Here is a 244345-nt window from a genome sequence, read left to right as displayed (position 1 = left end):
TGTGTGTGTGTGTGTGTGTGTGTGTGCAAGTGAGTTACATGAGTGGTATTTTTATGTCTGTTTGTAGAGAGTGTGTGAATTGATATATTTCACTTATATTTCGTCATTTACATATCTATGAGTTTTGACCGTGAACAGAGATTTGGTCTCTATTTTAAAAAAAAAGACACAAACTGTGAATAAGTGTACATTATGATTATCGTTATCAGTTACAGTAACTATTTACAGAGAAAGAGGACATCTCTCTGCTGTTGAGAAGTTTCGAAAATACTTGAATCAAAGAACAATGTAAGCAAATCCACGACACACACTGTATGTGCGAGTGTGCGTGTGGTGGGGGTGCTTTTCAGTGTCCTTGCATTTATACACTTGCTGCAGCTACAAATAAAAATAACCGGAATTCGTTAAAGCGAAAAAAAACACAAAAAAAAACGACTAAATGATAAGAAGAAGACCAAAACACTGTCCACGTTTTAACTGTACCCCTGGCAGTTTCTGTCCATCTTGAAGGGGTGACAGCAGGAGAAGATGGAAAATAGAAGGAAGGAGAGAGTGGGGCGAAGAAAAAAAGGGGGAAAGGGGGGTGAGGTGAGGGGGGGGGGACACAGGCAGTGGGGAGGTGGGATGGGGAGTGATGAGGGGGAAAACGTGGCAAGTCGTCAGGTGAGATTTGCTGTCACCGCCCACAACAATTGCGTCAACACCAACTTCACCGCAAACGTACCTGAGCCCCCCCGCCCATTGGATCCCGAACAGTGGGGAGGGAGTGAAGGAGGTGGGGGCGTGGGGGGATCAGCCAATGATCACCACGAAGTAAACACGTTCCGGGTTGGCTCTGTTTGCCAACTGGCCAATCAATAAGCCCCAAACACCTGTCCCCACGCCGGCAGCCTCAGACTGCCAAGCAGGTTGTGTGGAAGAGGCGTGAGGGAGCAGCTGAGTCTGGCTGGGGAGGAGTGAGAAGTCAGAAGGTTGAATGCAGGAGTTCCAGCTTCTCTGATCACCGCGCTTGTTGATCTCTCTTCCACTGTGTAAGGTTGGTGCTGTGTGCAGCTTTCTGCAACTGAATGCAAACATTACAGTTCGTTGTCATATTTGTCATCAGAACAACATCAAGGCTTGCTTTCTGTGCTTACTATGATTTGTGTGAGTGTTTGTGTGGTGGGGGTGGGGGTGGGGGTGGGGGTCATGCATTTTAAAGTTTCATGATTTACCTTTTCCATCCTGATACAAGGGCCACCTGTTCTTTTGAAAACAATGCCAAATTATGCACATGATTACTATGACTTCATATTTAAGAACATGGACACATAATTATAAGCTTACGTGCTTGATGTGCTAATGCACAGGACCCTACTTGATGTGCTAATGCACAGGACCCTACTTGATGTGCCAATGCACAGGACCCTACTTGACTGGTGACCCCCTGACCCCACCCAACCCAACCCCACCACTGTCACCCACCTTTTCCACACTGGGTGCTGGTATACATACACATTGATAGATGTGTGAAAGAGAGGGGAGGAGAGAGAGGGGGGAGGTGGGGTGGGGGTAGGTTCTGTGCCACTGACACGATGTCAAACACTAAGTGTGCCACTGACACGATGTCAAACACTAAGTGCTGTCACTGTGTGCCTCACACAGGATCGAACGTGAGGAGCCATGATGACGGAGTTGTCTGATGTGTTCACCGACCTGCTTCAGTCCGCTCATGAGACAGGTAAACACAGCACACAAGTAAGCAGCTTTCTGTCACTTTCATGGCTTGAGAACAGACTGGTCAACTTAGAAGACAACTGCAAATATCTGGTTACAATTCATTGTTGGATGAGGAGGGGTGGGTGTGAGGAGCATCGAAATTACTGTTCTTGGGGACTGATTTTCAAAGGAAAACTAAAAAATGTACTTTTCTTTCCAAACTTCCAGGTCTATTACTTATTGTGTAACTGATGCTCTTGTGAGATTTCTGAAGGGAAATAAAAACATTTTTTCATTCCAGGATGTGGGGAGGTGTATTAACTTCCTCAACGGGAAGAGTTCATGGACTTTTAATTGATGAGAAGAGTGCCTATCCTCAACCGCTGTTAACTCCTACCTGTGGCCAATAAGGTTGTGGCTGTATGATGGTAAAGACACACTTTGAGATGCTACTGGTGGTTGATGTTCAGCTCACTATGATGCTTGATGTTGAATTGTGAGGGGCGTGGTCAATGAAACGTACGTGATGATTGAAGTTGGCGTGTGGTGTGTCCATCAGTGGAGGGCGTGGCCTTCTCGCCAGACAGTGGTGTGTCCAGTTGTTCGGACAGCGAGCCGTCCTCCCCTGTCCTGTCCCAAAACTTCACTCAGCTGACTAACGCAGGTACACGTCCTGTCCTCTCTGGTTGGGGGACTCTGTGGACTGTGTGTGTGTGTGTGTGTGAAGGAAAGAGAGAGATCGGGTCAGGGGGCGGGGGGGGGGGGGGGGGGAGAGAGAGAGAGAGAGCTGTAACTGAAAGAACAATTGTGCATTGCTGTTTCTTTTGCGGACGACAACATGAGTAATAAGTACAATGAACGGACACTGCTGGGGCTTTGTTTCCGTGTTGTTCTCACTGTGCGTGTGTTCAGTGACATGGAAACCAAGAGACCACATGCACAATCCGCTGTCAAACTACAAGTTACTGATAAATCATTTTCTTCATAAATAAGCATCCATGAATCGTAGACAGACAGAATTGAATATCAATCTATAAATGAACAAGTGCATAAATAAAAAGTGTATCTATAATGATAAAAAGGGGGGCGGGAATTAACGCCAAACCGTTTGTCGGCACACCCCGCTAAATATTACAAAACATTGCACTATATTTTACATACAGGTGATTTTTTTACAACTCAAAGCGGACATGTAGAAATGCTGGCTAAACATGAATCTTGTACTCAGGATAATGCTGATAATTAACGTGGGTGTTGATTGAGTCCTCGAGGCTGAATGAAACTCTGTCGCAGTGAAAAATGTCACGGAAATGCAATAACAGTAAATGATGAGTATTGTGTTGCGCGCAGAAATGAGTTTAACAAGCAGTCAGCTAATAACGCCTGTAGGTTCATGTTGTTCCGGGCTTGGGTCCTGGTTCCGTGGAAGCTGCACTGCTGGAGGTGGTGAAGTGTGTGTGTGTTCCGTGTTCAGATCCCTCCAGTTACAGCCCGAAGAAGGGAGGAACGTCGCCAACAGGATGGGGCCATCCCCACAGCAGCATGTACCCGGGTTACGGGGGAGAGGAACTGCAGACATTCCCCGTGTGGTCAGCGACAGGGAAGGACGGGCTGTGGGAGGGCTCCCCCCATGCCTCCCTTCCCACCTGTGTGTCCGAGCAAGCCACCTCCTCCTCCCTGTTCGCTGTCAAAGGTGAGCGTGCACACGGTGCCTCCCCCCCCACCTCCCCCGTCCCCCCAACCCCTTCGCCCATCCCCGGCCCCAAGGAAAAGATATGTGTCACATAGGTATATAAAAAAGACTACATGTAAGAAGGACAGCTGCATGTGACAAAGACAACAACTGCAGGTAACAAAGACAGGAGGTATATATATATATATATACATATATATCTCTCTGTGTGTGTGTGTGTGTGTGTGTGTGTGTGTGTGTGTGTGTGTGTGTGTGTGTGTGTAAGAATGACAATATACAGATTACAAAGACAAAAGATACGTGTATCAAGATACACGTAACAAAAACACGTATATATGAGTAAAGGAAAGTGTAACTATGTGTGTGCGCGCACGCGCGCGCGCGCGCGCGCGCGTGTGTGTGTGTGTGCGTTCGTGTGTGGATATTATGTATTTGTTGGATATTTTTATTTGTACATATTCATGTGCAACAATTTATTGTGTGTGTGTGTGTCTGTGTTTGTGTGTCTGTGTGACTGTGTGTGTGTGTCTGTGTGTGTGTGTGTGTCTGTGTGTGTGGCTTATTTTACATAGTCTATCTAGACTGCATTGACTAGTATTAATCTCTTTTTATGGTGTATTTAATCACAATGTTTGTGTATAAAGAGCTTGTGATTTCGCAAACAAATTTCCAATTGCATTTTTTACTTTGATTTGATTTCTGTGGCAGGGGAGTGGGTAGAGACCAAGGCTGGTTTCCAGGTGTGTCACATAGGTAACGGCAATGCCGAGGTGAAGCTGGGCGGGGGGCTGACCTATGACATTAACGTGGACATCGACATCCCTGGTACCTTCCCTGTCAAAAAAGGTAACACACCTCTAGAGACAGCGGTGTGTGTGTGTGTGTGTGTGTGTGTGTGTGTGTGTGTGTGTGTGTGTGTGTGTGTGTGTGTGTGTTTGGAGCATTGTTGATAACATGGAAGATCCTGCCGTTCGATTTCAAAACTTTAATCATTCATTGATACTTGTCCAGAGTTTATGAATCTGAGGAGAAACACAGTGCAGACGATTTTAGAACATTGCAGAAGACTCCAGCACAGTGACTGCAGGTACAAGTGTTGGTATGTTCAACAGAAATGACCGCAGACACGACGCCCAGGCTGCTGGAAGACAACAAATACATGTGCTACATGGAAGACGCCATGAACAACAACAACATGAACGATAACATGATGTTCCAAGCTTACCAGGACGACAACTGCTACCACAACAGGACGTCCAGTTATGGTCAGTGTGGACACTGTATTGCATTGTACTACTTTTTTTCCACACCATATTTCCATGTGTAAAACTCCTGTGTTTACTAATCCCATTCCCTCCAACCCAAATAAAACGGAAATGAATAAATGGATAAGAATAAATGAATGAGTAACTGGACACATAAATTTATAAAATAATCTCACAATGCAATAGAATAATAAATAGCCTGGTGCCGGAGTTGCTTATAGGTATACTTTTTTTTCTCTCCACATATTCCAGTATAACAGAAGGCTGTTGATAGAATGGATTGCAACATCTCTTGTTTCAGAGCTTCCTTTTACAAGATCAGACAACGGGTAGAGAGAGGTATTTTTACTGCTTACCCCACCCCACCCCCAGTCTAGGGCCAATAAAACGCCAGTATGTAACGAAGAATCAATAAGAACTTCAATTTTCCTCTTAGAATTAAATAGATAAATAAGGTGTAAACCCATTCCGCAAAGAAGCTGCGCTGACTTTCAATTCATTATCACAGAAAAAAACATACACATCACAATTTGCAGCGCCCACTTGCCGGCTTCACGATACGTTCCATGCATGAAGTAAATGCATCTGCTGTATTTCAGTATGTTTTCATTGCCTTTCCTGTCATTTAATCGAATATCATTTGCTGATTATAAAAATCGTCTTATGCATTCTACAATTACAATTGCACACAAACAATTGCTGTTGCCATATTTTTTTCCCTTGAATAATATGTGTGATTAGTTATCCCATTCAATGTTTAGCAAGCCAAAGGTGTATTTCTGTGCAATTTATGCAACAAAGTATACGGTTTCCTTTTTTTTCTTTCCCTTTTTTGTTTTGTTTTGTTTTGTTTGTTTTTTGTTTGTTTGTTTTTGTCATTGCCGGCAGGCGGAAAAGTACATCTATATGTCTAGTATTTGTGTGATAAACACAGTATTTCCAGTATTAAATCTGTATCGTATAGGTTTCGACCAGTACATCTGTGCCATGGCCTCTTTTAATTATTGAATATAGCCTGTTACATTCAGCGTATATGGAACAAAGGATCGCACTGCAATAAGTACGTCATGGCTTTTTTCTTCTTTCTTCTTTTTTATTTTTTTTTTTTTTTATTTTATCTTATTATTATCATTGATTGTAGCCTATTGCATTCAGTTGTTGTTGTTGTTTTTTTGTTGTTTGTTTGTTTTTTTAAATGAACCGAACTGTCGGGTGGGGTTGAGACCGTGCATTCGGATTCAGCACAGTTTTTACCGCGGAGATTGAGAGTGGACGCGATACTGTTAGATTACCACCTCAAACACTTATCTCTGTAACAGAATCGCTTACACTGATGCTGATTTTTTTTTTTTTTTTTTTTTCCAGGCATGAACCATTGTGCTCCCTTTCCGTATCAAGACGCCGGCCATCTGACCACAGAAAACCCGGATGATCGTCTGCCAGCCAAGAGAAGGCCATGTGAGTTATTTGTATTTGTATTTGTATTTCTTTTTATCACAACAGATTTCTCTGTGTGATATTCGGGCTGCTCTCCCCAGGGAGAGCGCGTCGCTATACTACAGCGCCACCCATTTTTTTGTTGTTGTTTTTCCTGCGTGCACTTTTATTTGTTTTCCTATCGAAGTGGATTTTCCTACAGAATTTTGCCAGGGACAACCCCTTTGTTGCCGTGGGTTTTTTTACGTGCGCTAAGTGCATGCTGCACACGGGACCTCGGTTTTTCGTCTCATCCGAATGACTAGCGTCCAGACCACCACTCAAGGTCTAGTGGAGGGGGAGAAAATATCAGCGGCTGAGCCGTGATTCGAACCAGCACGCTCAAATTCTCTCGCTTCCTAGGCGGACGCGTTACCCCAAGGCCATCACTCCACATTCTCTTTGAAACCATTAAAATTTTGTGAAAGAAACAACAGAGAGAGAGAGGACTCTTTCGGGTCAAGTCATGCGCTGTTCAGAAACAACCATGAACCGACTTTGCCACTGATTTGAATTTTGCACGCAGTCTGAATTTTAACTTGTGTGCCGATTTGAACAACTTTAAAATTTATGCAGGCCTACCATTTTTAATATGATGTATATGTATGTATGTATATATATATATATATATATATATATATATATATATATATCTGTGTGTGTGTGTGTGTGTGTGTGTGTGTGCCATTTTGAAACACCGTATGATCAGTGTTAGACATTCAGTAAGCATGCAGTTTTTAATCTATCAAACGCGTCGTCTTGAAAAATTCACTTGCCTACGTGTTTGTGTGAGTGTGTGATTTTGTTTTACTATCGATAGCAATTGCTTTCTCACTTTACTGTTTGAGAAATATAGGCCTACTTATAGCTTGTGTTTTGCAGAACAAAAATAACGACAACTGACCTTCCGTAATTTCCCGGCTTCGTTTTTTATTATTATTATTCTCTCTCTCTCTCTCTCTCTCTCTCTCTCTCTCTCTCTCTCTCTCTCTCTCTTCTGTGTGTGTGTGTGTGTGTGTGTGTGCACGCGTGCGCGAGAAAACACCGACGGACAGGGTAGTAATATGAAAAACAATTCATATTCGATCTATCCAGATTTTCCCCAGTTGGTCAGCGTCTAAATGATTATTCTCAGTCGACTACTTGATGTGGCTTTTTTTCATTAGGGTGGCACTGTTACATGTATTTGCACAGCCCCAATGTTCAGCCTGATAGTGACGCCTGGTCATAGAGATTTCTTTCGTCTGGATCAAGCACGCAGACTGTAGTGCTGTTGACACCTTCATTTTTACTACGAGGCCATGACGACTCCAGTTGCCGCGAAATTACGATAGATATGAACGAGGACACACGCAACAGGCTACATCAACCCCACCCTGTGTGTGTGTGTGTGTGTGTGTGTGTGTGTGTGTTATTGAGACAGTTTCAGACTGACAGTATAATATAATTATTTTTGTACTGGTGTAAATAAAGATCCATCGCTTTTTCCTTTGAAGCAAAACCTAGGAGGATTCCTGCAGTCAATCGTCATGTACTGATAAAAGGACAGATAATGGTGGGGACAGACAGATAAATACGCCGGCTGCTGGGCATTTGACGGAGCCAACCCAGATTGCTCGCCTCCCCACTGTCTTCCACACTCCCACCCCCCACCCCCCACCCCCACCCCACCCCACCACCCCCTTGTCAGCTGCATGGCTTAGAAACTGGTTGTCCTCATTATATAATCTGATATAATGTGTCGGCTGGTTTTTTCCCCCGTCTTCTGAGCCCATGTCAAAAGAAGATGGAGGAAGGTTGGTGGACGGAGGTGGCACTGAGTAGTGATTTTGTTTTGAAACTCACGTTCCGGTTTCAGTTTCGGTTGTGAGCTGGAAAGTAGGACACACACACACACACACACACACACTCACACACACACACACGATCGTGTGCGTACACACACACACGCTCCACACTACAACAGCGGGCTCGCGAGGCCACCATACAAACCACAAAGCCGGTTGAGCAGTTTTCCAAAAAAGGCAATGATACAACCGAAACTCGCCTGAGCCACAAAGGTCACTCCCATTTGTGCTCCGGTTACAAACGATCCCTGCGCGACGTTTCGTCACTCGCGGCAGTAGGCCTACCTGCGCTTACGCACGCGCTCACACACACACACACACACACACACAGAGAGAGAGTTCATGCATAATATATTAAACAACGTAGAAAAAGGGAATAGTAGAGACACAGGAGGAGAGGGGTTGGAGGAGGAGGGTAGTGTGCGTAGGGGGGGTAGTGGGTGGGGAACTTGCAAGAGACAGAAGAGTCGCAAATAAAACAAAATTTTGTCGACCGAAACCGGACGTGAAACACTTCCTACTTCCACAATTAACACCGCACCAACTCTTGCACACACACACACACACACACCGTACACCGACACACACACTCGCATACCCCCACACACTCAGCTCGATTGTCCTTATAGCAAACTCGCATGTCCTTAAAGCAGAAAACAAGTGGACATAATTATAAATTCAATGAAATAGAAATTCATCACAAGCAGAGCCGGACACCCGGTTCATTCCACATCTGAGTATCAGGCCTCAACAGCAAGGACAACACTCCTCACACACACACATACATGCACACACACTGACATGCGCGTACTTTAGAGTTTAACAACCCAGTAACTGTTGCTCTCCGAGTTTTTCGTGTGGGGTCTATTGTCACATACACACACACACACACACACACACACACCTGCAGTTCAGTCTGCCGTCTAATTCATGGAGGGGAAACCCCCTACGCTGCAGGCCATGTGGCGTGATGCGGTACTGACAACCCACGTGGTGTTTGTGCTCTGCGTGGGTCTACGCAGGTTTGGGTGCAATCTGCATATATGCAAAACACTTCTCAACTAGCGGATTTTCCATTTCTGGATATCCAAGAACTCACCTCTCTCTCTCTCTGGGATTCTGTCAAGGACAAATATACGTCCGTGGATTCTGAGGGGGTTAACGGGGGAGTAGATTGTGGGATTTCTCCAATAATCACACTCCTCAGTGTTTCTCACGTGCACGTGCAGTGCGGAAGCTCCTCCAGTCCAAAGATTGTCCCACCAGAGGTTCTCTGACGTCAGCCGTCCGGTACAACGTTTGAAAGCAAAAGATGACAGTCCCTCAATCCTTGCACCCCCCCCGCCCCCTCCTAACGTCTTCACCTCCATTCCCCACGGGAGAAACTTGAAGGATTCTGCTGGATGATTGTATTTCGGAATTAACAAACGAACAGATTGACAAACAAACAAGTCGACGTCTTGATCTGATTGAGCGTATGGACTGTGTTAAAGAGCTCACGACAGCAAAGCAGCAAATCAGTACTTCCGGGCAAAATATCAGTCTATTCAACACACACACACACACACACACACACACACACACACACACACAAACAGAGAGATGTAGATGTTTTATTCATATAGGCCATAGCCCCTTAGAAGGGGGTACACATGGAATTGACATTAAGTCGCATATTACTACAAAGAAAAATTACGTTACATAAGCATTGCGTTGTTTAAAAGCTCTATGCACATATAAAGCAAAATATTGTACAATAGTTTCGTTCGTAGACAATAACAAAATGAGTTTAAATAAACAAGGCTGTCTATAAAATTTGAGTGCAATTAATCGTTCTCTAATATTTCTCAATGCTGGACAACTAAGCACAAAATGGACCTCATCTTCAGTTGATTCTTTGCATAATGGGCATAACAAATTACAAATGTTTGACTGCCTATAACGATACTGATGAGTAAAAATATCAGAGACATCGAACCTAAATTTCGTCATTAAATGCTTCAAACCTGTAGCAATATGCATACGCGTATAAATTGGAACACTATGCAAATTATTGATCATTCAGTATAGCTTAAATCTGTCACTGTCCTGGATATGAGAATTCCAACTTTGCCATATACAATCAACCAAAATTCCAACTTTGCCATCTACAATCAACCAATCTTTCGCGGAAGACACGAATAAAAACATTTATATCTTCAACACCTTGATTTAGCCATACAAAACCAAAACCGTACTCATATAATTTCTTTCTAACATTTGAAACCCAATTTCTTCTACCCTTATTATCTAAGTCTAACAACATTTTGTATGGTTTATATGGCAATCTGTGTTCATCCATTTGTGTTAACTTGAGCCAGTACTTAATACATTTAACGGTAGAGAGCAACGATATTGGGTATCTGTCAGTCTCACCATAGACGAGATCATTTGGTGTCTGAAGGGAGACCCCTAAAATTTTTTTCAAAGCATATAGATGAATTTTTTCACAGTGTATAGCAGCAGAGTCAAGACCCCATAATTCTGCCCCGTACTGTATCATAGGCTGGATCTGAGAATCAAATATTTCTAGGAATAATTTCAGAGATTCGTTTTGTACTAATGACAATTTCTTCATATAACAATAACATATAACAATGCATTTTTTGCTCTGCTTGCAAGGTTTTTACATGCAAATGTAAAACTCAAACGTGTAGAAAAACAAATACCTAAATATTTGTATACATTCACAATGGGCATTATACACACACACAGAGAGAGAGAGAGAGAATCGATATCGGTTATTTGCACTGTTTCCCACATTGCAGCAGTGACACGCACGGAGCGCCTATGGGAGTTTGTCTACCGCCTGCTGAAAGACCCGAAGTACAATCCCGAGCTGATAGAGTGGGTGGACCGTGACGACTGCACGTTCCGCCTGAATAACTCCAAGGCCATCGCCAACATGTGGGGCATGCGAAAGAACAACGGCCAGATGACCTACGAGAAGCTGAGCCGTGCCCTCAGGTCAGTGTCAACACAGCACTGTTATGTCTGTCTGGGTTTTGTTTTGGTCATTTTCCCCGTCTTTTATTTTATTTTAGTGTGTGTGTGTGTGTGTTCCAGTTTCTGCTGCCTGAAATTCTCCTCGCTCTTCTTCTGCTTCTCCTTCTGTTGCTTATTGTTGTCTTTCTTATCGTTCTTCTTTTCATGCCCCTTCTTTTTCTTCATGTGCTTTCTGTTGTTGATGCCGGCTCTTCTTCTTTTTCTTCTTCCCCTCCTCACTCTTCTCTTTGTTTGTCGTCTTGTGCTGCTTCTACTTCATCTTTTTTTTTCCTGCTCCTCTTCCACGTCGTCTCGCACCTCATTCCGGGTTCTTCCCCTCTTCGATTTCTCCGTTCTTCTTCTTTCGTTAGTATGAAAATTATGAATCACATGCAATGACAAATGACGTGTGAAGATGCCAGTTAAAGATTTTTATCTCAACAAGAATTAAAGATTAAAGAGAGAGAGACAGTGATTAGCGACTGAATGGCAGGTAATAGGCTGAAGAGATGGTCCTTAAATGGGAAAGACGATAAGCTGATGTAAATAGGTTGTGTGCTGGAGAATTCCAGCAAACCGTGTCATTCAGTATTCATAGTATGTCCTTGGTCAACAATTCCACGGTCTTGCGGTGTTGAGTGAAAAAAATGTTGCTGCGCATTAAACATGCATGCTGTATTGCAGGTACTACTACCATCGACAGATCTTGGAACCGGTTTTGGGGAAGAAGCTGGTTTATCGATTCGGACCCAACGCTACCCAGGTATGGGGAAACCGAGTGTACAGGCCCCAGGGGTCAAGGTAGACCCTACCCAACGTTCCGGGTGTACCCACACCTAAGCGGTGAGGTAGACCTCCAGACAGACCCACAATGGTCCAGGTAGCCCCACACCCGAGGGACCTGGATGGACACATGATCAGTTGGTCTGCCTCGTGACAGCGAAGCACCTGCTGTGGTTGGTTACGTTGTTGCTGCAGCCAATAGTGACAATGGTTACGTTGTTGCTGCAGCCAATAGTGACAATAGTTACGTTGTTGATGCAGGCAATAGTGACAATGGTTGTTGCTGCAGCCAATAGAGACAATAGTTACGTTGTTGCTACAGCCAATAGTAACAATAGTTACATTGTTGCTGCAGGCAGTAGTGACAATGGTTGTTGCTGCAGCCAATAGAAACAATGATTATGTTGTTTCTGCAACCTATTCTAATAGCAACAATGGATACGTTGTTGCTGCAGTCAATAGTTAAATGGTTACGTTGTTGCTGCAGCCAATAGAGACAACGGTTACGTTGCTGCAGCTAATTGTAACAATGGCTATGTTGCTGCAGGCAATAGCGAAAATGATTATCTTCCTGCTGCCAACATTCACAATGGTTACATTGCTGCAGCCAGTAGTGACAATATAGTGTTTCCAGCATAGGCTCTTGTGGTCTCCGGTTTGTCATATTCATGCAGGTTTAATTGATTGTCCGGGATGGCATAACGTGACTGCTTTTCTTTGTTGAGTTTGACGACCTTTTGGCTGACGCCTTTATATAAGGTCAAGATGTTAGGGCTTGGGACTTGATTCGGTGAAGGTTGCGGTGTTTGAGAGGCTGAATCCTCAGCATGCTTTTCTTTCTTGTTACGCGAGTTTTAGACGATCAGAAGAGACAGAGAGAGAGAGAGAGAAGGAGGGGGGGAGAGGGACTGTGGTGTGGGTGCCGGGTAACTGGGCTATGAGAGAATTTTTTATGTTCTTTCTTCACTTTTATTCTGCCACAACATGACTACCCAGATCGCGCGCGCGTGTATGTGTGTGTGTATGTGTGCGTGCGTGAGTGTGCCTGTAAACATGCTTGTGGTCAGTCGAGCACTTCGACAGTAGGAACATCAAATTTAGAGAGTGAGGCTTTGATTGTGAAACATTTGATACAATGCACTGTATCACAATAATCTCAACCAGAACCCCCTCCCCCCTACCCCCCCCCCTCCCTGTTTCATTTCGTCTTCCATTATCTGAGTCTAACTCAATGTGTATGTACCACTGATTGAGGTATATTTAGGATTTCATGTTCGAGTTTGTTAAATCTTGCGTGCTGTAAGCGCAGTTCAGAAAATCAGGGGCAGGGTGGAGATTTTTCACGCATAATTTACCCACTTCTCTGCAATGGATACTTAAAGGACAGACAAGAAAAGGTCAGCTGTTTAAAAAATCCATCCATTTTTTTTTAACATTCCAATTCTAATTGACTTGTTCATCCAGTGTATAGTTGCGTCAGTGAAATGTAAAGATGCCAGTGGGAAAGTGTTTTCATGAAGTATCAAATATGAAAGTTTGCAAAGGAACGTGATCCGAGTTAAGCCCCACCCCCACCCCTTTTTTCATTCTTTTTTTCGTTTCCTCCTTTCTTTCTTTAAACATTTTTTTTAAATCTTTTTTTTCTCTCTACGAAATGTGCACACACACACACACACACACACACACACACACACACACACGCGCGCGCGCGCGCGCGCGCGTCTTCCTTCTGTTCGTTCAAAAGGGGGATGTATCATGTACTTTCATTTCCAGTTGGAAGTCTGAAATGGAAAGGTACATGAATTCCTTGGACGGTACAAACCATAGTGCCAGTGCAAACTCCTTACTTAATCAGCTGAACTCAGTGGCTTTAGTGTTTTTAATCCGTCCACTTTTTATGGTTCAGACACGAGGCCCCGCTTCCCTGCCCCATACTCCCAAGCAGAATCTGCTGGGTTCCTAACACACACTAGATATTCTACACCTGCTCCTTTCTTCTGTATAATCTATGAGTTTCGAAGACAAAGTGACCTTTTATATCCCTGCCATTGGATTGAAATTGCCTGATTCGAAATGATTGGTGTGGATTATTTGTCATTTTCACAGCTTCATCAAAGAAAAGGGCATGGAGAAATACCGTACCAAATCTTACATCTCCGGTGTCACAGTTTTGAGAGAATGTATGTGGCCAAAATTTATTCCCTCCCGTACATAGCAATCAAACTTGTACAAAATTCAAATCTTCATGATCTTTTCCTTGACCCTACCTTGATATTAACTGAAGCTATTCCTGTTCCTCTGAGTGTTATATTGGACATGAAGGTTTACATTGCTAAATCCAAGACAAGATTTTGAGGCAGAATGGGAACCAGTGGTCCACGTGTGAGGTGTATGTGTGTGGCATGACGGAAGTAAATCTCCGCAATTTAAAAATACCAAACAGCAGCGGTAAAAACAACAAAAACAAAACAAAAAACAACAAAAACCTGGACCTATGCATCTCATTTATATGGCCCACAAATTCAGTGTTTTGACTGTACATCTGGGGTGATGAACTGTGTGCTGTTGTCAGCGTACACCTGCCTGATGGTATGAATGAACAATGTGTGTGTGGCACTAACACAGCAGACATACCTGTAACAGTTTCCTATTTTGTCAGCACCGCTGTTCTCTCTGTGCACGCTGCCATGCAGGGATCGGAGGATGATCAGGTGAGGCCCGTGCATGCTGTGGTCTTAAATGGTATACTTTTGAGGCTGCCTTTGTTATCTTCTTTTCTTTTTCCTTTTTTTGGGGGGCGGGGGGGGGGGGGGGGGGGGTTGCTGTTGAGTTTGACACATCAGTGTATCCGCAACTGAATTATTAGAACAATACATGGTGTGAATCTTGAATTTCTCTCACATTTCATTTTTTTTAAAAGAATGAAATTTACGAACTTTTTTAACGCATGTCTTTCATCATACGTTACCACACACAATCATTTAGCCAGATAAAAAAAAGATGTTTGTGCTGTACCTTGAAAAAAAATGGGGAAAAAGCACAATGTCAGCTAAGTGTCGCAGCATTGTGTCATACTGAATGAATATCTCGGTGGAGTGTTTTGTTGTTGTTTTGCCCCCTTCTCAGTTTTTGTATAGATATACGTATGTACCTACTAGTAGCATTTGTGAATGTCACATTTCCCGTTATATTTGATTCGGTTGAGCACTTGTGCGTGAAAGGGGTGTTCCCGAATTTTTCTTTTAAAATTTTGTTTGCGCATGAAGGTGATAAATTTGTCCATTTCTTTTTTTGCCCTGTTTGAGAACCAGGTTTGTACACTTGGGTGTGTGTCCTGCATGAACACTCCGCTCATCCCTGCATGTGGCTCTGCTTTACACACCTTCTGTGTTCCCTTCCAGTTCAGTGATGTCGCTGTGCTTCAAAACACACACACACACACACACAAAGGGTTCCCCTGTCGTTGTTAACCAGTACAAGCTGCTATTTGTTTTATGTTGTTTCTGGTCGGGTTGCGATGTGGGCAAGTTTTCATCAAACATTTTCTTTTTCTGCACAGTGCTTTATAATCTTTCTTTTTTTTTTTTTTTTTAATGATCTCTTCTTTCACACTTGTTTATTTGTTTATTTACTCATAACATCATTTATATCAATATTTGTTTATTCATATTTCGTTTAACTGCATCTCATTTCACTAAAATTTGTTTATCTGTTAAGTCACTCATAACATCATTTATATCAATTATTTTAGTGCGTTCTAGCTGAAGAATTGAAGTGGTTCTGCATTAGTTAACTACACTCATGAATTAATTTTAAGAAATCATAAAAGAATCATCTTGAACACCATAAAACTATACAAAGATACATAACTTTCTAAACCTGATAAATTACTTTTTTTTTGGTTAACCTGATAATTAAAATATTCATGCAGCCACGATGAGTTATTTTGTTTAACGGGAATATTTTAGAAATGACAAGTTAGGATTAAGTGGTGGTGGTGTGTCCATCGAGATCGATGATGACCATCGTTGTCATCCAGCTGGGGGATGGGGGGAGGGTGGTGGTGGGGTGGGGGGGAGGATGCACATGAAACTATCTGTGAATGCGTAGATGACTGAATAGTCCAATCTGCGCACGAAATGTTCGCTGACAGTTGGGGCAGACAAAGACAGGCATATCATTGTCAGGGGGCTTGTTTGCCCGTGACTTTCTGGCCTGCCTCTTCTGAACAGCTGCAGCAGTCCTGTTGGCCTCGCACAACTTGGCGCATTTGTGCACGGCAGCGCGCCATTTGTCACGGTCCACTGCAGATTCCTCCCAGGAGTCAGGGTTGATATCAAACGCTTTAAGAGAGACTTTCAGAGTATCTCTGAAGCGCTTCTTCTGACCTCCGTGTGATCTCTTCCCTTGTTGCAGCTCGCCATAGAAGAGCCTTTTGGGCAGCCGATGGTCTGGCATGCGCGCCACGTGTCCAGCCCAGCGAAGCTGGGAATGCATCAGGATGGTGAAGATGCTGGGAAGGGTGGCTTTTGCGAGCACCTCTGTGTCTGGGGTCCTGTCTCGCCACTTGATGTTCAGTAGCTTCCTGAGGCATGTTGTGTGGAAGTGGTTCAGCTTCTTGGCATGTCGTTGGTACACTGTCCAAGTTTCGCAGGCGTACAGTAGTGTGGGGAGAACTACTGCTCTGTAGACCTTTAGCTTGGTCTCAAGACTAATGCCTCTTCTGTTCCAGACATTTGCACTGAGTCTGCCAAAAGTTGCGCTTGCTCTTGCAATCCTGACGTTCACTTCATCGTCGATGGTCGCATTTCGTGATAGTGTGCTGCCAAGGTATGTGAACCGCTCCACCGCACTGAGTCTCTGACCGTTGACTGTGATGTTGGGCTCAACGTAGGGTTTCCCTGGGGCTGGCTGATGGAGAACTTCAGTTTTCCTCGTGCTGATGGTAAGGCCAAAGTTCCTGCTGGCAGTGGCAAACTTGTCGACGCTGAGTTGCATGTCAGCTTCAGATCCAGCGTTGAGGGCACAATCATCAGCAAACAAAAAGTCTCTGATGATGTCTGTCATGACCTTCGTTTTTGCTTGAAGCCTTCTGAGGTTAAACAACTTGCCATCTGTTCGGTACTTTAGGCCGATTCCAACATCGCCATCTCTGAAGGCATCAGTAAGCATTGCAGAGAACATGAGGCTGAACAGCGTTGGAGCCAGGACGCAGCCTTGCTTGACACCATTTGTGACAGCAAAAGGAGCAGATGTTTCGCCATTGTCCTGGACTCGAGCCTGCATGCCTTCATGGAATTGGCTGACCAAGGAAATAAATTTCCGAGGGCATCCGTACTTGGCCATGATCTTCCACAGTCCCTCTCTACTCACGGTGTCGAAGGCCTTAGTGAGGTCGACATAGGTGGAGAACAGATCAACATTTTGCTCCTGACATTTCTCTTGCAGCTGCCTTGCAGCAAACACCATGTCGGTGGTTCCGCGCTCTTTCCGGAATCCACATAGGCTCTCAGGCAAATGACCTTGGATTAAGTACAGTATATAGGAATAGCTGATAATCAGGAACTATTGCGACCACAGAGGAATTGAAACACAGAAAACTATAAGCAGCATGTGTCATGAAATAAAAAGCTTGAAAGTTCCATCAAATGAGTTTCTTAAGTCTCCTAAGGATTAGCGATTCAGTGGATTGATGTCGAGTGCACGCATACACGTTCCGCCGATTCAAATCCAAAGAGAAAGTTTTATAACTAGTTTACAAGTTGTTGTTTTTTAGTTTTTTAAAATTTATTTTATTTTATTTTTTTTAAAGCTGTTGTACAAAGTTCTACAATATGTGTTTGATAGCTAAATGATATTAGTAGTCGGTCTTGCTTCCTCTTTCTTGGTGCTTCCGTCTTTATTTTTCTATTACACATATTTCATTGCCATATAGGAACAGGGAAACTTTGATCAGATTGAAGGACTAAAAGGAACAGTTCCTGGAAAATTTCGTCGGCAAAGTTTGGGATTTACTCTCCGGGAATCTTTTACCACTATGATTAATCTTCAACTAGATGCAGACATCGAACCAGACTGAGATAAAAGTGATCTTGCAAAATGTATACAGATTTCAGGAAATAAACCTGTTTCACAGGATCAAGGTAGCTCCAGTCAGTTTGACAGTTTCAGTAGCTCAAGGAGGCGTCACTGCGTTCGGACAAATCCATATACGCTACACCACATCTGCCAAGCAGATGCCTGACCAGCAGCGTTACCCAACGCGCTTAGTGAGGCCTTGAGAAAAAAAAGGTGAATAAATAATAGATAATCGTGCATAAATAAGTAAATAAATTTTTAAAAAATGAAAAAATAAATAATTACAATATAAAAAATGTAGTAGTAACAATAATAAATAAAATGAATAAATAAATAAATAAGACAACAATGATGATAAATAAGCAAATAAATGTAAAACATGAAGACACACATTCACACATACACCCACACATGCATAACAGATATGCACCAAACATGCAGTTTCACAGATATGAAAGCACAGTCAAATACACATAAACGTACATGAGTCCCAACACACACACACATACACACACACAACACCCTACACCTCCTCTACCCCCTCCTCCACACACTCATTTCTAGGCTACGTATCGCAGCTTCCACGGCACACACACACACACACAGATGAACACTTACTTGTACAAGCACACACACATACGCCCATATCCCCCCCCCCCCACCCCCCACATATATATATATACAAAGATATATATATATATATATATACACCCGCACGTTCCAATATCCTGTTGCTCCCACAGTGTAGGCATGCATACACTCACATAGTACCTCATCCTCTACCCCCCCTCCCCCCCTCACACACACACATAGGCACGTGCACAGAACTCTCCTGACACTTGTGTACACTTACACCCTCGCGCATGCACAAACGCACTCAAACACACAGACCCATACATACACACAAAAACACACATACACACACGCACAGAGGCTGCCACTGATTGGCTGCAAGAGGGATGGGAAAAGATCTCTGATGCCAAGAGCGTGGCGTCTGGTGTGTTGCTCAGTCTATTGTATTTGGAAAAGCCCACAGAGACTGTGTTCCGTTTTGAAGAAATTTGCGCAGTGTTGGTTTGGCAATGATGCCGATATTTGTTTGATTTGCAAAGCATCGTGCTCTACCTTTCATGTTAGACTTACGGCCTCTCGCTCTCTCTGCTTTTATTTCTTTGAGGCGATCGATGGTGTGATGGCCTTGTACCTGTTCTTTTTGATATTCTTTGACTTTTCTGAGGATTTCCGATTTTCCTTGATGTAGGCCGCTCGTTGGTGTTGCGTTACCAGCAAGTCTGTCAGCTCGCTCATTTCCCTTAACACCTGCATGTCCCGGGCAGTATGACCATGTGAGTTTTTTAATCTGAAAGTTGCGCATTGCCTTATGCCACTCTGGGCTTCCAATTCCGTTTTCAATTTTCTGTATGAGGTTCATTGAGTCGGTTAGAATCATGGTTTCCGGGCGTATGGATGGACGATAGCCACTGGAGGGCATGTGTCACAGCTTCAACTTCCATCGTTAGGCTGGAGGTTGTGACTTTGTGGGCAGCATTCTCTTCCCTACTTGTTTTTTCCATTTTGTTCCGCAGTAAATCCCCAACCGGATTGGTCTTTGGTGACTGAGCCATCTGTGTACATGATGATGTCCTCTTCTTTACTGTTTTCTTCTATGAGTAGCTTCACTCCGCATCAGTTTTGCCCTCTGGCCATTCCCGACAATGTCTTCCTAGAGTGGGTGAGATGGCTGTGTTGAATAGATGGTTGAGGTTTACGGGGTTTTTCTCCCATTCTTTTGTTTCTTTCAGGTTTTGTAGTCGGCATACTAGCTGGATTGTGTCTTCTGCTTGCCCCATCCATAATCTTCCTCGTCCTAGACGGCTGCCTTTTGGTTCTTTGACTGCGTCATGCAGTGGGTTTTGAGGGTTTTCTAATGCTTTGAGGTAGGTCTTAACCTGTTCTAACTTGTTTCTGGCCTGCACTGAAAGAAGGTCAAGCAGGTATCGCATGGTTTCTGTGGGCGTGTCTTTTGTTGTTCCAAGGATCAGCCTCATAGCTTCATTTTGAACTCTAATTTTAGGTTGCTTTGAGATGGTGTTGTTAGCCCAAGTCCGTAGTCGATCACACTGAGGACGAGTGATTGGTATAGCAGGAAGAGGTGGCGTTGTTCAATACCTTTGGCTGTCATTGCTTTTAAGACTGAAAGGCCCTTTTTGCATTTGAGAACAGTATTTTCCGTATGTTTTCTGAAGGTCAGCATCCTGTCGAAGTGTATTCCTAGGTAGCGTAGGCATTCAGTTTTCTCGATCTGAATCCCGTTGAATGACACAGGTGGTGGTGATTTGCTCGCGGTTCTGTTGTTGAGGGTGCACAGCAACGTTTGGGCTTTCGCTGGATTGATGGAAGATCCTGTGTCTTTGCACCATTGAACAATATTGTTTAGTTGTTTCTGGACGGCTTTAGTTCCTTCCTGAGCATCCTTCGAAGTTTTGAAGACCAGGCCATCATCCGCAAGAGTAAGCACCCGAGCTATTCCGTTGTTGTTTAAGTCTGCAAGGCCCTTCGTGTAGACATTGTAGAGGACAGGAGAGAGCGGAGACCCTTGTGGCAGTCCCATGGATAGTTAAGAAGGTGCAGACATCCAATCTCCGAGGCGTAGGACGACGGTTCTTTCCTGAAGCGCTGCTGCTATCCATCTTGTCAATGTCAAACTTACTCCATACCTTAGTAGCAGCTCCATGAGGTGCGCAAACTGGACTTTATTGTAGGCATCTTCAAGGTCGATTGCTACTGCTAGTGTCTCTTCTTTTCTTTGAAATCCTTCATACACCTCATATGCAAAAGCAGCTGCATTTTCCCATGTGGACTTGCCTGTTCTGTAACCACTTTGATTTGAAGGGAGAATGTGCCTGTGTTCAAGATCCCTTGCAAGTTTCCTGGCTATCATGCCTTGCAAGTTTCCTGGCTATCATGCATTCCATGAGCTTTCCAGCAATGTTTTGCATGGTTAGGATCCGGTAGCCGCTTACCTGACGATGGTCCTTTCCTGGTTTTGGTATGGGTTTTAAGAAGCTGTGTGTCCAGTCCTCCGGCACATGTCCATTGTGGAAACTGTTTTGATATAGACTGAAAAGTTTGCTTCTGTCTTCTTCCGATAGCTCCTTGATGTCCGAGTAGCGAACTTTGTCTGGGATAGGAGCCGATTCTTTCTTGCATTTAGCTATTGCTTCGTTTAGATCATCTATTGTCAAGTCATCATCGGGTCCAGTCTGCATAAGGGTTTGGTTTAAGTCCTCAACATATTTCTTTTTCTCATCTAAGTTTCTTTGATCGCACTGTTGTATGAAACGTTTGAACAGGGCAGATCCTTTTTCTTCGTTTGTCGCTTGGTTCCGTCAGTGTCTAACATGTCTGGGGTTGTTGTTGTGCACGTTTTCCCTTCCATGCGACGATAAAATTGCCAGAACTCTGTCAATATTGTGTCATAACTGAGTGCCTCGCAAAACTGTTTCCACTTGTCAGTTTTGGCCTCTTGAGCAGTGACTTCAAACTGTTTAGTTTTTTCTTTCATTTTTGTTTCAATATCTTTGTCCGGAGATGGTTTTGTTTTTTTCTTTTTGCCAAAGTTTGACAGCCGCATGTTTTTCTATCCAGGCTCTCTGTGTCTCGGTATTCCACCATGGGGGCTGAATAGTTTGCATCCTGTTCAGTGCCGTTCATTTGTTTCTTCTGCGTCTTAATTTTTCGATGACGGTTGTCTCTTTGGTTTCATACTGAAATGGATCACGCGGTTTCATACAGGGTTTATCTGACAGTTTCTGTAGACTGAAAACTACCGGGAGGTGGTCACTGCCTTGGTGTGGAAGCGTCTCTGCATTCATTTCTGCTCTGAATTTTGGAGATGTTAGAGCATTGTCGACCACACTATCACTGTCCCCTTGTCTTGTTCCAAGGCGAGTTGGGGATGTGGTCGTTAAAGGGCTAAGAAGAATTTCCCCTATCATTCCTTCAAGTGCGAGTCCTTGTGGGTTGGTGTTCCGCTGGTCCCATAATTTCGATCTTGCATTAAGGTCTTCACAGATAATGACTGAGTCTCCAAGTTCGTTCTCTATTTCCTCTAAAAAGGCCCAATCCTCTTTTGTTGTGCAGGTTCCTGGGTGAACATAGGCATTGATGAGCACGATGCTTTTGTGAATTCCGTCAGGTTTTTCAAGACGCACCCCCACTAATTCACAAGAGTCTGACAGAGAAGGTACACTTCCCGGAGTGTTCGTTTGTAAAGTTTGGGTCTTACTCTCTGTGAGAAATCTTTTCCAAATATAAAAGGATTTTTTTCCACTAAAATGACATGAATTTCAACATGACCCTCAGGGGAAAACTTCGGCAAGGGTCTAATTCTTGTGCAAAATACTGATCTACCAAAACGGAGAAATCAAAAGAAGTTGCGGCTTGTATAACACTGTAATTATTACCCCCCTTTCGGTTATGTTAATCTCTCGCAGCATGTGAACGTCAAAGCAGATTGAAACACAACATATTTTTCAAGGCGTTTGCAAATTTCAGAACACAGATCTGTTTCTTTTCAGTTGTATGCTGCATGTGGTAAATGCTGATTTTGGGTATGAGTGAAAACTCTGCTGGCCAACTGTTTCCACAGATGTGTATTTGAAAAACATTTATACTGATGGCAAGTGTGCCTGGTGTAAGCTATCGCATGTAAAATGGCAAGTATGGGTGCTTTTTAAAAATATTTTAAAGTTTACATTTTTTGCATTCTTTTGAATTCCTTCTGAGCAGATATTAATGATTCTGATGTTGGGTTAAGATTGTTCATACTTTTTATCAGCTGGTTACACACACACACACACACACACAATCACTCACACACACACACACACACACACACACACACACACGTATATATATATATATATATATATGTTGCAAAGCCTTGAATATTTTTTTTCAATTTCTAAACTTGACAATTGGCCACTCTTAATATTTTCCTTTTTTTTTGTGCCTCTGACATGGTGTCCACTGGCATTTTTTGTAGTTGTGTGCTTTTTATTTTGTTATTTTGTTTATTAAGTATAATTATGTTTGTGTTCAGTTTAGCTGGATTTTGATTTTACATCATCTTTGAAAAAATTGATGGAACGGTTTTGTGTCAGAGGCATATCCTAGGTTTATGTGCATGAATGTGATTGTTAGTAAAAAAAAAGTTAAATGTCTGTGTCTAGGTCTTGGCATTGGAAGGCATGGCCCAATCCTCTCCTTCACCATTTCAACCTTCCCCAAACAAAGTCAGGTACCCATTTACACCTGGGTGGAGTGTGGAAAATCAGAGTAAAGTGCTTTTCTCAAAGACAGGCTGAAATGGGGATTCGAACCCTGATCACTGATGAATACAGATTCAGAAGTCCCACTGATTCTGCAACAATGGCTCGATATGATTGGACTTGTATCTAATTTTCTTTTCCAGTATTTTTTCAGGTTCAATGTGACTGATGATTACAACTTTTTTAGTCCTCTGTGGTTGATCAGGCTAACACAAGATTTTAAAAGACACATGTTTTTTGTGAGTGTTCCTAAAAACTGCTAAGTACATTTACGAAACTGGATTGTGTTCAAGGGTGCCTGTTGTAGTGATATTTAAGTATGGAAGATGTACATATATATATATATACATAAAAATATTTTTCTCTTTAAACTCTTGGTCACATTCATTGCTCCAAGTTTATTTGATACCAACTGTGTTCACTAATTGCACAAATACCCGGTCTGTGTTCATGCAGATGTGTGTTAAACTTTTTATACCTGAACTGAGTGTGATGAAGTGGTCAATAAAACATTTCACAGTTGTTTCTTTAGACATTTCACTTACTGACCTGAATCAATTTGTCACAAACATATCACAAGTTCAGATCTTACCTGTGTGTGTGTGTGTGTGTGTGTGTGTGTGAGCACATGTGATGGTGAAATTAGTCACAAAGAAAATAACAAATGCTTGAATTAACAGTTCACAAGAACGTTGTCAAAATTGGTACAAGTGGTTGCTCTCCAGATCAGTGAACAAGAGGATGCTGGCAAGCAGTATTGGAGAGATCATTCTATTCATGTATGTGAATGAGAGTACATGTGAGAATAATCTGCAAGCATGCCGGAATCAAAATGAAAGAACTAACAATTTCCAGCAGTATAAATCAACAGTGTGCTGAATTGAGTCCTGTTCAAGTCAACTCTTGTCACATGAGGGATCATTATCAACACCATTTTCCTCATCAACACAAAACAGAGCAGACTGACAGAGGAAAAATCCTCAACAGGTGTGAAGGTCACCCACCATCAAAAGGACAACTCAGCTCTTTCTTTCCTGACCCATTTTGTTTAACTAACCAGGCAAGTAGCAACAATCAGAATGATTGGTTCAGGCAAGTGGCGACAATCAGAAATGATTGGTCCAAAACTGGGAACACACAGTTTGTGTGTGATCACACCCACACATACTTGCATGCAAGTCTGCACACACAACTATTCATGCACACACACACACACACACACACACTCACACACATATATACATGACTGGATAGCAGGCATTACACTGTATGCATTAGGGAAAGAACCACCCTGTTTACAGAATGACATGGCAACAAGAGTAATTTATTTAGATGAACATTCATATTTTCATAGGCTCAACTGGTGTTCGTTTGTTTCTATAGATGGGTTTTTATGTATCCACTAATTCCCCACCCCATCCCCCTGCCAGCTGGACACTGTCTTTTGTGGGAGGGTGTTTGGTTCTACCGTTGGGTTTTTATGTATCCACTTATTTTCTCCCGCAAACTGGACTTTGTTTTGTGGCAGGGTGCATGTCTGCGTTTCTGTAACTCATGAACGCTGACCAGGATTACATGATCTTTATCATGTATGCTTCATCTTCTGCATGCATGTTTGTACCCACAGAGGAAGTTTAAGCACTTGCTCAAGTGTTGACCTGGGACAACAGAAAAAAATATCCACCCTTTTAACCCTGCTGAATATTACAACAGTTTTTCGGTAAGCGTGCCAAACACACACACACACAAACACACACACACACACACACACACGTGTGTGTGCGTAGGCACACATTCACATGCATACAAAATCCAGAAACATGAATTTGTGAGATGCAATGACCAATCTTCCACTTTCTGACAATGAAATCAGCCGACTTGCTGTTGTACTTAATTACATTATTATTCTGTCACACAGTGTCCTACAGTAAAGACAAAAACAATACAGCAATCAGGGAAAAGCAAAATACAACAATTCGATACTCGGCTTACAGTCATCATTCAACACCAAACCCTGCAATAATCATTACGATCAATGTTGACACTGAGCACACAACATTAAAAATGCTGTCTGTTCAAGAACAAGGGGAGACAACAGAAAATGAATAAGTAGGAAGAAAGGGTGATCTCCCAATAACTTCTTTCTGTTAAAATTGAGGTATCCCAGCCAAGCAATGGAGAGACACACAAAATGGACAGGTGCAAACAGGAGAACAATGCTGTAAATTAAATAAAGAATACAGTATCACTGTTTGAGGAACAGTTACTGATACAACTACACATGAATACTTTAAAATTGAAAATCCAGGAATGTAATGTAAATGCTTTACACACACATTAATCAAACATAAAACCTTTCACTCTCTTCACTAGTAACAGTCACCACACACACACACACACACACACACACACCAGACAGACTAAATTAAACTAGAATGGTGACCATATTAATGATTTTTTTCTCCCCATTTTGGGGATATCTTTGAAGAGTGACACAGACATTAAGAACAAAACCATCAACATTTCAGTTAAGTGAATCACTCGCTAACAGGATTTTCTTACTGTAGAACTGCTCTCTGACACTTCTCACTGCTTGCTTTTAAAATGGACTTCGCTCTTCTGCGAACAAGCAAAACATCAATGATTCTGCACAGCATCCAATGTCTGCAGCCAGTGGGAAGGAAGCAGCATCTTGCCAGGTGATCTGGGAGAAAGATGACTTCTGTGCAACAGTCCATTGCCGCTCACTTCAACCCAAAGAAGGAATGGGGCATAACTCCCTGTTTCACTATCTTGTCATAACTTTCTGACAAACAGGATGATGCAAACACCAGTTTATGCAAACAACGCAAGTGAAAACGGTTTGATCAATGGTTTTGTCATGTTCTACCCCTATAGACCAGCTATGCAATGCCAGCAACAGATGGGTGACTCGGTAACCTATTCTTACCTTTGGGAAAACAGGGCAGAGCTCCAGAACTGGTTGCTCTACAGGCTGCACTCTCTTTTTCTTTTCCACTGTCAGTAAAAATATATATAAATTATAACACCGACTCACTTTGTTTACACAAGTGAGTCAAAAATGGTCAGAAAAAACAACACTGATATTACTTTCAATGTACTTAACATTAATAGTGGTAGCACATGTACTGGATCAAACAGTGATGTTATGTTGATGCTTAAACATGCACATTTCATTTTGTGTGCACACACACCTGCATGCACCTATGTTAACCCAGACTAATGTTCAAGCACACACATACACTACATAGAACACACTCATGCAAACACACACACACACAAACACACATGTATGTACACAGTCTGCAAAATCTGTAGGCTAATGAGTACATACAAAAAGAAACGTTCTGCTTCTGTGCGCATGGTACTTTCCATTGATATAATAATAGTTTCACATCAAACCCGGACCAAGGAAACTTCTTCACACAAGTTTTCCTCATTTCACATTAACCCCCAACCATATGCTTAAATGTTTACCTTAAATGGACAAAAGCATGGCACACTGTGATTAATGCATCAGTGTAAAACAGTTTGTGAGAAATGTGAGAACAAGATTTTGTATTGAAGTTACTTTATATTCTGAAGGGCCAGAACTTTTCTAGCATTTAGGAATTCTCAGTTTGATGAACCACAATGCATGCTTGATTAAAGTATCAGCTTTAAAGAAGTTAATCCACATTGCTACTGCAGATTGTGCATGTAAATTTGTGTCTGATTCATCATCTTTGTCTTCTTGTGTGTGTGTGTGAGTGTGTGTGTGTGTGTGTACGTGTGTGTGTGTGTGTGATTGTTGTGCATGCAGTTGTATGCCATCCTGTGTGCCTTTGAGATTGTGTGTGGTGAGAGAGAGAGAGAGAGAGTGTGCGTGTGATTGTTGTGCACAAAGTTGTATGCCATGCCTGTGAGATTGTGTGTGGTGTGAGTGTTTGTGTGTGTATTTGTGTGTGTGTGTGTGTGAGAGAGAGAGAGAGAGAGACTGTGTGTTTGTGCATGTGTGTGTGTGTGTGTGTGATATGCGAGTGTACTGTGTTTGCTAGTAAGCAAGTATAAGTGCATGTGTGAGCTCGAGAGAGTGAGTGTGTGTATGTGAGTGTCTTGTGTGTGTACATGTGTGCGTTTGACTGTGATTTGCCAGTAAAACTATGTTAATGTGACAACAAATACTTCATGATGATGTACAAGTGAAATTTAACTGAGTACCTGCAAAATGTATTTCCAAACATAGATCTCTGCATTCATGTGTTTATACACACATACACTCTCTCTCCAACAACATATGACAATAATTTTATAAGTCACTTTTGTATAATATACAGTACGGCAAAATATACTGGCATTTTCTGGTTTACTTTTTTGTTGTAGAATAAGCCTTTATTCATGACCTTTAGGGTTAATCTAATTCTGATTCACATGTGCACATAAAACAAACCTCACACATTCAGCTTACTCACTATGTTGTCAAATTCCTTTTCTCCTGTGCCGTCTTCAGCTTCAGTTTACTCAGGACTTGCCAGGCAGGAAAGAGATGGTGCCTACAGGCATTAAGATATCCAGCATTCTCAGAGGCACACTTTAGGACCCTCAGCAAATCTGTTCAATCAATATCAAACATTTTCAACATCAAGAAACTAATATGTGAAACAGAGTTAACAATTGTGTTTAAGGAGGGAAGTTGAATAAGACTTCATGCTTCTTTACATCCAGTCCTCAGGACAAAAACAAAAATAGATTCAAAGAAATATAAGAAATGCTGGGTAAGATCATACAAAATGAGACAGAGTACACACACACACACACACACACTCACAAATGGATGTATGCACACATACTCTACCATGATAATACATGCACAATAAATACATGCAACATACATACATACATATATTTTCAAAGAGTAAATAGAGATAAAATCTTTATTTGTGAGGGTAACAGATAAGCAAGTAAACACTTGTTTTCAAATCTAGCCTATAGCCAAAAAGGGATGCATATAAGAAAAGGAAAGTATCCTTAACGGTCCTTAAACAAATACAGAAAGGAATGGAATGTTTCCATCTTGCAAAATTGCTGAAGTTATGTTCAACAAACAGACACCGAATTAATATTTGTAAATTACATCAAAAGACATAAATTGTCACAAATTACGAAACAGAGTTTTTGGAGCGCTTTAATCAAGTATACTGCAATATGTGTTTTCCATTTTGTCAGATACTTTTTAACAGAGAAAGATACATACAGAAAGAGAGAGATAGTGAGAGACAGACAGACAGACAGACAGACACACATACAGAGAGAGTGGGACACAGAGAGATAAGATGTGGAAACACATGGACAGGAGACATGGACAAATGATGTGAGTTAAAGGCAGTTTTGTGTTTGTTTTACAATTTATATGTAACAATGTTAATAGATAAAATGGAACACTTAATATTTCTTCCAAGTTTGTGTTTTGTTTGCCTGAGACATGATGATGTATGTCTGGTTGTCAGAATACAGACATGCCATTTCCAAATACCACACAAGCCCAAAACTGAAGTTTTATGTCTATGCAATAAAAATTTTTTTTTTTTTTTTTTTTTTTTTTTTTAAAGAAGATATTTTTGATAGCATAAAACAATAGCGTATGTGTCTTTCAAACACTAGTAACAAACATGATGAAGTTTTCAACAGAGTAAAGTCTGACAAGTTTACCAGCCCAATATGCCTCTGAAAGTCAGTTAAGACTGGGTCACAAAATATGCAGTTTTCAACATATTCCATGCACAGTAATCATAGCAATAGTCATTGAAATTAAGTCTGAGTTGTATTCATCAAATTCCATTAAGAGAAGTGCAGACATATTTTCACTCCTATTCATGAGAGGTCATACATGAAAACAAAAGTGAAGTCCATCTCCACATTATCGCAACCTTTACCCCACTTTCATGACGTCCATACAATCTTTGTCTTTCTGCAACTTTGAAAGACTTTTAGAAGACCTAAATGCTGCATACTGCATTTAAAATCATTGCCATACTGTCATACTATCATGGGATCGAAAAGGGTCTTCCATGGCTTTGATGTATATATATTCCCCAAAAGTCAAACAGTAGAAATGGTGTCTTCCTCTGTTCTGATGAACAGACATACATCATCGTGTCTCACACAAACAAAACACAGCACTTGAAAGAAATATTAGTTTTCTCATATTTTATCAATATTTTACATATAAAATGTACAAAACACACAGAACTGACATAAACTCGCAAGATTCATGCCACATTAATCAAGAGTTATCTTTGACCCAGATAAGAAAAAAGTCCAAGTAAAGTGCTATTACAGCATTTTATTTTTTGTAATATGGCATTCTGAATATGGAAAAATGGATACTGTAAAACCTGCCAAATAATGAATACTCACCCAGATCAGCACCAAAATTCCACAGATTATCACCATCCAACCATGTCCAACATCTGTAACAGTGACCTTCAACATGAATGTAACCATTGTCTATGTTTGGCTTTGAGATAACTGTTGTGTCTATACCTAGATACAAGGGAAATAACTACTATAAAGAGTCAAAGGTCACAGGAAGCGTGACGAGATATCTGGATCAAGATGGTGGATTAAACCGGTGTAACTATTATCAAGTGTCTGTGCAATTTGAATGGTAGCACATGATAACAACACCAACCATCCACGCATACATACACACAAGATACAGATAAGACAATGGCGACGAGTATAAACCTTCTAGATCGACCACAAGCGTTTGAAGCGGTAGGTGACGCACAAACTCAGCATCAAGTGGACTTCGTGGACAGAAGAGTTCGAAGCCTATGCAGACAGTGTTGGTTTATTTGTCAACGAGGACAGTACAGACAACGTGAAGCAACAGCGTAGAGCACTCTTGCTATATACGGCAGGCAAGGAGGTGAGAGACATTTTTGCATATCTTCCAGACAAAGGAACAGCAACAGAATATGATAAAGCAGTGACGGCGCTGACAAAACACTTCAAAGTGAAACCAAACAAGACATTTCAGCGACACCAGTTCAGAAAACTAACCCAGAATGACACGGAAACTGTTGCTCAATTCGTGGGTAGACTGAGACTGAACGCAGATGGTTGTGAGTTCGATAATATAGAAGACCAGATCAAAGATCAAGTTGTGCAAACAGTGAAATCTGACAGATTGCGACGCAAACTGCTAGAACAGGGAGATGAACTAGATTTAGCAAAGACTCTCAAGATTGCAGCAACACATGAAGCCGTAGATGAACAAGCTAGACAGATGAAACAAGATCATTTGGGTGGAAATGGAGCAGTGGCCAGAATACACACTAATAGTAACACGAACAGTCACAAAAACAAGCCAAGCAAAGGCGAGTGCTATAGATGTGGTAATACTGATCACTATGGCAGTAACCCAAGTTGCCCTGCCAGAGGCAAAACATGTCGCAAATGTGGTGGAGCAAATCACTTCCAAAAAATGTGCCGTTCTAGATCTAAGAGAGAAAGGGCAGATCATCGAGATGCTAGACCACGGAAAAATAAGAACCAAGAGGAAGGTAGACAGCAAAGTAGAGGAAACAGAAATCGAGTGAATCAGCTTGACGCAGAAAACTCAGAATCAGAAAGCGATGAAGAGACGATCCATGTGTTCATGACTAGGGAGACTACCGTCAGAGACAGTAAACTCACTATCCAAGTAGGAGGTGTGCCTGTTGACTGTATTGTTGATTCCGGATGCGACATCAACATCATCAGTGAAAAACTGTGGTCAAAACTGAAGTCAAAGAACATAGAACACAAAGTCAAGAAATGCACCAAAAAGCTGTACCCCTACACATCAACTACACCTCTACAAACAGTATGTTGTTTTGAAGCAGAAGTGTGTGCTGGTGAAAACAAAGCTATAGCTGACTTCATTGTGATCAGAGAAGATGCAGACCCGCTGCTTAGCAGAAAAACTAGCATGGAGCTAAATGTACTTCATATCGGACTGAATGTTCAGAACGTGTCAGCAGATGAGAACGAAGACATCAAGACTAAGTTCAAACCACTGTTCACAGGGTTTGGAAAGCTGCAAGGACGCCAAGTCGAGCTCACTGTAGACCCCAAAATAAAGCCAGTCACACAACCAGTATGACGAACACCATTTGGACTCAGAACCAAGGTAGAGGCCAAGATCAAAGAACTTCTCAACAGTGACATCATCGAGCCCGTGGAGAAGCCTACTCCCTGGGTAAGCCCGGTAGTGATCGTGCCGAAAGCCAACAATGACATCCGTATGTGTGTGGACATGCGACGTGTCAATGAGGCCGTGCAGAGAGAACGCCATCCAATACCAACAGTTGAAGAGCTACTGCAAGACATGGCTGAAAGTAGAGTCTTCACAAAACTGGATCTGAAGATGGGCTACCACCAGCTGGAGCTACACCCAGACTCACGAGACATCACTACCTTCGTTACACACTGTGGACTTTACAGGTATAAGCGACTGGTGATGGGCATCAATGCAGCAAGTGAGATATACCAACATGAAATAGCACAGGTGTTACAAGGCATCCCTGGTGTGGCCAATCTCTCAGATGACATCATCATACATGCGCCAGACAGAAAGCAGCATGATGAGCGACTGCAGCAGACACTCCACAGACTCCAAGATGCAGGTTTAACACTGAATCCGGACAAGTGCCATTTCAGAAAAGACGAGATTGAGTTTCTCGGACACAAGCTGACTGCCAAAGGCCTTGACCCTGCAAAGGATAAGGTTGAAGCTGTGATCAACGCCCGTGAGCCACAGAACATCAGTGAAGTGAGGAGTTTCCTTGGGCTAGCAAACTACTGCGCACGTTTCATCCCAAACTTCGCGACATTGACTGAGCCCCTACGCAGGCTGACCAGAAAAGCTGAAAAGTTTCATTTTGGCCAAGAGCAGAAAGAAGCATTCAAGTCACTGAAAGAAGCCCTAGGTAGCGCAAAGACATTAGGCTACTATGATCCCAAGGCGCCAACTCAAATCATCTGTGATGCTTCGCCAGTTGGATAAGGTGCAGTTCTAGTCCAGAGACAGAAAGGAGCCAGAGTCATCAGCTATGCAAGTCGAAGTCTGACCGCTGTAGAGAAGAGATATTCACAGACAGAAAAAGAGGCTCTTGCAATCGTCTGGGGATGCGAGAAATTTCACCCCTACATGTACGGACTGAACTTTGATCTTCTCACAGACCACAAACCTCTCCAGACCATCTACGGCCCCCGCTCGAAACCAAGTGCTCGGATCGAGAGATGAGTACTTCACTCCAAGCCTACCAATTCCGAGTCGTGTACATCCCAGGAAAAGCCAACATTGCTGATCCATTGTCCAGACTCTTGCCTACCCAGACCCCTCCACCATTCTCAAACGTTTCTGAAGAAGCTGAAGAACATGTCAGATTCGTCACAAACAACGCAACGCCATGTGCTGTCACAACGGCTGAAATTGAAAAAGCATCAGCTGAAGACGACGAGCTGGAGACAGTCAGACAATGCATAGAGACAGGACAGTGGCACAATTGTGACAAGCTGTACGCCGCTGTGAGCCATGAACTGTGTACTGTTGGCAACATAGTGCTGAGAGGTTCCCGCATTGTGATCCCCAAAACATTGAGACCTCGCATTCTGACACTAGCCCATGAAGGACATATGGGTATAGTTGGAACAAAACAGAACCTAAGAACCAAAGTTTGGTGGCCCGGCATGGAGAAACAAGCTGAGAAATACTGCAAGACCTGCCATGGCTGCCAACTGGTAAGCCGAGCTAACCCGCCTGAACCAGTGAAGAGCACCAAACTGCCAAACGCACCATGGGAAGACCTAGCCATGGACTTCCTAGGACCGCTGCCATCAGGACACTCAGTACTTGTAGTCATTGATTACTACAGCCGGTACTACGAGATTGCCATCATGAAATCTATAACAGCTTAAAAGACTGTGGCAGTGTTAAAGACAATATTCGCCAGACATGGAACGCCGCTCACAGTACACTCTGACAATGGGCCGCAGTTCAAATCTGAAGTCTTCGCAGACTACATGAAAGACATTGGAGCCAAACACATCAGAGTTACACCAAGATGGCCGCAAGCAAACGGTGAAGTTGAACGCCAAAATGAATCGCTTCTGAAGAGAATGAAGATCGCACAAGCAGAGGGAAAAGACTGGAAGGATGAAATTCTGAAATACTTGCAAGTATACAGAGCATCTCCACATCCTTCAACTGGAAAGAGCCCAGGAGAATTACTGTTTGGACGCAAAATCCGAACAAAGATTCCCCAGTTGCCTAGCGACTACATTGACCAAGAAGTCCAAGACCGTGACGCTGAAAGGAAAGGACTTTCAAGGTTGAATGCTGACCAGAAACGAGGAGCGACTGAGTGCAACATCATGCCCGGAGACACCGTCCTGCTGAAAAGAGACCAGAAACAAGGGAAGCTGGACACAACCTTCCTGCCAGAACCATATGAAGTCATCGAGAAATCAGGCAGCAAAGTGACAGTCCAGTCTTCAAGCGGTGTGAAAATCTCCTGCAACTCATCCCATGTAAAGAAGTTTCACAGCCCAAATAATGATGAGCCCAGCAGTCCACGGGAGGCAACCCAGTTCACCGACCTTCCAACAGCTGACAGTGAAAACCCACCCCATCCCCAACCCCTAGCAGAGGCCCCACTCAATTCCAGACACCCTACCCCATCACCCCCCAAAACCTGTACTGCAACCCCAGTCCGAAAATCGGAGCGCACAAAGACAAGACCCAGAAAGCTTGAGGATTATGTGACAAGCTGAGAGTGAAAGAGATTGGGAATGAATGCGTGTGTATTTGGATTAGTAGAACAGATAGTTCATTCAATGTGCTTTATTTTAATTTCATTTACTACAGTGATAATACTCCCACTGAATGTTGGACATTGATTTATTTTAAGAAAAGGGCGAGAAAGAAGGAGAGAGAAGGACAAACTTTGAACGAATGTGAGAATGCGTAAGAAAAACAGACATTGAAAGAGTTTAAGATTGAAACTCAAGAGGCAATGCTTTCATTCCTTAATTGTTGTATTTAGAAAGAGTTTAAGATTGAAAACTCAAGAGACAATGCTTTCATTTCTTAACTGTTGTATTTAGTTTGTGAGAAGTCTTGAATGAATATGGATGAACATAAATTTGTTTGTAATTAATTTCTTTAATGTTTATGTTTTTGAAACACAAAACAAATTCAGACATTATGAGAGTGAATCACAATGTAAAGAGTTTCCAATTGATTGAGTATTTTTACATAGGAAGATAGTATTTCATACCTAAAACAATTACTAATTCTGTTTGATATCTGTTGGGTAATTTTAAACTGATTTTAAATTAAAGTAAGGGAGGGATGTCGTGTCTATACCTAGATAGTAATACAAGGGAAATAACTACTATAAAGAGTCAAAGGTCACAGGAAGCGTGACAAGATATCTGGATCAAGATGGTGGATTAAACCGGTGTAACTATTATCAAGTGTCTGTGCAATTTGAATGGTAGCACATGATAACAACACCAACCATCCACGCATACATACACACAAGATACAGATAAGACAATAACATTTTTAATTCTGTTGATCAACAACCTGATAAACACATTAGATCACAAATACAAGTGAATGACAGAAAGGTCATTTAGTTTCACTGTTTTCCGAACAACTGCTCTGCTGAAATGTAGCTGTGGAAATCCTCTGAACTGTGACTTTCTTTCAGATGAGTACATTCAACATTACTGAGCTGTAAGTGGTGAATGAAAGTGTAATCTATCCAGTATATATGCAATGTTCAATCATATGAAATACAAAAATACATGAACGTAAGTACTTCTCTCCAACTACGTCTTTTGACAAAAACAAAATCCCATATATAGATTATTTACACACTGTACTTAAGGTGACAAAAAATCATCCTAATACCCTCTGGCACAGTACTTCAGCCTCAGTGCATCACATCAATACATCCACCTATTTCCTGTCGTGTTTCTGTATACTGTTGAGTTTATGAACTTTACTGTTCATATTTCTGTGTCTCAAGACCAGAAGTTTTTTTTATATGAGTGTCCAAGTGTAATGGATTTCACGAAGTGTACGGAGTGACAAGTAAAGCAGCACCATGATCTGATATGGACTTCACTTACTTGTGCAAACTATGTACATCATGAAGATCTTCCTGGATTATTCAAGATGCTACAGGCTTCCTCCCACTCAGTATCTAGGTTACCTGTAAACGCCAACATCTGCATGAAATAGAAAAAAACAAATAGAGCAGTCCATTGGATTGTCTTTTGAATGGAAAATCACATCGCAGATGCTGAAATGGGAAAGGGGGTTGAGAAAGGAGTGGGTAAAAGACATGCATATACCAGCCTGTAAGTGCAATCAAATGCTCAAAGGAAAAGAACATTCACTATAACCCTGTTCCAGATTTTTTTTTTTTTTTTAAGTCAGGAGAGGGAGGGTGGTTGGCTGGAGTGGCATTACGAGTGGGGAGAATGATGGACGGTAGAAAAACAGACAAGATGGGACCTTCAAGATACACAGCTTTATCACTGTTTATGACAAATGTCAGACTGAGTGTGATTGCAAACATCAACCAAAACACACTAACTTGATAATAAAACGAGGAGAAAAAAGGAGAGATTCATTTTTTGCAGCAGCAACTGGCTTCTGGTGCCATGTCCACTCCTAGAACAGTGCACCACTTCCCTTTCACTTAATCAAGGAGAAAATAAAATGTTGTGGAAGGCTGAAGCTGTGTGTGGAGGTTGTGGGTGGCATTTTTGACTTCTGTAGAAAAAACAACAACAAAAAATTAATGGCAGGGACGCATGTAGTATGGGGATAACCAGTAAATAAATGAAAAGAGAAAAATGTGAGTACTAAAAATAATATATATGTACAGAAAACAATTTAAAATGATGGATGGAAAGAAAGTAGGAGGGAACGAAAGAAAACAAAATAATAAAAATAAACACACAAAAAAGGTAGAAAAAAAAAAGTAAAAATAAAAAAAAGAATGGGTGATAATTTATCAAAATCAAACAAATAGAAAATTTCTCATAAACTAAAAATTTCTCACAAACAAAATGGTATGAAATGAAAGTAAACTAAATAAAATGGAAACACACAATATGACTGACAAAGAGTGATGGAGGGAGAGAGAATGGAAACAGGAAAAGTTTCAGTTTCTCAAGAAGGCATCACTGCATCTGGACAAATCCATATATATATATATATATATATATATATATATATATATATATATGCCACATCACATCTGCCAGGTACCATGGGTTCTTTTTCAGTGTGCGAAGTGTGTGCTACACATGGGACCTCAGTTTATTGTCTCATACTCAAGTTTGATTTTTCTGTCTAACCTGGGAGAAAGGGCAAAAGCAGGACTGGAACCCTGACCCTCACAGACTCTCTGTTTTATGACTCCACGCTTTTCTGAAATTACGTCAACCAATGATTTGGCAACACACTCAATGACTGCAGTTTGTAAAAGTTGTTTTTTTTTTTGTTTTGTTTTTTTTTAATCTTGAATCTAAAGCCAAAGTTCAAAAGATTCATCAACATTGCAGGAAATATTTTTGTTCAAAGCCAAAGTTCAAAAGATTCATCAGCATTGCAGGAAATATTTTTGTTCAAACACAAATGTGCCCTTTGTCTCTCACAGGTTAAACATTCACTGTCCCTGTTGACTGCTCTCTCCATTGTGGCATGATGACACTCCTCCACTAACCATTCTCAACTTCGTTTGAGTACAGAGAGAAAATTATCAATTTTCCTGTGCTTTTTTCATATAGAAATGTATAGTTTAGATAATAATGAATCTTTTGACACCACATTTATTTTCAAGATAATTCTTGTTCAAAATTAACAAGTAGGCAAATTTCTCCAACTCAGTTTGAAAAACTCATTCCCCCCCCTCCCTTCTCCCCTAAAATACAACCCTGAAAAAGTAAATAGATAGATAAATTTATAAGTAAGTGAATATAAGAAAAAAATAAGGAAAAAAAATAAAAGAAAAAGACAATAATGATAAAACTGAAACAGATAGGCAAATAAATGCAAACCAACATACAGACACGCACAAACGCGCGTGCGCGCGCGCGCACACACACACACACTCACACACAAGAACAACAGCTATGCACCAAACATGCAGTTTTACAGATATGAAAGCACAAACAAAAGTGCACAGGCCAAACGCTACACATAAAAGGCACACGAGCCCCGACACACACCATCTTCCACATGACCCTGCACCCCCCCAAACGCACATTCCTTCTTTTCGCAGCTTTTACGGCACACACACACAAAGGAACAAGGTGTTGTTGGAGTTTAACGACCTATTTGCATCTACACCCTTTAGGTCAAGTTTGTTCAGTTGGAGTTGTTGAAGGAACAAGGTAAGCCACTGAGATTTAAATGTTTACATCTGACATCTGAACTCTGCTCTCAAGTCCTGTAACGTGCCAACCTTTGCGCCAGGCAAGGTGTCCAAAATAGGTCAGTTATTCATCATATTTCTCGCGCTCGCTACCGTCCGGTATGCATCTGATTGTTATACAAAACCATGAAATTATTAAATGCATTTTTGAAGCAATAATACTTCAACAAATCGTGTGGTTTTAAATCTAATATGAAAGGTTGACCCCGCGTATGAATAAGTGAAGTGTAAAACCAGACTACCGGATGTTACGAATACGCCATTTGTAAGTTCATCTCCAGATGTCGTGAAAAGGGAACGTATTTGACGCAGAAAAATTCCTTCATTGTCTCAAAAAAACAAAACAAAAAAAAGGACAGACAATTCATTTCTGATAAGACGAACGGTGAGATATTTAGTTTTAGAAAACATTCTTTGGGAAAAAAAATGAAGCATTTCAATCGCAAGAGAAGTAAAATCATAATGTTCTTAATCCATGGTTATTTTTGACGACGCATAAAACTGAATCAGTGAATGTTGTTGAGCATTTGTCATTTTTATTGAATTTTTTTTATATAAGGTCTGTGCAGTTAGCTTGAAAAACTCAGAAATTATATGATTCGTTATTATGGGAGTACTACCACATAAAGTAAAACATAAATTGTTAAAATTTTAATTGGCAATTATAAGTCTCGGACTTCCCTTTGTATTCAGCTAACATACTATTGTGAAAAATAATAGAAAACCGTGCATGACAATCAAAGTCCAAGTATCTGAACCAAATCCCAAGATTGTCTCTGAAATTTAATGAATAGTTCTGTTTGTTCAACATGGGCATATCCCAAACTGCAAAAGTATTTGACAGTAACTTGAGTAAGGCAGCCATTTCTGAACTGTTTAATTTTAGTACTTTGAATTTATGTTGAGATGAAACATAGCTTTTGCCTTTTTGCTATAAAGAAGCAGAAAATATAAAATAATTAGCCATATCCTATGTCAGCATTGAAAATGTTCTGTAACTGTGTCCAAAATATGGATCCTAGGTGGCATGTCTTCACAAGGCTCAGACTGAGTTGGAGATGGTTCGATCAAAATTCATGCTTTTTGGAGAGTTGTGTGTGGAGACAAATGTGTGACATATGGGCCAGTTTGTCACTGGGTTTAATAGTTTCAGACCAGGAAAAACTGACTTGAAAATGAAAGACCAGTACCAGTTTGAACGTCCAAGGAGGGCCCAGAGCAAGCAAACTGTTCAGCTTGTAAGGAGTGAAGCTGAGAATCCACATAATTCAGTTCGTAAAATAATGAAACTTGAAGTGTTTCATATGGCATAGTTGAAAGGATCTTGTGGCATGATCCAGAGATGAAGAGCTTTAAGGAGATGGCTGATAGATGGATACCTCATCTTCAGAGTTCCAAGTGATACACTAGTAGCTTGAAATGTTTTAGCCAGAGAGCCTGAAACAACTATCAGATGCGATCACAGGTGACTTGATATGGATCACCTATTGCATTCTGAACAAACAGTCCAATCGGGCATTGGTGGATGCTAATGTTGAAAGACCAGTGAAATGCAACCTGGCTTTTCAAAGTCAGAAGAGACTTTTCTTCAGTTTCTTCAACTCTTAGCGCTTTAGAAGTCAAGAGATATACTTCCAGTTCTAGCTATTATGTAGAAAGTGATTTCCAGAAGTTGGCACTCCATCCACGAGCAATGTTTGGATGTGTGTAGCAACAAATTACATCAACAAGGCCAGTGTCATTAATGCCAAAGTCACTGTGATTTGTCGTAGTATTGATCTGCAAGTGCACATTGCAGTACATTATGATGCACAGGTAAAGTTTGTGACACTGGTCAGTCTTTCTGGCTTTGGGCCTTTCTCCTTAATATCTTTGCCTGGGAACACTAGGTAAGACTAAGAGTCTCTTCGAACTTGGGGACGTCTTTTTCCAGCATATGTCTTCAGGCCTGTTGTTCTAAATCTGCAGTGTTCAGGGTGAACTAAAAGGCCTTAAGATCTGTCTTGCAGATGCCTACATATTGCCTGTGGGAAGTTTTTCCAGTACCAGTTCTCTGTAAAGATCTTTGAGGATTAGACAATTGTCCATTCATGCAACGTGACCAAGCTAGCACATAAGTCTGTTCAAAAAGGGTGTACATGCTTGTTCTCACCAACAGTTGTTTGGAATTTTGTCCAACGATGTGATGTTCAGGATGTGCCAGAGCCATGCATGCAGAAAGCATTGAGCTTTCTCTCATGTCCCTTATGCGGGGTCCGGGGCTCAGTGTTGTACAGGAGGGTGCTTAAACCCTGTAGCCCTGCAGACCTGGATCTTGGTGTTATGTCAGTTCCCGTTTGTCAGTACTCACTTTGTCATTGTGGACATGTTGGTAGTTGCCTTGTTGATCAATACATTTGCTTGGCTGATTTTCAAGAAATGTCTAAGAAGTGGAACCCTGGTACACAAGACATGGATGATGGACAGCTTCTATTTCATGGTCAGAGATTCTTATGTTGGGTGGCGAGTCTATGCCCTGTTCCATGACCTGTGTTATCTTTAGACCTGATGGTGAGTTGGCCTCAGCAAGCCTCACTGAAGTCCTCTCAGCTGAAGACCTTCAGCAGCTTATTTCAGGGCATAAAACCACAAAAATATTGCAAAACTTAACTTTCTTACTCAACCTGAGAATAAAGATTTGATACTCGTAGAACCTAACTGCCAGAAGACAAAACTTTGGAATGGTAGTCAGTACTAGTCCATAAAACATAGTGGGGAGGAGATCTGGCTTTGTAAACTTATAGAACCGATTGATACTATACATGTATGGTATATGCATATGCTACAGCCTAAACAGCTACATAAAACTTATGCAAATGGCATTGAACTTTTAACTTGCAGCTCTTGCCAGTAACGATGTGATATGATAGTGGAAGTAATGCATACCTGTCTTCCCCTATGCTTGATTTGATGAATGGATTCTAAGATTTACCTGAATCAGTGAATGTTTTAGTGACAGTAGAATATTTTTTCAACATTAAAGCTGAGGGTTACTATTCTACTTTCCTACTATTTTTATTTATATTTCTTGTGGTTATGAAAGATCTACTGCTGTTACTGTGTTGTTGTTATTATTTTCTTTAATGAATTATGTTACTGGGAAAATCATGGCATTTCTAACCATAAAGACAGGAACAGATTGAAACACTTGTAGACATGACCATCATGTTTGCCATGTTAGATATTGAATAAACTTTGAAAAACCATTTTGTGTGGCAGCACTTGTGAATGGTTCTCCTAAACAATGTTTTCTTCTTTTTAACTTCTATGTTTTGGGGTGTGACTCCCACTTTTACGTGCATGCACAAGTGAACTTAAAGTGTATTTTTACCCTGCCTTGATGGCAGTCAAACTCAGTTTTAGGGATAGGATAGTTTAGGGGGTGGATCAGCTTGGGATAGTGCAAGCTGGACATAGTTTTGTTTCCATGAGGCACCAAATGACATGGATTGCATAATTATTATTGTGCACATTTGATCTGCATGCATATATAGATAAGAAGGTGGTTCAGGCAATGAACACAATTATTTTGAACGGAGTGATAGGTGAAAAGAATGCACCTTTAACCTGACCGGCACTATGACCATGATATGAACCCAAACCCTCAGAGTAAAAGTTCACCCTTCACCAACTGGACTGTTGTGCCCAAAACACTACAACAAATATTTTATATCTTGTTTGAAAAATAAAAAAAATTGTCACACCTCAATTTTCACACAAACATACATTTTTCATCGAAATTGGTGGAGGGCAAGTTCGTGAACACATCGTACTGTAATGTACCAGCTCTGCTAGCAGCCAAGAAGAAGTGAATAGATGTACCTGTTGTGTAAATTGATTTGGGAAAGGGGTGGAAAAATATTGACTTCCAGCAAATCTGTGTGTAATTATTTGCAATATATTTTTTTTAATTTTGAAATTTCTTGTAATCAGAATAACACTTAAAACTAAATTGAAGATGACCATAAAAAAAAATTATATGTATCAAGAGATGAACCAGTTTTAAAATTCTAAAATGGATTTAGAGGTATATCTAAAAGATAGTTGCATAGTGGCGTCATAAAATATATATATATAAATAGCCCTGTAAAAATTCTAAGTTAGACTTAAGTTTAGAGATCTGTCTAAAAGGGTGTTGTATAATTGTAAGAAATCTGATAAGGTAGAGAATTTAGAACTCCGGAAGGATGTTAAATGAACTCGGGAGCAGCAAAAAAAAAAAAAAAAAAAAAAAAAAGAAAGAAAGAAAATTAGTTAAGGGAAGGGAAAAAAGACAATGACACCAGAAGATGAAAAGCAGCAGTGAACACTGGAACCAGCCTGCATTAATAAAGGTAAAGTATCTCACTGCGGTTATTGTGTGTTATTTTGAGTGTGTGTATGACTTTGACTGCATGTGTGCTTGTGCACAGACATATGAAATACATACATGTGTGCATTAATACTGTAGTAACTGTATAAAAAAAAAATTAGATATCACAGACCTGGGCTGCCTGGGGGAGTGTTTGAGTCTGGAGCGGTTGGACCTCAGTTACAATGACATCACCAAGCTTCATAAATTGGCAGGCCTGTCTACGCTGCAGTCTCTCAATTTGTCTGCCAACAGAATATCTGCACTGGATGGACTGCAGCCTCTGGAAAACCTCCGCAGTTTAAACATAGCAGGGAATTTGATTGTCAGTGTGGACAGTTTGCGGTGCCTGTGTGGTCTGGAAAACCTCAAGAGAGTTGAGGTTAATGGACGAAGGTCGTGAACTCTCCAAACCTGCCTGTATGCTCCCGTCCTATGCCAGTGATGTCATTAACATGCTTCCTTCACTACAGGTGCTTGATGGTCAAAGGGTACGAGGGAAAGGGAGTGAAGTGTTCTACATTTGTCAAGACATGGATAAAAAGTTGAAGAGCTGGAAAGACACAGATCAGTGTGCCCTTGGTAGACATGAAGAGACAGCCTTCAGAATTGTGGCAGTTGCCTGACCATTCAGCAGCCACACATAACAAGGCAGAGGAGCAGCTGAAAGATTTGCTGATCAGCTGTTGCCACCTGAGCATCAGGGCAGGAGAACGACTTGAAGAACTGCAGAGGTCCAAGAACCCCACAGACACCGATGTGCCTCCTGTAGCCTCAGAAACTGCTGTAGAAGCAGATTGAAAAGGAGAGAAATGATGCAGACCAACAAAGCATTAAAAGTATGGATCACAGCATTGTTAGAAGACTGTGTTTTTCTTGAAAAATCTTAAAATGATTGAAGGGGAGGTTACCTACTTCCGGGAGGTTATCGGCCGTAGTTTCGTTTTCTCCGCATAGGCAGATAGTAGTTTGCACAGGCAGGAATGTCAGACCCCTGCCGGAGTCTGCACTAGTTGGGTCACGGTAAGTATGTTATTTAAACGTAATTTTAGATAGAAAATTTCCTATAAATTATTTTTGCAAAATGAAGTCAGTTGCTGAAGTTTTTGTTGTTGTTTAGCTTTGGGGGGAGAGGTTCCATCCAGTAGTTTTACCATGATATATATTGACTCTTTTGCGGCCATAGGCAACTTAGTCAATTAGATATTTTGCTGCAGTAGGCGAATTAGTCGACATTTAGGGGTCATGTAAAACAGACCGTTTTTCACTTGACAGCTGCTGCAAACTTTCCCATGAAATAGGAAATTGACTAACCATCAATGCTTGACGAGGTTTGAAGTGAACAGGTTCCCTGTGTTGTTTTGACACAAACCAAATCGTATGACTGAGAGTCAAGTCTGAAATATTTGGTTCTTGGGAGTGTTTTTCACACAGGAACTTAGTGGCGAAAGAATTATTGTTTTTACTTATTACAGAGTGCCTTTACTTGTGCCATAACACGGCGACTAAACCGGCATTTCCACTGCTCCCTTGCGGGCCTGGTGAGGCGGGTAGCTAGACACCCATATGGAATTAAAAACGAGATCCATAAAAGGGCGTCGGCTCAGAAGAGCCACCGACGGCCATCTAGCTCCACTGTGCTGTGTGCATGCCACACGCAGTTGGCCCCCGGGGTGTGTCTACCCATGCATGTGAAGTCTGGATCCGGCAGCATCTGTGGAAGAAATCTATCGGTTCAACGGAGAGGAAGGCAGTTACAGCAATACACTGTGGAGTGCAGAGAGCAAGATGAGACACTGAAAGGATATCTTGGTCATCCACTGCATCCGTGCTCATCCTCCAGTCGTCTTGACTTAGTCTTGCCACTGGAAATTGGTGAACCCAGACGAGAGAGTGAGGTCGACGTTGCGCAACTCCTCTTCACTTTAAACAAACTCATCGAGCAAGTCATCAGTCATCCTTAATGACCTTTCATCCTTCATCCTTTCATCACCCGCAAGTCCTGTGGCGACAGGCGAGCGACGAAACGACAGGTGTGGGTACACTGGCAGTTGCAGCCGCAGACCTGCACGCAGGCAGCTCAGGCCATAGGGTCGTTCTTCATCGACAGGAGCAGCGATCAAGCTTGGCAGCCGTCTGAGCGTCTGAGCAGCCCTCTTTAGGAATGCACTGCTCACCTCCCTGGCATGAGAAAGGGGCTAGAAAAGGTGCCCTAAAAATTGCCTGCTCCATATCATCCTGGTCAGCATACCGCGGCTGGCGGGGACCCTACATCAGCGGTCAAAACAAAGAAAAAGTAAAGAAAAAAAACTAGGATCGTTCCTCTCACCATTGGTGCTTGGAACATAAGGACTCGCCTGGACAGAGATAACGCGGACAGACCCCAAAGGAGAACGGCACTAGTTGCATCCGAACTCGCCAAATACAACAATGACATCGCAGCCTTGAGAAGTTGAGTGAGACTCGGTTTGCAGGCGAAGGCGAGCTCAATGAACGGGGATCTGGTTACACCTTCTTCTGGAGCAGACGAGGAAGTGAAGAGTGACGTGAGGCTGGCGTTGGTTTTGCAGTAAAAACAGGACTTGTCAGCAAGCTAGCTGGAATCCCAAAGGGAGTCAACGATAGGCTTATGACCATGAAACTCCCACTGGCATCTGGCCAGAAGCACCTCACCATTGTCAGTGCCTACACCCCAACCATGACCAACCCGGATGAAGTGAAGGCGAAGTTCTACGAGGACCTTCACTCTGTCATAGCTGCTATCCCAAAAGCAGACAAGCTCATCATTCTTGGGGACTTCAGTGCTAGAGTTGGCTCTGACTACATCTCCTGGGATGGAATGATTGGAAAGCACGGCGTGGGCCACTGCAACCCAAATGGATTGCTTTTGCTTCAGACCTGTGCAGAGCACGAACTGCTGATGACCAACACAGTTTTCTGCCTCCCTACCCGTAACAAGACGTCATGGATGCACCCTCACTCAAAGCATTGGCATCTCATCGATTACGTCATCGTCAGGAAAAGGGATAGGCAAGATGTACGTGTGACAAAGACCATGTGCGGCGCCGAGTGTTGGACAGACCATCGCCTTGTAGTCTCGAAGCTGAATATTTGAATCCAACCCAAGAGACACCCCCAAGGCCAGAAGGCTCCAAAACGGCTCAACATCGCTAAGCTGAAAAACATCACCATCAAACAGACCTTTGTGGAGCTGCTGGAATATCGTCTGGAATCTGCCTCTCTGGACAACCAGAATGTAGAGTCTGACTGGAGGACCCTGCGCGAGCTGATCTATAGTACAGCTTCAGAGACCCTGGGACCCATGACCAGAAAGCACAAAGACTGGTTTGATGAAAACTGTGATGAAATCCAGCAGCTTCTGGATGAGAAACGCCGTCTGCATCAAGCCTACCTGAGCAGTCCAAAGTCCACATCAAAAAAGGATGCGTACATTGCCATCCGCAGGACTGTTCAGCAAAAGTTGCGTCAGATGCAGGATAAGTGTCTGAGTGACAAAGCTGATGAGATCCAGGGATATGCTGACAGGCACGATATGAAGAGGTTCTATGATGCCTTAAAAGAAATCTACGGCCCCACATCCTCAGGATCATCCCCCCTCCTCAGTGCAGATGGGAATACCTTGATCACCGAGAAGGAGAAAATTCTCGAACGCTGGGCTGAGCACTTCAGCAGTGTCCTAAGTTGCCCTTCCTCCATAAATGATGAAGCCATAGACCGTCTCCCATAAGTCCCCATCAACGAAGCACTGGACGATCTGCCAACACTTCTTGAGACCCAGAAAGCAATCCGTCTGCTATCCAGTGGCAAAGCACCTGGCTCAGACTCCATACCAGCAGAGGTTTACAAGGATGGAGGCACTGTGCTGACTGAGAAGCTCCATCAGCTGTACTCACTCATGTGGAATCCCCCAGGATTTCAAAGATGCATCTATCATTCACTTGTACAAGCGAAAAGGGAACCGGCAAGCCTGTGATAACCATCGGGGCATTTCCTTGCTCTCCATCGCAGGCAAGATACTTGCCAGGATCCTACAAGAGAAATGTCAGGAGCAAAATGCTGATCTGTTCTCCACCTATGTTGACCTCATTAAGGCCTTCGACACCGTGAGTAGAGAGGGACTGTGGAAAATCATAGCCATGTACGGATGCCCTCGGAAATTTATCTCCTTGGTCAGCCAATTCCATGAAGGCATGCAGGCTCGAGTCCAGGACAGTGGCGAAACATCTGCTCCTTTTCCTGTCACAAATGGTGGCAAGCAAGGCTGTGTCCTGGCGCTGACACTGTTCAGCCTCATGTTCTCTGCAGTGCTTACTGATGCCTTCAGAGATGGCGATGTTGGAATCAGCCTAAAGTACCGAACAGATGGCAAGCTGTTTAACCTCAGAAGGCTTCAAGCAAAAACGAAGGTCATGACAGACATTATCAGAGACTTTTTGTTTGCTGATGATTGTGCCCTCAACGCTGGATCTGAAGCTGACATGCAACTCAGCGTTGACAAGTTTGCCACTGCCAGCAGGAACTTCGGCCTTACCATCAGCACGAGGAAAACTGAAGTTCTCCATCAGCCAGCCCCAGGGAAGCCCCACGTTGAGCCCAACATCACAGTCAACGGTCAGAGACTCAGTGCGGTGGAGCGGTTCACATACCTTGGCAGCACACTGTCACGAAATGCGACCATCGACGATGAAGTGAACGTCAGGATTGCAAGAGCAAGCGCAACCTTTGGCAGACTCTATGCAAATGTCTGGAACAGAAGAGGCATTGGTCTTGAGACCAAGCTAAAGGTCTACAGAGCAGTAGTTCTCCCCACACTACTGTACGCCTGCGAAACTTGGACAGTGTACCAATGACACGCCAAGAAGCTGAACCACTTCCACACAACATGTCTCAGGAAGCTACTGAACATCAAGTGGCAAGACAGGACCCCAGACACAGAGGTGCTTGCAAAAGCCACCCTTCCCAGCATCTTCACCATCCTGATGCAGTCCCAGTGAACAGCTTCGCTGGGCTGGACACGTGGCACACATGCCAGACCATCGGCTGCCCAAAAGGCTCTTCTATGGCGAGCTGCAACAAGGGAAGAGATCACACGGAGGGCAGATGAAGCGCTTCAGAGATACTCTGAAAGTCTCTCTGAAAGCGTTTGATATCAACCCTGACTCCTGGGAGGAATCTGCAGTGGACCGTGACAAATGGCGCGCTGCTGTGCACAAAGGCGCCAAGTTGTGCGAGGCCAACAGGACTGTTGCAGCTGTTCAGAAGAGGCAGGCCAGAAAGTCACAGGCAAACAAGTTCCCTGACAATGATATGCCTGTCTTTGTCTGCCCCAACTGTCATCGAACATTTCGTGCGCAGATTGGACTATTCAGCCATCTGCGCATTCACAGATAGATTCATGAGCATCCCCCCATCCCCCAGCTGGATGACAACAGTGATCATCATCGATCTCGATGGACACACACCAACTGTATAACTTCAAGTTAAGCTACATATGATAGGAAAGCACTTTGTAAAATGTGTATGCAGTATATTTGTAGAATCCTGTTATTGTAAAGCTTTAATGATTCTTGAGGTAATATTCTTACGGCTTAACTCAGGGTGGGAAAGAAAGTTTATCTGTTTTGTATTTTTCAACCAATGAACCAGCTCAGAGTGCTTCACAATGTAATGATGTACACAAATCTCAACATATGTGCAAGCATGCATGCACACACATGCACGTACATGCGTGCACACACACATATGCAAATCCCGTCTAATATCACTTAAAGTGGAAGACGTTAAACTGAAGACTACTACTACTACATATGCAAATATACAGTTGTCATGTGTATCTTGTAAATTATTAGACCATGCAGTACTGAAAAGGAGGTTAGAGGAGTCTATTTATGCAGTAATAATGCAGAGAGGAAGAGTCTTGAGAGTGTTATTTTCTCAGATGTACTCTTCTCTGCAGGAAGCATCCTGTCCAGAGTCTTGCACATTTGTAGGTCATGCCTTACTTAATTTTTTTTTTTTTTTTTTTTTTTTTTTGCCTGATGCTACTGTTGTGCTAGTGAGCTCCACTTCGCTGTTCATTTGTTTGTGCAGGTAGAGGCTAGTACCAAGTGCCATGTCACCATGACAACTGGGCCAGTCAACTGTCCTGCTGACCTTGCTGACCCCAAATGACCCCAAATCCCAGCATTCCCCCACCCTGCCCTGCATTACTCCAGACAGCCTTTGCAGACTTGCATTTTTTTAGCTGCTTTAATACACTCAATCTAGGGGATGGAAACAACATAATTTACAAACTATAGTATGTAGTGCCACTGGTTGTGGTTATTTTCTTTGTGTGCATGTGTGAATCCTTTTTGATAAGGAAATTCCTGTACAAAAAACACAATTCCCTTCAATTTGAACTCCAGAGTATATAAATGTATCTCCATCCCCATATAACCCTCTAAATTCTAGTAAAAAGGACAATTTTAACAAAATTTTAAAGTAAGAACTAGTCCACCCTCCCCCCACCAAAAAAAAAAAAAAAAAGAAAAAAAAGAAGGAAAAAAAAGAAAGAAAGAAAAGCCTGAAAACAGAAAAAGAAAGAAAGAAGAAAAAAAAGAAACGAGAGAAAAAAAGGAGAGAAAAAAACATGATAAAAAGTGTGATGTGGGGAAGGGAAAGGAACAAATAGAAAAAATAGACCCATTCATTTCAAACCCAGCAGTTTCAGAAGAGAATAAAACATAAGACACTGTGTAACCCTAAGTCTTCATAGTGATTGTGTTCTGTTGGTGTTAACTGCCTTGTTGGCGTTCCTGCTGGGGTTGTTGAGGATGTTAGCAGCCATGGCAACCACGGTGGATAAGGGGAGGACTTATGTGACGATTGGTTTCAGGAATATGCGATCTGGCTCAGAATTGAAGTGTGTTAAAAAGTTATCCAGGTTTGAAGAGTTAAGCTGAGCAGATACTGAAGAAGCATGCTCTTTTATGTACAAATTTGTATTTGTGTATTTATATCAAATATATGGGACCAGTAGAAGTGGATCATAGTTACTGCTAATGCTGTAATAGAAAGGTGAAAAAAAATCATTGCTGTATGTGAAAATGTCCACGTGAAATATATTATAAAGAACTACTGATTGCTTATTATTTGTGTCTGTTTTATTTTGATTGCAAGTCATATACATGCAGTGTTTATCATATTATACCATAAAGTGATGGAACTGTTTTTCTTTATTCGACATTGCATCTAATTTTTGTGTCATTACACTGTTTTTTCTTGTGATTTTTTTCATTATTTTTTGTTTGATTGATAAGGCAGTCAGTTCTAAAACGCTTTCATGACCAGCAGTTGAATTGGAGATTATACTTAAAGTGATAGGTGTTTGGATGTGGAGTTGATGTTAAGTGTGTTGTGAATGTTGATGTGAAGTGTGTAGTGAATATTCTTGAGTATGTCTGTTCTATGGAATGTTTGCTTTCATTCATTGTACCATGTGCATTGCTTCCACAAGGATATCGGTCATCTAATTCAGTTTCAGAGTGCAGTTGATTACCTCAGACTAGTGTGATTGTTTTGTTTTTTTTAAATAATATTTTCGCATCACATACTTTTGTTTTGAACAAACATTGGAAGTATTAGTGACATTATAAATATTCAGACTTTAAACGGTTTTTACATACATGTATATGAGAAAATGATAGGAAATTACATGGATTGGAAACATGATTTAAAAAAAAAATTTTTTATGGAATATCAATATGCAACATGAAGCTAGGAATAGGAATATGAAGCTGCTCTAATGTTGAATATTTTTTGTGTGTGCTTGTGTTGTTTTTTTAAATGGATACAAAGGAGTGAATCTCAAAATGTTTTTGTTGCTGTGAAGACTGGTTGCAAACATTGTTATTAACTGATCTGAAAGATGTATATGTGTAAACTTGTTTTTAGATGGATGTTGGAAAGTTTAGAATTGTATAGAAGCATTTCAGACCCATTTACAACATCACTAGCAGTGCTACAGTTAATAGAAAACATGCAGCTCGAATTATGTAACAGGGAAATCAGAGCCAGATTCTAGGTTTAGAACTTGAGCATTATGGAAAGTAAAGAGGAGAAGCTGTGTGGAAGTAAATGTGTTGTGATGGCAAGTCCTCCCCTGCTCACCACAGAATGCAGTGCTGTTAGTTCCTTCACGTGCTTGGCCTTGGAGTGTTATTCAACTTGGCCTTCTTTCCATCCTCCTTGTCTCAACCGAAATCCTTTGCAGTCTCCTCAGCTTTGGTTTCCAACAACTCCGCCCTGCAACTTCTAGCATCATTGCTTGCAGTCATCAAATCTCCAAGCCCAGATTTATACTGAAACAACCAAGCACCATGGCTGCTGTTGGAGATGACTGCTACTTCTACTACTACTCCTCCTGTGCCAAGGTACTGGTGCTATGCTTTCATTCCCACGCATCCACATTTATATTAGATGGATTCACCAAGTTCTCAACAACAACAAAAATCCAACTAATGTAAAATCCATTCACACACATATACAGTCATCTACAAATGCAAAAATATATGATTTTTGTTCCCTTTGAAAAAAAAATTTTTTTCACTGCATTTTGATATGTTGGATTCAGAAACATTTGCGTTACTTCTGATAAGTCTGTCCACATTCTTTTAACTTGTCCAATCAGTTATAAAATATGATATTCAACTTTGTAAAATTCTGCTGATTTTGAAGGCTGGAGATGCAAAAGAAAAGATGATGATAATACAAGTAATGGTCTGGACTCTTAAGCTGTCAGGAATGTCTTTAAAAGGTAAGCATGATGTGGGAGGTGATCTTTCAGAGCAGGAAAAATAGTTGTTAAGAATCTCTCTCAGAGTGCCTTATTTGCAGCAAGGACATTTTATTTCATAGTGACATATATATATATATATATATATATGATGTCTTGCAGGGTGTCCAGTGCCCGTTCCGTCATTGTGAAGATGCCCGTGGGAACGAAACAACCTGTGCTTTGTGGCAAGCTGGCGTCTGCTTCAGACCCAACTGCAGATTTCGCCATATGGAGATACAGGTCAGTGACTGGGAGTGGGAAACAGTGTTCTGCATCATTTGTTGGCTTCTTAACATGCAACTGCTTTCTTGTAACTGAATGGATTCAAGACAGTGGGGAGATAGTTCAGTGGGCTGCCAGCGCTACTTAAGGTCATATCTATGTTCTGGATTCCTCTGGATCCCTTCAAACTCCTCATTTGAAGTGTTGTGCTTCTGATATTAATTATTATCTTTGTTTTTATTACATGTATGTTAGCTATGTATGTGAAGTTCAAGTACGATAGTTGAAGGTTTAGAAGTGTTAACACTAAATGTTTTCAGATGGATCGAAGTAAGATTCCTTGTTACTGGGAGACACAGCCAGTGGGTTGCACCAAGCCTCACTGTGCCTTCAAGCACTTCAAGCCCCGGCCTCTTAGTGCTGTCCAGCCGCAGACTGCTGCAAGTGCAACATTGCCTGCAGGAGGAGCCCCTTCTGCAGAACAGGAAGAAGCCCAACAGACCTTGTCTTCTGGACATTCTAGTCCCATCGTGCAACCAGTAATCATCCCCATGGAAGGTCAGTGGGCCACTTTGGGCTGGGCTGTAACCATTCACTCAGAACTTGAATATGGTCATTAGTGCTAACTGCAGCAGAAATGCCAACTGTTCCATTTTGATCGGAGCAACTTGATTTTAAGGCGGTTGTTCTGATGTTTGATTTTTATCAGTATGCTCTGGTTTCCAATCTGCCTATAAACAAAAAAGAAAAATCACTGAGGTTTGATACAAAGCACCATGGCCGAGATAACTAAGACGATGCCGACCACGAAACCTTGTGCGCGCGCACACGCACACACACTCTCTCTGGTGCATTCAGCAAATGGCAAGAAGTACCACACATTTTCGTCACTGAAGGTCAACTTTCTTAGCCTTTGATGTCGATGCATGTAGTATTATCTTTAGTTCTTTTTAACCTTCCCCGTCCGAAGTCGGGTACTCAATCACACCTGGGTGGAGATAGGAAAATCAGAGTAAACTGCCTTTCCAAAGGACATGACTGATTCTGCCACTGCAGCTCCTAAAGTTTAAAGGCCCCATCATCTTTTACAGCCGTCAATTCAGTCAAAACAAGAGAGAAGAAAAGTTGAAGAAAGAAAATTATCTTTAGTTTAAACGAGCATACAGCTACTGTCTCTCATTTGGACAAATGTACATTTCACACCGATGTTTTCAATCACGCACACACACACGCAAGCACACACACTTTTAGCAGCAAATAGCATTAAGTTGGACTGACATCAGCCGATGATGCGGGAATACACAGACATGGCTGCAGTTATAGTTATATCTGGGATCTAAAGATTTATCCCCATTACATACAAGAAATATGTTTAATTCAAACATGTGTGCAGCCTTTGCCTCCAATTCAGATGTTGGTACATATCACTATCGCCATTGTCTTCATTGAATTGAAAACGCATGTATGCATGTGTGCTTGCAGACAAGCAGTCTCTCCCTCATCGTTTTCTGTCATGTGCACATGCACACACACACACACACACACACACACACACACACACACACACACACACACACAGAATTGCACTGAAAAGAATATGCATGCATGCATGCATGCATGCACATTCCCTCTCTCTGATATACACACACATGCACATGCTTACACAAACACGGCTGAATTTAATGCCCCCTCACCATACACATACAGAGTCAGTTTGAAAACAAAACACAATGCTCGCAAATAAACTCATTTTTGCTTTGTTTCTTTCTTGCACATGCACTCTCTCTCTCGCTCTCGCTCTCTCTCTCTCTCTCTCTCACATACACAGAGTTGAATTGGAAACAGACTCACTCCCAAACACGCACGTACACACACACATACACCCACACACACACACACACACACACACACACAATTGAAAGCAAACCATGTGCCTGCACACATACTCACTCACACTCGTTCACCTCCCAACATTCATACAGGGTTGAGTTGGAAACACACACACACACACACACACTTATGTTGAAAGCAACACACATGCATGCATTGATGCACACATTAACACACACTCGCTCTATGGATATAACATATAAACAATTCACCATGCACTTACTGAATACTTTTTAAGATGAAATTTTCAATTTTTGATTGCTTATTGACTCACTTGTGTAAACAAGGTGAGTCTGTTTTAACCCGGTGTTCGGTTGTCTGTGTGTGTGTGTGTGTCTGTGTGTCCGTGGTAAACTTTAACATTGCCATTTTCTCTGCAAATACTTTTGTCAGTTGACACCAAATTAGGCATAAAAATAGGAAAACAGTTCTTTCCAGTCATCTTGTTGAAAACAATATTGCACCTCTGGGATGGGCACAAATTTTTTTTTTTTTTTTTAAGTCAAATTTTATGCAAACTGCAGTTACTGTTATATATAATTTTTTTATTCTCTAAACTTGGCACTTTGATATGATATTCTGACACAACAACAAGAGCAGTCATTTTTATTTTTTTTGTTCAAACAGGAACTTCTTTTGCTAAGCACGGAAGTTATATTTATTTTGCAAACGTTTTGGTGCAGAAAGTAAAAAAGGGAAATTAATCTGTAATTAATGCTAGGGGACTTAATTTGCTTTAAACTGATCTTTCTCATCTTAAACATTACATTTTGAAATTATACTCAATACATAAAAAGCTTGTGTGTTTTACTCTCAGTGTACTATGTTCATTCGCCCAAGTGGTCTTTTTCGGAAAATATTAAAATCAATGCGACGAGTGGACCTTATAGATCTATTGGCTGAGCCCTGAAGGTCATGGGCAAAAATCAGTTGTGTACACATATTTATACATATTCAAAGCGCGTGCTCATATTTTTCACGAACACAAACGACGCCATTTTGTTTCAAGTTGTTGACCTGCCCGTTCAATCCTATATTCAATCGACAATACACGATAACGTGTGATGGAAAGTTGGAGAAGGAGACTGTTAAATATTTTCAGTCGACAATACACGATAACATGTGATGGAAAGTTGGAGGAGACCGTTGAATATTTATTCAGAGAAAGATTTTAAATATTTATTAAGAGAAAGATTTGTGAACGCCTCATCACTAACTGGATTATGCTCCAAACTGCCATAAAGATATCCATAGAATCAGTCGGAATTCACAGTTAAAAATAATAAACCATGAGAGTTAATACCCTTGAATTGATGAAACACAAAAATTTCCAGTCTTGACTTTTCTCAAAATGAAGTCCTTTTCACTTCATACAACGTTTAGAAGTAGTTGTACTTGGCTCTGCATGTTATAAGTTTAACAAAATACTCAATTTTCATATCAACTTTAAAACTATAAAACTAGAATGAACATAAAAGAGAAATTGAATCGACCGTGTCAACCGGGTGTAACTAAACTTGTACATCTATCTAGATCCAGAGAAAATGGCTAAATGTTGCAGTGTGATTGCAGCGATAGCCACGTCTCCTTTACTGTGGACTTAAAAAGATTTTTTAATTGTCCTTGAAGATTTTTTGAATGCCCAAGATACACCAGAATAATATGATTTGAACAGCGTTCTCACTGTGAATACCGTAATCGATTTATCGCCCTTTAAATAAAGCATGTTTAAATATTATATTTTTGAACGTCGGTTAAGGAGCCACGATAGTGTAATGGATAAATAAGACAGTTTCTTCTCATCCGAATACGCAGGGTTCAGATCTGTGGTTAGGACTTTTTTTTCCCCTTTTTTCTTTTTCTGTTAACCCGAAGCTTTATAATAACAAATACAGAACACATTTTAACGATTAGATTTTTTTTTTTTTAAGTGTATCACAAGTGAGTCTTGGAGGCCTTGTCTCTTGTTTTTTTGTTTGTTTTTTTTATCTAGTTTCAGGGTGGCATTGCCCTCCTGCACTCTCCATTGGTAACTTACCCCTGTACCCCATCATTTATACTTTTGATTGGTTTTCTTTTTATAAGTTTCCAGTTTAATGGGGGTTTACTCTTATACTCACCAGGGATGCACACAAAGATTTAAGAGAGGGAAAGAGAAAGTTTTGTCATAAATAAATAGTGGTTACTATTGTGTCACCCATTTTGTGTTTGTGAGTTTGTCGCTTTTAGGTGCTCCTCTTTGTCTTTGGAGGTTGACTTCTCTGCTATAGTGCACCACAGAGGTTTTTGGGCATCTTTATGTTAATTGTCCTATTTTGTGTTCACCTTTGATTTCAATGTGGGTCTTTGAATAATTTGAAGCGGTGATTACTTTCTGTTTTACTTTTGTACCCTTGACTTGAAGTTGAAGTAGACTTGAAGTAGATGCTAACGTGGTGATAGCCTTGAGATGGCCTTAGTGGTCAGCGAGGCTCTAAGCACTGTAATTTTATTTATTATTTATTTATCATTGAATAACTGATAAGTGTTTGGTGTCATATACTGTACCATCTCAAACTGATGCAAACTCGGCCTATCGGTTTCCCCTGCTTGGCCAAATTTCGCACGGCTAAAAGTGAAAAGACAACCTGTCTTTCCCTGTCCGCTCTGAGCCAGTCAGATGCCTCTAAAAGCTAAAGCGCTGAATCATTCCTTTGGCCAAGGCTGTCCACGTCATCTTGTCAGGTTTATACTCTGTCTCGTCTTACGCTTTTTTTGGCTATTAAGCGTGTTCATTTGGCTTTATTTTGCTGCAAGCAGCTTACGTTTATTATATTCTTACATTCTGTGAACTCGATTTCACTCGACCGCCTCGAATCATTTGTTTTTCTCTACCTCTAATTCGATCCTGTCTTTCCTTTCTCTGTTGGGGATCACATTTTCGCTGGGTGCCTATGTGTGGTTACCATGCCTCGTATGCTATCCAACGATGGCAGGAATCATGATGCTGGGATCGAGACTCAGCAAGAGATTCTCCCAGGCCCGGAGCTCATGATTCCTCCCAATAGGGACCGCGGCGATGCGTCTTTAGACGCTGATCGTGGAGGCGACACTCATACCATTAAAATGGTCATGAAGGGGACCGGGGGGAAAGGGGTACGAGCGTCGCCTCCCGAGGTGTCCCAGCGCGAGGCAGGGAAAAGGGGGAGTGGCAAGTCCTCTCTTGGCGGTGGGGACTCACAGCTGGGCATGAACTCCCAAGTGGAGGCCGCGCCCGGCCGTTATCCAGGTCCCCACTTGGAGATGGCCCTCAGGGGCCCCATTACTGTTCCCCCTCCTCCCTCCACTGCTGACCCCCCTCCCCCACCTTCTTCTGTGGGGGAGAAAGTTTTGGTTCTGTGGGGGGACCTCTACTTTGTCCATCCCAGGCCAAGCCACCCCTCTCCCCATGGGAGGGGATTCGTGGCGCGTGGCCACCTGCTCTGCAGGTCTTCTGCTATCTGGTCGGTCTCCCCTGCTGGGGGAGGCCCGCGCGTGTCTGGCGGTTCTGGGCAGTCAGCCTGCTGGTCTTCTGGTGGGACTGAAACCCAAGTCAGACCTGACCCCCTCCGACTTGGCCAGGTTTTTCCCTTCATGGAAATCAAGGCGCCAGTGACCCTTGGGGTTGGGGTCACAGGGTGGCTGGTGCCCACGGGTGGTTTCCCCCATTCTACCCATACTGGGGCACACCTATGGTGCACGCTGGGTTGCCAGGACCAGGGGCCAACCCCTCGTCCTCTCCCCACCGGACCCAACCCAGCACATCTCACAGGGTGACACACACGGCCCCGACAAGTGGGATCAACTTCTTGTCGGTCAGGTCAAGCTCCTTGACCAATATTGCCACTCAGTCCACAAATCCTCGGTCCTACAAGGAGATGAGTGGGTGTTTCTCCCCTCTCAGTACTCATGGGTTACTCTTGCATCCAGGGATGCCCTCACTGAGAAGGTGTGGCACCCACCATCCCAAGCATGGTTGGACCTACGGTCCACACTCTCCCCACCTGCTTCAGGCGCCAAGGAAATAACAGCTGCGGCCATGGTCCCTGCTCGGGATCATCCCAGCTCATCCCGCTGGGCTGACCTCAGCTCACAGGACGCCCCAGCGGGTACATCCAATTGGGATGGCACCCAGCAGGGGATGGACTGGGAGCAAGAGTGGGAGCCTCTGTCTTCGTAGGAGGACGAACAAGCGGATGAGCACTCTTCACCCCCATCCCAGGGGGACAGATTGAGCCCACGCCTCCCTAGGGACCAGCCTGAACCAAACTCGGACTTAGTCGAGCTTGAACTGACCCTCCCCAGTCGGGTCACACATGCGGAATCAGTCCTCAGGCTACATTGTTACCCTTGACCCTCCTTAGGCCATGTGACTCAACTCCAGAACCACCAGACGACTCAGGGTGCCAGAAATGGTGCAGGAATGGCTTAATAAGCCAGCCCGCATGGTCAGGGGTGCTGCTTCCATCCCTCCTCCAGGCAGGGAGTCCCTCTCTGCCCCGGGTGCTTTTTCCCCGGACAAGTTCCTTAAAGATTCCTCCAAGGATGGGGTGTGGTCCTTGTACACACAGGACCACCCTGCCTACAGGGAAGCAGAGCCCTCCGCGCAGGACAGGATGTTGGTCTCACAGCGCACCACCTTCCCCACTTCAGCTAATCTATCTTTTAAAATGTTAGCAGATTGGGACAGATTGGCGAACCGCTGCCTCCTCGAGGTTTCCACAGCTTTTACTTTCTTCGACGCGTTCCTCCACAGGGCCATTGAGCTGTGGGAACAGCGTCCAGATAATCAGGACACAGGGTCTTCATCCTCGGTCCCGCCGGGCCTCTTCACCGACCAGAGGTTACTTTTGGCAGTAGGGTAGCCTCTGGTCTCATGGCAGCTGCAGACACAGCTACCAGCCTTCACTTCAATACTGTGCTAGCTCGGCGTGATGCCATTCTCCACATCTCTAACATTCCAGTAGAGGAGAGGGCTGCCCTGCGGACCATCCCAGTGCAACAGCACTCCCTCTTCGACCAATATGCGTCCCATTTTGTCAGCCACAGGGCAGAGACAAACAGGGAGGTGGCCTCATATTTAGCCCACACCTCCCGGGGGTGCCAGAATTTTATGCCATTGAAGAGACTGTTCCCCTCCATATGCCACGCCACCTAAGTCGAAGTGGCATGCGCAGAATAAGCGGCAGAGGAATAAACCACCTCATGTCCATCCAAGCTGACTGGCCATGCACAAGGCCAGAAGGCAGCACCCCCAATGACTGGGGCGCGATTCAGCACCGCCAGTCGTTCAGCCTCTCCAAGTAGGAAACTCGTCCTGGCATGCACATCAGTGGCATGCTCTGGGACTCGACAACTGGAATGTGTCGGTGCTAGAGTCAGGGTACATGCTGCCTTGGGTGGAGGACCGCCCCCTTCTAAGATCCACTCCTCCTCCATATGTGCCCAGCTCAGCGGAGCAAGAGAGCATCTTAGAGAAAGAGATATCACACCTACTCCTCATAGGGGCGATATCTCAACTCTTGGACCCGGGCCCCGGTTTTTATGGCCGGTTGTTCGTGATTCCAAAGGTCTTGCGTGTGTGGAGACCCGTCTTGGACTTGTCCCCCATCAACAAATTCCTCTCCAAAATCAAATTCAAGATGGACACACAGGCACTGATTCGGGAGACCATTCAACAGGGTGATTGGGCTACCTCTATCTATCTGAAAGATGCTATTTTCATATCCTCATCCATCCGACGTCCCGTCAGTACCTGAAGTTCGTGTGGAGGGACAAGGTGTTCCAGTTCTTGGCCCTCCCATTTGGTCTGTCCCTTGCCCCTTTCCTGTTTACCGAGGTGGTGCGGGAATTGGTGTCCATCGTCCGGTCGGAATCCAATCATCTCTGTGTGTACCTGGACGACTGGGTCATTCTGGCCCTGTGCCAGAGTCATACGGCCAGACTTCTAGACCTTTGCTCCCAACTGGGCTTCCTCACGAACAAGGAGAAATGCGATCTGTCCCCAAGTCAGTTCTTCGACTTCTTGGGGATGAGATTCGACACGCGGTCCATGATAGTCTCTCCGACACCAGATTGCTGGGACCGTCTGGCAGGCCTCCTCAGCCACTTGCGCCGTTCCTCCCAAGCAACAGCGCTGACACTTCCTTCTCTCCTGGGCATGATGGAGTCCATGGCACCTCTCATTCCCCTGGGCAGGGTTCTCAAGCGCCCTCTTCAGAGGGCACTTAGGCTACGGTGGTCCCAGAGCACTCAACCATGGGATACCCAGATATGTCTGGGCGAGTGGTTCCTCGAGGTGACATCAGAGTGGCTCACCACCCCTCTTCAGACACAGGGGGTGCCCATAGCCCCACCTACTCTTCAGGTGACACCCTTCACGGATGCTTCCTCCCTGGGCTGGGGAGGCCACATGGACTTACTCCATGCAGCAGTGACTTGGTCCCCGGAGGAGCGCCTATGCCACATCAATGTTCTGGAACTAGAGGCAGTTCGCAGGGCTCTCCTGCACTTCATGGGGGAGGTCACTGGCAAGACTATCCACTTGTTCACGGACAATACGACGGTCGCATGTTATATGAACAAAGGGGGGCGGAGCGCACTCCCTGCGGACTGAGGCTCTCCTCCGTTGGTGCCACAGCAAGGGCATTGCACTTTCAGCGACACATAGCAGGAAAACATCTTGGCAGATGCTCTCAGCAGGTCCAAGAGAGTCATCCACACAGAGTGGACCCTGGACAAAAACACCCTTCAGGGGTATTGGAATGGTGGTTTCGGCCGATGGTGGACCTCTTTGCCACAAAGTTCAACAAAAGACTTCTCACTTATGTCTCTCCGGTCGCCAACCAGAAGCGTGGGCAGTGGATGCCGTCTCTTTAGACTGGAGCAGTCTGATTGCCTACGCATTTCCTCCCTTTCCAATTCTGTCCAGAGAGATCCAGGAAGCCAGATTGGAACACCCGCTGCTGATTCTCATTGCATGGAAATGGCCAGCCCAGCCCTGGTATCCAGACATTCAGTCCCTGACACATGTTCCACCCCTGAAACTCGAAACCAAACCTCATCTGCTGAGGCAGCCTCGTTCAAGGATTCCTCATTCCAATCCTCAACTGCTCCACCTGCACGCATGGCTGCTGTGCGGTTGGAACTGTCAGCATCACCATTGAAGTCTTCGACCCCTCGGTTGGCCTCTGTGTCGGCAGCGCTTACCCAGGGGGGTGCCTCCTCTGACCTCCTCTCCATAGTCAACAAAGCAAGGAGGGAGGGAACGGAGACTTTGTATGACTTTCGCTGGAAGAAATGGTTGCGGTGGTGTACAGCTCAGGACGTTCCCCCTACAAACCCTACGAGCATGCAGCTGGCCAACTTTCTGGCTCACTGCTCCTCAACCTGTCTGCTAGTTCTGTACATGGGTACAGGTCTGCCATCTGTACCACAATCAAACAGCTAGGTGGTCCTGCCTTTGAAGTGGATTTCCTGCTCAGAGAGGTGGCTAGGGGTGCCTCTCTGAAGGAAGCTAGAAACCCCAGAAGAGTGCCCCTTTGGGACTTGTTCCTGGTGCTGGATTTCATTGGAAAACAACCCTTCAAGCCATTGGGTACTATTCCTTTCAACTTACTCACCCTCAAGGCCACTTTCCTTCTGTTGCTGGTCACGGGCCGTCGTAGAAGCAAGATTCATGGTCTTAGTGGAATGCCACAAGATCTGGCCTTCCACAGAGATGGTTCCATCACTCTTCGTTTCCTTCCAGAGTTCCTGGCTAAGAACCAAGACCCCGAGGTCCCTTCTCCCTCTCTGAGGGTCAGACCTTTGTCTGATATTCTTGCCCAAGATGATGAGGATAGGCATCTGTCCTGTTCGGTGTCTCAGATACTATTGGGATGGGTCTTGCCACAGGTGTTCTTCTCAGAGACGTCTTCTCATCTCCCTCAATGAGAATTACATGAAAGACATCGCTGCAGGCATCATTTCCCGCTGAGTTTCCCAAGTCATTCATAGAGCCTACTCTCATTCTCACAGGGATATCAGCTGTCTTAATCCCAGAGCACACGAAGTGCGGGCCAGTGCCACTTCAGCTGCTTTCCAGCACTCAGTGCCACTGCAGCATGTCTTGGAGGCATCCTTCTGGCAGTCTGAGAATCCCTTCATCAACTTCTACCTCAGGGATTTCCGTATGACCAGGGCTGACGGTTCCAAGGGGATTTCCTTTGTCGTGGCTAACACTGCTGTCTCAGTTACAAGGGCTCCCCATACGAACCAGTAGGTGTTGCCCTCCTCCGTTAAATTCTGCATCAGTTTGATATGGTACAGTATATGACACCTAAAGGAGGTGGGTTTTTTTTAATTATACTCCATGTTTGGTGATACATATACTTACCGTGTCAAACTCGAATGCCCGCCCGTCCGTCCCCGCGTCTCTGCCGTGGTTCTCATGGGGCATTTTTCTCGATGGCGACAGAATGATTCAGCGCTTATAGCTTTTAGAGGCGTTTGATTGCTCAGAGCGGACTGGGCAAGACGGGTCATCTTTTCACTGTTAGCCGCGCGAAATTTGGCCAAGCAGAGCACACCGATAGGCCTAGTTTGCGTCAGTTTGACATGGTAAGTATATGTATCACCAAACATGGAGTATAATAAAAACTCCTCCTTTTACAAGGCAATTGTTTGATATGGTGGGTAAGGGGTTTCCAAATAAAGGTTTGCAAATAGTTTCAAGATGCAGGCACCCAGGTGTCAAACTTTTCTTTCTTTACAAATTAGGCTTCTTATCTTCAGGGCTGATAGCATCTTTTTCCCTTGGTATCAGTTATCAGGCCAGTGCTGTGTATAGAAATAGACTTTGGAAAATATTTTGCTATTAGTGTCAACAGGAAGAACTTGTTGGTTCAACAAAGTCCAAGTTTACCCAGAAATAACCAGAAAATACCTTTTAGCAAGGTACTTTTGCCTTTTAGCAAGTACTTGCACACATTTCCTTTTTTTTTCTTTTTTTCTTTTTTTTTTGACCAAAGTTATAACACCACAAGTGCTACTGGTCTTTTTTCCTATCATTTTCTCTTCAGCAGTGTCTTTCTTTAGTCATTACTCTTCTGTACTTTGCTTGACTTGTGGTGATTCAGTATCCCTTAACACAATTTGTATTTTCATTGTGGATTCTGTGATGGAGAGCATGTATGCCTAGACACTCGCGGTGTGTTTTCATTGCAGATTCAGATGTGGAGAGCACAGGGACAGTCAGTAATGCTGGCACTCCTCTCAAGTTGAAAGAAAGGTCTGGCTCCTTGTCGCCTCGTCCCATAGATGCCCAGACTTCTCATCATCAGACTCCTCCTCCTCCTCAAAAGTTTGAGGGTTCGCCGCCTCCTAGCTCTCAGTTATCTCCTCCCAGATCCCGATTATCTCCACTTCCAAGACACCAGGCGTCTCCATCTCCAAGAGATAAAGCCAGAACATCTGTCAGACCCAGGTCACAGCCCCCTTCAGAGCAGTCAGAAATCTGTGATACAGCATCAGACATCCCAAGCAAACGGCCTGCTGTTGTCAGCTTGAAGTCTGTGAAAACAGGTGTGGTTTGTGCAGATTTCAGGACCTTGAGATCAGATTTTATTCACAGAATATTTTATTGTAGCTTCTTATAGTAAATATAGAGATTGTCAATTGAGAGTTAAAATAGCATTGGTTTCAGTGATTTTGTTTGAAATAACACAGTTCCTTGAAGATAAAGTGTAAAACTGTCGTATGTCTTATATGAGCCCGGACCATATGTCAAGTCACAGGTAAAGAGTTGGAAAAAAGAACAGCCAGATAACAAACCATTCAATTCACATTTGTCCAAACCAATAACTGTTTACCTGTTAATCTACCTTTGACAGTTTTTGCTTCTTTTAAAATGAAAAAACATTCATTTCATTTGACTCTAAACCTTCATTTGACGTAATCAGTTAAGGTCCGTTTATACAGAGCGCGAACGCGAAAGCGAACGCGGTTTTTCGTCCTGGAATGTTTTAGTCATTTGTAGAGGAACCGTTCAAATAGAGTGCGAACGCGAACAAATTTTTGTTCGCGCGAACGACCGCCTTGATTGCCCCCAGAGCGAATTTTCTCAGAAGGTCGTGCAGCTTTTTTGCTATCAACCAATCAGCAGGTACTTCCCTTGCATCATTTCCACAAATAGAAACTTGTACGCCTGACCATTCCAAGAAAAAGCTAGGCACTAGCGTCAGTCTACTTTGCTTGTGAAGTTTGGAGAAGAATGGACAAGACAATGGACAAGACAGAAGCCATGATTCTTGAAATTGAGAAGAATCATGTATTGTATGACAAAGCAGACAAAGATTACAAAGACATCATGAAAAAAAGAGACATATGGAAAGCAATTGGACAGAAAGTCGGACTGACAGGTATGTGATTGAAATTAATTTTATTTTACCTGTTTCAACAATGTTATGGAACTGTAAAAAAAAATAAAAATAAATGTCTGCACGACTTTATTAATTAAACACGTTTTAACTTTCATGTCAGCAGTCTTCATAATGACACCATTTTAGCTCTGACAGAAATATATAATGGAATTATGATATTATAAAGTCTGCGTCTCACACTGACAGATCTGATAAACAGGAAGTACAATAAACACTGCATTAATGAATACAGACAATCTGTCTCTCTGTATGTTTGTCTATCTGTTCTTGTCATTAACGTCTGGGCAGAGAGCTGTGAATGATATTATCTTCTTTGGGGAAATTGACTGTTGTCACACTTTGTTTAAAAGTCCTCTGCCGGCGTGGGTGCATGTCTATGTCCTAATTAGCATGTCCAAAGCATGCATCCATTTGCCATGTGACTGCTCCTGCTGGGGAGACAAAGTAGTTTTTGAATTGTTCTCGCACCAATATGAACTTGCTATCTTCACATTACAGGGGAAAATACTAAAACTTTACTTACCTCAAGCAAATGGCCAGTCGTTCTCTTGGGGTGATGGCCTTCTTCCAATTAGTATCCTGTTTGCAAATGTCGTCTCCAATTAATTGCAAAATGTAGTCAAATTGCTCCTCAGTCATTCGAAAGTATTGCTGGAATTTTGCAGGATGAAAATGTAGTTCTTGTACGAGGTGGTGGTACTCTCCAAATTCACTTCTTCTCTGTAAAATTTCGTGCACTGACACACGCCTCTTTCTCTTCCTCCGTTGTTTTGTGTACAAATACAGTACTATGATCTCCTCCGTGTCTGACTCTACCTGCACCATGATTCCAAATGATCAAATTTTATCTCTCACAGCAAGAAAAAGACGAGCCGCCTCGAAAGCCGTCGACGGTTTTCCACGTTCGGGTTCGTGCTCTATTTGAATGGCAAAACTGCACAAAAGTCGCGTTCGTGTTCGCGTTGGACGCGTTCGCGCTCTGTATAAACGGACCTTTAGTTTAGTTTGAACTGTCTATATGACTGAGAGTTCTAGATTGTAAGCAGTGGCGACATACTTTCATGTTGTTTATTTGACCTGCCAGCAGAGCTGAAATCTGTAATCTCCATGTGACCGTGCATATTTTCCCATTACAGAGGCACCAGCATTGGAAATTCTGAGTTTGGAAGAAATTCATCGACAGAGAGCTTTGGAATCCATGATGAGAGCAAGAGGTAACTGTCATGCCAAAAGCTAAGCTTTTTTCTTTCTTTTTTTTGTCTGTCAGTTATAAATTGGTTTGAGCATATTCCACTGACCATGTTGATAAATCTTAGTTCTCACATACAGTTGATATTTGTGTATTCATCTGCCTGAAGATGGCCTCAGGTTCATGTTAGACGCTCTTTGTCTGCCTGCATTCTTCTACGAATGAGCATACCAAACCTGTTTACCATTATGATTTCGGCATAATTTGTACACAGCTTTGACTTGGAGAACGCCAGCATGCTAGAATAGATTAACCACCTTGCGCATGCTGACTGTGACTGAAGACATACCATAAGGGAGTTAACTCCATATTTTTTATATGGTTATCTAATTTAGATTTGATTTGAATTAGAGAAAGGTACTGCATGATATTAAACAAATTATCTGTAGCAAAAAAAAAAAAAAAAAAAAAAAAAAAAAGATAAAAGAAAAAGGGGGAGAAATGCAGGAATAAAACATTTCAAAATTTGCATATTCGTTACAAAAAGAACAAAAAAATGGAAAAAAGAGACAGACACACCCGCACACCCTCACAAACACACACACACGTACAAGCATCCGTTTGCACACACATGCACTCACACACACACAATTACAGACACGCATATACACACACCCTCCTCTACACCAGCTCCCCTTCCTAGAACTATGACCCTTCACCATCCTCCACTCACACATTAACAATGTGAACACCTGAAACACATTCACACACACACACACACACACACACACACCTATCTGTGTCTGTGTCTCTCTCTCTGGATGTGTGACACACTTTCTGAAGACAAATGATCTATTCAGACTGTTTGTTTTCCAAACTTAGGCCTCTAAAATATTCCCCCCACCCCCAGACTTTCAGACAGGTCATCATAGCTCTCAGGTTTTAGGCCTGTTGATATGAATCATTGTTCATGTATCTTGAGCTGGCCCTGGGAGGTAAGCTGTTTTTTTCTGTAAAGCCAGTATAATATGCAGAAGCTGTTGTAGTCTATGCAGCAGTCAAAGTGATTACAAATGATTGTTGAGGAAAGGAATAAATGAAATAAACTGATCTTCTTCAGAGAAAGCTGCCACCACACGCACTAGACCTGACCCACCAGTGGAGCATGAAGGTTAGTCTGACCTGATAAAGATTGCATGTATGGGAAGTGTTTGATAGGAGTGGGAAGGTTGTGGGGTCTGAGTGGGGGGTTAGTGAGTTGGGTAAAGTGGATCCATTGACATTTGTTTGTCTTGGTGTCTTATACCAACCAGGATTCTCAAATTATACTGCTTGAATTAGCTTTTCTGTTAAGCCTTTCACTTCTGACCGCAGATATGTAAGGGTAACTGCACTATTTCTATCTGTAAAGTTTAAAATAAAATAAAAAGTTGAATTTTTTTCCTCCAAATATATTGCGGGTTTATTTTCCCTAAAAATCCAAGTTATCTTCCCCTGATTGGGAGTTATCTCATCCTGTCAATATTGAAGTTATGATAATTTTATTTTCCATTCATTTTCCTTCAAGAAAACTTACACTTTTACATACTTTTGAGTTCATTTTTGTGAATTTTTTTTTTTTTTAGGTCAATGATTATTTTGCAAAGTGACAAATAGTTATTGAAGTGAAAGGGTTAACAAGATTTTGCCCCTTAAACACTGCATATGAGTTTCAATTTTATTTTCTTCTCTGTGATTTTAAACATTGCGTCATATCTTTATAGAGAAATAAACAGTGCCATTGAAGTTGTACTGTTATGTTGTGGCTTGTGATTACAGCATCGGTTTTTTGTGCTGTTGGTGTTGTCACCGTCTGGTGGACGAAAAAGTGCCCCAAGATGGAAATTTCTGTCTGCGTCATTGTAAAATTTCCCTATCGCAAAATCATTAAATTCATATGAAATTGTCATTCTGAATGCCATGCAGACCTCTGCAAAACATCATTTTAGTGCTTCCATCAGCCAGAGCTCCACGTCCAAACAGCTATATGCTGCTTCAAACCAACTCACTGGCAAAAGCAAAAGACATTCCTCCTCAGGATATTATGTATTATTGTTATTATAATGGAATAGTGTGTTCATTTTCCTTTCAGAAAAGTATAGGTTATATATACTTTATTTTTGTAGTTTACACGCTAGAATTAAAAAAAAACCAAAAAACTTTTTATGACCAAAACATCCCTTGGCAAATAGTTGTAACTGAACATTAAATAGGTTTGGCACTGAAAGGGTTAAGTACTACTGTGTAATAACATTACAGTATTGAGTGGTGCTATGTTGACAGAGCCCCAGGTTGATTGCAGAAGAGTTGTGGTGAATTCGGAGGATCAAGAAGAACCAGAGCATCTTCCACAACCTGACAGTCCCAAGAAAGGTCAGGAACCAATTTCTGTTTATGATTTGGTTTAAAATCTTCAGTTATATTAGAGACTGGTTGGGGAACAAAGCAAAATCACACTTTTGTTTGAAAGAGAAAATGTGCAGTGAAGCTTTGGTCGTGTCTTTCCAGGGAAACTATGGTCTGTATCTTTGTTGGAGTCATTAATGACTCTTTTTAATTTTTCTAATTTCATACAGAATGGTTTGTATCTTTGTTAAAGTTATTAATGGCATTGCTTACTTAATCTTTCGAATTTTATGCAATCAGTTCAAGAAAATGACAACAGGCTGCATCTGTTTTAGTCAGTTAGGCAAGGAAATAATCGGTGAACTGGCTGGATTCTTAAAAAAAAACTTTCACTGCTATGAAACCTGTTCCTGGAAAATGATTTAGAGAGAGAAAAAAAAGGCAAATAAGATGAGGGGAATAGAGGGTGCATAATTTGTTAGAGGTTATAAGGGGGGTTGAGAACATAATACATGGGTCATGTTGGGAACATTGGCTGCCTTTTTTTTTTCCTAGCATTTTTAATACAAAATGTGTAACATTCTGAGGTAAAAGTAAGGTTGCAAGTAATGGATGTGTCATGTTCTCTGCCCCTTTGCAGCACGTATCAGTGTTAGAGATCGACTGGGTGCCAGAGTGTCTCCCAAGAAAGGAGCCAATGCCCAAGTGTCTCCAAAGAAAGTGAGAACCAATGCCCGAGTATCTCCCAAGAAAGACAGAACCAAGAAGAAATGTATACCTGTGCCTGAGTTCAGTGATGATGAGCTTGTTGGTGACGAACTAGACATCAGTGATGATGGGTCAGTCCTCAGTGATGCTGAGCTAGACCTTGCACGGTACAGAAAGACAAAACCCCTGGAAATGACAACACCTGAATATGACAGTGAAGAAGAAAGAGCTGCAGTTTCATTCAAGAAGACAAAACCTCGGGCAATCCCAAAACCTGAATATGACAGTGAAGATGAACAAGTTACAGCCCCAATCAGGAAAAGAACATCTGCTCTTGTAGCAGACTTCAGTGACAATAGTGATGATGAACCTGTCCTAAAGAGGAGAAAGCCATCACCTCCGTTGGAGCCAGAGGAGTTCATTGAAGACGAGCCTGTTGCTGTCACCATCAGACGGAAGCCAGAAGGGTTGGAGCCAGTCAAGGTCACCATCACACAAGGTAAACTGTCAGAAGTGGGGGTGAAAACTCAATGCTTACCAGGCATTGACAAAGGGACTTTTTCTCCCATCACTTCTTTTGTTTGTTCCAGAACTAAGTGTTACTTTGTGAACTCTATGATTGTGCAGAAATGATTTAAGTTCAAAATACTTTATATTGTTGGCATTATGAGACACACCATGTGGGGGACAGAAATACTAGGATGTATGGAGTTAGTCTAGGAGAAATACACATAGCCATCTCTTCATCATGCTCAAAAGACCTGGTTTTTTTAAGGAAATAATGTAAGCTAAGTTATTTGTTCCACTCAGTAACAACTATCTTGAAAGGCTAAACAATTATCACCTGTTAAATCATTTTGCATGAGCAAGTTAATGAAAAAAGAAATGAAGTAAAAAGCAGTGTTTCATTTGAGTTCAAATGTTTGCACTGATGCAGGATGTGTAACATTCATAGTTAAGTTTGTCCTGCATATCTGTACATGCTCAAAAGTATGCACACTTAACATACACTTGCACATGTGCTAGCTTGCTTACTCAGCCATTATTGCACCAGTGCATGATTATGTTTTAGGTGCAAGTTTAAATTTGAATAATTTTGTAGGTGTTTTGGGAGTATATTCCCTTCACTATCATGTGTACAAGCCAGTGTTTTCATGTTTTTGCAGAAACAAGACTTCAGAAAAAGAAGCTGGCTGATCGTATTGGCAGCAGATTAGTACAACAACGGCTGCAGAAAAAGAGACTGCCTGTGGAAACCCAGCAGGGTGGACAGCAAGCAAGGCGACTGAAGATCAAGTCTCCTGAAAATGAAGCAGAATCTCCAGCAACACTGAAGCAGTTGAAAAAAATTAAGGCAGAGACTGTGCAGCAGAAGATTTTAACCAGTGGTTGCGCCATCCGGCTGCTAAATAATTCAGTGGGAGATGACTCTGCTGCAGAACCAAAGCGGATGAAGAAGTTGGTGGTGAACGACCCTCTGGAAGATGCTGCAGAAACAAAGCGGATAAAGAAGTTGGTGGTGAATGACCCTCTGGCAGAACGGAAGCGGTTGAAGAAGCTGATGGCAGACCATGTCCGTCAGTCTTCCGTGGAGAAACCGAGGAGGAAGATCACACTTGTCACTGGTGAGTACTGCGCAGGGGTGAAGGCATTTCTATGTGTGACAGAAGGCAGATCCCACATGGCTAATGCCTGTAAAAGTACACAGCCATGGGTGCAACTCTTCGCATAGGGGCAGAAATTCGTTTTAAGATTTTCATCAAAAATGGAACATCTTTTTTCTTGGGGAAAGGGTGGGGTGGGAGGAGGGGGGGATGATGGGCCATAGTATATCATTAATCGAAAACCTTTCAAAAACATTAAGTAAGTGCTTTGTTTGTAGAACCCATACAGATAATACTTTGAGAAGAGAGTGACTTGTTCGAGCACCTAAACTGAAGTCAGAGCTTTCCTAACGGTCAGCTGACGTGAATCCCACAGTTGTCAAAATGTTGATGATGACAGAAGGTGATCCTTCCATGGGAGATATTGATGTCACTGTGAAAAGCAAATTATGCCAACACGCACACACACACACACACACACACACACACACACACACACACACACGTGTGTGAATACACTCATCTACAAACATGCCCAAAGATATAAGCATGTGTGCCGACGCACACAATCACCATCCCTGTCAGGCCCCTAGGGTGATGGGTACATCTGACTGATTCACACAGTAAAACTGCAAACATTTGCCCCTTTATGTACAAGTAGTTAAACTTTGTAACAGTTGCAACAACTTTGTTCTTTCTTTCTGAAATTGTATCAGCCATCAGTTGATGATGCAGCAACTTCATGGCAATAGGTTTACTTGATTTGGATCTGGGATCTATAACTTAATGACTAAAGACAGTCACGCATGCACAGAAACGGAACTGAACACACACACACACACACACACACACACACACACACACACACACTGCTGAATTAAAAACGCATGTGCATGCACACTTACACACGCACACATCTGCACACACACACATGCATTGAAAACTACACACATGTACACACATCCTCTCTTGCAGTTGCATGCACACTTAGTTGAAAACTAATTCTCTCTCTCTCTCTCTCTCTCAGAGTTGAAAACGTGCACACACACTCTCACTCTCTCTCTCTCTCTCTCTCTCTCTCTCTCTCACTCTCTCTCTCAGATATAAATTGAAAACATACACATGTGTGGATGCATACACATACATTCACACAGACTGACTTTGAAAAGAATACATGTGTGCAAGTACACATACACACACACTGTCCCTCTCTGTCCTTCACACATTCACATGTGCACACACAATTGCATTCACACACTCTCTCACACAGAGCTGAATAGATAAAACACACACACACACACACTCACACTCACACTCACACACACACACACACACACACACACACACACAGAGGCACACTCTGTCTCTCCAGGCATGAGATTTTTCCGACTATAGTTGGATTTCCGACCAAAAATTGGTTTCAGACGCCATTCTTGAGATTTGCGTAAATCTGTTGAGAAAATCAGAGGGGGTTTTGTGGGGGGGGGGGGGGGGGGGGGGGGGATTTTTTTTTCCGACCGACAAAGGTTGCACGAACGTTGTCCGACCGATCGACAAGACAGACCCACAGCGTTTGCTAAAATACCCCATATTTGGATAAGCAAACCAGTTGAGAATAAGTGTTCCGTTGCTCCTCTGTCATCATTCAGCTTATCTGTATTTGGTCGCGATTTCGCTTGCGGGCTTCACGACTTGCAAAGATACCTGCTTTTGTGGATTGTCTTCAATCATCGACAAAATAAGAAAACTCACAAAGGATAATAAGATTTTTGCAGCAGAGATTGATAAAGGAGTGAAAAATAGTGGAAGAAGTGGCAAGATGAGACCGTGAAAACAGAAGTGAAGAACAAAAAAAAAACTTTACGGGTAGGTGACGCCAGTCACAAAATCAACAACGTGGGCAAGACCCAGTGCAATTGGTGTCAGATCGTATGGGTGCAACTCTTCCATCTTATCACAGAAATCTGTTTTCAGATTTACATAAAAAACGAAGTGTCTGGTTTTTTTTTTGGGGGGGGGGGGGGGGGGGGAGCCAAAAGCCGATGGGCTGTTCTATATCATTTGCCGATGATCTGTCAAAAATGAAACGGAATGCTCTTTCGAAAGCGTCATTTGTTGACCCCTTGAGAGGTGATCCAGTGACTTGTCAGAGCACCAGAATCGAAGGCAAAAAGTTTCCTGACGGTCAGTTGAAGATGTCAAAATGCCAATAACAAAAGGCGATCCCTTCATGGCACGCATTGATATCACTGTAAAAAGCATGCACGCGTGCATCGTGCATGTGCCGTGTGTGCACACATGCACAAACATGCGTGCACACACATGGGGGTGATCACACACACACACACCACAGACATGCACACACACACAAACCTGCAATTTCCATCCCTGTCAAGCCCCTACCTACAACTGGGTACAACTGCTTGACCCAGGGCTGTTCACTTCTGCAAAAGCTGCAAACATTTGCCACTTTACTGATGCACAATGTAACATTGTTGAGATTGAAACAAACTTTGTAGCAATTGACTTAAGTGCTTTTTCTGACAAAGCAGGCTGCTGTACAAACAGTTCATGGCAAGAGCCAGTTTATTTAGATCTGAGATCTATGACTATGAGCCAGATTACACATGCACGCACAGACACAGACCTGAATTGAATGCGCATGCGCGTGTATGCACACACTCTTTTGTAAAAAAAAAAAATTCACATGAATGCACTCACGTATGCACATACTCTGATTTTTATTTTCTCTCTCTCTCCTTCACACTTGCACATGTGCACACATGATTTTTATTTTCTCTCTCTCTCCTTCACACTTGCACATATGCACACATATGAGCACTCACACAATCACAAAGAGCTTAATAATTTGCACATGTACGAGCACACACACACACTCTCTCTCTCTCTCTCTCCCTCTCTCTTTCTTGAACACACACACACACACACAGAGAATTCTATTTAAAGCAATGCACATACATGCACACATACAAACTTGCACTTTTTCTTCCCACCTTCCCCCCTCTCTCTCTGTCTGTCCCTCTTTCTTTCTCTCTGTCTGTCTGTCTGTTTCTCTCTTTCTTTCACGCATATACACACAGTGTTGGAAACACACACACACACACACACACACACACACACACACACACACACATATGGAGAGAGCAATCTATTGAATTTGAAAGCAATGCATACACATGCACAAATACAACTTGCATTCTTACCTCCCACCTTCTCCCCTCTCTTTCTCTCTCTCCCCCTCCCTCTCTCTCTCACTTGTTTACACACAGTTGAATTGAAACCACACATACACACATGCATGTGCGCACTCACGCTTGCTCTCTCTCTCTCTCTCTCTCTCTCTCTCCCTCACCCTCACACACAGTTTAGTTGAACACACACACACACACTCACACTCACACACACACACACACACACACACACTCCCACACACAGAGTTCAGGCTTGGAACACTGATCACAAGCTCTAACTGAGAATCCTTGACTGCTGAAAGTGATATAACCAGTCATATACCCACCCCCTTCTCCCTCCAGTAATTCCACTTCCCCCTTTCTTTCCTCAACCAACACACATGCCTGTTTGTAGAATGGAGACATCTAAATAGAACAGATATAAGTTTTAATGGTACAGTGCAAACTTGTGTGCTAAGTACATTTTCCTTACAAACACACACACACACACACACACACACACACACACACACACACACACATAAAGAGAGGCCCCCCAAACCTAATAAAAATCACTAATTTCATTTACAGCCATGGGGCTTTGCTGGACCCCGGCCATTTTCAGAGGAAACTCTTCCTGGACAATTACCCAGCACACACACACACACACACACACACACACACACACACACACACACACTCTCACTCACTCACTCACACAAAGAGTTTAACACACACACAGAGTTGTATTTAAAGCATGTACATACATGCACACATACAAACTTTTACTCTTTCCTCCCATGTCCCCCCAACCCCCATTCTCAATCTCTTTGTCTGTCTCTCTTTCTCACATACACACACAGTGTTGCACTGTAACACACACACACACACACACACACACACACACACACACACACATACATACATACATATATATATATATATATATATATATATATATATACATGAGACAAGATTTTGAAAATCATGTCCCCAAGGCTGACTTTTTCAGGTTTGAAAGCAGAAACACTTAAGATTAAGAAGAATTGGACTGATTTTTGTCTTCCATGGGTTGGAATACCTCAGAGGCATTGGTGGCCCTCAAGTGCAGATTTTAAGGTTTGAAATTGAGAAAAACCTTCAGCCTTCTGTGGCTCCCAAGCCCCCACCTTTCAGACTCGATCACAATTTCCAAATCTCATGCCTGCTCTCACATATACTTAGTTAAATTGAACACACACACACACACACACACACACACACACACACAGAGTTGTATTGAAAGCAATACACATACATGCACATAAGACATATACAAGCTTCTGTTTTTTCTCCCACCTCCCTCACTTCCTTTATCTCAACACACAAGTTGAATTGAAAACATTCATGCATGCATGCGCACACGTGCACAGTTGCATTGAAAAGAAAACACATGCATTCACACAACAACACTTTCAAGATCTGTAAAAAGTGCATGTTTGTTGTAGTGGTGTTTTTCAGTTACTGTATGCATGTCTGTAGATCTATTTAACTTTTGACCAGTGTTTCACCATGCACCTTTTAAATACTTTGTTTTTATATGAAATTTTCTGGGTTTGATTGCTGTTTGCAAGAGAGTTCCAAATGGGGTGGGTTTTTTGTTTGTTTTTGTTTTTTTGTTGTTGGTTTTTTTGTTTTTTGTTATTTAACTGCTTTTTTGATTGGGCTTCAGGGGGGCATAGCCCCCATGATCTTTCTCCCTGACCACACAACAGGGCTGTGCTCCTGTTCCCCGCCTGGACACCAGCTTTTCAGTCTTTTTATGTTGTGCCAGTTTCACCTATGGACAGCAGAAGTGTTGATCTGTAAACCATGCAGATGAGGAAGCTTTGGGAAAATGAGCTTCAAGGACATAACTGTAGGCATCCTCTTCTGTCCTATCTTTATACATGTTTATACTTGGCTTTCATGTGTGCTTATTTGAAATATTTTTTATTCAATTATAGGAGAGAGGGTGGGCATGTTTTCCAAAGGTGAGAAAAGCTACTTTGTTTCTTTTTCTTTTTTAGTTAACTCATTTATGCCCAAATTTTATTTTTTCACAAAACTTGTGTTGAACGATTGGTTTTTATGGCTTTTGCACACATCTGGCAATTATTTTGACAAAAAATTAGTAAAATTAGATTTTTAGCATAAAATGTTACCATCCCTTTTTAGGGACAGTGGGATCAAGTGGGGTGGGGTTTTTCAATGTTTTCACACATTAAATACACAAGCCTTTTCTTTCTCAGTTTGTCTTTTATTGTTCTGAAATGAACTTAAATTACATCAGTAACAAACAACAGTTCAAAAAGTTAACATGTTGACATGATTGATTGATTGATTATATCTCCCCCCCCCCCCCCCCACCCCCATCCCACACACACACGTACATTCTCACCTGATTCATCAAACAAGCACACAACTATCATAAAACATTTTTTGCAGCTTGTTTACAGCAAGATTTAAAATAAGACTTAAATGAAATATTCTATAGGGTTATAACATGTATTGTACATTTAAAAAAAAAAAAATGAAGATAAGAAAGAAAGAAAGAAAGAAAGAAAAAATAATTTCAGGGTACTATTGGGCGGCCAACAGAAGATGCCTGTTATGCTTGCGCAAAGTAGACCCTGGCTATGGAACGCCTCATGGCCAGTATATTTAGGGGCTTGTTCTCACCTGCTGGTATTGCCCTGTACAGGGCACTGGCATCAACACTGAAGGGAAACAGTGGCCACCACCACTTCTTGGAACATATGGAGATGTCCTTGTCTACATTTTGGTCCATCCGATCCACACCACTCTTTGTCTGGTTGTGGTGTTTTATCAAGAACGGCTGTGTGATGTCCACTCACTGTCCTTCAGCTCTAAACAAGCATTTTACTGTTTGGACAGGTTCAGCTCCAACCTTGTTTGACATGGTGTTGATCACAAAGAGTTCAATTGGCGTAGTTGGCAGACGAGAGAGGTCAGTCTTTAGCCTCCAAAGGGAAGCGTTCTCTCAGCCTTTTGGACAGGTCCACTCTTCTGCAGTCTCTTCTAGGACCATCTTTGGCTTTCTTTATGGTAGTAGGTGCTGCAGTAGACTTTTATTTTCCTCTGTTTTGTGGATGCCTGTTGACTTGGCAGAGTTGACCATGCTGAGGTTGATGGTACTGGGAAGTCTTCATGCTCAATTCTTGCTCCTGCTTCACTTGGTAGCTGCACAAAAATGACAGGTTATTATTTGGCATACCCAGAAAATGACACTGTGTCTATTTATTACCTGATTTTTCAATTATACTGGAGTACCCTTAGCTGGATTTCTTTTTGCATGTGAACAATATTTTAAGTAACTATGGGCTTTTCTGTTGGAAAAAAGTGATATTCAAAATTTTTTATTGAATTAAAATCAACCACAGTTTTAAAAAAAATTAAAAAAAGGAAGAAAATCTGAAGTTGAATCTACAGACCTCAATTTGTAGCATCATTCAAACAGATAAACATGTTTTTTGTTGTGTTTTTTTTAAAGTGTATGATTTCGCAGACACAATTACTCACTTTTTTACTTTCAAGCATAAGCAAACTCACAATTCTGCCTTTATAAAGGTTTTCTCACATGCTATTCCTGTAAATGCAGCTGTTCCTGCAATTGTCAGCTAGCGCCCATTCTAGTTAGACATTGTGTCTCCTCCATCTTTGTCACCACAGACCTTGTCAGTTTTAAAGCCACCCTCATCGGGTGGATCAATGTAGATCCAGGCTTCTTGAAAGTCAGTATCATCAGTGTTAACTACTTCATGAACTATGTATAGTCTGAAAACAAATAACTTCTGCATAAAAATAATATAGACTGCATTAAGAGTAATGAACAAAAACCCCACCCTTCTTGATCCCACTGTCCCTAAATAGGGACGCTTGTTTCAGCCCACACAAAATCAACAGTAATTCATTTCTGGTAAAAACAAAAAAATCGGTTCTCTGTTGTCATATAATAAACACTCTCTCTTCATAATGATGTATAAAAACTTTTAAAACAAAAAAGTTATCGACTTACCTTTAAGGGTGACTCCTTTTACAAGCCGAAAAGCCCCTAACTTTGCAAATGTCTACCTCCATAATGCACTGCAGGGGCATTCAATGAAAACAACTGGCTGTGAATGAAAGTAATGACCTCCATTGTTTATCAGAAAACAGGAAACTGAACTAGAAGGGGAAAAAAAACAAATATATGTCGCCTTTCATGCCATGCTCTAATGGTGATATCAGTTTCTTTCCCCTTCCACTTCCATGCTTGGGGTGAGTCATGCCAAGGTCTTTAGTGTTGGCAGATTCATAGGGGACTGTTGTTGGAGGGAAGTGGTGGTGTTCTCCACTCAATGCCAGCAAAACAGAGCTGATGATGGAACAGCAAAAAAAAGAAGAAAAAAAAAAGTTATTTGCATTGGTTTCTTCAGATTATGGAGGCTGACTTTTAAAAACTGTCTTGGTATTTCAGACCAAGAGGAATCGACTGACAACAAAAGTGACACCAAGAGTCCTAAAGTGCTGAGCCTAAAGGAGATTCGTCGACGCAAAAAGATGAAGCAGCAGTTGAAAGAGGGAGAAACGTCAGAGTCAGTTTCAGATTCTGAGAAAGAAAAGTCAGCCATGCCAGTCCTGTCTCGGTCAGAAATGATGCAACGGAAACAGCAAGCCCGGCCACAACCTGTGTATGACATCTGTGAGTTTTCCTTTTTCATTTTGATCCAGTCACTACAAACATGCATGTTATTGTTAGGAAATGTTCATATTCATTTTCATAAAATGCTGTTCTCCACTTGAGTTTTTAGTGTTGCATAATGAAATAATTGTGTTTACATCCAGGATTGTTTTCTGTCAATGTTTCTTGTTATCCAAGTCATCATAAGCTTGTCTGTCGTTGTTGTCATCCCCATGGTGTACATCTGTATGTGACTGTGTGTCAATATTGACTTATTCCTGCCATTGTGCTTGCAGCCCTCTTTACTGATAGGGGAGTGGAAAAACCTAAAGAAACAGAACAGGCTCACATACTGTCCCTGGAAGAAATTCGTAAAAGAAAACTGAAGCGCCAGCAGGGACAGCCTAAGGAGGTGCCATCTAAGAGGACAGCACCTGTCCCTGTTAAGAGATTGAAGACCGAGGTACAGATCTATGTGCCACCACCCAGGAAGAATGCAGGTAAATGACAGTACCACCACTGACTGCTTGTTTTGTTTTGTTTTTTGTGCGTTTTTCTGTGCTGTCCATGGGGCATTCAGCTATTATTCAGACCTGCTAATGCCTTTAGCAAAGCATTTTCCACATATGTAAGGTTTCATTAAGAAACACACATCAGAAGAACTACGACTGCATGGCTCACTGTGCTGTATTCATAATGAAGCCTGTACACCACTCTTCTCCAAACCTTTCCTCTCGTCTTAGGTATTGATCGATAATAGATGGCAAAACTGGGACGGACATCTACAAAGCAGTGAGAGATTATCATTTAACACAACATTTAAATCAGCTTTAAGTTGTGAACAGTATCTTTTGCTTGACATTGACGGACATACTAGGTGTTTTATGACAGATTCAGTTGCGGAATCTCCGATATGACAGAACACATAACTGGTATAGAATTCTACAGACATAAATGAAATTTGCTTTGTCCTTTATGTAAAAATGAAGATGAACGTTTTGTGCTTTGTTATCCAGCTTTTCATGCTTTACAACATAAATGTTTTCCTAAAAAATATTGTGAAAACCCTTCTTTGTTCAGGACTGCTTTGCTTAAAGAAAATCAAAAGGAATCAGTATTACTATTAGGAATTCATGTAATTACAAGGCTTGAACAGGCACACTGTTATGGTTAGTTGAATTAACTAATAATTTACAATATAGTTTTATTATACTTTTCTGTCAGTATATTAGTTATTACTATTATTAAATGAGCCATTCTGCAAATTTGTGTGGATTTTTTAAAATTATTTTATCCCCATCAGAATGGACCATGTACTGAATAAACTTTTTGACTTTCACACTCAGGTTCTGACTCTTTTTCAAGGGAGGAGAAAGTTTTTATAGAAGGGAAATAGAACACATCTGCCCATTACATCCATACTTCACTTTGCCTGTTCAGTTTCAGTACTTTCAGTTTGAGCTGGCTGATGACTTTGGTGTTGATAAGAGATAATTTCTGCAGCAGACAGTGCAGCAAGTCTACTGGTATGGTAGAATCTGGAAACCTTTAGGAAGGAGATGATTTCTGCAGCAGACACTGCAGCAACTCTACTGGTCTGGTAGAATCTGGAAACCTCTAGGAAGGAGATAATTTCTGCAGCAGACACTGCAGCAACTCTACTGGTCTGGTAGAATCTGGAAACCTCTAGGAAGGAGATGATTTCTGCAGCAGACACTGCAGCAACTCGACTGGTCTGGTAGAATCTGGAAACCTCTAGGAAGGGAATGATTTCTGCAGCAGACACTGCAACAACTCTACTGATCTGGTAGAATCTGGAAACCTCTCCCTCTCTTTGTGTTTTGTTTGGAATCAAAATGTCATCATTGAAACAAGTTTTGATTTCCGTTTCTGATAGTAGTGCTGATTGATGTTTGCAGCGAAAGCAGTGGGCGTGCCAGCAGTGAAAACAGCAAGCATGCCAGCAGTGAAAGCAGCAAGAGTAGAGCAAGCCAGGGAAACTCCTTCAGTCAAGAAGAGACTGGGAGAGCCTGCAGCCATTAACAAGGAGAAAGAAGAAAAACCAGAGGTGGGTTTTAATCGAGAATGACATTTTATCAATAATTTTTCTTCTTTTTTTCCACTTTAAACCCATGGCCTGCCTTGGGATGTGAGACTTGCATCCCTTTTGTTGCACTGTTACAATCCAGCAGGACATATCTCTCACATCCTGTTTACTACATCAGCAGTTCATAGTTTATAGTTAAGGGAAATGCTGTAATTTGTTTCTCCTGTTCTTCTACAATGTGTGAAGATTATTTACATCCTTTGGTCTTGTACGGTTTGTATGTTCAGTTCATAGGCAGTAGAAAATTCCGAAGTAACTTGCTGACATGGCTGGGTCAAAATGGTGTTGTCTAGCAAAGATCAGTTTCAGTAATTTTTCAAATGTTTACAGCCTAAGAAGTGGCTCAGGAAATACAGAAAGGCACAGATAATGGGTAAGAGATCCTGTGTAGTGGTGAGGGTGATGATTCCAGTACATATTTTAGGTGGCGGCAGTGAAAATTTAAATATTCATTACAATGACTGAAAAGTGATGTTTGGCAAACAACATGACAATATAAGAAAAACAAAAAAAAGAGTAAGTGAATATCTTGATTGGTTCTGAAGATATTCCATTTTAAAGATGTGACGATGCGTACATGCTGTTAGTACTTAATATTTTCACAGTCATACTGTACTGTCCATGAGGGTACTGTAATGAAAACTCATATACTTCTAAAAACCATATGATAATGGCATATTGCACAAGAAAAAAATAACACTTCAGCAGCAAAGAAACTGGAAAATATGCCTGTCAAAGTAGGGGGAAATAGAAAATCAAGACATGTCAATCTGCACAGAATAGCAACTTTGAAGGTCTACAGCACTGAAAAGAATAGACAGTTGCATTTCATGATAAAATATCTTGCAGAATACATCACAAAAAGTGCACTGAATTTTTTTCAGGCAGAATAATTAACTGAATTTTAAGTATCAGGGTCTCAAACTTTGAAAAATCTTCAATTCGACCAGCGGAAAAAAGACTGTTTATTGGGGTAGCATGCTGCAAAGATGAATATTTCAGTAATTGTCACAAGTAGGACCAGGAAATTTTGTGTGTGTGTTAAGTGAAATGTCAGCTTTCAAAATAAATTAAAATCCACCTTAAAACTTCCATCTAAAGTTGGCAGAAAAGGAATGATACCCGATTTTCTCATAAATAAGGGTGCACGTTGTGGATGAGACTTCTTCAAAATTTTTGTTTTTGAAAAAATATTGAAGTTACAGCCACAATAAGTTACCAGTGGTCTTGGCTGATCAGCTTCTGCAAAATTACTGCAAATTTTTAAACAAATGCAACTTGAGAGCATTATACAGAATGGGTAGGTTGATGGGGCATTCCATGACAAAGGTTTCCAGGAGGGAGCAAATATTACTTAAGTTGCTAGCAAAAATGACAGATATATGAATCTGTTTTCTTTCACCTGTCTAGCTTTTTCTTCCATCCATGAACCCAGTCATGCATTTCATTGTAGAAGAACCACAATAAATAAGAAATAAAAGGTGGATGATGCATCTTTATTTCTTCACAAAATGGCATTTGATTCACAAGAGAGAAAATGCACACCAAAAAATCTCTTTTTTGGCACTCACAGGTTTCCTGGCATCAGCAATAACATGCTGCTCGCTACCTGAGCTGTTCATACTGGCCTTTTTGGATCAATGAATACGTCTTGCATGCCCTGCCATGAGCAGCCCTTTCTGCAACATGTTAGATACACAGATCAGCTCAAAAGAAAGAACAAATGTTATATTCAATTTAAAACATACAACCAAAAACAGAGCTCTCAGTTTAATAGATGTTTAGGATTTTGTCAATTTCGATGTGTTTTGAGTGGGAGCATACTAACAGGTAAGTATTCATTCAACAGCAACACAAAATTCACTGCACTGAACTATTTGGCTGCATTTACCTTTCACACAATAACTCAAATTGCAGCAACAACTTATGCTTTGACAACTGAGACTGAAGTTTTGGGGGTCTGTCCTTTCCAGTTGCTGACAAGAGCTTTGCCATCTACATGTACTGTTCAACTTATGCGTCTTTGTTGCATGCGATTATTTACTGAAGTATTTCCACTTCAGGGTACTACATTTCATGATTGAGATGAATGTATTACTAAATGTCTTAGGCATATATGATTACTAAATATTGAATATTTTATTGTTAATATATACATCATACTTAGTATTTTATTCTTTGATATATATTTTGTGTACTCACCTTTATTTGTGTGTGTATGTGAGAATGCATGTCTTAGATATATATATATATATATATATATATATATATATATATATATATATATATATCAAAGTGAATATTTCATTCACAATATGTGCATGGTATTTTGCATTTTATCATTTCATGAATTATCCCTTTGTTTCCTGTTTCATGCAGTCGAGATGCACAGCATATCATGGGTTACATGAACACACACACACACACACACACACACACACACACACACATTATACTCTTAATTGCTGGATCCCAGATAGTGTTATATAGTTTGACTGAACCTGATGTGCAGCTTAGGCTATGGGTATTATTGTACTGATTTTCTTTTTACTAATTTTAGTTTGTTAAAAATTGGTGTTAATTTTTTTTAAGAAACAGGATGTTGACTGCACTGTTCAAATTAATCATATATCTCTTCACATTACACTTTTTTCATTCTCAGACATACATACACATACAAGCATACATGTGCAATACTCAAACATACATACACATACAAGCATACATGTGCAAATACAATCTCTCTCTCTCTCTCTCTCTCTCTCTTACTCACTCACACACACACACACACACACACACACACACACACACACAACCTACTCCACTGACAGGAAAGAAATGGGGAAGGGGATGACTGGAGGGAGAAGGTGGTGGGTTATATCACTGTCAGCAGTCAGGGATTCTAAGCTGGAGCAAGTGGTCAGTGATTTGGCTCAGTGCCAAGTTTGCCACAACCATTGACAACCCCCTCCCCTCTCCTTACCATTGGTGGGAGATACTCAGAGACAAGTGAGGGGAATGATTATACAACTCTCGGCAAATTATTAAAGTGAAGTTTGCAGAGGAGAGAGGGGGAGGTGGGGGGGGGGAACAGGGGGTTAGTATGAATTGGTGTTCTTGTTCTTTTTGGAATGTGAGAGCATAGTATCTATCTGTCTGTATATATTAATATAAAGTTTCACAGCTATCGAAGCAGAATGCAACTAGAATATCAGACTTTTGTGTGATGTTGAATGAAATGCTCATTTTATGGAAAAAGAAACCACATTACAATTTTTTACTCACTTATTTAACACTCACCGAGTCTGTAGCAGACGACGCTAATGCTGTCCCGAGCACTTCCGGTTTTAGACCGAGGTAATATTTTGCTTACTAAAGCAAAAATCAATCAAATATTAGTAATTGGAATTCATGGGCTCCGTTTTAACATGTCCATTTTTCATTCTGTATCAATAGTTTCTGTGTGTTTTACTCAGAAAAAAATAAATCGTGTTCTGATTGAAACACGGTGTCACGTTACGAAAACACTGATGAAATAGATCCAAGCTGCTCAGTTACTGACATCGATCAAAATCCTGATTCAAAGAATTTCAGCTCAATATTGTGCATGAAAGTGCTAAAGACATTCATTTTCAAAAATAATATAAAACTTACTGATGAAACTTAAGATTTTCTGGAGAAACAATGCCATTTTTGTGTTAGATGAAGTGCCGCTCTCCTGTGTCGAATGTTGATTGGGCCGACGCAACTGACGAAGAGGGGTGCCTGCTTTTGAATCGCTTGAGCAAATTGCTCATGGATCAAAAACCATTGAAATCAGCAGAAAATGCTCTTTACCGCTCATATAGTATCACGAGGGTCAGATTTCTTTTTCGAACTGCGCGAGGCGTTGAAAGATAGCTGAAAAATTCCCATAACTTTGCGCTCAGATCTAACTACCCTAATTCGCCCAAGGCTTGGGAAAAAACACACGAAAGTTCTCCTTGTACTTTCGCCTTTCACGACTCCCAGTTTTTCAAACAGTAACCAATGAATGGAAAACAACGGATGCGATTTTTGCCACTATGTGGTTGAAACTGTTTCGCGCTCAGAAAGACGCCGGTCACCATTGAACAAGGTTCGCTATTTCGCGTTAAAGTACACTTCTTTTTCTTCCATCCGCAAACTCATTCACGCATTGCAATAAAAATTAAAAATATGGATGATAAATAATTATTTCAGTTGGATAGTTTTTCACAAAATGAAATCAAATTTGAGAAAATGCACTTCAAAATTAGTCAATTTTTTAGGCGTTCATAAGTTTCCCGGCATCGGCCATGGGGGCTGCCGCTACCTACATATTTGGATTATGATGATAAGTCACAGCCCACGTGCTTAAATGGGGAGACTGGGACCACACAGTTGAGTATCATCCACTTCACGGATGCGTCTTTGGGTGTATTGCTTTAATAATTACCTGACCAACATTGCAAGTGTCTGTATCTCTTGGGCTGGTTGACTAGGGGATATCATTATGACAGGAAGCGTAGAGTACAGTCTTGTTACGTAGTCCAAAACCAAAATGGACCTCCATAGCAACTTTGTCATCATCCTCCTCCTCCTTCATCGTCAGTATAAACAAAAAAGTCCCAAAATCGGAGGCCTTTTATGATTTGCTGTCATGGTGACCTCATTTTCGATACCCCTCCACTTGCGTGCTTGGGGCGAGTCCTGTCAATGTCTTCATTGTGGGCGGATTCATAGGGAGCTGTTGTTGGAGGGATGTGGTGGCTGTCTTCACTCTGGGAGGGACACTCACTTAGTCTGGCTCCGTGACCAAGCCATTATTGTCATTAGGGGGCTTAGTAGTTAAATCAGAACAGGCACCACTGAACACTACCAAAGTGACTCAGCAGCAGTGCAGGATCTCCACTGGTGTATAGCCTCCTAGCAACCTAACATCAATGGTTCACTGTGGACTGCCGATGCTGGGATTGAGACAAACGGGAGTGGTTGTGTAAGGGGTGTCTTGGAATGAGTGGCGTGGGAGTAATGCCACTGAAACAGTACAGATGATGGGGCAGCAACAACAAAAAAAAAAGTCAAAGCCCACTTATGACACAAAGTGAAAGTAACAGATGCCATCACATAAACTTAACCCATGCCAGTTTCTTTTTCATCTATTAAATTTGATGCAGGGAACTTTTAACCACTTAACAACAGTTATTCAATGGGATTATGATAACTTTAAAAGTTGAAGCACAATATATGAGCAGTCATGCAATATTTCAAGGCAATATTGTTTTTTGAGTAAGAAGTACACTTTTTTCTCTTCTTTTTTTTTTTTTTTTTTTTTTTTTTTTTTTTTTTTTTCCACTTCACTGAGGTGGAAACCCTTAAGTTTTCCCTTGGCACACATGGATAACAGAAATGTTAAAATGTTGAGCAGGCGAGGAGTTAAGGATGTCACATCTCTATTGAAAATATTCTGTGGTGGTTTTTTTTTTAAACATTCCTTTGTTTTTTCATTATGTACAATGTGATTAACAATTAATTGTTGTCATGATATATTTGTTTACAAAGGACAGTGCAGTTTTGGCCAGTGATACATTTATTGATGTATGATTGTTTTCTGAAGGAATTTGATATTTTACTGGCTGCTAATGAAGTAATTGACTTGTGCATCACATGTTAGAGTAATTGAAAGAGAATGCAGTTACAATGACTTCATTGTATGTCTGACAGACTGATTTGTTGGTGTTTTCTGTGTGTGCTGAGTATACTTTTGTTTCCATTACCAATTAAATGTCAGCATAGATTACAGGATCTTTAACATTTCATCTTCTGCATTGTATAGACCAAAAAGGTTAGGTCGTTGGCAGGTTTGGGTGTATGCTGGCTGGAAGAATCAATTTGATTGATTAATCTGCATCTTGTATTATCTAAGAGGAGTGTGGTGGAGAAGTATCCTATTTAGCTGTCTTGGGTATACTTAGATTACAGATGAGTACACATGGGGAAAGAGATGAGAGATATTGATTACATTTACAAATGAAGTGATTTCTTTATGAACAGAAAAAGATACATAGTCCTTTACTTTGTCCAGGGTGGAACTTGTGGTGTCAAAACATTCAGTGAAATCATGGCAGAGAAGAGACGAAAGCGACAGTTGGAGAAAGAACAACAGCAGCAAAACAAAAAGCCAAGCCAACAAGAGACCAGCAGTGGTGAAGCCAAGAAGATATTCCGTTTTCAGCCTGTGGTATTCGATGGCAGTGATGGGGAAGGCCAAGGCAACAGCCCCAAACGCATTACTGCCAGCAGTCCCAACAGGGCTGCAGCAGCAAACACTTCACCTGTCAAACTGAACAGCAGGGAGACTGCAGCATCCCAAGATTCTCATGGTGTGCCCTCACAGTCTGCACTTGTCAGCAGATTCAGTTCAAGTGGTAACAACCTGACCACGAAGATGCCAGGCAGTGTGAGAAACTTTGCCAAGTCGGTGGTGGCCCCCTGTTCCACAGACTCCCTTCAGTCTTCTTCCTCACGACCGTCCTTGACAACAGACTCAACACAGACAAACTCGATGGTGAAACCACTGCACCACAGTTCCTCTGTGCCTGTCATTGCCTCCTGTGCCCCGGCTGATGTGTTGCCTTCTCCCCCTGTTCCTGCTGTCTTCACCATGGCATCACAGTCACAGCCCTCAGCAGTGTCCCTCCAACAGACTGTGGTGATACCTGTTAAGAAAACAGGTGCACCTCTGTTTCCAGCATCAACTGCTTCTCCATTGGCAACGTCGTCAGTTACACCGTCTGTTCGTGGCCAATCTGTATCCAATGGCAAGACCCAAGTTACAGAGGCCAGGAGAGATTCTAGTCACCTGTGAGTAATACCACCAATCTTTTGATGTGTGTGGGGTTTTTTGTTTTTTTTTTCTTAAAGACCAATATTTTTTTTATAATTTCTCATAATTTTAGCACAGAATCTGATTGGAATGGTTATTTTCACCACTATCACAATGATACTTTACCACTGGCACCTCAATTATTTACAGTCCTGTCATGATCAACATCCTTGTCACAGCAAGCATGGACACCTCTGTCACAAAAATCAATATCCATATTCACATATTGCAATAATCATAAACACATCTGTCACAATCATCTTCTCTGTAATCATGATCAGCATCCCTTTTGCATTGATCACCACCACCTCAGTCATCACAAAATGGATTCACTGTTTTATTAAAAAAAAACCAATGGAATGGCTTGTAAGATTTAGTTTGGGTGTTGGGAATGGATGGTGGGGGGTTGTGTTTGTCTGGACTAATTTTGATTTTTATTTGTTTTGGGGGGGGGGGGGGTTGTTGTTTTTTTGTTGTCGTTTTTTTTTTTTTTTTTTTTTTATTATTTTTTTTTTTTTTTAAAGAAAAGTGTCATCCTCTGACTTCTCTCTCTCCTTCCACCCTTGATTATTGAAGTCATTGACCCATTGCTTCCTGCTCCACCCATAACCTCCCTTCAGCCTTTGAATATTCCAGTCAGTATTCAAGTCTTTACATACTGGCATCACTCACTGTTGCAGGTCCACCTCCCGCCTTCTCAGTGAATCACAGGATGACCTGCTGCTGTCAGAGTCTGATGCAGTGACGCTGGATGATACCGACCAGCTGGATGATCTCCTCATGGACATAGACAGTCTCTTGGAGTGAAGTCTCTTGGAGTGATGGGCCTTTGGGAACCTCACAGATGGCTTAATTCAGAAAACAGACATCAGAAAATATTGGGTGGATAATCTACTGGTGCACAGCTTGTCCCTATCCCACAACTCTTGGCCCATCCTTTTCAAGGTTGTTTTTAGTCAGGCCACTATACTGTTGTGGGGAGCAGGACAATTGCATGTGTGTAAAAAGGACCACTTTTTAAGTCCTTGACAAGAGACATTGCTCTCAGAACTAAACACTGCAGCAATGAGAATGCAGCTGATGGACATGAGTGTTTGTAGTTTTCTTGGAATCAGTGGAATGATTTATGGCATCAATAAACACTCTTGATAGAAGAAATCAATAAAAACCTTTTTTGCATCTTGAAGTATGGATTGATTTGCTCAGAAAGTGAATTCCAGCATTACATGGGTTCATGCATGTTATAAAACATGTGGTGATATGTCATAGAAATACAGAATCACATTATCCTTGTGAAGGGGTGTATGTTGTTGGCAAGTTCTTGCCATTATCATTCTCATGGTATCATTTTTAGGTGGTTTGTCATTTCTTTGAGAGGTTGTGCAAGTTTGAAGAAAGACATAGCATGTGTTTTGTTTGCTAGTGGAATGGAATGTTTATTTCACTTGTGTCCATGACCATTTCAGTGGTGTTATTACCAGGTATGACCAGTTTCACATTTCACAACATTCCTATTTGGCTTGAAGTTGCCTTTCACATTTTTCATTGACTGGCAGTTCAGTAGAATTCCAGAAATTTCAAAATACCTGTGGTTGCATTGGAACCTATTCAATTCTCACAGAACATGCATGTTAGTGTATACCCTGTATTTTATGACAGTGGATATTGCTTTGACAGTGCTGTGGACCCTGTGCTGTTATGACGAGTCCCATCCTTGTAACACCCTTCATTGTTTACACACCCCTTTAAGAGTTCTGTCAGTGTGATGTTTCTTGTTTTGTGTGATAACTTTTCTTCCAGAAAGTTTCACAATTAATATCAGTTGATCTATAAGAATATGAAATTGAATTGTAAATGTGCTTTGAATGGGGCATTTGAACACGTCTCCCAGCAAGAAAAAAAAATGCTGGTGATTTTTTAGATGGATTGCATAGAACAAGAAATCACTTCCTGTTATTAGCAGAATTCCCCTTCAGTTGGCTGCTTTTGTTTTTTGTGTTTGTTTTTTTTAAACTTGCTTTCAAATGAAGTGCCTTTGTTAAATGAAAATGGTGGCATTTATTGTTTTTGTTTTACTCACCAATATGTACATTTGACCTTGTGTACATAACATACACCTAATTGTTATAATTTTGTAAGCAAAATCATGCTATGAGACGTTTCTTTGAATTGATTAATACTTTAGAAAAGAGCTTTTCTTCTCATTCTGCTCAGTGGTGGCGAATGGTGACTGTGGAATTGTGTGTGTCAGCAGGACATGTACACTGTGTTATTGGGCTGGTGCTCAAAACCACACTGACTGAGACACTGTCCCTGTGTCCTGCATGAAGAGTAAGATCTGTAGTTTTTACATTGACAGATGAAGTAATCCACAGATAAGGAATGCAGTGTACTAAACAAAGGTGTGATAAGAGGAGATGATCATGTACAGCTCTCAGCGTAGATGTAGCACTCATTGTGGGGGAAAATGTTCACTATCATTAAATTTAAAGAGAGGAGAAAAGGGGAATGTATGGTGAGAACTCGTTGACAGTGTGATTCTGAGTGCTGTACTGGCATCTTTCACAAGTTTCAGTTTCCCTGCTGTCAGGCACTGCAGAATAGAAGGTACATTAATTAATAAGAAACCTGTCAAGAAACCGGTCAAAATTGAGTCAACACAGTTTTTATTTCAATTTATGTATGAAATAAAATGTTTTCAGAGTAATATGTGAGGGAAAGTGCATTCACAAATCACTGAGATGGACAAACCATGTGTTACAAATGCAGTTAGCTGCAGTCCTGAATCATCTGACAAGTAGTTTTAGTTTGGGTGTTCTGAGTTTACAGAATTGATTTCATCGCTGTTGGTGTCTGCTTTGTATCAGTGTATGTTGGGTTTAGAATGAATTTGAAATCATACATGAATTACAGTGCTTTCATTTTGTTCTTGTCCATGAAACTGCAATTGGATCTCTTACAGGTGGTTTTTTTTTGTTTGTTTGTTTTTTTGGTACTTAGAATATTGTTTTGTAAACAAGTGAGAATGGGAAAGAGCAAACAAATTTCAGTATCCTATCTACATCTCATTATCAGCTATGTGATAATATTTCTTACTATTATAATTAAAAACAAATGGAGATGTTGGCATGCATTATCTACAATGAAAATAGAGATTATCACAGTTGATATGTACAGTATGAATGTCAGTTGTGTTCAGCAACATTTGTAATAAATGAGTTATGTTGTACAAATATGATATTTTTTCTCCTGTTGATCATTTCAGAGACTGCATGGATTGTTGAATGATGAAGTTTAGTGTCATGACAGTTAACCTTCTCACTATTATTTTGTGTCTTGGGATTTTTTCCCATAACATTCTCATAGATTCTGTGTTCAAGAAAAGTGAGTAATTACCTTGGGTCAGCTAATTATTTGTCTTCACATGAGTGCATGTCTGTGTGTGGTTACTGGTAACATTGGCATTGTTGGGTCTCTAACCCTGAATCCCCCACACACAACCTCTCCAGGTTGTCCTGTTGCAGCCCTCCCAGCACTGGCAGTCCACAAGCCACTGTCAACAGTGTTAGGCCATCAATAAAAACATGATGAAGCAACATACCAAATAAGACCCTACACTGCTGCCAAGTCACTTTGGTTGTGGTCAGTTGTGCCTCTTGTTCCAGTTTAAGTTCAGTTGTGTCTAATCAGTATCACATGAATCTCACACTCTTCGTATCTTACGAAAACTGTTGACAGACAATTCACTTTCAAAATATTTATTTCTATTTTCTAAGCCATGTAATAAAAGAAAACATAACATGATCAAGTACTTGAAATACTGAAAGGGAAAAAGAATACCATCATCATGAACACAGAAAGTTAATGGTAAACATTAAAATAAAGATAAATGTTTAAGTATATACTTATAGTGTCAGATAATATACCAATTTACTATTGCACAATATAAAAAATAAGATGAACATGCTAACTATATAATACAACATGTTTGAACAGTCAACAACAAAAAATATACAATATAAAATTTTAAAAGAATAAATGTAATTGAACTTTCTAACTATAAACAAGAGAGGCAAGGCCTTCAAGACTCACTTGTGATACTTAGAAATAATAGATATATCTATATATACAAATTAAATAAAATTACAAAAAATTAGAAATGTGTTCTGTATTTGTTATAAAGCTTAGGGTTAACCCCCTCCCCAAAAGAAAACGAAACGGGTACAAATGCAGATTCAAACAAAGTATGTTTGGGTTGAAAGTGAGTAGACTTACACACAGCACTAACACTCATCTACCAATGGCATTAAAAACTTGACATTTAAACGTATTTTCTCAGCGTGATAAATAGATGATGGTATTTGAGGTGATAATGCCATTAAAATCATATTTTGGTATATCTTGGGTATTTGATTTTAAGAATTTTTTATAAGTCCACAGAAAAGTTGTTCCCATCGCCTCAAGCACACCGCAATATGTGGCCGTTTTTATCCAGATCTGCAGAGATTCGTGTTCAAAAGGCTTAGTTACACTCGGAAACTAGGTCACGGTCTATTCAATTTCTCTTTTATATTCATTCTAGTCAATTTAGTATCCACTTTAAAATATTTGTATGCAGTAAGCACACCGATGATGTAGTAAGTGTCACTGTATGTATTCTGTCCAGAATCCCAGCGAGGAAAAATGAGGTCATGTATGACTTCAAACCCAACCATTTTCTGAATCGGGATCCTCCATGAAATAAACAGTTCATGATCTGGAAATACAGCTTAATCCGGAAGACTTAAATCTATTATTGGTACAACTATGAAGATCTTTTTCCTACTATTTTCAATCCAGATTTTGTTATTTCCAGAGAAAAGGACAATGTTAAAAGTTTACCATGGACACACAGACATACACACACACAGAGACAACCCAACAAGGGGTATTACATGGACTCACACTGGTTACACAAGCGAGTCAAAAAGGAAATGGCCCAGAACAAAATATATAATTACACCAAATGAGCACACACACTGGATGCAGAACTACCGAGGAACAGTACTTACTAATAGGGCATTCAACAGCCAAAATATGTATGCTGCTTTCACTTTCAGGCTTTTAGAATTTTAATTTTCTCCCGCTAATGATATGGCAGTCTTACTCCTAATCATTCAGATAATTTTTGTTCTGTCTCTATCAGTCTATGGATGCTGACAGCAAAAGTAATCCTGAAAGATTTTTCTACAAGCTCTAAAGTCTATGGCAGCCTCAGTCTTTATCATTCAAACAATGGGTTTTATGTACTTTTTTACAAATGATATTGCAGCCTTGGCCTTTGTAATTGTTCAGTCAGATGATGCTAAAGCACCAGGGCAGATTGCAACATATTTCATCATCAAACTTCATGTAGCTCAGTACATCATTTCTTGATCTCCATGACAGCAGACTGCACTGGATCAGTGACATTTGGAATAAAGTACACTGTTTCAGTTGGGGCATAACAATAAGGCTGGATTACATTCAATGATTCATAAATGATCCTAGCAGCCCAATGTTAGCTTAGTGTTAAGAATTTTCCAAAGTCTACATTGGCTTAACCTTCGCTGGCTGCCACTTTTGACTACACACGGAAGATCATGTGGGTCGTTCATGACCCATACCACTGTCGCTTTTGACTACACACAGAAGCTCATGTGGGACGTCCACAACCCATACCTTTTAAAGAGACAAAAACCTGTATATTCCTCCAAAGCTTGTGTGGGTCGTGCACGACCCATACTTTGTAAAGAGACAAAAACCTGTATATTCCTCTAAAGCTTACAACAAAATATAGAAAAGGAAAACATATCGTAACAACTGATTACACACACATGCACACACAGACTCGCACAAACATACACTCAGAAGAAACATGCTCTCGCATTCACACACACACACACACTCACACACGCACACACAACTGATCACACACACAAACGCATAACACCACATGCACATACATACAAACCCTACTTATGCACACAGAGAGAGAGAGAGAGAGAAACTGAGACAGAGATAGATAAAGAGACAGAGAGAGAGATGACTCATAGCATCCAATACATGCACAATCAAAGATATTCAATCACACAGGTACATGCTGTTAGAGAAAGGGATGGAAGGGGGTTATAGCTGAAGACAGGCGAAAGGGACGGGGCAGGTGGGGGGAGGGGGGTATGCGGGGGGGGGGGGGGGGGGGGGGTGGTAGTGGTAGATTAGTGGGGTAGTAAGGCTATTGAAAGTAAAACTTCTTTATTTTCCTTCACTAATTGCAAATTAAACCTTCTGAAATCACTATTAAAAAGGTATGGGTCGTGCATGACCCACACGAGCTTTCAAGGTGTGACACGTTTTTTCCTCTTTAAAAAGCATGGGTCATACACGACCCACACAAGTGTCTGTGTGTAGTTAAAACGCCACCTTTAATTACTCATTAACTCTTTCATCCCTGCAGCATGGTTTTCCGGTTTACAGGATTTTTATCTTTCATTCCTGGAGGCCGGAAAACCGTGCAGCAGAGAATTCCCCCTTTCCTTCCTGCAGCCCGGAAAATCGGTTCTCGCGATAAGCGCTTTGAACTTCCCGCGAGTCGCGTCATCAGTGCGCATCATCTATCCTTGACCGGGTCACTAGCGGGGCAGTGTTTATGAGTGGAATGGATGCCAGACACCCCCTCCCCCTCCCTAGGCCGTGGGAAAGCGGGCGCCGCTCCATTCTTGCCGATGTGCTGTGTAGACACACGGACACAGAAAAACGGAATGTGTAGAAAGTTCGGATTGTGACCAGTTTTCTGATGATGAGTTTTTCAACGCTCTAACAGATAATGATTTCAATCTGTTTCAAATGAATGACAAGGAGAGAGTGCAATTAGCTGTTGCTACAGAAGCACAGATAGCGGGTGATGAAAAGTTAAAAAAGTAAGAAGTGTGAAAATTGTGGTGTATACTTGTGCAGTAACTGGCATGACTGCTTCAAGGTATATCACACACGTGTCACCTTTGTGTGGCATATTACGTGATGATTGTGACATGGACGTGCGTATTTGGAGACAGTATCATTTCTGAATAGTTTTTGTTCAAGAATTGTGTAGATAATGATCCGATTCTGGCTCAGTCACTGCTAGTGTAGTGAAAGGCATACATTCTCTTTGAGACAAAGTTCAAATCATTCATGTGATAAGGACAATAGTAGTGACAATTGTGACACTTTTTCGTGGATATGACTAGCAGTGTGGCACTGAGATACATATGAGGCACTACTCGGTGAGTACCTGCATGATGTGCATACTCTGCAAGCAAAACACTGTCCTGCATGTAGTACCTAGTTGTATGCATTGTGTTTGACCCCAAACTCACCTGTTTTACACCTGAGTGTCACCAGAGATGTCACCCTATAGTGTCAACAGGGTCTTAGACAACTTCTCACATCAATTCTGAATACAACAGTATATGACAATCTTAGTGTACTGTAATGAGCCCGTTACCGTAAGCCTCCAAAATAAGTACTGTTTCATACTTTCTTTCTCTCCCCTAAATCCAGGAATGAAGGGAATATGCGAATGGTAGGGATCTCAGAACAAGGGGGAGTAATGGTTCAGAGAAAAATAGGAACGAAAGAGTTAACACCACCACCCTGCCCCCATCCCCCAGCTGGATGACAACGATGGTCATCATCAATCTCAATGGACACACACCCAACTAATTAATGAATTTTTTTCATTTTTTGGCAAAAGTTGGCCTTTAAGGTGTAGGAAGCATTTCTGAAACTTCATAGAAAAATATTAAGAATTGGCTCAGATATTTGCGTTTTTGTACCCTTCTGGGTCATGTACGACCCACGATAGCCAGCGAAGGTTAAGACAATTCTTGACACAAAGTTAGAACTGCTAACATTGCACATGCAGTGTAGCTCAGTTTTTCAGAAAGCAGCAATTTCTGACCCCCAATACATGTTCCACAACAAACTTCACAAGTCCTCAGCTCATGATGGGCATTCCGGGGTTTTTACAAAAAAGAACTTATACTTAGAAATGCACCAAATTCTGATTAAATCGTTAACAATATCACAACTTTTATATTTATGCAAGCACTCATTCTTCTTTTGATGTATGATTTCATGGAATGGAATCTCTTAACTGAGTATGACAGATTCTTCAGGATCCTTCAGTCATAGTATAACTTGAGGTAGGCCAGCTTTCGGTGAAACTTCAGCTCCTCTTTAGTGGAACTCAACTGTAAACCAATAGATACTATTATGTTATTATGCTATGTTGCATATAATTAAAAGAAATCATTACATCTTTATATCTATCAAATCTCACAGAAAGGAAGGGATGAATCATGTTTGATATTTTTTTTGTGTAAGCAAGAAGTTGCTGTGAGCTCTAAACCTTACAAGATCAGTAAACTTCCCTGACTCAATCTCCCCCACATACCGTTCCTCATTTCTCCCCTCCCTGTCTCCCCTTCCCTTCTAACAACCAGTGACTGCCTCAGACCTGGTCCTCACCCTGCCTACTCTCACCACTGCCCACTAAAAACCAGGGGGGAGAACTAACATCTGCAGATCTGCTCATGCTGTTGCGAGCTTTCATGCTACTCAACAGACCTTACACAGGTAAAATTACACCACAATACAGGACATCAATATGCTCCAGAAAACAATACAAAGGTTTTATGACAGGGGGAAATGAGCAAATACAGCCTTCAGTTCTGCATATCACATTCATTATTTCTTCATTCCAAAGGGCAGACTCAGACCCGATGTTAACACCCTGACATGTTCATGTTCCAATGGCTAGAAAGAGGCACAACTTCATACATGGCACATTCATCTTTCACATTTTAAACTAATTACCAGGATAGGTAAAGACAATCATCAGAATTGCAAGTGAAAAGAAATTAATGTGCATGTGACTTTGTGACCTAAGTTGGTGAATCACAGTCCATTGGCAGGTCAACAAAGAGACATAACAGAGAAATGGGGGGGTGAAGGGTGAGGAGGGTGCAGGGGGGGGGGAGCAGTGTGTACATTTAAAACAATAAAGTACATTGGGTACAGTACATTACATTACACTACAGTTAGCCAAGGATAATATCACTACCCAGTTGAACAGTGTGCAACAAGATCAACAGCACAGCATAGTACATGATGGAACAATATACATTATAGCACAGTGTTGTATGGTGCAGTACAATACTGATCAGTACAACACAGCAGTATACAATACAATCATACACACTGTACTGCATAACATGGTGCAGCAAAACCTAAAACAGCATGTACAGCCAAATACATCATGCAGTACAGTGTATCATTTTGAACAGCACAATACAGCTTAAACAATACATACTCTACTGCATAACAAGGTACAGTATACACAGTGTGTACAGCAAAAATACATTACACAGTACATCACACCACATTACACAATACACCAACAAACAACACTCCACAGATCACCTCATCACATACCACAACTCAATACTATTACTAGGTAAGTCTGGCTGCTATGTAATACTGTGTAACTATGGCTAACAGATCCTATTTTTATCACTTTTCTCTTTGCCATAGCAAGCACAATACTGCATACATCAAGCTGAAAGATATATCAGAAAATAAAACCACCTTTGTTCGTTCCTGAAAGTGTTTCTTTGTTTGTGTGTGAGACAGTGTGAGTGAAACTGATTGCCCGAAGTGGAGTGTCCTTTGCTCTTCAAAACACAGTGCGGTGAACAAGTTTGCCGACATCTGCTTCTGGTCTGAGAGGGTTGGTGACAAAAACAGGTTAGGGAGATTGCTCCTTACAACCAAACAACTTAAGAGACCTCTCAAATAAAAGATCACGTTCTCTACGTTTACATGGGCTAAGTTTCCAGCTGATATATTTTACTCAATTTATAAAATAAAAAAATGTTGCTCAAAATTTACCTATTTTTCTTGATGCTCTACTGTGCTTCCAGACAAAATAAATCTTCTTATCAAACCCACCACTGAAAAATTCATTATTTAGTCTTTAAAATACTTTATAAAATGACCCGAAAGCTTTTAAGGAGCAGTGTCCATTTAACGAAAAAGTGGAGACCTCACATTTTTTATGTCACTGATCAACTAGATCTATTTTTAGATCTGAGGTTTCAATGCCCCGCTTTATGGAAGTCTTGTCGCATAGCTCAACGTAGTTGTAGTTTTGATTCAAATACGGGGGGAAATTAGAAAAAAAATGGAAACCAACTTTACATTAATTATTTTAATAAGTATTTGAATGATAGGTTTTATAATTTTAGTTAGCATCACCGTTTTCTGTTGTGAAACAATTCTCTTTCTGACAATGAAAGACAGCCAAGAACTCCATCCAAATAGCAGACAAATTTTTCAGAGAGAAGTTCAATTGGTCTTGTTCAACTTTGTGATCGCACAACATACTTACTGTGTTTTCTTACTTCTGTTTTATTTCACACACACACACACAAACACATACATACACACAGATATATATATAGAGAGAGAGAATTCTCTCTCTCTCTCTCTCTCTCTATATATATATATATATACATATATATATATATACATTATATATATATTACACAGAGAGAGTATACATCACACACACATACACACACACACACACACACACACACACACACACATATATATATATATATAGAGAGAGAGAGAGAGAGAGAAGAAAACCTAATCAAAATAACACTACCAGGGGTACATTTAATGCTGTATTGTAAGACTGTTGTTTCCTTTCAACTTTTTTATACTTCAGCACTGATACGGAGCATGCATTAGTTCAGCTGGATGTGTGTACTTTAGAACTGGTACGATAACCTGTGCTGATTAATAGTTAATATTGATAATAATGATGTATAAACAAGAAAACAATTCCATAAAGTGATGCATACATACTGATTTTGAAACACACACACACACATACACACACACAAATCCTGAAAAATATTTAAAAGGAGAATCATTTCTAGCATTAACGGAGCACATTATACCCGATCGTCTTGAATAAAGCTTTTTTTTTTTTCTTTTTTTTTATAAAATCTTATCAAAAGCTGTCATTTATCAAGATTCATTATCAACATTTGCTATCCTGTAAGTCTACAGTCTTTCCTGAACCTGAAAATATCTTAAATGTTTATGTAGATGAAAACAGTTTTTTAGTTCCAGTCATTTGAGTAACGCTACCATCAAATCTGCAGGATCGGACATGCAGAAAATAAGCATTTTCCTCAGAATTTATGACACTTGCATTCAGCCAATAACATTAACAGCCGACTAAAAAAAAAAATCTGATGTCTTTTGCGTACTATATAGATCATATATGAAGAGTTTTGACTATGAGAATGCATTAGTGGCAATTCTACACAGGTTCCAAAATGCCATTTTGTGAGACTGGCTAAAATCGTGGAATTTTTTGAAAATTCAAAACTCTTTAAAATATTTGAGATATGGCTTTGAAATTTGGTGTGGCTTTTTACATTATTGCACTATTTCATTCTTGCAAATATGAGGCTTCTGCTATAATTTGAAAATTTGGCCGGGCCTACCTACTATTACATAATACTAATATATGCTTCATTATTGTAATTTTGCTACCTTTTATGGACCTTAACAGTAATAATAATAATGTGGATTTATATAGCATCTTTCTCTAAATAGGGCTCTAAGGGTAAACATACACAGAGACAGGCACACACAAGAACATGTACACAGACAGACACTCACACACACACGCGCATATGTACTCAAACACACACACACACACACACAGACAAGAAGTACACAATGAGAACAATGGGGTGGAGCGGTGGTTTCTACATTTGTTTAACTCTTACCACTTCGCGGAAAATGTTAAGTTTTGCTAAAATCACCACACTGGCATCATTCAAGACTCAACATCAGACACTCACAACAAGCAAACAACTCACATTATATATCAAATGAAAGACAATTGAATATTCTTTCATGTGAAATCCATGTTTTATTGATAAAATAAATCAGAGATGAATGGCATCTACTCAAGTTAGGCTTTATGGGTAAATATATTTGTTTTGTTTTTTTAATAAAGAAATCTCAAAGAACAATTTTTGTTTTCTTTTCTTCCTGCAAGGTTCAAAATCAGCCAGAATACCTGACATAGACCACAAAATAATATCAGATACAATTTGTTATTATATTATCAGATATATAAGACATAATTAGTGCACAGAAAGATAGCACCCATTACCATCAAAAACGTTGAAAATCTCCATCCCAACACCATTCAAAACACAATATGAGACACTCATAAGCATACAAACTACATATGTTGTATATCATTGAAACAAATTGAAGAAGCTTCCATACGAAATCCTTTTTGTAATGATATCATAAATCAGTTCTCACAAACTAAAATATATAGTAAACTGTGTACAACAACAAAAAATCTACGAGCTGCATTGTCAAAATCCATTCAGAGTATTTCATACAAACTAAAAAATAATACCAGAACCAGTTCTTGTTTTCTGCTGACAGGCATGGACATTTCTAGTACTTAGCAGCACGGTATTCATTATCAGAATAGACCTGGAAAATTAACATACTACAATACCAGTACGTGTAACAGACCACCAATTACAAATTACACAGATTAGTTCTTACTATTCAACACATAATGATAAGCAGTCACAGCACTGCTAAAAATGTCTAAATAAGCTGAATCAGAGTAAAGGAAATGTTCTTGAAATGTACAGGTCATGTACATTCTTGGCAAGATATGAATCATGATCCACAGTTCAACCTGTGTGACAACCTAGCTGTGTGACAGAAGGAGACAGTTCCTCTCTTCCTGAAAACAATAAAATGTGTCACAGGTTTCACACTTCACAGCAAATTTTCTTTCTGTTTTTTCCAAGAGGTAACAGCGTTTACAGTTCCTTCTAACATCACTCCAGACAGGGCGAACAGGTCCCTGTCTAGACCATGCTGCTGTGCATGTATATTAGTATATTCACAAAGTGTGGATACTTATTTCACAGTAAAAAAAAAAAACAGTTTGAAAAAACTTGCGGCTGTGGTGAACCTCTCTGCATCTTCACGTGTCCTGAAATGAGGTAAGTAGAATCCAGGAAGACGTGAAGGCTGAAATGGAGGCATGGCTGGCTTGGCCCTGGATCTATATTGTCATAACTCCCTGCTCTAAAATCAGATAAAAAAACATAATAAATGTAGAATAAAACAGCAATGTTTTGAAGAGTTGAGTCTAAATACTTCAATTCTGCCCATTCTCAAACCAACCAGGAAGGTGAGAGCACAGACAGTTCTGAACAACTCTGTATCAGTTTCACAGTTCACGAACAAATGTAAACAAAAGAATCCCTTCCATAGCAACAATTGATATCGGCAAAAAATAGCCTTGAATTTTACAAGCAATCATTTCAAGTGTGTAAAACACTGTAAAAAAATACATTGCTGATATGCAAGGAACAAATTCTGAGATCCAGAAGCATGACTTTGAACAGAGGAGCAACATTTACACAGATTTTGTTTGCCTGACCTACTTTCTCACATACCTTTCTGGGTTAAAACGGGGTCCAGTCAGATTGCGCTGCTCCATGCTTCCAGTCCACTCTTCAGCATTGTCATCAGGGTTCCAGTTGTCAGAAAACTCACTATCTGACATTACCTGGTCACTATCAGAGCCAGACAAACTTATGGTTGAAGAGAAATCAAGCAAAAGCGAGCACAGCGTGGAGTCTTGAAAATGAAGAAATCCAAGATGGCAGAAGTGCCATGTCAAGCAGTTCTGTGTTTTTCCGATAAATAAATCTAACACAATTTCAACTTTATTTGATTATTTTAGTCTTGATAAAACTCTAGTGATACTGAAAAATAGTTCTAAATACACAAGACAAGAAAACAGCGACCGGTAATTGTGTCTGAAATACACTTCAGAATTTTCCATCGTACTTTCAAGTGCAAAATTTAAGGGAGCAAAGTGGTGGGATTTAAAGAAGTGGGGTCTCAGGTAAGACTTGAATCAAGTGGAAGAGGGAGAGTTCCTGATCTGCATAGGGAGTTGGTTCCAGGTAGGTGGGCCATGAAGAGAGAAAGAATGCTGACCAAATGACTTTGTAACTGAAAGAAAAGAAAAAGACATGCCACACTTGCCAAAATTCTCTCCCTCCATCAACCTTGAGTGGTGGGTTGGATGCATGCTAGTCATTCAGATGAGATGATAGACCAAGGTCCTGTGAACGCATTCACTTAAAACACTTAAAAGAACCCAAGGCCACAAGAGAGTAATCCCTGGAAAAAAAAATTAGAAATCTAGTCCAATTGTCATTCAAAAGAGATGATAAACTAAGGTCCCTTGTGTAGCACACACATATTGTAAGCAAAAGAACCCATGGCAATAAGAAAGTATATGTGTGTATGTATGTGCGTGCGTGCGCGCATGCGTGCGTGCGTGTGTACTTGACTGAAGCCTGACTGAATGTCACAGGAAATGAATAATCAGCGCCTGAATGCAGCTCTCACTCACTCACCCAGGTAGTCAGCCTGTTGCTCAAATGACTGTGAATATAAAGCACTGAGAGCTTGGTCTCTTACTGAGGATAGGCACCAAATAAGTATCCACATCAAATCAAATCAATGCAGGAACACCAGTGCTGCACAAACATGCACAACTACCAACCTTTGCAGTATTTCTGCTGATGGTGCTTGGCTGAGTGACTGTAGGCATGTGAACTGGTGAGCCACCGAATGACTGAGGCCACAATACTTTTCGATTCCTTTTAAAAACATGGTTGTAGGTTCCAGGCCTGGAAATGACACATGCTTCTGATGGTAATGTGTTCATAATGCTTTAATGCTTCACTGATCAAACAGGACAATTTACATCAGCATCTTAGGTGGTTTATGCATAGCCTCAAAAGGCCATTGCCTCACAAGCACATATGATATTTCATCTTATCTTCTGCTGAGTTTCAGAAGTATTACCACATGTGTTTTGTTTGTTAAATTTACCTTTGGTTTGTTTTTGTTCATTTAATTCTTGGCTAGTTTGCTTTACCTTTTTTCTTTTTTTCTTCTTTTTTTCCCCTAATTTGATCTCTAAGAATTTTCAATGGTGTTCGAATTTACTTTTGATTGCAATATAGGCTTGTGTGATCTGTTTAATTTATAGCCATAGCTTGGAAAGAAATTAAAAAAAAAAACAACTATTTTTATTCAAGTATAAACAGCCTAGAAAATGAGCTTTATTGCCCATGTATGCCGGCGTGCAAGGGTGCATGTGCATGTGCGTGTGCACGCGCGCATGTGTGTGTGTGTGAGAGAGAGAGAGAGAGAGAGAGAGAAGCATGACAGACCAGAAATAACAATGCAACCTGACAGAAATTTGTTACAACCAGCGCGCCAGATGTAACGAAATCCAGATATAATGTGTGTGTCTATAAATATCTATCTATCTATCTATCTATATATATATATATATATATATATATATATATACACATATATATCTAGACTGATAGATAAATAGATAGGTAGATAGATTTAATCAACAGTAGAAACAACAACTGAATCAGTCCATTTACAAAGTTGTAAACCATTCTGTGTAAACTCCATTGTTTGAAAGTTCGGAAGATTTTTTCTTCATTTCAAATTCATTTCATATCTATCTTTGTTTGCATTGTGACAAACATAATTTGATGCATTGACTGGGCACAAAAAGTGAGATATTTAAGTAGCAAACGCACTTCATATTTTCTTGTGAAAATACTCTACCAGTAGAGGATAGCCTACTTGTTGAAAAGATTCATGATATCGCAAGGAAAGTATCTTTAAATACCATTTTGTTTTGCCATCACTGGAGAGGGAAGTGGCATCTTGATATTCTGACAAGTGATCCCTGTCTTCTTCTTGCTGATGGTCAGGGCAAATCAAAATCACAACAGACCTTAGTTAATTCATCCCAAAAGCACTGGAGCTTTCTCTTTCCTGTGTACATGGTTTGTATATACTTAGTTGGGCAGATTATATGGTGTGTTTTGTTAAGTGTGCATACCAGGTATTTTCATGCTTCCATAACCTGTCAACTGCTGACACTGACTGGACTGCATAATCAGGAGAATGGGGAAAAGTGAGAAGTAGGTACTATCAGACCTGCACAAATGTTGACACAAGGTGTCTTAAAAATGTCTGGTATTGCCAAATCTGAACCCTGGCTCCATGCACCACCCCCTTGGATAATATACCCTTTATGTTATACTCGCCATTAACACTTTGCACACTTTGGTTGGAGATGCTCAGGAAAACCTATATGTTAACACAAAGCACTGAAACTAGGACGTTCTAACCACTGTGTGCAAAAAATGACCAACCAGCAACATTTCATGCATAACTCTTAAAAATAATGAGAATACTGGAAAGAGATGAACCTTCCAGAACTGGAGCACAAAGAGTCAAGGCTGAACCTTTAAACAAGGGTGCAGGCATCACAGCTAAGGGCAAAACCATGGCCCCCAAACCAAGGGTCTGAACTGTGCACCATGCATAGCAAAGAGCATGAAGCAACCTCTGACTAAACATCTCCAGCAATCCTGGAAACCATAATTCAGCACTACACAAAACAGTTTTGGACACAGGCTCCGGAATACTGCAGAACAATTACAACTTTCAGTGAAGTGACCTTTCTCAAGCAGCTAAGAATAATAAAAAAATGGTCTAACAGGAAATTTTCTATCTAAAATTACGTTTAAGTAACATACTTAGCGTGACCCACTAGTGCAGACTCGGGCAGGGGTCTGACATTCCTGTCCTGTGCAAACTACTATCCGCCTATGCGGAGAAAACGAAAGTAGCTACAGCCGATAGCCTCCAGGAAGTAGGTAACCTCCACTTTGCCCCCCTGACTTGCGCCCTCTTTTTATGGCAAATCGCTGCAACCAGTGCAGCATGCAGGGAGAACAGAAAGCGGGGAGGAACGGGAGGGTCTTGAATGTGGGTCACGGTAAGTATGTTACTTAAACGTAATTTTAGATAGAAAATTTCCTTTTAATTACACATACTTAACCGTGACCCACTAGTGCAGAATGGCACAACAAGGTGGAGGGCTCGTCTGTTCTATCGCCAGAGCGCTGCGATGACCTGTTGTGTGACCACCGCAGAGGCAACGCCTCTTGAGCCATTATCCCTAAAGCGATAGACATCCCTCAAGTAGAATTCGATGAAGGTAGAGTGAACTGTGTCACCTAAGGATATTGGTGCGAGCAAAGAAGACTGAGGCCCACAGCTGTATTGTGGGAGAGGTCTGTGGACCACAGCTGTGCTGATAAATGTAGCGGAAAGAAAATCGGGTCAGTGTGTTGAATCCACACTTTACTGAGAGTCTGTCGAATCAAAGGAAGGGAAAGAAACACGTACCCTTATAGGGTTGTCTCACTTGAGCACAGTTGAGCATCAGTGCAAGGAAGTGCACATGTGGTTTGATCTGATGATTCCACATCGGTTGTGGGCCGATAGTGGAAGTGATATTATGTGTTTGGAGGAAATTGCGGCACGAGACAGAGGTAGGCCACCATGTTGGGCTTGCCTTAGGCGTGACAGCCAGATCTGTAGAGCTCCTCCATGTGAGCTGACAGCCGATAGGCGCTCCCCCCGCCACTTTTCTGTCGTTGTCAAAAAAAGACAGCACTGGCATATTGCCTATGCACAGAATGGCAGACGTTTGGCAACAAGAGACTTGAGGTCCCTGGTGTCTCTGGGACAGGGCTGTGTAATTGCCCAGGTAGGTACCATCACAAAGGGGCATACGGAAGGCTTGGTGGCTTCTCTACCTGAGTGTGGCATGTTGGAGTAACCTGCAGTCAATGGCTGGGTTGGATCAGGCTGTGGGAGTGCATTTCATGTGCCCGCAGGTCACTGAGTCTCATTCTGTGGTGGAATACCAAATGGAAGAGGGTTTCCATGGGGAAAATTTTTGCTGAAGGTTCTTTAGTGAGAAAGGGGACCGGATCCATGACAGGCCTCTGGCTGTGTGTGGCGCGCACTAAGTCTGGGATGGAGCGGGGCGGGGGCAGGGAGGTAAGTGGCTCTAGATGTGTTGTACTGGCCATTTACATCAAATCACTGATCTGACATACGTTTTTCAGTATGGCCAACAGCAAAGTGAGAGCTGCATTATCAGTGGTTTCTTAATTGCAAAGGGAAATCATTTGCAGCTTGGTCTTTCATGAAGGACTATGTCTCTCACACTAGAAGTCAAATTGCACTGGGACTTAGTGCTGTAGCCTTGGGGGCTAACCAGCCTTTGGGATCCGTCCCAGTGATGAGTCCTATGGCCCTCTTGATCGAGGGAGTGGGGATGCAACTTGGGCAAAACACTCTCTACTAGAAATTGTATAATCGAATTCCAGCCCGGATAGTCAGGACAGCAGTTGCCTCCTCTGCTGTTCTGATGGTCATTGTCGTACACGACTGATTATCGTATACTGGTCCTAGGAGGATACCAATCAGCATGGGTAAATCAGTAAACAGCTGCTGTGTGCTTGAGGGATGAAGGTGTCCACCATGCAGATTATGTTGAAATGTAAGGAAGCCGGAAGGAGTTGACAGGGTCTTGTGGTGCAACTGTTTGTCTGAAAGACATGGTGCTTGCTTCCGAAGTGACAACAAAATCATCCTCTGACAGGCCCTTGACTGAAGGCTGGGGCTCCATGATGGGATAGCCTGCCTAGGCTAGAAACCCCTGAAGTGTCTCATTGGAAAGACAGTGCTTGAGAAGGAATGCCCATCTGTAACCACAGCAGTGGTTGTGTGTTGAGGCTGAAGGATCGGGCAGGGAAGACCAAGTGCAGAAAGTGCTTTCCAATGCCAATTGTTTGAGATGTCGATGCTGGATCTCTGTTCAAGCAAGGTGATGGGGCGAACTGATGTGCTTGAATGCGGCATCTGCAGTGTTGGTATGAGTGGGCACAAAGGTACGGCCCTGTGGCTAATGGACGGTTCGTTGTGCTTTGTGAGGCGCATCCGTCCTTGTCAATATGCCTCTCTCCCTAGTGTAGAGGAAAACAATTATGACCCAGGCCTTCTGCTACTAGTGAGGAGTGGAAGAGATGGACTTAGGGTGATTGTCTCCTGCCCAGTGGGCAGTTTTTGGGTCCGCTAAAACTTTGAAGGCAAAGACAGACACCCCTTCATGGGAAGGCTGGCTAGGATGTAAGACCCGTGTGGAGCTGTTGTCACAACCACAGTGGTGCAAACCAAGGGTTGTTGTAGGCAAGGGGGGGAAGAAGGGATGCCTTACAAACTTGAAAGGAATGAAGGGCATGTGTGTCCGGAGTGGCACCTCTAAGTTGAACTGCCCCATCTCTCCTTGTACCAGGTTAGGGCATCTCTAGCCCTGTGGGTGGGTGATTGTTGTAGGCAAATGAGTTGGGTTGCTCTGTCCCTGCTTGCACCAAGAGAGGGCATCCTTAGCCCTGTGGGTGAGAAGGGAGTGTGTGTGGGTCCCTAAGGACCAGCCACTACTGATATGTGAAGGAGCATACATTCAGGCGTGAATGAGGCAGTTTTGTCTGTGAGTGCAGTCGTCCTGCACAGGACAGGAATGTCAGACCCCTGCCGGAGTCTGCACTGGTGGGTCACGGTTAAGTATGTGTAATTAAATTTGCATTTTGGTATGTCAATTGCATTAAAAAATTTTAGAACTTTTTTTTTCTTTTCCTGTAGTCTTTGTGCACTTGAGAAAAGCAAACTGCCTGGAGTTTGCTCCTGTTTTGATCACTGTGTTGCAAACTAAGTTCTGCTGAGCTGACCTGTTTGTGGCAACATCTCTAAGGGCAGTAACTTACCCTGGGGCAATTTCAAACATCTCTCTCCTTCGCACAGGGAAGCGCTTACATCCACAACCAAATGGACGCTTTGATGTTACCATTACTTTGGGATCGTGCAGATGAGACTGATATTGAGCAGGTACTGGTGTCTGAAACTGTTGATAGCCATCATTTCAAATTTATTCTTCCAGCATATTCTGTCTGCATGCATGTGTGTGTGTACTTGTGTGCACTGGGAGTGTGGGTGTGCATGTGTGTGTGTGTGTGTGTGTGTGTGTGTGTGTGTGTGTAAGTGTTGGTATGTGTGTATCAAGGGGTACACAGGTGAGGGGTATGTGTGTGTGTATGCACGTGTATGAAAAAATGGGGAAGGGGAGACACATGTGATGAAATGAATGTCACAGTGAAATACAAACATATCTCAGTTATGATACATTATAAGTAGTGATGAACTATATATATATGTAAGTATAACATGAGTCAACTCACCTTTGGTCCAGGTTCCAATCTAGGAGCTGTCCGAGCACCCATTGTGTAGCCTTTAGTGCTTTCTGGGTGGGACATAATGTGGCTGGTGAGGTTTGTCTTCTGCAATACAAACATCAACTTATGTGATTTCAGAATGACTGTAATTCTGCCACTGAATATTGAAGGAACAAAAGGACAGGGTTCGTCTACTGCAATGACAACATCAGCCTATGTTTGTTCAAAATAAATGTAACTCTTCCATTGATTATTGGATAAAGATAGAACCAAGACGACACTGATCAATTTCAGTCTGTCATTGTTGATCATTTCCAATCTGAACCCATTAAAATCGAATATGGAGTCCCACAGGGATCTGTTTTAGGCCCAGTGCTTTTCACACTGTACACTACTTCTCTCGCTGAAATTATCAACCACCATAATGTCAGTCATCATTCTTATGCTGATGACACTCAACGCCAGAAGAGTAATACCCCTGAAAAACTGTTGTCGCTCTTGCAAGAAACATTCAACTGTTTCCTGGACATACAAAACTGGATGACTCTAAATAAGTTACAGTTGAACGCAGATAAAACTGAAGCAATGATCATAGGAACTAAACAAAAACTCTCTTCCATCACAACTGACACAATCAAACTTGGCAGTACAACCATCCCTCTTTCCAGTTCAGTCAGGAACCTCGGTGTTGTCCTTGACAACACACTGTCCATGCAAAAATTTATCAGTCAATCCTGCTACTGTCAATTGCAGTGCATCAGTTCCATCCGGAAAAATATCTGTCCTTGTGTATGTGTGAATGTGTGTCTGCATGTTTTACATTTATTTGCTTATTTATCATCATTGTTGTCTTATTTATTTATTTATTTATTTTATTTTTATCATTATCATTTATTTATTTTATTTTAATTATTATCATTTATTTATTTTTATTTTATTTATTTTTTGCACTCTTATAGTTGACTTCATCAGGTTTTTGCGCCTTATACATATTATTATTATTAGTAGTAGTTCTTTTTTATGTATTTATCTATTATTAATTTACTCTTTTTTTTTCTCAAGGCCTGACTAAGTGCGTTGGGTTACGCTGCTGGTCAGGCATCTGCTTGGCAGATGTGGTGTAGCGTATATGGATTTGTCCAAACGCAGTGACGCCTCCTTGAGCTACTGAAACTGAAACCATCTAGACTTGTCGTTTCTCTCATTCTCTCTCGCCTTGACTACTCTAACTCTCTATTGTCTGGTTTGCCTGCTTCACACATTCAGTCCTTTCAGTGCATACAAAACTCTGCTGCCCGACTCGTCCTCAGAAAGAAAGATCTGAGCACATCACTCTTCTTTTGCGACATCTCCATTGGCTCCATGTCTCACACAGAATAAAGTACAAGATCAGCACTCTATGTTAAAAATGTATTCACAAATCTGCCCCTTCCTATCTCTGTGGTTGCCTTCACCTCTACACTCCATCTCACTCTCTACGATCGGCTTCAGATCCACTCTGTTTACGCATACCCAGATTCAAACGCTCGACTGTTGGCTGCCGTTCTTTCTCTGTCTCTGAACCTTTTAATTGGAATGAACTTCCTCTTTCACTTCGTCTGGTCTCCACACTCAGCTCTTTCAAGTCTAGCCTTAAAACCCACCTCTTCCCAAAATAGCATCTCTTCCCTGCCTCTTCCTTGTCTTCAGTTTTTTCCAGTTTTAGAATTATGCATGCTTTTGAATGATTGGTGCGAAAGTACTTTGATTTGTCTCTGCACAAGATTCAGCGCTATATAAATATAATGATTAATTAATTAACATAAATAACTAGACTCTATTCACTTTACACAGATCACTCCACCCCATTCATTCTCAACTTACCTCAGATTATGATAAGAAATATGTTTCTGATTATTTTTTTCAGCTTGAAAAAGCAGTCAGTATACATTATTAAATGAGAATGAATGTTGCGGTGAGAATAATCCACCACCAATGACATGAACTAGCAGTTATGATGGACATCAAAGGGTCCCTCTGCTGGAGGCGTTGGAGAAACTGACAGCAGTAGTTACATGCTCTCTGGGTCTACATACTGCTACAGTTTAAAAAGGAACAATAACTCTATTTCTTTAGCTTGCACATCTGCACTGTAAGAGAAAATAACACACACACACACACACACACACACACAAAGTGAGAGAGACACACAGGCACAAAATTTTAAAGCTAAATAGACTTGCACTGTACCTATTACTGTACTGTACCACAAACATCTGTACTGAATGTGAAAAGAGAACATCACTTAACACACACACACACATACGGGCACACCATTTTTAAGCTAAACAGACTTGCGCTGTATCTATTACTGTACTGCAGATTAAAAGCTGCACTGTATGAGAAAAGACACACACACACACACACACACACACACACAAGTTTCAAGTTTATTATCCTTTCACTCCTATTGGAGTATGGAGGATTACTGCAAAATACTCTTTTCGTGCCCATAACAAACATTTCCAAATACACAACAATGTCACATAAAATTTGAGAAAACACAAATGTCTTTTAACTCCAAAAGTATAACTAGGCAACATTTGCAAATCTAATCATCTTACTTACAGCTAAAATGACTTTTTTGCCTCCTTTGAGCATATTACAAAAATTAAAAACCGATTTTGGAGACAAATATTTTTTAGGAACATATCTATTTCGTAACTGATCATAATTGGGACATTCCATTATAAAATGATACTCATCACCAATCACAGACATGTTACAAACCTTACAAAGACGTAACTCTTGTGGTATGCCTTTGTGTCTCCCTGTTTCTATTTCCAGCTTATGATTACTACTTCGAAATCTGAAGAAGATGATAACATAATTATCAGGCATTTGACATATATTTTTCTCCATCAAATCCACTTTTGAAATTTCGATAAAACAAACATTTACTACTCGCCTCTAGAGCATGTCTCCATAGATTTTGAAAACTATCTCTCAAAGCAATGTTGACATTCTTGCAGAAAGATTCCCTCTCCAAGAAGAATTGACCATCCCAAACACAGTCATACCCTGCTTCTATTAAAATTTGTCTGATACAACTCATCCATTTTGAAGAATAAATACCATTTCGATATAAGTCAAGTAATATCAAATATATTTTCCCAGAATATTTTTCTGTGTTTGATATCACTAAGCTGGTCCAAAATCGAACTGATCTCATTTTCACTAACACACTAACTGGATAAATACCAGTTTCTCCATAAACAATTTGGGTCATAGTATTTCTGTTCAGTTTGAACAAGCATTTCAAAAATTTCAATTCTAATTTTTCAAGTATATCTACATTTTCATAACCCCATATTTCTGCACCATACAACAAAATAGGAACAATCATAGACTGGTACATGTCCAGAATGATATGTAAAGGTAAATCTTGATTTCTGGCTGACTGAAGTAACGAAAACATAGCTTTTTGGCCCTGTTCATAAATTTTTTTTTTTTTTAGCTTTATAAAAAGTTCCGTTTCTACTAAATTGGATGCGAAGATATTTAAAAGAATCGACAACATCCAAACATGCATCACCAAACTTAAAAACAGGCTTTAGCTTGTTTGTTGAATTAAATATCATCACTTTAGTTTTCTTTACATTGACCACTAGTTTCCATTCTAAACAATATTTGTGAAAAACATTGTGGGACTGCTGTAATCCTTCTTTCGTCTCTGAAAGTAAAATTGTGTCATCTGCATACAACAGTACAAATAATCGCATGTAATTATCTAACTCTGAAATGTTAACATTCAATAAAAGATCAACAGATGGACTCTTATGCTCAGTCAAATACAACTCTAAATCATTGAGATACAGAGAAAAAAGCAAAGGCGAGAGATTTTCTCCTTGTCGTACACCCTTACAAATGCTAAAGAAATCAGATTTTTCACCATTTAAAAACACACGACTTAATTCTATCATACATGTTCATTATGACACGCAAAATTTTACCATTCACGCCTTCATGAACAAGTTTTTGCCATAACCCACTTCTCCAAATTGAATCAAAGGCTTTTTTAAAATCAACAAAAGCACAGTAAAGTTTCTTCTTTTTCATGGAGAAAATAACAATAAGTGATTTCAAAACAAACATTTGATCTAATGTAGAATGGGACTGTCTAAATCCTGCTTGGGCTCCTGAAAGTATATTGTTTATATTGATATAATCAGTCAGTCTAGCATTTAACACTGTTGTGAATAGTTTTCCAACACAGCTGAGCAAAGTTATTCCGCTATAATTATCACAGTCAAGTGTATCACCTTTGCCTTTATGCAATGGCAATATCAAGCCAGATACCCATTTTTCTGGTACAACACCTTCGTCCAGTATCTTGTTAAATAATTTACAGTATGTTTCTGTCAGCAAAGGAACGCTGTTGATGATATATTCATTACGAATCATGTCTTCACCGGCACTTTTGCCTTTCTTCAGTCTTTTGATGGCTGAAGTAATTTCATCTTCAGTAATACATGCATTTAAAATATCATCATTATCCTCTAAATTGATAATGTGCATTGCCATTGTACTGTCAATATGTTCATTATCATTAACGTTAAGGTTGCTGAAATGGTGAAACATGTCTTCTAAGTTTATGGGACATGATGTTTTCTTTTTCTTTTAAATTCTATTCCATAGTTCTCTTGAATTGCTTTTGCGTAAACTTTGTAGTTCTCTGTGCCATTTTTTTCTCCACATCTTTTCTGCTTTCTTTAAAACGGACTTGTAACTTTTGCTGACTCTTTCGAGCATGTCTCTATTTTTACTAGAATTTCTTTTTTTTTACTCTGTGTTTAGCTTTAAAATATTCTGATCGGCTTCGTTTGCATGTGGAATCAATCCAGCTGCGACTATCTCTGTGTTTTGTCTTAGAAGTACGAATCTGATATGTCCCGAGAGTATCTTTTGCCGTCTGAATCAGAATGTTTGCGAGTTTATGATTTATGACGTCAATATCATCAGCATTGATTGCGTCATTTAAGTGTGTAAGCTCAGCGTTAGACAAATTTTCTTGAAAAGAAGCAGCCTTTTCGTGTTCCCATTTTCTTATTATTTCATTCTAACCTGTTAAATTTGATGTGGCACATTTTTTATGACACGGTATGACAGCCGTATCAGTATGATTTTTATGGTTCAATATGTGACACTCAGTAGCCAGAGACAAGATCAACGGGCTGTGCACATCAGATAATAAAGCATCAAAAGGGGAAATAGTAAAATCTGTTATTTTTGTTAACAAAAAGGGGGATCCAATCATGTAGTCAACCACAGTACAACCATTACTAGTAAACATTCCGATTCCATCATCTCTCCCTGCTCTTCCATTAAGAATATACAATGAAGACGATTTACACAAGTCAATCAATCTATACCCATAGTTGTTTGGTCGACGATTATCTTGATTATGTCTACACTTAATTGGATATAACTGCTCATCTAAAACATTGATCAAATCATGGAATGGACCTTTACTGTCACTCTGATGCTGATCAATAAAATCTTTCAAATTTTTTGTATAAGCATTAAAGTCACCTGCTAACAGAATACAACAATCATATTTACTTTGTATATCAAAGAGCATGTTTTGAACATCATCAAACATATCAACACTACTATACACTGATCCTTCAGGAGGGATGTAAACCACTCTAACACACACATCTTTATCATATCCCGTTAAAGATGATTTTATCATGAACCATGTTGAGTTGCTGTCTTTGGTAGAGTGGTTATATAATTACAATATTTCTTTTTGTATGCAAAAGCAACACCTCCTGAACGTTGGTACGATGAACATTTTCGACTGAAAACATGTATTGTATACCCAAGTTCATAGAAAATATTTTCAAGGAATGAGTGATCTTGCTTGTCTGTTTTTGTTTCTGTTAATAAGATAACATCAAACTGACTAATGTGTGTAACTAATTCACTATGTTTTAACCTACTTCGCAACCCACAAACATTCAGTGATACAAAGCTTATGTTATGTCTTTCACCAGCTGAGCTTTTTGAATAGTTCACAGAAGAATCATGTAAAGCAGAACAACAATCACGTGAAATAAAACAATCAACAAAACTGTCAGGTAACAAATTTTGACCGTTTTCTGAAAGAAAACTGCATTGCCCTCTGTCGCACCCCTATCCCACAACATGCTGAAGACCCAAAGCTTCAAAGTCTACACTGTCCACACCAAGGTGGAATAGGTCATCAGGGTTGTCAATCAGGACAACCTTGGCGTTTGTAGTTTGGCCCGGCATCTTCTTGAGGACACAGCGGACCCGAATGTCATGTGTTGTCGACACCCTGTCAACTGCCTCGTTGCGCTTTGCCACGTGTAGCAGTCTGGAGCGGAGAGGAGTCAGGTTGTCGTTGATGAAGACTTTCTTGAACTCCTGGGTCTCTTTCAGGGCACGTTGCTTCTCCATCAACGTTGCCTTTGTCCGCCGAGACACAAATTTCACCAGCACAGGTCGGCCAGCGGGAGCGTTGCCACGGGAAACAGTGGAGTTGTGGCTGTTGGTCTTCCTCTGGCCAGACCTGTGGACAACAGCTATTTCACTGGGCTTGATGGTACAGCCCGCAGCCTGGAAGACTTTACTGACTTCCAGGTCCTCGGTGTCTTGTTCTGGAATGCCAATGATTTTAACGTTCTCTCGTCGGCTGTATTGTTCTTGTTTGTCTACTTTGTACTGAAGAAGGAGGTTTTGCTTTTTCAACACCTCAACGTCTTGATTAAACTGTTTGGTGACAGCATCGACAATAGTTAATAAAAGGAAATTTTCTATCTAAAATTATGTTTGAATAACATACTTACCGTGACCCAACTAGTGCAGACTCCGGCAGGGGTCTGACATTCCTGCCTGTGCAAACTACTATCCGCCTATGCGGAGAAAATGAAACTATAGCCAATAACCTCCCCGAAGTAGGTAACCTCCCCTTTGTCCCGCTGGCTAGCGCCCTCTTTTGACGGCAATATGCCATCACCAGCGCAGCGAGCAGGGAGAACAGGAAGCGGGGAGGATGGGAGGGTCTTAAATTTGGGTCACGGTAAGTATGTTATTCAAACGTAATTTTAGATAGAAAATTTCCTTTTAATTACACATACTTAACCGTGACCCAACTAGTGCAGAATAGCGCGACAAGGTGGAGGGCTCGCCTGTTCTACTGTCTGTGTGCTGTGATGGCCTGTTGTGCAACTACCACAGAAGCGATGCCTCTTAAGCCATCATCCCGAAGGCGTGCGACGTCTCTCTGGTAGAAGTCGATGAGCCATCATCCCTAAAGCGATAGATGTCCCTCAAGTAGAATTCGACAAAAGTAGATTGTACTGTGTCACCTAAGGATATTGGTGCGGGCAAAGAAGACAGAGGTCCGCAGACAGAAAATAAGAAAAAACTTAGCCGTATGGAGAGCACAGGACAGGAGTCATAATGGCTGCCGGAAAAAGAGGCCGCTAGCCAGCGGGACAAAGGGGAGGTTACCTACTTCCGGGAGGTTATCGGCCGTAGTTTCATTTTCTCTGCATAGGCAGATAGTAGTTTGCACAGGCAGGAATGTCAGACCCCTGCCAGAGTCTGCACTAGTTGGGTCACGGTTAAGTATGTGTAATTAAAATGTTCTTTAGACTTTGTTCCAAAATAATTTTTAACAATGACGACAACAAAGGGACGAGCAGCTCTGTGACACGATTAGCAATTGCGTCATTGTCAAAATCGTCACTGGACTTTTTACAACCTTTCTTCCCCTTCCCCTTGCCACCCTTTGCACTATTTATCTTGTTAAACACACAATCCTCCAGAGTGTCACGAAAACCAAAGCTTTCGTTGTTGAGTGCATCTTCAATGAGTTTTTCCACTGGAACGATACTGGCTGACGTGGAAGGTTTTTGTGGAAAAGAAGATGATGATGATGATGATGACGATGGTCTGGGAGTAGGCGCCATTTGCACACTGTAGTTTAGGTCTACTGTGATCTTTTTTTCTACAACATCCTTTTAAACACAGGCCAAATCAAATCAAATCAAATTTAAAGTTCATGTAATGCATTTGTTTATGTTTCTGACCTGAGCTGGCATTAAAACAGATTAACAAAACTGCATGATAGAACAAATAAATGCGGCAATAAGCGCAGATTAACTGACGGCTGACATCTTGAACAATCTGTTCTCAATGCAAAAAAAAACAGTCACATACCCCTTGATGTCGACCACGTTTCACACAACTATATGATAGCCATGGTCCATTCACATTTAGAAGGAATATTATACGAAAAAATAATTGAATAAACCGAACAGATTCGCAAAAAATCTTTTAACAGAAGAGAGATGTACGAGTCGGTCTCATCAGGTGGGCATAGAAATACACACACACACACACACACACACACACATGCACGCATGCACACACATACAAACATCATGTGATATATCATCTGAACAACATTTGATCAGAATTATGTTAATCATAGCAGAAAATGCTGGATCTTTTTTTCTTTTTTTTTCACTTCCTAGATAGTGTTTGTTTCAACTGTCATACTGTAGTGTAATGTTCAACCTGCCAATGTAAGGGAACAGCCCCGATACAGACTGTCACTTTCCACTCTACCTGTTCATTATCATAGTGCCCAGGTCCAGTGCGTGGATTGCCACTCGGTGACAGTCCCACCTGTGTGCCTAAGCGACTGTATGGGACTTTCAGTGGCAACAGTTGTCGTGGGATGACTGATGACAAGAAGCCCATCTTTGGAACAGGAGGATCACAGTACGCTGGAAACAAAGTGATAGGAATAAAATGAGGCAAATCTTCCACTATCCCTTTCTGAATCATGATAGAAATTTTATTGTGAAAAAACAACAGCACAAGTTTCCAGCATTTTGTAATAATTCTCAATCAGATCTCTACCCCATGTTGATACTTGGAGTATTTCAGGTAGCTCCAATACAGGTTGAAAAGACTGTGATGTAGGTTTGATAGCTGGTGGAAATAATGACACCTAGTTCTGGAAAACATTAGTTCCTTTTTCTTTGACATAATTCTGTTTTCGTGCAGCAGTTGGCTCTCCAGGCCTGACAGACACTTTGGGTCTATGTGTAGGTCAGGCCTCTGACCCCTCCAACTGTAACACCCCACCCCAAGTTGACCAATGAGGCTGGTGTCATCAACCTTGTGCATGCTTGTCTACTTCTTCGTTCGTGGACTGCAACTCTCATGTACACAAGTGAGTTTTTACGTATATGACCGTTCTTACCCCGCCATGCAGGCAGCCATACTCCATTTTTGGGGGTGTGCATACTTGGTATGCTTTTGTTTCCATAACCCACCGAATGCTGACATGGATTACAAGATCTTTAACATGCGTATCTGATTTACTGCTTAATGCGTTGGACTTTCAATCTGAGGGTCCCGGATTTGAATCTCAGTAACGGCGCCTGGTGGGTAAAGGGTGGAGATATTTCCAATCTCCCAGGTCAACATATGTGCAGACCTGCTAGTGCCTGAACCCCCTTCGTGTGTATACACAAGATCAAATACACACGTTAAAGATCCTGTAATCCATGTCAGCATTTGGTGGGGTATGGAAACAATATACCCAGCAAAAGTGGAGTATGGCTGCCTACACAGCAGGGTAAAAATGGTCATGCACATAAAAGCCCACTCGTGCACATATGAGTGAAAGTGGGAGTTGCAGCCCACAAAGATCTTCTGCTTGCATACACACACAAAGGGGGTTCAGGCACAAGCTGGCCTGCACATATGTTGACCTGGGAGATCGGAAAAATCTCCACCCTTTACCCACCAGGCGCTGTTACCAAGATGCAAACCTGGGACCCTCAAATTGAAAGTCCAACACTTTAACCACTCGGGTATTGTGCCCATCGCTTGTCCACTGATTTGGCACTGGCAGTTGGTTAAATGCTTCGAGTGACACATAATGCCATATATACCATGCTGCACTGTGTTCATGTTTATTCATGTTTGAAATGCAGCCTTCTTTAAGGTTGGATGATAGTTATGATGCTACTTTTTGGCTGAAGGAAAATTCAGGATCTTCCAATGACAGATTAACCAGTAATGTTGGCAATGTGGCCACAATTACAGTTTGACAGGTTAACCCGTTATGTAGGCATTTACTGTTTGAAAACATTCTCTTGTCCATTTGTGTAAACGCTAACAATACCATAAGCTTTTATTTTCCTCAAGAACCTTTTGAACATGTGGCATGCTGTCAAAAGCTTTATGGAAATCTAAATTACTTATGTCAAATGGATCCCCATCGAATAATTTAAAAGTAATCTCCTCTGTCATCCCCAAAAGGTTTGTGACACAAGATCTTTAACACCTAAAGCCATGTTGGCACTTAGCATACAATTTATTCATACTCATAGTCATATGGAAAGTAAATGTGTCTCTTATGATTCTAAAATCTTGCATGTAATACAAATTAGACTGACTGTTTGACAGGTGCAGTGGCTGAATGGTCAGAGTGCTGGATTCTTGCTCAAGATTCCCGAGTTCAATCCTGATTTCAGTACATCTGATGGGTTAAGGGTGCAGATATTTCTGATCTCCCAGGTCAACAAATGTGCAGACCTGCTAGTGCCTGAACCTTCATGTATTTACATGCACTGAATGGGATGGCCTGAACACTGACCTGAGTAGTATGAAGGATGAAGTCAGAGAATTTTACAACCAAGGGTCAGATGTGGAAACAGATACCATCACACAAGCCACAAACTCCCATGTACCATCCATGCTCAGCAGTGGAAGGAAGGACTTGCCATGGCTGAATAATAGGCTGAAGAGACTTCTACGATGTAAAAGGTGCCTCTTTGCCTGGGCAAAGAAGATAAAGAAATGGGCAAATCTCAAATTTGTCCAGGAGTGAAGGGACAGATGAGGAAAGCAGAGAGATTTACATCAGCAACACCATCACTGAAGGCCTGAGCACCAACAACAGCAAGCCCATCTGGCAGTACACCAGGTGTTGGAGGCAGGACAGCTTAGGTGTAGCCCCAATGAAGAAGAATGGCTCACTGATCAGCAACACCAAGGTAAAAGCAGAAATACTCATAAACCAGTTCAAGAGCGTCTTCACTTGAGATCATGAGGACACAGCCAAGCACCTTGGCAAACCAACAGCTGGTGATGTACCTGACATTAGCACTGACATAGAAGGTGTATTGAAGCTGTTGAAGGAACTAAACCCGGCCAAGGCTTGCGGACCAGACCGCATACCAAAACTTGTCTTGAAAAACTGGGCAGAGACCATTGCCCCTGCCCTACAGGACATATTCCAATAGTCAATAGACACAGAAGATCAACCTCAGGACTAGCACAGTGCAAACATCTCATGCGCCTTCAAGAAATGAGACAAGCACCTGACCAAAAATTAAAGACCTATCTCCCTCACATCTGTCTCCTGCAAACTGCTAGAACGCATTATCTGCCACCACCTGCATAAGTTCTTCAAGGAACCTTGACTCCCCTAAACCATGGCTTCAGAGTTGGACGCTTCTGTGAGACCTAGCTCTTAACCACCATGCATCATCTCTTCTCTTCCTTTGACAAAGGCACCCAAGTAGACCTGGCTTTACTGGATTTCAGCAAGGCCTTTGACACCATGCCACACAAGAAACTGCTCCCACTATGGTGTCATAGGCCTCAAACATTGCTGGATCCAGAACTTGCCTTACCAACTGCACCATGAAGGTGGTTTTGGATGGTGAGGAATCATGAGAAGTTGCAGTTGACTCTGGTGTCCCGCAGGGTACAGTGCTTGGCCCTTTGCTGTTCTTATGTCAAATCAACAACCTGCCAGTAACAGTCAAATCCCAAGTGCACCTTTTCACAGATGGCTGCTTACTGAACTGCCAGATAAGGACCTATACTAATCATTTTGCTCTCAAGGAGGACATGGAACAACTTGAGAAGTGGACAATAGATTGGGGCATGTGCTTCAATGCAAAGACATGTTGTATCATCATAATCAAGAAGACTGACTTTTTCTACAATCTTTCTGGTGAAATACAACAGCAAGTCCGTGAATATCTTTATTTTGGAGTGATGATATTGGATGACCTAAAGTGGCACTCTCATGTTGCTAGAACCACCAAAAAAGCTAATTTCACCCTCGGCTTTTTGCGACTAAACTTGCCACATTGCCCTAAAACCTGTAGAGAAAGACAACATACACAGCACTCATGTGATCCATCCTCGATTATACAGCAGTAGTAGGGACCACTACTTGGCTCTTTGCTGATTTTGTTTCCAGCAACATTGTGGAAAGGTCAGCCAGGAAAAATAATTGAACATTAGAAATTCCAGAAGCAAGAACACACTGTAGACTGGAACAACTTGCATGGTCGATGACCAGCTGCTGGCAAGGGTGCAGGACCACCATCAGTTACAGCAGCATGCACGCAGTGTAGAAATCGGCACAGCTACCCTCACCACCCCCTGCCCCCATTGTGTATGTAGCTGACCAGGCTCCTACAATGTAGCCCATCAAAGTAAAAACAGTCAAGGACAATTAAATTCGCATGTTAAATATCCTGTAATCTATGTCAGCATTCAGCGGGTTATGGAAGTATGCATACACCATAAACTTCCAAAAACGGAATGCCACTGCCTAAATGGCGGAATAATAATGATGATCACTTCTACACACGAGTGAACAGGGGAGTTGCAAATCACGAACGCACATTAAGAAGGCTGTCTGATCGATTATTTCTTGCCTTAGACCTCAAGCAGGAAATGGTAGCGCTGCGACAGGACTACAACAACCCGTACGACTCATCCACTGAAGACCTTTGGCTGCGGTTCAAGTCTACCCTGAAAGACAGCATGGCAAAACACATCCTGATGAAGACACCCAGGTGGAAGGAATCCTACCCCTGGATGACCAACAACATCTGAAAGCTGATCAGGAAGAGAGACAGGACCTACAGGCGACTGAAGAAATGCGGCAGTGTGGACCTACAAAAAGAAGTGAAACATCTCAGCAGAGAGATTAGAAAGCAGCTTCGCCGCTCCTGCTGGCGCTACACAGAGAGCCTCTTCCCTACCAACTCTGAAGGTGACACAAGACCCTGCCAGAAGTGCTTCTGGATGTACATTAAACACCAGCGTTCTACTTACACTGGAGTCCCCGCCCTGAGGAGCAATGGGAAGCTCATCACCGACCCGAAACAGAAAGCTGACGTCCTGAATAAGCAGTTTTCTGCTGCTTTCAGCGACACAGTCTATTCAGAAACAGAGTTCAGGAGCAAGTGTACACTGCCTGACTCTCATGACGACTTCCCAAGCATGGACAAAATCACCATCACCACCGGAGGTGTCGAGAAACTCCTGGCCAACCTGAACCCCACCAAAGCAGCTGGCCCAGATGGCATAACGCCCAGGGTACTAAAAGAGCTGGCCAAAAAAGTCGCACCCATCCTGACAGCCATCTATAAGTCCTCGCTACAGTCAGGAGAGGTACCAGCAGACTGGAAGGAAGCGCTGGTGACTCCTGTTTTCAAAAAGGGAGAGCACTATAACGCGTCAAACTATAGACCCATTCCCTTACCAGCGTCCCTGCAAAAGTCCTTGAGCACATCCTGGTCAGCGCCACCATACAGCACTTAGAGGCGAATGACATGCTGTCCAGTCAACAACATGGTTTCAGGAAACTTTGATCCTGCAAGACCCAGCTCCTCGAGTCTCTGCAGCAATAGAAGACAGCACTGCAACTGATGTCAACATTATGGACTTCGCCAAAGCGCTCAAATGGGTGAATCATACATAGTCTGCTGATTCATAAATTAGACCACTACGGGATCCGAGGGAACACCAACAGATGGATAGCGAGCTTCCTTTGTGATCGGAAACAAGCGGTGGTGGTGAATGGAGCACAATCCAGCTATGTGAATGTGATATCCGGCATGCCCCAGGGAGCTGTGCTTGGACACAGCCTCTTCCTGGCTTACATAAATGATCTCCCTGACAAGTGCTGCCAGCTGCCCCTAACTACAAGCAGGAAACCAGTGAATGCCAACACATCTAATACACCCTCCACTGCCACACCCTTGAACAAGTGTCCTCAGTAAGGGGAGACCATGTGGACAATGTTTATGCAAGGGCCAACAGAATGCTGGGCTTCCTGAGAAGGAACTTGAAGGTGTGCTCAACCAAGACAAAGGAGATAGCGTACAAGGCCATAGTTAGGCCCATTATGGAGTACGCTTGCACTGTTTGGGACCCGTACACCAACAAGCTGGAGAAAACCCAGTGAAGAGCAGCCCGCTTCATCCTGAATCAGCACAGAAACACATCCAGTGTTGCCAATATGCTGGATGAACTCCAGTGGACCTCCCTTCAAAAACAATGCTGCACCAGCCGACTTGCCATGCTGTACAAGATAGAGAGTGGCCTGGCATGCATAAGGTGTGACTGCCTTAGACCCCTGACTGCAAGCAACAGAAGAACGTACCACAGAAACCAGTACCAGCAGATCACATGCCACACAGATTACAGAAGCTACTTCTTTCCCCCCTGAACCATCCATGACTGGAATCCCAAAGGTGTCCAGATCACTGTATATAAACACAAAACCCCCTTTTCTTTTGGTGGTGTGGTGATTTGCGGGCCTGTAGCTTCACTTAGGCCTGAAGGCCTGAGTGCACCTCCGCACTGATGCAGTTGCGCCTTAACCTTTTGGGCCAAAATCCTTTCTTTTTCATCCTATTTTCTCCCTCCCTCTCTGCGCTGCGCACCTCCCACATGTCAATAATTGCCGGACTAACGGCTGATGGACATTGCAGGAGGAAAAAAAAAGGAGAAGAGAGCGTGCGAGAGAGAGAGTGAGAGAGAGATTTTCGAGATGGGAGAACAATTTTCTTACGATTCATAATTTGTGAAAATTTAAATTCTGGGTAGGTAAATTCTGTCTTGTGTAAATAATCAGGTCTTCACCAAATGCGTCTGACAAGAAATTATTTAACGAAAAGGGTTCTTTCGCAGTTCTGGCGTCAGTTTCCTTGCGTATCCAGGTGCGGAAGTTAGGAAACGGTTTGCTTCACGGGACATTGCGACAGGAAACAGCATTTAAGATTGTCGCAATCGAGTCGCATGGCGCAGAAGATACTCAACAGAGAAAGTGTGAGGATTGGAATCAAAAGGATGCTTGTCTTGACCAGTTGAAACACACTTAAGCTTCAGATAATGATCAGGTAAAACACTTTATTTAGCAGTTGATCTGCGGTTCTTGTCAGCCAAGAACTAATGGCTGTGATCATGTTCAAGTTGTAAGATGAAGTTCCATTGACCAGTCTCACTAGCCTACCGCAGTGAATCTGAATGCATACCACCTTTCCATGGTTCATGACAAGCATTTTATGTGTAATTTGTATTGGAACTTAACATACCCAGATATTCCAAATGCGTATATGAAAAGTCCACATTTGATGTTATTTCAGAAAGGTGAAACTGTACTGATAACGGCGAACACGCACAAATTTCGTTACATTTGTGATATCTATGTGGAGTGATGGCCTCGAGGTAACGCGTCTGCTTGTTCGAATCACGGCTCAGCCGCCGATATTTTCTCCCCATACACTAGGAGTGGTGGTCTGGACGCTCGTCATTCGGATGAGACGATAAACCGAGGTCCAGTGTGCAGCATGCACTTAACGCACGTAAAAGAACCCACGGCAACAAAAGGGTTGTTCCTGGCAAAATTCTGTAGAAAAATCCACTTCGATAGGAAAAACAAATAAAACTGCATGCTGGAAAAAATACAAAAAAAGGGTGGTGCTCAGAGTGTAGCCACGCTTTCTCCCTGGGGAGAGCAGCCCAAATTTCACACAGATTATGGAGAAATGTATTGTGACAAAAAAGAAAAAAATGCAATATACAAATATAAAAATCTGGTTTGGTGTCATATACTGTACCATGTCAAACTGATGCAAACTAAGCCTATTGGTTTGCTCTGCTTGGCCAAATTTCGCGCGGCTAACAGTGAAAAGATGCCCTTTGTTGCCCGGTCCGCTCTTAGCCAATCAGACGCCTCTAAAAGCTATAAGCGCTGAATCATTCCTTTCGCCAAGGCTCTCCACGCCATCTTGTCAGGTTTTTGCTCTGTCTCGTCTTACGCTTTTTTTGGGCTATTAAGCGTGTTCATTTGGCCTTATTTTGCTGCATGCGGCTTGTCTGTATATTTTTCTTACATTCTGTGTACTCGTTTCGACTCGGCCCTCTCGATTCGTTCGTTTTTTTCTACCTCTGAGTCGATCCTCTCTTTCTTTTCTCTGTTGGGGATCGAATTTTCGCTGGGTGCATATGCGCAGTACCATGCCTCGTATGCCATCCTACGAAGGCAGGGATCATGATGCTGGGACTGAGACTCGGCAAGAGACTCTCCCAGGCCCGGAGCTCATGATTCTTCCCGATAGGGACCGCGGCGATGCATATTTAGACGCTGATCGTGGAGGCGACGCTCATTCCAGTAAAACGGTCATGAAGGGGACCGGGGGGAAAGGGATACGTGCGTCGCCTCCCGAGGCGTCCCAGCGCGAGACAGGTAGAGAGGGGAGTAACAAGTCCTCTCTTGGCGGTGGGGACCCGCGACTGGGTGTGAACTCCCAAGGGGAGGCCGCCCCCCGCCGTTACCCGGGTCCCCACACGGAGACAGCCCTCAGGGGCCCCAGTGCTGTTCCCCCTCCTCCCTTCTCGGTCGACCCCCCTCCCCCACCTCCTTCTGGGGGAGAGAAACATTTGGTTCCGGGGGGGACCTCTACTTTGCCCACCCCGGGCCAAGCCACCCCAGTCTCCCCACGTGAGGGGATTCGGGGCGCGTGGCAACCTGCTCTGCAGGTCTTCCCGCTATCCAGCCGGTCTCCCCTGCTGGGGGAGGCCCGCGCGTGTCAGGCGGTTCCGGGCAGTCAGACCGCTCGTCTTTGGGCACATCTGACACCCAAATCGGACCTGACCTCACTCCAACTTGGCCAGGTTCTTCCCTTCATCGAGGTCAAGGCGCCAGTGACCCTTGGGGTTGGGGTCACAGGATGGCTGGTGCCCACGGGTGGTTTCCCCCATTCTACCCTACTGGGGCGTACCTATGGTGCATGCTGGGTTGCCGGGAGGACCAGGAACCAACCTCTTGTCCCCTCCCCACCGGACCCAACCCAGCACAGATCACAGGGTGACACACACAGCCCCGACAAGTGGGATTGACTTCTTGTTGGGCAGGTCGAGCTCCTCAACCAATATTGCCACTCCAGCCTCAATTCGGTCTCTGTCAACACACAGGTGACCTCCACGGTCACAACGGCTTCCTTTTCAGGACCGACGGCTGCTGAGGGGCCCCACTCAGCCCGTGGGAGCCTGCAGTTCCCACCTACCCAGCCCTCGGTCCTACAGGGAGATGAGTGGGTGTTTGCCCCCTCACAGCACTCGTGCGTCCCTCTGGCGTCCAGGGACGCCCTCTCTGAGAAGGTGTGGCACCCACCATCCCAAGCATGGTTGGACCTACGGTCCACACGCTCCCCACCCGCTTCAGGTGTCAAGGACATAACAGCTGCGACCAGGGTCCCTGCTTGGGATCGTCCCAGTTCATCCCGCTGGGCTGACCATAGCTCACAGGACACCCCAGTGGGTACATCCACTTGGGATGGCACCCAGCAGGGGATGGACTGTGAACAAGAGTGGGAGCCCCTGTCGAACAAGCGGATGAGCACCCTTCGCCCCCATCCCAGGGGGACAGTTTGAGCCCATGCCTCCCTAGGGACCAGCCTGAACCAAACTCGGACTTCGCCGAGCTCGAACTGACCCTCCCCAATAGGGTCACGCATGCCGAATCAGTCCCTCAGGCAACTTTGTTACCCTTAACCCTCCTTCGGCCATTTGACTCTAACTCCAGAACCACAAGGCGACTCAGAGTGCCAGAAATGGCTCAGGAATGGCTTAATAAGCCAGCCCGCACTGTCAGGGGTGCTGCTTCCATCCCTTCTCCAGGCAGGGAGTCCCTCTCTGCCCCGGGCGCTTTTTCCCCGGGCAAGTTCCTTAAAGATTCCTCCAAAGGAGAGGTGTGGTCCTGGTACACACAGGACCACCCTGTCTACAGGGAAGCAGAGCCCTCTGCGCAGGACAGGATGTTGGTCTCACAGCGTACCACCTTCCCCACCTCAGCTACTCTTTCCTTTAAAACATTAGCAGAGTGGGACAAATTGGCCCGCCGCTGCCTCCTCGAGGTTTCCACAGCTTATACCTTCTTTGACGCGTTCCTCCACAGGGCCAATGAGCTGTGGGAACAACATCCGGTTAATCAGGACACTGGGTCTCCTTCCTCTGTCCCGCCTGGCCTCCTCACCGACCCGAGGTGAAACACTTTTGGCAATAGGGTAGCTTCTGGTCTCACGGCAGCTGCAGACACAGCTACCAGCCTTCACTTCAATACTGTGCTAGTGTGGCGTGATGCCGTTCTCCTCCTCTCTAACATTCCAGTAGAGGAGAGGGCTGCCCTGCGGTCCATCCCAGCACAGCAGCACTCCCTCTTCGACCAATATGCACCCGATTTTGTCAGCCACAGGGCAGAGACAAACAGGGAGGTGGCCTCATATTCAGCCCACACCTCCCATGGGTGCCAGGGCTCTATGCCACTGAAGAGACCCGCCACCAGGGCACCTCCATATACCACGCCACCTAAGTCAAAGCGGCGTGCGCAGAATCAGCGGCAGAGGAACAAACCACCTCATGTCTGTCCAAGCCGACCGGCCATGCCCAAGGCCAGAAGGCAGCACCCCCAATGACTGGGCCCCGATTCAGCACTGCCAGTCGTTCAGCCCCTCCAAGTAGGAAACTTGTCCCGGCATGCACATCAGTGGCGTGCTCTGGGACTCAACGACTGGATTGTATCGGTGCTAGAGTCGGGGTACATGCTGCCTTGGGCGGAGGACCGCCCCCCTCTAAGATCCACTCCTCCTCCTTATGTGCCCAGCTTGATGGAGCAGGAGAGCGTCTTAGAGAAAGAGATATCGCACCTACTCCTCATAGGGGCGATATCTCAACTCTTGGACCCGGGCCCCGGTTTTTACAGCCGGTTGTTCGTGATTCCAAAGGTCTCGGGAGGGTGGAGACCAGTCTTGGACTTGTCCCCCCTCAACAGATTCCTCCCCAAAATCAAATTCAAGATGGACACACAGGCACAGATTCAGGAGACCATTCAATGGGGCGATTGGGCTACCTCCATCGATATGAAAGATGCTTATTTTCATATCCTCATCCATCCGGCATCCCGTCGGTACCTGAGGTTCGTGTGGAGGGACAAGGTGTTCCAGTTCTTGGCCCTCCCATTTGGTCTGTCCCTTGCCCCTTTCCTGTTTACCAAGGTGGTGCGGGAATTGGTGTCCATCGTCCGGTCAGAATCCATTCGTCTCTGTGTGTACCTGGACGACTGGCTTATTCTGGCCCAGTCACAGGCCCTGTGCCAGAGTCATACAGCCAGACTTCTAGACCTTTGCTCCCAACTGGGCTTCATCACGAACCAGGAGAAATGCGATCTGTCCCCGAGTCAGTCCTTCGACTTCTTAGGGATGAGATTCGACACACGGTCTATGATAGTCTCTCCGACACCAGATCAATGGGACCATCTGGCAGGCCTCCTCAGCCACTTGCACCATTCCTCCCAAGCAACAGCGCGGACACTGTCTTCCCTCCTGGGCATGATGGAGTCCATGGCACCTCTCATTCCCCTGGGCAGGGTTCTCAAGCGCCCTCTTCAGAGGGCACTCAGGTTACGGTGGTCCCAGAGCACTCAGCCATGGGATACCCTGATATGTCTGGGCGAGTGGTTCCTCGAGGTGACATCAGAGTGGTTATCCACCCCTCTTCAGACACAGGGGGTGCCCATAGCCCCACCTACTCTTCAGGTGGCACTATTCACAGACGCCTCCTCCCTGGGCTGGGGAGCCCACATGGACTCACTCCATGTAGCAGGGACTTGGTCCCCGGAGGAGCGCCTATGCCACATCAATGTTCTGGAACTGGAGGCAGTTCGCAGGGCTCTCCTGCACTTCATGGGGGAGGCCACTGGCAAGACCATCTGCTTGTTCACAGACAATACGACGGTCGCATGTTATGTGAACAAAGGGGGGGGAGCACACTCGGCAGACCTCTCCCTGCGGACCGAGGCTCTCCTCCGTTGGTGCCACAGCAAGGGCATTGCACTTTCAGCGAGACACATAGCAGGAAAAGACAACATCTTGGCAGATGCTCTCAGCAGGTCCAAGAGTGTCATCCACACAGAGTAGACCCTGGACAAGGACGCCCTTCAGGGGGTGTGGGAACAGTGGTTCCGGCCGATGGTGGACCTCTTTGCGACGAAGTTCAACAAGAGACTTCCCACTTATGTCTCTCCAGTCGCCGACCCAGAAGCGTGGGCAGTGGATGCTCTCTCTATAGACTGCGCTGACCCAGGGGGTGCCTCCTCTGACCTCCTCTCCATAGTCACCAAAGCAAGGAGGGAGGGAACGGAGACTTTGTATGACTTTCGCTGGAAGAAATGGCTGCGTTGGTGTGCAGATCAGAATATCCCCCCTACTAACCCTACAAGCATGCAGCTGGCCAACTTTATGGCTCACTGCTCCTAGGTTCTCAACCTGTCTGCTAGTTCTGTGCGAGGGTACAGGTCTGCCATCTGTACCACAATCAAACAGCTAGGTGGTCCCGCCTTTGAAGCGGATTTCCTGCTCAGAGAGGTGGCTAGGGGTGCCTCTCTGAAGGAAGCTAGGAATCCCAGAAGAGTGCCCCTCTGGGACTTGTTCCTGGTGCTGGATTTCATTCGAAAACAGCCCTTCGAGCCATTGGGGACTATTCCTTTTGACCTGCTCACCCTCAAGACCACTTTCCTTCTGTTGCTGGCCACTGGCCGTCGTAAAACCGAGATTCATGGTCTTAGTGGAATGCCACAAGATCTGGCCTTCCACAGAAATGGTTCCATCACTCTTCGTTTCTGGCTAAGAACCAAGACCCAGAGGTCCCTTCCCCCTCTCTGAGGGTCAGGCCCTTGTCTGATATTCTTGCCCAGGATGATGAGGATAGGCATCTCTGCCCTGTTCGGTGTCTCAAATACTATTGGGATAGGTCTCGCCATAGGCGTTCTTCTCAGAGGCGTCTTCTCATCTCCCTCAATGAGAATTACAAGAAAGACATCGCTGCAGGCACCATTTCCCGCTGGGTTTCCCAAGTCATTCGTACAGCCTACTCTCATGCACACAAGGATATCAGTTGTCTTAATCCCAGAACACATGAAGTGCGGGCCATAGCTACTTCGGCTGCTTGGAGGCAGCTTTCTGGCGGTCTGAGAATCCCTTCATCAACTTCTACCTCTGGGATTTCCGTATGACCAGGGCTGACGGTTCCAAGGGGATTTCCTTTGTCACGGCTAACACTGCCGTCTCAGTTACAAGGGCTCCCCATACGAACCAGTAGGCGTTGCCCTCCTCCATTTGCTTTAAATTCTGCATCAGTTTGACATGGTACAGTATATGACACCAAAAGGAGTTCGTATTATACTCCATGTTTGGTGATACATATACTTACCATGTCAAACTCGAATGCCCACCTGTCCGTCTCCGCCGTGGTTCTCATGGGGCATTTTCTTTGATGGCCACGGAATGATTCAGCGCTTATAGATTTTAGAGGCGTTTGATTGGCTAAGAACGGACCGGGCAACAAAGGGCGTCTTTTCACTGTTAGCCGGGCGAAATTTGGCCAAGCAGAGCAAACCGATAGGCCTAGTTTGCATCAGTTTGACATGGTAAGTATATGTATCACCAAACATGGAGTATAATACAAACTCCTCCTGTTAGTTGACTGTACAGCAAGGAAGCCTGGAAAATACCATTTTCCCACGTTGCTGTTCTCTGTAGAGAAATGTACTTCAGCAGTCATATTCATTCTGTGCTGTTTCCATGTACAAACTGCCTCTCAGTTGTCCCTTCCCTTCATTTGAAACACACCTTGAAATAAAGCCTATTTAATTTTAAGTCGACAGCGACTGTGCTTAATCCATTTGTCAGTTTATATGTGATTCAAGCACTGAACACATACACACTCATGCTATGCAATTAACGCAAAGACAAATGAAGTTAAAGTTCATTCAGTAATGTTGTACAATGATTATGTTTCACTTTTTTCAGCTAAAGATTTAACAACAAATGTTTGATGTGTTTGGTTAAGATATTTACTATCGTTTAAGCACCAGTAGATATAAATGGTTGTGAATGTAGGTGTGATGTTTGTGTACATTAACAACTGGCTCGATCGTTGTTGAATAGTGTCATGTGCAAAACGCGGGAAGTAACTCTTATATAATTTCATCAGTTTTTGATTTTGTTTTCTGTTTGATATTGTGTTCTGTTTTGTTATATTGCCAATATATTGTTCGATTTATTGTCCATGTAAAGAGGGAAACAGTGTAACTATAGAGTTGTGTGCAAAGATGAAACCACTGAGTCAGCACAACAGTAGGAGGGGGGATGGTCAGGGGGAGTGGAGGGGGGGGTGCTCAAGCACAAGGAAGAGCTCACAAACCCTATCAGACTGGGTAAAATAGGGGGAAATAGACCCAGATTGTTAAAAATGACCCAAGAACAGCGCATCTGGCACAAGCAGAGAGGTAGGCCCTCCCTGTCTCACTTGACACCATGGCAGTTCCTAATTTGTGATGAACCCTGTGAGGATGGCGAAGAGGTGACGCCATCTGTAGAGTACTTTAACTGCAAGCACTGGGTTCACCAAACGTGTGCTAAAATCAAGGCTGATCTTTTCAGGCAACTGACGGAAAACAAAGAGTCTGCAATGGGTCTGTGAACCCTATGCAGCAGACAAGAGAGAAGGGCAGACCAGACTAGAGTCAAAACTTGACAAAATGATGACAGAAGCTCTAGAAGAACGGGAGGAAAAAGAAAAAAGGAAGAACAACATAGTGATACTGATAGTGAATTTGACAGAAAGTAGCAGGCCGACTGCAGAAGAAAGGAAAGAAGACGATATGAAGGAAATCATGAGGAACATGGACAAATGCAAGGTGACAAAAAACAAGGAAGAGCTCACAAACCCTATCAGACTGGGTAAAATAGGGGGAAATAGACATAGATTGTTAAAAATGACCATGACATTAGAAAATAAGAAGAAAGAAATAATGAAAAAAGCAGTTCACACATACCAAGAATCCAGTGACCCCAAGAAAAGAGTATACATGAATAATGACTTGACACTGATAGAGAGACAGAAATTCCAAGAACTGTTGACTGAAAAAAAGGAAAGAATAGCCAAAGGGGGGAAAGATATGGTAATCTGAAATGGCAAAATAGTAAATAAAAAAACAAAAAACAAAAAAAACCCCGAATACTGACGACCGACCAGTTACACTTACAGACAAGAGAAAGGGCAATGGGACCAATGACCAAGACAAGGAGTGACTACAATCACAAAACATACTGACTGTAAATAGCTGTACAGATTTTCTTCTCTCTGGTGATTGTATTATAATGTATAGTAATGTAGATAGCCTATCCAATAAGTTAGAAGAATTTAAAATAAGAGTCAGTGAGATAAGACCACACATTATTGGCCAAGCCGAAACAATTCCAAAAAATAAAAGATACTTTTTCAATGTAAAAGAACACTGCAGTATCCCTAATTACGATATTTTCACAAATGCAAATGAAAAGAGAGGTGTAGCCTTGTACTTACACAAATCACTTAAAGCCCAGGAATATTCTGTTCTAACCAAGTCTGCTTTTGAAGAAAGCGTATGGTGTAAATTTTAAAGTGCAAATGATGAGAAAGTATTAACTGGGTGTACTCAAAAGATATGCCTGTACTTCCCTCACTTAGTGGTTAGATTTCACACATTAACCCCATTTCTTTCCACAAGCCACAAGATCAACTTAAATTGGTGGTTCACCGACACAAAACATAGTTTCCCAGCACAACTAAGTTATCAACATAACATAAAACCATTACAAATCATGTACTCACGGCCCAACAGGGATTTCCTTGCACCTCACATCACCATTCAGTCAGTCAGCCTGTGTCAGTCAGTTTTTCTGGGAGACAGCTGAGAACTGGCTGTGCTGACTGGTTTTATCCCTTCCCACAACATACTGTGCATACTAATGCAAGCTTCAACACTCACTCCCCTAACTAGTTGAACTGAAATAACCAGTCTTTGCTTGTCCTTGTGACGCTATGTGAATGACTGACAGATTCACTGCTTAATCCCAATTCGTCCAATTCAACAGATTGATCTGATTTGCTACAATTCTACCCACTTGGCTATACACATTCTGTGACGACAAGTTCACCCGTTTACGTCACAAAGAGATTGGGGAGACAGGACAGTACAACTCTTGGCATGTTAGCCAGCATGATCAAAGTTCACATTAGCATAAATTCTTCCTAGCTTACGTTCCGAAGTCCTGCCATCTACCTCAGCTGTGTTTGTGAAAGGGGAGATGGGGAACGACTTGAAAGACAGGCCGCCACACGGGATGTTCTGACATGCCGACACTCGGCTGTTTCGAACACGCCGACATCTTGTTCAGCACGGGGATTGCGGCAGACATCACATAACCACACATGTTTCAATGACTGGGCCGAGTGATGCGGACTTGCTGACCAAAGACAGCCGACTTGGGAGTGGGGTTGTGGGAGGGTGGAAGGAGGGAGGGTGGCGCGGTGTCGGCGCGACCTCAAAGACTTCACTTTGGACAGAGCGGGAAGGGAGATAAGAAGGGTTGGGGTGGGGGGTAAGGGATGGGGTAAGGGATGGGGAGGGAAGGGAGACAGAGTGTGGGTGGTGGGGGTCACACTGTTGGCACACTATAACACTACAATGTCAGTTTGCTTTGCAACATAGGCTGTTTTGACAAGTTCATAAAGGACAAGAAATGGATGGTGTCCACTGAGTGACCCACATCATTTCAGCAACACTAGTTCACAATGAAAGCTTTTTCTGGGCAGCGGGTAAAAGCCTCTTCTTTTCAATATTACCATCATGCAGTGGGGTGTTTAATCAATACTGTAGAATTTATTTAACGTATTTTTTTGCACTTTTCATTTTGCATTGCATGTCCTAAAAATGTTTCCAATATTGTACTTTTTGTAGAACTACACACACACACACACACACACGCACACACACACACACACACACACACACACACATTATTACTATATAATATGTCTGTGTGTGTGTGTGTGTGTGTAGAACTTTTTATTTCTGAAGTCTGTGTGTTGTGTTGTCTGGGTGTTAGAACTGGGTTTGGTAGGGGTTCTTCTTCTGCGTTCGATGTTTCGGCTGCGTCAGACGGTCACCCCTGTCGCCACGGTGTAACCCACCGTCTTCTCCAGGTCGTGGCGGTCTCCCCAAAGCTGCGCCTGTAGCTCTGTGCCCCCTGGCCAGGTTTGACGCCGTAGAGCTTCATGGGTTGGGCAGTGTTGGAGGATGTGTTCAGGGGTCTGGGGTCCAGTGCCACATGGACACTCATCAGTGTGGGCGATCTTCATACGGTGAAGGTGACTCAGTAGTCGGCAGTGGCCAGTTCTCAGTCTGAAGAGGACTGTCTGCTGGTGTCTCTGGAGCTGGTGGATTGGATCGACACCACTGTTTGCACCCAGCCTTCTCTTCCACTGGTTCTGGTATCGGTTGTGGATGATGGTCCTGGCCTCTCTGTAGGTCACGGGGTGGCTGAACTGCTTCATTTTGCTGCCTGCCTTGGAGAGAGCATCGGCCTTTTCGTTCCCCGTGACCCCACAGTGAGAAGGAACCCACTGAACAGTGACAGTCGACCGTTTTGAAAGGTCATGAAGGGCTTCTTTGATGTTTGTCAGCTGCTGTTCGTTTCTGGTTGACTGGAGTCCCTGCAGGAGAGATCTGCAGTCAGTGAAGAAGGCTATCTTTGGTGGTGGGTTGACTGACGTCCTGAGGCCTTGTGCAGCATGCAGTAGTGCTGCTGTCTCCGCTCTGTAGTTCGAGGAGATTCTTCCTGTGAGGAAGGCTCCAGGGGTCAGTCTTCCATCTGTGTGCCTGATGAAGATGCCTGCTCCTCCATTCTTCACCGCTCCCTCCGAGGATCCGTCTGTGAAGACGTGCGTCCATTCGCTGGGGTTGTACCGAGTCTCAATCATCTCCAGTGTCAGAGCTTTCAGCAGGGGAGGGGCTTGGCAGTCCTTTTGGTCGATGCCAGGGACTTTTGTGATGATTGAGACTCCTTCCAGTTGGTCGGCCGGTTCCTCGAAGTCGGGGAGTGTTTCCATCTCGGCAGGGGACGAGGGCAGCAGGTCTTCATGTTGGCGGTGCAGGGCCTTGGAGAGGTGGTTGAAGCTGGTCCGCTTCAGTCTGTTCTTTGTTGGGTGCTTCAGTTTTTCATGCATGGGGTGAGTTGGCATGCGCAGGAGCTTCTCGCTGTGGATGAAGACTTTTTCCTCTCATCTTTCTTCGAGTGGGTGGAGGCCTGTGTGTTTCTCCATCGCCTGAACTGGAGTCGTCTTTATCCCGCCAGTGATCAGCCGTAGCCCTGCGTTCTGAACTTTGCTCAGGCGGCTTGTGTTGGTTGCTGATGCCGTGGCCCAGGCAGTGCTGCCATACTCCAGGGTTGGCCTGACAGTTCCAGTGTACACCCTCTGCAGTATGCTGCTGTTGGCACCCCAAGAGGTCCCGGCGAGTTTTTTCAGGATGGCCAGTTTTCTGGTTGCTCGTCTCTCGATGTCCTTGAGATGGGGGTTCCATGTCAATCGCTTGTCGAGCTTCACACCCAGGTACATTGGCGTGTCATCCTGTTTCAACTGCTTTCCGTTCAGTTTGAGGTGGGAGGTTTCTGACATCGGTGACAGCGAGAAGATTGCTGAGACTTTCTTGGTGGTGTTGATGTCTACTCCCCAGGCAGAGGCCCATGTTCCCACGTGGTTGAGTGCTTCCTGCATTCTGTGGCTGGCGGACGTGAGGTATTCCGCAGCACTCCAGGCAGCAAAGTCATCAGCGTGGAGGGCTCTGGAGACATGCTTGGAGATCTTCTCAGCGATGTTGTCGATGAAGATGAGGAAAAGTGTAGGGGAAACGACTCCTCCTTGCGGCACACCTTGCTGTAGAGTGACCCGGTGGCTGGTTTTCCCGTCGAGTTTTACCCTTGCCCTGCGGTGTTGGAGGAAATCCTGGATCCAGCGGTACATCTTCCCTTCCACTTTCTTGTTGAGGAGCTTCAGGAGAAGTCCTGCCTTCCAGACCTTGTCGAAGGCCTTGGTTAGGTCCACGAAGACTGCAAGCACCTTCTTCTTTTCTTGAAAGGCAGTCTCTGTCTCCTGTGCAAGGTACACCAGCTGGTCTTCGGTGCTGCGGTTTTTCCTGTAGGCTGATTGGGTATTGCTGAGCAGGTGGTTTTCTTCAAGGTGTTTCAGGAGTCGGGTGTTCACCATCCTTTCCATCACCTTGCCCAGACAACTCAGGAGGCTGATCGGTCGATAGCTGGACTTCTTAGTCTTATCCTTCTGCTTCTTTCTGATGGGGACGATGATGGCTTCTCTCCACTGGTCTGGAAGTTTCCCTGTGTCCCAGGACTGGTTGATGATCAAGAGGAGCTTCTGTCTGGCTACAGGTCCCAGGTTCTTGATCATGTCATTCGGGATGCCGTCTTTCCCAGGGGCTTTCTTTTTCTTCAGTTTCCTAATAGCTGCACTGAGTTCGGCCATGGAGAAGGCTGTCATCATGGACTGACTCGGGTTCTGCTGTTTCAGCTTCTCCCTGATCTCCCTCTGGACTTCCTGCACTCGGGCTTCAGGGAGTGTTGTGGTGCTGCCCTCTCTGTAAAAGTCTGCAAGGATGTTGGCTGCCTGCTTGCCCGCGTGGTGCTTGCCGTTTTCCTCAATGACAGTTCTGCTGTGTCTGGTGCCCGTGTCTTCGTTCAGAAGCTTGGTCAGGTTCCACAACTTGCCGGTGTCCTTCTCCATGTTGAGACTGCTGGTCTTCTCATTCCAGCTCCTCTGTATCTCTGTTCTCTTCTGCTGTTGGAAGGTTTCCTTGATGGTGTTGTATTCCCGGATGTTGTCAGGAGTGGGGCTCTGCTCCACGGTTTCTCTGGCGGAGTCTAGGTCTGCATGGAGCTGTTTCAGAGTGTCACTCCAGTAGGGCTTGTAGTTTCTGCGTTTCCCTCTTGGGATGGACTGCTTTGCTGCTCGCAGCAGTGCATCGCTGAAAAGGTTGACATTGTTGTTGAGGTTGTTGGAGTTGCTTTTCCTTTGAAGAGAGTCCAGTTAGCTCGTTTGAAGTTCCAGCTGGGTTCCATTCTGTGCTGGGTGCATCCTATGCTGGAGATGCTGAGGATGACTGGCAGATGGTCGCTTCCCCCTAGCTGTGTGTTGACTGTTCTGGAGGTGAGTCGCTGAACCTCTTCTGTGGCGATGGCCAGATCTGGTGTTGAGCAGGTCTTCCATGCTCTGGAGTAGCAGGTGGGTTTGTCCTCTGGATGGTTGATGAGGATGAGCTTGTTGTCCATCATCCAGTCCTCTACTTCCTCACCACGTGAGTCCATTTCCTCATAGCCCCAGCTTGGCGAGTGGCTGTTGAAGTCTCCAACCACAAGGTGTCTGGAAGCTTCAAGTCTCACTTTGTGTAGCGCTAGAGCTGAGCCTGGAGGGCTGTAGCAGTTGGTGATCAGTAGTTCTCCGCTGGGCAGTAGCAGCTTGACTGTGTGATGTTCTAGCTCCTCTTTTCCCGATCTGCTTGTTTCTACTGCAGGGATGGAGATTTTGATGAGGGTGAGGATTCCTCCCTTGTGTCTGTCCTCTCGATCTTGGCGGAAGGCTTCGTAGCCTCTAACAAAAAATCTTTGAGGATCTTTCAAATGGGTCTCCTGAATGCAGATGACATCAATGTTGTTATTTCGGAGAAACTCCTGGAGTTCTGGTTTCTTGTTTCTCAGCCCTTCTGCATTCCACTGAGCTACTGTGAGGTTGACAGGTGGTGAATTTGTCTGGTCAGTCGCTCTACTCTGCCTTCCCCTGACCTTCAGGTTGACAGAGGCACCGGTCGCTTTGGTGGGCCCCTTTGAGGCAGGAGGCCCGGCTCCGTCCCTGCCCGGTTGTCGCTGATAGGGACGACGCCATGACGACAAAGTGGTCTGACGCATAGCCATAATCGTTGATGCGTGTGTGTCCTGAATTTTTAACCAGAAACCTGCGCCGTAGCTGACACACTCCGTCTTCGGCAGGCCGGATCAAGTTTTCTGTCAGGGGGCTTCTCCCTTAGCTCAGGTCTAAAGAGTCCTGCCCTGTGAGCACAGGGGGATGTGAGAGATTGGGGATCCCTCCCCTAGATGGACTGCCTGTCAAGGCTAACGAGCTCCATCTACCCGGGGCTCATGGTCCAGAGACCTGCCCTGTGAGCACAGGGGGGGGGATTGTTTGCCGGGTATCCCACCCGTTGGTTTGAAATCAGAGTTTTCCTTCTCCTAGATGGACTGCCTGCCAAGGCTAATGAGCTCCATCTACCCTGACCAGTCTAGTCTGCGACCTCTCTTGAGTGAGTTGCCGAGAGCTAGTCTTGCTATTGCGCCGGTCGTCCGCACCCGTGCCGCGTTCGCCATGACTAGGTCATGCCCATTCTGCCCCATGTCCCCGCAGGAACACCCACATTAACGTGGCGAGGAGGTGCGGCTACAGAGTTCACTCCCTTGCTAGGGACGCACTGAGGCACCCTAGAAGGGAGATCTTAGCAGAACAGGGTAGGGGTTCCAGTCCGCCTCATTTAGAGAGAATGTGACACAATGGTCATCCAGTTTGTGGGTCATCTTTTTCTATCATTTATCATTTGATAGAATACAATTGGAAAAAAAAACCTTTTTGCTTATTTTGTGGCCATTCATGTGCTGCTGTCATCATGGCCTCAGTTTTGATTTCCCCTCTACATCCTTCATGCTCTTGGTGAATTTTCTGTTTCAGCGGATTCACAGGGGTTAGATAGACATGGCGATGATTTCCACTCCAGGGGTGTTGCTGTCTCAGTCTGGCTGAGTGACTGAGCATTTATTGTCATCAGTAGGGGACTTTGTAGGTTGTGTCCTGTGTACGTTGAATCAGAACAGGCACAACTGAACACCCCCAGAATGACTGCAGCATTGCAGAGTCTCCTTTGGTGTGTGACCTTATTTTGACCAAACATGGATTGCCTGTGGACTGCCAATGCAGGGACTGCAGCAGAAAAACCTGAGGTGGCTGTGCATGAGGGACTCAGTTTGAGTCAAGTGGAACTTGGAAGTAATGCCACTTAGACAGTGTTCATGGTGGAATAGCAAAAAACAGACCCCCCCCCCCCTCCTCCCCCCTCCCCCCAGAAAAGAATAAATAGATAAAACCAGTGTTTTCATGAATGGATTTTTATTTTCCACACAAGCGTTAGTTCTTTTCTGTTTTAATTATTAGTGTTGATTTTCACGGCCTTAGAAAAGAAAGGATTTGAAGTAAAAACAGCTCTTTATCATAGTACTAGTGGCATCCTATTGCCAGGTAAAAGTTCAACACTTCTTTCATACAGCCTGTGCAAGTACACACTAAACATGGAACACAGGGTGTTTTGCTGTTGCAGCCAGCAATGTCCATCTCAGCACGTCTGTAAACAGAACCTTCCCAGGTAGAGGTGGAGCAGCAGAACAGCAGGACAAGGGTCAGGGAATCGCCATCCTGTTCCGCCATGTCGCGGTCATCAGAAGAAGTGCTGTTGGTGGTGAAGCCTGTGCGACACAAGAAATCGGAAGGCACACTGTACATGATGGGAGAAAGAATGGCCTGGATGCTGGACTCCAAAAACGTCTTCAGTGTCAGCCATTTGTATGCTGATATCAAAGGTATGCTTAATATTGAAGAAAGAGAAGCATATCAGGGCTTGGTGTAATTTTTTTGTTTTTGTCCTACTGGGCAAATCAATGGAAAATTCACTTGCCCAGACATCTAGATTTTGCACTTGCCCTACTTTCAGAAACTCACATGCATCATATGCATAAGCACACACACACACACACACACACACACACACACACAGAAGCAGTCAAAACCTATTCTCCTACTGATGTTTGTTTTATTGGGTTTCACAAAAGATAAATGATGGTTTGAACAGCTAAAACAAGTTTTCTCACTTGACAGAACATTTGCCTTTGGCGTGTTTTGGTAGTCGACTGTCAGCCATGGAAATTCTGTCAGCCATTTCAGATGATAACTGCATTCTCTCTCCTCTTTATAGACAATCTTCTGCTACACACACACACACACACACACACACACACACACACACACACACACACATCAGACTGAATGCTTTGATTATTGTGTCAATGATAAGGTGAAGTAAAAGTTTTAACATTTAGAAAAGTGTTGCACATGAGAGGCCATACTTGTCAGTAAAAGTGAGTTTTTACTGCCTGAGTGATGCTGCAAACTGCTGATAGTCTCCAATGTCATATCAGTGTTGGCGCATAATTCACACAAGCAGTCTCTTATATTGATGGAAGCTTACAGCACGACATCTAACATCTCCATCGCTTTTCAGTTGATCAGGCGTTTCTTCTTGTGTTTTTTTTTTACTCTTTGCATCTGGTAGCAATCTTCAGAAATCTGGTCACCTGTGTACTCATTAGTCCTCAGTATTCTTCACCCCTTTATTTCTTGATGGCATCCACCTTAGTTCTGAAGTTGCTGAAAGAGAAAACCAGTTTTCTAATTTAGGCTGACTGTTATGCAGTCCCTCAGTTTCTGTTTGAAATTAGATCAGTGGATGTTGATTTTTTTTTCATCATCAATTCCAGCACCTCAGCTTTCCTGCTGCTGTTCTTTTACAGGGTTTGTGTTCTCTGTACACAGCTTTTCTCAATGTTTAGTGAACTGCTTGCTTGCCCTGATGTTGAACTGGATGGAGTGGATAACTGATAAAGTCTCATCAGGAGCTGTTGGCATACTTTGTTCCTTTTTTTAGGACTGCACTCTTTTGTTTCATTGACTGTTGGCCTGCTTGTTGCTCTGCTTTTTTCCATGATTTTTTTCTTTCTGCATGCAATCCTTTTTTTTCTTCTTTAGTTTCAGTTTCTGCCTGTCTTAATTTTTTGTTGTCTTTTTTTTTTCCCTTCAGATTTGTCCTTATCTCTTTCTTCTTCTTCTTCTGTGTTCATTGGCTGCAACTCCCATGTTCACTCATTTGTACACAAGTGGTCTTTTACGGGTATGACCATTTTTACCTTGCCATGTAGGCAGACATACTCCACTTTCAGGAGTCTTTATCTCTTTCAAGAATAGGCTTTGGTGTTTTTATTACTCTTTGTTCCATCTGTTCAGCATGGCATCTTTGCAGCCTCAGCTTAGTCTTCGTTCTGCAACTTGTGTAAGCCCCATTCTTTTCTTCAGATAAATTTGCTTTGAATAACTTGATACCAGTCATTCAGATGAGATAATAAACCAAGGTCCCATGTGCAGCATGCGCTTTGCGCATGTAAAAGAACTCATGGCAACAAAAGGGTTGTCCCTGGCAAAATTATTTAGAAAAATCCACTTTGATTTAAAAAACATAAAATTGCATGCAGGAAAAAATACAACAGAAGAAAAAGGGTGGCGCTCTCAGTGTAGTGATACGCTCTCCCTGGGGAGAGCAGCCTGAATTTCACACAGAGAAATTTTATCTGTTGTGACAAAAAAGAAAAATACAAATACAAATACAAGCATTTTCATAGGACCAAAACACTGTACAGTTCTAGGTCCTCTTTCAGTCTCTCTATAAACCCTGCTTCTTTCTATAGATGTTTGTCCATTTTTGTCAATTAAAACATGGAAGAAATGAAGAAATGTTCCTTTTCTCAATGGTGGACTGTCACATGGATTTTCTGCTTTATTTGTGGATCTTCATTCACAATCTGTATTTCTCTTTTAAACTAACGAAACCTAAACCTAAACCTGCAAGGCATTTTGTGTTTAAAATGGTATAAAATGTAATTAGATCAACTACAAATATGGAAAATAATTAATAGATAATACATAAATAAATAATTCTTCAATTTTATAATGGGTGCCTGCTTGAGAGAGAGACTGAGAAAGTGGTTTCTTTGCAGCGCATGAACAAGAAGTGTAATTTAATCTGTTGTTTACACAACTCATTTATTGACAGCTACTCAAAAGTAATGCATTACATAAAAAATAGCAAAAAAAAATACCCCAAAACAACTGGAGTAGAATGTATTGTGCGTAGCCAGTTTTAGAGTACTGTGATCAGAAACGTGTGAAAGGAGGAAGCAATATAACTGTCATTGGAATAGATCTGAATCACTTCCACTGTAGCCAACAAACTCTTTTCTTGGTGAGACAACTAGATTGTTTCTTTTTCCTCTTAGCACACTGAGTATTCTTATTTAATAAAAAACAAAAAACAAAAACAAACCAGTTCTTGTCAACTGCTGACAAAGAAATGAAAAGGGTTGAGATTGTGACACATGCTACATGGAAACAACATTTTGTCTCTTTGGTAACTCACACTCACAAAATAGCCAATGATTAAGAACTTTCTGGAATTTTAACAGCCACATATCTTTTCCTGGACTATGCGATCAGAAAACAATAATTGTTCAATTTTCCTACATCGACAGTAACCTGCTAAAACTTTTTTAATTCTTTTTGCTAAAACTTGGCAGAAAGACTTAGCAACATCCTACACAAAGTAGTTAATGAAGATGATGTTGGGTACATCAAAGGCAGAAACATTTCTACAATTATAAGCCGAAAGGCAATAGATTATGTAATTATTATTAATTGTTCAAACAGAAACATTAAAGGGGGGTTGGAGGAGGGGGGGGGGGGATGGAACAGCAGATACCGCAGATCATTATGAAAGAAACAAAAAAACCAAAACTTTTGTTTCAGTCCAAAAGATTTCGCCGGACAGCAAAGACAAAGTTCAGCTGCAGGTTGTAATGCATGATGGGAGTGCTAGCACGTTCCAGTTTGCCAACCCAAAAGGTCGTCCTGCACAGCAAGCTGACCGTGACGCAGTGAAGGAACTGTTACAGCAGTTACTGCCGCAGTTCAAGCGGAAGATTTCTAGTGAGCTGGAGGTGAAGAACAGGTCAGTGAAGTTCTACAGAGGACAGTGGTTACTGGCCCTGAAGAGAGTGGACAGTGGTTACTGCCCATGAACAGTTTTTATTGTTGTTTTTTGACGTTTCTCATCAGCCGTGCTATTGTCATCACTCTGTTTATAAAACTCGCACAAAATAAACTAACATGTTATTACCTGTAAGCATTTGGGCCAGTCCTGCTTGTCAATGAATTATAAGATACTTTATAAGTTTGAGATTCCTTCCTTTAAAATCCAGCAGAAATTAAAATATATATGCTGATTTTCGCACAGTTGTATATTACATGCATATTTATGTTATTTATTTATTTTTTTTTTTTTTTTTTTTTAATTTTTCCCTCAAGGCCTGACTAAGCGCGTTGGGTTACGCTGCTGGTCAGGCATCTGCTTAGCAGATGTGGTGTAGCGTATATGGATTTGACCGAATGCAGTGACGCCTCCTTGAGCTACTGATACTGATACTTATTGCATCGGTTACTCATAATTTACAAATATGGTCATTATACTTCTGTGATAATGATTTTGTGATTGGGACAAAATTGCTTTAATTATTAGTTTGTTGGTTTGTACTTTTCCTCTCACTGTAAAACTAATGGTTTGGTATAAGTTACTGATGATCATGTTAACCCGTTGGCTACCTTGAGACATGAGACTTGTGTCCCTTATGTTGCACTGTTGTGCGCCTACAGGACGCAACTCTCACATCTAGTTTTCATCAGCAATTCACAGTTCAGGCAAATGACCTACTTTGTTTCTCCCTGTCTTCTAGAATGTTTGAAGATTGTTATCATCCCTTGGACTTGTACGGTCTGTAGTGTACAACTCAAGGGCAGTAGGAAAATCAGGTCACTCATAGACACCATGGGTCAGAATGGTGTTGTCAAGCAAAGATCGATCTCAGCTCATATTTCAAAGGTTTTCAGCCTTAGAAGTGGCTCAGGAAATACTGAAAGATATGGACAATGTGGAAGAAAACTTATATGGTGATGATTCAGGTGCATATTTTGACTATGACACAGAGTAAAAGTAACAGTGATTTAAGTTTTGTACCCTCGACTGTTCAGTCTGCATATGTGCAGGCCAGGAGTAATCAGACAGTGAACTTAACTCACTCAGTACAGATGATGGTAATTGGGGTGAAACGCTGTTAACGTCGTCTCTTTCACCGTTCGTATGGAGAGAGTTAAACCAGTTGCCAGCAGAAGCACTGTCACTACACTGCTGCTGGAAGGGAAGGGAAGGGGGGTGAGGTGGTCAGTCAGGTTCACCACAAGATGGGGCAAGGAAGGTGATGGGGGTGGTGACTGTTGGCTGGGTGCCAGCACACAGATGGGTGTCAAGTTTCTTATCAAGCAGTGATGAAAAACCAGGCCACAGGCACCCAATGAAAACAAAACTTATTAACAATCCTGGAATTGATTGCTATATAATGCAGAGATTTTTTAACCACTTGATTTTGTGGAAATTTTCTTTGATTCAGATTTAAAACAACAGTTAAACAGAATAATAATAACTTTATTATCTCTTTGAAGTACAGTGTATGAGCAATCATTTTGCAAAATTTCAAGGAGATATCTTTGTATTTGAGGAAGCAGTGCCCTTTTTTGGCACTGAGGTGGAAACCCCAAGTTTTTCCACAACACTCAGAAATGCTAAAATTGTTAAAGTATTCAGCAGGCGAGGGGTTAAAGATACGGCTTTCTCATGTGCTGATTTCTACCATTTAGAGTGGCATTTTGTGCTTTTTGTGCTTTTAAAGCTAAGATCGGAAAAATAAGGTAAGGTCTTGTGAATCAGTGTATGTGTGTGTGCATGGAAGATGTAATTATATTCCTGTGAGTAAGTGTTGTTTGTACTCGCAGTGGAGTATCTGTGTGTATGAATGTGCTTGGGAATGGGAGTATGACTGTCTGTGTATCAGCAATCTGTGGTGGTGTTTCCAAGTAGGTTCATGTATTCTAAGGCAGTAGTAAACAGTGCAGTCCTAACCAAACTTTTGCTAGTTTTTTACTTGCCTGCCTCACTGACAACCTGAAGTAGAATGACACAATTTCTATATTGGAATAAAGTTTTTTTGTTTGTTTGTTTTTTTTGTTGTTTTTTTTATAGGAGAAATCAGAGGATGCGTTCAAGTTCTGCAAATGTGCAGGGCTGTCTCAGCATCCATGGAAGATTTTCGGGGTTTTTGTTTTTTTGTTTTTTGTTTTTTTTTCTCGTTTTTTTTCTTCTTCTTTTTTTCGTTTTTTTTTTTCCCTTCTTTTTCTTCCGTCATCATTTTTCTCCTTTCTTTCTGTTATCGTTTTTTTCCTCTCTCTTCTTTATTTTCATTTCCTTTTTTTTCCATTTCGTTATAAGAGATCTTCCCAATGGCATTATCCATCATCTTCAATATCATGCAACACGAAAGAAGAAAAAACATAAACACACACACAATGACCCCGCACACAATTACAGTGTCTGAAAGAGAAAACTAGGCTCTCTCTCTCTCTCTCTCTCTCTCTCTCTGGAGGCACTATAACTATGCAAGAACAATACATGTATGTTTGATGTGACCACCTGGTCACTCGTTTTTTTGTGTGTGTTTTTTTTTTTTTTTTTTTTTTTTTGTTGTTGTGTTTGTGTGTGTGTTGTTTTTTGTTTTGGTTTTTGTTTTTAATAATTTTTTTATATTCCTTCCAGATTTCTAAGGTGCAGCTCTGTTTCGAATATAAGTTCAAGATTCTTACATTTGCCGTATTTAAATTTGGAGATAGCAAGCCTTGCAACCAATAAGATAATGTTTACTTGTTTTCTTTTTGAATTTGATAATATATCAGTTTTAGTTGCACCAAATAGTGCTATCTTCTCGTTCATTGGGATCCAAGTGTTATACTTAGTAAGTATAAATTGTTTTACGTTGGTCCAGAAAGTGGTGAGCTTGGGACATGCATAGAATGCATGTTCAATGTAGTCGGTTTCTTGGCACCAATGGCATTTGTTAGTATCTGTAACACCCATTTTTTGTAGCATGATGTTTTTTGGTGAGATGTTGTGTATGAATTTGAAATGTAATAACCTCAGTCGAGTTTCCTGCGTGCATTCATAGGCTAAGCTGAAATAATCTTGAGTATTGATATCTAATTTTCGTCTCCAGAATTGCACCGCGCAAATTTCATGGTTTTTTTGAAGGGCAAATATTTTCCTTATTTGTTCATTAGACAGGGTGGTTACGTTTCCTTCTTCAGTTGCTATATTATACGGAATGTCTTCCTTTAGATTATCATGTGCTAGCTGAAGTTTCCACGCGCGTGGTAGTGCATTTATGATTGCGTTGTACTCAAATAACAAGTTTGGCTGAGGACCAATTCTTTCTGAAACTTCTTGGTACGTTAAGAGGTTTCCATTTAGCCATAGGTCTTGCACGACGGAAAAACCCACTTTGCTCCACTTTATGAAGAACAAGGTATTTCCTTTGTATTTTATATGTTTATTGTTCCAAAGAGGTTCCGTTTTTATGTTGTCTGTCAGTCTATTCTTGTTAAAGGACGCTACTTTTTTTAGCACATCTCTCCAGAAGACTGATTGTACCTTTTCTAAGTGTTTTATTTCTTTTGGAGCGACATTACAGTTAAAAGCACAGTGTGCGTTCTCAAAAGGTGCAATATTTTGTTTTGCAAGAATGCTCCATTGTGCTTTTTCTTCGTTGAGGAATTTTACTGCCCATTTTACCAAGTACATTTGTTGTTGGTGTTCAACATTTATCATATTTAGGCCTCCGTGTGCTTTGTCGAGACTCAGAACTCCCCGTTTCACTTTCTCAAATGCTCTTTTATTGTTATATTTTTTCTTCCACAGGAATCTATACAAGAGAGTATTTATATAGTTTATTGTCTTTTCTGGGATCGATGCTACTTGCAGCAGAAGAGTGAATTGTGACAGGAGGAGTGTTTTTGCAAGTATAACCTTGCCAAAGAGTGATGGGTTCCTACGTTCCCATCTTTTAATAGTTCTAATTACTGTTTCTATTCTAGCTTTCCAGTTCTCTTCAATTTCCGAAATTTCTCTGTCTGCTGAAAAATATATGCCCAGAATTCTTATTTTATCAGATTTCATAGGTATGCCATTAAAGGTTCCAATTTCTTTTTTCCTTGAACCCAACCATATTCCTTCAGATTTATTTTTATTTAGTTTTAGTCCTGAAAAGCCTGTTTTCCCTTCTTGCTCTGTGTGAGATCCGCAATCCACACTTGGTCGTTTTTTTTCCTGCTCCTCATCGCTGGCCAATGGGGAGTCACTCCTCTCCCGTTTCTCTCTCATCTTGCCCCGTGCCGTGTTCCCGTGTTGACCATCGGTTTGCTTCACCCTGGCTGCCGCTGTGCTCTGCTCATGGCGGGGCTGTCAGGGGTGTGTAGTTCCCCTCCCTGCACAGCTTGCTCTGTGTGTGCAGTGCTGCTGTCTTCCATCTCTTTCGGGGGCTCAGCACTGACCACCACTGATGCCTCCCGGTTGTCTGGTTCGCTCAATGCCAACGGACAATCTATTTTTTTTGTGTCCGGGTTGGAAGCACCCCCTACACACAACTTCACCCTCACAACCGGACACCCTATGGCCATCTTGTAGGCACTTACTGCATTTAAGTTTTTCTCTATGAAAAATGTCTGCTGAAAATAGTCCGACTTTCAAGACTGGCCGCAGTGGAGTGCTGGGCACAGACACAAAAACAAATCTGCGGCCAGTCTGAAAATGTGTCAGTCTCCCGTCAGGGTTCCTGGCCAGTTCATTTTTAATTGATGAGCGTAGTTCCACGCCCACCTTCTTCAGCGCAGCTTCAGTGTCGGTGTTGTCCACACTTAGCGGGATACTACTGATCCATAGTTTCGTTGTTGGTTTAGAATCGTCTTCTTCCCTTCTTAAAAAGGGGTTTGGGTTCAGTAGAGCCACACGTGCACCCCTAAACACAAACCCCTCCAACAACAGTTTGTCTCTACTTTCGTCTGTTTTGGGATAAATGCGCCAGAGTCCGCGAATACGCTGTGCCCCAACAATCGTACCTCTACCTGACACACTTTCTGCAGCTACACAAATATCGTATGTGTTGGGCAGAGATTCATAGGAGGGCAGTGCGCGAGCCGTCACGAACACTGGCTCCACCAGCGGGGCAGGCGGGGGCGCCGCCATAGTTCCAGATTCCAGCACCAGCGCCGGCCTAGCTTACCACGTGTATCACCAATGAATACCCCTTCACAATGTTGCTTTCCGTGATAGATGTTGGAATCTTTTCCCACAAAAGCACACACTACTCTTGGTCACATTTCGAACTTCCTACACACGATCAAACACTTATCTTTTAAGAAATAGATGGGAGCAAACAATGTCTGACTTGCCGACATCGGAAGCCAACCGGAAGTCCAAAGTTCATTCTTTTATCTGTCTGCCTGTGATGTTTATTTCTTTCTCTCACATTCTTATTTAATGTGGGGGGGGGGTGTTAAACACTAGTGGTTTGGGACCATTTTTTCCTTCACTGAAGGACTCTGCCAAGCTACCCATATGAGCCCTGAATCGTGTGTGTCACACAATTGCTTGGTGCGTTAAAGTTTAGCAGTGTAAAAATTAGAAACAATGTTGCCAGAAAACCCAGATTTTCTTGTTTTGATTCGTTATAATTTCGAGGGGTTGAACCTATGATGTCAAATGGAAAATCATGATTGAAATTGAGAGTGATGTTTGTAGTCCTGAGTCACTCGAGCCAGTGGTTCAAATTGCTGAAAATCTTAGGAAAAGACAGTTTAATTACACATACTTAACCGTGACCCAAGTAGTGCAGACTCCGGCAGGGTCTGACATTCCTGTCCTGTGCAAACTACTATCCGCCTATGCGGAGAAAACGAAAGTACTACGGCCGATAACCTACCGGAAGTAGGTAACCTCCCCTTTGTCCCCCTGGCTAGCGCCCTCTTTTTCCGGCAGCCATCATGACTCCTGTTCCTGTGCTCTCCATATGGCTAAGTTTTTTCGCATTTTCTGTCTGTCTGTCGATTCTCTGGCGTTCTTGTTTTTTGTCAAATTATGTCTCCAACCAGGTCACATAATTATGTAGCTCGATTGAGCGATCATGCTAAAATTAAGGCGCGATTGCAATCGATTCGCTGACACTCTGGGCCCTCAACTCCTGGCCCTCTCAATAACGCCAACCCACCGCCTCCTCCACTTCCTCCGCTCCCTCCAGTGGACTCCAGACCTCCACCACCTCCTACACCTCTGGTGACTTCTAGAGGTTTGTTGCCACACACTCAGGTCAGTGTTGCCTTTAATGTCATTTTTATCGATCGGCGAACGCACTCGATGCGATCCGCGTTTTCTAGGCCCTGCCAGTCGGCAGTGTACAAGTCAACCTCCTCTATCTCTTTACCCATACCCACAGTTGCATCAGTGGAATGTGCCACAATCCCTTTGGGGAAACAACACCAAAAAAGAAAAAGCAGCTTGTTTTGGATCCGCACGTTAGACTGGGCCCTATGTGCGATGTGTCCGTGGTGGCAGCCGTGACATCGGATCACGCGACCCCCCACGTGGCATGCCTCGACTGTCTCGGATCCAATGGCGACCGAGGCGCGTAGGGATGCCCTCCCCTGGTGTAGGGAGGAAGGTGGACCACTAGGGGACACGCTTGCCCATACGCGTGCACCCCCCTCCTCGTCTGGAGCGCCCGATCCAAGGGAGGCAACCCCTGCTTCAGCACCCTTGCTGGTGACAGCCGCAGTTATTTCCCTTGCACCAGCACTGCTCCTCGCCTACAGTGCGGGTGCATGCACGGTCCCGCCAAGCTATGTGGTGATGACCCCATCTGCTACACCGCCGATTGCTGCTGTTTCCCATCCACTAATGGCGTCTCAGCAAGCTGCTCAACCAAACAGTCAGCAACTCATCGCTAACTTGCTGCAGCAGTTATGCACCACTCTGCTTCCCGGTGTCACACCTTGCGCCTGCACCGCCCCTCGCCCACAGAGCAGGTACGTGCACGCCCCATTTGAACTTCGGCAGTGCTGGATTCTTCTGCCCCATTGCCTAACTCTGCCGTTACCCAGACTAATATCGGCACTTCCATGTTGGAGTGCCTCTTAATAACTCGATCCTGCCTCTTCGGCAGTGCTAGGGCCGATCTTGTCTATCCCTTTATCCGTCAACACACAACAGCTGAACGTCGGTCTTCTCGCAGGAGCTATTCGTGAGGTTGGACAGCCGTTCAGCTACAGGGGGATGCACATCCCACGGCAAGCCGACAGACTTGTCACCCCCTCGTCCACGACGCCCATAACACTGGATTACGGCGCCGTCATGCCACATACCCCGACCATCTCACGTCTGATGGTGACCGATTCGGGTTGGGATGCACTAAGGGACATTGTAATTATTCCCCTTGCGGCCGTTTTCACCTGTGTCAGTTACGGTGGCATTGAACCACGGACTCTCACACGCAGCATGTCACTCCTCCCTCTACAGCGAGGACACGTCGCACAGGGGATATGTGCTCTAAAGACATCATCCTTCTCGACGATTATCGGCGCCAAGGGAGGCAACTCCGCATTTGTAACCTAGGCGGTTGATGCTGTTGTTACTTTCGCCGACACAGCACGTCACTCCTGCCCCCCGTGCTGTCCACCAACGATGTTTTTTCGGTTTCTCATTAGGTCCTGATGCCCATTCATGGACTTTACACAACTTTGCATAGCAACTGCACCTTTCTTGCTGTTTCTCAGGCTATTGGCCACTGAACTTTTGGGTTCTTCATCCCCCCACACTTGCAGTTTCACACAGTCCTCTGCAGGCAACCATCCCTGTTACCATTCTCTTCTGGTTATACACAATAACAGGAAATAAATCACAATATTTCCCCTTCAATTCTTTTTGATTTCCTATCAAACAAACAAAAAAATATATATATATATATACCATATCTTGCTACAGTTATGCACATTTCTATTTACACTTATAAATGTATACTTATCCCTCGGTATACACGTGTGTGCGCTTACGGGATAGGTTCATACGACTTTCATATTAACATGTACAGTTTTATTTTTATCTCTATTCATCGACATCTATTCATTGAGATTTCCTACATAGCAATATAGACACACTTGTAATTGCGTCATTCTGTTCACATGCCCAGATCTCTCTGTGTCTACATACTGGCACTTTATTCATATGCGTATGTACATCTCTTATATATAGGTGCATATACAGTTTCCTTCCCATTACGGATTATGCACACTTGCCCATTTACTTGGGTATATCTGTGCACGCTACACGTTTGCTTATACAGCCGCTTATTTCTCGTGACTAAATCTCTTGTCATGTCATTGGCCTATTCCTGACACCATCACTTGAGTTGATGGAAGTTTATAATCCCATTGCACATATATGTATTCATTTTCATAAATTCATCCCAGCCTTGCTTTTGGAGGATGACTGCACTTACAGACAAAACTGCCACATTCACACCTGAATGTATGCTCCTTCACATATCAGTAGTGGCTGGTCCTTAGGGACCCACACACACTCCCTTCCCACCCACAGGGCTAAGGATGCCCTCTCTTGGTGCATGGAGGGACAAGGCAACCCAACTCATTTGCCTACAACAATCACCCACAGGGCTAGAGATGCCCTAACCTGGTACAAGAAGGGATGAGGCAGTCCAACTTAGAGGTGCCACTCCGGACACACATGCCCTTCATTCTTTCCAAGTTTTAGCGGGCCCAAAAACTGCCCACTGGGCAGGAGACAATCACCCTAATTCCGTCTCTTCCACTCCTCACTAGTAGCAGAAGGCCTGGGTAATAATTGTTTTCCTCTACACTCGGGAGAATGGCATATTGACGAGGACGGATGCGTCTCACAAAACACAACGAACCATTCATTACCTACAGGGGCGTACCTTTCTGCCCACTCATACCGACACAGCAGATGCTGCATTCAAGCACATTAGTTCGCCCCATCACCTTGCTTGAACAGAGATCCAGCATCAATGTCTCAAACAATTGGCGTTCGAAAGCACTTTCTGCACTTGGTCTTCCCTGCCCGATCCTTTCAGCCTCAACACACAACCACTGTTGTGGTTACAGATGGGCATTCCTTCTCAAGCACTGTCTTTCCATTGAGACACTTCCAGGGTTTCTAGCCTAGGCAGGCTATCCCATCATGGAGCCCCAGCCTTCAGTCAAGGGCCTGTCAGAGGATGACTTTGTTGTCACTTCGGAAGCAAGCACCATGTCTTTCAGACACATGGTGGCACCACAAGACCCCATCAACTCCTTCCGGCTTCCTTACATTTCAACATAATCTGCATGGTGGACACCTTCATCCCTCAAGCACACAGCAGCTGTTTCCTGATTTACCCATGCTGACTGGTGTCCTCCTAGGACCAGTATATGATAATCAGTCGTGTATGACAATGACCATCAGATCAGCAGAGCAGGCAACTGCTGTCCTGACTACGAGGGTCATTCAATAAATAAGGTGAATTTTTCGGTATAAGGACTTCTAATACAGATAGAAGCTTACTTCTTTTTTTTTTTCATCGTAGTCTCCCAGCACTGTCACACACTTTTCCCATCTGTGCACAAGCTTCCGTATTCCCTCAGCGTAAAAATCTTTGGACTGATGTCTCAGCCAGTCGCTCACAACACTTTTGACTTCATCGTCACTTTCAAACTTCGTGCCTCTCGTGAACGCTTTCAAGGGACCAAACAGGTGAAAGTCTGAAGGGGCAAGGTCTGGGCTGTAAGGGGGATGAGGGAGCAGTTCCCAGCCCAGCTCGTTGATGGTCTGCACCGTTCGGGCTGCTGTGTGAGGCCTTGCGTTGTCATGATGCAAGATGACTCCTTCTGACTGATGACCCCTGCGTTTGTTCTTTATGTCTTTCTTGACCTGCCTCAGCAGTTCACAGTAGTTGGCACTGTTCACAGTGCTTCCTTTCTCAAGGAATGAAATGGTGATTGGGCCTTGCATATCCCAAAAAACGGTGAGCATCACCTTCCTCGTGGACCGCTGGGACTTGAACTTCTTCACTGGAGAGCCTACGTGCTTCCACTCCATGGACTGCCGTTTGGACTCAGGCTCATAGTGCCAAACCCATGTCTCGTCACATGTGACCACCTTCTTCAGAAACTCATCACCATCCTTCTCATCGCGGCAGAGACACTGCTGGGACAACTCGACCCTCCTCTGTTTGTGCTCTGGAGTAAGCATCTTTGGCACCCACCGGCAGCTGACCTTCGAGTAGCCAAGGTCATCATGGACAATTTTGTGTGCTGTCCCAACAGATAAGCTCAAAGTCCTTGCAATGTCATCCACTGTCACCCTTCTGTCAGACTGAATGAGGTCATTGACTGATTCGATCACCTCAGGAGACCTCACTTCTGTAGGCCTTCCAGGCCTGTCTTCATCCTCAACACTGCTCCGTCCTTCTTTAAACAATTTAGCCCACTTGTAGACATTTTTTCGGCTGAAACATGTGGCACCATACACAGTTGACATTCTCCTATGAATTTCAACTGGTTTGCACCCTTCAGCAACCAAAAACTTGATAACTGACCGCTGTTCAATCCTGGAGCATGCTTCTTGGTCAGCCATCTTTGTTAATCGCCAAAACTCTCAAAGTTTTTTTTAATCTGCAAAACAAATTAAATCCATGTGAAAAAGAAGTAAAACAAAAAAAAAAAAGAAAAAAAGAGTAAGCTTCTATCTGTATTAGAAGTCCTTATACCGAAAAATTCACCTTATTTATTGAATGACCCTCGTATTTGGGCTGGAAGCTGATTATACAATTTATAGTAGAGAGTGTTTTGCCCAAGTTGCATCCCCAGTCCCTCGATCAAGAGGGCCTTAGGACTGTCACCATTGGGATGGATCCCTAAGGCTAGTTAGCCCTCAAGGCTACAGCACTAAGTCCTAGTGCAATTTGACTTCTAGTCTGAGAGATATAGTCCTTCATGAAAGACTAAGCTGCTAATGATTTCACTTTGCAACTCAGAAACCGCTGACAATACAGCTCTCACTTTACTGTTGACCATACTGAAAATGCATGTCACATCAGTGTTTTGATGTAAATGGCCAGTACAACACATCTACCGCCACTTTCCTCCCTGCCCCCGCCCTGCTCCATCCCAGACTTAGTGCGCACCACACACAGCCAGAGGCCTGTCATGGATCTGGTCCCCTTTCTCAATAAAGAACCTTCAGCAAAAAATTTCCCCATGGAAACCCTCTTCCATTAGGAATTCCACCACAGAATGAGACTCAGTGACCTGCGGGCACATGAAGTGCACTCCCACAGCCTGATCCAACCCAGCCATTGACTGCAGGTTGCTCCAACATGCCACACTCAGGTAGAGAAGCCACCAAGCCTTCTGTATGCCCCTTTGTGATGGTACCTACCTGGGCAATTACACAGCCCTGTCCCAGAGACACCAGGGACATCAAGTCTCTTGTTGCCAAATGTCTGCCCTTCTATGCATAGGCAACATCCCAGTGCTGTCTTTTTTGGCAACGACAGAAAAGCGCCTATCACCTGTCAGCTCTCATGGAGGAGCTCTACAGATCTGGCTGTCACGCCTAAGGCAAGCCCAACATGGCGACCTACTTCTGTCTCGTGCCACAGTTTCCTCGAAACACATATACCACTTCCACTATCGGCCCACAACCGATGTGGAATCATCAGATCAAACCACATGTGCACCTCCTTGCATTGATGCTCAAGTGAGACAACCCTATAGGGTATGTGTTTCCTTTCCTTCCCTTTGATTCGACGGACTCTCAGTAAAGCGTGGATTCAACACACTGACCCGATTTTCTTTCCGCTACATTTATCAGCACAGCTGTGGTCCACAAACCTTTCCCACAATACAGCTGCGGACCTCAGTCTTCTTTGCCCGCACCAATATCCTTAGGTGACACAGTACACTCTACCTTCATCAAATTCTACTTGAGGGACATCTATCGCTTTAGGGATGATGCCTCAATAGGCGTTGCCTTTGCAGTGGTCACACAACAGGCCATCGCAGCGCACTGGCGATAGAACAGAAGGATTGAGACTTGATGCCTCCTCAGCCAGAGCACATGAAGTCAGAGCATGGTCCTCTTCTCTCGCCTTAGCGCACTCAACACGGCTGCAAGACATCATGGATGCTGCATACTGGAAAAACCCTGCTACCTTCATTGACTTCTACCTGAGAGACGTCGCACGCTTGCGGATGATGGCTGAAGAGGCATCGCTTCTGTGGTAGTTGCACAACAGGCCATCGCAGCACACAGACAGTAGAACAGGCGAGCCCTCCACCTTGTCGCGCTATTCTGCACTAGTTGGGTCACGGTTAAGTATGTGTAATTAAAAGGAAATTTTCTATCTAAAATTACGTTTAGATAACATACTTACCGTGACCCAAATTTAAGACCCTCCCGTCCTCCCCACTTCCTGTTCTCCCTGCTAGATGCGCTGGTGATGGCATATTGCCGTCAAAAGAGGGCGCTAGCCAGGGGGACAAAGGGGAGGTTACCTACTTCCGGAAGGTTATCGGCCATAGTACTTTCGTTTTCTCCGCATAGGCGGATAGTAGTTTGCACAGGACAGGAATGTCAGACCCTGCCGGAGTCTGCACTACTTGGGTCACGGTAAGTATGTTATTTAAACGTAATTTTAGATAGAAAATTTCCTTTTACATTTGCGCGAAGCACTTTTTCGTGCTGTTCACCATTTTTTATAATAAAGAATAATTTACACTACAGCACTCGGAAACAAAAGAGAGTGACCATTTGGGGATTGCTGCACTCTGTGTGAGCAATTAGATAAGGCTGCGATCGGCGGAATCTCTGACAACTTGGGATAGTGAAATAAGTGAAATTAGTATTGAAAAACAAAGAACTGAAAATCTTTGTTCGGTGTGTTGCAGATTATTACAGGAGGACCCTGAGCTCTTTCAGCTGTACAAAGATCTTGTGGTGTCTCAAGTCATCACAGCTGATGAGTTCTGGGCAAGTCGATCTCACGTATGTGTTTTTTCCCTCTGTGTGTGTCACTGTGTGTAATGGCATTTGTGTGTCTCTCTCTGTCTTTCTGTCTCTGTCTCTCTCTTTGTCTGTCTCTCTCTCTCTATTTTTGTACATGCATGTATGATTCTGGGGTAGTTGTTTTGTGTGCATTGTAAGATACTTGATGTGCATTTGTATTTGAAATGTCAGGCCAGTCTGTGTGCCTAAAATGCTTACCAGAGGTTTCAGTTGAGAAATTTCAGGATCTGGTAAGTAAAAGAAAAACAGTAAATGCAAAAGGGAACATAAGCAGGTGTGACAGTAACGCATGTACATTTTTATCTTGATTGATGGTTCAGGTACACAGTATAATAATAATAATTATTATTATATTTATATAGCACTGAATCTTGTGCAGAGACAAATCAAAGCACTTTTGCACCAGCCATTCAAACGCATGCATAACTCTAAAACTGGAAAAACTGAAGACAAGGAAGAGGCAGGGAAGGAAGGCTATTTAGGGAAGAGGTGGGTTTTAAGGCCAGACTTGAAAGAGCTGGGTGTGGAGACCTGACGAAGCGAAAGAGGAAGTTCATTCCAATTACAAGGTCCAGAGACAGCGAAAGAACAGCGGCCAACAGTCGAGTGTTTGAATCTGGGTATGCGTAAGCAGAGTGGATCCGAAGTCGATCGTAGAGAGCGAGATGGAGAACAGAGGTGAAGGCAGCCACAGAGACAGGAAAGGGCAGATGTGTGAATACATTTATAACATAGGGTGCTGATCTTGTACTTAATTCTGTGTGAGACAGGGAGCCAGTGGTGATGTTGCAAAATAGGAGTGATGTGCTCAGATAAGATAAGAATAACTTTATTATCTCCAACTGGAGAAATTTGGTCAGGTGCATTATCACAACATAGACAAGTAAACAACATGGGGACCATAACTGTAAAAGCCAACAACAGCCCCTACAAATATTACGAAGATAAAAAAAAATTTTTTAAATATATATATCACATACATCGTTTCATACATACATCCACACACTGCAGGTAATAACTAGTATTCTTAATGTAAAAACAGAAAGAATTAAGAAACATTATTTGAATATAATTATAAACATAGCCTACTATACTGCACATTGATTATAATAGACAGATAAGATAAGAATAAAGATGAATTGTGGAAAACCACAACCAGATAATCAGCACACACCCGCACCCCCACCCCCACCCCACCCACCCCACACACGTGGATAACTTGATTAAACAAGAGTAATAAACATATGTTCTCAAATAAAAGCATTTCACATATTCACTTTTAAAAACATTGCAATCAAGTCTAGATCTTTTCTTTCTAAGGACGAGTTGGGCAGCAGAGTTTTGTATGTGCTGAAGGGACTGAATGGATGAAGCAGGCAAACCAGACAATGGAGAGTTACAGTAGTCGAGGCGAGAGAGAATGAGAGAAACGACAAGTCTAGATGTTACATCAGTGGACAGATATTTCCAGATGGAACTGATGCATCGCGATTGACAGTAGCAGGATTGACATGTCTGACTGATAAATTTTTGCATGGACAGTGTTGTCTAGGACAAGGCCGAGGTTCCTGGCTGAAGTGGAAAGAAGGATGGATGTACTGCCAAGTTTGGTTGTGTCAGTTGTGATGGAAGAGAGTTTTTGTTAAGTTCCTGTGATCATTGCTTCAGTTTTGTCCGCATTCAATTGTAACTTATTTAGAGTCATCCAGTTTTGTATGTCCAGTTGGATGTTTCTTGCAAGAGTGATGGCAATTTTTCATGGGTATCACTCTTCTGGAGTTGAGTGTCATCAGCATAAGAGTGATTATGGCGGTTGATAATTTCAGCGAGAGGAGCAGTGTACAGTGTGAAGAGCACTGGGCCTAAAACAGATCCCTGTGGGACTCCATGTTCGATTTTAATGGGTTCAGATTAGAATATGATCAACAATGACAGACTGGAATCGATCAGTGAGATAAGATTTGAACCAGTTGAGAACAGTGCTGTTGATACCAAATATAAAATGAAGACAAGAAAGAAGGATTGAATGGTCTTATCGTGTCAAAGGCGGCTGACAAGTCGAGAAGAGTGAGAAGGGAAATTTTTCTTGAGTCGGACGCTAGCAGTAGATTATTCAGGATGTGGAGGAGAGTGGTTTCGGTGCTGTGGTCAGCATGATAGGCAGACTGAAATGGGTGGATGAGATTGTTGAAACAAAGGTGGTTGTTGAGCTGCTTCAGGACAGCTTTTTCAAGGAGTTTGGACATGAATGGAAGATTAGAAACTGGTTGATAGTTTTTCAAAATGTTTGTGTCAAGGTTGGATTTCTTCAGAAGAGGCCGGACAATTGCAGTTTTGAAAGTGGATGGAAACATTCCAGTGGGAAGGGATGAGTTGACAATAATGGTGATTGTGGGGAGAAGCTGTGAGACACACTGGGAAAAGCCAGAGGCTGGTATAGGATCGAGCTCACAGGATTTTATTGTCATTTCTTTCAGGATTTCATGGGCTTCTGTTTCAGTTAATGGATTAAAGGAATGGAGAGGAGTGCCGTTGAATTGAGGATCAGGATGAGCAGGTTGGAAAGACATTTGGTCTAAGATAGTAAGATGGTACAAATATTTTGGACTTTGTCGAAAAAGAAAGAGGAGAAGACATTGGGAAGTTCAGTTAAAGTATAGACAGAAGGAAGAGGAGTCTTTTTTGCAGTACCGAGATGATTTGACATGATAGAGTAAAGAGATTCGGTGGATGTGGCATTGAGAACTTGAGAAGAAAAGAAGTTTGTCTTTGCTGATGAAATCTATGTTTGACTTTATTTGTTTGTTTTCGGAATATTTGATTGTGGACTTTCAGTTTTGTTGATCGCCATCGTCTTTCCAATTGGCGACGTTTGCGTTTTGCAAGTCGAATGTCTTGTGTGTGCCATGGGGCAGAAGGTCTATCAGGGAGCATGTGGGTAGTGGGGGGTGCATGTTCATCCAGCAGTTGAGAGAGGACAGTGTTGTAATGTGTAGAGACGTTGGTGCAGGAAGAAATTTTGGAAAGGCGTTCAGCAGCTTGAGAAGAAAAAGTGCTAATGTTAATGGATTTCATGTTGCGACAAGTAATAGATTTTTGGGTGCTAGTAGGTTTTGAAATATTAAGCGAAAATATGACAGCAGAATGGTCAGAAAAAAGTTTGTCAGTTACAGTCACTGATGTAATCATAGCATCAGTCACATGCGATGAGCCAGTCCAACATATGGCCAGATCTGTGTGTTGGTTATGTAACGAGCTGAGATAGAGAATGATTGGACAGAGATAGACATAGGCGTTTGACATCAGTGGAAGTTTGTCGAAATGAAAATTGAAATCTCCGAGGATGATAAGTTTGCCAGAATGAAGGTTGTAGTAATCAAGTACTGTTCAGAACTCATCGTGAAACAGAGAAGACATTAGGTTGTTTTTACGACTAGCAGGAGGGTGATAGAGACAGAAGATGATTGAGAGATGCCACCTCCACAAGACAGTCGAGCGAGTTTTGTAGCCGGGGGGGTGTGGGGGGGTGGGGTCAGTTGTGTCAGTTTGGGTTTGTGACCTTGTGACTTAACCAGATTTCGGTAAGAAATACAATATCAAAGTTATTTTCAAAAATATAATCAGAAACATAGTCAGTCTTTTGATCAGAGCAGACAGATTGAGCACTGAACAGACAGGCATGAAAGAGATCAGAGGTAAGCAGAGAGAAATCTAATGGTGAAGCAGGTGAGTCAGGCAGACAGTAGAAAAAGAAGATGGTGACTGAGCAGTGGAGGACAGTGGGAAGGAAGAGAAAGGTCCGGGAGTTGAGACAGGTGTGGCAGGAGTAGGAAGCGGAGCAGAGGCTATCACGGGGGATACATTACAGTTTGGAATATTGTCATCAGAGGGGACAATGTCACGGGAAGTAATAATGTCAGCATGAACACGTGTGTTGAGGTTGGAGGCAGCACAAACAGTGCCACATATAGTGGATGTGTCAACACACACAGATAACACATCAGGAGTACTGTCAGTAGTGCTGACGTCACACACAGCGGGAACAACGTGGGAGGATATGCCAGACAGGTCAGCAGATGTGACATTGTCAGTGACAGTGACAGCAACAGCAGGGCTGAGATCGGAGATAGAAGGACGGTCAGTGTGGGGGTCAGAGCCCCACAAACGGCGAAGTCTGCCCGCTCTGGTTCCTCTCTTCGTTTTCGGTTTGCCAGTGCCCAGGCTGATGATGCGCCGTGTCGTGTCATCGTGTAGTCTGCGGTGTTTATGCCATGGCATACTTAGCAATGTCATTGATGTTCACCATGGTGACAGTGGCAGTGCAAGAGCAGAGGGCGGAGAGTATTGTAGGCAGGACGAAGATGGTCACTGACACGACAACAAGGGTCAAGTGAACAGCATTCATATGTGACAGCTTGTAAATTAATGCACAAATATGATAATATTAAATATCAAATTAGTCTTAGAGCAAATAAAAATAAACAAAACTGTTCTGACCGTCGGAGTCCTGGAAGCAAGACGTGCACATTGATATAAATAATGTCCAGAACAGAGCACGATAAACAAATAAACACACACAAAAATGGAGAGACCAACGCAGTGCAGCCAGTGGGTGCAAGGGCTGATAACTCTCATCTTCACAGTCATACCAATAATAGGTTGTAAGTCTCCTCCCGAATTAAGCAGTATTTCCTTATCATTAACAGTTTTATTTCATTAAGGGGCGTTCCGAAATCCAAAAATTCTAAAAACCGCTTTCCACTGACTTGCTGGAAGGTAGGCTAGGTTGTGTTTGGTGAGAAGACATGATCTCGTTTTTCTTGTTCACAGGAAAGAAAAACAAATTCTGGACAGAACACATACAGTGAAACTAACTACACCGTCAACGTGTTTACTGCATATCAATATCCTACAGTGAACGCTTAATTAACTGGAATGAACATAAAAGAAAAATTGAAGAGAGCATTTCTTCAGCAGCCTGTTGTTGACTGGTTCGTGCAGATCTAGAGATCTACCATGTGTTATGATATGCTGTGAAGTGATGGCAACGTCTCCTTTACCGCCAAAATAAAAGAATAAACAAGATATAATAAAACACACAGAAAACATGATTTAAAGGGCGCTGTTACGTCACATCTGTTTATCACACAAAGAAGAAAACGTCAACATTGCCTTAAGTATTAAATTCAGTAAATTGACGTCAGTGGTGGGGAGTAGTCTGCTTGCTTGGGAAGTGAACATGCATGGGTTCAATCCCACTTGCATGCCCCCCCTTTTTTCTTTTTTTTCCTCCCAAGATGTATATATATGTGTGTGTGTGTGTGTGTGTGTATTTGTTTGTTTGTTTGGATCATATTGAATATAGAACACTTTTTAACGAATTCTTAATCTCTTCTTTTCTTTTTTTTCTCCTCATGATTCCTTTACTGGATAAAGTGTGAAGCACAAGTGAGTTATGAGGGCTTTGCCTCTTGTTCCATGTTCTGTACACCCTGTCACATTGTGTGTGTGTGTCTGTGTGTTTTTTGTTCTGTCATTTCTATTTTCATGTTCTTGTTTTTGCTTTGTGTAGAAATTTTCCAACTCCGCAAAGAATGACAGCAAGCAAAATACTGGTGTGTCACCTGCATTTTTGGTAAGTGGTAACTTGTCATTCTTATTATTAATAATTTTAATGCTGTGGTTTAATTGGCTTGTGTGAAAGGTTGGATTGGAAAGTAGTTACATATCAACATATCCTTGAGAAAGACAAAAGAAATATACTGCATTCACTTGATGGTGGTTGAACTGTGTATAAATGGTACAGTCCAACTTCTTCCTGAAAAAGCATAGTCCAGTCATCAGGAGACATAAATTTCTTCCAAAGAGTGACTTTCAAAAGAAAAATCTGTGCAGCAGAGGTAGGAAAACAAATGACCATATTCTGGAATACTTGTGCTGCAAAATGGGCTGTGGTCATAATTACTGACTAAATGAGCTGTGATTTTATTCATTTTGTGGCTGTGACATTTGAAATGATTTATTTGATAGTGGATGTTGTGTTGTTTGTTTTGGCAGGCGGATATCAAGCCTCAGACAGATGGTGCTAATGGTCTCAAATACAATCTGACAGCTGATATCATTGAGTCTATATTCAAGACATATCCCATGGGTAAGTCAACACAAGGTCTGCAGTCAGTGTAAGATGGCAAGTAATGCGGTATTTATGTTCATTGCTGACATGGCAGTGTTATTGGTGTATTTGTTTGCATTATATAATTGCTTATGGTTACTCTAATGTTCAGGATTCAGAATATACTCAGGAATCATCAGCTAAGTATGTTTTAATCTGGATTTGTTAATCAGTGTGTACAGCATAAGTTTGGAACAAGCTCACTGCTTGAGAAAGATTTAGTTGAGTAAAAGATTTTTCTTTTTTAATTCTAAAAAAAAAAGCTCACTGGCACCATTTGCAGGGTACTGGAATTGGTATTCTCCCTTGATTTAAGTAAACACAAAAGACACCACACCACACTCACATTATGCACACACACACACACACACACACACACACACACACACACACATGATTCCATTCATAAGAAATGTCAGTCTAGAATTTTTTGTTTACAGAAGCTTAGAAATGTTGGTATAAATTCAAATATTCTTCAAAGTTATTATCGATGTTGTATCGAGTCTGTGCTTACAGTTTCATTTATGTGCTGGTATGGAAGTTTGGGAGTGAGGAGTAAGCGTGTTTTGAACGATGTCATGAGTGTATGCAGTAAAATTGTGGGAGTGAAACAAGCTAGTATGCAAGAGCTGTATGAAAGTCGAGTGGTTAAAAAAAGCAGGCAGATAGCAACTGACGACACCCATATTTTAGCAAAGTATTATGAGCTGTTGCCATCAGGACGACGCTACAGAACTTTTAAGTTGAAATCCAGAGCTCTGAAAACTTTTATTCCACGTTCAATCCACCTTTTAAATTCTTGAGAACTGTGTGTGTGTGTGTGTGTGTGCGCGCGCGCGCGCGCACGCACTCTCATGTGAGACGTGTGAAAGTCCGTGCATGATAGGCTGTACCTTGTTCTAGTCGTGGTGTGTGTGTGTGTGTGTGTGTTTACTGAGCTTAAAACGTGACAATTGGTTATAATGAATGTGCAATATGTAGGAAGAATAATGTGCAATATGCAGGATGAATGTACAATGAATATGTCTAATGCTAACGTCCATATTCTAAATATATTTCTGTTTAATAATTACGATATAATAATTAATTGCAATGTTTTTAAAAGCGAATATGTGAAATGCTTTTATTTCAGAACATATGTTTATTACTCTTGTTTAATCAAGTTATCCGCGTGTGTGGGGTGGGGGTGGGGGGTGCGGTGCGGGGGGGTGCTGATTATCTGGTTGTGGTTTTCCGCAATTCATCTTTATTCTTATCTTATCTGTCTATTTTATCAATGTGCAGTATAGTAGGCTATGTTTATAATTATATTCAAATAATGTTTCTTAATTCTTTCTGTTTTTACATGAAGAATACTAGTTATTACCTGCAGTGTGTGGATGTATGTATGAAATGATGTATGTGATATTTTTTTTTTACATTTGTATCTTCGTAATATTTGTAGGGGCTGTTGTTGGCTTTTACAGTTATGGTCCCCATGTTCTTTACTTGTCTATGTTGTGATAATGCACCTGACCAAATTTCTCCAGTTGGAGATAATAAAGTTATTCTTATCTTATCTTACAGTCAACATAGCTTTATCCTCTTCAGTGCCAGGCTTTTTTTCTTTCTTTTTTTCTCCAGGCATTATTTTTTGCTTGTGCTTCCTATTTGCCAGGTGGTTTTTGGTTGCAGACGGTAATACTTTAAAATTCTAGCATGCAAAGTACCAGAAGAAAGTCTACTTAATCCTTACTCACACACTGGTTAGCAATGAGTGAAACACATTTCACACCCTTTCTGAATAATTGTTACAGATTGTTAGTAACAGCAGCTGCAATGAACCTAGAAATATGTGACGCAGCACGTGAAAACCCAGCTAGAGTCGCAGGCAACTATTCTTAGCCATGCACAAAAACAAGACATTGGGGTCAAAGTAATGAAAATGGAGACTTTTTTTTTTTTTTATCAAATATCGCATCTTTAAAGTCTGATCTTTGCTGTCAATATGTATTTTAGCATAAAACTGCCTGGAGCTGTAGTATTTTTAATGTTTTCAGGTGCATGCCTGTCAAAACCATGTAAAAAATACTGCACTCTTTTGCCGTATTTCACATCAGTTATTTTAGCTGTGTTTCTTTTTTATTATTAAAAGTTCACAAGTTGATAGTTCAGGCTTTCAACGATACTTTGTAATTGATACTATTTCATTCTGTGGTGTGTGTGACTCACAATAATTAGAGACATATGTGTGCCACTGCTGACCAGAAAATAGATCAGTGCATTTGTGTGTGTGTGTGTGTGTGTGTGCCAGGCATGAATCCCCAAAAGCAATTGTGCTTTCAAACAGCAGCATGCCACTCAACACTATTTCTTAGTCTCCTGTATGTGCTTGAGAAAGAGAAAGATGGAGAGAGAGAGAAAGCAACATTCTTAGATGTGTTGTCGCTGACCACGTTTGTTGCAACTCTACTGCCAGTGTATCTGACTAAATTTGGGAAACTAAAATACCACCACATTGAATTCATCTATCCAAACAATGAAAGCCGGTTTCTAATCTGTTCTGTGTTTTGATCCAACAAACTCTTTTGCCAAACATTATACTTTGATCTTGGAGTGAAACATTTTGTTTTGATCAAATCTAGAGATTCTTAACACAAGCGAGCTTTGAATGAAGTTGCAGTGTTCAGGCTTTCCTGAAATTCTGTCAACCGATGATGTGGCATTACAATTAATAACTGCAGTTGATAAATGTTATTTTGATCTGGAATCTAAAGCCGAAGTTCAAGAGATTCATCAGCATTATGGACATGAACTATTTTTGTTCAAATACAAATGCTTTTGCCTTTCATTAAAAAAAAAGAAAAAATTGAACATTCCCTGTTGCCATTGACTTTGCTCTCTTGTCAGGCATGAGATTTCTCCGACTACAGTCAGATTTCCGACTGAAAATTGGCTTCAGAGGCCATTTTTGAGATTCATGTAAATCCGTTAAGAAAATTGGAGGGGGGGGGGGGAGTTTTTTTTCCGACCCATGAAGGTTGCACGAATGTTGTCCGACCGATCGACAAGACAGACCCACAGCGTTTGCTAAAATACCCCATATTTGGATAAGCAAACCAGTTGAGAATAAGTGTTCCGTTGCTCCTCTGTCATCATTCAGCTTATCTGTATTCGGTCGGGATTACAAAACTCGCTCGCGGGCTTCACGACTTGCAAAGACACGTGATTTCGTCGATCGTTGTCAGTCATTGACAAAACGAGAAAACTCACAAAGGATTAGAGGATTTTTGCAGCAGAGATCGATAAAGGAGGAACTGGGTCTGGCAAGATGAGATCGTGAAAACAGAAGTGAAGAATAAAAAAAAAAAAATTTTACCAGTAGGCGACGCCATTCACAAAATTGACACCGTGGACAATGCCAAGTGCAATTGGTGTCAGATTGTATGGGTGCATCTCTTCAGTCTAGGCACGGAAATCTGTTTTCACATTTGCATTAAAAACAGAGTGTCCATTTTCTAGAAGAAAAAAGAAAGAAAGAAAAAGCCGATGGATGGGCCCTTCTATATCGTTTACCGCAGATCTGTCAAGAATGAAAACGGAATGCTCTTTCGAAAGCATCATTTGTTGACCCCTTCAGAGGCGAGCCAGTGACTTGTCAGAGCACCAAAATCGAAGTCCGAAAGTTTCCTGACGCACTGTGAAAAGCACGCACGTGCACACATGCACACACATGCTGTCGATCACACGCACGCACGCACGCACATGGACATGTGAGCACGCGCCAATAACACACACACACACAAACTTGAGCGCATGCACAGATACACGAGTGCGCGATCTCCGTCCCTGTCAAGCGACAAGGGCTGTGGGTACATATGCTTGACCCTCTGTTCATTCAGCAAAAGCTGCCAAGGTTTGCCACTGTATGCACAAGTAACATTGTTGCGATTGAAACAGAAACTTTGTAGCAACTTATTGATGGTCAGTGCCTTTTCTGACACAGCCGACCCTTCTGTACAGACAGTTCATGGCAAGAGTCAGTGTATTTAGATTTGAGACATAGCCGGCCAGATTACCAGAGTTACGTACGCATGCACAGACACAGAGCCGAATTGAATGCGTGTGCGCGCGCGTGCACACACACACACTCTTTGAAAAAAACCACATGAATGCATTCACATATACACATACTTTTTTTATTTTATCTCTCTCCTTCACACTTGCACATGTGCACACATAATACTATGAGCGCTCACACAATCACACTTAATAATCACGCTTAATAATACACACATGCGCGCGGACACTTAAACACACTCACACTCTCTCTTTCAAGCACACACACACACGGAGATTGAAAACACACACACACACACACACACACACACAGAATTGTATTTAAAGCAATGCACATGTATGCACACATACAAACTTGAACTTTTTCCTCCCACCTTCCCCCCCCCCCCCCCCCCCCCCCACAAGATAGATCAATTCTGTTTTTTGTATGTTAATCTGTGATTTTTAAACTTTCAGAAAGTACATAAATGTCAAAAATGAAAAATTCTGACTTTAACCGGGTTTTCGTGCGCTGAGTCACATATATGAAAACTAAAAGCTAAATGTGTTGCCCTACCATAGTTATATACACAGAGTCATGAATTGAAATTTAAAAAGTCTGAAATTCTACACATTTTCAGCCTGTCATTCACACACAGTTTCTCGGCAACTGCATTAGAAATTTTGTAAGCAAACCTTTTCTTTTCTTCTTTTTTTTCAAGAGAAATAGAAATCTCTCTCTCTCTCACACACACACACACACACATACACACATCTTTTACATATTTTTTACATGCCCTGCTTGCCAGTGCCACACCCACTCACCTCGTGCTCACTTACAGACAGCATCAAAGAGGTTAACAGTGACCTGTTTGGCACACAGTGCAGGAAAGGGGGGTGAGTACAGCTCAGATATTTTGCCTGCAGGCGATAGCTGATCCACTTCTTTTTTCAAAACCAGGCTTTTCAAGTGTTCTGCTCCCTTCATCAGACCCTCCCTTCCTCCCTGCCCTGACCTGAGGGAAGGTTATCATTGAGGTCAACTCTGGGTTAGCCACAGAGCTTTCTTAGCCTCCTGTCCGCTCTCCCTTCCCTTTTATTGCAACATCTAGCTCTACAGCTACCTCCAACCCCACCCTCTCTGCCAATCATCACTCTCACTTTCATTCATATCGAGCGGACCATCTGAGAAGATTTTGTAACTACAAGCACTAACTGCATTGTCTTCAATGACTTGTAAAGCCTTGCAACATCTTGGGTGATAAAATCACAAAGAGTGTTTGCAACAGCTGCTTGTTTCAAACTACTAGAGGCAGATTGACTTTCGTTGTTCACCATCTTGAAATTTTCTGAGAGGGGTACTGTCAGTTATATCCAGTAATTACCATACAGGGCATGACTGGCTGTTGCTTCTCACGGATAATGAAAGTAAATATCAAGCTTTCTGACTGGTGCCTATCGGGACATATCAACTTTGAAATGCAACTGAAAAATCCTGAAATAACACAAAAGTCTGTACATCATGAGACAAATAGCGAGGAATTTTTGCTGACATATATGTACATCATGGGGCACAGGAGAGGTTAATTGCTGTATACCTGGTGCTGGGAATAGAAAAGATATTACTATTATTAGTGAATGGAGTTGGAGTCAAAACAATGTCTGACAACAGATTAAGAAGGCGCAGTCTGTCAGCAAAAGAAGCAACAGCAGGTAGTCTTTAAAAGTCATCAGTTGATCAGAAGCGTCAGTGGTGAGAGATGACTGACTGACTGTTGCAGTGAAGAAGAAACACGCAGAGTGTGTTCCACACAGTCTGTCAGAGAGTGAGTTCTGGACTCGGTTTTTCCAGTCCCACTATTTCCATAGAGACCGCATCGCCATTAACAGCAAGGACATCTTCTCCGAGTGTGCGAAGAAGGATGAGGAAGGTATGGCTGGTGTCTCTACCTTCTATCGTGTTTTTTTTGTTTGTTTTTTTATTCCATTCTTCTTTCTTTCTCCACATTGTATTGCCTCTTTATTTTGTATTTCACTTCTAAAATGAAAAAAAATATCTGATGGTTAGATCAGTCAAACATTGTTCAATGTAGTGTTGTTTGTTTTTTGATCATTCAGAGCTGATCATATTTATGGGTATTGTCATTTGTTGGATGGGTTGCTTTTCTTTAAAGGCCAGAAACTATTGTACCCTTGCCAAGGGTCTATCCTGTACACTTGTGTATCAAAGGCCAACTGACTTGTGTAATATTTCAGTTTTTATTGTGAAAAAAGTGAAGTGATGGCCTTGTAGTAATGCAGCCACCTAAAAATTGAGCGAATCTGGGTTACAGAATTGAATCCTTCACCTGACAGAATTTTCTTACCTCCACTAGACCATGAGTATTGGTCTGGATGCTAGTCATTCGAATGAGACAATAAATTGCAGTCCTGTTTGTAGCATGGTAACAGAATCCACTGCAATGAAAGGGTCATCCTTGGCAAAATTCTGAAAAAAACCCCCACTCTGATAGCAAAAGAAGTGCACTTTCACGAAATAAGAAAAGAACTGTGGCAACACACTGTCCCTTGGGAGTGCAGCCTGAATTTCACACAGAGAAATCTGTTGTGACAATAAGTAATACAACAGAATAATACAACAAGATTGTTTAGGTAGGGTTCCAGGGTGAAGCTGAAGTATACATGTGGTGAAGTAAGGTGAATGCATGTTGACCAGAAATCCGTCAGGAGATTCACCAGAAAGTGAGCAACCCCCTGGTGGACCTGACAGAAATCAAGGACGCTGCTGCAGAAGAGGTAAGTGTGGTGTGCTTTGCACATATGTTTGTCATCAGTACTTCCTTCTTGGGTCCGAGTCACTGCTGAGGGCAGCACAGTATTTTTTCAACTCTAATCTGTAGAGGCCAATCTGTAGAGGACATGTGAAGCACATTGTGCTCAAAGCCCTGCCTTTTCTTTGTGTTGGCAAGACAGTTAATCAGTTTTTATAATCTTGCGCTTTAAAACTGTAACACTGTCTTCTGTTAGATGTTCTTTTATCTGTGCACAGCTTGTGAGGCAAGCAGCAAGGTTAACTTGGAGAGTACGATGAGCCACAATCATGGCTTTCCCTGTGAAGTGCGATGGGCCATGATCTTGGATCTGTTTACATAAGGTCCAAAATCATCATCGGCTGTACTCAGCAGCCTTCGTAAAACTGCCTCGTTCTGGTGTTACTGCCTCCCTGCTTGTGTTTGCACAAACTTTTACAAGTCCAGATCTCCGTATTTATTGTAAATGAGTCACGTTGTCACTAGTGATGATTCATTTGCTGACAGGGATTCTGGTGAAAACGGCTTTGTTATTTTGACACTTGGGCATGCTGGCTTGCTTGTTGTTCATTCAGTTTTTTGCCTCCAGCTACAAAAACTGAGGGGTGGGCGATAGGGTTGGGGAGGGGTGGTAAACTCTTGACCAAATGAAGCTAGAAAACTGGGAATTATTTTGACTTAAAGCATTTTTGCTGCTTTTGAAAGCAACATGAGCTAAAAGAAAACATTTATTTCTGTTTTTGCCTGTGATTGCATAAAGTATTGTAGATGTGTGTGCGCATGGCGTTGTTGGGCGTGTCTCAAAGAAAGAACACAATGGTTATAATTTCATTGTTTCAGTTATATTCATATCATGATTCTGCAGCCAGAACATTTTTTTGTACAGTTTAATGCCAATTTTGAGATTTTGACTCTGTAAAAGATGTGAAAATACCTATAGATATTGCGGTTGACGTTCTGGAAAATAAGTGTTCAAAATTTGTTGATTATATCCTGTGGAATATCTCCAACTACATACAAGGTACAGCTGTTTTTTTACTTTTATCTGATTCTTCAATCACTCTGCTTTCCAAAAATGTATAGGTGGTAATTTATTCTTACTGATAAGTGGCTTACAAATGCACCAGATCAGAGCACAGGTAGCGGATGCAAACAATCCCTTTGTATTAAGCATGATTTCTTATGCATGTTTTATTATATCCAGCACTTTGAGGGTTAAGAAACATACAGCAGAAGCAACTTAGTGCCCACAATAAATTAAAACTAATAATAGAAAATGAAATAGGTTAGGCATTGGACTTCTGATGAAGTGTTCACCAGTGATCAGAGTTGGAGGTCACATTTCGGAATAGTTTAGTGTCCTTGGGAAAGGCGCTGTTCTGCAGTTTTCTTCCCCCAGATGTGAATGGTTACCTGATTTCAGTGGGGAAAGTTAAGGTAGCAGAAGGAGAGGATTGGGACCCAGCAGTCCATGCCGAGCCCTAGACACAGTAGATATGAATTCCCTGCTCCTAAGGTGGTAAAGGTATGTTGTGATGTAGCATGGTGACTGTGGCAGGAGTTCCGGGGCATCATGGAAGACACTCGTGCCAGCACCAGCGTCTCCAACCAGTCCCTGATCCGACGCTTCAACCACCACTCCACCATGGTGCTGCGCGCCTGCCAGGGGGAGCCACCAGCCTCCGCCTCCTCCAGCTCTGGTGAGAATGGTGCCAGTGGCCGAGTGAACGGCCAGGATGGGAAGGCAAAGACGGCAGACAGGACTGATGTGGACAACGGCCATGCCAAGAGAAAATGCAGTGGTGGGAAAAGTGAAGACGAGTCCGCTCAGAAAAAGGTCAGGACAAGAGACAGTGTCAGGGGCTAGAGGTTATGTGCTGCCTGGTGTTTTGTCACAGGATGTGGTGACTGGTGTTTTGTCACAGGATGTGGTGGTGACTGGTCTTTTGTGTTTTGTCACAGGATGTTGTTCCTGGTGTTTTGTGTTTTGTAACAGGATGTGGTACCTGGTGTTTTGTCACAGGATGTGGTGCCTGGTGTTTTGTCACAGGATGTGGTGCCTGGTGTTTTGTCACAGGATGTGGTACATGGTGTTTTGTTACAGGTTGTGGTACCTGGTGTTTGTCACAGGATGTGGTGACTGGTGTTTTGTCACAGGATGTGGTGACTGGTGTTTTGTCACAGGTTGTGGTGACTTCACAGGTTGTGGTGACTGGTGTTTTGTCACAAGTTGTGGTGACTGGTGTTTTGTATTTTGTCACAGGATGTGGTGGTGACTGGTGTTTTGTGTGTTGTCACAGGATGTGGTACCTGGTGTTTTGTCACAGGATGTGGTGACTGGTGTTTTGTCACAGGATGTGGTGACTGGTGTTTTGTGTGTTGTCACAGGATGTGGTACCTGGTGTTTTGTCACAGGATGTGGTGACTGGTGTTTTGTTACAGGTTGTGGTGCCTGGTGTTTTGTCACAGGATGTGGTGCCTGGTGTTTTGTCACAGGATGTGGTGCCTGGTGTTTTGTCACAGGTTGTGGTGACTGATGTTTTGTGTTTTGTCACAGGATATGGTGACTAGTGTATTGTGTTTTGTCACAGGATGTGGGTACTGGTGTTTTGTGTGTTGTCATAGGATGTGGTACCTGGTGTTTTGTCACAGGATGTGGTGCCTGGTGTTTTGTTACAGGTTGTGGTGCCTGGTGTTTGTCACAGAATGTGGTGACTGGTGTTTTGTTGTCTGGTGTTTTGTCACAGGATGTGGTGACTGATGTTTTGTGTTTTGTCACAGGATGTGGTGACTGGTGTTTTGTCACAGGATGTGGTGACTGGTGTTTTGTCACAGGATGTGGTGACTGATGTTTTGTGTTTTGTCTCAGGATGTGGTGACTGATGTTTTGTCACAGGATGGGGTGACTGGTGTTTTGTGTTTTGTCTCAGGATATGGTGACTGGTGTTTTGTCAAAGGATGTGGTACCTGGTGTTTTGTTACAGGATGTGGTGACTGGTGTTTTGTTACAGGTTGTGGTGACTGGTGTTTTGTCACAGGATGTGGTGCCTGGTGTTTTGTTACAGGTTGTGGTGCCTGGTGTTTTGTCACAGGATGTGGTGCCTGGTGTTTTGTTACAGGATGTGGTGCCTGGTGTTTTGTCACAGAATGTGGTACCTGGTGCTTTGTTGTCTTGTGTTTTGTCACAGGTTGTGGTGACTGATGTTTTGTGTTTTGTCACAGGATATGGTGACTAGTGTTTTGTGTTTTGTCACAGGATGTGGTGACTGGTGTTTTGTGTGTTGTCATAGGATGTGGTACCTGGTGTTTTGTTATAGGATGTGGTGACTGGTGTTTTGTCACAGGATGTGGTACCTGGTGTTTTCTTACAGGTTGTGGTGCCTGGTGTTTTGTCACAGGATGTGGTGACTGGAGTTTTGTTGACTGGTGTTTTGTCTCAGGATGTGGTGACTGGTGTTTTGTCACAGGATGTGGTGACTGGTGTTTTGTTGACTAGTGTTTTGTCACAGGATGTGGTAACTGGTGTTTTGTCACGGGATGTGGTGCCTGGTGTTTAGTTGACTGGCGTTTTCTCACAGGATGTGGTGACTGGTGTTTTGTTGACCAGTGTTTTGTCACAGGATGTGGTGCCTGGTGTTTTGTCACAGGATGTGGTGACTGGTGCCTGGTGTTTTGTCACAGGATGTGGTGACTGGTGTTTTGTCACAGGTTGTGGTGACTGGTGTTTTGTCACAGGTTGTTGTTCCTGGTGTTTTGTGTTTTGTCACAGGGTGTGGTGACTGGTGATTTGTCACAGGGTGTGGTGACTGGTGATTTGTCACAGGGTGTGGTGACTGGTGTTTTTGTAACAGGTTGTTGTTCCTGGTGTTTTGTGTTTTGTCACAGGGTGTGGTGACTGGTGATTTGTCACAGGGTGTGGTGACTGGTGATTTGTCACAGGGTGTGGTGCCTGGTGTTTAGTTGACTGGTGTTTTCTCACAGGATGTGGTGACTGGTGTTTTGTCACAGGATGTGACTGGTGTTTTGTTGACCAGTGTTTTGTCACAGGATGTGGTGCCTGGTGTTTTGTGTTTTGTCACAGGGTGTGGTGACTGGTGTTTTGTCACAGGGTGTGGTGACTGGTGATTTGTCACAGGGTGTGGTGACTGGTGTTTTTGTAACAGGTTGTGGTGACTGGTGTTTTGTCACAGGGTGTGGTGACTGGTGTTTTGTTACAGGTTGTGGTGACTGGTGTTTTGTCACAGGGTGTGGTGACTGGTGTTTTGTCGCAGGGTGTGGTGACTGGTGATTTGTCACAGGGTGTGGTGACTGGTGTTTTGTCACAGGGTGTGGTGACTGGTGATTTGTCACAGGGTGTGGTGACTGGGGTTTTGTCACAGGGTGTGGTGACTAGTGTTTTGTCACAGGGTGAGGTAACAGAATATGTATCAGCAGAAGATGGGAGCAGGGAATGGGGTTATCACAGTATTGGTCACCATAGCATTTTGCATTCTTTTTGTGAATCAGAATCATATTTATTTGTCATGGAAACCATAAATATAGATTTACGGACTCAACGCCAAATGGTTACACCCACCGAACTGAGTATAAGATGTGCGAGTTAAAACTTGATGTATACTTTGAAAGACTGGTATATGAATTACGCCAGTCAGTGTTGTAGGGGAGGGTTGTGTTTACACATATGTGACCCTCCACCACGGAATGAGTCACTTTGCACCAGAGGTCGATTTTTAGTTATTGATATATCATAAATCTGCAATAAATGAGCTTTACAGCAAAAAGAAAGACAAAAAAAGTTTCTAAATCGGATGATTCTGTGAAAAGTTATTGTGATTTGAAGTTCTAAAGTCGCGAAAGTAACGAACTGAGAAATCAAGGTCAAAAAGTTTTGGAACATGTTCATAGCAACCACATACTTCTAAGCAAGATGTGTTCATGAAATTTGGCACACATATACTTAGTGGCAATATCCACAATTGCTCAAAGTTTGAAAGAAAAATATTGAGTGCACTTGATTTTATTCAAATAAGAATTTTCTTCTTTTTTTTATTTTGTTGTTGAAAGAATTGCGACTGAAGTGAAAGTATACATACTTTTTAATCAGCTCAACATGACTAGAAACCTACCAGTTTTAAGATTAGTTTTGTTGTGGTGTTGTTTGTGGTCCAATTGCTATGAAACTTTTGCCTTGTACAGTATGCGTACTAAAATTTATGCCAGATTAAAGGGGGCAAAAACGGTAAATCATGATGCTGAATTGTGTAATTGTTATGATTCAATGTGCTCACTGACTTACTGTGCTTGTAGTATTACCATAATCCATGCAACAAGCACAACAAAATTAAAAAAAAAAAAGATCCATACAACAAAACTGCTCACACAAAAGGTACAAATTCATGTTTATTCAATAATTAATGCTAATAATAATAGATTGAATATCAAACAGTAATTTCAGTTTACATCTAGATCACAGCTTTCATTCTTTACACAGGACTTTACAAAATGCTTTACTTCTAGTTCGATCTATTTTATCAGAAAAAAAAGAATGCACATATATATTTATTTATTTATTTCATAATATAATCAGATAAAGCAGTTTACTGATAATAAAAGTATGAATTAGTAATTTTTAATGCTGTATTACTATGAGTATCAGTGTGCATGTGCATGGCATGCTGCAATGCATTAAGTTACTTTATGCATAGTGTCATGTCAAGCACCTGCAAACTGATATCATTTATGTAAATGTCTGTGCAAAACTTTACAATTCCATACAGTACATCTGTACAAAGTTTGTAAAAAGAAAATAAGTTTGCAGACTTCATGGTAAATTTATACTTTAAATCATAGTACATTAACAGTTGACCACAAAATCACTCACTCATAGATAGGAGTTCACCAGCAGATAATTCTTTAGTTGACAGTGTAGTTAATGTGGCGGTGTTGCCTTTCCTTCTGATGACATGACTTGCCAGTAGTGATCTCAGAATTATTCCTTGGTGTACAGGCAGGCATATAAAGTACCATCATATCTTTCAGGGCTGAAACAAAAGTTGAACTATTAGTAATACTGATAGTATTTACTGTTGACACAACTACATTTATTCACCTAAAACACACACACACACACACACAGAAATACAGAAACACACACACACACACACACACACACACACACACACACACCAAAACAAAAACAAAAAAACACCAAAAAAACACACACACACACACACACACACACACACACACACACACACACAAACCAACCTGACAAACATATACATAAAATATCCATTGAAGCAAATTCTTTGAAACTGAAAACTATTCATAATGACATGCCCTTGTACCCATGCTCAGTTACATGTAATGGATAAAATGTGAAGGGACCATATGTGTGTGTGTGTGTGTGTGTGACATATTGTGTGTGTGACACATTGTGTGTGTGACACACATTGTTAGTGTGTGTGTGTGTGTGTGTGAGTGACATGTAAACACATTGTGTCACACATTGTACTGGTGTGTGTGTGTGTGTGATTTTCTTTTAATTTACACTCTGTTAATTTCCTCAGATTCACTTTATTATTTTGATCATTTTTATTCCACATGTCAAACTGTGAATTTCTGTACCAATGTACAGACAATAAATCAGTCTTGAGTCAATCATTGCTAAATACAAATTATCAGTAATTGATTATTGGTTATACCATCATTACAGTTCAATATTTGTCAGTGTGAGTAAAATAAGAATGCTTACCCTCAGACACTTCAGCTATATCCAGTCCCCCAGTCACTTTGCTTGCATTTCTTTGTGTGAACTGTGTGAAACACCGTTCTCTCACTTCAGTGCAGCAAGTCAGTTTCACTCGTTTCCATGTCAGTCACACCACTGATGGCACCTGGCGCATGTGATTTCGGCAATTACAGGCGAAAGCTTCCAACCTTTCTGTATCTAGTGCAAATGTTGATTCGTCATCTACATCAAAATTGATCTTATTGTTGCTGAAAGCTGAACGACAATCCTGCGTCGTCTGCTTTCGAAATCAGCATCGTCTTCGTATTCACTGAGATCGATTTCATGACCATCAGCCTAGTTGGAATGGTCAGTTCCATCAATGAAGTACTGGATTAGAAACTCACAAATGTCGTCTTCTTCACTTAATGGCAAAATGTTTGCAACGTAAGTGTATCTTGTCAGGAAATTTCCAAGTCTGTGGAAATCTGTGCTTCTGTTCACTGCAAACATGTTTATTAAAGCTAGCGTGCTGAATGGCTGGTTTCGTCACATGGTCTCTCTCGGCCAATAACAGATGGGGTTTTCCTTCATAGTGACGCATTGTTTACATAGTGTGTCCTTATTTTGAAAGCAACTATTGGCTCGTAGTTTAAAACTTAGCCAATGAGAAGAACATAGATTAAAAGATACAGACTTGACCTTTAAAACGATGTATGATTCGACCGGTCGATTCCAAGAGATTAGGGAGGACAAGCTTGTCAAAGTTGATCGATTTTGCGAAGTCATAGGCGATCAGAATGATAGGTTAGGTATTTTAAGCACACTTTTAAGGCAAAAGAAGACACAATTATGCCTAGATACTTCAATATGAGATAAAAGAAAGCCTAAAGTTTACTATGAAGTCAAAATCTGAAAATCGACAACCTGACCCCCACCCGCCTAAAATCGCCACTAGCGGCAAAGGTGGTCAGGGACATAGCGACTCATTTCGTGATGGAGGGTCACATATGATGGCGTCAAAAATGTTGAAACTCTAAGGCATGTTTCTTCTGAGATTGTAAATGATGTAGCATTTATTATTGCAGACAATGAAAAAACTTGTATTCGAAGACAGTAACTGTGATGTGTGTGTGTGTGTGTGTGCTTGAAAATTTATGTATTCAAAGACAGTAACTGTAATGTGTGTGTGTGTGCTTGAAAATTTATGTATTCAAAAACAGTAACTGTAATGTGTGTGTGTGTGTGCATGAAAATTTATATATTTGAAGACAGTAACTGTAATGTGTGTGTGTGTGTGTGTGAGATAGGCCAGACTTCATGCGGTGATGGAGATTGAAGACCTGAGCAGTGAGAAACAGGCGTCAGGAGTGAGTCTTCGTCTGGAGAAAATGGAGCGCTACCTGCAGGGTCCCACGCCGGCTGCTGCCTCTCGCTACACCAGCAGTGAAGATGTGCTGACCGCCTACCACAACGTGTCCATGCACATGCTGGGTTGGGGGGCTCACTCCTCTGTGGTCAGTAGGCTGTGCTGTGTGTGCTGTGTCCATGTTTAGTGTTTTTGTTGTGTTGAGGGGTGTGTTTTGGTGTGCTGCTGTGTATGTGTGTTTATTGTTGTGTGTGTTCTGGTGTTATTTTGTGTGTGTTGTGTAACAGTTATGCATGTGTTATTGCGTGTGTTGTTCCATGTATGTGTGTTTATTGTTGTGTTGTTTGTGTGTGTATTGATCATTGTGTTGTTTGTGTTGTGTTACAGATATGTGTGATGTGGTGTGTTTTTGTGTATGTTTGTTGTGATATATATGTTTGTTTATTGCTGTGTGTTTTGTTGTGGATGTGTGTGTTGTGTGTTTATTGTTGTGTGTTTTATGTATTGTTATTGATGCATATTTGTTGTTGTTTTGTTTAAGGATGTGTGTGTGTGTCAAAGTTAAGTGTGTGTCACACTGACCCTCTTAACGCTTGATAAACCATTTTGAGAACTTGGTTATTTGATACAACAAAGAATCATCCTGGAAAATGGAGGCAGGGTAAAAATGGTCATGAATGTAAAAAACCACTTGAACATACAAGTGAACAGGGGAGTTGCAGCCCATGAATAAAAATAATTTTTTAAAAGATTAAAAAAAAAAAAACAGCAAAGAATGTCAGCAACAACAACCAGACACACACTGTATCTGGAACACAAATTATTGATGATTAAGAGCCCCTGGTACCCATTCCATGGCAGAAGATCAGTTTTTGTTCTTGTTAAGTTTGTATCTGAGGCACCATGGCACGAATCAGTTAGGTATTGGACTTCCTATCCAGTGTTGACCAGTGATGAGGGTTAGAAGCCCTGTTTTTGCATGTTGTGTCGTGTCCTTGTGAAAGGCTTTTTATTCTGATTTTCATCACTCCACCCAGGTGTTGGTTGAGGAAGGCTTAAACAGGGAAAGGAGAGGATCAGCATTCCTGTGCCCAGCCCTAGACACAGCGGATATCAGTTCATTGCTCTGATGGCTGCAGAAGGCTATGGGACCTTTAACCTTTTAACTTCAGTTTCAGTTGTTGTTGTTGAGTGTTTGTTCAGTTCATTTAAATTGTTCCTGTTGTGCTCAGGCGGTCAGTGGTCCCCAAGCGCTGAGTGTTCTTGGGGAGCTGTCACCAGGTGGCGCCTTGATGCAAGGAACGACCCAGCAACAGCTGCATGGTGAGTTTTGTTTTTGTGCTGGTCCTGTCATGTTGGTTCCATCATTATGATAGTGTGTAGTACGTGTTTGCCACAAACTCCACCTATAACCGGATTTAACTTAATATGCTGGATTTTTTCTTGCACTGTTTCCTCTGCAGCCAGATTATTTTCTGTGACTAGCTTTGAGCATGAAAGTACCTGCATACAAACACCTGTTACTTCTATTTGAACAACAGCATTGATGTTAAATTTTGTTTGTGGTTAGGATTAACATTGAAGAACATATAGAAATTGTTTACATGCTTTATAGTTTATGAATGGTAAAGATGAAATAGATAAAACAAAATGATATAGAAACAATAAACTGTGTCATTGTTTACTTGTGAGTTTGGCTTTTCAATCAATGGATCTTAAAATGATCTTTTGGTGTCATATACTGTACCATGTCAAACTGATGCAAACTAGGCCTATGGTTTGCTCTGTTTGGCCAAATTTCGCGCGGCTAACAGTGAAAAGACGCCCCTCTTAGTCTGGCCCGCTCTTAGCCAATCAAACGCCTCTAACAGCTATAAGCGCTGAATCATTCCGTGGCCATGAATGAAAATGCCCCATGAGAACCACGGCGGAGACGCGGGGACGGACGGGCGGGCATTCGAGTTTGACATGGTAAGTATATGTAAACACCAAACATGGAGTATAATACAAACTCCTCCTTTTGGTGTCATATACTGTACCATGTCAAACTGATGCAGAATTTAAAGCAAATGGAGGAGGGCAACGCCTACTGGTTCGTATGGGGAGCCCTTGAAACTGAGACGGCAGTGTTAGCCGCGACAAAGGAAATCCCCTTGGAACCGTCAGCCCTGGTCATACGGAAATCCCTGAGGTAGAAGTTGATGAAGGGATTCTCAGACCACCAGAAGGCTGCCTCCAAGACATGCTCCAGTGGCATCGAGTGCTGGAAAGCAGCCGAAGTAGCTATGGCCCGCACTTCGTGTGTTCTGGGATTAAGACAACTGAGATCCTTGTGTGCATGAGAGTAGGCTCTACGAATGACTTGGGAAACCCAGCGGGAAATGGTGCCTGCAGCGATATCTTTCTTGTAATTCTCATTGAGGGAGATGAGAAGGCGCCTCTGAGAAGAACGCCTATGGCGAGACCTATTGCAATAGTATTTGAGGCACCGAACGGGGCAGAGATGCCTATCTTCATCATCTTGTGCCAGAATATCCGACAAAGGTCTGACCCTCAGAGAGGGGGAAGGGACCTCGGGGTCTTGGTTCTTAGCCAGAAACTCTGGAAGGAAACGAAGAGTGATGGAACCATCTCTGTGGAATGCTAGATCTTGTGGCATACCACGAAGACCATGAATCTCACTTCTATGACCCCCCCTGTCCGGCATATTTTGTTATTTATTTGCTTCTGTGACAAGTAGATCAACTTTCTCCATGGTAAAAGAGAAAATAATAATCTGCATCCAATAAACGTTCATGGATTATCGCAGCACCCACAATTTCCAAAAACGCAATGGGCTGGTCATGAAAATATCCACTCAGCACGCAGTTTTGTCACCATTATCGAACTGTCCAAGACCCCCACATTCACATCACCATAATTATCCATTTATTGAAGATATTCTGGTCAAAAAAAGATTCAAATTGTATTTGTATTTGTATTTCTTTTTATCACAACAGATTTCTCTGTGTGAAATTCGGGCTGCTCTCCCCAAGGAGATATACTACAGCGCCACCATTTTTGTGTATTTTTTCCTGCGTGCAGTTTTATTTGCTTTTCCTATCGAAGTGGATTTTTCTACAGAATTTTACCAGGAACAACCCTTTTGTTGCCGTGGGTTCTTTTACGTGCGCTAAGTGCATGCTGCACACGGGACCTCGGTTTATTGTCTCATCCGAATGACTAGTGTCCAGACCACCACTCAGTGTCTAATAGAAGGGGAGAAAATATCGGCGGCTGAGCCGTGATTCGAACCAGCACGCTCAGATTCTCTCGCTTCCTACGCAGACACGTTATCTCTAGGCCATCATACCGCGTAAATTCATCGTCAGAATCAATCATTTAGAAGAATTCTAAAATCTCCTCAAACTGTGAATGTGCCATCTTGACAAACATAAAAAATTCACTCAGAAAACTCTGTAACACTAGAAAAAAAACTCCAGCAAAGTCAACCAGATGAAAAGCAAATGGCTGAAGCCTCGTTCTGAAACTGGATGCATGACTAATTGGGGGTCAAGGCTGTCGAAAATTGTATAATACAGGGGTGAAATTTGACACACTAAGCTGGTGGCCAGCTGTTGCCGCAGGCTGCTGGAGATGGTACTGTGTGGCAACTCCTATCGCTGTTGGCGTGCTAAAGGCATGCACACACTTGAAGACCTGTTGAGGAGGAGAAAAGAGGGGAGTTATAAGGGGGAGGAAACAGACAAACAGATGACAATGCTTTGTCACATCCACAGGCAGTGTTGAACAGTTCAGTTTTTAAATTTGTTTCAAAAGAGGGTGGAGTTGTGTGACGGAGATGAAGGCTTTATGTCCTGAGTATGTAGCTGTGCATTCTCTTATTCAGTGTATGCACACAAGACAACACTGATTACATAGGTTGGGGAACCAGACTGTGTGAGCCTCTCTCCTTGCAGTGTAAACTGTCACTCCATCCCTCTAACAACAAAGTATTGCAATCCCTCAGCATTCTCACCATTGGTGTAAAGGTTGAGGGGAAACAGAAACTATCATCTGTGTGAGAGCAAGGCCATGCAGCTGTTTGGAACCAAGTGTCTGCTGTTATTTTGTTGAAAGTATACTCACTGCAGGACAACACAACACCAGCAGTGAAATCAGCAAATGGCTTTGTTGTGTGCGACAGTGTTAGCCTAGTTTGATGTTGGCTGTGGTAGTGGCTGGACTGACATGTGAAACAAACTGGTCAGGTATCGTGGCGGGGGACGTACAGGCTGAACTGAAGAACAGCTACAACGCCCTCTGTGAACTTCTGCGCCATTTCTGGAGCTGCTTTCCAGCCACCACCAAGTTTCTGGAGGACAAGGTGGGTACTTGACCTGGGACTGGGTCTCTTTGGGGCTGCTGTCTTGGTGTAGGGTTAGTCAGGCATGGGAGTCTGGAAGAATCTTGGAAAATATGAGAAGCATTTGCATGGCTGGAAATGTTTGGAAAAATATGTTTGACCTTCAGGGTCTGTAAAAAGCTTGCCATTTGGATAAAACTCTTGACCAAAAAAGGGCTTGATGCATTTAAAAAACAGTTAAAAAAAAAAAAATATATATATATATAGGGGTGAAAATTGAACATTGATACAGGGATATTTATCACTGATCTCTTTCATTGGCTGCATTTAAAAAACAATCTAATAATATATATATATATATATATATGGGTGAAAATTGAGCATTGACACAGGGATATTCACTGATCTGTTTCATTGGCTGTGTTGCAGAGGAGTTTTTGATTCAGTTTAGCTTTGTGCTTGTTGTTGAACATTTTCAGTCTGTTCTGAATAACATCTGTGGGAACTCGGAAACTGTGAGAATGTTTGTATCAATTTGTGTATTTTATTTTTCCATTCTTTCTCTTCTGAAATGATATTTTATGAAGCACTGAAATGTGGTGAGTTTGGATTGTTCCTGTCTATATTTTTCTTCGTGTAGTTTTGTGCCTCTATGTAAGTTAGAAATAAAATAAAGAGATTAGAAAGATTAAAGCTGTGAAATCCAGATTTTGTCACATGCTGTATTACATAAGGTCCCATTCCAGCGAATGTCTGTAGAATGACTATTCATGTTGCATGTGGTTTTATTTTTTGTGTGTGGATATATTCTTACTTTTTGGGGGGATAAAGTGACAGGTGTTTATATGTGAAGGAAGGGGTTCCCTGTGTTAAAGAATGGTAAAAGGGGTATGTTTTGTCTGAAGGAATGGTTTGCATGTTTCCTGTCATTGAATCATGTCAGTGGTTTATGTGAAGGAATGGTGTGTGTATGCTAACACTTCGTACCCTGAGTACTGATTTATTGATAACACTCAGATGTTTATCTTGGACTTAGCAGGAATATTTCCATACTGCAGTGGACACATTCAGTTCCATTTTCTCATCAGTCATATTTTAACTTGGTGCTTTTTTTTTTTTTTTTTTTTTTTAGCTGGTTGGCTTTAGCGTCAACAGTGTTCACCAGTGTTTTCAAGGTGATTGAGCGTGTTTTTGATGACTGAATATGGCTTGGACTGTGTTCTCAGCTGTTGTTGGGCTGGTTCACAGAAATTGCAGTGCAGTTCTGAAAATAGGTTCAGAATGTTAAATGAATGACTAGGCAGACCAGTCACCATCAGTACTCCTGCTCTTATGGAGTACAGGGCTCAACATTAACGGTTGCCCGACTGCCCGGGGCAAGTAGGTCATCGTGTCGGGCAAGTATTGCCCTGACCGAACTTGCCTGACTGGGCAAGTTATATTTTCCAAGACTAGCATGTTTTGTTTTCAAAAATATCCATCATGCTCCCGACACCAATCGTCTGACACTCTTCCTCTAGCAGACGATGTTTTGAGTCTAACCGTGACAAGTGGTCACCAGAAAAAGAGAGCTATCATACAGCTCTGAAAGGTGATTTGCCATTGGTTGCTATTTTTGGAGAGCCAATGGTAATTCTTATTGCGTAGTTCATCTTCCACCCATCACATCACAACAACAAAAAATCACATCACAATGTACTCTAATGTTGTTCCATTTTAAACAAACAAACAAAACAAAAAAAACAACAACAGAGTTTGTTTACCAGTACCATTTTTTGGGGGGTAATTTGTACATCATTTTGACTTACATGAAAATAGATTTCAGTACAACTTGTGATGAAAGAAAAAAATATTTTGGCCAAAGTGAGGAGTTCTGACGCTGTTGGCGTGGCGATGGGTTCTTTGGAGGAAAGTGAAAAGTTCACTGCCGGCACCTGCCCGTCAGTGTTACATGACTGCCAACCAGGCCTGTCTGTAGCCAGTCCAAGAGGGCAACCTACATGGATGGCTGTGCCCATCTTCCTCCCCCCCACCCACTCTTCCTCCACCTACACCTCACCCCTCCACTGGCAGAGTTGTCAAAATCACTGCCGTGCTATCCCTTCACCACCCTCCCATCCATTTCTTTGACTGTGATCTGCCTGCCTTTCTGTCTCATTCAGTCTCTCTCTCTCTCTGTCTCTCTTTCTCTCTGTCTCTCTTTCTCCCTGTCTCTCTGTCTCTCTTTCTCTCTGTCTCTCTTTCTCCCTCGCATCTCAGTGTAAAGGTCAAGTTGGTAAATCAAAAAGGAAACGGCCATTCTGTAGAATCATAACTTAAACCAAGTCAACACAGACATGACCTCCACAATCCCCCCCCCCCCACCCCCTCCTCCCCATCTCATTCCTTCACCCGCCTACCCCCAAACTTCTCTTTGACCCCTCCTCCAGACACCACCTCCCATATCGCAGACTTAATTGTCCTTACCCCCCAACCCCATCACCCCCCTCCCCCCTTTTTTTACATGGTCAGACTGGGAATAGTAGAAAGGATGGAGGCAGGGTAGAGGTGAAAAGTCCAGTTTTGCTGAGGGGATCCACACATATCAGAGGACATTGTGGAAAGCTCCATTGCTAAGCAACCTCTATGTAGAAGAACAGCTGTACCACCTTCCCTCTCTGGAACTGTGACCTTTCACCATCCCCTTTCACTCACTCACACACTCTCTCTCTCTCTCTGATGCCAGGTGAGAAAAACTGAAACCCATCCTGGTGTGGCCATCCTGGCAAGTGAATTTTCAACAGAGTTGCCCTACTAGGCAAGTGAGAAACAGTAACTGTTGACCCCATCTAACAGAATCACTTGGATCTGTCAAATCCTGACATTGATTGTCTCACAGTACAAATACTGGCTTTTCTTTTTAACACTGCATGTTGCTGTTTGCAGTGGAGGTTAAAAAAGAAATAATTTCTGTGGCTGACAGTCAACTGCAAAAACATGCCTAAGGCAGTTTTTATCAAGTGAGACTGAGATAAAGCTTGTTCTGGCTGTTCAAAACAACAGTTATCTTTGGTGAAACCCAGCAAAACAAACATCAGTTAAAGAAAAGGGTTTGACTACTTTGTGTGGGTGTGTGTGTATGTGTGTGTGTATGTGTGTGTGTGTGCGCCGTGGGAGTACAGTGTTATGTGAATGGCTGGGGTGACCAGTCACCTTCGTGGGTTTTACTGCAGTGCAGCTGCACTGATAGGGTACAGTGTGTTATGTGAATGGCTGGGGTGACCAATTACCACCATGGGTTTTACTGCAGTGCAGCTGCACTGATGAGGTACAGAGTGTTATGTGAATGGCTGGGGTGACCAATTACCACCATGGGTTTTACTGCAGTGCAGCTGCACCGATAGGGTACAGAGTGTTATGTGAATGGCTGGGGTGACCAATTACCACCATGGGTTTTACTGCACTGCAGCTGCACTGATAGGGTACAGAGTGTTATGTGAATGGCTAGGGTGACCAATTACCACCATGGGTTTTACTGCAGTGCAGCTGCACTGATAGGGTACAGAGTGTTTTGTGAATGGCTAGGGTGACCAATTACCACCATGGGTTTTACTGCAGTGCAGCTGCACTGATGAGGTACAGAGTGTTATGTGAATGGCTGGGGTGACCAGTCACCTTCATGGATTTTTGTGGAATGGAAAGTTTAAGTTATGTGTGAAAGAATAGTGTGTGATGTGAAGAAGGGATGACGGTTGTTCCCTGTGATTTCAGGTGGTGAAGATGCGAGGGACCCTGGAGAGGTTTCAGATGTCCAAACTGAACCCCCTGAAAGAGCGGCTCAGCCAGTACCACTACGCCATAGATGTGAGTCTTCACAGGACCTTTGTAGAATGGTTGAGATGCTTATCTGCCAGTACAGAGTCTGCGATCGTCTGCATTCAGATCATGGTCTCACCTTTTCTCCCAAGTTTGACCCGAAATCAAAATGGGTATCTGAGCATTTGGTTGATGATAAACCAGGGCCCTATTTACAGCACACACTCAGCACACTGAAAAAGAATCCATGGCAATATAAGTGTTATCCTCTGGCAAAATTCTGTAGGTACACAAATATATATGCATGCACTCAAGACCTGACTAAGCATGTTAGGTTATGCTGCTAATCAGATGTCTGCCTAGCAGCTGTGGTGCAGTGTATATGAATTTGTCCAAATGCAGTTATGCTTCCTTGAGAAACTGCAACCTGTCTCTGACTGCTCTTTACAGCCAGTGGCCCACAACACCAGTCCTTTTTCATGCCCAAGATTGCACTGGCGAAAATTGTCATGACATACTGTTCCTTGGAAAATACATATTTAGAAAAAAGAAAGGAGTTCCTCAAAACTGCTATATTTAAATGTGTATCAGATGATGTAGTGTGGGTGTGGCTGGAGAAAAGTATGAAGGGAGTGATCAGTGTGTTGTTGCTGTGTGTACATGGACTGAAGTTGGACACTGTGCAAGGAATGATCAGACAAGCCCCCTGACTGCTGAACCCTGGTGAAGTGAAAGTAGTGTGGTATCAGTCTGAAGTGTAACAACTGCTGCTTTTGTACCTGAGTGGTGACATTGGTTTTCCTGCACAGTAGTAATGCAGTCCCATGAGAAAAGTCCAAATACAGAGGTCCTGACCTGTCACCTCAATCTTGTCTCAGGCAGCAGCACTTCACTTATGAGCATTTTCAGCATCAATCAAGGATTAAAGTGGTGAAGATGGATTTTTACAGTGACTGCCCAGTACTAGCAGTGTACAGTTAGGTCAGGACATTTCCAAGTCTCCTCCACATCCATCTCTTTCCCTTCTGTCTTGCAGCAGTCTTGTGAAATCAGGTTTTCTATATTTGTGGGCTGCACCTCCCACATTCACCTGTATCAGTGAGTGTGCTTTTATATGACTGTTTTTACCCAGCTGTTAACACTTAACCCTCCGTTTTCAGTGATCTGTGCAACACATATTCACATGTTAGTGATGAATCCCTTCAAGAATGGCAAGAAAAGTGCTGTTTTAACTCACTCTGGACGAAAGGCCCCGATCAGGGCTTTACTGTTCATAACTGTTTCAGATGAAGGATGCCAATGGGGGCCTTAGATGGTTTAGAAATTTTTGGAGTGGCACCTAATTTCCATAATGACGTTATAAGTTAAGAATATCTTAACTGACATTTCCACTCTCCACTGTGACCAATAAATGAGCTCGTGAGCAGGCGAGCTATTTTTGTGGTGACTAGTTCATGTGAACAGTGCGTGTCAACAATGGCATCTGACCCAGTTCTGTCTCAGTCACAAGGCAGACAACAGAATTAGATGAAGGGGCCCTATCGTGGCTATATTATGTTCTGAATTCAGTCTGTTTCAAACTGTTCGTGCTTTCCTGGATGCATTTACAAGTCAATAGTGTGTGCAAATTTCAAACAAAAAATATGGATACTTTCATTCTCTTACTGCATGATAGCATAGAAGGGAGGATGTTTTATATTTTGTCCCCAACTAACTCATTATGTTACTGATGAGTTTGGAAGTTTTCAGCTAATAAATTCTAACATTTAGTTTTTTGGTGATTTTATTTCTTACCCATACAAATGGGTCGCCTGTGGGGAAAGTCAGGGGAACCAACTGGGCAGTACAAAGTGAGTTTAGTGTTGGTTTTCATGAAACTGGAAGGTATTCTGAAGGGGGTGGAAAAAGTCAAAACAGTGTGTTAGCAGCTCTGATCTAGATCATTTTCAGAGGTGATCAGTCTGCTTATTTTGTTCTGTTTGTTGAAATGACAGTGCGTGTGGGGGATAGGGGTAGAAGTGCTGTTGACATATCAGTGTGTGTGTGTGTAGGGTCCCCGACTGGTATAGAAGTACTGTGCACACAGTGTGTCAGCTGTAGATGACAGTGTGTTGTTGACATGTCAGTGTGTGTGTGCGTAGGGTTTCCTACTGGTATAGAAGTACTGTGCACACAGTGTGTCAGCTGTAGATGACATTGTGTTGTTGACATGTCAGTGTGTGTGTGTAGGGTCCCCGACTGGTATAGAAGTACTGTGCACACAGTGTGTCAGCTGTAGATGACATTGTGTTGTTGACATGTCAGTGTGTGTGTGTAGGATTCCCTACTGGTATAGAAGTACTGTGCACACAGTGTGTCAGCTGTAGATGACATTGTGTTGTTGACATGTCAGTGTGTGTGTGTAGGATTCCCTACTGGTATAGAAGTACTGTGCACACAGTGTTTCACCTGTAGATGACTGTGTTGTTGACATGTCAGTGTGTGTGTGTGTAGGATTCCCTACTGGTATAGAAGTACTGTGCACACAGTGTGTCAGCTGTTGCTTTCTTTGCTGTGCCAACAGCTGACAGGCCACATGGAGGAAATGCTCAACTCTGCCTTCACCAAGTTCGACATGTGGCAGACCCGCAGAATGTCACGCAAGACGTGAGGCACTGGGGCGTATGTGTGTGTTCTCCATGGCTGACCCGCCTTCAGCATCCCCAGGAAAGGTGTGGGTTGTGCAGCGGCTTGTGACCCATGGGTCGTCTTGTGACCCCTGGGTCATGGTGTGGTGCTCACTGTGCTGTGTAGTTCTGTGCAGTCTTGGTCATGCGGCACTGGGCACCATCTGCTGAGTGACTTCACCTCCTGGGCTGCAGCTGCTCCCACAAATAATGCATGACATTCTGGAACTGTACAAAGAATGTGGTGTGGAAAACTGATGCATGAAGCAAGAGTTGGAATTTGGTGTGATAAACGTTGATATGTAATGCAGACCTCCACATAAGAGATGATGCAGCGTGGGTGTGGCTGGAGAAAAGTATGAAGGGAGTGATCAGTGTGTTGTTGCTGTGTATACGTGGACTGAAGTTCGACACTGTGCAAGGAACGATTGGACAAGCTCAGGATCTGGTGACAGCGGGCAGTGTGTTAACACAGACAAGACAACAGTTTGGGGGCTAAGGGCCATTGATGATATGCTGCCATATGTAGGGCTTGTCCTGTCATGGAAGCCCAGAAAAGTGAGAGAACCATTTCCAGGGCAGGAAAACTGTTGGAAAAATATGTTTGCTCCTTCAGAGTCTGGAAAAGTCTCTGAACTTTGATGAAACCCGTGACCAGTACCATTCAATAAAGCTTCATGCATTAAAAAAACAACAAAAAAACAACCACACAACCAAAAAGAATAACAGCAAAGAAACAAACAAAAAGTGGTGAAAATTGGAACATCAGTACAGGGATATCTGTCAGTCTCATCAGTGATGTAGCAGATACATTTTGTATTTAGAATATGTTGTGTTTGGTGTAGAAAATTTGCAATCTGGTGTTGAAAAAGTTTGAAATATTGTTCGGTAATGTGTGTGGGAACCCTCAGAGTGTGAAAGTTTAGAGTTGTTTGAGGGTGTGGGAACCCTCAGTGTGTGAAAGCTTAGAGTTGTTTGAGGGTGTGAGAACTCTGAGTGTGTGAAAGTTTAGAGTTGTTTGAGGGTGTGGGAACCCTCAGTGTGTGAAAGCTTAGAGTTGTTTGAGGGTGTGAGAACTCTGAGTGTGTGAAAGTTTAGAGTTGTTTGAGGGTGTGGGAACCCTCAGTGTGTGAAAGTTTAGAGTTGTTTGAGGGTGTGGGAACCCTCAGTGTGTGAAAGTTTAGAGTTGTTTGAGGGTGTGGGAACCCTCAGTGTGTGAAAGTTTAGAGTTGTTTGAGGGTGTGGGAACCCTCAGTGTGTGAAAGTTGTGAAAGTTTAGAGTTGTTTGAGGGTGTGGGAACCCTCAGCGTGTGAAAGGTTAGAGTTGTTTTAGGGTGTGGGAACCCTCAGTGTGTGAAAGCTTAGAGTTGTTTGAGGGTGTGGGAACCCTCAGTGTGTGAAAGTTTAGAGTTGTTTGAAAGTGTGGGAACCCTCAGTGTGTGAAAGTTTAGAGTTGTTTGAGGGTGTGGGAACCCTCAGTGTGTGAAAGTTTAGAGTTGTTTGAGGGTGTGGGAACCCTCAGTGTGTGAAAGTTTAGAGTTGTTTGAGGGTGTGGGAACCCTCAGTGTGTGAAAGCTTAGAGTTGTTTGAGGGTGTGGGAACCCTCAGTGTGTGAAAGCTTAGAGTTGTTTGAGGGTAAAGCTGAGCAGGGATTGAGGAGAGAACTGTCCACATGGCCCCAGCCCCTGTCAGTGCGGTGTGCAGACATGCTGTGGACAGCTGTGTGCAGGGACCACACTTCCCACGCCCACAGTCTGTCACTCACCACACACCTGGGGCATGCACATGACAGGGGCAGACAGTGGGATCTGGCACATGCAGCATACCCAGCAGAAACTAGTTCTGGAAATCAGATGAGTGAGGAATGGGATGCGCTCATTGTTTTCTCTTCCCCAGTGACTGGATGATTTTAGTTCCTTGTGTATTTCTTCATACATAGACACAGGACTTGTAGACTGAATTTCTTCATGCATAGACACAGGACATATGGTCTGAATTTCTTCATACATAGACACAGGACATATGGTCTGAATTTCTTCATACACTGACACAGGACATATGGACTGGATTTCTTCACACACTGACACAGGACATGAGACTTAATTTCTTCATAGACACGGGACATATGGACTGGATTTCTTCATAAACTGACACAGGACATGTAGACTGGATTTCTTCATACACTAACACAGGACAGAGGCTTAATTTATTCATGCACTGACACAGGACATCAGACTGAATTTCTTCACACACACACACACTGACACAGGACATCAGACTGAATTTCTTCACACACACTGACACAGGACATCAGACTGAATTTCTTCATACACAGTGACAGGACATGAGACTCAATTTCTTCATACATAGACACAGAACATATGGACTGAATTTCTTCACACGCTGACACAGGACATGAGACTCAGTTTCCACACACTTGCACAGGACACGAGACTCAATTTTTTCATACATGGACACAGAACATATGGACTGAATTTCTTCATAAACTGACACAGAACATGAGACTCAAATTCTTAATACATAGACACAGAACATATGAACTGAATTTCTTCATACTGACACAGGACAGAGACTGTATTTCTTTATACACTGACACAGGACAGAGACTGAATTTCTTTATACACTGACACAGGACAGAGACTGAATTTCTTTATACACTGACACAGGACAGAGACTGAATTTCTTTATACACTGACACAGGACAGAGACTGTATTTCTTCATACTCTAACACAGTACATGGACTGATTTCTTTATACATGGACACTGGTCATATGGACTCTCTGAAATGTGATTTATCCAGAAAGCAGTTCAGTGAATGCTCTATTGAGAAAGGCATAGACTGATAGAGTGACTGTGCTATGTTTTTGAACACCCACAGGAGTGACAGTAGTTGTGTCATGTGGGTGTTTTTTCATAGTGTGAGACACTGTGCAGTTTGGCAGTGAGATTACTTGGTCACATGTCATTCAAATATTTCAGTCTGATTGGATGAAGTGATTGAGGTTCCATTCAGGATATTTAATACTGCTGCATATCACTATCAGAACAAAAATTTGAACAGATGTTAAACATTTCTGCAAAGTTCAGATTGTGCAGATATCTCAGTTATATGAAAATGTTGAATGTGCAGGAAATTATAAAATAAAAAAATATTGCACATGTACTGTGTGCCAAATGCACCAAAGAAATAGTCTAGAGTAGTGAAGAGAAGAAGACAGATTGTGATAGATGATGATAGTTACCAAGGAATGACGATGAAGAGGACATGGAGGAAGTGGAGGTGGGTGAAACAAACATGAATATGAAAGTTCAAATCTGGGGCATTCTAGGGTGCAGGATTCAATTAGCAAAATGTATTGGAGAGATATATACCACTGATAATATGGGGCATTTCAGGGTTTTGATCGCCAAGAGGTATTCAAGATAAGCATTTGATGTGTTAAGTAATGATGGTTTGATTACAACTCTATTGCTGCAGACAAGCACATGCTGATGAAACACACTGCAGTATTGACAGGGTGTCACACATGAGAGGTCAGATGTTTGTTTAACAGAAACTGTCTGATGCTGGAATAGGAGAGGGGAGGAAGGTAGATGATCATTAACAGAACTGATTGCTACCAGGTAAGTGGAAGGTAGATGATCATTAACAGAACTGATTGCTACCAGGTAAGTGGAAGGTAAATGATCATTAACAGAACTGATTGCTGCCAGGGAAGTGGAAGGTAGATGATCATTAACAGAACTGATTGCTACCAGGTAAGTGGAAGGTAGATGATCGTTAACAGAACTGATAGCTACCAGGGAAGTGGAAGGTAAATGATCATTAACAGAACTGATTGCTATCAGGGAAGTGGAAGGTAGATGATCATTAACAGTAGGTTTTTGTTCAGAATTTTGCCATGGAAACCAACTTGTAGTGGGAAAGAGACTTGCGCTGTATGCACGCTGCACACAGGACCTGGGTTTATTGTCTTATCCAAGAGAATAGCACCCAGACCACCACTCAAGGTCTGGTGGAGGGGGAATAAGAATCATAGTCTGTATATGGGATTCAAACCATGGATGCTCGCTTCCTGTTGGGACCCAAGCTTTACCACTTGCAAGCTTTACCACTTGCCCAACACTCCACCTCCAAAAAGGAAATATAACCTGTTACTGAAATGTGAAGATTTTACTCAGGAGTGCACAGAAAATAAACGGCAAGATTAAGTGTTGTGCTCGCTCTATTAAGCTTTTTTTTCTTCTTTTTTTTGGGGGGTGCCTCAGAATTTGAGACATTTTGTTTCACACACTGATGATGAATGTTGATGGGGGTGAAGAAGGGACGACTTGACAAGGCTGTACGCTGATAACCTCCTGTCTGTCTGGCTGACAGGTTCAGACACCTGCAGCGTTCAGACATCACTCCCTAAGACAAGTGGATGACCCTTGACTGTGTGGTTCCAGCATTCCAAATCGAGTCCATAGCATTCAGCTCTGGGGTTGAGCTGGCCATGAACCGAAAACCCCACCTCTGATGGGGGTCAAACCCGCATCCTCCCAGTTGTCAGTCTGTGATGCCAGTGGCTGGTGGTAGAATTTTTTTGTTACATTTCAAAAGGTGCTTAGTAGGCATAATTGCAAGTATACATTCTCCAAATATGCAGGATGTACTGTATATATATGTGTGTGTGTGACTGGATGGTTGTGTCAGTGTTATCTTGGTCACCATGCTTGTGTTTGACTTAAAGAATTCTGTTTGGTTTGTAGTTTGACCAGATGGCATGTGCTTGTGTGTGAAACAGAATGAATGGAGAGAACAAGGAGTGATTGATCAGAATGAGAATTGGGAACAACTATTGATTGATCAGAATGAGAAAATGAGCATTGGGAATGGAATAATGAGGAAATAATGAATATGGAAATGAATGAACAGGAGGAATGAAAGAAGAGAATGGCAGCAGCGGTGACACACAAACTCACACACAGGGTTAGACACACACAGAAGGGCAGTGACTTGCACACACAAAGAGGGGTAACACACTGACACACACAGAAGGGTAATAACTTGCACACACAAAGAGGGGTAACACACTGACACACACAGAAGGGTAATAACTTGCGCACGCAGAGAGGGTTAACACTTTGTCACACACAGAAGGGCAGTGATATGCTCTCACAGAGAGGGGTAACACACTGATACACACAGAAGGGCAATGATTTGCTCTCACAGAGAGGGGTAACACACCGATACACACAGAAGGGCAGTGATATGCTCTCACAGAGAGGGTTAACACTTTGTCACACACAGAAGGGCAGTGATTTGCTCTCACAGAGAGGGTTAACACTTTGTCACACACAGAAGGGCAGTGATTTGCTCTCACAGAGAGGGGTATCACACTGATACACACAGAAGGGCAATGATTTGCTCTCACGGAGAGAGGTAACATACACACAGAAGGGCAATAACTTGCACATGCAGAGAGGGGTAACACACTGTCACACAGAAGGGTAATGATTTGCTCTCACAGAAAGGGTTAACACTGACACATACAGGAGGTAATGACTTGCACACAGAGAAAAGGGTAACACTAACCCATGGAGGGTAATGATTTGCACACAGAGGGTAATAACTTTCTCACAAACAGAGAGGTAACACTGGCTCACACACGGGGTAATGACTTGCACACATAGTGAGGGGTAAAACGCTGTCACACACAGAGTAATGACATCACACACAGAGTAATGACATGCACTCACAGAGAGGGTAACACACTGACTCACACAGAGGGTAATAACTTGCATAGACACAGAGGGATAATACACTGACACACAGAGTAATGACTTGCACAGAGGGCAATAACTTATACACACATAGGTAACACTGACTCGCAGAGGGTAATGACTTTCTCACACACACACACACTGACTCGCACACAAAGGGTATTGCACACACAGAGAGGGGTTACATACTGACTCACACGCACAGGGTAACTTGCACGCGCACACACACAGAGGGGTAACACTAACACACATAGGGGATAATGACTTGTACACAGAGGGGTAACACTGACACACACAGGGATAATGACTTGCGCGTGCACACACACACACACAGGTAACACTGACACACATAGGGGATAATGACTTGCGCATACACACACAGATGGGTAACACACACATAGGGGATAATGACTTGCGCACACACACACACACACAGAAGGGTAACACTGACACACATAGGGGGTAATGACTTGCACCACACACACACAGAGGGGATAATGACTTGCACACACACACACACAGATGGGTAACACTGACACACATAGGGGATAATGACTTGCGCACACACACACACACAGGGGTAACACTAACGCACATAGGGGATAATGACTTTCACACACACGGGTAACACTGACACACACAGGGGATACTGACTTGCACACAGAGGGTATCACTTACACACATAGGCGATAATGACTTGCACACACACACACAGATGGGTAACACTGACACACACAGGGGATAATGACTTGCACACAGAGGGGTAACACTGACACACATAGGGATAATGACTTGCACACAGAGGGGTAACACTGACACACACACTGGGATAATGACTTGCGCACACACACATACAGGGGTAACACTGACACACACAGGGGATAATGACTTGCGCACACACAGAGGGGTAACACTGACGCACGGGATAATACTTGCACACACACACACACACACACAGAGGGGTAACACTGATGCACAGGGGATAATGACTTGCACACACACAGAGGGGTAACACATATGCACAGGGGATAATGACTTGCACACACACAGAGGGGTAACACTGATGCACAGGGGATAATGACTTGCACACACACACACACAGAGGGGTAACACTGATGCACACAGGGGATAATGACTTGCACACACACAGAGGGGTAACACTGACGCACAGGGGATAATGACTTGCACACGCACACACACACACAGGGGTAACGCTGATTCACATAGGGGATACTGACTTGCACACAGAGGGCATCACTTACGCACATAGGCGATAATGACTTGCGCGCACACACACACACACACACACAGATGGGTAACACTGACACACATAGGGGATAATGACTTGCACACACACACACACACACACGAGGGTAACACTGACACACATAGGGATGACTTGCAAACAGAGGGGGTAACACTGACACACATAGGGGATAATGACTTGCGCACACACACAGAGGGGTAACACTGACACACATAGGGGATAATGACTTACACACACACACACACACAGAGGGGTAACACTGACACACATAGGGGATAATGACTTACACACACACACACACACAGATGGGTAACACTGACACACATAGGGGATAATGACTTGCACACACACACACACACACACACGAGGGTAACACTGACACACATAGGGATGACTTGCAAACAGAGGGGGTAACACTGACACACATAGGGGATAATGACTTGCGCACACACACAGAGGGGTAACACTGACACACATAGGGGATAATGACTTACACACACACACACACACAGAGGGGTAACACTGACACACATAGGGGATAATGACTTGCACACAGAGGGTAACACTGACACATAGGGGATAATGACTTGCACACAGAGGGTAACACTGACACACATAGGGGATAATGTCGTGTCCATTCCCCTTTGTTTCTGACTGCACACCAGTCTTCAGTGAACAAGGATTGTTATTCAAAACATCACCTTCATTTAACAAGATTATATCATCAATCTTTGACTCCTGAATAAAAAGACTGCAGAACAGATAGCAATCCAAAATACCTTCTTATTTCAACAAGGTTTCCTCATCGATTGCTGTCTCAAATTAATTATATAGACTGCAGAACAGATAGAAAGCAAAACAATGACTTTGTGGTGGAAAGATATAGAAAGGCAGAAAGAGGAGATAGCTCAAAAGAAAGGGATAAATTCATAAAGGAAAAAGCAACGAAAAAACTGTATTTTCTAATGAAGTATTTCCTGAAGTTGGGGATAACAGGTCATACCAGGAAGCTGCCCCTGTTACTCCAGGTGACAGTTTGCATCAAATTAAGAAGGGAAATGTATGCCTGAAATGAAAAGAACACAAAAGCACATACAAAAACGAGCATGGATCTCACCAAGTTTGCTGGTGTCATCCTATGATTTGTCATCAATACTGAGGTCTGTTTTCAACTTATTCTTGAGCTGTCTCTTCTTTCACCTACTCCATGGCTTAGCATGCAACTGGCACCAGTTTTTATTCAAATTGTCAACTGTAGAAGAGGTACTAGAAAGGCTCTCCAAGACACACATGCATGTTGTGGTATGCATTGGTTATCAGAGAAGCCCTTTTTCCCCCCTTGGATATATATATATATATATCATGGATAAGTCCATATGTTCTGACACCTCCTTGAGACTTAAAAGTCTTGCGTGCAAAACTAGTGTGTGAAGTAACTATCAAAATGGTACAAAGTGTGTTGTGGAGATGTTATTTTTTGTTTAAAAACAGAAACAATTTTTATGCAGTGTGTATATGTTGAATAATTGTATGACTATCACATGGTTGATCCCTTGTTTCCAATAATTCTTACTGCAATGTAAAAAGAATGTGATCTTTCTACTGCAAGTGTTTGGGGTTTCACCGATCTTTATGGTATGAAACTGAAACAACTGATTTTGTGGGATAAAAATATACAAATAAATTATTTTTGCTCACCCGCCCAATATTGTGTATCAGTATACATGGCCAAAGCTGTGAAAAAAAAGGGGGCAGGAAACTTGCATAATCATGACAGTGCATGCAAAATATAGTGTTCAACATTGCGAGAGAAGAAACAAATTCTTCTATATGTTTTTTTGTTGTTGTTGTTGTTTTTAATATATTTTAATGAAGTGACAAACACGACACATACAGCTTGGAGTTGGAGATCAAAGAAAAGTCAGTGGTGCTGATTACACAAGGCAAAGAAAAGAATGACACTGACACAGAGTTATGTTTTGTTGCTAACGGACCAGCAAACCTGTAAATATCAGTCTCAAAGACTGGGAAAAAACAACCAACCAGCCAAAACACCTGGAAAAGAAAATTGGGCGTATGTCTGGTGACATTTGTGCACATAAAAGCTATGGTATGCCTTTGATGTCAACCATACCATCAATTTTTCATCAGTGGATTAAAAAAACTTAATCTGATCAGAAAACATAATAAAAAAAACAAAATTATGTGTAACAACAAACATTTTTTTTTTTTTAAAGAAAAAATAAAAAATAAAAATATATATTATATGAATCGTATATAATATGCATACCAAACCAAAAATTGCCAACAGGCACCAAGCGTCCCAAGCACTAAAAACAATTAAATATTACTGTAAAATTGCCCCTTATCAAATTGAGGAAAAGACAAAAGTATCCAAGTCTTTCTAGAAAAGAAGAAATACAGGTGAAAGGACCGGGTAAGCAGAAAATGGGGGAGAAACGACAAAGGAAAAAACCAGTAACAAAGCAACAGAAGACATTTTTAGAACAGAATTTCCAGAAGATGCAGGATACTATTTATAGTGATAAACCCCCAGCATCCCCATGGGGATGGACAAAGACAGTTGAAGAAAGGCAGAACAAACTGTGGGTTACCCGGCAGTGGCCGTCATGAGAACTTTCAATCCTGCACTGCTCACATGATGTTAGTTCATACAAGTCATGTGGCAATAGCTCATGCCCAGTTAGTGAGGCTGAGATCATCTCTGCTTGACTCGTGCAGTTTCACGTGACAAGACATCCATAAACACAAAGACAATTAAATGCACATCAAAGTTTATTGTGTCAAAAGAAAGGTAACACATAACACAATAAAATGCACATCAGAGTTTACTGTCATTAAGTATTTGGTTCATGAACGCATAAAACAATAAAATGCACCTCGATCATCATCTTTCAAGTCAGCAGAAGTAGATTTCAAGGGCTATCAACACGCCCACTTAAAATGATGCGTAAGCTAATGATAAACTGTGACAAGATAAATTTATAAACATTTCTTTAACATTCAAATCCATCATGATCACTATTTAAAAGAAATACTGAATAATTTCTTCCTGTCAGCCTCTGTACAAAACACAACCTCTTCAAAAAACACAAATAAAACATGATCCTCATTAAAAAAACAAAACAAAAAAACCAACAACACAAATTCCCAACTTGACTGAAAAAATACATAAAAAAAACAACCCAGAACTGATGTAGTCACCTGCAGTATTAACCTCCACCTGTCAATTCCATCTCCTTTGCAACCAGTAATCTGAAAAGAACAGGTTGAATTATAAGAAATCGAGTCCCAATAACACTGGGGTAAAACAATTTTTAAACACTGCACTTGAGTGTCTTGTATGCTCTGTGTCAGTTGACATCAAGCCAGCAGCAGTGGCTGTTTCCTATCTTTTCATTTTTGCTCTGAAAAATCTGAACTGGCAGCAAAGGCTGAGTATGGAGCTGACAACTGGTGAAGCGCTGCATTACTTGTTGCTGACCAATGGTCATGACAGATCTCATCCCCACACCTTTTTTTTTTTTTTAAATAAACCATCCCTCACACAATTTTTTTTTCTTACTGAGGAAAACTAGATTTTCTGGTTTTAATCCAGCCCCCTCCACCCCCCCTTGACATCCAGCGCAAGGTCAATCATTTAGCAAAATGTAGCAGACATTAACAGATCAATGCTGTAGCAATCATCATGCTGGTACTCCACACATTATCTATTACTGTATGGCATGGACCAACACCCATTTTTGTCCTTAAAATTTTTTTTTAACTCACAAAATTTATTATCACATTAACACTAGATTTCATGTATTCCCCAAATGCAATATGGGATTTGTTTTCTCACATTTTCTTTTGCCTTGCAAAATTAGTAAATAAATAAACGCATCTTGCAATAGCAACTCTATTTCCGATAGAGAGACCTACATTTTCTGAACACCACAATATATCAAAGTAAAAATGTGCACTGCTTCCTCCTTAACCCCTCAGTTCAAACTTGACCTCAAGCTCATCTGTCATTTTTTATGCTTTCTTTGAAAAAGGCAGGGCTGAGTTTGTGTGCATCCCCCTGCAAAGAACTGTGGCTCCCTCAGACCCACAATATACAGCTGGGGGAACCCTGCCACAATAACTCTGTAGCAGGTTGGGTCTGACAGATCCATCATGGAACACATTGGAAAATGAAGTATAGAGAAGGTGAGGAAGTTTCAGTTTTGAATTCTGTGACACTGAGTGGCCCCCTCCTTTCCCTTCATAAACTGGTCTCCAACTGAGTCAGCTGATGCCAACTAACAACATGACCTTAAGGATGTTCAGCCAGTAGGCTGTTGAACTCAATCATTTGGAGTGTAAGCTAAAATCAGTATGGCTGCAAGACGTTTATCACCTTTGATTAAAAAAACAAACAAAAACAAAAATTTTCTTTCTTTCTTTTCTTTTAAATCTTAAAAAAAATTTTTTTTTAAACCGTATGGCTGCAAGACATGTTTATCACCTTAGATTTAAAAAACAAACAAAAAACATATTTTCTTTCTTTTTTTATCTTAAAAAAAAACCTTTTAAACAAACCATCAACCTTTCATTTCTTCTGTCAGTTGTGAGGAGTATAAACAGGACATGAGAATGTCCACTTCCAGAGATACAAAGGTGGTAAAAAAACAAACAGAAAACATCAATGCCCAGTGCATAAGTATATTATGTGTCATCAGTTTTTCATTTCCAGCACACACACACACACACACACACACAGACTGACCACCAGTTCCACAGCAATGAACACATGGGGCTTAATATTCCTGTGGTCAGGAAATCAGACAACACACACATTCAACACCACCCTGGTGTGAGGACAAACATCTGTACACTTTGCATATCTAGAGGTGTGACTGTCACACTTCTTTGTACAACCAGACTGTACACAGGCACTCCATTGAACAGTGATTGGTGTCGCATGCACACATGCCATGACAAGGAATCTGCGAAACATTTTCTCTCATTGTTTTATAAATGTTCTGGCTAATTTGGAGTTAGAAAGTTGATTCAAGTCATTGTGGCTGATCTAACCAAAAATGTGCAAACAAAGTTTTGCCCAAAGCAATTCACCTTTCTTGTTTGTCCACAAACCCAAGTCAGTTTAAAAGTAAAAGCAGTTAATTGTGGGAACTGTCTAAAATGTTCGCAAATTGCTTTGTTATTGCAGTTCTGTTTGCTGATTAGCCGTGACTTCCTTTGATTATTAATTTCCATGCCAAACACTGCCTTCATCAACTTTAAAACAAGTCAAGTACAGAGTAGTGTTTGTAAAACACTGCCCCTGCCCCACACCCCTCCCCTCACCAATGAACAGCCCATGAACTGATTTACACCAGCAATCTGAATGTATGACATGCTGTTTTTGAAACCTTCTTAAGACTAAAATTCAGGCAGGATTTTTTTTAACCTGAACTTTAAAACCAGTTTCTACCAACAGTAAAAAAAAAAAAATAATAATAATAATAATAAATTTTTTTTTAAAAAACAAGTACCAATAAAATTTGGCTACTAGCTTAATTTTGATCAGACGTAATGCTTTTATGAGATACTTCTGATTCAGTGTTGGCAACTGGAAACATTGGGGGATGGGGGGGGGAGGTGGGGTAGAGGGAGAGTGAATAATGGGAGGGCTAAAACTTAAGTCACTAACATGCTTAAAATTTTTTTTAAAGATTAAAAAAAAAAAAGCTGCACATTTGTGCATACAGTACACATGCAGAAACACATTCTCACACATGCCTGCCTGCTTTCCATGTTCTCTTTTCTCTCTCTCTCTCACGCACACATGCACGCACACAGGCACACACATGTGAATGATTTTCACACTAAAGTACAGTACAAGCCAGTCCCAGCAGTTACACAGTATACCTCTGGTAGGCCAGACCATACATTTTCCAGTCCAACAGGCTGAATTTAACAGACCCCACCAAAAAATTACAATAAGAAATCATGCAAATTTTTCAAGCACAGAAAAACAGGCATCCATCCATGCATATTAAATTTACCTGACAGTTTTGATCGAAACCATGTCACCAGTACAATCAAAGCAAGCACTCATGTTGAAAATGAGAGAATTTAAAATGAAGTCTTGTTGCTGTGGAGAAAGACATGAGAAGAGGAAGCATAAAATTAAGGTGAACAACATTTTGAAGCTCAGACAGCAGCAGGGTGTTTGCAACAACTTGATCTTGGAGCTTGATTTTGATGGAAATCTCTTCAGAAATATATGCAGCTAACAAGGGTGCAGTTTGCTCAAGTAACAGACCTGGCAGAGCAGCACCTCATCAATCACTACCTCAGCTGACAAGGAATCTGCCACACAGACTGGTAAAATGACCAAGCAGAGTCAAAGTTTTCACTCCCAGGAGCCTCAGCTGGAAGGGATCTGCCCAAGGATAGGCAAAATTTGCAAGTGAAGTCAAACGTTTCACTCCTCTACGCTTAGGAAAAGTTCTGTGGCAAAGTTTGTGTGAAATTCAGGTCTGAGCTTATACAATGACAGAGAGGTTAATGGACTTTTTTCCTTTTTTTTTTTTATTCAGTGCAAAGTTTGCATGCAAGTTTCACATTGGTTTTTTTGGTGTGTGGAATTTCACCTTTACACAGCATACAACTGACAGTCCAGTCCAGAAAATATATCTTCAAGTCAGTCAGTTACATAGCATACAACTGGTAATCCAGTCTATCAGTTACATAGCATACAACTGGTAGTCCAGTCTATCAGTTACATAGCATACAACTGGTAGTCCAGTCTATCAGTTACATAGCATACAACTGGTAATCCAGTCTATCAGTTACATAGCATACAACTGGTAGTCCAGTCTATCAGTTACATAGCATACAACTGGTAATCCAGTCTATCAGGTTCATAGCATACGACTGGTAGTCCAGTCTATCAGTTACATAGCATACAACTGGTAGTCCAGTCTATCAGTTACATAGCATACAACTGGTAGTCCAGTCTATCAGTTACATAGCATACGACTGGTAGTCCAGTCTATCAGGTTACATAGCATACGACTGGTAGTCCAGTCTATCAGGTTCATAGCATACAACTGGTAGTCCAGTCTATCAGTTACATAGCATACGACTGGTAGTCCAGTCTATCAGTTACATAGCATATGACTGGTAGTCCAGTCTATCAGTTACATAGCATACAACTGGTAGTCCAGTCTATCAGGTTCATAGCATACGACTGGTAGTCCAGTCTATCAGTTACATAGCATACAACTGGTAGTCCAGTCTATCAGGTTCACAGCATACAACTGGTAGTCCAGTCTATCAGTTACACAGCATACAACTGGTAGTCCAGTCTATCAGTTACATAGCATACAACTGGTAGTCCAGTCTATCAGTTACATAGCATACGACTGGTAGTCCAGTCTATCAGTTACACAGCATACAACTGGTAGTCCAGTCTATCAGTTACACAGCATACAACTGGTAGTCCAGTCTATCAGGTTCATAGCATACAACTGGTAGTCCAGTCTATCAGTTACATAGCATACAACTGGTAGTCCAGTCTATCAGGTTCATAGCATACAACTGGTAGTCCAGTCTATCAGTTACATAGCATACAACTGGTAGTCCAGTCTATCAGGTTCATAGCATACAACTGGTAGTCCAGTCTATCAGGTTCATAGCATACAACTGGTAGTCCAGTCTATCAGTTACACAGCATACAACTGGTAGTCCAGTCTATCAGGTTCATAGCATACAACTGGTAGTCCAGTCTATCAGTTACACAGCATACAACTGGTAGTCCAGTCTATCAGGTTCATAGCATACAACTGGTAGTCCAGTCTATCAGTTACACAGCATACAACTGGTAGTCCAGTCTATCAGTTACATAGCATACAACTGGTAGTCCAGTCTATCAGGTTCATAGCATACAACTGGTAGTCCAGTCTATCAGGTTCACAGCATACAACTGGTAGTCCAGTCTATCAGTTACATAGCATACAACTGGTAGTCCAGACGATACATCTTCCAGTCGAGCTCTTGACGAAGCACTCCTGTCAAGGCCATCTCTGCACTGTACACATCTGAAAAGACAGGCAGATACAGTAAAAATACATATATAAAAACAACAACAAAAAAGAAAAAAAGAAAGAAAAAAAAAGAGAAATAGAACAAATTATCCATCAGAAATACAAGATCCACTGCACTTTGAAACCTTGTGGGGTGGAACAGCCATTTTTTCAACAATTATCACAGTTTAGTTTTTGACTCACTTACGTAAACAATGTGAATGTGAATCTACTTAATAACCTGGTGTTCAGTTGTGTATGTGTGTGTGTGGGGGGGGGGGGGGGGTGGCGGGAGCAGGGGGGAGGGGGGGGGTAAACTTTAACATTGCCATTTTCTCTGGAAATACTTTGCTTGCCGATAACTGATTTGCATTAATAAACATATTAGAAGGAAATTTTTTTAGTCATACCAATAATAGGTTGTAAACTGTCCTGATTAAGCTGTATTTCTGGATCATGAAGGGTTTATTTCGTTGCGAATCTGGATCCAGAAAATCACAACTGATGTTTTGGCTTGAAGATGGTATGACCTTGTTTTTCTTGTTCACAATTAGAAGACAAGCCTCTTTCCTCTCAGCAGCATGTTGCAAATATATGCAGATTGTGTTACTTTGAAATTCGCAGAATCGCATCCATTCAACATCTGACTGAACATGAACAAAAAACTAAAACTCTCCTCTGTGTCTTTGTGCTGTCCCACCTGGATTATTGTAATTCCCTTCTTGTCGGTTCACCCAGCTACCTCATTGCTAGGGTTCAGAAAGTCCAGAACTGTGTTGCTCGTCTTGTCTTTCATTCCTCTAAATTTGAACACGTCTCTCCTCTCCTTCAAGCTTTACACTGGCTCCCAGAACAATAAAGAATCATTTACAAAGTCTTCTCTCTTTGTTTCAAGTCATTGAAGCTTCTGGTCCACAGTATCTTTCTGATCTCATTCATCCTTACATGCTATCACACCAACTCCACTCTTCTTCTGACGCCCACCTGCATAGAAGAATCCCTCCTGTTGGAACCAAAATATAAGGCCAACGCAGTTTTTCATATCAAGGCCACATTCTTTGGAATCAACCTCCTCAACCTCTCCATCCCTCATCTTCGCTGCAATCTTTCAAATCCAGTCTGAAGACCCACCTTTTCCACTCCTGCATCATTCTCAACAGCTCATCCCTTTCCAGTATGAACTAAAATGACCATTAGTGAGTGACTCTCAAGTTTCAGAATTTGTTGGTTGTTGGATATTTGATTGTGTACTTCTCTGATTGTGTGCTATGGCTTGTATGCGTGCATGCATGTGTGTTGTGGTTGTGTGTGTGTGTGTGTGAGTGTGTGTGTGATGGAGGGGGGGTAGGGTGTGTGTGTGGGGGGTGGGGGGGGGGCATGAATAATTTTAAAATAATGTTTGGTATCTTGTGTTCCAGTTTTCCTTTTTCATATTTACATGTGTGGTCTATTTGTAAACACCTAGGGCTTATTTTTTAAAATAGGCATAAATGCTCATAATAATAATAATAATAAAAGAAATACAAATTCTGGACAGAACATGTACCGTGACACAAAGTACACCACTGACATATTTACTGTATATGAGTATCTTTCAGTGGATAGTGAATTAATTAGAACGACCATCAAGGAGAAACTGAACCGGGCTGTAGTTTCTGTAAGCCAGTCAAACACAGATCTCTGCAGATCTGGAGATAACAGCTACATGTTGCGGTGTGTCGAGGTGATGGCAACGTCTCCTCCACCGCTGACTTTAATGAATTTCTTAAATAATCAAGATATCCCCAAATAACATGATTTAAATGGAGTTATCACCTCAGGCTGGGCAACAGCTGAAGAAAAAAAAAACCCACTGAAAACCAGGCCCAGGTCCAGGGGCCACCTAGATCCTGGTGGGGTGCAGGGGCAACGCCCTGCTGGGAGGACCAGGGGGGCAAAGACCCCTGGCAGAAATGGGTTTTTGTCAGTTTGTAAAGCATTTCCTGGTTGATAGTATTGATTTTTGAGAGACATTTTTGACAATAATTTAGACCATTTACATAGTCTAAATGTTCACTAATATACTCAGGGTTTTTTCTTTTCAAAATACTATTGACATTTTTTTCCTATTTACATACAAATGCCCACCAATGTGGAGAGTTCAGTGAGAGGAATGGCCAGGCAAAACACCACAGTAAAAATGTTACAGTCAAATTACAAGGAAAAAATGTCCAGTGTTCATACTTCACACTATTCATAAAATTACTCTTCCTCCTTTCCCTCAAATCTATGCTCAGTTAGACACATATCTCATCATACGATATTTACAAGTCTGGTTTCTTGGTTTGGTTTGTTGTTCTTGTTGTTTATAGTCCAGCCAACTGCACAGGGCCATATCAGGACTGTCAAACCATACAAATGTTCAACCACGTCAACACAAAACTGTCACGTCTACAAAAAACACCAAGACAAACCCACAAAACACAGTTCATGACGCAGCATCCCAGCTCCTTATGGCAAATAAGACTAGGCCATGCCAAGAATGCCAGCCATTCTGCTTAATTTATCATCAGCAGATTACAAAAAATCGTAAAAAAGGAAAAAAACAATATTTCAAAGCCAAACAAAACATACATAATAAAAGGTCATATAGGCAAATAACAGTGCAGAATGGGCAGCTAGTGCCCATCCCAGTGTTTACATCTCACTGCCTTATCGCCAGAGAAAAACAGCACAGACAGTATATCACAGACTGTGGAAAAGAGAAAAAAAGTGTCAAGGTTTGCTGGAAAAAAGGGAAAGAGACTGGGAAGGCAGAAAAAGGAGACAACAGTGAAGAAAGACAAAAAGACAGAAACAAAGAGAGTGAAAAAAAGGGGGAAATTTCTTGCACAGAATTTCAAGAAGGCGGGAATGCTGTTTATCCTGAAAGACCCCTGGCATCCCCCCCAGGGGGATATTCTGGGTTGATGTGATAGATACTCTACGCTTGATTTATATGAAGAAATCACCGAGACTGGAAATGATATCCTAGTCATTAACAGTCCACTGTTTCTCAATAATAGGATGGTAAGAACTAAGATGTGCCCCTGTGTGTATGTGTGTGTGTGTGTTTGTGTGCACACACCGCATAAAAAGAGAAAAATAGGGGGAGAGATGGAATGACCTGATATGTGTTATCAAGTCATTTTGACATCAATGACCCTGTCACTCCACCCCGTCCTCCCACTCCTTTAACTTTTGACAATACACACACACACATAAACACACACACACAAACACACACACAGGAACTCAAGCAAGCACGCCAGCCACATATACACAAATGAACACACAGACAAGCACATGCCAACCACACACATACACAAACACACACATACAAGGAACACAAGCAATCACGTCAGCCACACACACACACAGAGACACACACACAAGCACGAACTAATCACACACTGAAACACACGCACACAGCACACACAAATATAGGCCCTAAAGCCCAGGGAATGATGTCATGGAAGACCGAATACAGAGACAACAGCGATTTTCAGATGTACTGACATGCAAATGAGAGACAACGATGCACGCAGGTTTGAACGACAAAATATTTCATGCATATAATGCATCTTCGGTACTTCGGCTTCAGATCCCAGATCTAAATAACATACAAATGCAGCCATAAAAAATACTGTCACATTAACGGCTGACATAATTACAAAGCACTGACCTCAAATGCTATTTGTTGCAAAGTGTCCAACATGGTCCTTGGGGCTGAACAAGGATGGGAATCGTGTGCATGTGTGTGTGTGCATGCGTATCTGAGTGCATCTGTGTACGTGCATGTGTGTTTGCATTGTGCAGTGGGTGGGGGAATCTGTGTCAGTGTGTATGCCAGCAATGGAAAAAATAGTGTGTATGGGTGTGCACACGCGTGTGGGAGTCAGTGTATGTGTTTGCATGTGTGTGTGTGTGTGTGTGTGTGTGCGCGCGCATGTAAGTGTTTGTGTGTGTTCCCTGTCAAAATGAAGTATGAAAATCATGTGCATTACACACTGACACGCACCGGCACATCAAGCTGTGAGCATGTCAATGGTAGGTCTACTCTCCTGAACACAGTAGGTGAATCATGTGGTGCGGTTTTTGTTGTTGTTGTTCAAAGCACGCTCGTTGTAATGAGAATCTGATCTCTCAGTTGTATCAAAACAACGCATTTCACTCTCAGATCTAAACAGCATAATGTCACAAAGCAGTGGTCCTTGACATCACAACTAAGTCTCACACCAACTTCCTGATCCCCATCTCCCGTCATTTTCTCCCTGTATTAGCACAGATCTGAACTGGCTTTTCTACAGGCCTTGCTATGACAAAATAATAATATCAAATACAGAACACATTTTAACTTCTTCTTTTTCAGCACAATAAATTTTGTATCACAAGTGAGTCTAGAAGGCCCTGTCTCTTTTGTTTTTCTTTGTTGGCAAACAAATGTGCATGGCCTGACATTTCTGTATCCTTGTTTTGCTCAACAATCCTGAAGTCAGAACAACAGTTCTTCAAAAAAAGTCAAACTCTCAATTCCTTTTGATGTACAATTCATCAATATTCTGCACACTGGGTGGTTGATGCTGTGTAAAATCTCAATTTCAGATTGCTTCACACATATCTGACTGTTCATAACTCTTTCCTTAGGATACATGCCAGTATAACACATGGTTTTTCATGAAAAAAAAACCCCCAAAAAAGAGGCGGAATCGTAGGGGTGGTGGGATCACCACAGAGTAACTTTAATTCTCTTTCTTATTGTGTGCATACATATACACACTGATACACACACACTTCCACATTAACAGCAAACTAAAACAGACAGACAACACCTAAGACAAATTGCTGGAGTGTGTGACTTACCGATCTTTTGAGCTTTCAGGTCACGACAGAGGTGAAGGTCATTAGGACAGCTAATAACAATGAATGTTGACCTCCCCTGGAACATATAATGTGAATTAAAGTAAATACATTCACTCCTTTTGCACCAAATAAGGAGGAAAACATTTTGATTTATGTTCTGGCACTGTCCAATCATAAGACTTATAGTCTGACATCTTGACAGATGTGAACACAACATCCATTTCTCCTTCTCTGAACTATCCATGGTTCAACACACATACACTCAACATACAATATAATGGACCTGACACATTAAACAGCAAAGTTCTACCTTGAAAAAACAAAAGCAAAGCAAGGTTCCAGACATGACAGCATGGTCATCCAATCTTTATCCTGTGTTGGTTATGGTCCAGCCGACCTCACATGGCCATATCAGGACAATAACTAAATACTGATCCCGCACAACAACAACACCACAAATCCAAACCAAAAAAACACCACCAAAATACTGGAAAAGAAGATTTGGCACCCAGAACAAGCCTCTGACAATGACCATTCCGTTCATTTTTTGCCAGAAACTAAAAAACAACTCAACTTAATAGTATTGAATAAAAATATACATAATGCTAAAAGACATTCAAAACCAAAATCGCCAACAGGCACCTCACAAATCCTAGGCGCAAAACAAACAACCTAAAAATTAAAAAAAAGAAAAAAAAGAGGAATGCCCAATTATCATGGCAGGTAAAAAGACAAAAAGTATTGAAGGCTCTCTCTCTCACCTTCTCATCTCTCATCTTGGTGGTTGTCTTTGCTGACGGTCGCCGTTTCAACACAGCGCCCCCTGCACTTTCAATCACCTTCTTCAGCTCTTCTACAGGGGGTATAACTCCAGGAGTAATGTAGAACACAAGACCCTGCAAAATAGCAACAAATTCTTTAAGAGTGCTGGGCTGGGCTGAAATCTAAACAATACATAGATTAAAAGCAGATATATCGCTGACAGGACAAGTCTTATAGGTTTTTAGACACCAACACTAATGAAGATGTTTTGAATATGAAAAACAAATGTTCTGTGACAAAGTATTTCTTTCTTGAAGTTATTTTGATTTAAACATGACAAACAGTGCAAAAGACACAAAGTCATTAGAGAAGAAACTAAACTAGTCCAAACCCCTTCTCACAATGCATAATTCTTTCCAGTCTGTCGCCATTTGCCTGTTCAGGTTCTGTCCCCCATGCTGAAAGGACGGTTTTGTCTTTGGAAATAAAACAGTGTGGAAAAGAAAACAACAACACAGACCTTGCAGATGGACTGTACTGGCATCTTCAGCCGCCTAACAGTGATAAATTAAGTCAACTAGGAAGTGAAAGTGCACTGTCTACTAGCATCATCAAAGGAAGTGAAAGGGTTCATCATCTTAAAAAATCAACATCAATAAATTTTCAGCACAAAGTTACAATACTTAAAAAAAATATTCTGCTTCAGTGTGAAATGAATAAGCAAGACATAAGCTGTACCTGGAAAATGGGTGAAGTCTTGGCTTTGCGTAAACTTTCCTGTATGTTGCAGCCCACTTCCCTCTCTCCGGCTTCATCTTTCAGCTGGTACTTGTCCTCCTCTGCACACACATCACCACAGTTGCTCCAAATTCACAGAATGGCACGTGTCAACAATGTATATGTTTCTAAATCTTTTTTCTTTCATATACATTTTTTTCTTTTCTTTACACACACACATAAAAAATGAATTACAAAAAGAACATATTACATGACTGAAACAAGGCCAATCTAACAATACATGCAAAAACAAAGAAAAAAGAGGATTATACAACTGAAACAAGGTTAACCTAAACTATTTATTGCAAGCATTATTTCACGATTTTAAATGAAAAAAGGCAGAAAAAGTGTAGAAAGACAGAACAGACATAAACATATACATGCATGCATACATACGTACATTCTTCAAAACTGTTTCTTTGCCTGGGAGTATATTAAAACTTACACACTGTGCACACTTTTCATACTTCAAACACAAAACCTTTCATTCCAGACATACATCATCATAAACTCTACACAATATGCATTCCATTTCACTTCACAATCTTAATACACATAAAACAGCAGCAGCAGCAGTCACTTTCTATTGGCCTATAAAGACAATGGATCTCTATTTCTTTTATACGTATACCATACAGCAACAACACACACACACACAAATACCACGAACACACATACACATAACCAAAATAACACAGGGGAGGGGAAGGGACAATCCTCAAACAAGGAAAGTTCTTGTCACATTCCCTTTCTGGCTCCACCTTCTCCTGTCACTCCCACAACAAACTATAACCATCCAGCAGTTTCAATCCCACATTAATTATTAGTAACATAGATTTTCTAAAGAACTGAGCAAAATATCTGAAGGAAAAAAGTACACTTATATAATGATTATCCAATTCATGTAGCACTTTTCCACATAAAACCTGCTCAAATGTGCTGTACAGTGTAAAACCAGATGAGTTAAAATACATATCAGTGGCATATCAGAGGGATTATTTTCTTTCTTTAGTTTAATGTCTTTTCACTAGTGACAGGTGGATATGAGAGGGACTGAAACAAGAAAGCTTACTGAAGCCAGGGGTCCACATGAACCCTCTGGTGGGGTGTGAAGCCCCCCTGAAGCTGACAAAAATTGTTGTTTGCAACCCCAGAAACTGTGCAGGAATTACTGCTGTTTTATTGTTTTACATGGGTTGATATACATTCCTTTTTTTTTTTTTAAATAAAAACTTGCACACATGCATACAAACACACAAAAGAAAGAACAAACAAGATGTTTCCAACACGCCTACAATCTAAGAGCTGTAATTGCCTGTCTGACATTTGGCAATTTTGGAGGAACAAGTTTGGATGAAAAGAAAAAAAATAATCTTAACATATATGTATCATTTGTCTTACTAATGTGTGTGCATGCTTGCATGTGTGTGTGTGTGTGTGCTTAGGCATTCAAATTTGTGTGCGTGTGTTTGTGCATGTGCGCGCGCATGTATGTGATCTGGCATTCACATAGCGAATGTGTGAATTTGAGAGGATGGTAAGGGGTAACCCTGACACAATAAAACAGTGAGGAATGCAGAAAGCTAGAAAGAAGAGCTTTCAACTTCATGCCAGTTGCATCATCGCTGTATGTCATCTATCCTTGACTGGGTCTCCAGCAGGGCAGTGTTTCTGAGTGGAATGGATGCCAGACACCCCCCTTCCTGAACTGTGGGAAAGCGGCCACCACTACATTCTTGGTGATGTGCTGTGCAGTTCAGTTCTGTTACTCAAGGTGTCACAGCATTCGGGCAAATCCATATATGCTACACCACATCTGCTAAGCGTATGTCTGACCAGCAGCGTAACCCAGTGAACATAATCCATCTGCTGTGTGGACACACCTACACAGGTGTGCCTTCAGATTCTTTTAAAAAGATAAGGAACACTGCGATAAAAGGAAGAATGACTGCTGAGTCTATAAAAACACCAAATGGTGCATTTTTCTGAGTAACTGAGGGAGGGAGTTCAGACAGTGGGGCCAAAAACAGTGCATGACTGCACTGAAACAGAGTACAACACAAGGCAATACAACACAGTGCACTGACCCAGGAACCTGCCCTGCAGGGAGGACTCCTCCAGCCACTCTTTGGTGACCATGTGCTTGGCCACGTTGATGGCGTGAAAAAACTTGATGGTGCGTGTCACCTTCTGGGCCACCATGTGAGTGCAGTGCTGGGGGTTGTCTGTCACGTGGCCACCCAGCTTCTCCGCTATCTGAACACACACACACACACACTGCCCTCAGGAACACACTGTGTCACAATCAGGACACACACTGCCCTCAGGAACACACTGTCACAATCAGGACACATACTGCCCTCAGGAACACTGTGTCACAATCAGGACACACACTGCCCTCAGGAACACACTGTGTCACAATCAGGACACACTGCCCTCAGGAACACACTGTGTCACAATCAGGACACACACTGCCCTCAGGAACACACTGTGTCACAATCAGGACACACACTGCCCTCAGGAACACACTGTGTCACAATCGGGACACACACTGCCCTCAGGAACACACTGTGTCACAATTAGGACACACACTGCCCTCAGGAACACACTGTCACAATCGGGACACACACTGCCCTCAGGAACACACTGAGTCACAATCAGGACACACACTGCCCTCAGGAACACAGTGTCACAATCGGGACACACACTGCCCTCAGGAACACACTGAGTCACAATCAGGACACACACTGCCCTCAGGAACACAGTGTCACAATCGGGACACACACTGCCCTCAGGAACACAGTGTCACAATCAGGACACACACTGCCCTCAGGAACACAGTGTCACAATCGGGACACACTGCCCTCAGGAACACACTGAGTCACAATCGGGACACACACTGCTCTCAGGAACAGTGTCACAATCAGGACACACTGCCCTCAGGAACACAGTGTCACAATCGGGACACACACTGCCCTCAGGAACACAGTGTCACAATCAGGACACACACTGCCCTCAGGAACACACTGTGTCACAATCGGGACACACTGCCCTCAGGAACACAGTGTCACAATCGGGACACACACTGCCCTCAGGAACAGTGTCACAATCAGGACACACACTGCCCTCGGGAACACACTGTGTCACAATCAGGACTCACTGCCCTCAGGAACACACTGTCACAATCAGGACACACACTGCCCTCAGGAACACACTGTCACAATCAGGACACACACTGCCCTCAGGAACACAGTGTCACAATCAGGACACACACTGCCCTCAGGAACACACTGTCACAATCAGGACACACACTGCCCTCAGGAACACTGTGTCACAATCAGGACACACACTGCCCTCAGGAACACACTGAGTCACAATCGGGACACACACTGCCCTTAGGAACACACTGTGTCACAATCAGGACACACACTGCCCTCAGGAACACAGTGTCACAATCGGGACACACACTGCCCTCAGGAACACAGTGTCACAATCAGGACACACACTGCCCTCAGGAACACAGTGTCACAATCGGGACACACTGCCTCAGGATAACACTGAGCACAATCGGAACAACACTGCCTCAGGAACAGTGTCACAATCAGGACACACTGCCCTCAGGAACACAGTGTCACAATCGGGACACACACTGCCCTCAGGAACACAGTGTCACAATCAGGACACACACTGCCCTCAGGAACACACTGTGTCACAATCGGGACACACTGCCCTCAGGAACACAGTGTCACAATCGGGACACACACTGCCCTCAGGAACAGTGTCACAATCAGGACACACACTGCCCTCGGGAACACACTGTGTCACAATCAGGACTCACTGCCCTCAGGAACACAGTGTCACAATCAGGACACACACTGCCCTCAGGAACACAGTGTCACAATCAGGACACACACTGCCCTCAGGAACACACTGTCACAATCAGGACACACTGCCCTCAGGAACACTGTGTCACAATCAGGACACACACTGCCCTCAGGAACACACTGAGTCACAATCGGGACACACACTGCCCTCAGGAACACACTGTGTCACAATCGGGACACACACTGCCCTCAGGAACACACTGTGTCACAATCAGGACACACACTGCCCTCAGGAACACACTGTGTCACAATCAGGACACACACTGCCCTCAGGAACACACTGTGTCACAATCGGGACACACACTGCCCTCAGGAACACACTGTGTCACAATCAGGACACACACTGCCCTCAGGAACACACTGTCACAATCAGGACACACACTGCCCTCAGGAACACACTGTCACAATCAGGGGTCTGAACCATCTGAATAAACACCAAGGCAAACCGACTGTTAATGGGCACAGCACTTCTGATTATAACACTGGCAAACCTTAATTGTAAGAAAAAAGACATCTGTAATCCAAAGAAATAAAGTTTCTCAACAACAAAAACATAAAGCCTTGAAAATTCCTATCCCTGCAGACAGCATGTAGCAGCTGTACTTCAGCATGCATTACATTCACAGTTACACTGTCCTCTGTTATTTCAAAATCTTTACAAACCCACTGTGCTGTTAGGTTACACTGCCACAAAAACAACCCATTTTTCAAAGATTCACAACAAAATCTCTACAGTCTGGCAGTTACCATCAGAATAAAGTTTTTAACTCTTTCATTCCTGCAGCACAGTTTTCTGGTTTACAGGAATCTTACCTTTCATTCCTGGAAGCTGGAAAACCGTGCAAAGAATTCTCCCTTTCCTTCCTACGGCACGGAAAACCCGGAAAGTGCTTTGAACTTTGCGCAAGTCACATCATCAGCGTATGTCATCTATCCTTGACCGGGTCACTAGCAGGGCAGTGATTATGAGTGGAATGGATGCCAAACACCTCCCTCCCTGGGCTGCCACTACATTCTTACCAATGTGTAGAAAATTCGGATTCTGAGCAATTTTCTGATGAGCTTTACAATACTTCATCAGAAGATGATTTTGATCTGTTTTAACTGAAAAAACAGGATATAGTGCAATCAGCTGCTGCTACGGAAGCACTTTTAACCTTCCCTAACACCAAGCCCAAATGGGGCCTTCAACTCTATCACTGCTGAATACTTGATCAGAAGTTCAATGTCTGACCACTTTTACATGGTGCCTCTTCAGAATAAAGTATGCTGCCTTAATCATCCTTATTTCTGTCACTTTATGACAAACTCTTGGCAATTCATTGTGGTGCTGCTGGCTCATAACGAGCTGCCTAAAACACCAGTACTGCATGTGGATCCAGTGACCCTGATCTTAACACATGGCTCAGACTGGCCCAGCTATTCTGATGCATGGCAGGGTCTGTTTCTGACCCTACCTTTTCATTTCAAACATTAACTCACTCAGTACGGCCAGTCCTCTCTTCTCCTCTCCACAGACCCCTCGGATGTCCAGTGGGTGTCTCAATGACCCAACCTTTAGCTTCCGTCGTCAGAGTTGTGGTATTTTTTGTCAACATTCACCTCTTCAGTATAAAAGCCTTCCGCTTGCAATATTTTTGATGATGGTAACTGGGGTGAAACGTTGTTAACGCCGTCTCTTTCGCCGTTCGTATGGAGAGAGTTAAGAAATAAATATATGTGAAAGCACCCCTCCCTCCCTCTCTCTCTTTCACGTAACTTTTCTACTTCTTCACACTTTTTATCAACAAAAAAGGTGTCCTGTGTGTGTGATACGGTGTGCTGCAGTGCACATGCCTGTGTGTGTCACACATTTGCGTGCATACATGTGTGTAAAAGTGTGAGTTGTGCTATGAACATGCAACCAATAGTGTGGAAAAGTTTATGTACCCTGTATAAAACATGTTTATTTCACTTCACATGAATAACTCAAGATGTCACCACAGACAAAACAAAGCTGCAAGATCTACTGACCGTTGTGAGGCGTTTGACGACGGAGCGACAGTAGCCAGTGAAGATGATGCGTGGCACAGAACTATCCTCTGGAAGGGGGCTGTCTTCATCAAACCTGTCATATATAAGTGTCCAAAATATAACACAGTGATCATAACCAAGTGACAATATAACACAGTGATCATAACCAGGTGACAATATATAACACAGTGATCATAACCAAATGATCATAATCATGTGCACGACATCAACTGCACACAACACAGACACACATCAAACACCAGCTAATGGAGATATGTCCATTTTCCCCCCTTTTTTTCTGTTGTTGAGATTCCTCCTTTTGTCATCAAGGCCAGCAACTGAGTTTAACAATACAATGCTGTACATCTTTATCAATCTGATTGAAAATTATTTACGCACTCAAAGGCTTGTCACACTCAGAAGTTAGCACTGAGCCTGATATTTTCAGAGAAAACAGTTGTAGTTTCCTGCTGCCCATCCATTCTTTCCTTCTCTCACTGTTACTTCATCAGTAACTGCTGATTATTTTCCATCTTTGGCTCCTAACACACACTCACCAAACAATATCACCACTGTTATCTTCTCCAACCCCCTCCCCATCACCCCCCAACCCCCTGTGTCCCACTTCCCCCAACTCCCATCCCCACTCCCAGTTGTGTATGGATCAGTAATCTCAATTAAAATGTTGTCACTGTCAATGTCATACAGTGGAAATGGGGAGAAAAGTATGGTGTTGCAATGTGGTAAAGCACTATCCTCAACGAGAGCAATCATTAGTAATATATACCACACACACGCAATCCCCCAGACACACACTAGATGTACTTTGTCACACATACAACCACCCAGACACACACAGGGTGTACTTTGTCACACACACACACACACACACAATCCCCCAGACACACACAGGGTGTACTCTGTCACACATATAATCACCCAGACACACACAGGGTGTACTTTGTCACACATACAATCACCCAGACACACACAGGATGTGCTTTGTCACACACACACAATCACCCAGACACACACAGGATGAATTTTGTCACACAAGCACCCAGACACACACAGGATGTTTATTCTTCTTTATTTATTCTTGTTGCTTATAGTCCAGCCGACCGCACAGGGCCATATCAGGACTGTCAAACCATACAAATGCTCAACCGCGTCAACACAAAACTGTCACATTTACAAAAAAAAACAAACAAAAAAAACCCCACTAAGACAAACCCACAAAACACAGTTCATGATACAGTATCTCAACCATTTAGCGCCTTTCGGCAATTCAGACTAAGCCATGCTGAGGACGCCAGCCATTCCGCTTAATTTATCATCCCCAGATTACAAAAAATCGTAAAAAAAAAATTAATAATAATAATAATAATAAAAAGCTTCAAAGCCAAACAAAAAATACACAAGAAAGGCCATATAGGCAAATAAGACTGCAGAATAGTCAGCTTGTGCCCATCCCAGTGTTTACATCTCACTACCTAATCGCCAGAGCAAAACAGCACAGATAGTACATCATAGACTGTCGAAAAGAGAAAAAAAGTGTCATGGCTTGCTTGACAAAAGAAAGGGGAATGGACTGGGAAGGCAGAAAAAGGAGACAATAGTGAGGATAGAAAAAAAAAGGCAGAAACAAAGAGAGTGACAGAAAAGAGGAAATTTCTAGCACAGAATTTCCAGAAGGCGGGGATGCTATTTATACTGAAAGACCCCCGGCATCCCCACGGGGGAACACAGGATGTACTTTGTCACACACACACAATCCCCCAGACATACACAGGATGTACTTTGTCACACACACAATCCCCCAGACACACACAGGATATACCTTGTCACACACACACAAGCACCCAGACACACACAGGATGTACTTTGTCACACACACAATCACCCAGACACACACAGGATATACCTTGTCACACACACACAATCCCCCAGACATACACAGGATGTACTTTGTCACACACACAATCCCCCAGACACACACAGGATGTACTTTGTCACACAAGCACCCAGACACACACAGGATATACCTTGTCACACACACACAATCCCCCAGACACACACAGGATGTACTTTGTCACACAATCACCCACACACAGGATATACCTTGTCACACACACACAATCCCCCAGACATACACAGGATGTACTTTGTCACACAAGCACCCAGACATACACAGGATGTACTTTGTCACACACACAATCACCCAGACATTCACAGGTTGTATTTTGTTACACACACAATCACCCAGACACACACAGGATGTACTTTGTCAAACACACACAATCCCCCAGACATACACAGGATGTACTTTGTCACACAATCACCCAGACACACACAGGATATACCTTGTCACACACACACAATCCCCCAGACATACACAGGATGTACTTTGTCACACAAGCACCCAGACATACACAGGATGTACTTTGTCACACAAGCACCCAGACATACACAGGATGTACTTTGTCACACAAGCACCCAGACATACACAGGATGTACTTTGTCACACACACAATCACCCAGACACACACATGGTGTACTTTGTTACACACACAATCACCCAGACACACACAGGGTGTACTTTGCCACACACACAATCCCCCAGACATACACAGGATGTACTTTGTCACACAAGCACCCAGACATACACAGGATGTACTTTGTCACACAAGCACCCAGACATACACAGGATGTACTTTGTCACACAAGCACCCAGACATACACAGGATGTACTTTGTCACACACACAATCACCCAGACACACACATGGTGTACTTTGTTACACACACAATCACCCAGACACACACAGGGTGTACTTTGCCACACACACAATCCCCCATACATACACAGGATGTACTTTGCCACACACACAATCCCCCAGACATACACAGGATGTACTTTGTCACACAAGCACCCAGACATACACAGGATGTACTTTGTTACACAATCACCCACACACACAGGATGTACTCTGCCACACACACAATCACCCAGACACACACAGGATGTACTTTGCCACACACACAATCACCCAGACACACACAGGGTGTACTTTGTCACACAATCACCCAGACGCACACAGGATGTACTTTGCCACACACACAATCACCCAGACGCACACAGGGTGTACTTTGCCACACACACAATCACCCAGACGCACACAGGGTGTACTCTGTCACACATACAATACTTTGTCACACACACAATCACCCAGACACACACAGGATGTACTCTGCCACACACACACTATCACCCAGACACACACAGGGTGTACTTTGTCACACATACAATCACCCAGACACACCCAGGATGTACTTTGTCACACACACACAATCACCCAGACACACACAGGATGTACTCTGTCACACATACAAATTCCACACAGACACACACAAGGTGTACTTTGTCACACATACAATCACCCAGACACACACAGGATGTACTTTGTCACACATACAATCCCCCAGACATATACAGGATGCACACAAAAACACATGAGAATTCACACATCACTCTCTCTCTCACAATCGCACATGTCAGGTCCGTTATGTAAATAAAAACAAGAAAGACAAGGCTTTCAAGACTCACTTATGACCCATGCTCTATCCAGTAAAGGAATCATAAGAAGAAGAGTTTAACTCTCTCCATACGAACGGCGAAAGAGATGATGTTAATAGCATTTCACCCCAATTATCATCATCAAAATATTGCAATCGGAAGGCTCTTATACTGAAGAGGTAAATGTTGACAAAGAAAACCACAATTCTGACGACGGAAGCTAAAGGTTGGGTCATTCAAACACCCACTGGACATCCGAGGGGTCTGTGTAGAGGAGAAGAGAGGACTGGCAGTACTGAGTGAGTTAAAAACAGATTTGATATAGTGTGATCTGTAATAAATACTAATAAGTTTTGGAAAAAAAAAAAAACAGGCATGCAAGCAAGATCAAACCAAGGATGTTCTGTTCAGAAGCAAGTAGTCTTATCCACAACACTATGGCGCATCAAACAAATTTAATATTTAAAGCTATGTTTTTTGGGGGGTTTCAGTGCAATAAATATATTTTTGTATTTGGAGCAGTAATACCATTTAAATCATGTGGGTTTTTTTTTACATATCTTAATCATTTAAGAAAATACTTTAATTCAGCAGTATAGGAAACGAGTTGACATCACCTCAGGCACACCGCAACATGCATCTGCCCAAACTAGTCTAAAACAGGCTGATTCAAACAATCGATTCAATTTTTCTTTTATGTTCATTCCAGTTATTTCAGTATCCACTTTTGAATATTATACTCAGTAAACAAGTCAATGGTGTAGTTAGTGTCACTGTACGTGTTCTGTCCAGAATTTGTATTACTTTTCTTTTAATTGTGAAAAAGAAAAATGATATCATGCTGTCTTCTTACCAAACATAACCTACGTTCCGGAAACTAGGAAGCGGTATCATGCTGTTTTTGGATCCGGATCGAGCCTAACTGAAATAAACCGTTAATGATCAGGAGACCCCACAGGTAAAATTTATATCCAGTTCTTTTCTTATGTTTTGGGTTTTTTATATCTGTATGATAGTAAAAACAAGAAAACAAGACAAATTTAGCATACTGAAAGATGTGTAGGTGATTTACTGTCCAAAATGACACAAAATTACGCAAAATGTTAAGAAATGCGTTTCATTAGAACATGATACATACCAGAAAAATGACTGTAGAAGCACCATTTCTTGTATGTATGTTTACTATCCCTTTATCTATGACAGTAAGGAGGCTTTTTGCAGGGCAAGAATTATGAAACCTACAAACATGAGATAATGACAGTAATGAAATTTATCAGAGTTAGGACTACCACAATGATAATTCAAGTACAAAAATAAATTCACCAACATTTTCTAAGAGGAAATCCTCATTTAGGTGTATAGAAAAATGATTATTCTACAAGGAAAAAAAAAAGAATTATTACTCTATCTCTTTTCATTGCTGAGATATCAATGTTCCAAGGTGATGACTATCAGTGAAAAAGCAGAATTTGAGAAAAAAGGCGATAAAGATTTTGAAGTTTTCTCTACTAAAGAAACATTATCTACTGCATTTTCATTGATATTTTCTACTTCAGTCAAGTGTCAGATGACTGCAGAAAGGTCTTCATTCATCTGCAAGTAACCCAGGGCCATAAACAGGGCCTTCTTCAGCCTGTTGTTCAGCCTGTGCAGCCTGATTCTGCAGACGCTGTCAACGCCGATGTATTACAAACTGTTCCTGGGATGATGCCTCGGCTTTCTTCAGTCTGGTGTTGTCCTGCTGTCTGACAATGGCCAAAGTGTGTTCATTAACATCCATGCTGAACATGTTCATCATTTCTGTGAGATGGTTATTCCCCTGATTGAATTTCGGCTGCTTCCACACGACGTTTACCAAAGAAACGGTTCTTTGGGAGAATTGTCCACAGCAATGAATGAAATGATTTATTTACATTTTGTGTCTTTTTGTGCATGATTCTCTTTAGTAGGTGTGATGAGGTCATTCTTTTGTAGAGAGGCACCAGTTTGCTGAACACCTCTCTTGACACAGCTGTGCCAAGATTTTCTGCATGTGGTCCAGGTTGCTGACCAAGAGAAAGAGCTTTGTTGAAAAAGCACCAGCTGTCTGGGCCATGTGGACACCTGAAGTGATGGGGGTCTTCATCTGCTGATGCACTGTGGAACAGCGTTGCCCAAACAGCATTGCGCAGGTCATCTTCAGTTTTGTCGCAGGGGTCTAATATGGCTCCTCAGAAGTAGTTCTGGAGTCTTTTGCATTTAGGCAAAGTGAGACGTCCAGATCCTTTGCAACCCAGTTTTTCTTCCTTGGCGAGTTTTCGTAGGGCAGTTCCAATCCGCTTATGCACATGGTTTGTGCATTCCAGCTTGGTGACCAGGCGGTTGTCCCCGTACGGCTTGGCCCTCTCCACGGCACTGAAGGCTGCGGAGTCTCCATCAGACAGCATTGTCCTAAAACAGTATTGTAAAGAGACTGAATATAAAATGATGTCAAAATAAAAGAAGGAAACTAACATAAAACTGCATGAAAGAATCATCCTGTTGATTCTGTGTGAGCAAGAGTGGGTTTGTCCGTCGGGATCGACGAGGACCATCTAGTCATCCTGGGGGTGGGTGGGTTGGGCTCTGTGGGTGCGCAGATGACTGGTCAGGCCAATCCGCGCCCGGAATGTTCTGACGCAGTGTGGACAGGGGATGGTGGCGGCAGTCGGGGACTTGCTGGCACTGCTTTTCCTGGCCTGTCTGCGTTGCTCTGCTTCAGCGATTCTGTTGGCCTCACAGGATTTGGCGCCTTTGTGGACAGCTGAACGCCACTTTGGTCTGTCCATTGCATTCAGCTCCCATGTGTCGTGGCTGATGTTGAAGCCCTTCAGAGAAGCTTTCAGAGTGTCTCTGAAGCGCTTGTTTTGGCCTCCATGGGAGCGCTTGCCATGTTGGAGTTCGCCGTACAGCAGTTTCTTGGGGAGCCGGTGGTCTGGCATGCGAACTACATGGCCTGCCCAGCGCAGCTGGGCCTGCATCAAGATGGTGTAGATGCTGGGCAAGTTTGCACGAGTGAGCACCTCTGTGTCAGGGATCTTCTCTTGCCACTTTATGCCGAGAAGTTTTCTGAGGCTGGTGGTGTGGAAGTGGTTCAGCTTTTTGGCGTGGCGTTTGTAGACCGTCCATGATTCACGTCCATAGAGCAGTGTGGTGAGAACTATGGCCTTGTATACTTTGAGCTTCGTCTCTAGGGTGATGCCTCTCCTGTTCCAAACGTTCTTATGGAGTCTGCCGAAGGCAGCGCTGGCTTTGGCGAGTCTGGCATTCACCTCGTCGTCGATGACAACTGTGCAAGAGAGTGCACTGCCCAGGTATGTGAACTTGTCCACTGCGTTCAGTCGTTGCCCACTGATGAAGCTGTTTGGTTCAACGTAAGGCTTTCCTGGAGCTGGCTGGTGCATCACCTCAGTCTTCTTTGTGCTGATTGTGAGGCCAAAGTTGTCACAAGCAGCACAGAACTTGTCGACACTGTGTTGCATGTCAGCTTCGGAGGCAGCGTTGAGAGCGCAGTCATCAGCAAACAGGAAGTCATTGTCGGTGTCTGTCCTCACCTTGGTTTTTGCTTGAAGCCTCCTGAGGTTAAAGAGTGAGCCATCTGTGCGGTACCTGATGCCAATGCCTACGTCAGCGTCTCTGAAGGCATCTGTCAGCATGGCTGAAAACATGAGACTGAACAGGGTGGGGCGCGCCGCCCCCGCCGCACGCCCGGCGCCAAGGCCAGGACCCCCGCCCGGGCCCCCCCCGCGCCACCCCCCGCCCCCCCCAATGAAGGTAGCCCCCAGCACACAAAAAACAAACATCCAAGCCTGCACAGCACCCGCGACCCCGCCCCCCCCCCCCAGCGCCCACCCGCCACCCCGGCCCAACGCCCGCCGCACCCGCCCTCCCGGCCCGCCGCGCCCCCAACCCACCGCTCGCCCCCCCCGTAGCCGCCCCCCCCCCTCACGCCCCCGCCCCCGCCGGCGCCAGGCGAGGGCCGCCATGCCCACACACCCACCCCCGCACCCCCACCCACGCCCACCAAGCGGCACGACCTGCAACCCGCCCGCCACACCCACCTGGGCGCAGCCCCGGCAAGCCCCGGGGGGCCCCCCCCCGCAGCCCGGTGGGCAGGGCCCGGCCCACCCGCCGGCACCACTCCCCCCCAGCGCCCCCGCCCCACCCCCGGCCCGCCCCCCCGCCCCAGAACACACCCTTCTCTCGGGACAGCATCCCATCGTGTAGTTGCCGTATGATGGTGATGAACTTTCTGGGACATCCGTACTTCGCCATTATTCTCCAAAGGCCATCTCTGCTAACAGTATCGAAGGCCTTGGTCAGATCGACATAGGTGGAGTAAAGGTTGGCGTTCTGTTCCTGACACTTCTCCTGGAGCTGCCTGGCAGCAAACACCATGTCGATAGTCCTGCGTTCTTTCCGGAAGCCACACTGGCTCTCTAGTAGGAGACCTTGCTCAAGGTGCGCTATGAGACGGTTGAGTAGCACTCTGGCCAGAGTCTTGCCTGCGACGGACAGCAGGGATATTCCACGATGGTTGTCACAGGCCTGACGATTTCCTTTGGGCTTGTACAGGTGTATGATGGAAGCATCTTTGAAGTCCTGTGGAACTGCCTCATGCTGCCAGATGAGCTGGAACAGCTGATGAAGCTTCTCAGTCAGCGCCATACCACCTTCTTTGTAGACCTCAGCTGGAATGGAGTCTGAGCCAGGGGCTTTGCCATTGGATAGCAGACGGATAGCTTTCTGGGTCTCCTCCAGAGTTGGAATGGCATCCAACGACTCACTGACTGGCACCTGGGGGAGTCGGTCGATGGCTTCATCATTGATGATGGAGGGGCGGTTCAGTACACTGTCAAAGTGTTCAGCCCATCTCTCAAGGATCCCGTCCTTGTCAGTAATCAGGGTAGAACCATCAGCACTGAGGAGTGGAGCAGATCCGGAGGTGGTGGGACCGTAGACTTCTTTCAGGACGTTATAGAAGTTCTTCATATTGTTCCTGTCTGCAAAGCCCTGGATCTCATCAGCTTTGTTGTTCAACCAGGAATTCTGTATCTGCCGCAGCTTCAGCTGGATGGTGCTGCGTGCGCTCTTCAGTATGTCTTTCTTTGACTGTGACTTGGGTTCTTCAATGTGGGCTCTGTAGGCTTGGCGTTTGTCTTCTAGCAGCTGCATGATCTCAGTGCAGTTCTCATCAAACCAGTCTTTGTGCTTCCTGACAGAAGGCCCCAGGCACTCCATGGCAGTGTTGTACACCGTCTCATGCAGTGCACCCCATGCTGCCTCCACATTCTGGTTGTCCAGCACGGTGGACTCAAGGCATTCCTCCAGGGTGTCAGCAAAGCTCTGCTTGATGTTGCCTAGCTCCAGCTTGTTGACATTCAGGCGTTTGAGTGCTTTCATGCCCAGAGGCCGTCTCTTTGGCTGGATGCGGAGGTTGAGCTTGGAGACGATAAGACGGTGGTCTGTCCAGTACTCGGCGCCGCACATGGCCCTCGTGACTCGTACGTCCTGCCTGTCCCTCTTCCTGACGATGACAAAGTCGATGAGATGCCAATGCCCAGAGCGAGGATGCATCCATGACGTCCTGTTACGGGTAGGGAGGCAGAAGACGGTGTTTGTGATAAGAAGGTCGTGCTCAGCACATGTCTGGAGAAGTAGTTGGCCATTGCTGTTACAGTTACCAACCCCATGCTTCCCAATCACTCCTTCCCAGGAGGTGCTGTCACAACCAACTCTCGCGTTAAAGTCACCAAGAATGATGAGCTTGTCTGCGTTGGAAACAGTGGTGATGACAGCGTTCAGGTCCTCGTAGAACTTGTCCTTGATCTCATCTGGGTTGGTCATGGTGGGCGCGCAGGCGCTGACAATGGTGGTAAACTTCTTCCCGTTGCATATAGGGAGTTTCATCATCATCAGGCCATCGTTCACTCCTTTCGGGGGGCCAGCCAGCTTGCCAACGAGGGTTGTCTTCACTGTAAAGCCAACTCACCTCACGTCTCTCTTCAGGTCCGCGACCACTCCAAAAGAAGGTGTAGCCTGCGCCTCGCTCACAAAGTTCGCCTTCTTCTGCCAGTCTGGTCTCACTTAAGGCAGCGATGTCGATGTTGTACCTGGCTAGTTCACTCGCAATGAGTGCTGTGCGTCTCTGTGGTCTGGCTGAGTCGCCTCTGTCCAGAAGCGTACGCACGTTCCATGTAGCAATGGTCAATGGGGTGCTCCTTGTTTTCTTCTTTCTTTCCTTTGTGTGTCGACCGCGTGAGTTGGGTCCCCATCAGCCGCGGTATGCTGACTAGGGTGGTGTGGAGCAGGCAATGTTTAGGCCACCTTTTCTAGCCCCTTCCTCATGCCATGAAGGTGAGCAGTGCTGTCCTGAAGAGGGCTGCTCAGTCGCTCAGGGGGCTGCTGATCTCCACCGCTGCTCCAGTCGGTGAAAAATGACCCTATGGCCTGAGCCACCTGTGTACAGGTCCGCGGCTACGACTGCCAGTGTACCCATACCTGTCGTTTCGTCGCTCGCCTGTCGCCACAGGGCTTGGGGAAAATGATGGTATGGGATGAAGGATGACTGATGACTTGCGCGATGACTTTGTTTATAGTGAGGAGGAGTTGCGCACCGTCAACCTCACTCTCTTGTCCGAGACCATCTGTATCCAGTGGCAAGACGAGGTCAAGACGACTGGAGATGGAAACGGATGCAGTGGATGACCAGGATGTCCTATGTGCCTCATCCTGCCCTCAGCACTCCACAGTGCTCTGCTGCAACCGCCTTCCTCTCCATTGAACCATGAAGGTTTCTTCCGCAGAGTCCGCCTGATCCAGTCTTCACAAGCTTGGGTAGACAAGCCCTAACTCACCGAGGGTTTGAGACCCATCGGCTACCCTCACCTAGTTTAGCCAACCTGTCAAAGCCGTTGCCCGGGGGTTGGGCGCTGTCACATGCTAGCAGCTTCTAGGACCCATAGGTGAGAGCTGGGTGCCGGTGGGGACCAACAGAGGACGAACCACTCCCGGAAGAGCGTGACAAGCCCCCCCCTCTAGAGGTACTACCCCTCCCGTGCACCCCCTAACCCCCATGAGTATGACCATGAGTACACACATATACACACACACATTTTAGTTTTGCTATTACAAGCAATAAATTACCACCCCGCCCAAACTCAAACAATTTGTAGGCACATGAACATTTACACACCACACACACACACACACACACACACACAGAGCAAATATTCTTATATTGATACACAAAACATACCTGTAGCAAAAGCCGGTCCTCCCCACAGAGTTGTTCCACAGAAACAATGCAGCATCTCTCTCCATCGCCTTGGCTGAAGCATGGTGGTTGCGCTGGCACTCTGCTTCATGCTCATCCATCCACTCATTCCACTGAGCCTCAGGCAAGTTTTCATTTTCTTTCAGTTTGCACATATGGCAATATGTAGACAACACATGCCAGTCTATCACAAATCCAGTGATCACCTCAATCACAGCTCCCACACCATAATGTGAAACAAAGCCACGGCGCTGCCATGTCCCATCAAAAGTTACGTCAGTCCAAGGGATGCCATCATCAATTTCCCAACAGCCTAACTCAGCATCCTCATGAGGGAAATCTTCAACAGCGTCAAGTTCTCTTAGTTGCAGTTCATTATAAGTGTCTTTCACAATTGTGTGCACATTCCTCTGAAGAATGTCACAAGTGTCACGAGAAACACTGCATGCAACTTTGTGGATACATTGGTATGTGTTCTCACTCGTATTAGGCATACCAAAAATGGCACAGAATTTGTTGAGTACTGCATATCCACTGCCTGCTTCCATGGAAAACATAACAGCTCTCTGGTTCACATCAAAGGCCCGATCACCTCTATCACTGTCAAATATCCTAGGAGATGAATTCTCAAATTTACTGTATGTGCACTGCTTGCATTTGAGCACCACCGTTCTTGACAGTCCCATCTTTTCATCGGGAAAGAATTGTACCGACGAGTCTTCACACATGGGACATGTCATATCATTCAGTAACCTGTTCAACTGACCAACATCAAATAAGCACCACTCACGCTGTCCGAAAACGTCCTGATCGTTATAATTGTTGGTCTTCTGGTTGAACTCCTGCACAAGTCGTATCTTCTTGGCTGAGGCTGACTCTGGAATCTGTTGACAAAAATCAGCAGCAACATCATCTGTTTCAACTAAGGAAACACGCGCCCCATGTTCGATGTCAGAATCCAACACTTCATCACCTTCTTCAGCCTTTCGTTTCTTTGCTTCACGCATTTTCTGCATCTTTAAAGCTTGTCTTTTTGATGCAGAACCAAAATGGGCTGTTTTCAGCGTGTGATGTTTCTTTCGTGGCATGTTTGTCTCGTAGAAATGATCTAAGTTTTCTTTTCTCTTTAAAAAAAAAAACCGAATGTTTACACAACGAATGTTTACACAACGAATGTTTACACAAAGTGTCCAGATGTTGTAACTTCGTTAATCTCCGACGGCGACGGAAAGGCCCGAGTAGCTGTTTTGCATATGTGCGCATGCGCAGTTCACAACTAAACCGGTTCTCGATCGGAAGTTTCCCGACTGACCAATGAGCTTCAAGGTGATGAAGCTGATTAGAAAACACCCACGTCAGTCTTTGTCTCTTCTTGCTCAGGGGAGGCAGCCTTCACAGTTTCTACTGACGTCATGTGAAAGTCCGGTCTTTCCCGCTCATTTTGATAGGTCACTTCCCGCGTTGCAGACAATAATTCTAGCTGTATCCAAGTTTTGAAAACGGACCGAATTGCACACCTTTCATATTTTCAACAAAAAAGCAGACACACCAGGGTTGCAAATGATCTTTATTTTCACACATTTAGTCATTTTCTGGAACATTCATCAACAAGAAATGAAAGTAGACACATAAAACTACCAAAAAAATGAAAAAACCCAAAACATGTTTGTGAACACTTTTTTTTACCATTTTTTGCCTGTGGGGTCTCACCTTAAACCGGAAGACTTACAAGCTATCATTGGTATGACTGTGAAGATTTTTTTCCTACTATGTTAAATCCAAATCTGTTATTGGCAGACAACATATTTTCAGAGAAAATGGCAATGGACACACAGACATACACACACACACACACACACACACACACACAGACAATTAAAAACTGGGTTATAACATAGACTCACTTTGTTTACACAAGTGAGTCAAAAATCAAAAACAAAGTAAATGTTGAGTTGGCAACTGACTTAAGACTAAATCATTCATCTGTTGCTGAAAATCCTGAGAAGTGGGACCCCTCTGTGTCAGACAAAACAACAACAGAGCCTCAGAAGTTCTGGAAGCTGGTATCTGAGGTGTGACATCATCTTTGGAGTTGATGTTGGAATCTGCTGTTGTATCATCTGCACTGACCTATGGACACTAAGGGGATATTGGTGTCCGATTCATCTGCATGCTAAACCAATGCCTCTCAGTGGTCGTTTGCTGTTGTTGCATCATCTATTGCAGTGCACGTTGCCTTGGTGTTGTCTGCTGCCATGTTCTCTGCTTTTCTGAACCTGCTTTTAATGACACATTCTGGCACCTGTTCCCATGCTGTGAGGATCCATGTGCAGACATCTTGGAGTGTTGCACATCTCATGAGGCCAGTTTCAGTGAAGGAATGATCACCATCCGTCATCCACTTCTCCCACGGAGTTAGCAGATTGGTCTTGAATGGCCTGTATTTCTATTTTGTGCACAGATAAGGCACCATCAACTGATAGACTGCAGGAGTTGGAATTCAGTAAAACAGGTGTGCCTCGTAGGCTAGAAATTATGGTGCTTTGCCACACACAACCATACACAAACCCCACACAGACACACACAAACCCCACACAGACACACACAACCACACATAGGGTGTACTTTGCTTTTTTGGAGAGTGGCTCTGAGGTCGTGGTGTCAGCTTCAGTTTTCACTGTTTTCCTGGGCAGCTGGGCAGCTTTCTGTACAGCTTCCTTGCTGACTCTGACCGGCTTCCTCCAGCCCACTGCAAACACAGCACCATTCTCTGCACCACGCCTCACTCCCTCATCACAGAATCTTTCTCTGCACCACGCCTCACTCCCCTCATCACAGCACCATTCTCTGCATCATGCCTCACTCCCTCATCACAGCACCATTCTCTGCATCATGCCTCACTCCCTCATCACAGCACCATTCTCTGCATCATGCCTCACTCCCTCATCACAGCACCATTCTCTGCACCACGCCTCACTCCCTCATCACAGAATCTTTCTCTGCACCATTCATCACTCCATCATCACAGCACCATTCTCTGCACCACGCCTCACTCCCTCATCACAGCACCATTCTCTGCACCACGCCTCACTCCCTCATCACAGCACCATTCTCTGCATCATGCCTCATTCCCCTCATCACAGCATCTTTCTCTGCACCACGCATCACTCCATCATCACAGCACCATTCTCTGCACCACGCCTCATTCCCTCATCACAGCACCATTCTCTGCACCACGCCTCACTACCCTCATCACAACACCATTCTCTGCATCATGCCTCACTCCCCTCATCACAGCACCATTCTCTGCATCATGCCTCACTCCCTCATCACAGCACCATTCTCTGCACCACGCCTCACTACCCTCATCACAGCACCATTCTCTGCATCACGCCTCACTCCCTCATCACAGCACCATTCTCTGCACCACGCCTCACTCCCTCATCACAGCACCATTCTCTGCACCACGCCTCACTACCCTCATCACAACACCATTCTCTGCATCACGCCTCACTCCCTCATCACAACACCATTCTCTGCACCACGCCTCACTCCCTCATCACAGCACCATTCTCTGCACCACGCCTCACTACCCTCATCACAACACCATTCTCTGCATCACGCCTCACTCCCTCATCACAACACCATTCTCTGCACCACGCCTCACTCCCTCATCACAGCACCATTCTCTGCACCACGCCTCACTCCCTCATCACAGCACCATTCTCTGCACCACGCCTCACTACCCTCATCACAACACCATTCTCTGCACCACACCTCACTTTCTCATCACACCATTCTCTGCACCACACCTCACTTCCTCATCACACCATTCTCTGCACCACACCTCACTCCCTCATCACAGCACCATTCTCTGCACCACACCCCACTTCCTCATCACACCATTCTCTGCACCACACCTCACTCCCTCATCACAACAAACACACCACCATTCTCTGCACCACACCTCACTCCCTCATCACACCATTCTCTGCACCACGCCTCACTCCCTCATCACAACAAACACAGCACCATTCTCTGCACCACACCTCACTCCCTCATCAATGCAAACGCACACATTCCCATTTCTGCAGGCCAGTGAAAAAGTATTTTGTGCACAGTATTGATTGGTTCTACAGAAAAGAACCTCCACTAACATCACCACTGTGATCAAACACAGATGATGGCATTGTACAGATCATGTCCTTGGAATGCCACCAGATGCAAATCCAAGAGCAGCCCATCGCCAGACATCAAATGGAAAACAGAGTATGCAGAAGGCCATGGGAGACATGAGCAGAAAGGTTGAAAAAAGAACTGTATTTACAAGAAACAAAACACACACAAAAAAAGGAGAGAAAAAAAAGTGACAGAGTATGGCCCATACCTGCAGGATGCTAGCCTAAAATTTAGAGTGTCAATATGACTCTGTGTCTCATTTTTCTGGGAGGTCATATCACAAATTTTGAGTGTCAAAGTCTGAATCATCCCATGTTTCACACTGTTGCTTTGTTTGTTGGTTTGTTCCCTCAGATATGTCACACACACACACACGCACGCACGCACACACACACTGGTCAAACTGAAATCAAATGTAAAAGTATTAAAAAATTAAAAATTAATGACTGCAGTCACAACAGTAACAAATGTCTCAGTGCCAGTACCATGAAATGACTGCTAATCACGTCTTTCGATTTTGTCATCTTATGTATCAGCAGTGTCTCAGTTTCCAATGTGTTTTTCTTCTGTTCATGTGAGCATTTATTTTCATAAAGCCTGAGCTTTTGGCTGCAGACATGTGTACACAGGAATGACAAAACTGCTAAAACATTCAGCAGACAAGGGGTTAACATATTCACTGAATACTGACACTGGTCCTGAGTCCTTTATTACATCTGATTTCCAAACTCTTCTTCAGAGTGGTAAAAGCGAAGAACCTTTCAAACTGGAGGGAGACTGAGGGAAGCTTATGTTACCAAAGCTTACAACCATTTTGTGAAGTTACTAGTCAAGATGGCGCACAAATGACAGTCTTCTGACTTGAATAATCAATCCACTCCAAATCCTACATTATAAATTCCTCATGTCTTACCTTCCCTGAAATCACCCCTCGATAAAAACAGACTAAAATAAACTCTCAGATAAAATTACCCATGCTCATATTCTGTGCCACGATCTCTTAACTTTGTGTCTTTCAATTCCACACTTTCCCACCATGGCAACAAAGTTTCCACACAGGTCAGGATGTCATTGACTGATGTTCTGCATCAGATTTCCCTTCATCACTCATCCCTTCTTTCAGCAACTGATCAACTCTGAAAAGGTCTTACCAGATGTCAGATTGGCTCAGCATAAGTTTCAGCTGAATTAAATCTGTAAATATGTAGTCCGATTAACCCCTCTGAAATGCCAGAGTGTTTTCAAAAACCATGCTTCTCCAGTGATTCATGCAACGCACAACCTTGTTCTACTCCCTTCATCAAACATCCCCCTCCCTTCTTGCCCTGAATATGGGGACAGGTTGTCTTTCAGGTCAGCCACAGAGCTATCCTAGGCCTCCTGTCTGCTCCCGTTTCCTTTTATTGCAACATTTAGCTGTACAATAACCCCCATCCTCTCTAAAAATGATCAATCTCACTTTCATTTGTGTCAAGTGAACATGTGACCAGATTTAACCACAAGTACAAAATGCAATGTCTTCAATGAATTGTAAAGCTTGAGCAACATCTTGGGTGACAAAATCACAGAGTGTCTGCAACACGCTGCTGTTTCAAGCCACTAGAGCGTTTTGTGTTTCGTTGTCCACCATCTTGAAATGTTTTGAAAGAGGTACTGACAATAAGAACCAGTTATTACCATACAGAGTGTGAATGAGTCTTGCTCCTTGAGGGCAACGAAAGTAGATATATCAAGCTTTCAATTGATGGTGTGTGTTTTTTTTAACACATCAACTTAAAAATGTAACTGTAAATTTTTAAATGACGCGAATGTATATATATATGTCATGGGGCAAATAGCGATGCATTTTTGACTCACTTGTGTAAACAAAGTGAGTCTATGTTTTAACCCGGTGTTCGGTTGTGTGTGTGTGTGTGTATGTGTGTCCATGGTAAACTTTAACATTGACATTTTCTCTGCAAATACTTTGTCAGTTGACACCCAATTTGGCATAAAAATAGGAAAAATTCAGTTCTTTCCAGGCATCCTGTTTAAAACAATATTGCACCTCTGGGATGGGCACAAAAAAATAAGAAAAGAAGCCTAATTATATGCAAACTGCATTTACTGTTATATTTATATTTTTTGTATTCTCCACGCTATGATGACCGTTGGGTTTATGTAATGGTCATCACAAATGGCTGGGCAGGCAAGCAGGCAGGATTCAAAAGGGTGTAGCCACAACTGTGTATTTGAAAACTGGATGTTAAAACCACCCAGTCAATCAGTGTAAAAGCCTACCAGATGTTAAAACCACGCTGGTCATTTTAACGGACAGTCTACAAGCTTCAGAACAAAGATAAGAGATTTTTCTGTGATTTCAATTAATAATTTGTCAGTCTACAAGCTTCAGAACAAAGATAAGAGATTTTTCTGTGATTTCAATTAATAATTTGTCATCACGTTATTGTTTAATCTGTGAATTATTGGTAAATTATTGAGAGGGCTCAAAACTCGATTGTCCGTCAGATGCACGGAAAAAAATCACTTATCTTTGTGTGGACAAAGTGATTTTTCTGTGTAATTGACTGATAATTTGTCATCGCGTTGTTGTTTAATTATTGAATTATTAGTGAATCACAGAGAGGGCCCAAAATGTGTATAGCACCGGGTGAAACCACACTATGATGACCGTTGGGTTTATGTAATGGTCAGCGGACCCATCACAAATGGCTGGGCAGGCAAGCAGGCAGGATTCGAAAGGGTGTAGCCACAACTGTGTATTTGAAAACTGGATGTTAAAACCACCCAGTCAATCAGTATTTCAGAAGATCCTTTATTTTTCTGCAAAATAGAATCTGCTACGCAACAATACCCAGATGCACCCTTCCACTGGCTAAGAGGAGACAACCCGACAAAAATCCCCAATCCCACGGCTTTCATACAGTACCAATGGGATGAATGGCTGTTGGGTTAAACAGTCACTAACTATATGCAGTCTGGCCTTAGGGCGACACCAGGCTGACGGACTCCACACAGATGGACATCCATTGCCCTTCCCTGATAAGAGGCTCTGTCAGGGTGACCGAATATTTTCCCTCACCACATAGAACACCCTTCTATGGATACTAAAAAAATCCTGTCTCGTGTGCACCTCGGGGATCAGCTGCATAGCACGAGACATAAATTCAGATCCCCAAAACCCCAAAAACAGGCGTGGCAAAAGAGGTGGGAAAAGATTGTGCTTAGGTAGCAGAATGACAAAAGCAGAGCGGCTGTCAAAGAAATTCTTTAGAATCGGCAGTTGGAATTGTTCCAGCGCAAGAATGAGAATCTCAACAATTGAGAAATTGGCATATGATTTTGACATTCTATGTCTCCAAGAGACCAGGACAGACCAATACATTTTGAGAATTTCACAGTCTTTCAAAGGAATGAAGGAAGAGGGGTAGCAATCATACTGAACAAAAACCTAAAAAACAAAGTTTCCATCATAAATCTAGAGAAATGGTGCAGCAACTCATGTGAATTAGTGAGGGTGCGTCTTGAAAAACCTGACGGAGTTCACAAAAGCATCGTGCTCATCAATGCCTATGTTCACCCAGGAACCTGCACAACAAAAGAGGATTGGGCCTTTTTAGAGGAAATAGAGAACGAACTTAGAGACTCTGTCATTATCTGTGGAGACCTTAATGCAAGATCGAAGTTATGGGACCAGCGGAACACCAACCCACAAGGACTCGCACTTGAAGGAATGATAGGGGAAATTCTTCTTAGCCCTTTAACAACCACATCCCCAACTCGCCTTGGAACAAGACAAGGGGACAGTGACAGTGTGATCGACATCGCTCTAACATCTCCAAAATTCAGAGCAGAAATGAATGCAGAGACGCTTCCATACCAAGGCAGCGACCACCTCCCGGTAGTTTTCAGTCTACAGAAACTGTCAGATAAACCCTGTATGAAACTGCATGATCCATTTCAGTATGAAACCAAAGAGACAACCGTCATCGAAAAATTAAGATGCAGAAGAAACAAAAGAACGGCACTGAACAGGATGCAAACTATTCAGCCCCCATGGTGGAATACCGTCACAGAGAGAGCCTGGATAGAAAAACATGCAGCTGTCAAACTTTGGCAAAAACAAAACCATCTCCGGACAAAGATATTGAAACAAAAATGAAAGAAAAAACTAAACAGTTTGAAATCACTGCTCAAGAGGCCAAAACTGACAAGTGGAAACAGTTTTGCGAGGCACTCAGTTATGACACAACATTGACAGAGTTCTGGCAATTTTATCGTCGCATGGAAGGGAAAACGTGCACAACAACAACCCCAGACATGGTAGACACTGACGGAACCAAGCTTAAGACAAACGAAGAAAAAGGATCTGCTCTGCTCAAACGTTTCATACAACAGAGCGATCAAAGAAACTTAGATGAGAAAAAGAAATATGTTGAGGAGTTAAACCAAACCCTTATGCAGACTGGACCTGATGATGACTTGACAATAGATGATCTAAATGAAGCAATAGCTAAATGCAAGAAAGAATCGGCTCCTGGCCCAGACAAAGTTCGCTACTCAGACATCAAGGAGCTATCGGAAGAAGACAGAAGCAAACTTTTCAATCTATATCAAAACAGTTTACACAATGGACGTGTGCCGGAGGACTGGACACACAGCTTCTTAAAACCCATACCAAAACCAGGAAAGGACCATCATCTGGTAAGCAGCTACCGGATCCTAACCATGCAAAACATTGCTGGAAAGCTCATGGAACGCATGATAGCCAGGAAGCTTGCAAGGGATCTTGAACACAGGCACATTCTCCCTTCAAATCAAGGTGGTTACAGAACAGGCAAGTCCACATGGGAAAATGCAGCTGCTTTTGCATATGAGGTGTATGAAGGATTTCAAAGAAAAGAAGAAACACTAGCAGTAGCCATCGACCTTGAAGACGCCTACAATAAAGTCCAGTTTGCGCACCTCATGGAGCTGCTACTAAGGTATGGGGTAAATTTGACACTGACAAGATGGGTAGCAGCAGCGCTTCAGGAAAGAACCGTCGTCCTACGCCTGGGAGATTGGATGTCTGCACCTTCTAAACTATCCATGGGACTGCCACAAGGGTCTCCGCTCTCTCCTGTCCTCTACAATGTCTACACGAAGGGCCTTGCAGACTTAAACAACAATGGAATAGCTTGGGTGCTTACTCTTGCGGATGATGGCCTGGTCTTCAAAACTTCGAAAGATGCTCAGGAAAGAGCTAAAGCCATCCAGAAACAACTAAACAATATTGCTCAATGGTGCAAAGACACAGGATCTTCCATCAATCCAGCGAAAGCCCAAACGTTGCTGTGCACCCTCAACAACAAAACCGCGAGCAAATCACCACCTTCTGTGTCATTCGATGGGATTCAAATCGAGAAAACTGAATGCCTACGCTACCTAGGAATACACTTTGACAGGATGCTGACCTTCAGAAAACATACGGAAAATACTGTTCTCAAATGCAAAAAGGGCCTTTCAGTCTTAAAAGCAATGGCAACCAAAGGTATTGAACAACACCACCTCTTCCTGCTATACCAATCACTCGTCCTCAGTGTGATCGACTACGGACTTGGGCTAACAACACCGTCTCAAAGCAACCTCCTAAAATTAAAAAGAGTACAAAATGAAGCTATGAGGCTGATCCTTGGAACAACAAAAGACATGCCCACAGAAACCATGCGATACCTGCTTGACCTTCCTTCAGTCCAGGCCAGAAACAAGTTAGAACAGGTCAAGACCTACTTCAAAGCATTAGAAAACCCTCAAAACCCACTGCATGATGCAGTCAAAGAACCAAAAGGCAGCCGTCTAGGACGAGGAAGATCATGAATGGGGCAAGCAGAAGACACAATCCAGCTAGTATGCCAACTACAAGACCTGAAAGAAACAAAAGAATGGGAGAAAAACCCCGAAAACCTCAACCATCTATTCAACACAGCCATTTCACCCACTCTAGGAAGACATCGTCGGGAATGGCCAGAGGGCAAAACTGATGCGGAAGTGAAGCTACTCATAGAAGAAAACAGTAAAGAAGAGGACATCATCATATACACAGTGGCTCAGTCACCAAAGACCAGTCTGGTTGGGGATTCACTGCGAAACAAAATGGAAAAACAATTTGGGAAGAGAATGCTGCCTACAAAGTCGCAACCTCCAGCCTAACGATGGAAGTTGAAGCTGCGACACATGCCCTCCAGTGGCTATCGTCCATCCATACGCCCGGAAACCAACATGCCATGATTCTAACCGATTCAATGAACCTCATACAGAAAATTGAAAACGGAATGGGAAGCCCAGAGTGGCATAAGGCAATGCGCAACTTTCAGATTAAAAAATTCACATGGTCATACTGCCCGGGACATGCAGGTGTTAAGGGAAATGAGCGAGCTGACAGACTTGCTGGTAACGCAACACCAACGAGCGGCCTACATCGAGGAAAATCGGAAATCCTCAGAAAAGTCAAAGAATATCAAAAAGAACAGGTACAAGGCCATCACACCATCGATCGCCTCAAAGAAATAAAAGCAGAGAGAGGGAGCGGCCGCAAGTCTAACATGAAAGGTAGAGCACTATGCTTTGCAAATCAAACAAATATCGGCATCATTTCCAAACCAACATTGCGCAAATTTCTTCAAAACAGAACAGAGTCTCTGTGGGCTTTTCCAAATACAATAGACTGAGCAACACACTAGACGCCACGTTCTTGGCATCAGAGATCTTTTCCCATCCCTCTTGCGGCCAATCAGTGGCAGCCTCTGTGCGTGTGTGTACGCGTGTGTTTGTGTGTATGTGTGGGTCTGTGCTTTTGAGTGCGTTTGTGCATGCGAGAGAGTGTAAGTGTACACAAGTGTCAGGAGAGTTCTGTGCACGTGTGTGTGTGTGTGTGTGTGTGTGTGTGTGTGTTTGTGTGTGTGTGTATGTGTGTGTGTGAGGAGAGGTGGGGGTGCGGGGGGGAATTGGGGTAGAGGATGAGGTATGTGAGTGTATGCATGCCTACACTGTGGGGGCAACAGGATATTGGAACGTATATATATATATATATATATCTTTGTATATATGTGTGTGGGGTTGGGGGTGGGAGATATGGGCATATGTGTGTGTGCTTGTACAAGTAAGTGTTCATCTCTGTGAGTGTGTTTGTGTGTGTGTGTGTGTGTGTGTGTGCTGTGGAAGCTGCGATACGTAGACTAGAAATGAGTGTGTGGAGGAGGGGGGTAGAGGAGGTGCAGGGTAATGTGTGTGGTGTGTGTGTGTGTGTTGGAGCTCATGTATTTGACTGTGCTTTCATATCTGTGAAACTGCCTGTTTGGTGCATATCTGTTATGCATGTGTGGGTGTATGTGTGAATGTGTGTCTTCATGTTTTACATTTATTTGCTTATTTATCATCATTGTTGTCTTTTTTTTTTGTCTTTTTTTTTTTTACTATTATTATTACTACTATCTTTTCATATATTATAATTATTATTTATTTATTTATTTATGTAAGCTTACCTATTATTTATTCCCCTTTTTTTTCTTTTTTCCTTTTTTTTCTCAAGGCCTGACTAAGCGCGTTGGGTTACGCTGCTGGTCAGGCATCTGCTTGGCAGATGTGGTGTAGCGTATATGGTTTTGTACGAACGCAGTGACGCCTCCTTGAGCTACTGAAACTGAAACTGAAACTGTATTCTCTAAACTTGGCACTTTGACCTCTTATTCTGACACAACAACAAGAGGAGTCATTATTATCATTTTTTGTTCAAACAGGAACTTCTTTTGTTAAGCATGGAATTTTTATTTATTTTGCAAACGTTTTGGTGCAGATAGTAAAGAAGGGAAATTACTCTGTAATTAACGCTAGGGGACTTAATTCATCACAAGTGAGTCTTGAAGGCCTTGCCTCTCTTGTTCATGATGTATCTATACGTCATCGGGCACTGAAGAGGTTAAGCAAAGAAAACACCCTTTATACAGGGCGTATGTAAAAAGAGGCAGGCACACTTAGGGAGGCCTGATAGTGCGTACACCCGAAACAATCAAGAAAAAAATAAACCACCAAGAAAATAGAAAAAAGGATACTGGAGATGGGAGACAGTAATCAACCATGCAGTCAATGGTGAACAGTTAATCAGAAGTCCAATACCTAACCATTTCTGTCATGGCAATTCTTAAGTGTTCCTATTACACACACACACATACACACACACATACACACACACAAATTCAGATGAAATGATAAACCGAGGTCCCGTGTGCAGCATGCACTTAGAGCACGTAAAAGAACCTACGGCAACAAAAGGGTTGTTCCTGGCAAAATTCTGTAGAAAAATCCACTTCAATAGGAAAAACAAATGAAACTGCACGCACGAGAAAATTATTTTTTTTAAAAAGGGGGGGTGGCGCTGTAGTGTAGCGATGCGCTCTCCCTGGTGAAAGCAGCCTAAATTTCACACAGTGAAATCTGTTGTGATAAAAAGAAATACAAATACAATAGAAAAATCTGACTGACACATCCACTGCCACACACACACACACAAAGAGAAAACCATGACTCACACATCCACTGCCAGACCCTGGCGAGGTCTGCGCTGAAGTCTCGAGCGTGTCCCACCTGGAGATACCTCATCTGCACAGGGAGACGCAGGGCGTCCATCTGGCCCAGCACCAGGTCTGACAACCACTGCACGTTCACCACCGGCACACGCCACTCCTTTGCCTTCTCAAACTTCATGCCTCCAGGCCTGCCCGTGAACACACAGTGCCACAGCAAAACACACACTGTCACTTTTGTTTGGACTGTCAGTAAACTGGGGCATACAGTAAACAAACTAAAATCAAGCATACCACTGGGCTTGTTGTTGCATTGTTGAACCCTGTATTTTCTCTTGTTTCTTGAAATAAAATGTTTAAAAGCTATGTTTCAAAAATTTTTCTTCTTCAAATTCCATGTGAACCGTAGCAAGCTCCAGCTGGTATGTGTGCTCTGGTAATGTTTCAAGTGACAATAAAAAGCATAAGTGCAATACAACCCAGCCCCTGGCTCAGACTCCATTCCAGCTGAGGTCTACAAAGAAGGTGGTATGGCGCTGACTGAGAAGCTTCATCAGCTGTTCCAGCTCATCTGGCAGCATGAGGCAGTTCCACAGGACTTCAAAGACGCTTCCATCATACACCCGTACAAGCGCAAAGGAAATCGTCAGGCCTGTGACAACCATCGTGGAATATCCCTGCTGTCCGTTGCAGGCAAGACTCTGGCCAGAGTGCTACTCAACCGACTCATAGCGCACCTTGAGCAAGGTCTCCTACCAGAGAGCCAGTGTGGCTTCCAGAAAGAATGCGGGACTATCGACATGGTGATTGCTGCCAGGCAGCTCCAGGAGAAGTGTCAGGAACAGAACGCCGACCTTTACTCCACCTATGTCGATCTGACCAAGGCCTTCGATACTGTTAGCAGAGATAGCCTTTGGAGAATCATGGCGAAGTACGGATGTCCCAGAAAGTTCATCACCATTATACGGCAACTACACGATGGGATGCTGGCCCGAGTCCAAGACAATGGAGAGAACCATTCCCTGTCTCCAACGGAGTCAAGCAAGGGTGTGTTCTTGCCCCCATCCTGTTCAGTCTCATGTTTTCAGCCATGCTGACAGATGCCTTCAGAGACGCTGACGTAGGCATTGGCATCAGGTACCACACAGATGGCTCACTCTTCAACCTCAGGAGGCTTCAAGCAAAAACCAAGGTGAGGACAGACACCGTCAACGACTTCCTGTTTGCTGATGATTGCGCTCTCAACGCCGCCTCCAAAGCTGACATGCAAAACAGCGTCGACAAGTTCTCTGCTGCCTGTGACAACTTTGGCCTCACAATCAGCACAAACAAGACTGAGGTGATGCACCAGCCAGCTCCAGGAAAGCCTTACGTTGAACCAAACATCTTCATCAATGGGCAACGACTGAACGCAGTGGACAAGTTCACATACCTGGGCAGTACACTCTCTCGCACAGTTGTCATCGACGACGAAGTGAATGCCAGACTTGCCAAAGCCAGTGCTGCCTTCGGCAGACTCCATAAGAACGTTTGGAACAGGAGAGGCATCACCCTGGAGACGAAGCTCAAAGTATACAAGGCCAAAGTTCTCACCACACTGCTCTATGGATGTGAATCATGGACGGTCTACAAACGCCACGCCAAAAAAGCTGAACCACTTCCACACCACCAGCCTCAGAAAACTTCTCGGCATAAAGTGGCAAGAGAAGATCCCTGACACAGAGGTGCTCACTCGTGCAAACTTGCCCAGCATCTACACCATCTTGATGCAGGCCCAGCTGCGCTGGGCAGGCCATGTAGTTCGCATGCCAGACCACCGGCTCCCCAAGAAACTGCTGTAAGGCGAACTCCAGCATGGCAAGCGCTCCCATGGAGGCCAAAAGAAGCACTTCAAAGACACTCTGAAAGCTTCTCTGAAGGCCTTCAACGACACATGGGAGCTGAATGCAATGGACAGACCAAAGTGGCGTTCCGCTGTCCACAAAGGCGCCAAATCCTGTGAGGCCAACAGAATCGCTGCAGCAGAGCAACACAGACAGGCCAGGAAAAGCAGTGCCAGCAAGTCCCCGACAGCCGCCACCATCCCCTGTCCACACTGCATCAGAACCTTCTGGGCGCGGATTGGCCTGACCAGTCATCTGCGCACCCACAGAGCCCAACCCACCCACCCCCAGGATGACTAGATGGTCCTCATCGATCCTGACGGACAAACCACACACACACACAAAATAAAATCAACTCAAAGTGTAATGCAACAAAGCAATGTGTAATTGAATCCATTCAAGGCGTAATACAACCTAGTACCGTGAAATAAAATCCAATTAAAGCTGACTTGCTGGCAGCTGTGAATCACATTACTCTCAGTGTGGAGACCGTCCTTCCCTGACTGACCTTTCTCATCCCCTCAGCTTATGTTATTAGACGTCATAACTAAGTCATTAACTTTCTAACTCACAAGGCTTTTATTAATACCCAACTGTCGACTAATTAGCTGCCTGCATGCAAATTTCAGATACAATATTACAGTCAACAGCGCAGGCCTTGTGGTGATGCACCTGACTAAGAAGCAAATGTCAGCAGGTTTGAATCTCACATCTTTACTCCTGGCTCCACTACACCAGTGGTGGTCTGGGTGCTTTTCAATCAGCTAAGATGACAAATAGGAGTCCTGTATGCAGCATGTATTTGCACACATTAAAGAACCCTTGGCAACAAGAGGGTTGTCCCTCAAAAGAATTACTCAGAAAAATCCACTTACATAGGAAACATATACACTTTGCAGACAGAAAAAAAGAAGAAAAAAAGGTGGTGCTGCAATGTGCCAATAAAATGTCCCCACAGACAGCAGCCCAGATTTCACATGGATAAATTAGTCATGACAAATAGTAGAAATACAATACCATACACAATACAAAACTTGGATTAAAAAAACAAAAACAAAAAAAACCAACAGCACATTGCTCTGCAGTCACTGCTCACCGTTTGCAGACGAGGACAGAGTTGGTGCGTGTCATGTAGCCCGTGTACTTTGCACCGATGGCACTGATCATCTGCTTCACCCTCTTCCGCTCCTCTCCCACAAAGTTGGTGATGCTGATGATCTGTCACAGTGGTTCATGACTCAACATTCATTATTCCATGTCAATGTTAAAAGTGTTTGCAAAAACATGTGGCTTTTGAAAACAAACAACGGACACAATAGCCTTATGGTTAAAGCGTTGGACTTTCAATCTGAACATCCCGGGTTCGAATCCCGTTAACGGCGCCTGGTGGATAAAAGGTGGAGATTTTTCCAATCTTCCAGGTCAACATATGTGCAGACCTGCTTGTGCCTGAACCCCCTTCATGTGTATACACAAGCAGATCAAAACACACATTAAATTCATGTCAGCGTTCGGTGGATTATGGAAACAAGAACATACCCAGCATGCACACCCCTAAAAACAGAGTATGGCTACCTACATGGCAGGGTAAAAACAGTCATACACGTAAAAGCCCACTCGTGTATATACGAGTGAATGTGGGAGCTGCAGCCCACAAACGAAGAAGAAGAAGAAGAAAACAAACCATTTCAATCAATTCCTGACAAATTATTTTATGAGATTTTTTCACAGCTCATTTAAAATGGACTGCCTTTACCTAAATTCTGGATTGGTTTTCTGACAACATCTGAGAGAACTGTGACCAAGACAGTAAGCGTACTGCTGGTGATGTGGAGGAGACAGCACAACTCTGGGTGTAGCTGTGCAGCGCCAAAATGGACTGGTCTGTGTTGCCAGGCACTGCATCACTTTTTGTCTCAACAGATTTTTGTGAGTGAAATTCAGGCTGTTCACCACAGGGAAAGTGCATCGCTACAGTGCAGCGCCATCTGCTTCTTTCTTCTGTCTTCTCTGCAAGTATGTATGGTTTTTTCTCTCTTTTTTTTTTACAGAATTTGTCAGAGATTACCCTTTTCTTGTGGGTTCTTTGTGTGTGCTAAGAGCATGCTGCACGCAGGGCTTTGGTTTACTGTCTCATCCGAAAGACAATCACTTCATTCCTGATGTTTAACATCATTCTTAACTGTTTCAAGACCAACATTATGGACACGGCTGTGCCGCTTAACTTCCAGCAGAGCTATTTAGTTCCAGAGTTCAGTGAGCGGTCAGGAGCACGGCTGCTGACCTAGATTCCTCTGGGATGGGAGGGGGGGGGAAAGGGGAGCGCGCGCCGCGCTCTTTGTGCCTATGTTTCCAGCAGAGAAAGGTGTATTGTTTAAGTGATTTTCATTTCATCGTATTCGTGCACAGTCACTTTTGTTTGCTGTCATTTTTGTGTACATGATTCCAGTGAATGTGAACTTTAAGTGTGTCGTGTGATTTACCAGACACTGTCCGAGTGTTTGTGTTACATCCAGTTATTTGACCTAAGTGTGTGTGTGTGAGTGCCGACAAAAATGGAATCTGGTGCGGTAGCGGCAGCTTTGCTGACTGGACAACACACCTTCAGTGAACACTTGAGATGTTTGGATTGTATGTGTCGTGTGTGTGGTGAGCGGGTTCTCAGAAGAGTTAAAGATAAGGGGTTGAATGCAAGACTTTGTGCCAAGTATTCTTCTGAACTGTTTCGTTTTTTCAGCCTAGATGTTTCGAATGATGAAGAGGGCAAGCATCCCACATGCATTTGTATCAAGTGCTACAAAAAACTGATAAAAATTAAACATACTCTTGGAAATTCTCAGTTCAAAACTGCAAATGAAAATGTTGCACTTGACATTGACAGAATGTCCGAAATCTGGACAACTTTCGATCCAGATCTATCTTTGGATCAGTGCAAAACATGCTCTTTTCATCACTCAAAAAGTCAGTCTGGTCGTCCGAAAAAAAGACGATCAGCACCCGTAAAAAAATGCACGGATGACAGTTTTGATCCGTCTGACCTCTGCTTAGATACCGACGACAGTGTGTCAACGTCATTTTGTCAGTCCACATCAACGCCAGTCAAAAAAACAAGAACGCTGTGCACAAACACATCTCCAATCACACCCAAAACACCTGTCACTGACGCAGCTATATCACCCATCGCACTATTGAAACGCAAGACGGTGTATGTTGACTTAGAGGATGAGGATCTCAATAGATCTCTCACTGAAGAAGAAGAAAAGTTATACACACAACTAACACGCAGGAAATTGTTTCAGTCAGGAGACAAATTGACAGTTAGATGCAAAACTGGAGGTCAGCCAATAGTGTTGAAAAAAGTCACACAACCCCGCAAATCATCTGCCATAGCATCATCTCCTCTGAAGAAAAAACGGTCTCAAATTATGCAAAAAATTAGAAAGCACATCTCAGGGAACAGTAGAGAAGCCATAGTAAAACAGCAGGGGTCAGAAATCAAAAGATCAGCTCAGAGCCACAGACAACAGATACTGCAAGCTGCTGGATGTGGCCCAGTGAAAGTGACCAAAAAACAAGGGTCTGCACTGAGAGCTGCCATGGGGTTAAGCTGGGCACAACACAGGATACAAAAGAGGTTTTATGCCAGTATTGGTGTGGAACATGAAGGGGAAAGGAAGGAGAGGGAGGTGCAGAAAGAAGCAATGTTTGGGGAGGTAGAAATACAAAAGACAAAACTCATCTTTGTTGATAAAGAGGGAAGACAAACAGAGGAGGAAACAACAGTAGGAAAAATCAAAGACATTCCAAAGATGGTAGAAAACTTATTAGAGCAGTACGACAGAGAAAACAAGTTGACATGGCATGATGATAGAATACCACAGGATGAGATATGGGTAAAAATTGGAGGGGACCATGGAGGGGGGACATTCAAACTCATGCTTCAAATTGCAAATCTCACCAACCCCAACTCAAAACACAACACGTGTCTCCTGGCCATTGTAGACTGCAAGGACAGTCCAGACAATTTGAGAAGAATCTTAGAACCCTACAAAGAACAGCTAGCTGCTCTGCAGTCAATGACATGGCGAAACAAGAGAGTCAAAGTGACCTTGTTTGGGGACTATGACTTTCTCCTCAAACTGTATGGACTGTCAGGTGCTCAGGGGACACACCCATGTTTATACTGCACAGCATCCAAATCGCAAACGCAAAATCCACCTCACTGCAATGAAGGCAACATCACACAGCGCACATTACAGGGCATCAAGACAGACTACAACAAATACAAACACTCCAAGCAGAAAATCGCCAGCCTGCACAACAATGTAGTCAGGGAGCCTGTTGTTGACATAGAACTTAGCCAAGTGGCTCCCCCATACCTGCACATTCTTCTGGGAGTGGTCAAAAAACACCATGACCTGCTGGAGGGGGAGTGTCATTCTCTTGACAAAAAGATAGGAGAGTCAATAGCCAGCCAGGGAAAACAGATAGACAGCGACTCAGCCTTTTCTGAGTTTGTAGACAAGCTGAGACAGCTCCAAAGTGCTGAAGAAGAAAAGAGATTGCTAGAAAAAAAAAAAATTATGGTGCTTAGAGCCTCGCCGACCACTAAGGCCATCTCAAGGCTATCGCCGCGTCAATTACTACTACAAGGCTAAAAAAACAACCAATTAAAACGAGTCACCACTTCAAACTTTCCACTCCAAAGTTAAAAAAAAACTTCCATAGTTTAAAACCTTCAAATCTGGTTAAAAAGGTTCACTTCTTTTAAGAAGTCCATCAGCGCCCACGGAGGGACATCACGAAACAAAGTCTTCAAAGAAACCGCCGTGTAATGTCTGCGTCTAACGTCATGCAGATCCCAACAGTCAAGGAGCACGTGTTTCACGGTGAGAGGCTCGTCACAGGGAACGCATCGAGGGGCCTCCTCCCCCTTCAACAAGTAAGAATGAGTAAAAAAAGTGTGCCCCGTACGCAGTCTGCACAGCACAGATTCCTCCTTTCTGTTCTTCACCCCCGAAGGGAGGGTCTCCCCCAGGTCCGGACGGATCTGGAAGAGCTTGTTGTCCATCTGGGTGTTCCACTTCTCTTGCCATAGATCCTTAACGTAAGTATTGACCTTCCGCTTCATGTCTGTATAGGGTACCAAGGATCTGGACAATTCTTTCTTTACAGCGTTCCTGGCCAGCAGGTCCGCCCTTTCGTTACCACGAATGCCAACATGTCCGGGAACCCAGGCCAACACAACCTCGTATCCTTTCTTCGTTGCGAGAGTAAAAGTTTCATAAAATTCCAGCAGTTTGGGATGAGTGATATTCCTGCAGGCGATCGCCTCCAGGGCTGATAAGGAGTCGGAAAAGATCATGAATCTCTTCTGTTTGGAAGAGAGAACCATTTTTAACCCCAGGACCAGTGCGGTCAGTTCCGCGGTGTATACCGAGCTGTCAGACAGGATGTGTTCCGTTGAGGGCCGGTCAGGAAAGGCGGGACAGAACGCAGATGCGGCGACTCCGTCCTCTGACTTGGAACCGTCAGTGAAGATGCCTTGAAAGGTGGGGAATTTGTGGCACAGTTCCGAAAAGTAGGTTCTGTAGGCCAGAGAACTGGTGGTGTCCTTACGGTACGAGGCCAGATCGAATCGGACCTCAGGTGTTGT

The 244345-nt window shown here is 42.9% G+C and overlaps 5 protein-coding genes and 1 long non-coding RNA gene across 22 annotated transcripts in view; 3 read left to right on the top strand and 3 right to left on the bottom strand.

Moving 5' to 3' along the window:
- Positions 1–903: 903 nt before the first annotated feature.
- On the top strand, positions 904–14513 carry LOC143301309 (uncharacterized). Of its 3 annotated transcripts, none has more exons than XM_076615514.1 (9): positions 904–1036; positions 1645–1720; positions 2258–2362; positions 3173–3391; positions 4100–4237; positions 4504–4656; positions 6022–6114; positions 10790–10985; positions 11688–14513. In XM_076615514.1, exons 2-9 carry the CDS (start codon positions 1663–1665, stop codon positions 11806–11808), a joined length of 1083 nt encoding a protein of 360 aa, XP_076471629.1. In that variant the 5' UTR covers positions 904–1036; positions 1645–1662; the 3' UTR covers positions 11809–14513. The 3 variants fall into 3 exon arrangements, with proteins under 3 accessions (XP_076471629.1, XP_076471627.1, XP_076471628.1); XM_076615512.1 differs by having other exon boundaries at positions 10787–10985; XM_076615513.1 differs by having other exon boundaries at positions 957–1031; positions 10787–10985.
- A 10007-nt stretch (positions 14514–24520) lies between these two features.
- LOC143301507 (uncharacterized) lies at positions 24521–37698 on the bottom strand. Of its 5 annotated transcripts, XR_013057796.1 has the most exons (6): positions 37499–37698; positions 35387–35485; positions 29615–29667; positions 27670–27808; positions 26148–26215; positions 24521–24855 (listed from the first exon to the last, which is right to left on the bottom strand). It is a non-coding gene; the product is annotated as an uncharacterized LOC143301507 (long non-coding RNA). The 5 variants fall into 5 exon arrangements; XR_013057795.1 differs by lacking the exon at positions 24521–24855 and having other exon boundaries at positions 24868–26215; XR_013057797.1 differs by lacking the exon at positions 24521–24855 and having other exon boundaries at positions 24868–26215; positions 37535–37698.
- Positions 37699–37961: 263 nt separating this feature from the next.
- Positions 37962–89494, top strand: LOC143301530 (uncharacterized). 4 transcript variants are annotated; one of them, XM_076615889.1, is made up of 16 exons: positions 38009–38089; positions 38727–42077; positions 48206–50529; positions 51054–51173; positions 51476–51713; positions 62271–62627; positions 64621–64698; positions 65794–65844; positions 66996–67085; positions 67699–68265; positions 68933–69391; positions 77060–77284; positions 77560–77763; positions 79183–79331; positions 85456–86234; positions 86937–89494. In XM_076615889.1, the coding sequence occupies exons 3-16, from the start codon at positions 50476–50478 to the stop codon at positions 87061–87063; spliced, it is 3498 nt and encodes a 1165-aa protein (XP_076472004.1). In that variant the 5' UTR covers positions 38009–38089; positions 38727–42077; positions 48206–50475; the 3' UTR covers positions 87064–89494. The 4 variants fall into 4 exon arrangements, with proteins under 4 accessions (XP_076472005.1, XP_076472007.1, XP_076472003.1 ...); XM_076615890.1 differs by lacking the exon at positions 38727–42077 and having other exon boundaries at positions 37962–38089; positions 50272–50529; XM_076615892.1 differs by lacking the exon at positions 38727–42077 and having other exon boundaries at positions 37963–38089; positions 50370–50529.
- On the bottom strand, positions 88255–121676 carry LOC143301531 (ciliary microtubule-associated protein 3-like). 6 transcript variants are annotated; one of them, XM_076615894.1, is made up of 7 exons: positions 121516–121676; positions 117286–117467; positions 115239–115399; positions 106602–106700; positions 106131–106267; positions 100970–101096; positions 88255–94508 (listed from the first exon to the last, which is right to left on the bottom strand). In XM_076615894.1, the coding sequence occupies exons 3-7, from the start codon at positions 115371–115373 to the stop codon at positions 94440–94442; spliced, it is 567 nt and encodes a 188-aa protein (XP_076472009.1). In that variant the 5' UTR covers positions 115374–115399; positions 117286–117467; positions 121516–121676; the 3' UTR covers positions 88255–94439. The 6 variants fall into 6 exon arrangements, with proteins under 6 accessions (XP_076472009.1, XP_076472008.1, XP_076472012.1 ...); XM_076615893.1 differs by lacking the exon at positions 117286–117467; XM_076615897.1 differs by lacking the exons at positions 106131–106267; positions 117286–117467 and adding an exon at positions 102128–102201.
- Positions 121677–121707: 31 nt separating this feature from the next.
- On the top strand, positions 121708–187006 carry LOC143300986 (general transcription factor IIH subunit 1-like). Of its 2 annotated transcripts, none has more exons than XM_076614955.1 (14): positions 121708–121843; positions 137254–137512; positions 140562–140763; positions 153705–153801; positions 159395–159457; positions 159880–159973; positions 165814–165963; positions 166749–166828; positions 168401–168679; positions 174883–175089; positions 176174–176264; positions 179192–179307; positions 183037–183129; positions 185645–187006. In XM_076614955.1, the coding sequence occupies exons 2-14, from the start codon at positions 137359–137361 to the stop codon at positions 185729–185731; spliced, it is 1713 nt and encodes a 570-aa protein (XP_076471070.1). In that variant the 5' UTR covers positions 121708–121843; positions 137254–137358; the 3' UTR covers positions 185732–187006. The 2 variants fall into 2 exon arrangements, with proteins under 2 accessions (XP_076471070.1, XP_076471071.1); XM_076614956.1 differs by having other exon boundaries at positions 121735–121843; positions 137236–137512.
- A 13029-nt stretch (positions 187007–200035) lies between these two features.
- LOC143301217 (PAX-interacting protein 1-like) overlaps positions 200036–244345 on the bottom strand; it is a 96571-nt gene continuing 52261 nt past the window's right edge. For both annotated transcript variants that reach the window (XM_076615345.1, XM_076615346.1), the window contains exons 14-22: positions 239786–239907; positions 236813–236997; positions 226692–226815; positions 213198–213291; positions 209388–209556; positions 207262–207362; positions 206523–206657; positions 205762–205837; positions 200036–200895 (exon numbers count right to left, since the gene is read on the bottom strand). In XM_076615345.1, coding sequence (XP_076471460.1) covers positions 200801–200895; positions 205762–205837; positions 206523–206657; positions 207262–207362; positions 209388–209556; positions 213198–213291; positions 226692–226815; positions 236813–236997; positions 239786–239907 — 1101 coding nt within the window. In that variant the 3' untranslated portion in view covers positions 200036–200800. The remainder of the gene's footprint in view (positions 200896–205761; positions 205838–206522; positions 206658–207261; positions 207363–209387; positions 209557–213197; positions 213292–226691; positions 226816–236812; positions 236998–239785; positions 239908–244345) is intronic.

This window comes from Babylonia areolata, chromosome 27 (genome assembly GCF_041734735.1).
Source record: "Babylonia areolata isolate BAREFJ2019XMU chromosome 27, ASM4173473v1, whole genome shotgun sequence".
Lineage (NCBI taxonomy): Eukaryota > Metazoa > Mollusca > Gastropoda > Neogastropoda > Buccinidae > Babylonia > Babylonia areolata.
The sequence above is the reverse complement of the archived record's forward strand: the minus strand, read 5'-3'. Positions and strand labels throughout refer to the sequence as shown.

Excerpts from the sequence above, each read along its gene's own strand:
- LOC143301309 (XM_076615512.1), top strand. The coding sequence starts at position 1,663 with ATGATGACGGAGTTGTCTGATGTGTTCACCGACCTGCTTCAGTCCGCT. Across the intron at positions 4,238-4,503 it reads TACCTTCCCTGTCAAAAAAG|AAATGACCGCAGACACGACG; the intron begins GTAACACACCTC and ends TATGTTCAACAG. Across the intron at positions 6,115-10,786 it reads GCCAGCCAAGAGAAGGCCAT|CAGTGACACGCACGGAGCGC; the intron begins GTGAGTTATTTG and ends CCCACATTGCAG.
- LOC143301530 (XM_076615890.1), top strand. The coding sequence starts at position 50,476 with ATGGCTGCTGTTGGAGATGACTGCTACTTCTACTACTACTCCTCCTGT. Across the intron at positions 62,628-64,620 it reads CTTGAAGTCTGTGAAAACAG|AGGCACCAGCATTGGAAATT; the intron begins GTGTGGTTTGTG and ends TTCCCATTACAG. Across the intron at positions 77,285-77,559 it reads ACAACCTGTGTATGACATCT|CCCTCTTTACTGATAGGGGA; the intron begins GTGAGTTTTCCT and ends TTGTGCTTGCAG.
- LOC143301531 (XM_076615893.1), bottom strand. Across the intron at positions 101,097-106,130 it reads ATGTTTGAAATTGCCCCAGG|GCCTGGAACCTACAACCATG; the intron begins GTAAGTTACTGC and ends TGTCATTTCCAG. Across the intron at positions 94,509-100,969 it reads TCAGCAGAAATACTGCAAAG|TTGAGTTCCACTAAAGAGGA; the intron begins GTTGGTAGTTGT and ends ATTGGTTTACAG.
- LOC143300986 (XM_076614955.1), top strand. The coding sequence starts at position 137,359 with ATGTCGCGGTCATCAGAAGAAGTGCTGTTGGTGGTGAAGCCTGTGCGA. Across the intron at positions 166,829-168,400 it reads AGGACGCTGCTGCAGAAGAG|GAGTTCCGGGGCATCATGGA; the intron begins GTAAGTGTGGTG and ends TGACTGTGGCAG. Across the intron at positions 168,680-174,882 it reads ACGAGTCCGCTCAGAAAAAG|GCCAGACTTCATGCGGTGAT; the intron begins GTCAGGACAAGA and ends TGTGTGAGATAG.